General features: G+C 37.1%; 1 protein-coding gene and 2 long non-coding RNA genes across 10 annotated transcripts; 1 reads left to right on the top strand and 2 right to left on the bottom strand.

Moving 5' to 3' along the window:
* Positions 1-6976: 6976 nt before the first annotated feature.
* SEMA3E (semaphorin 3E) lies at positions 6977-236695 on the bottom strand. Of its 8 annotated transcripts, none has more exons than XR_008558069.1 (18): positions 236051-236694; positions 111612-111772; positions 101635-101694; positions 98433-98552; positions 70102-70195; positions 58883-59002; positions 56829-56971; positions 55571-55685; positions 54824-54893; positions 50904-51048; positions 48532-48754; positions 45826-45917; positions 43035-43076; positions 40638-40804; positions 36652-36719; positions 35632-35771; positions 9155-9274; positions 6977-7067 (listed from the first exon to the last, which is right to left on the bottom strand). XR_008558069.1 is itself a non-coding variant. In XM_054725974.1 (18 exons), the coding sequence occupies exons 2-18, from the start codon at positions 226200-226202 to the stop codon at positions 18380-18382; spliced, it is 2220 nt and encodes a 739-aa protein (XP_054581949.1). In that variant the 5' UTR covers positions 226203-226265; positions 236051-236103; the 3' UTR covers positions 17399-18379. The 8 variants fall into 8 exon arrangements, 7 of the variants coding, with proteins under 7 accessions (XP_054581949.1, XP_008147770.2, XP_028013789.2 ...); XM_054725974.1 differs by lacking the exons at positions 6977-7067; positions 9155-9274 and adding exons at positions 17399-18832; positions 226196-226265 and having other exon boundaries at positions 236051-236103; XM_054725976.1 differs by lacking the exons at positions 6977-7067; positions 9155-9274 and adding exons at positions 18773-18832; positions 24316-24374 and having other exon boundaries at positions 236051-236695.
* LOC129151380 (uncharacterized) lies at positions 11364-16162 on the bottom strand. The gene is made up of 3 exons (XR_008558070.1): positions 15390-16162; positions 12579-12639; positions 11364-11405 (listed from the first exon to the last, which is right to left on the bottom strand). It is a non-coding gene; the product is annotated as an uncharacterized LOC129151380 (long non-coding RNA).
* On the top strand, positions 15702-26474 carry LOC129151381 (uncharacterized). The gene is made up of 3 exons (XR_008558071.1): positions 15702-15759; positions 18334-18471; positions 26384-26474. It is a non-coding gene; the product is annotated as an uncharacterized LOC129151381 (long non-coding RNA).
* Positions 236696-243793: the final 7098 nt, after the last annotated feature.

The raw sequence follows: 243793 nt of genomic DNA, 5'->3' as shown, positions 1-243793 counted from the left end.
TAGTCTGGAAGCAAACTTGCACTATCTCTGAGAAATGCCTGTATATGTGTGTTATTTTAATATTTTGAAGTCTTTGAATATCTTAGTATTAATTATAATGGCCATTGGAATTGATCATGTTCATAAATATTGTGTTGATACCACAATTAAGAGGATTTCCCACTGATTAACTGCATCTCTGGGGTTTACTTATTTTTTTTCCAGTTGAACCTTGACCTGTTAAAAAGTTCTGTTTCCTTTGGTTGCCCTCATTTATTTCACTTGATTATCAATATATTAATTGAGAAACAAAACAAAACAAAAAAACCGCCTATGATCATGAATCTAATCTTCCCTCCCTTGGTTCAGCAATCCTACTTTCATCTTACTTCATAGCTCAAATCTTTAATTTCAACCTTAGGGGATAAAAATTTGTATTAGTTATCTCTTGCTGTGTAAGAAATCACCCCAAAATGTGGTAGTTGGAAATAACCCATTGTCATTATCTCACAGTTTCTGTGGGTCAGGTTTCTGGTGCTGCTTTGCTGGTTCCTCTGACTCAGGGTCTCTCACATGCTGCAGTCACTGTGGTATCCAAGACCGCAATCATCCCAAGGTTCAACTGGGACAGGATCTGCTCCTGAGCTCATGCACAGGGCTGCTGGCAGGCTTCAGTTCCCCGTGGGATGGTGCACTGAGTGTTGGCTGGAGGCTGCTCTTTAAAGGGCAGCTCACATATGATAGCTGGATTCATCAGAATGTGCCAGTGAGAGAACAAAAGAAGGAGTACTGATATTTTTATAACCTAATCTTGGAAGTGACATCACTTTAGCTGTATTTGTTCTTTAAATGCAAGTTACTAAAGGAAGGGATTTCACAAGATTGTGACTACCAAGAGGCAGGGCTCACCCTACCACATAACTATAACAAACTCCCACCTGCCTAGTAAAAGGCTCAGGTGCTACCCATGCAAATATGGCAGGCCCAATGCAGGCTTTGGGAGCAGCAGAAAGCCTTCCACCTCTGTTATTGTAAGTGGGTATGTTCACAGGTTCACTTGATAGCTCTTTAAAATAGCTTTGAACAGGAGGCAGTAAGAGTGAGTTAGCACTAATTAGCATTTCTCTGTGAACTGTTTTGCCTTATACTTTTGATCTCTTAAAGGCCCCCTCAAGTAAAAGCCTTGGTTCCTAAAGCCTTTCTCTCACTAGACACAGGCTTAGAAAGAAAAGATTTAGACAGAATTATGGTACTTAAGCCTTAAAATAACATACACACACTTACGTCACAATTGTTTAGAAGGTAAATTATAATAATAGAGGAAAGAACTTTTTTTTATCCAATAAATTAGAGCATAAATCACTAGAGGATGATAAATCACATAAAGTAAGAATATCAGTGACAGAAATATATAAACAGTGGATGTTGTTCATCTCCTTTTTGTAATTCCTTGAGAAGATATAGATCATTTCCTTCATGTCTGTAGCCCCAGAATCAGTGCCCCTCCCCATGTTGGGCATTTAAGAAATGCTTGTTAAGTGGATGGGTAAACATTTTATATGTTATAATGCAATAAGAGTTACAGTATTAATATTTATGCAATCTACTAATATTAAATAATTCTTACCATCATAACTTGCATTCAAGCTAGATTTATATTTCATAAATTTCTCATAGTAAGTCTAGGTGGCAACTAGTACCTTCTTATATTGTGAAACCTAAACTAAGATAAAAAGATTTCTTATGGAAAAAGAGAGTTCATGTGTTTAGAATCTAAAATATTGGGTAGCACATCCAAGAATTTATACTCTGAAGCTCATCTCACAGATATCCAAATATGGCATTTTAAATATAACATACAGTTCATAGTATGTTTAGCTCATTAATGGAACTTTTATTTAGTAGTTTATGACTTGTGAAAACTTTAAGTTGAAACATAGATATTGTTGCTTTTGTAAGTCACAAATAATCCTATATAATAAAAGGGTAATATGCAAAATGACCCTAATGGTGGAACGACTGGTCACTATGACATGCACTGACCACCAGGGGGCAGATGTTCAATGCAGGAGCTGCCCACTGGTGGTCAGTGCACTTCCACAGGGGGAGCGCCGCTCAGCTAGAAGCCAGCTCATGCCTCCACGGCAGTGCTCCCGGGCTGCTAGAGGGATGTCCGACTGCCGGCTTAGGCCTGATCCCCCAGAGAACAAGAGAACAGGCCTAAGCCATCAGTCGGACATCCCCCAAGGGGTCCCGGACTGCGAGAGGGCACAGGCTGGGCTGAAGGACCCCCTCCCGAGTGCACGAATGTTTGTGCACCGGGCCTCTAGTCAAATACAAATAATTTCATTCATTTAATAAGTAGTCTGTGGCCAGGTAGCCAAAGAATAACACTGGATAACTAGAGGAAAAATATCTTCAGAATATCTAAAAAAAAAAAAAAAGAGGAATCACTCCCCCTTATTATTCAATATGTCTATTTATATATATGTGCAAATCACTAATCTCAGGAATAAATAAATATAAATATGACACTGGAAACTTTGAGAAATTGAATTCAATAGGGATGTAAAAGTACTGACATATGTATGAAGCAACTATAATGAGGCACGTTTTGGCACATTAAGGTTAGTTTCATGAAGAAAGCACAGCCAAATTCCTATAGCTTAGAGAGCTTAAAATCACCTTGGGCTAAGAGTCATATGTGAAGTCAAAAGAAGCTTTCCATCTCTTAGAAAACAACAGGACCATAAATTGTGCTAATCTCAGTACCATAAAAAACCAAGGACCTCATTCCATTCCTATCTAGATCAGCAATCAGCATCCCTTGAGTTTTAGGAGAGGTTCAGTATTCAGAATCCTTCTTCTCTACTAAGAGGCTTAAACAGATTTCTCATTCTGCCATGTAGTCTTTATCTCGGAGAAGCGTGCTGGTGAACTTCACAGAGCTGAGTCACAGGCGCATTCTCAAAGCAACTCCTCTTACCTGACAGTCACGAGGCACTCCCGCTGGAACCAGTTTCTGGTTCGTGCCCTTTCTATTATGATAACTGGGAAAATAAGCAGCTCATTACCGAGCCTACTCACTGGAAAAATTCACAGCCAGACCCACTGATTAAATCGCAGGGGATGGCGGGCTGCTCTTGTTCCTGGGCTCAGGTCATTCCAGGTTTTCTTTATATATCAAATTCAAATGACTGCTAAATGGAAAATAAGAGGTATAATATACTCAGAAGAGGGGTGTGAAATATCTATTAAAAAACTTTAAAAGAGAAAATTTTGAAAGAAAGGGAAATGATCCTAAACCTGGATTTGCAAGATTTTTGTTAAGAAACATTAACTTGGTTTATAACTGACTAATGAAATGAGAACTTAGGCTCAGATGTTTTTAGAAACTGCACATAACTTTTATCTTGAAAACATCTATCAAACTTTGATTCTACTATGCATGTATTTTTTTTTTTCTCATTAGTGACTTTCCTCAGTCAGGAATAGTAGCACTCTGACTTAAATTACATTATTACTCTGCCATATCACATCAACTGCTTCCAGATGAGGAATTAATGCCCAATGGTTTTAAGGCCGATTCTATGCTACACCGAGAGGTAAGAATAAGTTGTACTCAGCTCCTCATGTGAGCCATGAAATGTTGAAGTAGTATAGTTGATACCATTGTAGTTAAACTAGTTATTAATAATAGGAAAGGAGCTAAAGGAAGGCCAAATATTATAGGCATGCTGTTTGGGCAGCTTCACCAGGAAGCTACAACTTTGCACTCCCCAGGGGTCCCACAGAGAGGAGAGACATGCATGCCCAGCAAAGTTGGGGTGACATAGGGAAGGTACTTGTGTATCAGTCACAACTGGGAACAGGTCATTGGCCAGAATGGGTATGACCATTGCAAGAACATGAAATTTGGGCTATTTAATCACCTGAACAAAGGAGTTCACTCTCCTAGTTGCTCTTGGCTGCCCTTGGGACTCTTGTTGCAGGGGTGAGCTCTTTGGGCTCGCCTGCATTCTCCCACATGGCCCACGCCCATGTAGACCCCCACACACAATGGACTAATGGGCTGCAAGTAGCCTGATGCTGAACTGGACCCAGCCGCAATATGAAATGGAAACTGTGGACACTGGCTTTGCTTCTAGCTTTATTGAAAACTCCAGCTACACTTCTATAACTGGACTAAGGGAAATGAGACTTTGGAAGGTCAGAGAAGCAATTCCATGCAAATAAAATCACTCATTCTCCTGTACAAGTCTCAGAAAATTCTTTTTCTTGAGAAATCATAAGGATTCCACACGCAGCACTCATTAGGGAAAGGGATACCCCAATTTCATAGTGAATAGGTTAACCCAAAGCCATAAAGTCAGTCTTACTGGGTTTGGACACTAGCTCTACCACTTGTGGTGACCTTGAGAAAATCCGTAAACCCTGCTAAACTAGTGACCCCATTTGTAAAATGGGTGGTAAAGAGTCTTCCCTGTTAGTGTTGCTGGGAACAGTAGATGAGACAATGTTTATATCAGGCCTCGCCCATCACAAGTGCTGGCCATTGACAAAGAACTTCCAACACTCTTCACACAGGGAAGAAGGCCTCACCAACCCACGCTTCAAGGAAAATTGAATTGCTATGTATCTACCTTTTGACATTTTCTAAATGGAAACTCCTAATGGAACAATTTACCTGGGCAAATAGACAATATATTAGAAGACTCTGGTCTCTCTCTTCTAGGGATCATATGAATATTAGCAATGTTTTAACTAAAAATGTTGACGGGAAGAGCTAACTCACTCTGGTAGGAAGATAAAAGAGGTGCTTTGTGCCAGGCCGAATATATCATAGTGAAAACATGGTTACTCTGCTGCTGAAGCCTGACACTAAAAGGCAACGTTCCTGTTCCAAAGCCCATTAGTTTTTTAAAAGATAGCATCTTTCCAGCTCAGTGAGGAAGAGATGTCTCTGGAGGTATTTATGTTACAATATTGGCCAGAAAAAAACAACGGACCAGAGAAAATGTGAGACTCTCCCTGGCATCAGTTTAGTTAGGGCTGGAACATCTTTTGATGGGTGTTATCTATTTTTGGCATAGCAACCTTGAGTTTTTCATTCACAATTTGGTTCTTTGTTAATAAAAATATAGCTTAGTGTAAAAGTGGAACCCCAAAACAGAGACTAGGATAAAAAGTTTATTGCTTTCTTACATAAAAGCTCAAAGATTCAGGACTAATAGCAAGGGTACCCTTGCTATTCTTGACATTAATTCTAGCTTGGAGTCCAAGGCAGTAGATCCAATGTCCATTATTTACTGCCAGTTTGGAAAGGAAAGAGAAGGAACAGAAAGCAAAGCAAAACAAAACAAACAAACAAAGGAAGTTCTTTAGTAGGGATTTTCCTCATCAATTGCAGATATAGTTTATTTGGCCTGAGTGTGGTCACATGTTTCTACCTAACAACGAGGGAATCTAGGTTGGTGTGTGCCTTTACAGTCAAAAGGTACACTTTGGTTTCTATTGCATCCATTACTGCCTTGCTAAGTAAACTCTCCATGAATCATTCTAGCTACAATGGTCAGAATGGGCAACTTGCAGTTTCTTGAGTTCATTTTGCCTTTTGCACTTTTGTTAACGATGTCTCCTTTTCTTATATCTTATTTATCTCTCAAAATCCTATCTTTTTTTAAGACTTGGGAAGGATTATGTCTAGGTGCAAAATAACTTGTAACCTTGGAATAATGGAAACAGTAGGGACCAGAAACAAGCCAGATGGAGACCTGCTTTCTAAGGCAAAGATTTGTCTGCTACTGTGAAGGGCAGTCAGACAATCCAAAAATTTAGGTAAAGCTTAGGATCATCTTACCAGTAGGATACAGCAATAGAAGTCATCATGGTGGCTGTTGTCTGATTAAAAATAGGGCAATGTACTTGATAGCAACATGAGACTTGTCCTTAAATGGTGAGCCCTGAAAGTTTGTTAGGGACAAAGGGAAAAGTGTCAAACACTGGGATGAAAGAATGATCAGTGCTACCAACATGGAAGACAGTTCCAGTTATTAGTGTTTCCAGTCTATAAGACTGAAACCTGAGGCATGATAAGTGAGCAGAAATTAGGATATGGGAAGTGGATCAGATGTCTAGGGACAAGTAGGAAGTTGGAGTTCAAGGTATTAGGAACCAGAAGGACAGAGGATTTTTTACTGAGTCCCTCTTATGTCCTTGACCTCCAGGGCTGTTCCTCTCAACCCCTCTTGCCCACAATCTCATCCCCTAGGTCTTCCTTTCCATCACAATAGCTACTAATCCACAGGAACATTTTCTTTCTCTTTTGAGGACCATTATTGACTCTCTATCAATTTTTTTTATATATATTTTATTGATTTTTTACAGAGAGAAAGGGAGAGGGATAGAGAGCTAGAAACATTGATGAGAGAGAAACATCCATCAGCTGCCTCTTGCACACCCCCTACTGGGGATGTGCCCGCAACCAAGGTACATGCCCTTGACCGGAATCGAACCCGGGACCCTTGAGTCCACAGGCCGACGCTCTATCCACTGAGCCAAACCGGCCAGGGCACCAATTTTTATTCTTTTTTCCCCCTGACCTACAACACTCTTCTGAGCTACCTTATATTCGGAATTTTTAAATAAAACCTTATGCCATGGTGTTTCTCCATGTTGGTTATACAGATAAATAGGACTTACCCCAATCTCAGAGGATTTTTGGTATGTTTGGAAGTAAAATAATAATCAGAAGGGGAAATGGTAAAAAAAAAAAAAAAAATGGTACGCAGGCTGCCACAGATCCAATATTGGGGGAAGTGATCTGACTTTTTAAACGTGGAACAGAGGGTGCTAAAAAAATTCCTGCTTCTTCTAGAATCTGTTCATAGACTAAGGCAGGTCTAGACCTGTGTGTACTTGACACTATTTGAGTTCCCTTCATGAAACTAAGGAAGAAAGTCCTGAAAATGAGATAGGAATGGCATTTAGGCACATCATTAACCATTTATTTTGATCATACATACCATAATGTTAATGTAGATTTACGAGTTAGGGATTAACTCTGTGAGAGTTTTATGAAGATGTATCTAGAAAAAACATTGAAGGAGTTAAGGTTTCAACATCTTAAGACATAAAAGAATTTTTCAAAAATTAAATATATTTCAAAAATTTAAGATACGTTCTAATTTTCCCTATTGCAATCGCACATCTCCCAGTATAAGCCATTAATTACAGCTCCAGGACAGACAAGGTATTGAGTTCTTTATTTTGATAACAGGCTTTTAAATGAGCCATTATAAAAAGAGAAAAGGTGTGTCATTCCTGTGGTTCCTATGTTACAGAAGACCAAAAAAATACCAAGCACGCTTCTTAGAGAAAGGGAGAGACCCAATTTATTAACACTAGTGGACTCTGGGAATAATTTCCAAATCAGAGTGAAGAAACACGCAGAGGGCTTCACTTTTTATAACCTTCTGGGGTCTTTGTCTTGCAGATATGGTTTCGCTGCCTTTCGAGGGCTTACAGGAAGGCCCCCAGGCCATATCTGATGATCTGTCCTGGCACCAGCATAACAACCCCCCCTCCCATCCCCACCGGCAGTGCATTGTTCACAGTTCCATGGCCTCTGCATTTAGATAACAAGTTCTGCAAGACCAGTTTCCTCCTCACCTGTGGCAGCTAAGATAGTACACTGTAAGAAATCCCTGTGAGACAGAAGCAGCTGCCCATAGTGTAGTCAGCTGTGATCTCTAGGTGATTCCCTTGGCCAGAGCAACGCAATGATTGAGTGTGACAAGGACACTGGGGTCTGGTCATTTCTCCCCAGTGCTGAACTCCCCATTGGGCTTCCTGAAACGTTTTTGGAGGTACATCACAGTCAGAGACTCTTTCCCAAATATTCTTTCCTTCACCATTCTCTTCTCATAAGTTTCATACCTGTATCATCCTCTTTTGATATTTACCTGGCTGCTTCTCCTCTCTCTACCTTTTATTTTTCATAAACATTACCTCCAAAACTTCTCTTGCACTTCTAATTCCATCTTGGCTCCTGGTTCCCAGAGGACCCGCACTGACTCAGCTCCTCATGAATTTTTCAAGAGCTAGGTATGGAGGGACATTTGGAAACTATCTTCCCATATGTAAGGAAGATGCACCTATCCACTACAATGTCTTACAGTAAGGCATTGATGAGAAAGAAGAAAGATTTTATGTAAGAAAAAATGAAAGAAAAGGGAGAGGAGAAGAGAGGAGAGGAGAAGAGAGGGGAGGGGAGGAGAGGAGAGGGGTGGAGAGGAGAGGGAAGGAGAGCAGAGGAGAGGAGAGGAGAGGAGAGGGCAACTGTTCCTGGTATGGAGGCTTGTGAACAAGAGTGAGATGTAGGAGACACTAAGTGTAAGGTATGTACATGAACCTTTTATTGGGAGAAGCACTTTGACATGGAACATGGTATCCATGTTCCTGTTGGGTGCGGCAAAAATGCAAAGCCTTGACCACACTTTCCTTGACCATTTCTCAGTGTTGTATTAGCAGCTAGTAACCTTAAGAGATGCAATCTATCCCCCCAGAATAAAGATAAGGCTTAAGGTAAAAGCAGCTGCTTCCTTAAGCTCTATGTTCTTCAGCTGTTAAACGCATTGTGTGCCATTTTGTGTCACATCCATGGAACTTGGGGGACAAGAGAAACCAGTGACATTGATATACTCATGCTGCTTGGGGTGTGAAAGGTAATAAAGTCCTTTGTCTCTAATCCAGGGGCTTTGTGTCTTCTGCCAGTATCTTATAAACTGCTATCTTATTAACTTACAAGTAGGAGAAAATCTCAGGCTATCTTGTTAACTTGTAAGGAGGGTAAAATCTCTTCTTATCACTTGCTTTAAAGCTCAAAAGCACGGGAAAGTGGGTGACAAGATGAGGTCCCTTTGGGTAGAACCCATATCTCACCTGGAAGAGTTAGAGTAGGCTAGACTGCCTTACAGATGATCCATATAAGTACTAGGGATTAAGTTTCATGAAAGAAACCTCATGGCACAGTGGGAGAGTAGGTGGACAGTGTCCTGGAAATTAATTCACAAAGTTCAGATGAGTCTCCATCATTGACTAAATTATCAGAAGCTCTTATGTTCTTTGTGGATGGAAGTGATAAGTAGTCAAGGGTGTTGGCCACTGGACTTACCAGAAGAGGTGAAGTGGTGCACAGGTGGACTATCTGGGCTGAGTATTTCATGAGTGTCATAGCCAGATCCGGTGTCACTTTGCACTAGAAACTTTGGAGGTGAGTTCAAATCATCAAGACCTTGAGAGAAAATAAATGCTTTTATGCCATTATAATTCAATTGAAGATTCTAGGAACCCAAAAACACCTAAAGCATGGCTTGAATATGAAGACACAATCATTCACAATGACAAAAGATCACATAATTCTTCCTTACAATATACCCTTGGGCACTTGACTCCTTAGAGAGAGATCTTGGGTGGGAGATAGCACATGGCCATCTGGAACACTATTAGTGTCCCAAAAGGACTTTTGACCACCAAGAAAGAACTACCAGAGTCATTCCATCAGAGCAAAATGAAATCAAAAGTGCTAATGTATTTTTCCTGACACCTAGATTCTGAGAGTGTGTGAAAAAGGCATGGGCATTGATAAAGACAGCAAAGAAACAACAGCTTCTCTGCCTATCCCAGTTGTAATGTGAGTGAATTTATAGCTCCATTTTATAACATGGCAGGAGTTGAGGGTATTAAAATAAGGGAGTTTTAAAGGCTAAATCAATTACAAAATATATCTATACATTTATACACATATATGAAGAATTGGAAGGATAATGCCATGGAGCAGGAAATTGGTATAAATAAAAGCCTGAATTGGAACAGTCCCTCAGTGCAGATATAATTTTTTACATAATGCTGAAGAGAGAACCTTGCACTGTACTGAATACACCATCTACCACCTGCCGCAAACATAGCAGACCGTGAACACATATAAAATAATAAATTAATTAACCTTAATAAAGTGTCTCAGTCTTTCACTTCAGATTTTCTGAAAACATTTTGTAGTATATTTTCTATGCTGAGTTATATCAAAATGTGGTAAAATGAATGCAGTTTTAAAGTCTACTGTTTAGAAATGCTTTGACGGCTAGTCTACATATAAATCTGACAAACCAAAATAAATAAATTCACAGTGTTCTAATGTGTGCCTTCTTTAAATGGAATTAATTGGTTGAAAAAAATGACACATTCTCACATTTAAAAATAAAATCCAAGTTAATTTTCAGATTGCTACCAAGAATATATCTGCGATATCACTTCTAATAGAGTAAAAGTGATACAGTTAATATCTATTTATGCATGTTTGGGGACTAGTTTATATTTGACATATTATTCTACTTATTATAACAGCCTGGTTAATAAAGAACATGATAATCAAATAGTATTTCAAATTTTAGAAGATGATGTTCTAATAAAATATATTAGCACTAAGAGTATTTTGCATACAATTAAATCTTTGAGAATTTAGATGACATTTATGATTAGGTAACACAGAAATCCTTCCCAAAGAAACAACAGGTTGCATTCTTTGAAAACTAGTTTGGTTAACTAAAAAATGTAGTATCTCTAAGGGAATAATGTAAACAGCGATTGAATTACTGTGAGAGCCTACAGGAGTCTTTTAAATTGATATATCCCCAAAGGACTTCTTCTATATTAACTAGTCTGAGTTCTGCTTTGAAAGTTAAGACCACATAGGGCAGAAAGAAGGAAGAACAAGGCATTGGCATGGAGGAACTCCAGAAGTGGCCTATAAAACTGACAACAGGCATGAAGGGGGTTAGAGAAAACATTTTAAAAGTTGATCCCTTTTCCTGAATAAAGGGCAAAACAAATATAGGAAAATAATGTATGAAAAATAATTTTACCTCCAATTTTATTTTTTTCTTATCCCTACAACCACATTCCTCCTTTGTTACTCTCATCTTTCAACCAAGTTTTGAAATTTCCCTAAAAGGTTCCATTCTAAAGTGAATTAATTAGCTCCTTCCTTTCCTCCCCTCATTTCCTTCCCCTACCTCCACCCTATCCAAAATGTTATTTTAACATTTTCAAGTGGCCCAGGTGACTGTTAGCTGGTTGACTGATTGCTATTGCTGTGTGAATTCTAACCCATTCAATTCTATAAGTTATTAGCATTTTAAAGAAGGTTCCTTAATAAATCAAAGACATCTTTATTTGATATAATTTTAAGACTAGATTAAAAGTGTTCCACATATACAGAATGTTGCACATTTGGGGACAGGGATATCTCATTAAGTCTGGGAAGTTAGCCTGGATCAACCAGCCTAAAATTTCTATAGCTGATTACCTTTATCAAAAAGTGGCAAGTCAATTCGATGCAGGAACTGTTTTTTTTTCGGCAAATGGTACTGGGTTAGTAGAATAATCACATGCAAAGAAATAAATCTTGACACATACTTCACAGCATACACAAAGTTAATTTCAAATGGATTATAGATCTAAATGTAAGAGCTAAAGCTATAGAAGTTCTAGACAAAAATACTGGAGAAAAAATCTCAGTGACCTTGTGTTTGGCCATTTTTTCTTAAACACACAAAAAATGTCAATAAATTTGATTAAAAAACCACACATTTGCTGCTTATAAGACATTGTTATCAAAATAAATGAAAACACTTAATGACTGAGAAAAACATTTACAAAATCTATATCTTACAAAGGCCTTTTATATAAAATATATAAATAACTCTTACAACTTAATAATGAGAAGACAGACAACTCAATAAAATGGAAAAAATATTTGAATAGTTATGTCACCAAAGAAGATACATGGATAGCTAATCAGCACATGAAAAGACGTTTAACAGCATTAGTCATTAGAGAAATGAACATTGAAAACCACAATGAGAGACCACTATACACCTGGTACAATGACTAAAATAGAGAAGACTGAACATACCAAGGGCTGGTGAAGACATGAAGAAAATTGAACTCTCATACACAATTTGTGAGAATCTAACATGAATAATCACTTTGCAAAAACAATTTGGCAATTAAATCAAAATTAAATATACAACTACACAATCTAGAAATTCCTCTGCTAGGTATATACCCAAGAGAAATAAATGCTGTGTCCATACTTGTACATAAATGTTTCATTTTATTTGTAATAGACAAAATTGAAACAACTAAAATGTTCATCAAATTTTTGTGTACCCATTATAGTGGAATGGTACTCAGTAATAAAAAAAGAACAAAGTACTGATACATTCGACAACTTGGAAGAATCTCTCTATATAAAAGCCTAAGCGACCATTATGACTAGTAGACCAAACTGATGCTCAAAGCAGGAGCTGCCCCCTGGTGGTCAGTGTGCTCCCACAGCCAACCTCCTGCGGCTGGCCAACCTCCTGATATCCCTCCCCCTGGCTGGCCCACCTGATTGGCCCTAATGCTGTCCAGGCCAAGGGACCCCACCCGTGCACGAATTCGTGCACTGGACCTCTAGTCTGAAAATAATTATGCTGAGAGAGGCGACAGGATCTCAGTCCTAGAACCACAAGGAACAGAATTCTCCCAATTACCTGAATGAGTTGATTTTTCCCCAGGTCTCAGGCAGCTGGTGGTTGATGTCTTTTTGAGATCCTAAGCAGAGAATCCAGCTGAGACATGTTATGTCCTGACTTCTTACTTATGAAAATCATGTAAAATAAGAAACTCTTTAACCATTCTTTTCAACTAGATTGAGTTGATGGAATAATCTGCAAGGGATCATCCAGTTCATCACTAGGTTTTTTTGTTTGTTTCTGCTGTTGTTGTGATTATTGAAAACTGAGTCTATAATTCAGTTTTCTCCTTTCCTAGAAGCTTATTCTGATCCACAGAGAAGAAATCACCTATGATTGAGAAACTCTTCTGAATGGTCGGCAGTCATAACTGAGAGGCCACTTTTCATCACTTTTTCCAGATATCACTACTTACTTAACTTTAGATAACTTCAGATGTTTTGGGATATGTGTAGGCTTATTTGCTTTTTTTCTGATTATGCTTAATCTCTCTGCCTTTCTCTGTTCTGTTCTTTGTGTAGTAGTCTGCCCACACTATGAGCAAATATCATAGACTGAATGGCTTAAACAACAAACATTTATTTTCACAGTTCAGGAGGCTGGGAAGTCCAAGATCAAAGTAGTGTTCTCCTGGTGAGACCCCTTTTCCTGTCTTGCAGACAGCCGCCTTCTTACTGTGTCTTGTTTGTTTCTTTGTTGTTAAATTATTTTCTTTTTCTATATACCATCTATCATTGCTACATCATCGCTGCTCCTTTGAATCAAAGCCTGGCTTTTGATGTCATCCTGACAAGAAGTCTCAAGATTCGTAATTAGAAGTACCCTCTACAACATTCCAAATATTTGAAAAACATTTTAAAAGCAACACTCTTGTGTTTCATGCTGCATAAAGTAAAAAATAAGGTTTTGAATTTTTTTCCAGGGGAAACTGTCAACAAATTCTCAGAACAAATGTAATTCAATTTTTATTTACCCCTATACTTAATGGCACCATTAACATTTCCATACTTTATAAAGCACCTGGTCTAGTGCCTACCATATGGTTTTTGAATAAAAAGATAGGTGCATATTTCTGTTTTCTTTTTTTTTTTTTTAGTATGTTTTTATTGATTTTAGAGAGAGAGGGAGAGATAGAAACATCTATGAGAGAGAAACATTAACGTGGATTAGCTACTTCCTACATGCCCCTGCTGGGGATCAAGCCCACAACCCTGGCATGTGCCCTGACTGGGAATGGAACTGTGACCTCCTCTTTTATGGGTCAATGCTCAACCACTGAACCACAATGGCTGGGCACTTTGGTTCCCTTTGAATAACAGCAAGAGATTTCTAGTCACCACAACTGTTTCTCTACTTTTCCTTGACTAGTAAATATGTATCTAAAGAACAGTTTTAATGGGTTCAACGAATATTACTCTAAAAGTAGGCCCTATATTATGAATGAATGCAAGTGTAAAACAAGTATAAACAGTTACCATTAATGGCATTGTCATACCAGAAAGCTGTCAGAAATGCTATGCTGGAGCCTTCCAAGCATTGTAGGTAATTACTTACCACCATGTTACTTGAAAACAGAACTCCCCAAAGTGAGAATCATTTAACACTAAATCTCATTTAAATGACCTCTCCAAGGTCTTATAAAAACAGCAGAGAAAACAGCAATTAAGCTACCTTGATAAAGAAGTTGAGGCTTGCCAAAATCGTAGACAACCTGCTGGTTACCGTTCTAAAAGCACTCTCACTCTTTCTTATCTGGAGAATGCAGTTTAGAAAGGAATTGGTCCTAGGAACACGATGCCTAAACATAAACCCAGCTGCTACAAGGTAATGAGATGAATGACCTTGCTCCTCCTTAAGAAAGTTGACATGTATTTCCAAGGAGAGAGAACGGAATTGTTTCCTGTCTTCCTAAAAAAGGTAAGTGCTGCTCTAGCATTGTACGGTTACATTTAGGCTTGACATGTTGTGAAACTTGAATTCAACTGGCAAAAACTTAGAAAACACTCCCCAAAAAGCATGTAAGGATTTAGCAAATATTTATTTATCATCTATGTTAAACTAAATGGAAATTGTACATAATGGTACAGATGAATTATGCAGTGCACAGTGGCAAATCCATGTGATAGTCAATGGTCTTCGCAGCTTGCCACCACATGATAAGTCTCATGGCTTATAATCAGTGAAAAGAAATGATATGGCACATGCTGTTATGGATTCAGGCAAGCACATAAAAGGAAGCCATACAGACAAGAATATGCCGATATAGTACTCTAGCTTATAACTAAGCCATTTAGACAAACAGAATACATTCGGTTTACAATGAGAGCCAAAATATAATGTTATCTTCCCAGAAAAATAAAATAAACATGCCAGCTTAAATAACACACTACATTCAAAGGAGTGTTCGTGGAAATCTAGTATTTATCTCTGATTTAAACGCAACAGTGTTGTCCTTAAAAATGAGCGCTGCTTTTGAAAAATTATCTCGATGTGATACTCCGCTGTAAGAAAAAGAACGACTTCCCACTGCGTCATAACTGCAGCACTTCTTTGTGACCTCAAATACCTACACAATGCTAAGTAATTTTCTTTATCAGGCTAAATACAACTCATTTTTAAGGACAATGGCTGCTGTATCTGTTTCATGCGAAACACCAACACTCAAAATGATTGATTGTATTTTACAAATTTACAAATGTTCATAATCACTATGGAGATTTACAAAACCCTACACCCTATAGCAAATATTAAGCACAATAAAAACATCATAAGTACTTAACTAATTTGGGGAAGGAAAAACTCTCCAATATATATGGAATTGCCACTTACTAAATAGGCAAAGTCTTTCTGTTCTCTTTTTTCTTCCAGAGCCCTCATTAGTGTCTATTTCTATTTTTAATCCCTGTTTCACCAAGTTGATAGCCTTGTGCTGAAATATTCAGTAATAAACACAAAAGAAAAATTAGCAATCTAGGACGGTAGGCATGGAAGAGGCGTCGCATATCACGAGGTAAAATACCTTCCAGTTGAAATCCTCCTTACGAACAAACCTGCATCTGTAGCTCAATGGGTGATGTAGGTGTTCATTGTGATGTCAAGGCTCATCCATCCACAGGCACCCTCTCAACCGAGAATAACAGAGTAGGTCTGAAGAAGCAGGAGACAGGCCCTGGATGGAGGTGCCCCATTTGAAACCAGGGTCGGTGGTTATGATTCTTTTTCAGCTGTGTTTTCCCAGAGGGAGACTTTCTCCTTCACTGAGTTTATGTCTGGAGAAAATGTGCTGGGGTTGGGGCAAAATCTGAATTCTTCCAGGTGGTTAGGAATGCCTTTCCCAAGTTCAAGAAAGAGTGTTTTGGACATAACCTTTGCTAAGGGTCGTGTAATCTGTGGTTATGGTTCTATTTTTCTACAATTCATTTGTGATTTTCCAAACCTGGACATTTCTGAACAAGATTCTGAATTTTAATCCCAGAAAAAACAAAAGACCTGGAATATGTTTTTGTGGTACATTTCAGATTCTCAAGGACAGAGCAACATAAATTGTTGACTTGTCCTTTGAGAGGGCAATGCATTTTTCTTAAAGTACGTCATGATGTGTGTGTGTGCGTGTGTGTGTGTGTGTGGGGGGGGGAATGGAAGTGTGTGTGTTGGGGGAGGGTGCAGAGAGAAAATTGAAACAAAAAGCACATGTACATACATATATATGGAATTTAGTGCTCTCACTGAATTGTGTATTTGAGTTTTCAAAAGCTTATTTGGCTTGTATTTATTTTTCCAGAATCAAGTTTAGCATTTTACGTAAAATATATCTTTTTCTGATTAATAGTTTTAGTTTAAAAGCATGTAGGTCCATTCAATTCTTAAGATGTGTCATAGAAAAGTTACTTTCCTCAGTTTTAGTTCTCCAGTTGTCAAATATTTTAGTTCATAAGTGACATTATCATTGTCATTATTATTAACTGGTTGTATGTGTTGAGATTAGAATGATAACTACTTATGCTTTATCTGCCATAATTTTTTTTCTTAAATTTCAAATCCAGGAGAAAAATCCTGCTTTCCCTTCTCTTGTGTTAATGGAAGAATGTTTTCAATAAATTGTGTTTATTGACTTATCTGTTCACTTTGAGTGTTTTGGCATAACCTTTACTAAGGGTCTTGTAATCTGTGGTTATGGTTCTATTTTTCTACATCTGGCAGCTTTACTAAAATACATCTTTTTTATGTAACTTTCAATACATTCTGTTTCCAGTTAATATTGGTGGGCAGCAATGACCTCCAGTGGATTCTTATGTACATAGCAACTGAGGTTTTCAGAGAATGTTTATTTTTAATATATTTGTATCTTTTAGACCTTTTGTAGCTGGGCAGCTTACTAAATGAACTCTTTAAACTTTCTTTAAACATTTATGTATTTGGTAATTTTAGAATAAAATGGAAAGACATTACAAATTATCAACACTTGGACTTTCTTATTTATATATCCTCTAAGCTAATTTTTAAAACTAAAATGAATATTATTCAAAATTAACATTTAAATAGTCATACTTGTTTTTATATGTAATCCACTTGCTTTTAATTTTTATTTAAATGAAAAATTTTAAAAATTATATTTTAGAAAGGTAATTGCTAAATAAGATAGAAGAAAAAAAAAAAAATAAACATTTTCAAAAATAAAATCTCTCCTGATACTATTTAGAAGAGAAAAGTAAAATTGCTCTGAACATCTTGGGAGTTAGGTGAACTCATGAAATAATTTTCCATTTGTTAATATAAAATAGAGGAAAATTTGACATCTCAGAGCAAAATGCTTTAATATTTTTTTCAGAAAGAATATGTTTCTGGAATATATTTTTTATTTCAGGAAAGATCACTTAGAAGACATAAAATTTAAGTTTTTATCGAGCTTCAGTGCTATAATATCATTTTTGGCTTGTGAGGTAATAAGTTATTAACATCTTAAAGCATGACATAAGCATTAGCACATTGTTATTTCAGTTAGCTTTTTTCTGAAAATGGATTAGATATACTACTGAGAAACTGCTTTCAAATCTTTACTAGACAAATTGTAGAGGAATATACTTTTCTACCAGAAGAGGGCAGCAAAATTTTTCAATTAGAGTTCTAACTGTAATCCATCTGTTTTGACATTCTTTGAGATCTTTCTGAGAAGTTACCTTCACTTCATTCTTCTCTTCACTCCATGGTTCACTGAATGTCTTATGAAGGGTACAATTGTCAAGGGGACCACCATTTTTCTTTCATGGTTTACAATAATTACAACACACCTGCTTCATCAAACTCATGGCTTTGACAACACTAATACAATCATTTTTTTTAAAAGTACAGACAGTTCACATGAGAATATTAAAGTACCTGATACTATGTGTGGAGGAAAGGCAAAATTAAAAAAGATTGAAACATTTATTTTTATTTTCCCATGGTTATTTAAATCTCAAAATTTTCATCAATATTCCCATTATCTTACGTCTAGCAAGAGTAAAGTAATAATTGCCTTGGAAAAGCAGTCAAGTACTCAAAACTACAACTATCATCACTTTTTGATAAATATAATGTGAAACCATTGAACCATACACTTATTTAAAAAAAATTAGTTAACTTATATGATGTTTAACCAGTCAAATGAGTATGTAGAATAATTTATCATAACACCTCTTAGTCATTTCTGTATTACAGAAATATCTTTTTAAAGTAATGCAAAGAAGTTGGATGATTTCTCATTCTTTTTTTTTTTTTTTGCTTTTTCTTTTAGGTTTCAAATATAAATTCTTCAGAATCCAGTGGATTGTTTCACCTCATCAGGAGTCCAGCGTGTGCCTGGGCAGGCGATAGTGCTCTGCTTTGGGACGGAGCTTCTTTTCCTGTGGGTTGGCATACTTCCACTTGGAAGGTGACATTTTATGCTTTTTCCTCTTCTTATCTGTGCACCATACCTTTTCACAGTATTCTTCCACTCTCTGGAAGTTGCTATAACCAATCAGCTGCAAGAATTCCTTGTACCATGGCTTTGCTCCATGCGGGATACTACTGTGAGCTGGACAAGGCATCTTGTGAGGCCTGTCCTCTTCGTAGTCTTTGTTAAACATTTCCTCCACTCGCTCCTCTTCTACTACCTCCAGGGTGATTTTACGGACAGTATGAACAAAACTATGCTCTACTGTCTGGCAAAAATATGTACCAGCATCCATTTTGCGTACCCTTAGGAAGAGTAAACCGAGGTCCATCTTAACCACTCTATCATCAGTCTTCACCTGCAATAACAAAAAAAGTAATGACACTGGACTATTATCCAGAAGAATATTATACCTACCTATAATGTATCTTTATTTTATTTATTTTCATTATTACATGATGAAATAAATGCCATATATGTGAGAGAGAGGAAGGGGCCTAAGTAAATAAATCAGCTCTCTCTCTCTGAATTAAATTATATTTGAGGTCACTTCATGACTTTAAGGTCATTTTACATCCACATATTTTAAATATGTTTTTATCAATTTTAGAGAGAGTGAGAAAGGGAGAGAAAGAGAGAAACATTGATGAGAGAGAACCATTGATCGGCTGTCTCCTGCACATCCCTTACTAGGGATTAAGCCAATAGCCCAGGCATGTGTCTTGACTGGGAATCCAACCAGCAACCTCTTGTGCATGGGATGAGGCTCAACCAACTCAGCTACACTGACCAGAGCCATCAATATTTTTTTAAGAGCAAAGTGAGAGTGAAATGACAATTTGTAAAATTTGTTTAATTTCTTTTTTAATGTAAAGAACAAATTCCATTTCTCAAATTATTAGTTCAGGGGTTCTTATATGTTTCAGATAACAATGACCAACGTTTCTACAAGGATTTCTATTTAGAGAGCTGTACTACCTTGACCCTCTCCCCTTAAAAAAAAAAAAATCTATCTCTTAATTACTCACCTCTACCTTTCCTTGAGCTACAAAACAAACTGTTACATGTTTTCATGTGGCCCAGGATCATATGATGCTGATATAAAAGTGATTTACACTGTACTCTCTGACTTCCCCTTTAACAATACAAAACAAAAGCTGTATTCAACTTTGCCAATACAATAGGGCATAGCAGACACAACCACAACCACGTTGGCAGTAAAGGCCATTCCAACAAGCATGTTTTTGAGCCAGTGGTAGGTCCTGGCATGGCCCACCAGGCTCAGTTCTCCCAGGCCTTGGTCAGTTTGGCCATGTCCAAAGTTGCAATGTGACTGACTCATCATATATGATTACTCATGTGTGGTCATTTATATAATTGGTGATAATGTGGCAAAATGGCCTTCGTGTTACAGTGAGAGTTTGTACCTCAAATAGGAATGTTAATGATACATTACAAGGCTCCCTGAGGCATTTTGTCAGCTATGTAAGGTAAATTAACCACTCAGAAGCTTCAGAGTGACATAGTTGGATGACAAAAGGAGCTCCATATGTCCTTCATAGGTGCTTCCCTGGACTTGGAAGGACCAGGCCCTGGCAGACAAAATGCTACAGGCATTAACTCAAGAAGTTCTCCAGTGAGGAGCCAGGAAGAGCCCTCAAACCAAAGCCATCTTCACTACATGAGAACAATAAAACCTAAAAAAAACATAGGTTTTACTGAGAATCTAGCCTCAGCACCTGCCACAACCAATAACCCTTAAAGGACTTTGTGTTGCTCTGCTCATTTTAACTGGGCCTTTTGCCAATTTCCCCTTCACCACTAGCTTTCTCCATGTATTGCAACCTGCCTATGACCACATCATGCCTCTCATGACACTGACTCTGAAGGACAGCATCCATTGTTTTTAAACTTGTGGCAGCATTTGACATAGATGGACTGGCCTACTTAACTGTCTGTTTTGTTTTTTTGTTTTTTCTGTGTAGTACAAGCCATTATACTGTCCTGGGACTTTTCTTGGTATCTTCTATAGATCTCTCGTTTCCTCTAAGGCACAATCCTCTGTCCTTCTCTGATCTCATGTTTTATTGCATCCATTTGATAACTCTTCTATTTCCTAATTTCAATCAGCTTCTCTAAGATGGTACAACTTGCACATAGATAATCCATGTGTTGTTCCCTATAAATTTGTTTTTGTTCCCTATAAATTACAAAACACTAACCAAGACTTATCTGATCCTTCATTATGTACAATTCAGCGTCTTTTCACTTAGACTCCCCCCAATTACTTATTTCCCTATTTCTAACAATTATATCATCATTACATCATTACATTCAGTCACTCTATCTGAAAGTGTTTATCATATACAGGGTGTTACCCCAAAATGTATACATACTTTAACAGCTGATAGCTCAGTTTTGAAAATGAAATGCATTTTAATAAACACTGTGTTTATAATGATTCACAGTGTCTGTATACATTTTTTGGGACACCCTATATACTTCTCTCGCATTATTATCTCCATGTCCAAAACATCTCAAATTCCCATGAACATTTCTTCATTGATGAGCATCAGAAACATTCATTCCATTTCATTATTTTTGCTACAATGCTAGGCTCATACTTTACGACCTGTTCTTTGACCTTATCTCATGGCAGACTCTCCCCAAATCTTCCTTTTTTCTGTTCTTGCTTTCATGCCCAGCTGGATTCTGTTTCAGAACCTATACTCTTGTCTCTGTCTAAAGAAGCTTCCCAATGCCTGGCCTGATTCCTTCTCATTCAGAAAGGCTGACCTAAATGCTATCTCTTAAAACAGGCCTCCCTCACACCCCTATAAAAATGTCCTCATTTCCCTGTCTTGCAATCTAATTTCCCACTTCCATGTCTTATTCTGGTCTTATTCTTTCTTCTCCTTAGTAAACTCCTTTCTACCATTTACCAATCCATTTTAAAATTTTCCTGCCAGGCTTAGACTTTCACATCTTAAATGAATACTTTCTTTATGGCCCATAAATATGTTTTGTTTCTTTTGGGAACTCAAAAGCATTCATATTTGTAGCATACAAGATGGTATTTATAATTCTCTTCAAATAAATTATCATCATTTCACTTGTTAACTTTTATATACCTGAACAAGCATCATTATTTGCAAATATAAACAGCCCTTGCATTAATTTTCTTCTTATTGGTAGCTGTACCCTTTATTTCAACAAATGAGTACTATTTTACTCTTCTCCCAAGTGCACATCCTTTGTCATGCTCCTGGTTGGGTAGTTATTCAGACTCTCTGTTGCTTGCCTGAGCAGGTGACAATTGTCCAGTTAACCAGATCCTGCCTTTCTAAATCTATATCCCCAACAGCTCAAGGTAGAGCTTCTCAGACTGGGGTTGGTGGAATAGTTGCATTTCTGAGATCAATGACTTTTCTATAAGGGTTTCTTAGATTAGTGTGATTATTTCCATTATAATCAATATAAATTTTAAAAGAACTCTATTTGGGATCATGTGGAAGATCCTCATTGTTAGTATTTGTGTTTATCATAGATCTGATCCATTTTCAAAGCTCTGATAGTTTCCAGCTGCTAAGGAGGACAAAGATGGATTTAATATGTTAATGATACGTTCCAGCCAAATGAAAACCAAACAGCATCCTTATGTAGTAATGCACATAAAAAGTTTTGAAGTCACTTGAATAAAGTGTTAAGGGGATTGAGTCATCACATGGCACACAGTGCTAAAGGCAGATGTTTTATATATTCACATACACACATATGTGGTAGTCTGTGTCCCATATTACTTCCACAGAGATACCTCATTTCAGTGAAAAAAAAAATCATCCAATTAAATACACATTTAAATGATGTATAGATTTGCTTATATTTTATTTGTAAATATGTTTTGGTTTTATATTTGAATAAAAGTTACAAGTATACAGGATGCATTTCTGGTTTAATTCTTGTGAACATTTAATAAACATTTTAGTACAAGTCATGCTACCAGCCCAAGAACAATGCTATAATTTTAAGGGCAGGTAGTGGGGACAACTTGCAGAATAATAGAGTCAAATCTTCCTCTTCATAACTCCTTCTGCTCTCAGTTCCCTGTCTTGCAATCTAATTTCCCACTTCCATGTCTTATTCTGGTCTTATTCTTTCTTCTCCTTAGTAAACTCCTTTCTACCATTTACCAATCCATTTTAAAAATTTCCTGCCAGGCTTAGACTTTCACATCTTAAATGAATACTTTCTTTATGGCCCATAAATATGTTTTGTTTCTTTTGGGAACTCAAAAGCATTCATATTTGTAGCATACAAGATGGTATTTATAATCCTCTTCAAATATTTTTTCCATGCAAGTTTCATTTCTTTAATACAGGGTGGGGCAAAAGTAGGTTTGCAGTTGTTCATGTGGAAAATAATACAATCTATAATAATAACAGCATAATGCTAATGACAGCTGAATGATCTTCTGGACGTCCTTTCAGATGATGCTGCGGGCGAGGGCTGAGGCAAAGGCGGTTAGGGGTGATCAGGCAGGCAAGTGAGTGGTTAGGGGGTGATCAGGCAGGCAGACGAGCAGTTAGGAGTGATCAGGCAGGCAGGCGAGTGGTTAGGGGCGATCAGGCAGGCAGGCAGGTGAGCTGTTAGCCCGGGTTGCGAGAGGGATCTCTGACTGCTGGTTTAGTCCAGATCCAGCAGGAATTCCTAAACCGGCAGTCAGACATCCCCTGAGGGGTCCCAGATTGCGAGAGGGTGCAGGCCAGGCTGAGGGACGCCCTCCCCCCCCCCCCCCCCAAGCATGAATTTCATGCACTGGGCCTCTAGTAATTAATAAATAATAATATAAGAATAAACTCTGTTTATTCATAACTGTAAACCTATTTTTGCCCCACCCTGTATTATAAGTTGCATAAGGGCAAAGGCAAAGGCCTATCTCTTAATTATTATGACTATTCCATAATGAGTAGAGTGCTCAGAACATAGTGAAAGTGAAAACTTATTAATTTGTTCAGAGTATACTAGCAAGACAATGAGGTATACCAATAAGGATATAGTAATTCACCAAGTAATTAACCATTTCTATGTAAACCCAATAATGATTTGGCTAGGAAAGAAGCAAGCATAATTTCAGCAACAGTTAGCAACTAATGTAAAAGGGGCCATGGATGCTTCACAGATACATAGGACAAGCAGCTCTAGGAAAGTGCCTTCACCTGAAAAGCATCTGCACACAAACATCCTCACTGAATATGATGATCCTTTGTTCTCTCTCTACTAAATCTCCTGGGAGAGTGAATAAGACATGAGAAAACATAAAAGTCACCTAGCCCATATTCTGGCAAATAGCAATCGGTTTATGAAAATGTTTTAAAATAAAAAGCAAAAGTGATATAAATACAAATCATTAATCTCCGGCTAAGAGTGCTTTAAAAAAAAAAATCTGTCAAAGAAGAAGGAATTTCTTCCATTATCAGAAACCCAAGCTTGAGAAACATGGCATTGTGTGCATGTACTAGTATAAAGTCCAGACAAGTTTGAAGATGTGGAAGCAAGATGACTATAATGGGAATTGTTCTACCTCACTTATTTGCATATTAGAGATAAGGCCTGTCTCAGAATGCAGGTCTCTCCTCCTGGTTACAGTGAACCATAAATTCAAGAATAAAAGCAGTGTTAATTCTCATATCTGGATGACTGTACACTGTGTAGATTAAATCACCTTGAAAGTTAAGTTTGACTTCCACAGCCTATGAATACCTAGAAATAATAAATGACTTAGAGATTTGTATTTGAAGTCCTTCCACGATTTAATCTTTCCACTTTAGTTAACATGGGTACCTTCAACATCAAATCCTGATTACAGACGTGTTTTTCATCCAGTTGTTCTTTTTCTGCGTCTGCAGACCAGATTTACTTGGTCAATAAGATGGTACATAATACATCATTTTATCAAATATTCTTATAGGTAATATAAAAACATACAGAATTTCTTACTGAAAATGGTTTTAATATTCTTAGCTATAGAGATTGATTCAGTATGTTTCATAATGTCAAATAAAAAAGTAATTGAACAAAGAACCCTGCACATCTGGTAGCTGGTCAGGAAGAAGCCATGATTTCCATGTGTCTCAACTATATGGCTCCATACTTTTCATAGGAATAGAAGACACACAGGCCTTGAACTGGTTTAGTTCAGAATATATTTAACAATGAAATCAGTTTTAGTCAAGAAATAAAGACTAATAATTTATATGTTTATTTGTTTGTTTATCTGGCCTGTCTTCAATTCAAAAAGATTTTTTGGTGGACTTACAGAAATATATTGTATATGATAACATAAAAATAAAAAAAAATATTTTATTAAAAACACTTTCCAATATGAGCCTGTTATATGAGAAAGATGATTACCTAATAGAGACAGGGTGAGTTCTTAATAGCTCATTTAAGAAATCTGTTTCACTATACATAAAACAAATAAAGTTGTATTTATACTTCAAATTAAAGATCCAAATGTGAAAAATTTATTTCTAACACAAGAAGATGATGAGAGGAAAATTATTATAAATAAGAACTCAAAACCATACTGTCAAAAAATGTTCTATTAAAAAACACCAACACCATATTAGAGAAGAAATTTTAAACATTTATATTCAAGAATGGATTAATATATAGAAGATATAAAGAATTCCTGAAAGTAAAGAAAAGAGAGCTATATGAGAAAAATGGGGAAAAGTATATAAACAGGAAATTAAGAGAAACCCAAATGCTTAAGAAGTATTCAAGTTATGTTCAATGAGTACTAGTAATTTTAGAAATGCAAATTTAAAGATGATACTGCCTTACACACAAAAGAACGGGAAAAACTAAATATTGGTAAGGATGTGGGGAAATGGGAGTTTAAGAATGAAAATGGCCAAAACCGGTTTGGCTCAGTGGATAGAGTGTTGGCCTGCAACTGAAAGGTCCCAGGTTCGATTCTGGTCAAGGGCATGTACCTTGGTTGTGGGCACATCCCCAGTAGGGGGTGTGCAGGAGGCGGCTGATCGATGTTTCTCTACCATCGATGTTTCTAACTCTCTATCCCTCTCTCTTCCTCTCTGTAAAAAATCAATAAAATATATATTTTTTTAAAAAGAATGAAAATGGTGCAGAAATTCTGGAAAGTAAGTCAACAATTATTAGAGAAATGAAGGATTTTGATAGTTAATAATGCAGAAATTTACATGCTGATCTATAGGGTGTTATTTGCAGAGAGGATCATTAAAGACATAGTAGTAGGAATTAATGACACTTTTGATCCACTCTTAGGAGAATGGATCAATTAAGAGCAATGAATGTATGCTATGTTCAATTAGTAACAGAAACAATGAACTAGAGACACACAGCAACGGTGATAAACCATAAAAACATAGTGTTGAGTTTTCAAAAGTGAGAAGCAGCAGCATAAGATATATTGCATATTTATTTTTATGGTTCATGCAAATTCAAAATGTTATATATTTATTCAATATACAAATGGAGTATTGGACACCTTGCAATCATGACAATGCATGCGTCTGAGGGAGCAAGATGAAAGTGGAGAAAAGTGGTCGAGGAAAAATAAAGTCAAACAGAGGGGACTTGTGTGGGCAGATCATGACAGTGTGCTGTGAATAAAGTAGTATGTTTAACTAAATCATGCATCTGAAGGTAAAAAGAACCAAAATGCAAAAAACAAACCAAACATAAGAACAAACAACAAAAAACCCTCTAGTTGTTTGTAATGATTATCCTGGTGTGGCAACCAATAAGTTTGTTTGTAATCTGTTCATGCTTGGGTATTATACAGTCATATGATTATGTAAATACTGCTCAAAAATAAACAAACAGCATTAGTTTAAGGGTATTTTAAAAATTTTTTCCACAGATAAGAATATCAGGATGAAGGGAAAGTAGGAGGACAGAGGATAAAAGTAAAGCTAATGTTTGGACACAAAAATGCACATCATAAGGCACTAAACAACCACTAGAACTGGAGTACAACTTCAATTCTAAATTGCCTAGTGATCAAAGGCAAGAAGAAAGTATGATTAATTCTAAGATCTAAATGTCTTTTAAATATATATTTAAAATTATTCCTTATAAGAACTACATCTTTTCCTGGCATGGAGGCCTGAGTAAAATCTCTTCTGTGTTTTCATAAAATGAAAGGCAGGCATCCAACCAACAGCACTGCAATAAATAAATTTCCTTAAGGTAACAACACCTCAGGGTCATGTGAGGACAAGGTTCCCCAGTACACTTCAATCTGAGCTATTCTTTGGGCCTAAAAGATGTGGTCCAGATACACAGTTCTAAGCTGCTATATTAGAGTACATTTTCTGTTCTCCAGAAGACTACTAATGTATGAAGTATAATTTACAGGATAACAAGAAGAAGTGTTAAGTGAAAGAAACTAGTATTTTTGAGTAACTACGCTGTGCCTGGCAATGGGGTCTGCTACATTACCATGTTGCTTTGTTTACTTAGATGCCCAGAGTTAGAGGGGTTTCAGTAGGATAAAGCATAGATCCACATTTGATTCCACAGATTTAGGAAAGTATGTCTACTTTTCAGAGATGTTTAGAATTCTCTTGGAATGTAAAAAGAAGAAAGTTCTATTTAAAAAAAAAATCTAGATTCATTTATATTTTTAGAAAGTTGCTTTATACTTTTTATTTCAAACAATAGGAACTGTCTTTGCCATTGTAAATGAAAAGTGAAATTAATGTGTTGTTATACTGCTAATTACTCCAGAACTAAAATATGGGGCAAATGACATTGTAAAAATACTTCTCAAGGCTTTAAAATGTAAATTTTGAATATTTATCTGTAAAGAACTGTTAGTTCAGAAATGATGAGAATATTTTAGATTGAAATAGAAACATTGAAACTACTAAACATGTTTCAAATGAGGCAAATAGTTCATGTACTTCATGTTATGAAAACAAGAAAAACAAAGTAAATTATATCAATGTGGAACAAACCTGATGCTTTCAGTACATGTGTATAAAGAAAAAATGGAAACTTATGGCTGTCATTGATTTCTTTAGACTTCCTGTCATGTGTTATCATTGGTAAAGGTCAAGAAAATATGAGTCATTTTAGCAAACAAGATGGTAAAATAAGGACGTGCTGACATAATACAACTGCAATATGAAAAGATGTAATTTGTATATTCCAGTTTTTATGTTTTGTTTTTACAGAGAAGCTGTCTCCATAATGCATTGAGTCATCAATAAAATTATGTTTTAATTAAAACTGTACACATATAGCCTGGATGCAATAAACATGAAGTTAGCTGAAAGGAAGTGCTGATTGTATGTGATCTGAAGTCAAAGTTGAGCAGTGACAACTTTTGGCATGAGTAAAAAAAAAAGGAAATTGAGAGTGAAGTTGAAGTTTTGTAGATTTGATATTAACTTACATTCAATCTTTTGAACTTTCTATAATAAATATGCACATTTATGCATAATTTAAGAATTCCATACAATACATATAATTAGCTATTTTAAAGTGAAATACTTTATTTTTAGGACTCATAAACACACAAATATATTTCCTTTAAATAGAGAATCCACAGTGGAAAGACCAATGGAGGAGCAAGGGGAAATAAACTTTCCATGCTTACCAAAGATAAATTATAATGCTGGTCAGGAACCAGAGCTTACTCGCTTGCCTTACACTCTCTCTTGCTGATATTTCTCACATATTTCTTGCCATTCCAAATCTTTCTTGTGCTTTATATTCCTGAATGTGCCTATACCAGAATGAGAGCTCCATCTGAATGCTTTAAAAAAGCTCCCAATTCAACATGGCCAAAAATGAACTCAACATCTTTTTCCTAAATCTTCTTTTCCTCCCTATATTCTTTTTTAAAAAGCATATGCACATATTTAATATGTGAGACAATATGATTTCAACCTGGCTGGGAGAAAAATGAAATATGATGATTGCAAACTTGAGTGAATCATTTCGAAAAAGATAAAACCAAATCTTACACTAACGAGTTAAATGTATAAGAGAGAACAACAAGCAATAACAGAAAAAGATAAAAATATAAATTAAAAGTTGGCCACTCTTGAGTGGTAAAGGTGCTAATAACACAAAAGAGGAGAAGGAATTTCAAAGAAAAAGACTTGATAACACTGATTACATAAAAATAGAAAATTTCCATAAGCTTAATAAAAAACCTGTAAAAGACATCAACAGGTTTTGGCTGGGTTGCTCAGTTGGTTAGAGTGTTGTCTTGACATGCCAAAATTTTGGGTTCAATTGGTCAGGGCACATACAAGAATCAACCAATGAATACATAAATAAGTGGAACAACAAATCGATGGCTCTCTCTCTCTCTCTCAAACCAATAAATAAAAAATTAAAATCTATATATGACACACAATGAGAGAATAATATATACACATCCTATATAATAAAAGCCTAATATGCTAAGTGTCCTGTTGTCCATTCATCCATTCAACCAATCAAAGTGTAATGTGCTAATGATGTGCTAAGGCTGCTCAACCACTCACTATGACGTGCATTGATCACCAGGGGGCAGACAGTCGACCAGGCAACCAGTCGCTATGATGTGCACTGACCACCATAGCTTGCTGCTGGGGTCTGGCCAATTGGGACTGAGCGAGATGGGCCAGACACACCCTGGAACCCTTCCGTGATCCCTCCCCAGCTGGCCAACTTCCTGCGTCCCTCCCCAGCCCTGATGGTGCACCGGTGGGGTCCCTTGGCCTACCCTGTGCCCTCTCGCAATCCAGGACCCCTCATAGAATGTTGGAGAGCTGGTTTCAGCCTGATCCCCCAAGCCAGGCCGAGGGACCCCACTGGTGCACAAATTTGTGCACCGGGCTTCTAGTCTTTTATAATCAATAAGAAAACTATCAACACTCCAGGAGAACAGAGGTTAAAAAGACAAAAAACACAATTTACAAAAAAAACCACACAAATATATTACCAATAAACAAGAACTCATGTTCAACTTCTCTAGTAAGCAAAGAAACAAAAATTAAATCAAGATATTTTTAACCACCAAATTGGCAAACATTTAAAAACAATAACTTCCAGGGTTGGTTATAGATGAAGCAAATAGGTACCACATTCATTGTTGGGGTGTGTGTACATTTCTACAGGTTTTTTTTTTTTTTTTTTTTTTGATGAGAGTAAAACATACTACCATATTTTCCGACGTATAAGATGACTGGGCGTATAAGACGACCCCCAACTTTTCCAGTTAAAATATAGAGTTTGGGATATACCCGCCCTATAAGATGACACCCGGCGTATAAGATGACCCCCGACTTTTGAGAAGATTTTCCTGGGTTAAAAAGTCGTCTTATACGCCTGAAAATACGGTAGTTCCAACACTTCATGCTTATGTTTAACCCTTTAACACATTTATATGTTTCAGTCTATCAAATTCACATCTAGGAAACTCTCCTGGGAAACTATTTATAGATATGCACAATATGCACAGAGAAATAAACTGAAATATTATTTGTAATAGCCATGGCTTCAATTAACATCATGCCCAAAAAGAATTTGTTAAATTCATTATCATGCATCCAAATGATAGAATATCTCATATCCATAAATTAGTTTTAAATATTTAATATTACCACTACTGTAGATAAAAAGGCACATTTATGTGTGTATAATATGATTCCAACTTTGTTAAAAAATTTGAAACACATACATTTACATGTTACCTCCCTATATTCTTGAATCATGAATACTCCACCATTAACCACACAAACATCCAAACAATGAATATGTAAATCATTTTTATTGCTTCTCTTTTATTTCAAATATCAAATGTACTCAATGGTATTTCATAAAAATAAAATGTCTTTTCCATTCCTGCTAACACTGTTAGTTTTGATAAAAAATCTTTCAGTTGACTATTGAAATACCTTCTTAAATGGTCTTCTTGACATCTAGCTTATCCTCCAAGCCTGTATAGCAGTTTCTAGAATAATGTGTAAAAATAGATTATCTAAGGTGTTCTTATGGGCTACAGAGAAAGTGAAATGTTTCCTTGATCTCTCTACTCATTTCTGTATCCTCATTCCAGCCACAGATATACACAAACCATATTGTTACTCATCTCTACCACATATGATTATATTAGTTAACTTCTACTCATCCATTTGAGTAGACATGACTCAAATATAACCTCAAATAAAAATATAAGCCTTTAATCTTTTCCTGATTTTCCATCATTCCACCTGCATACTTGGTCTGTTGGTTAAGACCATTTTCTTTTCCCATAGTTTAAGCATAACTTATACCAAACATACTATAGCATAATTAATTACCTATTTACATTCTTGTATTTACTATAAAACTATGGTCTTTAAAGAGGCTAAAACTATGATTTATTCATCACCTATTAAAGTAGGCTTCAAGTGAACTTTGACTTCAAAACATTCATTTCAGACACTTAAACAGAGATGAGAGCAGAAGGTAGAAAAAGTATTCCATATGAGATTTAAACAGCCTTCACAAGTCTCAGTAATACCAGAGAGTTTTTGCACATTGCTATTATGTGTATGAGGTAGCCACTTGTACATCATTTGATCCTGACAGTAAAAGGCACATAATATTTAATGTTGTGCTATTGAACATAAAGATTATGTCCCTATCACCTGCTTCCACCTTTATCTTCACCCCCTCCACCTACTATATTCTTAATACAATTATCAAAGTGATCCTTATGAAACCAATTTTTGTTGTTGTTAATCCTCACCCAAGGATATTTTTCCATTGCTCTTAGAGTGGAAGGAGGGAGGAACAGAGGGAGGAAAGGCGGGGGGAGGGGAGGGGAGAGGGAGAGAGAGAGAGATAGAGAGAGAGAGAGAGAGAGAGAGAGAGAGAGGTGAGAGAGACACATCAATTGGTTGCCACTCTCATACACACCAACTATGGCCAGGCCAGGGACCAAACGTGTGACCCCTCAGTGCGTGGGCTGATGCTCTTAAAACCAAGTTTTGATCATATCATGGCTCTGCTGAAAACTACCCAATGGTTTTCTATTTAACTTAGAGCAAACAATAAAGCCACTCTATAACATTTTACAAATCCCTCCTTGAGCTGCCCTTTACCTACCCTATGACTCACAGTTTATTAGTCTCCCTAGTGCTCATTCCCCTCCGGCCACCCTGCCCTTCAACCTGATGTTCTTGGAATATATCAGGTGCACTGGTACCTCAAGGGCCTTTGTACCATCTGTTCCCATTGTCTAAAATTTCTTCTCCAATGCGGTCATGTGGCCTATTACCTCCCCTCTTTTAAGTCTTCTTCTAAATATCACTTTGTTGGTGAGCTTCCATGATCACCCATTTAAAAAATTGCAACCTCTCCCTGCAAGTAATCTCTCTTGCATTTTCCTCCTTAGGATCATCTGATACATTAATTATAATTATTATTTAGTAGTATTGCTGTTGTTTGTCATCGTTATTATTATCATCATCGTTCTCTGTTGCCCAAAATACAATTTCTATAAAAGCAGAATATGTGGTATGTGCTTTATGGTAGATGCTCAATAAATAAGTTTCAAACAAATGAGTAAGGCAAATGAATAAATAAACCCAGGAAAATGAGATAGAGTGCTCTGAGTTTTATATCCACATAGACTCAAACGATAGAACACACTTATTTTGACACAGAATTGCTCTTCTACTAACAGACATAGAGTAGAAGTCTGAAAAGATTAGAAATACATTGATGTGCATATATATACTAATGACTCCTAGTATTAATGCTTAGAGTGGGAAATGTTTCAGTTAATGTGCCATTGAACATAAAGATAATGGCAGGTTCTCAGGCATCTAAACACGATGTTACTGGCTTTGCACCAAAACTGTAGCAGTATGCACCACTAAATTCTGATGGGAAAAAATACAGCTATATCTTTAGCTACATCTACATCTACATCTACTTCTACATCTACATCTACATCTACATCTACATCTACATCTACATCTACATCTACATCTACATCTACATCTACATCTACATCTACATCTCTATCTATACATCTCAAACTGACACCAGGAACATTTTTTTCAGAAATCAAATTCCAGAACTTCGCCAGTTGAACTGTTTTCCATTTGCCCCATGTCCCAAAGCATCCCAAACTGTATTTAGAATTCTTGTTTCAGAAGGTTGTGTGGTTTAGTTTAAAGAACATAGATACCTGTATTTGAATCTACTTTACTAGCTGTGAGTAATCAGGGAAGTCTGTGTCTCAATGACCTCATCTATAAATACATTTTTAAAATAAAATGATATAGTCTAAAAATGCCAGAAGTACCTGGTCCAAATCTTGGGTCTGTCTTTGTTTATGAGCTATGGCTCTTTTAGTTTTGTTTATGAGCTATGCTTTGTTTCCAGCTATGTTTATGAGCCATGCTGACTTTGTTTATGAGCTCTGCTTCTTTTAGTTTCCTCATTTGTAAGATGAGGATTACTATGTCTAATGTGCAGTTGTGAGATCTAAGGATAATAAGGTAAGGCAACTAGCATGGTCTCTGTGTGCAACAGATGCACATTAAAGAATAGCCCCATCTATTAAGTCTTTTCTGCTGCCTTTTTCCTCAGTGCATCACAATGACTGACTCAACATGATTAGTCAGGTCATCAAGTCAAGGAAAAATGCTCCTTTATGAAGTACTAATAAAGTAGGCTTTCAATAAACATTTATGAAATAAATAAAAAATGTAGAGATTATGTTTCATATATGGCATTTAAGGAAGCAGGGGACTATAAAGTACATTTTTGAGAGAAAATTGAAGTAATCCAGTTTAGAAATGAGACAACTGAATTGCTAGATGCTATCTAAAGCATTTCTAAAGATTCATTTCAACAAAAATATCTGCCTGAATATGTGTGTCTGTGTAACTTCAGAGGGCTGAAATTGGATTGCAGGCATATACTCCAAACTCAAAAGTTCAGTTCAGTAAAAGGAAGATGTACATATGACAATCAATTTTCACAGAGGCTCTGATCTGACTGCAAATAAATGACTTCTTGTGGCTTACAGTGTCCATGAGGAGCCTTGATGGCCACAGTAGGGGTACTCTCAAGAGCATTTCCAGGGCCAAGATTTGATAAAATAATTGTCTTAACTGCCTCATAGTAACTGTAATAAGTGCAAAAATGGTCTTTATACACAACTCTGAACTCAAAATCTTATTTAAAATACTCTAAACAGACTCTAAAATGTTTAAAAGGCACATCTGTTTGTGTATACAACACACACATTCAGCTTCTGTTGACGTCAACAATTTTGGGTGTTTTTTTTACTTTAGATTGTGAATAAATCAGATTGCTATGTCTATAGAAATTAAGTTCTATCTTAATTTCTTATAGCTAAACTTTTAATGAAGGAAGCACATTCAAAAATTTCAATATCAGTGAATATATCAGCCGGGGCTACTTAAATGTAGTTGAAAATTGGGACTAAAATTTGGGTAAATCAGAAATTATATCAACAACATGAGAAAGAAGCTTAAAAGTGAACATTGTGATGAATGCAGCATTTGTTAAAGATTTCCAAATAAGACAGTTTATGGTGAGTTCCAAATTAGAAACAGAATAATCTGAATGAAGAAAACTACTGATGAAAGAATTACTTCTCTGACTTCTGAAGCCATTCAACTGGATAATTACAGAATATTCTCAGGTCCTCTCTTGCCAAGTGAGTTATGATGGAATTTAAAAACCAGTTTCACCTTAAATTTGTGGAATGGAAAATACGTTAGTGCTAAATCAATAATTTATTTCAGTGAAATGTGCTATAACATTTTTGATATGTATTTATTCTTATGGCAGCATAAAATTTAGGAGGAGTCTCCTTTCCAGATTGCCTTTTTATATTATTTCTAGAGCCTTTGTTAAATTGAGGTGACTTATTCTGTAATAGCTATACCAGGAACCTGGGATTTACAAACTTAATCATCTTTCAGAATGTAGTGTATAATTTTGGATCAAAATCATGTTGGATTTTTAGTTTCACAATAGGCTAGGGAAAAAGCATAAAAAGTCAATGTATTCTATATGTGGAATCAATAATGTTGGCTTCCGATGGCAGATGTTTGGTCTCTAGCGCCACAATGAGGTGGAAACTCCATTCAGTCACTCTCTCCATTATGCACTTATTAGCTCTCCCATGGCAGGCCTCTAGAATTTCTTTCCCTTATTCAACTGGCAACCTTTTCTTTACCAAACACCACTTTTCCAATATTCACCAACATCTATTTTCCATTAATGTAACCAAAGTTTCTTCTACTTTCTATTTCTATAACCCCACTTTTGTGAAAATTGAGCTCAAATCCTATATCAACATCAACAAAGCTTTATCTGCTTTCTCTGCTTCATGGCCTTGACCTCTTCCTATAAACAACCAACTCCCTAGACTTGCATTCTTTAATCCAGTAACTACCTCCAGACTATTCTGTATGTATGTTTTAAATGCTGCTATCCTCCTAAACGTTGCCCAAATTGTTCTTCTCTCATTATTTAAATGATTATAGAAATATAAGCTCCACCACTAAATCTGGTTAATAAAAAGAGCTGATGCCTTTCTTTTGTTCCCTGTGGACTACAGTGGAACCCCAGTGTCAATGGGTCACATATGTTTAACAGCTTCATCAAACAACCAGCTTAATACCACTGCTATTGTTGTTGTCTTAATTTGATTATCCATAAGTCTTAGATACAAGTGTTAATGGTGTTTAAGTTTGCTATTTTTCTAGAACATTGCCTTGGGAGGTACAATTTAAAAGCATCATTTTGATAATATGGCACTAAAATCATGAAGCTATAGGTCCCTCCTGAATAAAAATCAAGTCTCCAGGATCTAAATTATATATGTAAACATATGTATATGTAATTTATTTATATTATATATAAATTCAGATGTATATAGAAATCTATGTGTATAAGTGTTTGAAATTGTTATATGGATACAAAACACACAATAAATAACCCCACTTTTTAAATGACATGTATAGCATAAGAAGACTGTTTCTTTTTAAGCATCCAATAAATAAATAATTATCTATCGACTAATTGCTCACTATATGAAAGCCACCATGGTGTGAATGTGCAGCTTTGAATTACCTCTTCTTTTCTTGTGTCACGTCCTTTCTGTACAAACCAGATCACTTTTGCTTGCAAAGAACGTGGAGTGCATTCCAGCAACGTACTGTTGTTCTCTATGCCATATGCCAGTCGCTCTTCAGTCTTATCCAAAGCATCCCCTACAATATGAATGTTAAGATCAGCCTTGAGTCTTGGATTTTATTGGTAAATAATACTTCTAAAAGATTATTCATTAGATCCCTGCAGCAAAGTAACTCATTTACTGCTAATTTCAATGCAAGGTGATTTAAATGAGTTTTTTAGAGTTAGTGGGATACCAAAATCTCAACATTAAAGACACAGCAGGCTATGGGGTGGGACAGGAGGAAGTAACTGGGAGTTTGGTTTCATGGGATAAGACAATCAGGACAGTAAAAGGATGTATCAGTGTTAAATTAGTCATCAGTGTTAACTGTATAGGAAATCAGTGGCCAGTGCTTAGCAAAGAAGGTAAGAAAAGGTGAGCACCAAATGTTCAAGCAAGGCATAGGGCTCAGTTCATGGTCACATCAAACAAAAGCAGAAATTGAGGTGATCGGGCTCTACATAAACCCAGAGTGAGTGGCATCTTGACAAAGGGATTGCACTTTTCCAGATATCGGGCTCCTGCTGTAAGAAAAGGGTATGCAACTGAACTAAGGATTTTGTGAACCAGAGCTTCTTGATTATAAACTGTATCTTGGATCAGAAAGGCTCCCACTGAACTTGAACCCAAATTTGCACACAGGCAAGTATACCTCACTGCAGTGGGGAATAAAAGCAAGTGGATTTAATTTTTGTTGCTTTAACCACGGTCAAATTCAATAACTAGATCCCAGGGCTTTTTCCCTATGCCGACCACTGTTTTAACTGCATGGAAGAAAAAAGAATACTTTCAGTAACACTGGGCTTGTATATGTATCAATCACAAAGCAAACAAGGACCCTTTTTAAGAAATGTGCAATATCTCTTCAATGTGCACTCTCAGTAACCCACAGCAATCAATTTTCTATGGATTACCGACAAACTGCTGTCCCAAGCATTGCTGAGCTGCATTTCCATGCCGAACGTCTTGTCTGCGGAACCGCCTGAAAGTAAACGCATGTAGATGTTCAGATTTCCATTTTTCCAGACTTTAAAATAGAGCCAAGTGCATTAAAGATTCAAGTAGCGTTCTGCCACTGACAAAAATTGATCAGTCACACAAAACAAGGATAAAATCTGAGTTTCATCGTTTGCAATATTTCCATTGGATGTTATTCACTGGGTAAGATCCTTGTAACATTATTCTTTAAGTGTTCACATAAGTTTGAATTCTGGATACTGAATCAATTTAAGAAAGTTCTCTTTCATTTTATTAAAAAAATTAGTTCAATAAGAAGCCTAATTTGAAATGAGTGTCTTGGGTGGTAAGGCATGTGTGCAGAGAAAGGAAGTAGAATTTGAAGCAGAGTATTTGAGTAAAAAATACATAAAACTCCTTTATAAAAAAGTACATGTAAAAATGGTATTGGAATCCAAATATTTTGTTCTATAGCCATCATGATCAATTAGTCCAAACACAGTTGCTAATCAAAAGGTAACTAATAACATATTTAACTTACTCTTTTATTCAGACATCATATACAGAAATTATATGCTGCTATTCAATACAGTGGTATCTTATACATTTTTAAGAGGATATCTTGCAACTCTGTCTATTAGAATCGGGATCACTTCTAGTATGGTTTCATATTTTACAGACTGTTTAGATATATAATTGAAAAATAACATTATAGAAAAAAATCAGAATATATATATATATATAAATATATATATATATAAAATCTTGTTTTAACTTTGTAAGAAGCTTTCTGATGGATTAAATAATGGAAATTATCATTATTAGTACTGGAATTCTAAAATCAAGAACTTCAGCATATTAATTCAGATTATAGATAAAACAGAAGTATTACATAAAGGCAGAATATACCTCTTCTCTAAAGCATGGCATTTCCCCCAAACCGTGGGGAAAACAGAAGGCAAAGCAGAAGTTTTTCCCTAGAGAGATGGTGAGGTTTCCTAAGTGACAATGAGAAACTTTAGCCATATGTAATGATAAATTTTGGAAAAGGGAACCAGATTCAAATCCCAATGCCACCACTCACATGCTATATGATCCTATACATATCTCTTTCATTTTCTGGTCCTCTGTGCCCTCCTTTGTAAAATAAAATTGGTCTGACACCTAAAGCTTATTTTAGTTTCAACTTCTTTTTTTATTCTAGGTCCCCTTCACTGCCTCTCCATAATGATAATGGAATATTATTTCAAGATATGGAGTACATTCTTACATATGAGTTCAGATCTTAGTTAACAACTCAATACTTAAACAATTGTTTAAGTACTTCCCTATATTGAAAGCTAGAGCAGATGAACACTCCTAATCATTTTTTAGGATTATGACCTATGTATAAGAGCATGTTTTGTTTTTAAATAAAAATTGTTGATCAGAAAACCTTATCTACAGATACAAGATTTTACAAAGTTAAGATTAAATATGCCACATGGATTATTCTATTGAGCTAAACTGAAAATACAACTTGACAAAAAAGTAAAGAGCAAAAGTAAAAACTTTTATGCTTCTATATGAATTCCTACTAACATCCACAGCTATTATACAACTGGTGGCAGCTCTAGGTGAGATTTGAACTGCTTTTGTTAAAGTCTCACTACACTGAGTATTTCTCTGGTACTGGGAATACAAAGTGTTTTGAGCCATGATGGATGAATAATGGAGCAGAGTAAATCACTGACATCAAAAATGGTTTCCACTTTGCAGAAATGATGTTGTGTCATGTGTATTATACAAGTGACATGAAAATAAAGGAAACTCCAATCAGATAATTCTAGACAAGCAATGTCAATAATAACCACGCAAAAATTTGTTTAAAATCACTGAAAAAATGCATTTTAAAAGGAAGATTTCATAAGGCTTTCATTCACTGCATACTCCCCTAATATAGCTGTCCCTTATTTCAGCACTTAAAAAGGAATGTAAATGCTTAGGAGTTTTAGAAAGGTTATCCAAAGTTGCCTTTTATTCTCAAGGTTGCATATTTTTCTTATATCTCTTGCCTCATAGAAACTTTTTAAGAGAACACTGGCAATAGACAAATTACAAGAGCAGGGAGAAGAAAAAGACTTAGCTCTATAAATTTTAGTGTATTTTGGAAGACTATTTTAAACAAGTGGTTTTGATTGTATATTAATCTTTTTTTCCCCCTCTGTTGACTCATTTTCACTTTGTGAATAGAAAAGTATTTATTTTAGTGACCAGTTTTTAATTTCTGCTGCTAGTCAGGTCTGAAGCAAAATGATCTGCTATAAAAGCAAACTATGTTCCCTTCCCTTCATGTGCTGGAATTTATCCAAAAAGTTCTCCCCCAGGGGTGAGTGATGGTTCAAAAGAATCTGACACCCCTGAAAGATCTCCATTACATGTCACCGAACTGAACTAATTCATTCATGAGCACGGCTCCTGACTCCAGCATTTCACTCCTTCCTGTCTACAATTTTGCCATTCATTTAACTTTTTCTAAATGACTCTTTTTGTCCACTTCTTTTTAAATATGCTACAAAGCTTTTGGATGTAACACCCTTATAAGATGTACTATATACCAAGAAATATTTAGCAATGGAAACGGTTCAGTTAAAGTTCTTCTTCACTCTTAAATGCCTAATAAGAAACCTTGTTACTCATAAGTGTTTGCTTCAAGGTTTATAAACATTTTTGTTTACAAACCTTGTATCAAACACTTAAGAGTTGAATAAGCCATTAAATAATATATTCAAATAATAACATGGATATATCTATAATAATTGTTTTCAAATATCAATAACACTTTTAACAATCAATTAATTTGCTTGATTCTTTAATAGAGTTGGTAAACTATTTAGTTCATTATTTAGTTTTCTGAAAGCATCTTTTCACTCTCTGTTAATCATATCATTTCGTTTACTCATTGAAATGTTAATTTAGCTAAGGCCAAATTAACAAAAGTTTTGAATTAGTGACTAAGTTTTTTTTAAATGAGATTCTATTATATATGTGAACCTATAAAGAACACAACTATATTAAATTGGATCAAATTAAATTTTGAAAAAGGTTTAAAGAAAAGTAGCCCAAAGTGAAAGAGTAAGAATAATTGAAGTTTGTAAAAATTGCTTCTCAGCAAGGAAATTGTATATAGTTCTATGTTTTTGCTTTTTATTATCTTTGGTCACTTTATTAAGAGAAAAAGAGAATTGCTCGTTCTAAATAAAATAGAAATATTTTCCCTTATATTTTACCACAAAGACTTTCATAGAGCTTGAGTGAAGAAAAATTCTTATTCTTCAAAATACTATCTACACCTCAAGATCTCCTGTTCTAAGAATCCTGAGATTTGCCTTCTTTAAAAAGTGGCAATGACCTTGCTGAACTGTAGGCATTAGAGTTTGGAAGTCTTTAAGTACCTTTCATTTGTGCTGAATTAAGTCACACGTTTCATTAATTATACAGGTCATGCATTTGCCTAGTAGTTAAAATATTCACTTTCAAAATGAAATAAATGAAGACCAGCTGGTTGAGAGGACATGGGGCAAATGCAGGATGTATTTTAGAATTTATTTATTTATTTTCCTTTTAAGTCTTTGAATCCCTCATGTGTGGTGGCCTGCCATTTCCACATTTTACACTGGTTTCATGTCTTGCAGCAAAAGTTTCAGAAGGGGGAAGAGTTGATTCAAACCTGTGTGGAGAAATAAAAACCTAGTAGTGTGCTCAAGTCCAGTTTCTACCCGATATTGATGGGTGTTATTTTCAGGAAAAATTTAAGTTTTCAAACTCATTAATAAAATATGACTGAACGATTAATTTAAATAAAAAGAACATGGTTACTTTTGTGGAATGGGTACAGAAGGAAAAAAAATGTGTTCGCATTTTCCTAAACCAGGGAAATACACATCCGGGGACTCTGCCTCACCTTTTTGCGTGTGTGCCTGTTGGGTAGTACCGGGAACAGGATATGCCATCCCAGGCACAGTACGGGTCTCGAGCCAGGCAGCAGTCTGCACAAGCACTTCCGTACAGGTCACACTGATGGAATCTGACTTGGGCCACAGCAGAAGCAGATCCAATATACAGCTGTTGCTATGGATTCAAAGAAGAGAGGCTGCTAGCAGAAATTAATGGACAGAACTCTCACTGAGCTCTTACACCTAGATTTTCACATTTATACAGAATTACCTCCTTGAATATTCACTTAAATGACTGCAATAGATAATGGAACATTAAAAAAAACCATAATTTCTCCAAGATATGAAATACTGTTATAGACTTGGATGCATACGTAGTAAAATTGCTAGAATGATTTCAAAGTTCTCAAGAAGTTGACTGTTATTTTATTATTGTCTAAGTAGAAAGACCTTTTCATCTCCTAACATTATAATTCTTTTGAAAAGATCTATAGGGATGTTTTGTAAGAGATTAAATTTAAAAAATGGTCTATATTTTTTTAAATCCTCACCGGAGGGATATGCTTAGAGAGAAGAAGGGGGGAGAGGGAAAGAGAGATAGAGAGATAGAGATAGAGATAGAGATAGAGATAGAGATAGAGATAGAGATAGAGATAGAGATAGAGACAGAGACAGAGGTAGAGACAGAGATAGAGAAATATCCATATGAGAAAGAAACATTGAACCATTGCCTTCTGTAGGTGCCCCAACCAGGAATCAAACCACAACCCAGGTATGTGCCCTGACCAGGAATCAAACTGGCAACCTTTCAGTGCACAGGATGATGCTCAATCAACTGAGCCACTCTGTCTGGACAACAATGGTATATTTTTGCATTTAAAAATTTTTGATATCATTGACATGTAACATGACATTAGTTTCAGGTGTGCAATGTAATAATTTGATTTTTATATATATTGCTAATTGATCACTACAACAAGACTAGTTAACATCCCTCACCATACATAGGTACAAATTATTTATTCTTGTGATGAAAACTTTTAAGATCTACTCTCTTAGAAACTTTCAAATATTCAATACATTATTAACTATAATTACCATGTTGTACATTATATCCCCAGGACTTAGGTATTTTATAACTGGAGGTTTGTACCTTTTGATCACTTTCACCCATTTTGCTCACCCCCAACCCCCACCCCATGCCTCTGGCAACCATCAATCTGTTCTCTGTACTTATAAGCTCTTTTTTTTTTAAATTTCACATCTAAGTGAGTTCATATGGTATCCACGTCTTTCTCTGACTTATTTCACTTAGCATAATGCCCTCAAGGACCATTTATGCTATTACAAATGGCAGGATTTCCTTCTTTTATGGCTGAACCATATTTCATTGTATATAGTGTACACCACATTTTCTTTATCCAGTCATCCCTCGATGGACACTTTGGCTGTTTCCATGTCTTGGCTATTGGAAATAATGCTGCAATGAACAGGGGGGTGCAAGTGTCTTTTTGAAATAGAGTTTTCCTTTTCTTCAGGTAAATACTCAGAAGTGGAATTACTGAAACATATGGTAACTCTATTTTTAATTTTTTGAAGAACTTCCATACTTTTTTCTATAGTGGCTTCACCAATTTACGTTCCTACCAAGAGTGTACATTGACATATAACATTTAGAAGAGTGATGTAGATATACATAGAATGACATGGAATAAACTGTAAGATATGTTGGTAAGTAAAAAGGACAAGTAGCAGAACAATTAACATTGCATGTTCCCATTTGTCTAAGCATAAAAGGTTATTTTACTAATAAATTTGAAGAATATATGCAACTATTTATGAGGAATTTATACCAGAAACTAGTATCAGTGAAATGGAAGGGAGGGCCCGGATGGTTTGGCCCAGTGGTTGAGCATCAGTCTATGAACCAGAAGTTCATGGTTCCATTCCAGTCAGGGTGCATGGCTGGGTTGCAGGCTCCATCCCCACTGTGGGGCATGCAAGAGGCAACCTATCAATGATTCTCTCTCATCATTGATGTTTCTATCTCTCTCTTCCTCTCCCTTCCTCTCTGAAATCAATAAAAATATATTTTTTAAAAAATGGAAGGGAGGTTTGTGTTTCATTGCACAAACCTTCTGTGTTACTATTATTTTTGGAAAAACATTAGCGAGAATTTACGGAATAATGTCATGTAATTGTAGATGTAAATCTATTCAAGTCTACCTTTCTAAAAAGAAAAAATAAAACATATTACATGTAAATCACTATATATGTTTCTCATAATAAAACTATAACTTGTTCAGATATAAGCACATGTTCAGATATAAGCTCTTTATCCTTTGACTTTAACTCATACATAGAACACACACACACACACACACACACACACACACACAACTTACTCTCTTTGAAGAAATCTCCATAGAAATAATAGGAACTGGATCCTGAAAAATTAAAAAAAGTTTCCTTTTTCAGAAAGAAAATATAGGAACATAGCTTAATATGGTTATCAATCACCTAATATCATATAATATGTGAGTAGTTCTATGCCAAGAAGTCTATAGCTTTTATTTTAGTAAATTGATAGACAAATAATTAAAATACAGCTTTCTATTTAAAAACCTTTTCTAAACTAGTGGGACAGATATGTAGCTGAGAAAAGTAATGGATAATTTAAGCAGCTTACCATTTGTTCTGAAATGTACTTTTGTATTTGCATTTGAATATTATTCATGCTTTGGAAACTCAAGTATCTTTAAATAAAACAATCAAGTCAGAGTGTTCTTTCTTATAAAAGTAGTTGAATCATTAAAAGTAAGACAGTTATTATGTCTTTGAATAAGTGTAATTGCTAATAAACCAAAAACATTAGCAAAAATTATGGAATAATACCATGTAATTGTAGATGAAAACCTACTTTAATTGATTTATCACAAGCCTAAACAAAACACTTTTCTCTTGGAGCTATTGTGGTTAATAATAATGAACCCAGAATGCTTTGAACATGATGAGTAACCTCATTGTTTTAGACTTGTACCAGAGAAAGTATGATCTAGAACAGTGGTCGGCAAACTGTGGCTTGCAAGCCACATGCAGCTCTTTGGCCCCTTGAGTGTGGCTCTTCCACCAAATACCATGTGCGGGTCCGCACGTACAGTGTGATTGAAACTTCGTGGCCCATGCGCAGAAGTCGGTTTTCTGGCTCTCAAAAGAAATTTCAATCGTTGTACTGTTGATATTTGGCTCTGTTGACTAATGAGTTTGCCGACCACTGGATAGCTTTGAGAGCCTATGTTATTCTAGAGATGGTGATTAAGACTAGAGTGTCTTTAAGAAATACCACAAAACTGATCAATTCTGCAAGTGGAGAAGCAATTGGAAGGTGTGTTTCACTCTGTGGATGATTTCCCTTAGAAGAATTTTATGAAAGAGAAAATTTCATCTGCCAATTTAAAAAAAATACATTTTAAACTATAGAATCCTAAATGCGTGTATGCATGCATTCAGGCAACAATATTTCTTAAGGTTTAATATGAACAAGATACTGTTGTGGATGCTGTTAATATGACCATTATGGTTTCTAATGTGAAATGAATTCTTACATAGAGGTAAGATATGAAAAATAAACAATAACATAGCTTAGCTGGTTGAAATAGAAACATGTTTAGCTTTGGGTTTAGTTATAGGGAATCTAATCTCCAAGACAGCCAGGGTGAAATGAACTATTTTTCATCAATAAAAATATTTTGGTATATATTCATTACATGCATATACAGTCAATCATTCTTCATTATTTATAGACTAGAGGCCTGATGCATGAAGATTCGTGCAAGAATGGGCCTTCCTTTCCCTGGTTGCTGGCACCACCTTCACTCTGGCCAGAGCCGCCTCTCTGCTCTGACTGGCACTGCCTTTCCACCTTCCCATGCTGCCCAGAGGCCCGGGGTGGCTGGGGTGTTGCGGAACACCCCTGGCCGCTAAGTGCCTATGTATGCAAATTAACCCACCATCTTTGTTTGGTTAATTTGAATACTCACTCCTGATTGGCTGGTGGGCATCTCAAAGGTATGGTCAATTAGCATGTTACTCTTTTATTAGTGTAGATTGTGTGTCTGCAAATTTGCCTACTTGCTAAAACTTATTTGTAACCTCAGTATCAATATTTGTGGTGTTTTGTAGTCATTTAGGGACATGTGTATGCAGCGAGGCAAAAAGTTTGTGTTGCCCAATGTGCACAGTCCCAGCTGCCTCCTCGGTTCAGTTCTCACATTGTAAACAAGCGTCCTTTTCATGGTCTATTTGGTGCCACATTTTTCACATTTTTGTTCTTTTTGTTGGTGATTTTGATGTTTAAAATGGCCCCTGAACATAGTGCTGAAGTGCTGCCTAGTGTTCCTAAGCTCCAAAAGGCTGTGTTGTGCCTTCTAGAGAAAATACGTGTGTTAAATTAACTTTCTTCAGGCTTAAGTTATAGTGCTATGGGCCACAGGCTCAATGCTAACTTATCAACAATATACACGAAATAAGGTGGCTTTAAACAAAAACACACATTATATATTGATCAGTTGACAAAAAGTTGTGACTGGAGACTCATAGGAACCTAATCTATATTTCCCTAGGAGCAATGATCAGTATTTACTAATTCAGTGTTCATGGTCTCTTTAAAGAATATAACTGCCACAAATATTGAGACTTGACTCTGTGTGTGTGTGTGTGTGTGCATATATACAATTGTATTATCATGTCTAATCTCTGCATTACCAATTTGCATTTTTTCCTTTTTTAGTAAATTCTGTGTAATTGATATGCTATAATGTTCTTATCACACCACAGTGTCCACAGTATAAAACCTACTGTTAGGTTTTAGTTGTCAGTTTTTATTGTACATTTGTACAAGATGAAACTTTGCAATAATCATTCTGGAATTCATATGTGGTTTAAGCGTTATTTCTTTAAGTCACAGTTCATGCATTAAAATTCTTCTCATGTTAGGTAATTACTGGCCTCTTTATTTGAAGTCTTTGAAAATAAAATAGATGTACCAGGATTTTAAATTATTCCTTACTTCAAATCACTCCAAATCCACAACATATTTGTTAGAAAAAAATTGACATAATGTCTTTTCTATTTACAACTCACTTGGAATTGTCTGCAATGGATAAATGTTGGCTGAATTATTTTTACTAAAAATACCTTGAATATCTGAAGTTCTTCTAGAATTACTTCTTCCATTGATTCTGTTTCTTGGTTGTAAATTGTGATTACTTTCAGCACAATTCCATTATCTGTATGGGAAAAAAGGGAGAGAGAGAGATAAACTAGAAGTTTTGTCACATCTGGTCTTCACACAATTCAAAACCATGTATGATGAAGGAAAATTCATTACCTGAACCTACATTTCTGGTAAGAAACTTTAAATCTTAGGGAACAACACACTATGGAGATACACACACACACATACACACACACTTATTAGAAAAGTGTCAAGTACACACTATTGAGAGTGTAGAATAATGAGCCTTCCTATACTAATCATTTAGCTTCCATAATTATCAATAATTTTGTAAATTTATATTCACATTTTTAAATTGTAGCTTATTTTTATTATTCCTGATATTCTGCACTTGTTGTTTACAATGAAAAAGTCAATACAACACTCATTTGCCTATAAAAATAATTTGGTGTAGTGCTGGAAATAAATCAGAAAAAAAAACCCACTTTGGAATTACTGATCTAAGAATTTCTATGGTACTTAACAACTTGTTCAAAACTTATCAACTCATATTTAGGTTAATAATATTTGATTAAAATAAAACAAATAATATTTACCTGTATTATATACTAAAAGGAATACAAGTAATCATAAATTGTAAGGCCAAGCATACTCCATAAATATCCCACAATTATTACATCAAGCAAAAAACAAAGATGAAACTCAAATTATTAATTTGCCACTAGTGATTTTGCAATAAGGACTCTCTCTATAGATAGATAAGTAGATAGAGAATATTAAAGCATGTGCCTGGTAAATTTTGGGGGGAAAAAACTATCATTTGTGGGCTTTTCCTCACACATTCATTAAATATGTTCTTTTATGTTGAAAAGCTGTGGTACAATATGATTATATCTGAGTTAAACATGGTTTGCATGATAACATAAGTACATTCCTGATATTTCTGAAATTCTTTCAAATAGCTTTGGTTAGTCTAACAAGAAAGTATTTCTAAAAACGTTCTTGGACTACTTTCCAGGACATTTAAAAATAACATACTTTTTTCCATGATTAATTTTATCAAATATGATCTTGCTTATAGAACTCTTTCTCTCTCTCTCTCCCTTTCTTTCTCCCTTTCTTCCTTCCTTCCTTCCTTTCTTTCTCTCTCTCTCTCTCTCTCTCTCTCTCTCTTTCTTTCTTTCTTTCTTTCTTTCTTTCTTTCTTTCTTTCTTTCTTTCTTTCTTGCTTTCTTTCTTTCTTGCTTTCTTCTTTCTTTCTTTCTTTCTTTCTTTCTTTCTTGCTTTCTTTCTTGCTTTCTTTCTTGCTTTCTTTCTTGCTTTCCTTCTTTCTTCCTTCCTTCCTTCCTTCCTTCCTTCCTTCCTTCCTTCCTTCCTTCCTTCCTTCCTTCCTTCCTTCCTTCCTTTCCTCTTTCTTTTTTAACTCTGTTGGATGTCCCTATGACTGAATTCATGGCCAGATAACTTTGACTTTGTTAAAGAAATCTAATGCTTTGTTAATCTTGATCCCACAGTGCAGAGAATAGGTATTAACATTAATCTCCTAAAATGAATGGATAAAACATAGCCATCACCAGAGATCCACTTGTGGAAATTAGATGAATGTTTCCTTACTTAAATGTTTGCCTTTTTCAAAGAATATGACTGCAAAAGCTCAAGTACCAATATTCATATCAGATCCCGGTTCCTGATCTGGTCATATGCAATGTCTCTTTAACATGATATGTCTATGATTAAAGTTATGTATGTAGAATGCTTACTCTTCTAAATAGCATCTGCAGTAGCAGTTACTATGATGAGTGTGAAAAAAAGAAAGAATCGATCATTTAAGAAGCTTTTTAAATGACTATAGAATTTTAAAGTACTTGACAGAATTTGCTACATCTTACTCTGGGTGCTAAAAGATTCCAAGTTCTCTTCCACAAGGCTAGATCTAATGTATGGCATTAATTGCAATTTTAGATTTATATGAAATTTTACTTTTAGCATTTTTGTTATAGCTTATTTTATTAATGCAGAATATTATAGCTTTGATCTAAAAGTTTACCTCCATTATGAGTAACACTTGGCCTGTTTGGTACAAATGGTTGATTCTGATAGGGCCTGATAAACATTTCTGTGATTATAGGTTTAGGTGAAATGATTGTCCCAAATGTTTAAAAAATCTTGAGACGTTACCGAGCAGCCAGAGTTGGCAACAGACCTGGGAAATGACAAGAGAACCATCTACATACAGCCCTTACTTCCTCTATGATAAGTTCTACTTGGAACCAGCATTATTTACTAATACTGGTTATTTGTTCCTTCATGTATTCATTTCTTTAAATGTATTAAGTATTGACTATGTATCACAAATTAGGTGCTGTAACTGCCCCAAATCCTCTCTTCCATTGCAGCAAATAAGCAGTGTGTAATAGGCTAATGAATCAAAATGAGTTTTTTTGTGATTTTTTTGGATAGGTAGTTTAAAAAAATTAATAATGTTTCCATGGGTTATGCATGTATGCATATAAGTTCTTTGGTTAATCTCTCCCCACCCCCCTTTCCCTCTGAGATTCAGTGAGGGGGAGAGGGGCAGGGACATCTGTAATACTTTTTACAATAAAGATAAATTTAAAAATATTAATAATGTTATTGACTATCTCTGAGTCTTTCTAATCTCTTTACCTGTCCCAATAAACAAGACATCATATTGGCCATCCTCCGCTTCTACTTGATCCACGGCTATTTGTTTCAGGTTATATTTTCCATCTGTTTTCACCAGTATTGGTTTTTTATGGGCAGGTTTTATGGGCTGGTACATAAGTGGATGGCTTCTTGCAAATCTGATGGCATCATCGGGATAGTCTTTTGTAGTTCCGTACCTCCCTCCATTCACTTTGCTGGCACACTAAAATACAAGTGGATGAGGTTATTTTTTTGGCCTTAAACCTAAAGACCAAATTTAAAATAAATTTATGAAAATAATTAGAAAAACTGTATATGCTTGATTAACTGTGCATTTAGAAGCATTTAGTAAGGATATATTCTTCATTACAGAAATGAAATCTACATTAAAAATTGCAAGGAGGTTCTGAATTATTTTAAACATACAAACTAGAAATACACAGAGAGTATTGAATCCTGGAAAAGTAAAGTATATTTAATCCTGGTATAGTTTGAAGGTGGTAAAAATGTATAACATCATAAATATTGTAATTGTTTTCCCTGTTTTCTGAAATTAATTTTTTCACAGTGAAAATTAAAATTTGAAGGAATGTATTGCTCAGAGCAAAGCAAAAAGCCTCTTTGCTGTGCTAAATCTTCTTCTCCCCAAATTAAGGATCACAACAGCACAAAATAGCTTTCCCATTCTGGATATTACGATGATATGATTGGTGATGGCTCCAATTGGCTCAGTGACTATAGAATCTGGTGCTGTAACCCAGAAACCTATTCAAATTCCATCATAATTGGTTAAGAAAAAACCCTCTCTGTTCTCCTATAATCTGTATGAGTTTGTATTATTTTGAATGGATTAGACAGAATAAATTGAGGAAGCCAGAAATATTTGCTAACACATGTCTCAGTTCCTTAATCACTGCCTCTAAAAATAAACGAACACCAGCACCTTCGGTTACTTCTTGGAATACCTTTAGCTGGTGAATCATGCTTGTCATTAAGCGCTCCCTTATTTTGCATATTTTCCTCCAGAATCAGCAGCAATTGCAATGATTACCTTGATAAAAATTTTCCACTTTAGAGTATAAATACAGTAGTTTAGTAATCAGATTCTGCAAAGAGGGCATTTTTAACGGTTTGTTTTAAAAATTGAGGCCACATTTCTTAATTTGGCCTGAATTTTTCACTTGAGTGTAGTTTCATGATAAATAATTGGAAACATTTTGGACCAGCCTGGAAGCGATTCAGTAACCAGTCACTTCCTCCAAATCTCCTTTAATACCATGTGGTTGCAAGAAGCTTTTCCAGCAAAGCCACAGGAGTGGGTTTTCTCCATTTGAATTGTAATTTCAATCAGTAGAGTGAAATAAAATATAGTTTATATCTTACTGGAAGCCATAATTTTAAGCTAGTGAGAGGGAGTGATTGAAATGGCAAAGCCTTACACTTGTTAATGGAGGTAAGGTTTGTTTCCACTTTGGATTTTGGCCCTGCAGAAAGATTTCTACTCGACTTGCAAGTACTTGTGGAATCAGCATAGTGATGGGTTTTCACCAGCTGCTCCTAAAAGAGCAGACTTTGACTCGCTGACAAATTAAGTGCTCTGCATGGCTCACATAGCACATAAAACGATCATACATTTGCCCATCCTAGTTGCACACAGGATGCTTGATACAAAATCCTCCTCCTCATCATCACCATCACCATTGCCATCATCGGCTTTAGATTTGTGTGCAATTAAAAGCACACAAGTTTGAATGGCTGGTGAGGGGGAATCTTGGTAGCACTGGTTCAGAGGCAGGCAGTGGAACTTCCTGTCCTCTACACCACTTTGCATTGACTCTTTTTTTCTAGGAGCCAGCAAGAATGGTTAATGAGATGCTGAGGGTCCTGCAGAGGCAGAGAAAAAGCTACATTTAGATAAGCTAAAGTGACAATTGAGGACAATGTTTGGCCTAGGTAACTTAGAACCCAAATGTTAGAATACAAAAATGTCTCCTGCTTGGAAATGACATGTGGCACTAATTCTTCTGAAGAGGCTGGGAGGAATACCATGCTCCTTTGATGGGATGTTTCTGTGTTCACCAGTACCCTTGAAAATAAAATGTTAGTTGGGGTTACTCAGCCAAAATGTCAATGATAATACAGAGTTCATCATCCTGCTAGGATGTACCCATCATAGATTCTTTCCTTTAAATAACAAGGACACAACTAGAAAGAAGAAGTGATTTTTCTTTGCCATTAAAGTGGTGAAATGTATTTTAGGTGTAGGATTTAACTGTGTAATGCAAAGTTTTGTAAAACATCTGAAACAGTGAACAAACTATTACTAAAAGTCTTTTAAAAATAAGAATACTTCATTAAATGCCAAAACTTACAGAACCAGGCCTTGGATAAGGAACTTTCCCTTCATAGAGTGACCAGTGGTATTCAGGTCCTTCCTTATGTGCATATGGCCCGTTAAAAGCTGCCCGGATGCTAGACATATGATAGACACATATAGCATGTCCTCGAAATATATTACTGAAAAAAAAAAAAAGATGATTACTATTATGGAACTGACTAGGAGTTCACCTAGCCAAACCCTACATAGATAAGAATGAAGTCTTTTGGGTAAAAAAAGTCAATCACTTAAGCATAGAATATCCTAGAAATATTTACTATTGCAATATTTCAAGTATTAAAACTTAATATTTCTATGCTTATTTTTATAATAAATTGAAAATGATAGTTAAAATCATAAAAGTATATAGTTGTATTGCTTCAACAATTTATTATTAAATTTTATATTTTGTTTTATCATTTTTATTAAAAAAGATAATTTTTTATTTTAATATTTAAAAGATTAATATTTTAAAGTTAATATTTTACAAGATTCATTCCCAAGTTGAATTAATCATTTTAAGGTTTTATGTCCTTGTATATGATTCCATATTCCAAAACAATGCCAGAGTAGAAAGATGACTGGACTAAACTAGATTAATTTGTAGAAAATTATTTAAATTATATAGAGCCCAGATTCTTTACCTTCAAAACTAGAAGCAATTGAATTTATTTTCTAGATAAAAATTTCTACTTGCAAAGCATAATGATAGCATTTGACTAACTATGACAAGTTTTACTGGGGGCACATGTAATAAAATTCAACAAAAGTACATTTTTAGATGATGTGCTTTAAAAATCTGGCCCTTTTCTTAGTTTGCATGACCTGCATGAATTCTCACATTTCCCCAGCCCCCTCATTATGAGAATCAAAATAATGTTTGTGAAAGTGCTTTGCAAGATGCAAAGTTCTTTATAAGTAGGAAAGTTCCTACACCCTGAGACACCTGTAGAACAGCAGTTATGTTACTGTCTTAGGACATCAATTCACACATTTTATAACACACCTTGAAGCAATTGGAAATGCCTATGATAGTGAGAAAAACAGAGATAGTCTCCCAACTCATGTGGCAATAAACCTTTGATCACCAAGCTACGAATATCAACCCTTACGTTAGGTAACAGCTGGGAAATCATTTTCTTTGATTTATGTATATATTGAACAGTCAACATTGAAATTATGGAAGAAAATAATGTCTTGTCTTTGAAATCTAGACAGATCCATGATGCTATCATTTAGGAAAGTAGCTTACAAACTGATCATACTACATCATAGAAAACTATAGTGATTATTCTATAGCTTGTATTTATCATATAAAGCCATGAAATTATCATGCAATGCATAAATTCTGCACTAGCCTAAGGGAGAGGATGAAGTTTTAAAAAGTTAGGAATTTTCTATGGACTCTGATAGCTACCAATCTATATTAACCACTTTTCTATGCATCAAGGAACAATTGATAGCAAAATTGTTTCCATGTTTCTCTGTTGAAGAAAAGGTCTCCTTACAATAGCAGGAAACTTGTCCAAAGAGCTTTACTATTTTTTCAAAGTGAGCATATGAAGTCACCTGCTAAAAACTAAACGAAAGCTTTGTGGAGAGACATTAAGCAAATAAGTTAAACCTGATTAGATCTCAGTTTAAGGCCAATGCAATGCAAAAAAAAAAAAAAAAAAAGGAAGAAAGAAAAAAAAACCTATATGTTATATCATCTGATCCCTTTCTGTAGAATTGAGGTGTATTCTTTATTTCTCATTCTAGTCATCTTACCTCCACTCTGCCTTATTTGGAAAGACACTTGGGAAATTATATATGAACTTTCAACCAAACTGATTCTAATAATATTTTTTCCATGCATATATCAGCATGCATGAACAACTATTTAATTCATTTTCCCAGCACTCTTCAAATCATACAAAAAGTAAAAAGAAAAATAATAGATTATAAGCCCTAAACATGAGCAGCTTATTTACATTTAAAATATAAAAGGCAAATTTCAAACATGTGTTCTCTGTGACTCAACATAGAAGTAGGACAACCAGAGTAAAGGGTGAATAAAGTGCATTGTGATTAAGAAAGAAGGACTATTTCTTTTTTTAAAAAATATGTTTTTATTGATTTTAGAGAGATTTGAAGGGAGAGAGAGAAAAAAAAACTTTTATGTGAGAGAGAAACATTGATTTGCTGCCTCCTGCATGCCCCCTATTGAGGATCAAACCAACAAGTCAGGCATGTGCCCTGACTAGGAATCAAACCAGTGACCTTTTGGTGCATGGGACAAAGCTTAACCAACTGAGCCATACCAGCCAGGGCACAAGGACTCTTTCTTGAAGAGGAAAATTGACAAGGGTTGAAAGAGAAAGTTGTTTGAAGCAAGAGAAGTGGATAAATAAAACCCTATGATGGGAATTAATAAAGTAGACACTGGAATTCTGTCAAAGTAGCATCAGAGAGCTTGGAGGAAAGAGTTCCAAAGCTGAGTGGGTGACAGTTGATAGAGAGCTTTGAAAGCCTGACATGGAAAATTTTACATGATAATTAAAAGAACTGTCCTATTTGTTTCCTTGCAATTGGAGTCAAATTCACAAAGAAGTCAGACAGAAAAAGACAAAAACCATAGGAGGTCACTCATCTATACTAATAAAAGGGTAATATGCTAATTAGACCGGGAGACCTTCCAGAAGTCCTTCCGGACAAAGCCATGGTGGCGGGGCCAAGGCAGAGGTGGTTAGGGGCAATCAGGTCAGGAGGGGAGGGCAGTTGGGGGTGAGCAGGCCAGCAAGGGGGGGCAGTTGGGGGTGAGCAGGCTGGCGGGAGGGCAGTTGAGGGTGAGAAGGCTGGTGGGGGGGCAGTTGGGGGCGATCAGGCCAGCAAGGGGGGGCAGTTGGGGGTAAGAAAACTGGCTGGGGAGCAGTTGGGGGCAAGCAGGCTGGCAAGCAGAGTGGTTAGGGGCAATCAGGCAGGCAAGCAAGTGAGCGGTTAGTAGCCAGTGGTCCCAGGTTGCGAGTGGGATGTCCGACTGCCGGTTTAGGCCCGATCCCACAGCAGTCGGACATCCCCTAAGGGGTCCCAGATTGGAGAGGTTACAGGCTTGGCTGAGGGACACCTCTGCCCCGTATACAAATTTCATGTACCAGGCCACTAGTGTGGAATATAAAACAAAAAAGAAACAAATGAACAAACAAAATGAAAACAAACTCATAGATACAGATAACCGATTGTTGGGTACCAGAGGGGAAAGGATAGAGGAGGGCAAACTGGGTAAAGGGGGTCAAATATATGGTGATGGATGAAAATTAGACTTTTGGTATTGAGCACATTGTAATGCATACAGATAGTGAATTATAATGGGGTATACCGGAAACTTACATGATATTTTAACCAATGATACCTCAATAAAAATGTATCCTAGACTCTATAGCATGGAATTCGTATCTTATAAACTATGTGAGGAAAACACTTTGCTGTGGATCAGAGAGGGAAACAATTAGGATACTGTGCATACTTCAAACAAAAACAAGTAAGGATCTGCCCTGGCTGGTTTGGCTCAGTGGATAGAGCGTCGGCTTGTGGACTAAAGGGTCCTGGGTTTGGTTGCAGGCTCCTCCCCGGCCTGGGCTCTGGTCAGGGCTTGTGCAGGAGACAACCAATAGATGTGTTTCTCTCACATTGATATTTCTCTCTGTCTTTCCCTCTTCCATTCTCTCTAAAAATATCCTCGGGTGAGGATTAAAAAACAAAAACAAATAAGGATCTGGATTGAGAGTGGCTTTAAAAATGAAAGAACAATTGTAAACATAGGATAACAAAGAGAAATGAGAAAGACAACAGGTCTATCGTATTTCCAAGCAAGATACACAGCAAAGAGGAACATTTTGTTTCATAATGCTTTTATCGACCATACAGATTTCTCACCTGGTAGTGTTGAAGAGTCCAAATATCAGTGGGTTCTTATGGTCTCTGGTATGCAGCAGAAAAACATCCTCTGAAAAATTAAAGATCATTACATTACTTAGTATTTTTAGTCCTCTCTGCATGTGAAGAAAATCATTATAGATTGTATGATATACATTTTCATGTATAGCCAGCCATACAACAATGACCAAAGCACAACAGAGTGAAACACTTGGCTGTTCAGCATGACTTTGAGCTGAGCCTCAAGGAAGGACTAAGCAGCGCTACCTCTAAGCTAATGAGAGAATCTCTCTTTGGTCCTGTAACTCTGAAGAGCTGGCCAAAATGAAAAGAACAGAAACTTGCCCCTAGATGGTTTTCTCAGTGGTTAGAGTATCGGCCTTTGGACCAAAGGGTCACGGGTTTGATTCCCAGGCAAGGGCATGTACCTTAGTTGCAGGCTCAATCCCTGGCCTGGGTCAGGGTCAGGGCATGTGTGGAAGGTAAACGAACGAAGTATCTCTCTCATCTCTCTCACATTGATGTTTCTCTCTCTCCCCCTCCTCCCTCCCTTCCACTCCCTCTAAAAATCTATGGAAAAATATCCTCAGGTGAAGATTTAAAAAAAAAGAAAAGAAAAGGAAAGAACAGAAAGTTGCTCTCAGATAGAAGTCAAACACCGCAGGCTTTTCATCTGTGCTAGAGACAGTGAGGGTTATAGAGAGGCATATACATCAATGAGTTAAATTTAATTCTCCCAATATTTACCTAGTTCATCAAAATATGTATCAATTCCATTCAGTCCTGGTACTGAGCAAACCAGTCTTGCTTTTAGGAAAGTGCTCCACTTATTCACCAGTATTCTCTGGCCTCCCACATCATTCTGTGAAAAAAAGCAAAAAAGCAGGTAAGTGGGTACCTAAAGAGCTTTTAGCAACACCAGATTTTGCATTATTAAACACACATGTAGATTTTTCCTTTACTGTGGAAAATTTAGCATAAACTTCAAATAACAGATGCAATTCCCCATAAAACTTTTTTTTTTTTTTTTTTTTTTTTTTTTTTAGGTTTGCTCATTCTACCTGGTCAGTGTAGTTTCACTTTGGTCCTTTAAATATACTTTATAAGTATTAAACAATGTTAATAGAGCAATGTCTCCTAAATAAAGTAGTGGCTTTTATATACAGTAATCTTTATTATTTTATTGAGAAATAAACAACTTATCTCATAAATATAGAAGCATACATTCCTTTCTCTTCTTTAAGAATGAGAACTTCAAATATACACACATAAACACAAACACAATATATAATATACTGTATACAATATATAATATACTGTATACTTTATATTGTATATTATATATACAATATAATATACTGTATACAATATATAATATACTGTATACTGTATATAATATACTGTATACTGTATACATATGATGTATGTACACAACATACATCATATGTATACAGTGACATATATACAAATCTCTTCTTAAATATACTCATTAAATATCTTCTTAAATATCAGAGTACCTTCACGTGTGCAATATTATTAGCATTGTCTCGATAATATTGCTACTTCAATTGGTTTTAAATGTTCTCAATCTATTTGAAATCCCAACAAACTACAGATATTTTTTTTCTACAGAATCAACCAACTGCATGGTTGAAACATACTTATGTAAATTGTTTAGAGTGTAGACTAAGAAAATTAAAAATACTTTGCTTAAATTAATTTTTTTAAATGGAGCTCAAACTTCCATGAGGGAAGAAATACAGCTTAATTACGGACTATTTCTTTAGTATGGCTTTGAAAATGGGGAAATTATACAAAATGCAAAGCTCTCCTAAGAGAACACTTTCACTAACTATGAAAAATAAAGATTAGATTGTAAATATAAATTTTAGGCAGCCCACAAAATAGTGCAAAACATTTTAAAGTAGAAACCTACTATAACATTAACAAAGCCCTGACCACAAATTGAAATAAGCAAGCTTAATGAGAGAGATGCACTTCGCACCATGCACAGTCGCCCCACTCTGGTGTAAATTGCATGGGCATTGTTTTCCGCCTCCAGGGCCTTCTCAGTAAAAAAGAAATACACTTTGTTGTCATCTCGATCTTCATTGTCAGGAATCATATATGAACCTACGAATTTGGGTTCTATAGAAGGAAAAAATAAAAGAAAATTGAAATAGTTATTACGGCTAAATAAGTTATTTTAATCAATTATATATCACATGAAAGCTTTACCTTTCATTATTTATGAAGAAATAAAATATTTTCCTTGAAATTTTATATTAAACACTAAAAATCATGTAGATATCTCCATTTTATTTGCAATAAAAAGTTGTTTGTTTGTTTTAAATTAGAGAACAATTTAATTGGAAAATAAAAGAGTCAAGGTGAAAAAAAATTTGAACACCGTACATTATAGACTTGTAATGCATTCAGAGGACAGATTGGCAGCACCATGATGGTAGCCTCCATAAATAATTTCTTCTCCAGACATATAAAAAGTGAATGTAAATATATGTAAAATATTTTAGTGAATAAGTCTTTTTTTAAATTCATAAACTATATAGTAGTCTAGTTCATGGAAGACCATATTAATGCTAAGATAGAAATTTTGAGTTTTTGTGTTTGTGGTATAAAAGATGTTAGTGAATTGCCCAGCTGGCGTGGTTCAGTGATTGAGCATAAACCTATGAACCAGGAGGTCACTGTTCAATTCCCAGTCAGGGCACATGCCCAGGTTGTGGGTTCGATTCCCAGTGCAGGAGGTAGCTGATCAATGATTCCCTCTCATTGTTGATGTTTCGATCTCTCTCTCCCTCTCCTGTCCTCTCTGAAATCAATAAAATAAATAAATAAAAATAAAAGATGTGAGTGAACTTTGATTGATATGGTAGGTCAAATATTTTAATAATAACATGATGCCAATAATGCTATGCACTTTAAACCTTAATAAAAAGGCTGAAAGCAATGAAAACACTCACCATAAAGTGACATTTTAATCTCTTGGTGTACCAGTGTGCCAAAATATTCCTTACAAATAATTCTGTGTGAATGAATGGCTAGTGATTTTCCTAACATTTTGTTTCTCTCCAAAGTGCAATGTAATCCAATTAAAACAAGCAAAGCAATCAAGTCATCCAAAATAATACCAATTGATAAATCAACTTATTGGGTAAAAAGTTTTACTTTTCATATATTTGCTTTATTTTCTCCATTTCAATCCTGATTTCTAAAAACTGCTATAAATGTAATTCAGATTTATAATATAGGCAAATCATTTGATATAAAACAATTTACACATATCATATATAATATTTTAATTCACAAATATCACTAATTTAAAAAAATACTAAATTTTAAAAATCCTAAAATCTATAAATTACATTTGGAGTTATTTTCATCACAATGGCAAATTGCCCATGAGTTCTGGACTTATGTTCAACTAGGGGCCCGGTGAACGAAATTCATGCATTTTGCGGGGAGGGGGCGGTCCCTCAGCCCAACATGCACCCTCTCCAATCTGGGAGCCCTCAGGGGATGTCCCACTGACAGCTTAGGCCCACTCCCTGTGATTCTCTGCTCTCTGAGGACCTGCCTGCTTGATGCCACTGCAGGCCCTGGTGTCTGCTCTCTGTGGGGGCTCTGCAGAGGACTACTTGCCCCTGGCTGCCATGGCCAGGGGCAAGCAGGGCCCTGCTGTCTCCTCCCCCACAGTCTGTTCACTCGCTGTGGGGGACGTTCCTGCCCTGCCCCCAGATGCTCGGTGCCTGTGTGCATAGGCCCGGAGTGGCTGGGGGCGTTCCGGGACCCCAGTCGCTCTGGGCCTATGCATGGGCCTACAGGCTCAGAGCGGCCTGGCTCCTGAGGACGCCTGTCCCCACGACCCAGGCTGCTTGGCGCCTGTGTATGCAAATTAACCCTGCATCTTTTTTTTGGGTTAATTTGCATACACACTCCTGATTGGCTGATGGGCCTCGCAAAGTGACAGTCAATTTGCATCTTTCTCTTTTATTAGTGTATATTCTGATTGACATACTCTTTTCTCCTCAAACCTACCTTTCAACAGGCGCTCATCATCATGCTCGGTGCGGATATGGGCCAGTCGCCCCATGCTCCGGAAGATGGCAGCGTCTCTGCCCCAGTAGTCACTGTAGAGTCCAGCAAACAGTTCACTGCCTACATGGAAACATCGGTGAAAAAGGAGTCAGTGCCTGTTTCTGGATCCGAGGGCCATGTGTAAGCCACAATTACATTAAACCTCATTAGGTTTACTATGAACACAGCCTTGTGAAATTGTTATTGTTAAGGGCATGCATGCTATAGTCAGTCTGTCAGTTTCCATCCTGACTCTGCCACTTACCAGCTGTTTGAGCTTGGGTAAGTTGTTTAACTTCTCCGTTTCCTCATTTATAAATGGAAATAGCACTCAAAAGGGTTAAAAGAGTAAAAGAGTAACTGGCACATGCTAAGACCTGCATGAGCATTTCATAAATATCCTGGTTTGATCTTATTTTACTAAACTTCTTTTAACCTTCGTATCATCACGTTATTATATTATTAATTATTATTATTATTATTATTATTATTATTGGTATTATATGTGAGTCAGCTAACTCAAATCCATTTTTTTAAACAAGAAATTGTTTCCATCAACATGATTTTAATGTGGAAACTGCAAAGTCTGACAAAGTTGTATATTATCCAACTAGTTGCCATTTAATTTGTACGTTTGTTGCTTAGATAGTAAAGCTAGAGAGTTCTTAATTTAACCGATCAGTCGACATAATGAATGAAGTTAGCTGCGACATGTGGTGGAGGTTGCAGACTTAAAATCAGACTGAGGAATACATAAATGTATGCAGTATCTCAGGAAATGACAATGTGTCTTTGGAGATAGCCAGAAAGAAAGACATTCAAATAGCTTATGAGATGAAAAAGAAAAAGTTCAACAACCAGAAAAATAACATAAGGGTATAACTGGAACCCCAGAAAGACCAACACCTCTCAAGCCTAAGGACGAGGAGTCCTCTTTTTCCAAAGTGACAGCAAAAGGTAATCCTTGTGCTCATCCCTGATGCCAGAGGCTTGGTCTGGGCCTCTGCAACCATGATGCCCTTAATCTCTGACTAAGAAGCAACTGATAGCAGTAGATCACTGGAAATAGCCACCTCAATGTAGGGTGCTCAAATTATTTTCTTAGTGAGTGTCATGTAACTCTGGTCAGGTATAAAAACACAGAGATGATGAATACACTACACTTAAAGTATTAATGCTTTTCTGTTAAATTTGGAATGTGTTCACATGGCATTTAAAGTGCCTTAAAATTTAACAGAATTTAAATGAACTCTATTTCCAGTTTCACACATGTTAGCTGTATATTCAATTTTAGAATTTGAATTATTTAAGGAACAGGTACAAAAAGTTGACCCAAGTATGTAAACAAAGTTTGCAAGAATTTGAGTGTCACATTCATAAATTTACAATAAAATTTACATAATGTAAAATTTACTTTTTTTTTTCAAGGTGAATGCTTTAAAACTTAAAAAAAACTTAAATAGCTTAAATATATTTGTAAGATTTGAGAAGTAATCAACTGAGTTATAAATGGGACACTTTGCAAGGAAGTTCATTTTCAACTTGAGTTAACTAATCTACTCTTTAAAAAATAAAGATTTTTGTTATACCAGATTTAGAAATAGAATAATGAGATATAAATTGAATTCAAAGACTTAAGACAAATAAGTTTTTAGAAATTTAATTATAATAAACTGTTTCATTTACAAAAAAGAGAAGTAACTATGTTTTACTGTTCTCAAAATTCACTACGGATACTTAAAAACTATATAGAATATAAATACAGGTTTCCCACAAAAAAAATTACTTTTAAACTATACATACTATTTAAAAGAAAAAGAGAGAGAGAGAGAAGCAACCGGGGTAAAACATTAATAATTGGTAAATCAAGGTAAATGGCATACAGTTATAAATCTTATTCCTCTTTGAATTTTTCTTTGTATTTATATTTTTTCAAGATAACAAGTTTCATAAAACAAGTTTCAAATTTAACAGAAACACTGATTGAGTTTACCCTGTATGCTGAGAGGTATTCTAAGAAAAAGTGAAAAACAAAGATGCTTTTAATCTAGACTTAAGAAAATATAAATTGATGGAGAAAATTCTATCAAAACTGTTATTTAGCCCAGGCTGGTGTTGCTAAGTGGTTAGAGCATTGGCCTGTGCACTGCAGGGTTGAGGGTTCGATTCCCAGTCATGAGCTTCAGTACCTGGGTCGCAGGTTGGATCCCCAACCCCACTTGGGGCACCTGCAGAAGGTAACCAATCTATATGTCTCTCTCACACCTCTCTCTCTCTCTCTCTTCTCTCTCTCTCTCTCTCTCTCTCTCTCTCTCTCTCTCTTCTCCAACCTTCCTCCCTCCCTTCCACTCTCTCTAAAAAATCAATGAAAAAATATCCTTGGGTGAGGATTAACAACAACAATAACAAAAACAACAAAAAGAAAAACTCCAACTCTCTTATTTAAACATGTTCTTTGGTAATAGAAGGGGGAAGCAAGCAACATAATTTATGTCAAAGTAACTAGTGCTGTCTTCCCCAGAAACTTTAAATCCAAAAGTGAAGAGGAAGTATTTTGAGATGAAATGCATTCAGTGGTGAGGGATATGAAGCATACGTGGGATTCTGCACTCCTTGAACGTGGATAAGAGCCCTGCTGAATTCATTAAAAGGCCTTGGGGATCATCATCTTTATGGCATTAATGAATGAGGTGACCATAAAAGAGTTAACTATTGAACCTCCAGAGTGAGAAATTTTTTGATGTAGCTTGTTTCTAATTATTGTACTTGATTACATTTCTCATCTACCCAATTTCCCTTTTTGGTATCCAGATAAGGAAAAGATTCTCCTTTCGTATCTTATTATCAATGTCAAGCCTCTGATATCAGTGACATCAGGGATGAGCACACGGATTACCTTTTGTTGTCACTTTGGCAAAAGAGGACTCCCAGTCCTTAGGCTTGAGAGGTGTTGGTCTTTCTGGGGTTCCAGTTATACCCTTATGTTATTTTTCTGGTTGTTGAACTTTTTCTTTCTCGTCTCATAAGCTATTTGAATGTCTTTTTTTCCGGCTATCTCCAAAGGCCATTTTTTAAAATTTTCCTAAATGTAATTTATTTTTCTAATATGGACTGGGCTGAATGTTTAATGTATAAGGAAAACAAGCTTTATTAAAAATCCTGAGTTTTCTATTTCATAAGTTTTAAATATTTGATTTAATTTCCTAAAATATTCCTAGAACTTTCATACCTGAAGTTGTTGGTATTATGGGAAACTAATCTTTATATTAGTTCACGTCAATTTTATTGTACTCAGCCCAATTTCGGACATTGTTTCAAAGTTCTACTTTGAAAAAAGATTAAGTAAATTCCACAAAGTTCACAAACAAGTACCTCTTAGAGCCACTAGATGGCAACCCTATGATACCAAATAATACTATATTCTGGGCAGGTTTTCTGCACAAAGGAATAAAAGATGATATATTACCACTTTTACCCAATTTCCCTTTTTGGTATCCAGATAAAGAAAATAGTTTGTGAATAACTCGAATAACACAATATGAACTGTATGACTTAAACTTCAAAGAGGTTAAACAGGTGTTCAAATCTATATGCTGTGTAAACTGAACCAAATGTGTTTCTACCAGGAATATTAGATTTTTCTCTGAAGGAAAAGATTCTCCTTTCGTATCTTATTATCAATGTGAAGAACAAAATAAATCCATAGTAATAGATGATAATGATATTTGGTCAAATACTCCCCTAAGAAAAAATAAGCACTCTAACGAAAAATAATAAATTAGAATAAAGGTTTAGGCACTAATGTTACCTAACAGTAATTAAATGAGCAAAAGTACTCACCATCATTATAATTAATACTATTTATAATAAATATACTGTCTCCAGTTGAAAACTTTACTTTACAACTATAACAATTTGGTATAGTTTAGAGAAAATCTGTGAGTGAATATGTAGTTATTTTACTGAGAGCAAAAGTAACATCTGGATTAATCATATTTTCATGAGTTAAAAAGGAAATAATGCCATCTAAATAGTAAAACAGATTTTAGAGTTTCAATGATAATATCAGAACTACCCAAGTTTTTGGTGTCCTGTGTCTATAGAGACATGATATTTAATAACTATTAGCTTAGCCCAAAAACTGGTATATAATCTATCTTGATACTCTGAATATATATATAACCACTTGATTTTTATGCCATATATTATTTTTCATTGTTAGAAAAATATGAGCTTCTGTTGGTAACTGATGTTTCGTTGATTTTAGGTGCTCAGGTGTGGTTATAATTAAAAAATAAAACACATCTGCAGGGTATTTTGACAGGTGAATGTCACTTATCATTGTCATGCTCAACAATAGTCTCTATGTACAGATACAAGAAATCTGGCAAACTAAGCCTCCAGCTCGAAATCTGCTGTTTGACCTTGGCAAAACCATTCAATGTCTAATGGTCTCAGTATCTGTAGGATCAGAGAGATCTACATGTGATTTCTTGAGCCTGCTAAGCTTTTACGGTCTCTCTGCTGCACACCCTCCTCCCCCGTTTTTGTTTTGTGTTGTTGTTTTTTTGCCTGAAATTCTTCACCTCTTTTCCCACTTCTCCTCCTGTTTACCTGGCTATTGCCCACTTTCTTCCTTAATCCTTCCATGACCAAACTTTTGTTAGTACCATCTTAGCTTCGTATCATCATAGCCCCATGCCTATTTCCATCATATTGCTTTCTGACTATATTTTATTTAACTCCCTATATGTTTGACATTATGCCTCACTAGAATGCAGACTTCTTGATATGTCTTATATATTCTTTTGTCCCCAGTACCTTGCACTGTGTCTGGAATACAGAAAATACTCTATAAACATTTGTTGAATCAGTGAATGGCATAATCCTGTATAATAAAAGCCTAATATGCTAAATGTTCAACCGTTTGTTCCGCCGTCTGACCAGTCACTATGATGTGCACTGACCACTAGAGGGCAGATGCTCCGACTGGTAGGTTAGCTTGCTGCTGGGGTCCAGCCAATAGGGACAAGATGAGACGGGCCCGACACTCCCTGGAGCCCTACTGCAGTCCCTCCCTGGCCTCTAAAATATTTATTCTAATTAATTTCCTTTCAATGTGCATGAATCCATGCACCAGGCCTCTAGTGAATTAATAAATGAATATATCCAAACCTCTTTAGGTGTTTAAATAAGGAAAGCTATGAAATACAATAAGAAAAACTCAGGATAACATTCTGATTTTTCAAAACTGCATCAGGGGGAAATATCAAAAGAAAAAACTATTAGGAATTTATATGAGTTAGAGTTTTTCCTTGAATTTTTGCTCCTCAAGAGACCTTGTTATTTAATTATTTTAATTCATGAATATAAGGATTCTATTTTCTTCTATTACTTGTTCCCAATACTTTCAGCCCCCTAAAAAACTGTGTCTACACTAAATTGTTTATATGAAAAAATGATACAGTTATCGACTCTTGGCAATATATAGAAACAATTCCACTGTACATAATTATAAGTTGAAATGCATAATTAAAATACTTTTGTATATAATACTTTTCTTATAATACAAACTCTATTTGAAGTTTTAGTTAAGAGTATTGCATTGCCTTAATATTTTATGGAACTTTCCACTTGCTTAGGGACTTTTTAATCAGCCAATTGGAGACTTTATTCACCAGATTGAAAATAACGATCTCAGTTGTTTAGTGAGAAAAATTCACAGTAGTTTCTCAAGCCCTTCTTATCTTCTTATGGTTTACTTAAGCATTTCTTCTATTTATGCTGTAAATGTCTCCAAATCTAATGTGAAATACATTTGCCTCATGGAAAGCACATGGCTAAAGACTGATTTAACTGCCTCATTTCATAACTGAACTATATAATTTTGTTAGAAAATTATTCTACTTTAGATGCACTATTTTGCAGAATGACTATGACATGCGTAACTGCAAACAGAAACAAAACACACTCGGGAAGATAAATACGGGTAAAAATGATCCACATAATCCATCATCCCAGTTCCCCCTCAATATTGCTTAGAATGCTGAAAGAAACGGGAAAGAATGTGTTGTGTTTTGCTTTTAGTTATGTAGTTGCTGTTTGGGCTTTTTGTTTGTCTTGTTTTGGCAGATCACCAGCACGAGCTATCAGTGTTAAGAAGGTGGTTCCTGAGGCCTGAATGAAGAAGGGAAATGTTCTGAGCCTCTTCATTGGCATCTGCCAGCACCCAAGGCAGTGCCCTGAGATTTCTTGGTGGCAAACCGGTGAGATTGACACTGACACGGTCAAACGAGATCCCTAAGGGAGAGAATGTCAGTGGGGAATTGAGGGGTCGAACTTCTTTTCTTCTAACTTTCTATTTTGTTTTGAAGAAACCTTAAGCAAAGTATTCAAATAGTTCCTTGGGGACTAACAGTTATGGCCAGAAGCAACAGTAAGCATGTGGATAACTGGCATTCTGCCAAATCTGAGAGCAGCAGTCTGTGATAAGAAATTACAGATATTCTTTAGGGATAGAGACATGGTAAGGGAGTAACTTTAAGTCTCAGTTTCTATAAAGTTGCAATGAATTCAAGACACAAGCCAGCACGTTCACTTGTTACAATTATAGAGGCTGTAATTAAGAAGGCATATTTTACCTTCATTTAATTTTTTAAATTTATTTTTCTATAGTATTAAGTTATATTTTGTGGGAAGAGGATCCATTTATAACTCTGCTCTGAGTTATATTTAAACTAAACATTTATTTGTAAAAAAAAAAAAGATTTAATGATATTAAGAGCTTGAAATAATCACTTAATTTTCCCCTGCATGTATTCTAACTCCCTTTCATTCAATCAACATCTATCATTAATTGACAGAATTTGTAATGAGGAGACATATTCACAAAAGTCTCATAATTACAGATAAAAGTGCAGGAAGAAAATTTCAGTGGCTGTAAACTTTTGTCGATTTATTTCCTGAAAATAGTAATATAGGACAAAAAAAACATAAAAAGAAAATGTTAGTGACTGTGACATATTTTATTAGTGGTTACTTGTTGAAATAATTTTCAGTAAGTCTTTAATTTAAGGAGTATCTTAAAAATATCCCAACCACAAAGCTCATACTTTCAAAGCAAAGTGGTGTTAAAAAGTACATGGCAAATTACAGTGGTCTGTCTATTCCCCCCAAACTAGTAACATGTAACATGAATGTTAGTACACCTCAGGTGTGGTAGGTATTAAGTTATGCCTGGAACTGGCAATACAAATCTAGCTCAGAATGAAATGTGTTAAAAACATGGTAATAGAACAGACAAGGCAAAATACAAGGGAAATCATAAAGTTACCGAAGATGTTATCAACATAATAAGGAGGATATTGCAACAATGCATCATATGTCATTGATTTAAAGAGTCAGCTCTTATTTTTCCTTCTGGCCAAAATAACATGTAACATACAGAAAATGTCTCCTGAATTTTAATACCGTGAGTTACCAAACCTACCAATTTAGTAGCAGGTAAAATACTAAGTATCTTTGGATGATTTGAAAGGTATAGGCAAGTGATGTAGCAATTCATTTACTAAATATTCATTGTTTCAACAATCTTTTACAAACCAGGTTCTACTGTCTTGTATACTTAAAACTACTTTAAATATAATATTAGTAATCACAGGAAGGTATAAATGTGGTTAAACATTTAGAAATATTACTCCTAAGATAGGAACTTATACGCCACCAAAATAAATTATATTAATACTGATTTTTGAAGAGTAACCCTAATTAATAGATAATTTCATTTTTCATGTTGATTGGTTTCTGAACATACAGAACATAGCTCAATAAGGAGCTTGTTTTACACTTTAACTTCTGTTTCACATAGAATCATTACAAGTTATTAACATCTTACTAGTAAATTAAATTACAAGTTTAATGAAAATGTATTTGTTAACTTGTTTCACCTAGCAAATAATCTTCATTCTTTATTCAATTTTACAGTAAGATTTTACTCCATGTCAATGGAATCTAAGGTAAGTGAAATAAGAAATGTATCTAAAATTAAGAAATTATAAAAATGTCTCTGATTTGCAAGCACATTTTTTTTTCTTTGAGAGCCTTGGTAGTTTTAGGAGTTTTGCTACAAATTCAAGTTGTTGTTTTTTCTTATTATGAAAGTATATCTTAATGTGAGCAGGCATTATATGTTAAGTTTGACTATGACTTACAAAGAAACAAAGAAGGAGCAATGGTCTAAAGATGGTCATCGTTTTGCTAGAGTCTTGTCCTAACCCATCAGCAGAGAACATGTGTGGTCAGAAAACACCACATTAATGCATTCTTTCCCTGACAGAGTAAGCTACCTTGAGCTTGCCAAATTCCAACACAGGTAGCTCCATTTTCTTCCAGCCCAAATTCCTGCTGCTTTTTCAATTAGGTAAGTTATTTCTACTTCCCCTCTTTTTAAAGAGTTGCTGGCTGACATAGGTTATCAGGTTTCCATCCCAGTGGCTGCTGCATTTCCACAGTGAGTGAATGATCTCTCAGAGGTACTTTGGGATGAAAGCTAGTGGATAAAATGTGAAGAATTATATTTTTATTTCTTCTCTTTGGAGGGATTATTCTATAACTTTCATGTTTAGCTTGGAGGGCCCTTATGATTTGATTTCTCTTCTGAAGAAGTGAAACAGCCACCCAGACGGTAAGCATTTCACATTTCAGCAGAGTGTAATTTGATTTGGAAGTTCAATGAAACTCACTTGGAAATGTCTCTCCAGTAATATTTCCCCTCTTAAAAAATTCGGTTTTAAATTTCTTGTTTCACGCATAAACAAGCTCCAGGGAGTCTGAATCGTGAGTGGCAAGGTGGGAAAAGAAATTACTTTGAACAATTTAAATAAATCATTAAAAATAAATGATGTTCTAATCATTGTAGGATTTCAATATACAATTGCTGTGTAACTTTTGACTTTCAATACCATTTGTAACATTCTTACAAGTAATATCCTAAAATTTATTTTGTTTGGTCGCTTCTTTAGGAACCCTAGTGAGTGTTCTATTCAGTCAATATTTATAGACGGTCTTTTCTGTACAAGATATTGTATAGTAAAATAAATGTGATAGTCTCTTTCATTCAGACAGTCAAATCTTAGATAGCTGCAGCTAGAAATCAATAAAACATTAGGAAAAATTGTATGAGTCTATCAAATGCATGTAATTAATTTTATGCTGCCAATCTACTAGGAATTTCTAATATTTATGGATCTGGCATTCTCATTCCTATGGTTTTGATTCCTACGAAGTCTGAATTGACATAGGCAACACTATTCCAATATTAAAAACCTCCCTTCCTCAATATTCTGTTTACTTACACATACCACACATGTATACACACACAGAGGTTAATAGAGGAACTCAATATATCTTAAAAATGTTTTCTTTACAATTTTATATTCTTTAAAAAATTACATCTCTTTATTCAAGCCCCCGAGGAACTTAATTATTATGTGAAATTCTCATCTTACAGCTCTTTCAAATTGTGAAGCTGGAGTAGATGAAACTTTCCCTATTAATTAAAGCTAACATAAGATGGAGACGTGTAGGGAGTGAGATGTAAGGCCCATCAAAATCAATTGTCTGGGATAAGTTCAGGCAACACATAGTCTGTAGAATGCACAGAAACATACGATATTTTGATTAATCATCAATTTTACCATTTATTTAAAACTAGCTTTCCCGTTGCAGGAAAAATCCTGCAATAGGATTTCCTGCTGCACTCTACCCCGCCTCCGCTCCTCCCTTGTCGCCCGCCCCGCCTTCTCCTCCAGCCCGCCCATGTTTCCCTTCACCCTCGGCCCCGCCTCCGCTCCTCCCTTGTCGCCCGCCCTGCCTTCTCCTCCAGCCCACCTGAGTTTCCCTTCGCCCCCGGCCCCGCCTCCACTCCGCCCTTGTCGCCCGCTCCGCCCCGCCTTCTCCACCAGCCCGCCCGCATTTCCCTTTGCCCCCGGCCCTGACTTCGCTCCTCCCTTCTCCTCCCCCCCACCCCCCCCCCGGCTTGCTTGCTTCTTCGAAGCTTTACTCCCTTCTGCAGCTCTTGGCTTCTTTCGACGCTGTCTTGATATGCAAATTAGCCGCCATCTTTGTTGGGGTAAGTTGCATACTCGTCCTGATTGGTTGTGGGCGTGGCTTGGCTGGTGGGCGTGGCTTAGGTGTAGCAAAGGTGCGGTCAATTTGCATATTTGTCTATTATTAGATTAGATAGGAAGTCTCTGCATGTTTTTTACACATTCTCATTTTCTGCAAATAGGCTGGCCTTACATTAGCATGTAACTCTAAGTGTTGCAAATGACATAACAGGAATTTGTACATCGTTCTATACCTACAGTACATGAGAACCTCTCAACACTGAAAAATCAGAATGATCCCTAATAGCACCTATGTTACATGTCGGAGATCACCCTCTTCAATCTTACCATTGGGAACTCATCCATCTGTCTGTACCATCATAGTGCTGGAGTACTTTAACAAGTGTGCCACTTTAAACCCCAAATAGTATAAGAGAAAAATAATAGTATTGTGCTGTGTCTTAAGTAAGGTTCTTTATCGAATTAAATTGAATCAAACAGAAATCTACAGACATGGCCAGCTTATTCTATTACTCCAATGTGGACATTTAATGGTCATGTGAGCTGGTTGACTTCTATTGCTTACATTCTAGATTAACAGGAATTTTTATAAATAACTTGGAAGTTTTCAATTGGGATGACTTTCTGTTGAATTCTTCTGAAACAGAGAAAGGCACCAAGGAAAGACTATTAAAAGTTCCCATAAAATCATGGAAAAACTAAAATACTACAAAGAACTAACATAAGCTAAAATAGTTTCTCTAGCTAAATTTTTTATAAAATATTCATATAATTGCATTTTGAACAATACATGGTACAGTACAAAATATCTTATATCGGGTGTTAAGTGACAATTTGTGTTTTCAGAATGAGAGACACATACTTCAAAGCTGTTGCACTTATTTTACAGTCAAAATGGCTCAAGTTAGCATGACTTGAAGTTTAATATCATCACTCCCAGCTCAAACAGATAGATATGACAAAGCAACAGGCACAAGGAAATACCAAAAGAATACAGCTGACGTTTCAAAATCAGCAAGACTAGCATCTGATGTCTGCTGCAGCAATAATTACCAATTAAAGTGGAGATGAAGGAGGAGTTGGGATCAAAAGGACACCTGCCCCTTCCTCTCTCAGACCTGTGTGATTCCAGCTGAAACAGGGGATCCTTGAAAGAAAACCAAAAATACCATTATGTTTATACGAACTGTAGTAAGAATTGCTTACATAAGTATATTAACCTTAATTATTTACAAAACAGGTACTGTAAATAGGGCACTGGACAGTAACATCAAGTTATTTAGGAATTAACTGGGTTTTTACAAATAAATGCATTGGTTTTGCAGTCACATATGGGTTTTCTCACTCCTTCTAAAAAGTACAGGTGATGAAATGAATGAAATTAGTAGTTTTTATCACTTGACCAGAGAGTATTAGTTATTCTGAGATGTGTCAGTCAAATATTCCAAAGGAATGAAAACCTGCTGAAAAAAGGTCACTAATAAGAAGATTCAGTTATAAACATGGAAACGGGCTTTTATTCCACAAGACCATTATTGATTTTTTCGAATAGCCTGTAAAGGAAGTTAATAAAGATTTCCATCAATAATCTGAAATATTTATTTCCACTCATTTTTATTCTTCATCACATATTCTTTGTGTAGACATCTAAAACTTAATAATTTAGAGAATGATTACTGCATAATTGTTTGGATATATTCGTGTAAAGAAATGTCACACTATGAGCAATATTTCAGTCTGGCTTTACACAAATGAGGTATTGAAATCAATAGTTCCATGAAAAACTACTACTTTATTGGTTCCTATTGCAAGCACATAACCACAGAAATGTTCTTGGAATGTTCTCATATTTCAAAATTTCAGTAGAAGATTTTTTTTTATAGTTACTGTCCATTCATTGTGCTATAGATGGTTTGGATAAAAGAAATTTAGCTTGGGAAAATGACAATAACATTTAATATTGAAAATCTGGTAGAAAAAAAATTACAGTTGACCCTTGAAAAACATGGGGCTTGGGAGACCTACATCCCATCCTCCATGCAATTGAAAATCTACACAGAACTTTCTATAGTCAGTCCTCTGCATCCACAGATTCCCAACCACAGGCTGAAAATACAGTTGGTGCTTAATTTTTTAAAAAATCCAGGTATAGGTGGACCCGTTCAGTTCAAGCCTGGGTTATTCTAGGGCCAATTGCACTTTACAATAGAATATTGATGATCCTGCCCATTGTGGCGTGTATGAGTAGCCTTTCCCACATGTGAATCATGAACCTATAAACAATCCTAGATTCCTGAGTAACCTCTGGGAATTGCATGCATTTCTCACAAACTTGATCTTAACTTTCCTATCCACCCAATTACTCCACTTTATTGTTTCTATCCTGATGTTGCCATTCTGCTGGACATGCTTTCCTCTATCTCTCGATGATATCCTAAAATTGCCATTCTGACTCTGCCTTTCCAAAGCCTTTCTGGTAAATGCAGAGTTCACCTGTAACCCTCCAGTCATACCTTTGGAATTGAACGACAGCCTATAGAACAGATATGTCCTCTTAACCCAGAGTGTGACTAAACATATTTTAAGAAAAAAAAAGTGTTACCTATTTAGACACTTTACATAAATTATTAGATTGTAAGAATCCCAATAAATCATTTGAGATATTTTTGTGTTCACTTCCATACAGATAAAAATTTGCAATGACATGACAAGAAAACATTTGTTCAAATGAGATATAATTATTGGTCTACCCAGCTAATACCTATGCTGAAGGGCTTTCATTAAATCTGGGAAACATATTCATAGCATTACACAGAGGAGGAAGTGATCTAGTCTGGGACTATAACAATTGCTTGTCACTGTCACTATATAAACAGTTGGAAAAATAGGTAGGGTATACGTATGTTCTAATATAGTTAAATGTCCAAAGGCTTGGATATAAAGCTGTTTAAGGGATATACTGAACTTCTTTTTTTTTTATTGAGCTTTTGTCCCATGATTTTAGAACAGAGGCTTTCTTTACCTCCTTAAGCTGCATATGACTGAAAGATACACTGACCCAATTCACCTTAATTCCCTAGGACTCAATAGATTACGTTTGCAACTTTATTCAACTGAGGTGTGAAAATTGTTAAAAAGAAGTACAAAGAAAATATTTACCATACTGAGTAGTACTGATACCATGATGGAAAGCAGGCAAATTCCAAACTTTTATTGCTTTATTTTGCATAGATCAAGATAACTTCGAGATTAACTACAAATTCAAATCTAAAGTTTCTCACATTATTTTGAAAGTTCAATGTAGTCTTAAATGCAGTGTATAATTTAGTGCACAATCCAATAAAATACTAAAATGCGAGTAATATAATTTTCTTCCATGAAGTGGAATTTAGCAACCAAACCAACCAGAAAACTTGAGGCATGATGACACTGTCAATGACCCCAAAGGAATCAAGTTTATGGTTCAAGGACTGTGTAATGCTGGTGTTTAACCCTATTGAGAATGTTGGTCACGACTTACCCTGGCTTTCCATTATCTATGTTTTAACAGCTGGAATTTCTGCCTGAGTTATGTGGCTTAAATTTACAAGACATCACTAGCATTAACAGTGCGGGCTGTACTTTTTGTTTTGGTGTGATATGGAGACGTTTTTCAATAGATCTTCCTGTGCTTGAGAGAAAGCAGGACATATAGGTTACAAATGTTCACAGACATGTGTGCTTTTCAGAAAAAAAAAAATGTTTGTAAAGAAAAAATGGTATATCTTCCCAGGAGAATTTTCCCCTTTAGGCCTTGAGGAAAGTCCTCAGAACTCAGCAAGCCTATTTTAAGTTATTTTCAATAGGTGTGAGCCCCTGTATGTCAGGTGTTAAATACCAGTTAAACAAAATGAGAATTTCCCATCTGTGAGATGTCAAAAGTAAATTAGAACATTACAAATGCTGAAAAACAAATAATCACCTATTTTATTAGCTATTTCTAATGATTAGAGAAAAAGTAAAATATACAAGGCTCATACACATATATCTGTCAACAATGAAAACAAAACAAAGATGCAGTTTTGGTACATACATGTCTAAATAAATAACCATAATATGGACTTTATTTATTATTATTATTTTTAATCCTCACCCAAGGATATTTTCTCATTGATTTTCAGGAAGAGTAGAAGAGAGAGGGAAAGACAGAGAGAAATATTGAAGTGAGAGAAACACATTGATTGGTTGCCTCCCACAGGAGCCCCAACCAGGGCCCAGGCAGAGAAGGAGCCTGCAACCAAGGTACATGCTCTTGACCAGGATTGAACCCAGGAGCCCTCTGCTTGCAGGCCGACACTCTATCCACTGATCCAAACTGGCTAGGAACATAATATGCACTTTAATTCTTAATTGAATAGCTATTTAATAATCTGTGTCACAATTAAATTTTGAATATGATTTGCTTCTTTACCATTTTTTTTCACTTTTTTATGCCAAGCAATAAAAAAAATTATTAAAAAAATATTTGAAACATGCCATAAAGACTGAATAAACAAAGAGGGAAAAGGTACAAAAGGGGAATAAAGTTGTTAGTAATTGTTTTGCATTTTAATTTCTTTCGTTTTCATATTTTTTCTCTAAAAATAATACACTTTATTTTTAATGCTTTAAAATTTAGAAAGCACTCTTGATGAGTCCCACCATCCAATCAAAACTGAGTAGCACAATCTGATAGACTTTCTTTAAAAGTTCAATACATGATAATACCCATAGCTCTTTAACTACATTGTCCCTTTGGGAAAAGTGAATTCAATCTTCCTATGCTCTATAACACTAACTCTTACTTAATGGGAAAATGATGTTGAAAAATTATTTTACAGATATTCTCCAAGACTCTTCCAGGCAAAACTTCTCTCATGGACCATACTATGTATCTTTGCTGCATTATCCCCCACTGCATTGTGCTTATGTTCATATGAAGAATTCAACAAACACTCAAGAAGCCTATATGTGCTAAGTATTCAGTCAATATTGAATTTAAGAAGCATGATCCATACTACTTAATTTAAATCCCATAAAAATTAAGCAAAGAAACCTTTCTAATTGCCAATTTAACAAATAGCAAAGTCAAAATGAAAAGGTCACTAAAAATAATATATAATATAAAATGCCAAAAATTTTAGTGAATATAACTATGTATGCCTATTTTTTTGAACAGTTGTGAACATGCTATCCAGTACAGATATTTTAGGGTGAATTTGTAGAAAAAAGTGGTAGTAGTAATTACTTGTTCAACATAAACTTCTGATTTCCTATATACACTGTATGATAAAATAACTGGCACAGCATGTCCAATAAGCAGTTGAATTGAACTGTACCTGTTTCTTAATAAAATATATGATGTAGATACAATTTTATTTGTACATATAATAATCTATATGTATATAATAAAAGTGAGCATTTAATATGTACAATATTAAACAGGAGATATTAATACAAAATCATTTACTATTAAATTAATATTTATTTAATATTAATATTAAAATATTAAATAGGAGAATGCTAGAAATAATGAATAAATATTTATGTATACTTTCAAAAATTTAACTGAAGAATGGAGGTCTTTAGACATTTACACATGGGAAGAAATGGACCATACCGACTCAAGTTAGCTTTATGACCTAGACTTTTCTTCTGTACTGCTTTTCCTGTCCACCTTCTCTGGGTTTGACTATTTTCACTGTTATTCTGACCACACACAATGAAACAAGAATCAAAATTCTTTTTTGAGGACAAAGCTGCTTTTTATAAAACTATGAATGTCTACTTTTCATGGGAAGGAAGTCATAGCGCCCTTTTAATATGCAGAAAGCCTTCAGAGCTATCCCTCATTTCTGTGTCCCTATTCCCTTTCACTTGGACACATTTGAAAACTCCTCAATTCTATGAGTGTTCTTACTACTGTCTGAGTCATACATGATCACAAAGGATCACAGTGCTGTGTGAGAAAGTAAAGAATTGCGGGTAAAAGGAAAAATAAATCCACCATCTGCACAGTAAGAACTGGACAGCTGCAAGGGAAAGGACACTTTTTGTAACAAATGATTTGCCATTCCACCCTGGCTGGGGGCATACAGCTCTTGGAGTTAAGTAGTATCAACAGAGGCAATTATGGAAAACAGGGTTACGGTATAATGTCTTTCATGGTTATCAGAGGAGTCTGGGCTCCTCTGTGATTCCTGGCTTTTTCTCATGGAAAGAGTAAATATGCTTATAAAGAAATGTATCTACACTGTAGTAACCTATGTAGTTAGAGACGAGAATTCCAAAATTATTTTCCAAGCTGATAAGAATTAAACACTTTCTGATTTTATAATTGCCAGTCTAATCTGCTGCATACTTGAAATGGGAAACCCTGCCCCATGACTTGGTCCTCAGTATCACAGTGTGTGCTCTACCTTTCTTCTCGTATCTCAGTCCTCCCTTTATCAAACTACAAAAATTAGCTTATTACACAAAAGTAAAAAGGGATGCGAGCATATCTTAGCGTGTTTTTGTATGATTATTCTGGAGGCTCATTCCTGTAGATATAGAATAAGTTAGAACTATAATAAAATTAAGAGACAACCAGCATGTTTTACTAGGACCACATGACCAACGACAGCAGAATGCAGAATAAACAGCACCTAACATAAGCTCCCTATGACATTTCAACGTGCACGTCAATTCAGTGTGCGCTTTAGTCCTGTGTGAACAGCACTGTGTTAGATGCGGCAAAGGTAATCATTCACTGCTGCAGAGCACTTCACAAGCTACAGAACGGTTACCCAAAGGTTCTTATTGTTTATGAAAAGTCTTTAAGATATGTATTTAAATGTATTGATGCTCCAAAAAACCTCACAGGACAGGAATTGTGTCTTCTGTACTCCAGGTAGGGAAATACAATTAGTATAATGCGTAGCTCAATGTGGAAAGTCTTATAATGAGGTACAAACAATGAGGAGAATAGGAAATTAGAACCTAATTCTAGTTTGTGGGGTAGAATGGTCTGGGTTGAGAGAGACAATGGTGATATTCTGGGATGTTTTTCTTAAGGAAACCAAAAATCAGTTGATTGAGATTTATATTGGGAACACTACAGCTCAAGTATTGTGCTAACAACCTTATTTTATTTATTTTTACTACCACCTTATGAGACAGATAATTTTATCCTCATTTTACAAATAAAGTTTCTGAAGCTCAGCGATATTAAACTTAGCCAAATCCACGCAGCTAGCAACGGGAAGATCTAATGCCCGTTTCTTACCCACTCTCCTTCCTGTAAGAGGGCATTTTAGAAGTAGAACAAAACATTTCATTCAAGGCTGCGATGAAGGGCTGGGGAATAAAGGAGGGAGTAGCTCTGGCGGACTGGAACCAGACTTGTACAGGGGAAGTTGAATAAGCGGGCGGAGAGAAGACTGAGAAAGTACATGAGAGCCAGCCTGTGAAGGACACCGGCTTTCTGAGATGAGGCATTTAGACTTCTTTCAGTCGATGTGCAGGGGTAAATCATGAGTGCTTTAAAAAGACCTATTGTTTCACAAGGTTCATTTGACAGCAGAGAAATAGCTGGTCTGAAGAGCAAGTGAAAACTGGAAGGAAGCTAGTGGAGGTGCTCAGGGATAACAATGGTTCTGGCAGGAGGATGGAGCACGAATGGATGGGAAAGTTCATTTAAAGGTACAGCTGGAAGGATTTCGCCACTGATTCAACCTAGAGAAAAGCTAGGTTGCGGTAAGGAGCACAGTAAAAAGGAATGAAAGGAAAGGTATTTAAGGAAACATGATAAATTTCATATTAAGAATGCGTTTGACTAACAAATTTGGATACTTTTTAAATGACAGGGAATACCAGAAAGGCAATATGTGAGATTTAAAAAAATATGTTAGGACGAGGAATTCAGATTTGTGAAAGGACATGTGATGGCAATAGTTGATGCCAATGGAGAAGATACAGAAATCAGATGATGACAACGTAGTTGCTGGTGGCGATGCTGATAGCTGACAATTATATAACTTTTATTATTCACCAGGCACTACTGTAGGTGCTTTACTGATATCAATCCAATCCTCACAACACCCCTATTCACGAAGCACTAGCACAAGCTCAGGCAGGAAGAGGAGGACTGACTTGCTCTACATTACAGTCAGGAGGAGACTGGGGTTAAGCCTACAGGTGTGGAATTATTATGGAGAGACAGAAAGTTAGATATAGATAGACATAGATGTAGATATAGCTGTTTATCTATGAGCCACTATCATCAGTTTACGGTGTTTCATTCCAGAAAGAGAAAGGTCTAAAAGACACAATCCAAAGTGCTGGTGGTAATTTAGTCTGGGGAAGGGACTGAGATTGGGAAAATATTGAAGAAAAATATTTGTTTCTATATTTTGAATTCCTTACAAAGAAGAAGGCAATGACTTGTATGACTACAAATGACTGAAATAATATTATTTACATACTAAGTCAATATATCATTAAAGAGGAAAATGTAGAATATAGATATAAAAGCTGAGAATCATGATTTTTCATAACCCTACTATTAAGAGACAAACTGCTGTGGAAGCTATATTTCCTTCCAGTCTTTGTAACATTTTCGATATCTTATCTCATGGAGCTCATGTTGAGTTTTACTTGGGTGTCAAACAAATCTTACATTCTTTCTCCATTTCTTTTAAAAATACATTTTAATCCCCAGTGCTATGATATTTTAGCTACAGAAACTTTTCTTTAGCCCCAGACAATCGCTGATTTTTATGTAGATGTCACTGCAGTGAAGAGGTGTCCACCAGCTGGCTTTTGTCTTGAAACAAGGTAAGCATTCTCCACTTAACTATCGCAGGGTCCCCTGGATTCCTGTCACTTTTGTCCTGTCACATATTTAGCTGATGTAAAATGTGTATTATCTCAACCGTGAGTTGGTCACCTGAGGGGAAAGAAGTGGGCATCCTACAGAAAGTCCTGAAAGAAAACACCATTAACGCAGGTTTGGGCTTACTTTTCTTCTTTCTTCTTGTGTTTGCCAAAGCTGCTACACTGGGGGGTCGGTTTCTTGTATGTCTTTGTTTGTTTTATAGCCTTTTTGCACGCAACTTTATGTTTAGGCTGGCCTCTATCTATATCATGTAAGTAATGTGTTGTCATTACTCGCCAGATGTTCCTGGCAAGATCCTGAGAATCGGCTAGAAACTTCTCTGCAGTGCTTAGGATCATCAAGCAGTGCTATTTGGTCCTACGCACCTTCCTCCAACCTGGTGGCATCTTGGCCAACAAAATGTCCTTGGACTTCCTAGCATTTGGTAGCCCTTTCCTCCCTAGCAGCATACGCTGATACACGTTTTCACGTTGGTGAAATCCTTTTAGTAATTTCAATAGGAAATCAGCAAGTAGTTGGTTCTTAAGAGGTAGAGGGAATACATTATTATCTGTATAAGTCTGGATCCAATCAAGAGACAAATTACCATGCAGTAAGTTAAATAGGGGCCACTTACTATAAACAAAGTGATGATAGGAGAGCAAGTATAAAGATGAATCAGAAGCTGAGGAAGGACAGACTGGGAGGGCGATTCAGATCTCATTGAAGGATGTCTGCTGCCTGCCACTGAATGGTGGAGAAGCTCGTGGTGTTGCCCAGTTAGAGCTAGTGCCCTGTCCCCAGGCCAGCGGGACAACCCTGGACACACACAGAAAGTCCCCGTGCACAGGGAATCAGCAGAAACTTGGAGTTGACTAGGCCTCCCGCCTCCCTCTGCAGACCCCAGCCTGCTGGCAAGGTGTCATGGGTGGGTGGCTCACTGGATGGCTAGCCCCACAGCCCGCAGCCTGTGCCTGGGGAGAGGAAAGGGTGCGAGGAAGCAACAAACTGCACGGTCCGGGGATACAGAACATCCCATATGCTCTCGGGCTCCTGTGCTGCCGCTGACCGAATTGAAAGCAGCAGCCAGACGCTAGAGGAGTTTGGTCCTGCAGGCACCTCACCCTGAAGAAAACCACAGGGGCTGAGCAGGGTGGTGGTGGTCCTCCTCATGGAAGAAGGGAACTGGATTAAGGAAGGAAGCAAAACTAGAAGCAGGCCCCAAAGGCTGGACTAGAGTTTATAGACAAAAACCCAAATTCACAGCCTATTGGGGCCCACTTAGGAGAGAAAAAGTATGCAAGGTGAAGGTATCATCACACCAAAAAAAGTGCTAACATGAACTGGCATAGGTCATAGCAGAGGCATAACAAAACAGACTAGCTGCTGTCTTCTCCCATTTACCACCAAGGCTTGCTAATTCCAGCTAAAAAAAGTTTACTTGGACAGCCTCGGGTAGAACTAGCCTACAATTGATGCCAATTGAGGCACAGGAAGATTCCTGGAACTGAAATCAAAGCAGTTCACTATAGAGATTATATAAGACATAAAAATCTAAATGGTGATTAAAAACTTAGTAGTAGAAAGAAGAAACAGTAAAAAATAATTAGCCCAGAAGCTGGAAATGTCATTATACATATAGACTTATACATATGCAGGTATATACGTGATCTTGAGTTATCAATGAACATTTGATAAAAATATTCAAATATGTTTAATGTTTAAATGTATCCTACCTAATTTTGAATTTAAAAAGTCAACCCAAAACTAGATTTTTTCCAGAAACATATTTTATAGACTCATATAAATTCAGAAAATAGTTGAAGATCTGGCAAATAGTACGTTATAAATAATTAGGTTAAATAAAATGATGGGCCCTAGCCAGTTTAGCTCAGCATCAGCCCACAGACTGAAGGGTCCTGGGTTCAATTCCAGTCAAAGGCATGTACCTCCATTGCAGGCTGGATCCCTGGCCCCAAGTCAGGGCTCATGCGAGAGGCAACCAATTGATGGGTCTCTCTCACATGGATGTTTCTCTCTCTGAGTCTCTCCCCCTCCCTTCCAGTCTCTCTAAAATTCAGGGGAAAATATTCTCAGGTGAGCATTAAAAAAAAGATGAGCCTGTTTACATGTGCTCATTATATCTTTTTAGTGAATGATTTCAGTGACTACCATCAGGATTATGTTGGGCTACAATGAAACAGATAGAAATGGCAGTCTCTTCCCTAGAGACACTCCGGCATTCATATAGAAATTATAATTCATAATTAAAGTTTGTTTTTAAGTATGATGAAAATGCAAAGAGAAAGTAATTAACTCTACCAGGTGGCAGCTGAGATAAGCGCACAGAGGAGATGACATATGAGCTCAGTCTTGAAAAATGAGTTAGGATTTTTCAAGCAGAGAATACAGATGAGTTCATTTTTTTGTTTTGGGGGGTATATGTGTGTGTGTGTGTGTGTGTGTGTGTGTGTGTGTGTGTGTGTGTTTTAAGTAAAAGATCAGTAAGAGCAAAGACATAAGCAAGTGAGAGAATACAGTATCTTGAGATGTGGCACAAAATGTTGTGATTGCCTCCTTGGTCTCTTAGAATAAGGGGAGTCGTGAAGATAGTGTAGAATCTACCTCCTCCTCCTTTGTCAATCTGAATTTTAAGGATTTTATTATTAAAGAAATTGTTGTCTTACAATGCCTCTAGGAAGTTATTTTATGGATGATTTTCAATAGGTACAGGAAATATGGATGTAGAGTGCTGGATAGAGGCTAAGATTTTAGAACCAGCAAATAGATAATAGAGAAAGCCATGTGAATCGGTAAGAACACCAAGGAAAGCAGGCACCGTAGGAAAACTCACCAAGCAGAGAGTTTCTGCATCACCAAAATTAAAAGGGTTGGAAAGGCAGACTATTCAGAACTTTAAAACTGTTTAAAACATAATGGTCCTAAAAACTAAAAGAGGAAAGCTTCTATATAAAAACTATACCACCAAATGCTTCAGAGAAGTACCATTAGTTGAGGAGTTAAAGAGATACTTATTGGGCAAGAGCGATAGTAAAGGGAGCAGTTTTAGAAAAGTGATCCCTTGCAGCGAAGAACAGTGAAAGTTGAAGAATTGGAAATGGCAAATACAGATTATGCCGTGAAAAAGTTTATAGAAACATTCATAGGAAATCCTAGTTAGCAAAATAAGGAAGAAGCTTATAGACCAAATAGCAGTGAAGCTAAATTTTTGTTTGTTTTGTAGATTTTATTTTAGAATAAAGAAGTCTAAACATTTTCATGTGCTGAAAGAGAGAAAAAAATGTGGCAGATTAATGTAATGAAGAAGGAAAGAGATATGGCAAAGGGCATAGTTGGAATAAGTAATCTTGGAGACAAGAGTCCAGTGGGGTCTGTATCTGACACAGTGAAAGGGTAGCATCAAATATTTAAATTTAGAAGTTGAAAGAGGGAAGGCTGTGGGTTTTTACTTTATGTCCTCCATTTGCTTTTCTAATAGAAAGACATTTCAAATGCTGAGAGTTGAGAACTAGGAACTCAGCACTGGAGACAATTTGAAAAATAAAAAAGTTAACATTGAGTGTGCATTACTATGTATCAGTCCTTAGGGCATCTGCTTCCCCAGATATCATATATAAGAAAATCTATACAACTTTGGCAAGCTTTATATTAAAATAGAGATTTAAGTTTATAGATGAGGAAACTGAAATCTAAAAAGGTTAATAATTTACTCAAAGTCACACAGGTAGTGGGGAACAGAACCCAGATTTGAAATTTCATCTGTCCAGTTTCAAAGCCTATATTCTTTTCGCTACATTATTTTACCTAGGAAAATGGGAGGAGAGTTAACAGAGGACTAAAATATGATTGACTACATGTAAGTGGCTAAATAACAATGGTGACAACCAACAACCCTTAATTGTCTCTAATTATAGTCAATAGTTTGGATGATGATCCAGTTTAGAGAAAAGAGTAGAAGAATAGTGGAAGCCATAGATTCATGCAGAAGATGCCTACATAAACACTATTATTGCCATCACCATTAATTTCTTTATATGGCACTTCATAGTTTATAAAATGCCTTAATGTATTAGTGCATTCAGGAAAGATGCACCATATAATGGAAAGAACTTGGCCTTGGACCACTTAGTGTACAGCTTTAAGAAGCAAGTTAACCTCTTTTAATTTTCCTCATTTGTAATATGAAAGCAATAATTCTTCCCTTGTGGAAAATTATGAGCATCAAAGCACATGAAATGTATTCAATACATGGTGTTATATTTATTAAGATTATTATTGAGATGATTTAATTATTACAATAAGACTGTGAGGTAGACAATATTACTTCATTGATATCTAATTTTAGATTTAGAAGATGCCTCCATCTCATTTTACAAATGAGAAAATGGGAGATTAGAGAGAAAAACAGACTTTCCTAAAGAGATTGAATAAGGAAGAGTCTACAGCTTATTAATTGTGGTTCAAAATTTTATTCCAGAAATAAAACTGAATCTATGTAGTGATCAATCTATATAGACTACCAAAATCTGACAAATGTTTCAGATATGTAAAGACATATAAAAAACAATATTTAATATATTAATCTTAGAAGGAGGAAGGCTATTGTTGGAGAAAATGAAAAGGTTGACACAGAAACTTCTTTTACTTGGAGTAATCCAAGTGTAAAAGAGAAAAGATATTTAAGAGAGAGAGAGAAATTGGGGTATCTATGTTCTCCAATGGCACTGAAGAGGCAGTATAAAAAATGTTGAAGACTGTAAAGTCAGTTATAAAAGGGGGCAAAGGGTGGAAACAACCAAAGTGCCTTGCCAAATTATATTCCTCCAATATCCTATCTAATAAAAGAGTAATATGCAAATTGACCGTACCTCCGCCACACCCACAAGCCACGCCCACCAGCCAATCAGGAGCGAATATGCAAATAAACCCAATCAAGATGGCTATGGCCAAGGAGAGCAGGAGGGAGGCTTGGGTTTCCCCAGCAATGGAGGACTCCAAGCTTTCTGCCTGCCCTTGCCCTAGGCCTCCACTCAATGCTACAAAGTTTTGATGATAGAAGATAAATCCCAACAAAAATGTCTACAGCCACAGAGCTGGAGAGAGCAGGAGACTAGTGTTGCTACCGGCGATGGAGGAAGCCAAGCTTCTGCAGCCCTGGCTGGCCTAGGCCTCCACTCCAGGCTACAAAGTTTCAATTATAGAAGGTAAATAAATCCCAACAGAAATAGCTGCCACCACGGAGCTAGCAGAAGGCTTGGCTCCGCTCCAGGCTACAAAGTTTCAATGGTAGAAGATAAATAAGTCCCAGATACCAGGGCCTCGCTTGGGTCGCTGGGGGGCGTGGACAGCCTGCAAACCATCACAGGCCCCTCGCCCAGGCCACCCCATGCCCCAAGGGAACCCCCACCCTGATCTGGGACACCCTTCAGGGCAAACCAGCTGGCCCCCACCCATGCACCAGGCCTCTATCCTAGCTAATAAAAGAGTAATATGCAGATTGACCATCACTCCAACACACAAGATGGCTGCCTCCATGTGGTCAAAGATCCTGTCCCCATGTGGACACAAGATGGCTACCACAAGATGGCCAGCAGGGGAGGGCAGTAGGGAGGAACCAGGCCTGCAAGGGAGGGCAGTTGGGGGTGATCAAGCCTGCAGGGGAGGGCAGTTGGGGGTGATCAAGCCTGCAGAGGAGGGCAGTTAGGGGTGACCAGGCCGGCAGAGGAGGGAAGTTGGGGGTGACCGGGCCTGCAGGGAAGGTCAGTTGGGGGGAACCCAGGCCTTCAGGTGAGAGCAGTTGGCAGGGACCAGGCCTGCAGGGGTGGGCAGTTAGGGGTGACTAGGCTGCAGGGGAGGGCAGTTAGGGGTGACCAGGCCTGCAGGGGAGGGCAGTTAGGGGCAAACAGGATGGCAGGGAAGCAGTTAGGCATCAATCAGGCTTGCAGGGGAGTGATTAGGGGGTGATCAGGCTGGCAGGCAGAAGCGGTTAGGGGCAATCAGGAAGGCAGGCAGGTGAGCAGTTCGGAGCCAGCAGTCCTGGATTGTGAGAGGGATGTCTGACTGCCCTCTAGGGGCCCCAGATTGGAGAGGGTGCAGGCTGGGCTGAGGGACACTCCTCCCCCACCCCCACCATGCACGAATTTCGTGCTATGGCCTCTAGTTAGGATAATAAAAGGACTTCATTCTGCTTGAATGTGTTATATTACTTTTCCTCATTTTCTTGTAGGAAAATGATGGTGATGAACAGCACATCAAGAATCCTGTATTCCTGCCAAAACCAGTTTGGCTCAGTGGATAGATCGTCGGCCTGCGGACTGAAAGGTCCCAGGCTCGATTCCGGTCAAGGGCATGTACCTTGGTTGCAGGCACATCCCCAGTCGGGGGGTGTGCAGGAGGCAGCTGGTGGATGTTTCTCTCTCATCGATGTTTCTAGCTTTCTATTCCTCTCCCTTCCTCTCTGTAAAAAAATCAATGAAATATATTTTTTTAAAAAAGAATCCTGTATTCCTATTGAACTTCTCTACTCTTCTTTATTTTCCTCTGCCCTGCTGTTTCATCTATGCAAATGCTCAAAATAAAGTTTTCTGGGAAATATATACACACTATTGAAGAATTTTAAAAGTTAAGGAAAATATAATTTACTTACTTTAAAATATATTTTAATTTCCCTTTGGAAAATAAAACCTGACAAAATTCAATTTGCCAGACTGAAAATACATGTCATTTTAGTTAAGCCAATATTTTAATTAGACCAACAAATTTAACTATGTACATCTGTTCTATATCATATTCATGAATTAGCAATAGCATAACATGTAATTGAATTTTTAACTAATTTAACTTCAGTACACTAATAAAATTCAAGTCAGTTTGCATGGAACCAACATATTATTTAATCACCTAATGTTACTCAAATGTCTTAGTGAAAATATTCTTGAAAACAAGAATGACCAACAAGGTTAACATGTTTTCTCCTTATAGTCATTAATTTTACATGAATGTCAAATGTATTTTTAGAGTTAGAGAATTTTATTAACATCTTAAGGAATATTTTTTCAAAATTTCTCTCTACTTTCAAAATAACATTTAAAAACTGAATTCATTTGACATCATTTTCAACCTAAAGCAGACTAATGTAGCTACTATAAAACATCGACCATTACTCAATAGCCATCATAGGAGGGAAATAAATAATCTGGGTGCTCCAGTATTATAAGTGTGAAAATATTAAACCATGATAACAAGTTATTGACATGAGATACAAAAGTTCATATGTAGAAAGTCTCTGCTTTTTCAATGTAATGAACTTACGTTGTGATCACTGTCCATTATGTTGTTAATATCCCTTATATAAACAGTTATATCAAAATATATCTCAAAGCTCAAATATGGAAATGATAAAAGTGATTAATTTTTATTGAGTATTTATGTCACTAGTGGGCTAAATTTTTAATTTACATATGATTTTATATTTTCATATTCAAATATTTTATATTTAAATACTACATATATTTATGTAATTATCTCTACTGACCCTATGAAGACAATGTTATTGAAATCTTTGTAAAATATCAAGTTAAGTTACAGTGAAGAAATAAAACCTCAGATATTTCTAAATCCAAAGCTTATGCCTTAATGTCTCCACTTGTCCTTCTTAATGAGAACTATAAAACACAACATTTTTTCTGGACTTACTTTGTTGACAAGAAGGTCAATATCATAAATAGTAAATATTGGTTTTATTCTCCCTCCCTGTTCCTATTTTCCTATCACCCCTTTATATCCAACTGTTCTCTTCTACCACTTTTTCCAATTTTATTTTTGACCCTTGTTTTAAATTGTCTATCAGTTTCAAAAAGCAAAAGAAAGGGGTAACAATAGGAATTATCTTCTGCTGAAAATTTTCCCTATGTTCAACACTGAACTGGATATTTTACATTTGCTTCGTCAGAAAATTCCCAACAAACCCCATTTGGCAAATGTCAAGCAGCACTTAAATGGCCAACAGAAGACAACAACTCAAAATAACTCAAAATGTCTAAGTCTCAATTAATATATAAAATATGCTCAACCTTATTAGTCATCAGGAAAATGAAAACTAAAACCACAATCTGATACCACTAAACACACATCAAAATGACTAATAAAAAGACAATACTCTGTATTGTCTATGGAGTAACTACAACATTCATACATTGCTGGTGGACATAAAATTGCTACTACAACTGGAAAAATGGTTTAGTAGTATTTGCCAAAACTGAACATATGCATCTTCTATGACATAGTAAACCCACTCCTACAATATACTAAGCAAAAACTTGTACATATGCTAATAAAAAACACACACATGAATGTTCATAGCAGCACAGTAACAGAACAAAAGCTGTAACAACCCAAGTGATTAGCAAAAGAAATATGCATGAATAAATTGAGATATATCCATACAAAAGTACTACACAGAAATGAGAACACATGAAGTATGACTACACACAACATAGATTATTCTCACTATATTATTAATCAAAAGAAGCTAGGCACATCACAAACACAAAATACGTGCTGTGTGATTCCATCTGTGTAAAATTCTAAAGAGACACACTAATTTATGGTGACAGAAGTCAGAAAAGTGGTTGTATAGGAAGAATAGTGACTTTAAAGGGGGAAAAAGAAGATTTTTGGGTTCTAGTGATGTTTTCTTTCTTAATTTGTATGCTAATTACATAGCTGTGTTCAATTTGTGAAAACTAATCATAGGTACATTTTTTTGTGTGATCTGCATAATTTTCTGTATGAATTTTATAAGTTGCCAAAAAATATACTTAAAGACTGTCTCTGTTCTCTATGCTATGCTGCTTAATTTATGTTCTAAAGACCTGACAAGTAAAAAAAATAAATATTATTATGTTATCACCAAACCTGTTCAAGAGTTGGCAAAATCTACATAATTAAAAGAATTATGTGTGTGACAGGTTACTTATCAATTCTATCTTATAAACATTTTAACCAATTTCTTAATTTGGATTTGTTAGAATCTTAGAGGTCTACATTAAAGTATCACTGTAACAACACTCATTCATTCATTAATTTACTCACTGACTCATTCATTCTATGATTATTGACGAACTGCTAGATTCTAAGCACTTGAGGGTTTTGAGGAAGTTCATAACCCTCTAGTGCTTGAGGAACAAATGCAAATGCCTGTCAGGCCCAGGCAGAGATGGCAAGCTGGCAGAGGCTGGTGTCAGCGTGCATTGTGCTGTGATGGGGACTGTGGAATGTTTCATCACAGGCCCCCTACTGAGGAGGGGGGCAGCAGCTACTTAGCACCAACTGATTCTTTTCACATCAGTCCGATGGAAATCACAGTCTACCATGTGAAACCAACCAGTTTTCAAATGTAGGCTCTACAGAAGAAAACAAACAGGAAATGCTGTCTGTGACAAACAAAGCACATGTGTGAGCTGAATCAGGCATATGGTGCTAGTTTTTAACATCTGATCAAACTGGAGACATGCATGCTTATGGGTCTACATTGATGAGCATCTCACTTGCCCTATAGATGCTCAACAACTCAAGCATCAGACTCATTCTCTGCTTCACTGTAGCCTCAGGATTAACATTTAAAAATAAATCACTTAATTATATATTATGGTTCATTCTTACTAAAAAATACCATGCAGCCATTTAAGTGAATGAGATGAATTATTATGCCTTAACATATGCATAGTAATGCCCGTGAAATAATGCCCATGAGTAAAAATAATTAAAATAAGAACCTCAGCCAAAACCGGTTTGGCTCAGTGGATAGAGCGTCGGTCTGCGGACTGAGGGGTCCCGGATTCGATTCCGGTCAAGGGCATGTACATTGGTTGCGGGCATGTCCCCAGTGGGGGATGTGCAGGAGGCAGCTGGTCGATGTTTCTCTCTCATCGATGTTTCTAGCTTTCTATCCCTCTCCCTTCCTCTCTGTAGAATATCAATGGAATATGTTAAAAAAAAAGAAAAAAGAACCTCAGATAGACTATTAACATTTTCTTATTTTTACACAAACATGCACACATTTCAAAAAATAAACATCAGATTATTAACAAAGGAGTGCCATGAAAGAGGTGGGCAAAAGGTGGTATGGGAGCACTTTCATATTTTGTTTCAAAATTTTAATTAAAAAAAAAAAATCCTCATAGCAGAGCTCACTGCTCCCTAAGGATCTGAGCTGCTTTAATTAGTTACAGGTCTGGCCCAACGTAAGCCTCTCCTGGTCCCTCATTCCCCAGTGGCCAACAGGAAAGTTGCTCAGAAACACAGTATCACCCGGTTTCTCTCTAAACCTTCTCTTATCTCACAGGCACCTTGCTGGAGAGCAAGGCTTCACACACACACACACACACACACACACACACACACACACACACACACTGCAAAAGGGAGCTGTAAGTGAAGTGTGTCAAGCAGTCTGCTTTAACAAGCGCTTTCATATAATTATTGTCAGACAAAAACCAGGACGAGGAATCCTGTTTTCCTTCCCAGCGGCAGTTCATGCCACCAGCTTTCACTATTAAGATTGACAGGAGAGGAAAACCTGGAGGAACAATCCCTCTATACTGAGGCCAGTTTTAAATAACCTGAGGGGTTTAAAAAACCACAAAGATGACAGACTGCAAGATGTGGGGAAAGTGCCATCCTCACTTCCCAGTGCCTGGGGATTATAGCACTGCCTTTTCTGTCACCTGCACTGAAAAACACTCTTCTCATTTGCAGTAAAGAAAGCATAAAAATAAACCACAGTGTAATAAATGGCTGAGTGCCCAATGGACAAGATATATCATTTCTTTAAAAATATTGGTTCAGTTTAAGTCTTCTAAGCCTTCTTTACCAACTCAAAAGTTTTTGTCTTCTTTTTTAAAGGGCTACTGATATATTGTCTTTTTTAGATAGCTACTACATTAGTGTAAATACTTTCCTCTTGCACATTTAACATTCAATATATATCTCAATGAATAAAATATCTCCATTCTCCATGCTTAAAAAAAAGAGTATTGTTGTCTAGTAGTTTCTATTTCCATTGATCGTAGTTTCCATTATATTTCTAGTCAAAAATACATATAGAACACCCGGTCTGCAGAATAAAAAACTCATAGTCTGAGGCCAAAGAAAATATAAACCTGATTTCATAGCGTGATACATATTACCCTTTAATCACTTATTTGAAATGAGAATATAAAAAATTGCGAACATTTTAAAGACATAAAACATTTCTGTATATTATTTTCACATAAATGGATCAGGAAATTACAGACCAGAGTTACCCTTTAAAACAGGTGACTTATGAGATTTATAAAATTTTCTTGGTGCAAATTATAATCTGGATATTTTTGTAAACTAGAAGCATATTTAATATATAAAAATTATCTGAGAGTATAAATATTGCTAATTACTCAATATAAATTTTTATATATTTATTCTATTTAAATGGCTAACAGCCACCTAGATTTTTACACAATTATTTAAAAATTACTACCTTTAACATTTTTTAACCTTTTTATAGATCATTATAGCTAAATACACATAAATAAACATGGACCTAACATAAACCTATTAAAAGCACAAACTTGGAAATATTTGGAATTTTATAGGTTTAGAAGTGAGGTGTGGCAAAAGTTGACATTAAACAAAATTTGTAAAATCAAGATATGAGTATTTCTTCGTGAAAAACAGAGACTATTAAGTGCATGGCATATTAATCTCTGTTGTGAAAAGAAATACTAATATCTGTCATAAAACTCTGATGGGTTACTCCTTCCCCCCCCATTTATTTTTAGAGAAAGTGAGAGGAAGGAAGAGAGAGTGGGGAGGAAGGGAGGGAGAGAAAGAGAGAGAGAGAAACATTGATGTGAGACAGAAACATCCATTGGTTGCCTCCCTCAAGCACCCGACCAAAGGTCTGGATTTAAACCTGCTACCCAAGTATACCCATGATCCTTCAGTGCACGGGCCGATGCTCTAACCACTTAGCCACACTGGCCATGGCCCTGCTAGGTTATTTTTTAAACCTCCTGTAACTGGTACTAGTTTTACTGGCTATCCCAATGAAACTTTTACTCTGTACTATAAGAAGAAACTAAGTTTTAATCTACTAAGAAGCAAATATTAAGTACCTTTGAGGAAAATATATTTGATAAAATTTATATATTTATAACATGTATATTTCATTCAATTTTGTTTACTTAAGTGTGATTGCCTGAAAAGGTATTTTCAAAATTTATTGAAAATAAAAGGTTCAAACTCTAAAGGATCTATGGGATAGTATGAAAAAATATATGACTCTAAAAGGCAAAAACCCTATTATGTATAAATAGTCATTTTTTACCGCACATTACAAAATATTTAACTAGTGAATACAGACAACTACAAAATACATCATTTCTAGTATATGAAGTAGAAATGTGAACTGACTTGGTAAGAACATTATTTGGGTATAGCTTCCAACATATTTTCAAAGGGATTTTATCCTGGATTGGGGTATATATGAAATGTTACGATTGTATAGCTGATAATATTCCAACTTAAATAGCCGAGCTGCTACTTTCTACACTAGAGGAAACTTGTGTCAAAACCATGACTGAAAATAAAAAAAAAAAAGTGAATTATTGCTTATCTCTGGTGCCAAACCAAGCTCCTTTGCATGAGTAATATATTCAACATATTTAAAATTTGATTAAAACAGGCTTTAAATTAAAATACACTGAGAAAATATACCCTACACTAATTAAATATGGCACTAATTTATAGTTAAATGCTTATGCCCTCAAGCATAATCAAATTTTTCCTTGTTTGGTTAGACAAATTCTGGAGTTGGCCCAAGATTAATATCCCTTAATCTTTATGATTCTTGCATGGAGGAATGTAGGATTCTTTTTATTTTTCATTTCGTTATATTTTTTTAATTTTTATTGTTGAAAGTGTTATGAATGTAGGATTCTTTTAAGAGCCATGAGCAAATTTAGAAAAGAATGATTTCATTTTTTACCCTTCGCCTTGTGTGGTTGCCTTGAACCCCAAGAAACACCTTCTTAAAACACTAGTACTGCCCTGACTGATTTGGCTCAGTGGATAGAGCATCGGCCTGCTGACTGAAGGGTCCCAGGTTCGATTCCAGTCAAGGGCATGTACCTTGGTTGCGTGCACATCCCCAGTAGGGGGTATGCAGGAGGCAGCTGATCGATGTTTCTTCTCTCATGGATGTTTCTAACTCTCTATCCCTTTCCCTTCCTCTCTGTAAAAAAGCAATAAATATATTTAAAAAAACAAAACACTAGTACTAATCCAATCCTCCTTTCATATGTAAGACAGGTAAAGGATAATGTTGTAGGCAGAATGCTAATGGCATTCAAGATTCCCACTCCACATAGAGATATCCTGTATAATCTCTACTCTTTGGGTGTGGGTGGGCCCTACAAATCCAAAAGGGTGAGAAATCACTCTCTAGATTTTAGTACTTTATATGGTGGCTGTATAGTAGTTGTTCTTATTAAATTATGTGAAATGACTTCCTCATAGTATATCGGAAAGGCAGATTCTTTTGCTGGCCTTAAAGAAATCTGCTGTCATGTTGTCATAGAGCCACGTGGCAAGAACTGCAGGTGGCCTCTAAGAGCAAGAGCAGATCCTGGGTGACATTAAGAAAATAGGGGCTTGAATCCTACAACTGCTAAGAACTAAATTCTCTCAACAACCATAAAAACTTAGACTATGGCTCTGAGGTCCAGAAAGATCACAGCCTTTGAAATACCTTGCTTTCAGAGTCATGGAAGCATGGGATAGACTGTTGAATCTCAGAGGGGAGGGTTGGGGGCAGGAAGAGATTAACCAAAGAACTTATATGCATACTAGAGGCCTGATGCACAAAATTCGTGCAAGAGTAGGCCTTCCTTCCCCTGGCTGCTAGCACTGGCTTCCCTCTGGCACCCGGGACCCGGGCTTCCCTCGCAGCCCTGGCTTTGTCTGGAAGGTCATCTGGAAGGATTTCTGGTCTAATTAGCATATTACACTTTTATTATTATAGATATGCATAACCCATGGACACAGACAATAGTGCAGTGAAGGCCTGGAGTAGGGCAGGAGCTGGGTGAAGGGGGCAAAAGGCGAAGGTGGGGGGACATCTGTAATACTTTCAACAAAAAAGAATTTTTTAAAAAGAAATACTTTGATTTCAGCCTTGAGACAGTGCGGTCAGCTAAACAGTACCTACAATCCTGACCCTCAGAGACTGTGAGAGTAAACCTGTGTTGTTTTTGGGTATTTGATTTGCAACATAGAAATCTAATACAAATAGTAACATGCTAATATCATTGTGTTAATATCATTGTGTTCTAGGAGAAACTTCGACTGGTAAGTAATAAAAGTAACTTTAATTTTGTAGTTCAAGACCTTTGTCAATTCTGTAGAAACATAAATTTTATACCTGAACCTTTATTTTCTCTGCCTCGACATTCAACACATAATTTCTATTTTCTTTGAATGGTGAGTAAATTATAGGTAGACATAAACTTGTAGTATTTTATGTAGTACTTTTATATTTGCATAGCATTTTACTATGTAAAAGGTACTCTTATGCTAAGTGAAATAAGCCAGGCAGTGAAAGAAAAATACCACATGATCTCACTCATTTATGGATAATAAAGAACATTATAACCTGATGAACAAAAAGATAGATACAGAGGCAGAGAAGCGTCGAACAGACTGTCAAATTACAGCGCGAAGGCTGGGGAGTGTTGCGGGGGGGAGGGGGAGGGATGGTAAGAGATCAACCGAAGGACTTGCATGCATGCATATATGCACAACCAATGGACACAAGACACTGGCGGGGGGAGCGGGGGGAAGAGGAAGAGAGGCAGGGGGAAGTCCAATGGGGGAAGAAAGGAGACATATGTATTACTATTTGTAATACTTTAAACAATAAAATAAAAATAAAAGGTACTCTAAGATGTAAGACAGGATAGCAACAGAGACATATATTCTATTCTCTATAAATTCTCCCAGAACACCATACGAATCAACTAGAAATGCAAAACCAAAAGGTCATTGACAATGCCTACAGGAAAACTAGCTACTAAAGATCTCCGTGAGCCCCCAAGTACTGCGGATGAAGTACTGGGAGCTTTAAAGCACACAGAATATTAATATCTTGCAGGGAGAAGGAACCAGTTTTGTCAAACCTGAGGGGAAAATAAAAGAATTCTCAAATTCCCAATACGTACGCACTGAGAGTGTAGCGTCACTTCAGAATGACAGCTGAACCTGGGAGAGAGTTGTGCTGATTTGACCTGTGGGTGATTGCAGGGTCTGTGGGAGAGATGAATCCCTGCACATCCTCCAAATGAACCTGCCCACCCCACTTCCAAGAACAAACTGCAAAACTTTTTCAAGAAAGGGGTGAAGAAGGTGAAGGAAAAAGTACATTCAGATAAAAGACGAAGGTATCATAGATATCCTAACTCCAAGAAGCTAAGTGGTCATATCCTCTTATTTGACAAATATAGTTTCTATAGCCACTGTGCTAAGAAAACCTTTCAACACTCCACACATTTTTATATCCTCCCTAATATTTCTGTTCCTAACAAGTCCATTTCTGGATTAGGTAATATTACTGCCTTTATTTTGGCATTTTCAGTGATTTCTTAATCTCCTACATTCTAATTACTCACGACTTTACTAAAATTGCCCTCTCTGTAGCATTAATGATGTTGCCTATCATTTTTAAATGTTTTTTTTTTCCTTTTACAAGTGTGATTCTGAATTTGCACTAACCTGATTTGCCTTATACTACTCTGTCTGCTCAGTCTGTTTACACTGATATTCCCATTCTACTATCATCTAAATAATGGCATTTTCCAAGTTTCTTTGATAAAGTGAGAGAGGGAGAGATAGAAAGAGAAAGCAAGTGAGAAAAAAAAAAAAAGATGGAGAGAGAGAGAGGGAGGAAAGGAGGGAAGGAGAGAGGGAGGGAATCCTTCAGGGACCATTAACTCCCAAGGGTTCAATAATTCACTCTATTGTGAGATTTAATCTCTTCTTATAACATCCTCTCTTAGCTCCAGGATAATTTTTTTTAAACAATTGTACATGGAAATTAAAGAGTTACAACTGACAAATACCAAACATTTTTTATATTCTCCCTCTTGCTGTTAAATACTTTGTTTTCCTTCTGGATCAAGAAGTAAAATGGAATTGGTTTGCAGTTCCCTTTCATCAGCAACATCCAACAAAATGTTAGTTACATAAACTCCCCTGCTGAGCAGCTTCTCACATCAGCTCCACACTTCCTGTCCTTTTGTGACCACACTATTAAATATCCCCGCGATCCTCTAATTTCTCTCTGCCTTTCATCTCTCTCTGCTTGAATCAATCCAAAATATTACTAAAGCCATGCCAATCAAACACTGCTCAAACTCCTTCGTGGTCATCATGTTGTCTTTAAAATAACTACAGAGTGCCACTGTCTAACATTAAAATACTCCCCAATTTGTCTAGCTCTGTATCCTGCTGTTTTTGAACCAAACTAGACTGATATCTGCAAACCTATCCCATACGTGCCTGCCTCTAACTTTTTTAATCAAAGTATTTGCCTTGCCTATAATAGTTTGTAATTCCTCATTCTCCCAGATAAAATTTTATCAAGCCTCCAAATGGAGTTCGGGGAATAAATCTCAGTGCTCTCATTATCAGATGGCCACAAATTCCTCTTATGTCACATACAGGTTTTTTTCAAAATGTGTTTTCAATCGTATTTAATACCTATATAATTATATGAGAAAAATAGTCAATATCACACATATGAAGATGAATTACACGGAGTCCCACTTCTGTTAATGGCAATGCAGCTTGTATTGAACTAACTGTCCCACAGATAATGATGATGAGCAAAGTAAAAACATATAAAAACATTACTGGAAGGCACTTGAGATTAGTTAAGAGAGAGAAAGACGGAATCGTTTTTATTTTATTTTTGTTAATCCTCACCAGAGAATATGTTTGTTTGGTTTTTAATTTTAGAGAGAGTAGAAAGGAGGGAGGGAGGGGTAGAGAGAAGTATCATTGTGAGAGAGATACATCAATTGTTTGCCTCTCACTCATGTCCCAACCAGGCCAGAGGATCAACCTGCAACCCAGGTACATGGCCTTGACTGGAATAAAACCTGAGACCCTTCAGTGCTCGGGCTGAGGCTCCAACCACTGAGCAACACTGGCCAAGGCTGAACAGTTTTCCATTTAAGGTAACCCACAGTTCATGTTATGAGAAAGGCTAGAATCAAGCAGAAAGCTAGAGACTTTTTAGATTAGAAAGCCATAGCACAGACATGTAAAGTACCAGATCAGATGAAAAGCGAGAAGATATAACTAGAAACTGAGTGAGGAACCCTGAAATCTGTGTGTAGATTCTCCCCCAAATCCTTGGCTGACACATGAACTGCATGTGCAAGCAGACCATGAAAAGCAGTGGCTGGAAAATGGAAAGATTTGTGGCTGCTGATCATCCTAAGAGAGCTTTGAGTCCAGCTGAGTAAACTGCCTGCTAGAATAAAAATCAACTTTCTTCAAAAGATAACAGAATCCAAGGTCCAGAATCAGAACATATGATCTATGATGTCCAGTTCACAATAACTAATAGACATGCAAAGAAACAAGAAAATATGATCCAGAGTCAAGAGAAAAAGCAGTCAATGCAAACTTACTTTAGATTGACCCACAGTTTAAATTAGCACACTGAGATTTTAAAACAGTTGTTAAAAATATGTTCAATTGCTTGAAGGTAAATATAGTCATTTTGAATAAAAACTGGGGGAACACTTAGTATGTAAATAAAAAAATAGAGAAAGTGAAGGTTCTAGATCTGAAAGGTACTATATCTATATGAACCATTAATGGGGTGGGCTTAAGAGCATATTAGGGATGTCAGAAGAAAGGATTAATAAACCTGATAATAAATCAATAGAATTTATCCAATTTGAAAAACAGAGGGGAAAAAAAACTGAATAAAAATGGACAGAATTTTGGATATACTGTATATATATAAAAGCGTAGTATGCTAATTAGACCAGATGTCCTTCCAGACAACCTTCTGGATAAACCCAGGTTACAAGGGAAGCCTGGGTCCTGGGTGCCAGAGGGAAGCTGGTGCCAGGAGCCGGGGGAAGGAAGGCCTACTCTTGCACAAATTTCATGCATCAGGCCTCTAGTATATATAAATAATCATTATTTTAAACTAGAGGCCTGGTGCATGAAATTTGTGCACAGGGGGAGGGCTGTCCCTCAGCCCAGCCTGCACCCTTTTTAATTCGGGGACACCTCGGGGGATGTCTGACTGCCGGTTTAGGCCTGATCCCTGTGGATCGGCAGTCGGACATCTCTCTTGCAATGCAGGACCACTGCCTGCCTAAAGCCCCGAACGTGCCTACCTGCCTAAAGCCCCCAACTGCCCTCCCCTGCTGGCCTGATCTCTCCCTCAAAGTATCTCCCCTGCTGGCCTGATCTCGCTCCCAACTCCCCTCCCCTGCCGACCTGGTCGCCCCTAACCCCCTGCCAGCCTGATCTCACCCCTAACTGCTCACCCCTGCTGGCCTGATTGCCCCTAACTGCCTCTGCCTAGGCTCCCACCACCATGGCTTTGTCTGGAAGGAAGTCGGATGTCTGGAAGATGGCTGGTTGACCCGGTCTAATTAGCATATTACCCTTTTATTAGTATAGACAATATTTCTGCCTCATTCCCTCTTTCTCCTCTTCAGGGGGAATATATATGAAATCTGAATTTACACCAGGAAGGATTAGAGGACCATAAACATTTTTAGATGCTGAAAGAAAAAAATTGTTACCCCAGAATTCTATATCCAGAGAAAATATCCTTCAAAGATAAAGATAAAATAAAGGCTTTTTCAGATAAATGAAAAGTGAGAGGATTTTTTTCCAATAGATCTACACTACGATGTATATATGTTGACTTTGTATATGTGTATTACATGTGTTTGCATACACATAAATATGTATATATGTATATCCATGTGTATACTCATGTATATATGTATGTATATGCATATGTATTCTTTGTATATTTGTTTATGTGTAAATATTCTGACTGCACTGGACCCACTTTCCTTCTATATCTCCAGCTAAAGTTTCCTATTATATCATCTTCACTGTTTCTTTAAAATAATTTAGTAAATGCACTGTGATGTGTTTATGCATGCTACTTAACTTTAATCTATAACTAGCGGGGGGTTAGTTAACATTTAAAATATGCTAATCAAAAACCAGCCTATAAGGACACTTATCAGATGAAGTACCTCAATCAGGGCACTCTCCAGAGGCAGCTTAGAGCAAGCACTTCAGATATTGTTAATTATATGTGCACCTGAGTGTTCACTACTATAAGAAATATCAGAAATCATTTTTCTCTACAGAAATGAATGCTGTTCTTTATATGGGTTGGCTGAAAATACAAGGTGTCCCAAAAATGTATATATTTAACAGCTGATAGCTCAATTTTTAAAATAAAATGTATTTTAATAAACACTGCCTTTATAATTACTCAAAGTGTGTGTATACATTTTTGGAGATACCCCATATTTATAGTCAGAGTTGCCCTCTCATAATTGGGATATAAGAATCAAGAGCATCCAGCTGCTCAGCTACAGAATCCTAGTATGTAGAGCTCTGCTTTATCTGTGTCACATCCTATTGCAGGATTCTGCCTTTGGTCCTAAATGAACGTTAATAACCAGATCCTGACATCAGAATATTGTTTAATATGCTTCAGAGTGGAACTGTGATGTAAGGTGTTTGAAATTGTGCCTAGAATAAGTGATATTAGAGAGCTTACCCAGTTTCTTAAGATAGGTTATATTTCAACCTATGTTTTTTTTTTTACTAACAAGCCTAGTGATGGGGTATGGGGAAAGAGATATATAGCTCCCACCCACTCATACTTAATTTATCAGTTTGCAATCTCTCCCCACCTAAAATCTCACCTTCCTACCTCACTTGACGAAGGAGTAATTACAGAATCAACAAGTCCTTGCATGTCCTTTATAAAATACTATATGTAGTAACTGTACTCTTATAAATTTGTTTATATGTATATACGTACATAAATCTATGAATATGTTCATTCCAGTTTGGTGGTTACATTAATAAAAATTATATAAGAACACAATAGAGAACACAGTTTCATATTAAGAAATAATTTTAAGTGGACAAATTAAGGAAATAAAATTGTTCAGTGAGTGAATACATTAAGAATTAATTAGCTCACAAATTTTACAGCTGACAATGATTTTAAAGACCCTGAACGATTATTTCTCTGACTCAAGCAAATGGAATCAGTATTTCCTAAATGTCTTTCTCTTTTGTCAAAAGAAATCCCACAACTTTTCATTGAAAACAAAGTAATTCTCATCATTATTTTTATTGATAACAGTGAATGAAATCGTCTTACCTCCATATGGTACCCAACTCTGATGAAGGCACAAAGTGGGTCGAAAGCTCCAGTGCCACAGACCAGGAGGTGTGTCCTGTTATAGTGATGCAAAACCCGAACATAATTTGCACATTCACTCTGGAGCAGAGAAAAAAAGAAGAAAATGATTAGTGGAATAAAAATGTTTATCCCTTTTTTATTTTTGCGTTTCTTAACCCCAGGAATTTAAGTCTTCCCTGGCTAGAGGAGGCAGAAGGTGCAGATGAAAAAAAGGACAAGGATCAGAAGAAGAAGAGACCTGGGTGATGGATGCACATTTTTGTTAGCAGCAATGTAGGACTTTCATTTAATAATGGGAGTGAATTATTTTCATGAATTCTAGTATGCACTGAGAAATTCTTAAAAAGCACTGTAGGGAAATTTATTCAAGCGTGAAGTTTGAATATGTTCCACTAAGTAATTAAGTTAGTCCCAATGTTGTTATTTTTTGAAAGTATATATAAACAATGAATCAGCATAAAGTCAGAAAACCAATGGTTAGAAAAAGTGTCTTTATTCATAAGAAAACATATACAGACTTTAGAGCATTCACAGAGTTTTAATGTTGGGAAAATAAATCATATCTTCAAACATTAATTTACATAAAGAACTTTCAAAGAGAATTTCCAAGTAAATAGATAGAAAGCTAGCCAATAAAAATAACATTTTAAAGCGATTACAATAAGAGTACCGTCGGGGGATCAGAAAACTTTTCTACCAAGGATCATATAGTTCAATGGTGATCTGATCTCTCCCTCTTACATTGTGGTTGCAACTACTTATCTCTGCAGTTACAGCATGAAAGCAACCATAGCCAATACACAAATGAGTGTGGATGCCTATCTATATATATAAAAAGCCAGTGACTGGAATGCCGTAACGACCGGAACAACCGGTCGCTATGATGCCCAGTGCGGTCAGCGAACCTGCCTGATGGGGGGGTGGGGCCAGCCGGCCAACCTCCTGCGGCCCCTCCCCCCAGCCAGCTCCGCCTCAATCACCCCACGCACACCAATCGTGGGTGGGGCTGGCCGGCCAACCTCCCACGGCCCCTCCCCTGGCTGCTGACCCCCAAGAGGCCCCCCCCATCCCATTTGGGGGTGGGGCCAGCCGGCCCACAGTCCACATCCCCTCCCCACGGTTGGCCCAGCCTTGATCGGGCCCTAATCAGGGCGGTCTAGCCAGCCAACCTCCTCCTGGACCCCACCCATGCACTAATTCGTGCACTGGGCCTCTAGTGTTCTAATAAAACTTTATTTATGGCAGGCCACATTTGGCCCAAAAACTCCAGTTTACCTCACTGGTAATCAACTTTTTGAGGACAGAATGTTTATTTTTACACATCTTTGTATTCCCAGTTAATCAAATGCAGTATCTAATACATATTATGCTTAACAAAGTTTTAATACACAATCAATCACTAGGAGAGTTTTATGATCAATAAGCTGAATGGAAAAATACTTGAAATTGCTTCAAACCAATTTGGCTAAATTAATTCTAGCAAACACCTTGTTGACAAATTAGGTATTGTTACTTCATTTAAAACAAATTATGAGAGAAATACTAAACCTTTAAAGGGTAGATATTATTTTGACATTGATACATATAATAATGCAATAATCAGTAGAGATAATATTTTATGAGGACAGATTGTGGCTTTAAAGGCTCTGATAAAATACTGTTAGGATAAAAAGCCAGCAGAACCATCTCACCATAAATGATTCAGGTTATAGCACTACTGAACTGATTACCCAGGGCACATATTTATTTCTTCAATTTCCCACTCATGTAGCATTTTATTCTATGGGTGACCCATATAGTGGAATAATATGTTTTCCCCCAGGCATGGAAAAAATATTCTAGACGCATTTCTATATATAAAAGCCTAAGCGACTGTTACAGCCCAAGGACTAGAACGACCAGTTGACCAGTCGCTATGACGTGCACTGACCACCAGGGGGGCAGATGCTCAACATAGGAGCTACCCCCTGCTGGTCAGTGTGCTCACACAGCCAACTTCCTGTGGCTGGCCAACCTCCCCCAGTCCCTCCCCCAGGCTGGCAGGCCCCAATTGGCCTGGCCCCAATCGGCCTGTCCCAGATCAGGACTGGGTGAGATAGCCCTGATCGGCCCTGATTGCTGGCCAGGCCTAGGAACCCCACCCCTGCCCGAATCCATGCACCAGGCCTCTAGTATTGCTATAGTGCCTGCTCTTCATCTGTTGAAACACTAACACATCTTGACTGAGCCAATTAGCCCACATTTTGGCTCAGCTGGTCTTAGATTGACATAGCCTTAGAATGTGCTCAATTCGTCAGCATCACACGGAGGACCAAGGCAGCAAGAATGTCTTGACTCATTCCTTGGCTGGGACCCAGTTACTACAGAGAATTGAGTTGGCATAATGTGTGTGAGTCTTTTACATGGTGTTTTGCTTTCTTTCTGAAAAACAGGATAAGCTAAGTTTCAAAAGGAGATGTGAATGCCTTTCTCCAAAGATGTGCACGGTGTCATTGGCCAGCTACCCTGAGCAGGTGAAGGTCCCTCCTTCACTCATGTGTTAGTGTGCTCGCAACTCTGACAGGGAGGGTGCTGCTGTCACCCCTTCTCACGCACACACTGCAGAGAAGCTGTGGGGAAGTGGAATGCTGAATCTGTAAGCAGGAGAGACCCTTTAACAATATGTGAAATATGTAAGGCATATTTACTGCTTTTGCCTTCTTTCTTCAAACTTTTTTTTCTTTCTCCTTTTGTTCTGCATGTTTCTAATTTACTGAACAAAGGGAAATGAAATCTCACAGAGTGTGCTTAGTTTTTCCTCAAATTAAAACATTATCTACAATTGTTTTTTTCCAAATACATAGGAAATAAACATTAGTATAAGGAATTTATAAATCTGAGTAAATTAAAACAAAATAAAAACTAAGTTCAGGATGGCATCTCAACTCCTTTTATTCTAATTCTACATTGAAATTAATTTTTAAATATTATATATACATATATGATATATGTATATACTGTATATGTTTATATGTTTGTGTATATATATATATAGATATATATTCTTGAGATAAATAGCATATATGATTTTTAAAGCAAATAAAAAATTAGGGATTCAGTCTTTTGTGATCGATGAGAGATATAATCGATGATTTACTTAATTATAATGAATAATACTTACTGCATCTTTTCCTTTCATTATGCATTCTTCTGTTTTTAGCGCTGTACTGGGCCAGTGTATCTGAAAGAAAAGATAATGTACTATTATGCAGCTGCATATAAAAATAAACCACACTAAAAAAAACATTTCCTTTTTTCTGCAATTTCACACATTTTCATTTTGTTCTATTTTCTGAAAGGATAAAGCAAGACAACCTTCTTTACATCATTATTTGCATAATAAAGACACTTATCTTTGAGCTTTATTTTTTTAAACTGTCTGAAGGTTCACCTCCTGACCCAGTCCTTCAGAGGCCGCACACACTTGAAGCAGCCTGCTCTCTACCTAACCTCCCTTACGTAACATCCGCAGTCCAGTCTGCCTCCCAAACCCGTCTGTCCCTTTAAGTCAGGCACCTCCATGAGTTCCCTTTGCATTTTTACCACTTGACCCAGAACTTGGTGTGTGCTGGACTCAGTAACAGTTGCTGCATGAAAGGATTAAAGGATTAATGGCTCTGCCTATTTATAACGTATCACCTAATACACTACTTGTAGGCCTTTACTTTTTAAAACATTAACTCTACCATTTTCCCACTGGATTCAGGTATTTTTCACTGTGTTTCAAAGTTATTCTTTTCTTCCTTGAAGAGAGAACACATCACCCATTTCTATTTTTATCTACAATTGTACCTAGCACTTTGCTGGGGTCACAGGTAGAAATCCATTCTCAACTCACCATTTTGCTGAAGGAATAGAAATTTCCCAGCAGAGCAGCCTGGGACTCTAAGAAATTATTTTTGAAAATAATCTTTTCTTCCTCAGGGCCTAGACTGAGAAGAGTTCATGTAGTTTCCTGGTACCCAGTGTCAAGGTTTCCTGTCAGTAGACTCTATTGCCAGGCCAGTGCCAGTATTCCGGACTGTTTGTTTGTTCCCCAAATATTCCTATTATCTCTCACTGATATCTCCTTCTACCCCACCCACCTCCAACCCATCCTGCATTCTGCTGGCCTGGAAGGCTGATAAGGTTATCAAACTACCTATTTGATGTTGCTGATTGAAAGTGCTTTTTACTTAGCGCACTATTTAATTATTTTTAAATTAGTACCCAACACTCAAAAATAAGAGCTTTTGCACAAAAACCCATATTTCTGGTTTCTCTAGAAAAATGGGAAGATAGACAGGCAATAGGCTTGCATTCCGGTATGGCAACATTCCTCTGGAGTTGAATGTCTGAAGTCTTTCAATGGCACAGACACTCTGATTTGCTTCAGACTTTTCTTTTACCTGACTGGCCCCTGTAGCCATTTTAGTGTTTGAAATCTGATATATATGTTTAAATCCCATAGATGATCAAGATTTAAGCTTTTTTAATGCTGTGCCCCATAAACTACCAGGTGAGGCACTTATATGCTAGAAGTGGAAGAGGCTTGTCATTTACCTCATACATTATGTAGACAAATCCAGTCCCTGATACATGAAAAATATTGGGAATTTATAAAAATGGGGACAACAGCATTTTATTATGATAATCCTTATATATTTACATTTATTATCATAGGAGTATACACTCCATGATTTGAATTAAAGGCATATAATGTTACTTTTATGTTCTTGTTGATGTAGTAGCCCCTCCAATTTCTTACTAACAATATTCAGCAGAAGGTGTCCTTTTGCTTTCCCAGTGCAGTGTATAAACTTCTTTTTAAAAATATATGTTTATTGATTTCAGAGAGGAAGGAAGAGAGAGAGCGAGAGATAGAAACATAAATGATGAGAGAGAATCATTGATCAGCTGCCTCCTGCACACCCACTACTGGGATCGAGCCTGCAACCCAAGTATGTGCCCTTGACCAGAACTGAACTGGGAGCCCTTCAGTCCATAGGCCCACACTCTATCCACTGAGCCAAACCGGCTAGGGTGAGCATATGAACTTTTAAACGAAAACAGGAGTGGGCTAGAAGGGGTCAGTGGGGGAGGAGGGAGGGGAGGGGGACATATGTAATACTTTCAACAGTAAAGATTTTTTTAAAAAATAGAAAATACATGAGCTTTTATACTTATGTTGTGACAGAAAAAAGACAAAGAACAAAAGTGGGATATAAAAGAAAATCAACTAAAGAGGCAAGTCCCATGCATAAAATCCTAGAATCAAAGTTCTTGATTGTAGCAGTCAATCCATCAGTGGATCATGGATGATTCGGGAAAAATATCACATAAATACAACAATGTCAGGTTCGGGTGTTGCCTTGCATCACCCTGAGGAGAGTCACTAACACCATTATAGAGTAGGGATCCTGGAAGTGAAGCTGTACAGTGAACAGACTTTACTGAGCTATTTTTTTTTTTTGGGAGGGGGGCAGGGGGGGAAGGGGGAATTTTGCACCAAGAGGTAGATTTTCTCAGATAATTTTAAAATCCTTTCTAAACTTGAGATTCAGTTTGGTTTTGAATTATGATTTTACTGTGGATGCATACATTATTCAAAAGGATATGCTAGAAAACGTGTGTGTATAAAGAAAATACAAATTCATTTTAGGATCATCTATCATTGTAAAGATTTTCATGACTAATTCATTTAGTGCTATGAATAAATTAGAGAATACCTCATCTGTAATTCAGAATAATGCTTTATATTCTTAACATACTTATGAAATGCAGAGCTTTTTCTTCTTAGAATATTAGCATCCCTTCTTATTCCTTTTTCATCATTATAAAAAGTAATTTTTAAAACTGTATTTCCACAATTTCAATGTATTATATAGGTTAACCAAGCTTTTTCAATGCTGTGCCCCATAAACTACCAGGTTAGGCACTTATATGCTAGAAGTGGAAGAGGTAGTGATGTAGGAGAATATGGGATGGCATGTTGAGGTTTTGTTATTGGCCTGGACATTATCTCATCATTGAAAACCTGAACTTGGTATAGGTTTTCAATGATGAGATAATGCCCAGGCCAATAATAAAACCTCAACATGCCATCCCATATTCTCCTACATCACTGCCTCATCATGATTATTTCCAGGACGATTTCAACACACTGGGTCAGGACAATTCTCTAAAGCATTTCCACACATCTACTGACAGCTTTTGTTCCACACTATCTTTTCAAGCAGCCTTGGAAGATAAAGATAGAATCTCCTTTCAGGGCAAATGAAAAAGAGTTGTTTCACGACCAGGATAATAAAAATAATGTCTCCCTCTGGGCAAAAGTTGGGACAAGTTTGCTAGCAGCCCCTTCATAAGACAGAGTTTCTAAGCTTGAGGCTGGTTAATTGGGTGTCACACATACTCACTGTACGTGCAGCATCTACCTAGGCCAGTGGTCGGCAAACTCATTAGTCAGCAGAGCCAAATATCAACAGTACAACGATTGAAATTTCTTTTGAGAGCCAAATTTTTTAAACTTAAACTTCTTCTAACACCACCTTCTTCAAAATAGACTCGCCCAGGCCGTGGTATTTTGTGGAAGAGCCACACTCAAGGGGCCAAAGAGCCGCATGTGGCTCGCGAGCCACAGTTTGCCGACCACGAACCTAGGCTGCTATGCTTCACGCCCATGGAACTTGAGGGAGAAACAAAAAGCTCATGCTGCGTGCTGTGCTGGGGGTAATAACATCCTTTGTCTCTGACCCAGGAGTCTCATGGCTTCTGCGCGTATCTGTGAAATTCTGACAGGCTAACTTGTCTTGAGAGACAGATAAAATCTCAGACGCTTAGTTCTTGACGGAGAAAAGAAAGATAATACATAACATGATGGTGAAGGATTAAATGGCTTTTTAAGGATTGTCAGAATATGTTGTTTCTAGCAGCAAACCTAAGAATGACAAGTGTACAAAATCATTATTTCAGGTTTTGTTGGGAAACACGAAATTCGTGCAAGGGCCTTGGCCCCGGCCCGCGCCCGCCTTGGCTTTGTCCAGAAGAACATCCAGTCTAATTAGCATATGATGCTTTTATTATTATAGATAAGTTACAAAGGGCAAGACAGTGACTTCTTTCTGTATCCCTACAGATGCCCATATGGCACAATGCCTTAAATGCAGCCATTGCTTATACAATGTTTATTGATTAACTTGTATTAATTACATACTTTATCACATTCTTTGAAATTTACTAAAGGAGATTACAGTAAAGTTTGAAAAATAAGATTCAGTGACATGAAAACGTTGTATTCAATGTCAAATAAATGAGAACATTAATTTCCAGTTTAATTAGGAAGGGAATTTGTAAGATTGTAGCAGTAATCTAGGCTTTGAAAGACAGGTTGGATTTCTGAAGGCAGAGAAAAGGATCTCAACCAGATAACTTTGGGTAGATGAAAGCTAGGGAGAGGTAGAGATTATATTATGAACACTCACCACTGTAAAGTCCAACACATTGGAACTCTCCCAAAGAATAATGTAATTATAGACTTACTCAAGTTGTATTTTGTTCTTGTATTGGTTTTGGTTTATTTAAAACAAAATCTCACAGACTAGGGATTGCATTCAGATGTTCATTCAGGTGAGAAAAATGACAGAGAAAGACCTCACCGGAAATGGAGTTATTTTAAAGCCATCATGTACAAATGTTAGGAAGGAAAGATAATAGGTAAAATAATTTTCTTCATATGTTTTGGCAGACAGGATGTCTTTTGGTTCTGCTCCAGAGTTTAGCATCAACAAAACCCATAAAATTAACCTATTTGTTCTGCACAAGACATTTTTAAAGGCAATTAAACAACAGGGTATAATGATATTTCCACATTCTCGGCATCAAAAAAGGTAAAAAAGCAAAAGGTTAAATACACATCATTTCATTACAATAGCCCTACAATATAATTTAATTGTTTCCATGCACATTAAGAGTCTGTTTACTATTCTTGCATATCTCAAAGAAGAAAAATAAAATTAAAATTAAATTACAAAGTAATCTTTCCTAGACTCCCTATTGAGTCTCATAATTATATCAGGATTCACGAATTAACAACTTATTGTTACAAGTAGTTTTGACATGCAAGATTTAGTAGAGCAAGAACAAATGAACAAAAAAGAAATAATTTCATTACCTAAAGAAAGATGATCTCCTTTGATATTAAAAAAATAAAATTATTTAGTTAATATCTTTTTATGAAATATATTTAATTGACTAAGATGCTTATTATAATTTTATTTAATATTCTCTCCCTAATTCTATTATTCTAATAAAATGTGTTTAAATTTTAGTTTTTCTTTCTATACTTTACATATGTGTACAGTACCAGTGCCCATCAATGTATATATTAATTATGTCCTATAAATACCATTAAAATACAGAGAATATATTTTAAATATAATACATTAAGAGTCATAATAAATGGTAGTAATAAGTGGTTTATAAATGGTAGTCTTTAATTTGACCAATATTACCCTTCTTAATGTTTATGCTTTTATACTTAATTATAATGACTGTCATTATTCAAGCACTTTATATGACAGAATTATAATATTTTGGATTATAGACACAATTTGTACTTGAAATGTTTATACTCCAAAGCATTTGAATTAAAACAATATTAAAACTACACAAATATTATTGGCCTGATGCATGTCCTTGTTAATGGATGAAATTTACTAAGTTGCCATCATTATGTGAAATACCATCTTCCATTTATATATAAATTATAGTTTAACTAGAGGCCCAGTGCATGCAATTTGTGCACTCAGGGGGGAGTCCCTCAGCCTGGCCTGTGCCCTCTCGCAGCCTGGGAGCCCTCAGGCAATGTCCTGTTGGGAGCAGGCCTAAGCCATCAGTTGGACTGCTGAGGAGGTGGGAGAGGCTCCTGCCACTGCCACTGCGCTCGCCAGCCGTGAGCCTGGCTTAGGGCTTCTGGCTGAGCAGCTCTCCCTCTGTGGGAGTGCACTGACCACCAAGGGGCAGCTCCTGTGCTGAGCGTCTGCCCCCTGGTGGTCAGTGCATGTCATAATGACCAGTCGATCTGCTGTTTGGTCAATTTGCATATTAGCCTTTTATTATATAGGATGCCTTTCACCACTTAATTAAAAATTAAATTATATAATATATTTTTTACCTTTGATGCAATCAAGTGAATAAATAAGAAAGTATAAATATTATTACAAACAAGTGTTTAATAGAGCTATACCTACAGACATTCAAATTAACTAGTGTAATTTTAGCTTAAAATAATAGTGGAGAGAATAATTTTAGGAAGAAAAGCTGAAATTTAGAAACAAAAAAAGTCTGGGTGAAAGTTTGTTTAAAAAAATTTATTACTAAATATGAACTATTCTATAAAGTCCCATCAAATATAGCTTAAATAAACAAACATCCACTTTTGATTTCTTTGTGAAATAAAAAATATTATACTGCAAACTAGTTAATAATTGTGATTTTTTTTTTTTAGAAAGTTTTCATAATTCTTAAATGTGCACAGATTGCAAGGAGCTATATGGACAGAACACAGACAAGCTAATTTCTCATCTGTGGTTGCATATAGAATGTCCTGGGCTCTCAGCCTTTGTCATAAGTAAACAAGGGAGGTACAGTTCCTCTCCCACTGGTCAGTGATTTTGTCCACCACTATCACCAACATCTAACTGTCCCACTAGTTTGTTAATCATTACTAATGTAAAGTGTGGTCATGCAAAGCTAATAAGAACTGATAGGAAAGAAACACCTTATAGCAAAAGGCAGAACTAATGATACACTAAAGACCAATCTGGGAGACATGAAGTTCACACCACAGCAATAGTCTGGTTCTCAATAATGTGACAGTGGAAAGAGCATAAACTGCTAAGAGAGATGGATGTGGCTTTAAATTCTAACTGCTACTTGGCTTCATGGTTCTGTTCTCTTCTTTCTTCCATCTATCCACTATGCTGCTGCTAAAACAATCACACTAAAGTCCACTTCTAAATATGGTATGGGCATATTCAGACTCTCCCACTGGTTCCTGTATTGCCTAGTCCTAGAAGATTCTTTTCAATAGCACAGGGGTCACTATTCTTCAGGATCTGGTCATAGCCACATTACTATTCTTAACTCTGTATCTTGTCCCCAACCACATGCCCTCACTTCACCTATCTACTTCAGCCAAGGTGAATAGTCATTATTTCAAACTGCTCAAAAATGTCTGTCCTTCTTCCCCTTTACTCGGTCTATTCTTACCACCAATCTGTCTGAACCAAAATTCCAATTATCATTCAAAATCAACTTAAATTATATCTCTTCCAGGAAAACCCCAACCCCCAGCTTTTGTATACTTTCCTAGCATTTTATTTGGACCATACTTGAGTTATTTGCTATCTATGAAATATATATGTGGCATATGTATACATATCTTCTCCATTACGTTATAAATATTTTCTAGCTTATTTTATAGTCTTAAAGCTTAAGTTTCAGGAGTCCTTAGCGGCACCTCATCTTTCATGGTTCTGGGAGGAGCCTTAGCAATTGTGAAATTTGTAAGTTTGAATTAATTATATTTCCTGAAGAGGTCTGCCAAATCATACACACTTCAGGCCCACAAAAATGAAGATTCACCCTTGAGTACAAGAAAGTTATTTGAGTTAATAATCTGTGGCTACATTCTTGCTGGATGGCACCCTGAGGCTTCAATGGCCACACACTATTTTATTTAGCTACCAAAGATGCAGTTTGTAAAACCTCATCACTCTTCAGGTCTCTTACCCTTATAGAGTTTTTACAGGTCATTTCCTCCATAAAAGCCAATCTTTCCAGCATTAAAGGCCTGAAGGTACAATTAGGCCAAAACAATAAAAGAGAATAAGTAGGCAATTCAATTTCCTCCACTCTAACGGGCAATCACATGCTATCTCTTGGTTTTTGTTCCACATAGGAAGAAACAGCTCAGGGAAATGGTTAAGAGATTGTGTGTACACACAGTCATCTTAAAAGCATGTTATACATGTGGATTCCCACTCTATGAGTTAGCTAATCCTGATCCAAGGACAACTACTTCTATAATACAGATTTTTGATATCTGGGTGTCAGATCCCTGGTGTATATCTTCTGGATGTGTACACCACACACACACACACCAGTTCCTCAAATAATACCATTTCATTATAAGGTTAAGAAGATGCCACAGAACTCAACTGTTGTGTCCAACAATTAAACTGGTTTCATTATATGTCTTTCTCCACAGTACCAAGAACCAACCGAAAGCATTAAGTGAGGATGGGTGTGTGTGTGTGTGTGTGTGTGTGTGTGTGTGTGTGTGTGTGTGTTTTGTGTGGAGAGAGAAAGAGGAAAGAGAGGAATCAATAATATTTTTTTCAGAACTACAGAGAAAATAAAATTAAAGATGATAGAAAAAAAGATTTAGAGAGAAATACAATATGTGATTTTACTTCATTCTGATACTACTAAAACAAAAGTAGGAAGTCATAATCCAAAAAGGACAAACAGAATTTAAGTAGAGTTGCCAAAGAAATATCAGCAACAATTTGGAAGTTCTATAATATATGGACGAATGCTGACTGGCTTTGCACACTAGAAAAGCTAAAATCTAAATACCTGTCCTGGCTGGCATGGCTCAGTGGTTGAGCATCGACCTATGAACTAGGAGGTCATGGTTCCATTCCCAGTCAGGGCACATGCCTGGGTTGCAGGGCTTGATCCCCAGTGTGGGGCGTGCAGGAGGCAGCTGATCAATGATTCTCTCTCAGCATTAATGTTTCTAACCCTCTTACCCTCTCCATCCTCCCTGATATCAATAAAAATATATTTTAAAAAAAACAACCAAAAATTTGTAACTGATGGAAATTGATGCATTTTATTATATTGAGAGGCATATAAAAACTCTGGTACAGAGTTTGGGGGAAATAAAATATAAGCAAATGAAAAAGCAAGGGATAATATTTAATCCCAGGAGAAATAATAAAATTGCAAAAAAAAAGGAAAGAAGTGTGATCTATTTTCCTTATTATAATAATGTAAAAATTATTACTTAACTAAACTTGTGGTACAGCTATTTTGAGATGGGGAACTGATGGTTGGGAGGTTGCTAGGGAAGTGATGTACAGTAATAGAGCCCAGCTCAAGGTACTGCAAGAAAAGAAAATTCATCTTCCTTAAGTTGACTTCCAGTAAATCAACAGGTAGCATCTAAAATCAATGATACCCAAAAAACACAGTACACAAATTTCATTTAGAAGTATGAGAGTCAGTATCAGAAGAAACAACAAAATAATTTTAAGTGATTTCTTCTAGGGATTAGGAACTGGAAGGGATGAATGAATGCTGCTTTTAGTCATAATTTTTTTATAAAAATGACTTTAAAATATAAACATCAATCATTTTGACACACAAAAATAAGTAAGTAAATTATAAAGAAATACTTACATTTATGCCAAAAAATACTATGGTCTAAATATTTCTACATGTTTTATGTAAGTTTGATATGGGCCTGGGAAAAAAACTTAGCTCAATTTAACTTTGCATAAGCACAGACTTTAAGAATTATTTTTCTTATCACAACTAATAGTTTCTCAAAAAATGTTGGGCACTTGCCTATTGTAATATTATATTTAAATCTATCTGGTTTAAAGACCATCCACCTTAATTACTGATACTACCAACAGAAGTACACGAGTTAGCTATATCCATATTTCTTAAGGCTGGGATTTGGGGAGTAATAGAGCTTACAGGGACTGCTGATAAATCAGCATGTTCCAAACCTAAGTTTCAGGACAATGGCATATCATTTGTCAATATTTCCCAGGTGACAAGGAGCATCATGCAAGAGGAATGTCAAATGCACCAATCTGAGGTCATCTGGGACTACAGAGATCAGTATTAGAAAGTTTCATGCTATATATTCTCAATTTATAAACTTTTCTCAAGATGATTTCAATATAATGAATACTTCGGTTTTTCAATGGAAGTATCATTTAGGTAATGAAAAAAAGAATCCTAATAACACCCAGGCAAGATACGATCTCCCTCACCCCTTCTCTTTCCCTCCTGAAATACAGTTTGATATTTCCATACCTCTCTATAGCCATTGCTGATTTGCTCCAAGCTGAGGGAATACACAAGATTCTTGCCTCCCACAAAGAGTCTCTCTTGATATTCATCCAGCAGCATTGTATGGAGATCAAGAAATCCAAAAGGGCTGTGAAAGATTGATGTTCTGTTTAATTCCAAGAGCTCTGAAATGCAAAAGGAAATGAATGCTCAACACAAGAGAAAACAAAAATACCTTTATAATACTTTTCTCATGGCTGCATTTTTATACCTATTGGAACTGTGTAGTTTACATTCATTTTATCAGAAATATAAAGGTTGTAAAATATATTACTCAAAAAGATAAAAAATACACAGTGCATTAACCATACTATATTGTATATTTGAAAGTTCCTAAGAGAAAAGTTTGTAAAAGTTTCCAAAAGAAAAAATTTTAATGATGTGACTTGTTGGATGCTAACTAAACTTCTTGTGGTAGGTAGTCATTTAGTAATATAAACACATATCAAATCAATATGTGGTACACTTTAAACTTAACAATGTTATATCACCACTGTATCTCAAAACTGGAAAAACTTTAAAAATATTTGTTCAGTATGTAAAAAATGGAGTGCAACTGGGAATACATTTTAATGTGCAGGAGTTAAAATCTTTTATAAGTTTATGAGTCTAAAAACTTCAATTCAACTTAAGTTATTTATCTTATGTTTTTAAATACAGAAAGAATTATCCTTCACAATCTTTAAAGTGCTGGATGAAAAACTCTTTTAGTGACTTTTATATTTACTTCTCTATGTGCAACAAAAATCTCAAATCTACAATAAATATTCCCATTTAATTCCAGATGAACACCAACTCAGAAATTGGTTTTGAAAGTCATGTCCAAAATCAAATTGTTCAAGTCTGGAAATTATCAGGTTTGTTAATACAATGAGGTAACCTATGGTGGCATTCAGTATAGTGGGGACGAGTGATAAACCTGGTGGGGATCTAGTTTCTACCAATGTGTTTTGACTAGTATTTATGCATTCTTCCCAACATCAGAAATTACAATTGTTTGTTTTAACTAACATACATTTAATTTAGGAAGTCAGAATCTGGGAAACACGTTATGTGTATACATTTGTTTGTTTGTTGAAGGTGTTTAATTGCATGTAGCAGTTCAGTACTTATGATTGGTAAATGATACATGAGAGCCTTTGATGATGAGAGAGGATATCATCCCCAATACTGATACCATTGTAATTAGTCAGTTATTAATAATAGGAAAGGAGTGAAAGGGAGGCAACACATTATAAACATGGTCACTTAGGCAGCTTCAATTTCATACTCTCAGGAAACCACTGGCCCATTCCCTACAGATCACTTCGGGAAGGGGTCCAACAAAGGGGAGATAGATGCATGCTCAGTGAAGTTGGGGTGACTAGGGAAGGTGCCTGTCAATCAAACCTGGGGACAAAGATCATTGGTCAGAATGGGTAGAGCCACTGCAAGACCACAAAAATTTGGAAATACATAATCCCTTAAAGAAAAAAGCTCGCTCTCTCTCTCTCTCTCTCTCTCTCTCCTCTTTTGGCTCACGGGCTCTCTTGCTCCTGCTTCCTTGCATTCTCCCAGGTTTTCTCTATAGCCATGTGACCCTGTGGACCCCACATGCAATGGACTGATGGGTTGCAACTAGGAATACAAACCAAGCTAACCTGATACTGGATTGGATTGCTCCAACATATAATGGAAGCTCCAAACATTGGCTTTGATTTTAGTCCTGCTAAAGGCAAAATGGGACTTCTTCCTTGGTGAGGCTGAGGGAAATGCAACCTTGGAAACTCAGGGATTTAATTATATGCAAATAAAAATCACTCATTCTCCCATGCAAGTCTCAGAAAATTCTTTTTCTTGGGATATCACAAGAAGCCCACTCCCACGAGCTACAGGTGGGGATGAGGACCTCTCCCCTCCAATAGTAATGCTAGACCTTGCATGCTAGAGAATTCCTGAAAAGGGCTCCCTGGGAAATATTGACAAATTAGAAGATGACTTCATTTTCCAAAGGTCAATGCCTAATGCATCTGATAGAGAATGTGGATACTGGTGACCAGAACATTTCATCTATAGAACAATATGAAATATGACAAATCTACAGGATTCTGCAAAATCTTATATTGTTTCTGAGAAAAGAGAGATGAAGTATCTTTTCTAATCTATTACAGATGTATTCACTGTCTATATCTCTACTACATGGATACCCTCATATTTTGTGGAGTAGGGCTAACTTTTAATCTTTAGTTTAAAATAAGCAACACTGCTAAAATATAGTTATTCCTTATAAAGGTAAAACTTGTGGTACTAACTCATTTGACTATCTAATAAAGAAACTTAGAAGTTTTGAGGAAGAGATGAACAGAATAATCAGGTGCTTTATTTGGGGAGAAATAAAGTAGAAATTTGAGAGATTTAGGTGTTATTGAATCCTGAAAGACAAATTTCTCAAAATAGAATCATACTTTTTTTCATTTCTTACCAGGCATTCAAAATAGCAGAACATGTACATTTTAGGAATCCAATACCATAACAAAAATATAGATCAAAGCTATCCACTGCCTTTACATATACTCACTTATGATTTTATAACAGGACTGATAAGTAGATTCTTTTCTAAAAGAAAAAAAGTTTTCCCAGTTATTCTAATAGGTTGCTAAAATTCCCCAAGTTTTATGCAGTAAAATCACTATCTGGAAGGATGCAACTGATCAAAAAATGGTTACATATTATGTAACGTTAACAGGTTTCTAAACTCTAGAGTTACCAAATATACTAAGGTTCAAAGCTTAGGGAATAAGTTTGCTGGAAAATAGAGAAAGTCATGAAAGGAACCAAATATGAGGATTCTACCCTAAAATGTTGCTACAGTGGATTAGTTCGTGCCTAAATTAAAAAGTATGAATTGAAATGTAGAGGAAGCCCAATCAGTAAAGGAGGCACCCATGAATGAATTCCATTTAGGGATGACCTTGCTTGTTTCCTAGTGATGTCATTAGGACCTCATTACCCTTGTATGCACAAAGAGATGAGAGAGAGAGAGAGAGAGAGAGAGAGAGAGAGAGAGAGAGAGAGATCAATTAATTTCCACTTGATTTTATGACTTGCCAGTTTCTGTTGTACTTGCTATAATTCTTATAATCTAAAGGTGGTAGTTGCTATTTATTTGTCAGTAATACTAGAGCCCTGGCCAGTGTGGCTCAGTTGGTTCCATCTATGCTGTTGTAAATGGTAAGAGGTGGTTGCTGGTTCCAATCCCAGTCAGGGCACATGTCTGGGTTGTGGGCTCAATCCAGGAGGCAGTCGATCAATACTTCTAACAATGACTCTATAACCTATTATATATAAAACTCTCTTCAGGAGCAACTAAGAAAAGTCCATTAAGGAGTTATGTATCTGAAATCAAATGTATTTTGTAGAGCCTCTTAACTCCCATTTGACCCAGTGATCCCACTTCTAGGAATATATCCCAAGAAACTAGAAACACCAATCAGAAAGGATATATGCACCCCTATGTTCATAGCAGCACAATTCACCATAGCTAAGATTTGGAAACGGCCTAAGTGCCCATCAGCAGATGAGTGGATTAAAAAACTGTGGTAATTCTACACAATGGAATACTACGCTGCGGTAAAAAAGAAGGAATTCTTACCATTTACAACAGCATGGATGGAACTGGAGAGCATTATGCTAAGCGAAATAAGCCAGTCAGAGAAAGATAAATATCACATGATCTCACTCATATGTGGGATATAATGATCAATATAACATGATGAACAAAAACAGATCCAGAGACAGAGAAGCATTGATCAGACCCTCAAACCTCAGAGGGAAGGTAGGGGAGGGTGGAGGTAAGGGGGAGAGATCAACCAAAGGATTTATATGTATACATATAAGCCTAACCAATGGACACAGACACCAGGGGGGTAAGGGCATGAGTGGGGGGTTGGGGGCAATGGGTGATAAGGACACATATAATACCTTAATCAATAAAGAAAACATAAATAAATAACAAGATAAAATGGAAAGTTTTCCCAATATTCCATAGTTGGCCTTGTTATAATTCAAAATTATTCAACAGCAATAACATCAACAGAAAAACTCAGTTTTATATCAATTTTAATTGTTATTAACTTTAATTCCTAGTTTATAAATTGTCTCAAATAACCACAGAATTTTTCATGTTGCTTGCATTTATCAATTCATGACATTTTCATACATCTTAATTTTGAGAAAATTATATAGTTTTTTAGTTTCTTGGTGTATACTAAAGCCAAAGAAAGCTCGAGCAGAAAGCTTTTCTTCTTCTCAATTTTTTTTTCTCCTTTTAGTTTTAGAGCTAGCACTTTAAGTAACATTATTAGTGATCTTAGTTCCAAAGTATAGTCTGCAGACTCGGCATATTTACTAAGCAATGGCTAACTTCTTTATCCCTTCGGACTGCTTCAAGCTGCTTACATGAAAGAATCAGAAAACATACAGGAAGAGGGGGACAAAAGAAACTCTAATCTCAGGTAATCTCCAGAAAACACAGTGCAAATAACGGACAGTGCTGACTCGGTTAAAAGGAGGGAGCTCATCTTGAGTTCTTCTTCCTCTAAAAATAACATGAATTACTTGGGGGAGGGGGTGGACAAAGAAACAAGACGAAACTGAGCTACGCCAGCTCAGAGTTCATCCGGAAATTTTCTCAAGAGGGAACTAATTATTATTGCTAAGCTGCATGTTAATTATCAGCTGTCAATGAAGATATACAGAGGATTTAGTCATTTCCTCTCCTGGCCTTTCTTCTTAACCTGCAAGGGAAATAGTTCTAAAACTCATTGACAGCAATATATTACAGAGACAGTTCTCTTCACTTTGTCAAAATATATTTAAATTCCACACCTCCATGTGTAAATGGGGTGGAGAGAGTGCATTTTTTTTTTTTTTTTCAGTTCTCAAACAAAAAGAGATTTCCAAGGGAGGGATGTTTCCTTCTTGAATGTACATTTCTTCCACTGTCACCTGCAAAGTAGGGACTTCCTGAGAACCATTATTTTTTAATAAATCCTTTTATTCAATGCATATCTTAAAGTGAAGTCAACAATAACATGTTGAATTGCACACATAGTAAGCATTATTAATAACAATGGAATATGGAAATAACCATTAGAAATTTTCTTCAATTTCTTGATGGCTCAAAAGGATAAGGCTTCTTGCAACATGCTTCACTGATTTTGACAGATCTGATCAATGATCACTAATGGCTTGTAATAATGTTGAAACAGAGTAGTAAAGAAATAAGCAATTGACTTTCTAAAAGTGTAAACAGGGAATAGTTCAATGATTTGCTAATTAGTCTTTTTAGCAATGGTCTGTGACTGGTCTTTCATGAATTCTCTGAACTTTTAGACTATATCTTTCTTACAAGTCAAAGGTCTACAACAGGCATTGGCATTGCGGTGCTCCAAGTTTTCATCTTAAAATACTTCCAACAAAAGCAGAAAGATTTGAAATGTATAAATGAACAGCCTACAGATCAAATAGCCTTTTACTTCCTTGGTCAAGGAAAACAAAATAGTGTCAAAATTTTAAGATTACTCATTTCTGATATATATAAATTATTACTAGTCAGAATTATACATGGTATTCTGCTTATAGGTCTCTGAGCTCCTCTATGAACATGAGGTCACCCAGGGACACAGTTACAGAGTATTATTGTCTATCCATGTACTATATGTGTTTATATGCTTGTATTTAAATTATTGAACTAAAAATCATAGAATGTATGCCGGAAACCAATTACTGTTTCACTAATAGAGAGATGTGGACAGGAAGCCAGGAAGGCTGTCAACAACATTAATTGCTCTAACCACTCACCTTTAGTTAAGACATTGTTAGCTGAAGCAGCCTCCACCTCTGTTTGTCCTATGTAAATTTCTGTTATTTCCTGCCTAAGCGCTATGGGTGTTTTCCCCATAGCCTCAATAGAAGGGATAGCAGGGCCAGAGCAGAAAGTAGTTCTCCCACTAGAGTTGGACTACCGCCTGGCCCCCCATATCGCCAAATTAAATTTCTTCAAGTCTCTTTTCATTTGTGTGCGGCCCTTCTCCAGAACTTGAACCCTGAACCAGAACCCTGAACCACGCGGGATGTAGAAAGGGGATCCCACAATGTAAAATGTACTACCTAAATTGTGATTTAACCATTTATTTTTGATTTTCTAATTGTTTAATTATGGTTATACTAGAGGCCCGGTGCATGAAAATCATGCACTGGAGAGGGGGTCCCTCAGCCCGGCCTGCCCCATCTCACAGTCCGGGAGCCCTCAGGGGCGGGAGGTGACTGGTCGATCAGGGGAAGGTGGTGCCCCCATCACACCTCTGCTGCTGCCACTGCCGGCAGCACAAGCCTCAGCTGGCCCTGGTTACCTGAGCCTCGGGCGACCCTGGGTGGCTGGGCAGCTGCCATCCAAGGCTTGTCTGTGCCTCAGCCCGCCCTAGGCAGCTAGGGGGGCTGAGGGTGGGTCCGGCCCCACCGTGTGCCTGCCGCTGGAGTCCCACAGTCCTTTCAGCCCATAGTCATCATGATCTGCATACATCCCCATGACTTATTCATTTTGTAACAGCAAGTTTGTACTTTTTAAATTTCTTATTTTAAATTTGTTTTTATTGTTGACACTATTATAGATGTCCAGCATTTCCCTCCCATTATGGCCACCTTCTCCCAGCGCACCCCATCTACTGGCCTTCACCACACTGCTGTCTGTGACCATGGGCTAAGCATAAATGTTCTTTAGCTAATCTCTTCACCTTTTATCCAGTCCCTCCCACACTCTCCCTTCTAATATTCCTGAGCCTGTTCCATGTATCCATGCCTCTGGTTCTATTTTGTTTGTCAGTTTATTTTGCTCATTAGATTCTACATATAAGTGAGATCGTGTGGTATTTGTCTTTCTCTGGCTGTCTTTGTACTTTTTTTTTTTTTTTTTAATAATCCTCTGCCCTAATCAGTTTGGCTCAGTGGATAGAGCATTGTCCTGCGGACTGAAAGGTCCCAGGTTTGATTCTGGTCAAGGGCATCTACCTTGGTTGCAAGCACATCCCCAGTAGGGGGTATGCAGGAGGCAGCTGATAGATGTTTCTCTCTCATCAATGTTTCTAACTCTCTATCCCTCTCACTTCCTCTCTGTAAAAAAATCAATAAAATATATTTAAAAAAAATAATCCTCACCCAAGGATATTTTTTCCATTAATTTTATAGAGAGTCCAGGGGAGGAAGGAAGTGGATATATAGAGAGAAACATTGATGCCTCCCACACATGCCTGTACCAGGGCCAGGATCAGCCTGCAATTGAGAGATATATGCTGTTGACTGGGAATCAAACCCACAATGCTCTAACATTGAGCAAAAACAGCCAGGGCATATAATGGAAGCTCTCAACTTTTTGAACATATTCACCAATTCCCCCACATCTAAATTTTTATGTTTTTGTTGAAATTCTGTATCTTTTTCGAACAACTTTATTTATCATTGTTCTATAACACATATTTTCTTTAATAAATAATGTCACATAACAAAAAACAAGCAAATTAACTAAAATTGGTATTGCTTTTTATTTTACCATATACTGATTCAAATAATATTTGATATTTGAAATTCTTCAAAATAATATGACTCAATTTTTATATACTATATTGACCCCCAAATCCATACTTTTTGAAACAAGCGCATTCTTGCCATCGCCTTAATAAAGAAAGTTTGCCAATTTAGCAAATGAAGATTAACTCTAGTTTTCTACCCCTGAACCAACCCTGTCAGTCTTCTACTCTTAGTAAATGGTTCTTTGGATTTTGCCAAAAATCTAGTATTTGTCCTGATTCTTTTTTTCCTGAAGGCCACACTAACTGTCCCCAACATCTCCACTACAACAACTCAGAAAAAGAGCCTCCTGTTTTCTTGCTTCTGCTCTCTCCCATTTCCCCTTTTACCCAATCGGTTTACCTCACAGTAGCCAGTGACTTTCCTTAAAAATAGAAATTGGATCATGATGTTCTTTAGATAAAATTCCTGGCTTAGAGTCTGTCACACTCTGCCCTTTGCCCACCTCACTCGGATGTTGCTCCACTTTCTCCCTTGCTCACGCAGCTCCAGGGCATGGGCTGTAGAGCTTTGCCTGCCTCTTCCTTTCTGTCTGATGTGCCTCTGGACCGCCACAGGGATGGCTCCTCTTGCCCATTTGGATCTTTCCACTGAGAAGGATGCCCAGTCTAAGAAATCTGAACTGTCACCTAGGCACTCTCACTTTTATCCTCTCTGTGAATATCCTTTATTGCCTGAAGCATACTTGGTTTTGTTTTCTGTTTGTTTATATTTTTCTTTGCTTACATATTCTCTTCCTCCTCTGACAGGAAACAGGTTCCATAAGAGGAATGACTTTTTTCATCCTGGTCACTGATATTCCCAGAGCCTAGACCAGTGCTCGCCATTTGTTTAGTAGGCACTCAATAAAGACGTGTGCAAAGAATGAACTCTAAATCTCAACTACATGTGTGAAAATGGAGATAATAATAACTAATTAGTGGGTTGCTGTAAGAATCAAATGATTCATAGTTCCAAATGGATGGCTAATATATGTATATGGATTTCTTTCCTTCCTCCCTCCCTCCCTTCCCCCATCCATCCTTCCCTCCCTCCCACCCTTCCTTTCTTCCTTCCTTCCTCCCACCCTTCCTTCCTTCCTTCCTTCCTTCCTTCCTTCCTTCCTTCCTTCCTTCCTTCCTTTAATGTTGATAAATTATTGGCCAATGGCATTAAATAAAAATCCCCCCTGCAGAAACAGGTCTTTCTTAATTATATTCTGTCAAGTGGACATAGTTTCTCTGTAGGCTTATTATATAGGCTTAAAGTAAAATAGGAAATTTTGCAAGTACACGATTACTATGATCAGTGTAAACAGCTAGTCTATTTTAAGATAAAACCTTGCTTTCCTAACAACAGTAGATTTCTATTCCTTCTTTCAATCCACATCCATCTCAGCTTGCAAGGGAAAATTAGTCTTTATTTTCTTAGAAAAATTTGTTTTGCTTCTTTATGATCTTTTTATTTACAAACTCAATTAAAAAAATGCATTATACAAAAACTATCTCCCCTCTACCCTTGACATTTAAATTTGAAGTACCAGAATAGAAGGCAAAAATTCTTTCAACATGTGTGCTATTGCTATTAAACCTTAAATTTCTATGAGTTTTCCAGTGTTTAACTTGGTAGTTGTTTTTATAAGAACAGAGATGTCAATTTCTAGACAGGTGCATGGTTGGACATGGTGTTAACGCATCACAGCTAAACAGCCTCTGCATTTTCCTTTCTTGACCTCTAACAAAGATCTATAGTTTCATCTTTATGAAAATAAAGCCTTCACTTAACCCATATAATTTAATCCTACAAAACATTCTTTCTAAGAAAAAAATGACTTCCAGATGTACCAGGAGTTTGCATTCTGACAATCTGACATACCGAACATTTGCACCTTTAAAAATATGTATTTTCCAGACTGACGTATTTCCATAAACAATGACTCCTGTGTAATCTGGACACTTTCTCTATTAACATGACATTTTCCTCCTAGTTTCATTACTGACAGAATAACGACTGAATTTCAAATCCAGGCAGAATGAAGGGTGACTTTATAATCTTTTGATATTCCATTAATTGAATGGAAACTGAATCTACTCATCACTATAATGACAAGGAAAATAATACCAATAATACTGTTGATAGATGTATATCTGGACATAGAAATGAGGCTGTGCGTTATTGGCCATCATTTGATCAGTTTGGAAATGCTAGACAACCAATAAAAGCTCATTTGCTCTTAAAATTACATGCCTCAATTACTGTAGCTGCTGCCATGTGAACCGGATGCCACTTAATAGGTAATAGGCCCCCTGGGGGTGAGTTCTCTTCAGATGTGGCTAACTAAGGGAGGAGACAAGCCAATGCTATGTGTACAATTCACTGATGACTTTCTTTCACAAAAAGTCGCCTTAGTGACTAAGCTGCTAACAAATTCTTCTTCTGTTTTCCTTTTCCAGCAATCCTCAAGAAGCACCGATTCACTTCCCAGAAAACCCTGTTGTTTACAACCTGTCACAGGGCAAACAGTACCCAAAAAGACCACCCATGTGTTCTCTGGAAACTAGGAAGGGAGGAAAGATTCAGATGAACAGAAAGGCTCTTGTGTGGTAGGTACCACATAAAAAATTTCCAATTGATGTCATTTAATTTGCCCTTCACATCACTCCGATAATAAATGCACAATGCCGCCCATTTTATAGAATAGGGAAAGCAGCTCACGGAGAAAGTTAAACCTTCCTAAGGTCACGTATCATTTGAATGTTGATATTTTTCTTTTTTTTGGATCTAGTACATTATTTTGCTCATTTTGTTATTTGGCCATAAACAGAGACTTTGTATGAATATACAGTTTCTTTCTTGACTCAAGTTAGTCATAGGGTTTCAGTACGGTAAATCTCTTAGGAGTATGTTACAGGTGTCTCCCTGATTTCATGCATTTATCAAATAGCATTTACCCATAATAAATGGTCATAGACACCTGTGGAAGTAGGCGTTTTTTTCAGTCTATACCTCAGTCTTTTCTCATAATTTGCCCCAGGCATCCCCAAGGCTATCTCATGGCAGCCGTGCTTATGTTGTATAACCTGATTACAACAAACAGGAAAAAATGGGATCCAAAGGATCAGACAATACAAAGAATAGAAGCAAAGAAAAGGAAACAAAGAACCTCTATTAACTTCCAATACGTAAGAGCAGATAATGTTCTTAAAGATAAAAATTAATTTAAAACGTAAGTACAGACACCTGTGTTTGTTCCCAATTTTGCCACTGAATATACAATTTACAGGAGATTAAGTTTCCCATTTGTAGGATGAGAAAGAGGAGTAGATGAGATCAACTAGCGAGGTTTCTTCTAGCTTCACGAGCTGTATCACATCATGAACTATATCATCTCCAGTTGGGAAAACACAAATCAAAAATATCCAAAGGATACTTTCTAGAACTTTTAAATTTGTAAAATTTTGCAAACCAATGAGAACTGCAGAATTAATTCTGCAGTACAAAGAGATAAGAATTAATGCTGAAGATATAATTTTATATCAGTTGAGTTCTTATGTCAAAAAAGTATGTCATTATGGGCAAAAAAATAACAAATTTATTGTTATTGATCTGCTCTCCTGTACTTTTTGATAAGCTTCAAATATAAGGAGGAAGCTATAAATTAAATGTATATAAACTTCATACTGGTATAACACACTCATTAAGAAAATGAGAAAATATTAATTAGGCCATGCTAACATTAGGCAAATGAAAAGATTTGTCAAAACCTTTATAAATTACAATGTAATCTAATCACCTAAGCTGAAACCTTAGTGCTCAGGAAACAAGTAACTTGGCAAATGAAAACAACTTTCTCCATGCTGAGAACAAGAGAACAAATGATAAATTAAAAATAAAAAAGCATGGAAAACTTGGAAGACATTTAAAAAATATATATTTTATTAATTTTTTACAGAGAGGAAGGGAGAGGGATAGAGAGTTAGAAACATCCATGAGAGAGAAACATCGATCAGCTTCCTCCTGCACACTCCCTACTGGGGATGTACCCACAATCAAGGTACATGCCCTTGACAGGAATCGAACCTGGGACCCTTCAGTCCACAGGCCGATGCTCTATCCACTGAGCCAAACCAGTCAGGTCTTAGAAGACATTTTTATGAAATAAATTAAAATGTCTTTTATAGAACTCACTGGAGAACTCCAAAGTATAAAATTAGCTCTAGACAAGTAATTTATTAGGACAATAAGTTAAAAGAATGAGCCTGGTTGGAATGGCTCAGTGGTTGAGTGTCAACCTATGAACCAGGAGGTCATGGTTCCATTCGCAGTCAGGGCACATGCCCGATTACGGGGCTTGATCCCCAGTGGAGGGTGTGCAGGAGGCAGCCGATCAATGATTCTCTCTTGCCATTGATGTTTCTATCTCTCCTTCTTCCTTCCTCTCTGAAATCAATAAAAATGTATTAAAAACATGAAAGAATGACCCATAAGTTCTGCCATGAAATTCAAGATCAGGTCCTTATTTTATATTTTAGGAAAAGACTGTCCATCATCTCCTTTGGGAATAAACGGAATTTCTTAAAATATTTCTCCCAGCTGGAGACAAGAGTAAAATGCAGTAACACATAGGTGTCCTATCCCAGCCCCCAACTTTATCAGAGCAGATGCTCGCACCCACATAACTGGCCATCCATCATCAAGTCAAATGTGATTTTACATGCACTTGGATCCCTCTGGCAGGGTCACTGCCCCTATCTGGGGAAAAAATTCCATATGAAATTGGGAACAGGAGGTCAATTTTCTTGTCCTGTCATGGCTAAGAAGAGATAGCCTCTGCCACTGGAAAGCAGCAAATGCATTAACCTCCCTGATTGGCAGATGCCCTTCAAAGTCATGATGCAATTTCTTAGAATGCTTAAGGTTAGTGACTACATTAGTGACTGCAGGATTTATCACTTTAAAACACAGCTCTCTCTCTCTCTCTCTCTCTCTCTCTCTCTCTCTCTCTCTCTAAAAGACAGAGACAAAACAAAGAATGTGAATGTGGGGAGGGTGATGGTAAGTAGAGGCAAACAGGAAGTGTAAAATCTTTCACTTCAACATTTTCTCTCACTTTGCAACAGTGGAAAGAAAAAATGGTAATTAAAATTGAGATAATGTTAAGAGATGATAATTTTTGTTACAGTTCATATTGCCAAAAATAATAAAACTTAATAGACATGATGTTGAGGTATTTAAAGCTATCAAGCCCAGCCTGTTTTTGTAGAATTTATCAATTACAGCCCTCAGTAAAACTTCTGATTTTCTATATAAAATATATAGACATTTATTGCTATATCTAAATTATTAAATGCTTACAAATAGTTAAAATGTTTATAATGAGACTATTCCAGAACATTAAAGACATTTACTAAATGATTGACTGGTAACATAATTTTATTTGACAAAGGCAAGATTTCTAACAGTGGCTGTTACTCCTAAAAACTCAATTGCAGTATTTAAAATTCTATAGTTTCTTCATTCATGTTTTTAATATTCACTGATACTGCATAGAATGTATGACATCTTATAAGGTATTTTGCAACAATAAATGATTTAGAGTAAATTAAAGTTTTGGAAGGCAATTAATTAGCACACTTCCCTTAGTAAATAAAGCATTTTTAGTGGTAATTACCATGACTAAAATAATAATGAATTAATTTCTAATGTAAGTAACTATCCTACTTATATGACTAAGGAGACACAATATTTGGAACAAAAAAAAAAAACAAAAAAAGATTTTTTGATCAATAATAGTGAGTTCTCTGAATTTACTATGAACAGAAGCTTAATGTTTTCCAGGGGGGCTGATCTAATGAGCCAGACTACCTATGTGGTATAATTTGAAGAAGGGTAATATAGAGGGCCCTTAGAGTCCAATTATGTAATCCTCTCCTAGTCATGCCTGTCATTAAAGTTTTACAACTTTGATATTTCTGGCCTTCAAGAGACCCTATTAAAATTTTGGAACCTCTGGGAGGGATTATACCTTAAACTTTTATCAACTAATAACTTGGCTTCTCATGAACAATTGAACCGGGTCCTGGGTAAATGTAACATTAGATAAACCTAGAGGAGGGGTGTTTTCATGTGGAAAAAAAGAATAACAGCAGGTTAGGGGGTGTGTGGGGGCGGTAGGGGTGCAAAGTTGACATCAATCCAACTTTCATAGTGCTGCCCTAACAGGCCAGGTTTCTAGGTCCTGGCACATAGCTTTGCCTTGTTGCCAAAATAGGGACTCTAGAGCCAACTAAATTGTTCACTTTTGGCCTAGTTTTCTGGAGGCAATCAGACACACTCCATGACATATAAGGGTGTGTCTGAACGGTGTCACAAAAGTCTAAATAATTGGGTCAAAAATTTACTTTGGCACCCATCAACCTGACAGAAAAACATGATTTTAATGGTAAATTTAGTGCTCGGTGTGGGGACTGACTTTTTGCTGATGTTGGTGTTTCTGTTTCTTTAAGAATAGTGATTCTCCACCTTGGTTGCACTTGGAATCTCCTGGGAGCTCTGAGAAAAGGCTGATTCCTGGGGCCCTCACCAAGAGAGTATGGTGTAAGGTTTGGCATTGGTATTATAAAAAAAAAAAATCTCCCCCAAGTAATTCTAATATGACACAAAATTGAGAACTTCTGCTGTGGAATAATTCTGCTGAAGTTCAGCTATTAGGTAAGCTATAAAAACTGAATGCATATAATAATCATATGTTTGCGAGCTTGTGGGTTAGTTACAAATAATTGCCAGGATATCAAACTTGCCAAAATGTTGCAGTCATTATCCAATCCTCAGTCAATAATAGAGGAAAATAAAACTAATCACTGCTTGGCTTTACAGATAAGACCAAGAAGGGCTGAGAAAAATATTCTTAATTGAATATTATAGCAACATATTAATAATGGAAGCAAATAGGGCTGTGCCTATGTGTTTATGTATATACATATTCCATGCTGTGATTAGTTGGTATTGAGTGGACTGTCCTTCACCTGCCCCATAAGACACCTCTCATGTGATGAATCTATTTTGTACAATGTTCAAGAAAATAATTTTATTTAAGATATCACATATTTTTGTATACTGGTTAACTTTGACTATTTCAGCTGGAAGAAAGTTTATTTTTAAAAGATGGTGCTTCATCACTCAGATTTATGACCATTAAAAGGGGGATAAACTCAAAAATAAATCTCTGTGTTGAGTGCTACGCGTTTGATTTTGAGCAGCTTTCAACACGCAGATGTTTTAATAAACTGTGGGTGTCTCCTGTCATTTGTAAGGTGTTCAAGGCATTGAGGTAAGACATCTAGCTAGTCTAGGCAGTGGGCACATGGTGCAGTGTGCAGGTGATGTTTTATTGCGTTGTACACTTGAAACCTGTATGGTTTTGTGAACAAATATCACCCCAATACATTCAATTAAAAAGAAAAAGGAATCTAGCTAGTCCAAAAGACTTCATGCCATGTCTCACTCATGCATTGCAAACATGTGGCGGGAAATTGTATGAAGAGCCTGTCAGTTTTAGAGGTGAACCCTTTCTGTGGGTCAGGCTTAAATATGTTTATTTTATAGGGTGAAATAAAGCAGATCTTTTAGGACACCATGATAGAGATTTGTCAGTGTTCTAATGTCATATTCTCTACTGAAAGGAGTAGCAAACAACATTCATGATTACTCCCAATGATTGCCATTTTCTATGCAGTGATTGAGCATTTTTTAAAAAGGTCTGAGCACATCTAGTCTCTGCCTACCAGCAACTGAATGCTTCTAAGGGGTAAGGGTCTAGACTAATGAGATCTCCATTTGCCCATTGAGGTCAGGGTCAAGGTAAAGGTCCCTCTCTCTTCTCTAATAGCAACGTTAAAACAGCAAGAAACCGCTGCATATTCTGGTTGTTGTAATATATGGAATGTATTTTGTGAGAACGGAGCAGCATATGATATCAGGGTTACCTCAGTACAAAAGAGAAAGGTCGCATTTTGCTAATTTAATTTGTTTATCCAACAGAAATGGAAAAGAAAATTATAACTGATTGGAAGGTGAGTGCTAGGCACTGTTTAGGCCCATAAAGTAAACTTGTCCAAAAATCTTCTAGTACTAACATCTTCACCCATTTGATTCCCATGATTAATTTAACTGAAGTGGTCATCCAGGTGTCTGATTTCTTCCACCCTCCCAAATCCAAACAGACTTCCCATTCAAAACAGAAGAAGTCTTTGGACAGGGATATATAATGAACAGATCTCCCAGGCTGGCAACCCCCAAAACTGCATGTATACTGCTCAATTACTTGAGGCTGAAACCTTTGATCTGAGTCTTCATTTATGGGCCTTCACAAACTAGCAACCCCTGGAAACACAGAAGGTGGATTACATTCATTTTACTCTGAGTATAGACATTGGATAAAACGAGACAAAAGAATGGGCATTCCATTCCAAAAAGGTATTACATTTTGTTCTGATACTCTATAACTTCTAAAGGAAGCAAAAGGGAAAAAATCAGATATGTATATTTTAGAGATAACTGTATTTAATATTAATTTAAGCTTAAGAAGAAAGAATAAAGCATGTCAAATGTCTATAACAAAATATTTTACAATTATAAAACATAGTCTTATTAAATGGTATCTGAAATTAGTAATTTATCATCTGAGATTTGAATACCCAAGGAATGTGCTGAAAAGGAATTGGAACCATAACAAAGGCAAAAATATACTAAATTAGGTAAATAAGGTATTTTAAATATCCTAATGAGCGATTTCTATACTTTGAATGTGACAATATGACATAACGCGTACCTTCTTTTTAATTTTGGTGTAGTACAGTAATAAAGATAATATGCATTAATAGTATAAATATGATTTTTAAAACTTTATTTAATATGTAAAAATGAAAATGCTCTGGATTCAAAGCTTCATTCCTAATGAAAGCTTTTTTTGCCTTTCATAAGGACAAGCTAGAATAGAAGCTAAATTATTCATGCTTTTGAAATAGGAATAGTGAATTTATATTTTTAAAATATCAAAGGGAGGGTACACATCAATTATAATATGAAAGTCTCTATTTACTGAGTGTTTGTTTTAATGAACTGCCATTCATATTTGGTTGTTCTCATTCTTTGTTTTGGGAGTTAAGCCCCACGCTCATGCTCACCCATTTCCAATTAGTAAGATGTGTCCTGCTTGGTACTAGGTGGTTACTACACCACAGCTTTCTAGTTTTCAGACTTAATTAAAAAAGTGATAGTGAGTCTTGGCTCAAAATCAAGGCTGTGACCCCTGCAACCATCACATCTCCTTTAATCTCCCACAGCTCTGTTCCCTGACAAATTCCCTGGACAGCATAATTACCCCTTCCCATAACACTTCCAAATGCTCTGCAGAGTTCTCAGGGGAGGCAGCACAGAGGTGCCATAAACATTTTAAGGAAGAAGCAAAAAAGTTAATTGTTTTTTCTAAAAATAGATTATTTAATACAATAATTGTCTAATGTTGATTGCACAAACACATTTTAAAACCTTCTAAAGTTAATTGCATATTGTATAGTGAAGGTGAACTTGTCATAAAACTAGTCTGAGATCATATTTAGGTTCTTTTATCATTAAAAGCAAAACTATCATTGGGTCTTTTCTTAAAAATACATATTTACATACAATTTCATATCACAAGAAAAATGATTGAATTGGGTGACTTTAGCATGCACTTTTAGGAAACCAATAATTGCATTGTGTTTTTAGAACTTATAAAATTAGGTTTTCAAATATCATTAACCAATTATATTTGTTTGAAATAGATGCCATACTATTTTGATTCAGCGATCAAAATCTCTTTCAAGTTTTTGGTACAAATGTACCAAGGATTCAAATTCAGGATTTAACAAGCTTCTAATAGATCTAGCTCTATAACTTTTTGTTAGAGACTTTGTTTTCTTAAAAGTGAAGAAAAGTAATAAAAATTTATTGTCCAATGTAACTGCATGCCACATTTCTTATTCTAAGGAAGAAAAATGATTAATTGGAGTTTAGTTAGATTTACATGGTCATTATTAACTAGACATTCTGTAACAAATTGTGAGTAATTAAATGAAAATATGCTGCTTTCACATGCATTTTTAAAGATTTTTTTTAAAAAGAATCAGGACAGTTAGGAAGAGGGATAGAGAAAATTTGAATCTTACCTTTGCTAATGATTTAATATCATATTTACTTAGATGCTTCACCTGCCTACAGTCATACATTTTTTCCTATAGATACATACTCATGGTAAGTAAAACAATGAAGAAAAATTATTTTCCCATATATTATTCCCTCCTTCCCCTTGCCAGGACAAATAAGAGATTAAACTAAACTAAGCAACAGCATTCTTCAGATAGGACAGTGGCAAAACAATTAGTTTGCAAGGCTACCCCCATCTAGCCCCTCCCCCTCCCTGCCTCATCTTTTCCCTCTCACTACTCCACAGCGGGCAGAGCCTCTCCACAACCTCCTGCTCTGCAGGTGTTTTACTTTGTGTAACACTTTTTTAACTCAATAAAGGGACTTTCTTATGAAAAGAAGAAACTCAGTCCCAAGTAAATGCTGTTACAAAGCATGAGCTGTTCTTTTGTATTAAAAATGATCCAAAATAATAGTCGAAACTATCAAGAAAACTAGCAAAATGAAGCTGATTTCCTTAAACTATTGCCTCCTCCTTCATCCTTCCTGTACTAATCGGAAGAAGAGAGAGAGGGAGATATTCCTAATGTGCATCACTGTCCCATCGCAGAATGCTTCTAGAAGTCCAAGATTTGCCTGTACCGTGGTTGTTGATCCATCTGCTTAATCCTTAGAATTTTCTACAGAAATAATTTTATCAGGGATCTCTAGGATAGACTGCTCCCTCAGCAATGGCAAGGCCCTCAGACTATTGAAAAATTTGGATTTCACATGTTTTTTCCAAAATGTGACCTCCTGGTTCAGAGGTCGATACTCAACCACTGAGCAACACTGGCTGGGCCTGGTGTGCTTAGTCTTTACATAAAACACCTGGTTGTTAGTGATTCTCTTAGGTCATTAAATTGATATTATATAACATATCACTATCAACATAATTTTTTCCATGTAAACTTAGTTTTATTCATTAACTTAAGTATTTTTATGCACAGTACTAATTTCAGGGTATCCTAATGTATAAAATAGTGAACCCTGGCTTCGTAGAGTTTCTCTTCTCTATACAAAACAGCTTTCTCTTTTAAAGAGAAAATATTTCTCTTAAAAAAATGTAAAGATATTTTGCTCTGCATTTTCAAGATTGATTTTACTTGGAAAAATTCACAGCAAGGCTAAATTATTTAGGGAAAATATAAACTATCACAAATAAAGAAATTGCAAATTTAAAACCTCTCAGAATGTAATCAATGCTTAGCAAATCTTATCATGAAGAGTAATTTCTATCATTTGATTCTGACATTGCTGAGAGATAATATTTGCTTAAGTAATTGAAGGGGATAAGTCAAAATTATGTAGATTCAATAATTTAATATAAATGCTTCTAATGGACAGAATACATCTATAATAATAAAAGCGTAATATGCTCATTAGACCAGACATCCTTCCAGACGTCATTCTAGACAACCTTCTGGACGAAGCTGCTGCAGCGGGGGCCAAGGCAGAGGCGGCAGAGGCTCCTGGCTGCTGTGGCGGGCAGGGGCTGAGGCAGCTGCCATGGCAGTGGGGGCGGAGCCCCTTGCACAAATTTCGTGCATCAGGCCTCTAGTTTACTATAACCACTAAAGTCAATGTGTTCTGATATCATCAGCACCTAATTTTAATATTCAACATCAGTGGACACAGAGTGGTAAGTTTAAGCAGTAGTAGGTAATTAATAGTTTATTTACCTACCACATTGTTCTTAACAGAATGACAGTGTCAGATCGGCTTGAGAGAGTTAAGTTCTTAACATACCTTCCAGTGAAGCTACAATAAATTTTAGCAATAAAAGTAAGGATGTATAATCATAGGCATCATATATAAAGGAAATTTGTTACTATCAGAATATTGCATCCTTTCTATGGAATGTCTATTTCCTGGAATACAATTTTAAACTCAACAAACTCTTGTGACTACCAAATGAAAGGAACACCACACATCTTTAGTGTTCCTATAGCAGGTCACCCCTATGTCTTTCAGGGTCTACAAGCACAAGCATTTAAGTTGAACATCTGCATTAATAGGAAAGACTTCAGCAACAGCCGTGATGCTCCAGATCATGTGTTTTCGCAGCTGCCTTGTGCTAGACAGAGCATGAAAGACTTTGCTCCATGGCATTTATACTCTACTCTCTAAATAACAAGTTGGCTTTGTAGAGGAGGGAGAGTGCGCAATGAAGCACTGTCACTTCCAGAGCTTGTTCTACAACTTTGAAGACTTTATGTACCCAAAAGTTTAGAAACATAAAAACTATCCCTATTTTGGAATTTAACTGCAAGTACACTCCAGGAAATGCTGCTTTTTGCTACTTGCTGCAGTCCCTCCAACCTGTGATAGGGATGCATGAAAAATATTCATTTTTAAATAAAGAATTTACAATGCACAATCTACCAGCCTCATCATCATCACCTCACTGTCTTCTAAGGAGACGGAATATGTTTCTTGACTAGTTATTCCCTTACCATATCATGAAGAATGGAGTGAAGATTAGGGAGAAAGATACAGAAACCTAGAGCAGCAAAATGATCACAAACAGAACACGGGACAAAGGAAAGTAGGAGTTGAAGAAAGAGAATCAACATATGAGTAAAAATACTTTAGAGATCAAATTCAGGGGCCAACAGCATATGTCATGCGACAGCACCTCTTATGTGAGGAAAATAAGATTTTCTGGCTTTTAGGCACTACTCGCATCTGAGGAAGGGACACAGGTACATTTTAAGGAGGGGGGTGGTCTGAGGTAGATGAGAATGTGTTTAAACTAGTAATAAATAAGGACCATTGTGGAGAAGAATCATTTAGGGATTCTGGGTGAGAAAAGTAATTATTAGAGTTAATTCCATTAGGAGTTTTGAAATCCCAAAGTTATTTTTTCCATTAGGGGCACATAAATGTGTAGGGGGTATAAGGGGGGGACAGAGAAAAATCTGCAGAAAGAATAGGAATTTGAATGAGTGCCCATGGTGGCCTTGGTTTTCTTCATGAAAGGAGATAAGCATGTCATCTGGGAGTTGGGGATGGACCTGTAGTTAGCATGTAAGGACTATGCTCTCAGTTTGAGAGGTATTTACGGGGAATAGGTCACAGAATGGACAAGATGCATGCAGAAAATTGTCTGGAAAGCACTCTAAGGATTCAGCCAAATTTGGGAGGACATGAGGTTTCTGCCAAATATGTTCATTAGCCCACTAATAAGAGAAAAAAGATGAGTGAGCATGTACAAATTATAAATAAGGAAAGGAAAATGTATAAAGAAATCTATAGTGACAGTGATACCAGTGGTTTCAACTGGAGACTGAAAAAGGTCAGATAACATAAACAGAAAAGAGACTTCTAGATTGGAATAGCTGTATAGAAATCAAACTTTTGTTTCAGTGTAACCTGAGTTCAAGTCTAAGCTCATCTTCTTACTAGTCACTTGATCTTAGTCAAATCACTTACCTTCATTTCGGTCAGTTTTCTTATCAACACAATAATTATAGCACTTGAGAGAATTATTATAAGAATAAAATTAAATGATTATGTAAAATAGCAGAATATTATGTTCATTGATAAAAAGAGAGGATAAATGTACAACAGATCTCAGTGCATGCCAATGGTGATGCTAACCTCTATTTCTTCCCTTCCTTGGTAACGCCCAGAGATCCTGTTAGTCCCGACTCCAGCACAGCCCTCCTTCTCAGGTAAGCTCCCTACCACTTTCTATTATGTCACAGCCCTAAAATTTAGCCATTGTTTCCACTGATACTGATTTCTCTGCTTTACAGCATAATAAAAACCCTCACTACAGTTCTTTTTTTCTCATAAATTTCTGCCTTGTGTTGGCCTTCAGAGTTATCAACTCAAATCTTTCTCAAGAGTAAACTTTCTACAATCTGACTTGTCTAATATCCTACAACAAATCTGACATTTTTAGCATGGCCTGGCTCTTCCTATTTCCCCGACTTCATTCGCTAGCATGCCTCCAGAATCTCCCAGGGTAACAGATATATTAACTTACATAACTTTCCTCAAAGAGACCACATTTTCTCATGCTTCTGTGTCTTTTCTGCAATCCTCATCCTCTTGTCTCCTTGGTAAAGTCCTTCAAGACTCATACCAAACCCTAACATCATCCCCGCTCTGCTCAGACTGAGTAACCCTGAGATGCGTGTCACAGTTCTGGAACATTCCTTCTGATACAGCCCCTGTCACTCGGAGTTTTGATCATTAATTTTCTTGTCTTCAGACTCCACCAAATTATGAGAATATTGGAAGCTTTGTCTTATTGATTTCTGCATGGATAGAACCTGGCATACACAATAACGAAAGCTACTACATGTAAGGGCTACTACCATGTGCCAGCCTCAATCTGCACAACCACCCCATAGGATATGCATCCTTCTCATCACTGCCATCTTATAGAAGAGAAAACTAAGGCCCGAGGTGAGGTCATTTGCCCAAGGTCACAAACTTTTAAGGTTTATAACTAGACCATGAACCAGTTTCTTTGATCTGTCCAATCTTTCTAAGCACTACACTGGCTGCTCAATCCCAAAGATTGTTGCATAGTAGGTGCTCAATAAAGATGTGAGAGATCAATGAATATGTAAACTATAGTTGAAGAAGGCTTACAATAAAATCAGCCCTGATAGCTTTTGGCATTGGCACTGCTATGACACTCTCTTCTTTTGGGTGATTTTCTGATCTATGTAGAATAAGCTCCAAAAACTATCCTGCATCAGAGAACTTACACTCATTTTAATATTTATTGAGTACTATTTATAATTCTTCTTGCTAGCTATGCCTAAGAGAGTCCAGTTAGAAAATTACATTCACTAGGAGATTGGGGGATCTCAGAAATGGGCTTGACCAGACACCTGCTCCTGTCTCAGTTACCAAGCCCTGTCACCAATGAAAGGACCTTGGAGAAAGGAGTTTGGCTACAGAACCAATGTTAGTTTTCTCCCTCCATACTTACTTCTCTCTTTATCAACCAGCACAAAAGTTCACCTCGGTTTTCTCCAACACTTCCTGCCTCTCTTCCACTGTCATTTGACCAGTGGGACATGAGACTCAATGAGAAGTGTGGAGTCACAGAGAGGCAGGTGGGGATCAATGAGAACAAGCTCAAGACTGACTGGCTCTGCAGCAGGAAGGGGAGTGAAGCTGCCCGAGGAAAGAAACACACCTCCCTTGTCATTACTAGATTGCTCACCTCTATTTCATTTAAGAAAAAAGATGCAAATTTAGCATTTCTAATTCGAATACTGTTTGGGGGATAGATGGGCTAGAAGTTATTGTTGAGTCAATTGAAAGACATTGCCATTCAGACAATTTTAAGTCAAACTTAGCTTTGCTGGTCACAGGAAATTGGCAAGTTCAGATTCTTTGTGACTGACCAGTTACAGACACCCACCCTTGAGAGCAAGCTGGCGAGCTGCCAGATCTTGCTGGCTGGCTCCCAATAGCAACCTGCCTTGTTCTGTTTGGGGGTCCAAGAGTCTGGAGCATTAGGTGGTGGGGTGAAAGAGATGTCAGCCACATGGCTAGCTCCCTCTTCTACAGTGTGCCTGCAAACAGAATGTTTGCATTGCAGTTAAGATGTGCTTTGGTCCCTGTGCTGGGAAGCACCTGGATCTTTGAAGATTTGTGTAGAGCCTGTGTATGGATGCCAGTGGAAGATTTATAGGGACCTATGTAGCACTTCTTGCCAAGGAACATTTTCTTTCCAAATCATAGTCCACTGGTAGTGTCTTAGAGACCAGTCTGTCAGGGAGCAGGTTCCGACGTTCTAAGCATAAAAGGAGTATGTTCACCAAGACTAATAGGCAGCCTTTAGGTTCATCCTCGAAAAGTCCAAGAGAAAATTTTGGCACAATTATATTCCAATTATGCACAATTTCTAACAATGGATAGACAAACATTACTTACATGCTGACGAAGAAATTGCATTATGGTTCATTAGCTAGAGAAAATATGGTGTTAGAAAGAAAAAAATTCTCTCTGGAATTTTGTTTAAACTTTGTTTTTTTCTGAACAAAATAAAACATGTTTAAAGAAAAGAACAGTATTAGTCTGTTCTAGTAGCAACAACAAAAGACAAAAGACTGCGTGGTTTAAATAATAGAAATATGTTTATCACAATCTGGGGGCTGGAAAGTACCAAGGTCAGGGTACTGGCCAACTCAGTTCCCCATGAGAGTGCTCTTCCTGGCTTGCAATCTCCTCAGTTTGTCTTCACATGACAGAGCGTGGTCTGTCTGGTGTTTCTTCTTTTATTTTTTTTAAAATATATTTTATTGAGTTTTTTTACAGAGAGGAAGGGAGAGGAAGAGAGTTAGAAACATTGATGAGAGAGAAACATCGATCAGCTGCCTCCTGCATACCTCCTACTGGGGATGTGCCCGCAACCAAGGTACATGCCCTTGACCGGAATTGAATCTGGGACCTTTCAGTCCTCAGGCCAACGCACTATCCACTGAGCCAAACCGGTTAGGGCTGATGTCTCTTCTTAGAAGGACTCTAATCCTATCAAGTACCTTCCTTATGAACTCATTTAACCTTAATTACAGTCCCCCCCACCCCTTATCTGAGGTTTCACTTTCCATGGGTTCAGTTACCTGTGGTCAACCACACTCTGGAAATATTAAATAGAAAAATCCAGAAATAAACAATCATAAATTTTAAATTGCATACCATCCTGAGTATATGATGAAATCTTGTGCCATACCACTTCGTCCTACATGGATGAAGGTCATCTCTTTGTCTGGCATATCCACACTATACATGCTACCTGCCAGTCACTTAGTAGATATCTCAGTTATCAGAAAAAGAGAGAGATCACATTCATATAATTTCATTACAGTATGTTGTTATCATTGTTCTATTTTATTATTAATTTTTGTTAATCTGTTATGGTGTCTGATTTATAAATTAAATCTTATCATAGGTATGTATGTACAGGAAGAAACAATATATTTATTGAGAGTTCGGTTCTATTTGTGGATTCAGGCATCCACTGGGGGCCATGAAATGTATTCCCCAAGGATAAGGGTTTCTACTATTCGTCCTTATTCCAAATATAGTCACATCAGCAAGATAGGGCTTTTGTTTTTGTTTTTTAATCCTCATCTGAATATATTTTCTTCATTGTGTTTTAGGGAGCGCAGAAAGGAGGGAGGGGGGAAGAGAGAGAGAGAAACATCGATGTGAGAGAGATACATCAATTGGTTGCCTCTGGCACGAGCCCTGACCTGGGCCAGGGATCGAACCTGCAACCCTGGTACATGCCCTTGACCGGGAATAGAACCCGAGACTCTTCAGTGTGTGGCCAATGCTCTACCAGTGAGTCACACCGGCCATGGCAGGATAGTGTTTTAACATATGAATTTGAAGGGGACAGAATTCAGTCTATGTAGCAGGTACCTTTACAAAGTGTTGAGTTAGCAAATGTAATGCTACTAGGGCAATAAGGGAAGAGACAAGAATTAGACAGATGTTTTTATTAGTGTATTATATAGATGTTTATACAGAAGTATTATAAAGATGCTCTACTCAGAAGTGACCTACAGATGAATTAGAGAGATGTATCATGCTTAATTTTTAAGAAATTATAAATTAGATTTCTCCTAAATTTCAGTTACCTTAAGCAATAATTTTAGCCAAAGATACCTGTTAGTGTCCCACCTATACGCTCTCAAATCAGTTTTCCACTTTTTGCTAGTTGTTGTGTGTTTCTCTAGTTTGGTGGGCTTTTTTTCCTAACATCCTGTATTCATGGCTGATGTCAGACACTGCCCTCAGCTACTGGAGCTGTTTTGCTAACACAGCGGAGAACAATGAGAATTGCCTGGAATTTATTTCTTTAGCCAGCCACTGTCCAGTATGTGAAAGATGCATGGATATAGAAACCCAGATCCTCAGCTTCAGTCAATTAGGGGTTAACCCTTTAGGAGTTAATTTACAACTTAAAGTTCCAGGTGGGATCATGCTGAAACTACCCCTGTTTTCCCCACTTTATGGTCCTGATCCCCCCAACCTTTTCAGTCTTCCAGGGGACCACTTCCTTAATTAATCACTTTCACACCAATATTCATCTTAGGGACTTGTGGGAAATACAACTTGAGATAACATCTAAGGTATTATCAAGTGATACAACGGGGAACAACAACATAATTAAGTGTTGCCATCTTTTAATGTGACATCCTTCTAGCTGTCTTTCTATTATTGATTAAAACATAACCCCTCATTCTTTGGTTCACTGTATCACCCAGGACTTTCTTTCCCCTTACACTTTGCTCAGCCTGCCTGAGACAGTCTCATCTGATTTCCCACTTTTTTCTAACTCCTGTTACCCTTAAGGAGCCCCAAAGCACAGTTCCCAGGATTGAGGAAACAGTGCCGGGAAGGTGGGGAGGTGTCAGGCTGCAGTGTTTGATCAACTACTTACAAAGAATTGAACAGCACAGGTTAAGTATCACATCAGCATAAAGAGCGGGTGAATCCAAAGAAGTAGACAGGAGGCGGGCAGATGGCAGTGGCAAGAAGAGCTAGAGGGAATGAGTCAAGTATACAGGTGTTTCTACAGAAGCATTATAAAGATGCTCTCCTCACAAGTGACCTCCAGAGGAACCAGACAGATGCATCATCTTAATTCCTAAAATGTCAAAGCTTCATGTTCAGGGTTGCACACACGATGCACTCAGCTGGTGGTGGTTCTGCCTCTTTCTGACTAACTGTGGTATAAGGACTAACAGGCCAAACTGCTGTCGTCCCGACCTTGACCTTCAGTGAGCTGGAGACTGAACAGTCCTTGCTTATGATTTTCACAGAAAAGAGTGATTTCAAGAGAAAACTGGCTTTTAATCAGGTCGAGGCAGAGAGTTTCAGGAAAGAGATCAGAGAATGGAGTCATAGTGTGTCATGGTAGGGGAGAGTCGGGGGATTGTGTTTTTTATAATATAACACGATTCACATAATCGGCAAATTCACCACAACCTTTTCAGTCTTTCAGGAAGGTGACCAAACAACCCTGTTGCCAAATTTACTGCTAGCCTCCTGCCATGACCATCTTCTCTCACACTGGCATTTGTCCTGTTTTGCCATTCTGCCATCATGAACTCTGCCTATCCTTGGATATCCTGATACTTTCTTGTCTTCTTCTTCAGCTCTGGCCAATCACCTCAAGTGGTTTTCTTCCTCAGCTTTCTCACAAACAATGGTATTGTTAAGGCTATATATTCTACATCTTTTCCTTTGGTGTCCCTATATTACACTTATCATTTCAAATGCATTTTATCAAATTACAAAGAATAGTATTGATATATTTTTCTTTTTTTAGGACTAAGTATGCCATTGTTAGGGCAAGGCCATCTGTTGGCCTTGCATTTCTATTGCATTAGAACTACCAATAAGTAATTTTTAAGGTAACCAATAAGTAATTTTTTTATTTATAAATTTGTTATATTAAATTTGTTGCATACTTGAATAACTAGCATGCAAGCAAAAAAAAGTTCATAGACTCTTCTTTTGGGGAACTATTTTATAATCTCATTAAAAACTCACATGAGCCTAACCGGTTTGGCTCAGTGGATAGAGCGTTGGCCTGCAGACTGAAGGGTCCCAGGTTTGATTCTAATCAAGGGCATGTACCTTGGTTGCGGGCACATCCCCAGTAGGGGGTGTGCAGGAGGCAGCTCATCGATGTTTCTCTCTCATGGATGTTTCTAACTCTCTATCCCTCTCCCTTCCTCTCTGTAAAAAATCAATAAAATATATTTTAAAAAAACACTTCACATGAGTGAATTATATAACCATTTTGTTTTCTTTGTTAATTAAAATACTGTTATCTAATACTTCGTAAACTATGTGAAACCAAATAGTGTAAATAGAATACAGATTTGAGCAAAAAATACATTTTTAATTTATACTTAGCTAAGTCTGCCTTACAGAACTTGCGGGAATAGCTTTCATTGTCCCTTAATAGAAAAGTCATGTCAGTGGAGAAATTTACAAAATCCCTAGGGCATTAATATTCTGTTAATGCCCATGAAGTAGATTAGAGGAAAGGATATTCTCAAATCTTCCACAGGAGGGTGAAACAAAAGGGCCAAAACTATCTCCAGGTAACTTGGACCTAAAATTCCAAAAAGCTGAGAAATTTCTGATATCTTTTTGAGTACTTAGTCAAAGGAAAAAAACATTCTAAGTTGTTTCATTACTCACCAAGTTAGCACTTCCAAGAATGCAGAGAACACAATCTGTGCAGGAGCCACGCCACATTCCTGGAAGCAGGTGGTGTGTTTTGTGAAGTTATGCTGTCATCGTACATAGCACAGAACTGCCGGTTCTTAGGCTATTAAAGTATTGTGACTTTTTAAAAACTTATATTTGAACAAAGTTATATGTAAAAGGAAAATATTTAATTTCTTCCTGCTCTTCTTTTAATTATAGGATTTAATATTCTCTTGCTCTCTTTTTTTTTTTTTTAAATCTTCATTTTCTATACACATATCACAAATTCAACCCAACTCCAGCAGCTGTCTAAATCCCCTCTCAGTGCTTTTATGGTGCACCTGGTAGTCCATCACCTTCAATGCCCTGGCCTAGGGAAACCATTTTTGGATCCTCTGCCCAGCAGCCTTGCCGATTGGCTGCCCTTTCTGGTACACATTCTCATTGGGAGATGCCCCCTTCCTCTTATTCGGGGGATTCTTTTAACTTCATGACCTGGTTCCCTTCTTCCTGGATCTCTCTGTTGGCTCACTTTTCCTGTTTTGGTGGGGAAATCCTCTAATGGTTTCCTAAGAAAGGGTGCATCAAAGTTAATTGTTTGAGAAAGAACAAGTCTCAAATGTATTTAATTGATACTTTAATTAGATATAGAATTCTACATTGGAAATCCTTTCCCTCTGAAATTTGAAGGCATTTTTCTGTTGCCTCCTAGCTTTTAGTGATGGTTTTATGAAGAACAAAAAGCCTAATCCCTGAAGAGTATGCAACCTTACTGTTTAATTTCTCTGGAACCTCATACAATATCCTCCCCCCCGCCCCCCTCTCAGGGTTCTAAAATGTTACAATGACTTACTTTGATATAAATTTGTTTGCATCTGCTGTACTGGCCTCTCACTTTGGAAATAAATTTATTTCAACACTAAGAAATTTTTTTCAGTGGCTGTATTGATGAATTCTCTCACATGCTCCCTATTTTCTCTTCCTTCACACTTATTTTTTTGAAACTTCTGGATTGAGCCCAAATATGCTTAGTCATTTTTGGGCTCAATCATTTTTTTGTTTTCTCAGTCATTTTTTCCATCATTTTCCTCTTTTTTTTGTTTTTAATCTACTTTGGGGATATTTCCTCAACTTCACTTTCCAAAACTTCTTTTGTGATTTTTATTCTTCCTCTCAGATGTTAAATTCAGGGAGATGTTTGATTTTCTGTTCCTACTGAAAATAGCACTTGATCTTGTTTCATGGATGTAATATTTTCTCTAATCTTTATGAAGACCTTTTCTTTTCCCCAGTATGATGTTTGTTCCATTCAAGTTCCTTTAATTATTTAGTTGGTCTCTATTTTTTTTTTTTTTGAAAACTTTCCTCAGCTGTTCAATGGCCTTAGGTTGTATACTTATATTTAAGAGGGGCTTAAGAATAGAGGCTCTAAGACATGAATAGGACTTGTCAATTGATACCTTTGCTCTGAAGAGGGTTGGCAGATTATTTCTTTAAGAAAGCCCAACATCACTATGTTTCTTTATACTGGTCATATTCTTCTGAGAAGAATATTCCAATTGTGTCCCTCAAGGGACATAATTTTAAAGCCTTGGGAGAAGATGACTAGGTAATTTTAAATCAGTAGTAAGCTGAAACTGATAAGAACTGGGTCATAAGAGCTGATTATGTACCTATTTTCCCAACTTTAAAATTAGAGACATTAGGTTTATAGCTTGAAACTAGGTGTGTTGGTGCATTAACACCACCGAAATCATCCAACTTTACAAATAAAGGTGTTTTTTCTCTCCAGAGAGCTGGTTATTAAACATATACCAGCACACTGCTGGTCTCAATATTTAATACTTTATGTTTCACCTGGTTTTTCTGTTTTTAGTATAGTCCTTTTGTGCAGAGATGATCTGTTTTACCTACTCCAAGGAAAAAAAAATTTAAGTTTTTACAGAGTAGACCAACTAGCAGGGTTATGTTGGATGAGGGTAGAGATCTGGGGGTCTAACTGCTATTAAATAGACTTCCAGACAGAGTTCTGAATCCAACTTTACCTTCACTTCTACTAGTACTTGATGCTTTCAATTCCCAAAGTTTTGGGGGACTTCATGGAATAAATCAGGTTGTTTCTTGATTTGTGCCTCTGTGGGTTTAAGATTTGTCTCTCTTGATTCTGTCAAGTCAATTACACTCTTCCATGTGCTATCCACTTTCCAAAATTAAGTTGCTATGATTTTCTATGCCCTTCTCTTTGTATAGTGATTTGTGCTTTTAAAATATCTTTATTTTTGTTTCAGGAGGATTGGGGCGAATATTAAAATAAATGCACATAGGTTGTTATCTATCTTTGTGCAACTGTACTTTTAATTAACCACTCAGAGTTAAAGTACCAGAATCTTGTGTTACCTCATGTCATGGCTGCCAGTAGATCAGCTCTGTCTACCTCAATACCCTGTTGGGGGTGTGGGACCCTAAAAATATGTTCAAGTCATAACATTTTGAACCTGTGAATGTGACCTTATTTGGAAATAGGGTCTTTGCAAATGTAATCAAGATAAGATGAGGCATACTGTATCAGGGTGGGCTCTTAACCAATGACTAGTGTCCTTACAAAAAGGAAGAAATTTGGACATAGAGACACAAGGAAGAAGGTCATGTGACAGTGGAGGTCAAGCATAGAGTGATGCAGCCGCAAGCCAAGCAATGCCAAGGATTGCCAGCAACACCTTGATTTTGGACTTCTAACCTCAAGAACCAGGAGAGAATAAAATGTTGTTGTTTAAAGACACTCAGTTTGTGGTATTTTGTTAAGGTAGCTCTAGGAAATTAGTACCACCCCCAATGATCACTTGCAAGGCTTTACTTTGTTCTTTCCTTAGAGTGCATGGGCAAAGAGGAGAAAGGAAGCCTGGCACCTGTGTGACTCAGTGGTTGAGTGTTGACATATGAACCAAGAGATCACTGGTTTGGGTTTGATTCCTGGTCAGGGCATATGCCCAGGTTGTGGGCTTGATCCCCAGTAGGGGGTGTGCAGGAGGCAGCCAATTGATGATGTTTCTCATTGATGTTTCTATCTTTCTATTCCTCTCCCTTCCTCTCTCTCTAAAAATAAAAAATAAAAACACTTTTTTTTTTTAAAGAAAGGAATACTAGGCAATCTGCACCAATATAACCCTTTTGTCATTACACCCTGATCCTCTGGAGAATATGATGTTTAGGTCCTTGCTTCTGTCCACATCTGCTCATTTACCACAGCTATTCAAGAATTAACATTACAACTGCATTCTACTGTACGGGCCTCAGAAATAAATGTTCAAATATATTAATACTTAAAAACTGAAGACCTACAGGTGGCACAGATAAAATAGCAGCATTTTGGTTTAAAACCAGCCTTAAAATTTAGTAAGTTCAAACTTAGTTGGTACAAAGACCAATAGTTTCAATGATTTCTTGAGCTAAGACGGCATTTCCATTATAAATTTTTCTCAGAATCAGATATATTATCAATATTTAAAGAGGACTCTTAATGAGTTTCTTCATTTTTTTCTTTTTGTCATTAGTGATTTTTGAGATGAGAAATTGTATCATTTATAACAATTTTAAGAAAAACATTTGCAGAGTGATTATATCTAGAACCCAAGTTTTCTGCTAAAAGAATTGAGTGACTAAAGATATGAGTGCTCTTGCCTATGCCTATGATCAAAATGATTATTTAATTTATATTTAATTACTAAACTTATGTAATTATATGCTTACTGGTATATACAGTTTCTGTCATAATTCTTACCCTAATGCTCTTTTTGTTAAGACAGAAGTAATTGTCACCTAAGTTAGCCTAATGAAGGTATGGTATATAAATAAACTAAAAATATTTTCTATGTGATAGTCATTGTAAGAACTAATCTTAACAAAGGAGCTATTAAGCATTTCTAACAAGTGAATAAAAGAATTAAAAAAAATTAAACATCAGAAATCACAAGTATAACACCCAATATTTTCATCTCTTTCTTTGAAGTTAGAATAGTAATACAATATTAGCAGGAACTGAATAAAAACTTAATTGGAACTGATGACATGTTTTGTTTAGGACTATCTGGAATATACACAGAGTGGCTGTGGAATTGGCTGAAGTAATAAACTGCTAACTGCAAACTATAAAATATTATCATGAGCAAAAAATATTATAGATAAATAAATAATATTGCCAAACTTCCTTCCACTTCAATTCACTATTCATTTTCATATTAAGTACTCATCTATTCAGGGCCAAGAAAAAACAAACAAACAAACAAAAAACATGGATTAAAAAAACCAAACCAACCAGATTTCATTATAAAAGTTATTCCTCCCTAAACTTTTGTTTTAACAATTTTGCTTACCAACTTCATTTGCAAACTATGACCTATAAAATAAAATATGTCATTTGATATGATTCAGTTCTCAAGTTCTTTTCTAAACAACCTTTAAAACATATTTTCAGCAAAAGAGCATTATAAAAATAAAGATACAATAAAATCCAAGAGTTGCAGTGATTTATTAGTCTTCTCGATCTTCAGAGAGTCTTTTAGATTTTCTTAATGAACCATATTGTAAGGGGTTTAAATATGTGAAAAATATCCTCAAGTGGAAAAGTAAATAGGTTTTAGATAATGAGAGTGCTATATCTTTACAAAAATCTTCCAGACAAGGTCTGAGATTAGAATATTCAAGATTCCTATTCAACTCACATTTCGGGTTATCTTTTTGGTAAAGTATTTTAAATAATGCACACGGTGCTCATTGGAATGTAACATAAGTGTTTTAAATAGCAACTAAAGAATTCCATAACTGCCACGAGAAGCAGCTCTTCAGATGACTAAAAAATCGCATTCTTGACCAAAGGGAAGAAAGGCCATTTCTCTTCTACCACAGAGGAGTGTTACTGGCATATTCTTTACCAAGAACACCATAGCCTAAGGATAGTGACTGTGTCACTATATTTGCTTCTGTTTGCCCATGACTTAGCTTTCCTGATAAGGGTGACTTATTCACAGGGACATTGACCAATGCGTAGAACAGTTAATGGCGATCTCTGTATACTCTGGGTAATAGGTGGAAAATTGAGCTATCTCTATCAAAAACTAGTCAATATGTTTTATAAAATAATATATTGGCATATGGTAAAATGATTCAATTTCTCATAAAGAAACTAGATCCTGCTTTCACAAAAATTCGCTAACATCTTATGAACCTAGGTAGTCTATGCATACAAAGGGTTTTTAATTCTAGCATATGCTGTGGTTAGGCAGGTAGCTGTTCCAAGTGATAGCAGCACTCATACTGGACCTTAGTTATAGATCCAGCTAACTATAGATCTAGGATCCACTGTTACCTGGAAGGGGGTCAGGAAGAAGCTAAGCAGGGTGATGGAGACCTCACCAAGGTATCTGGAATCCATGGACCAGAGATGATAGGCTGAGACACTGAAGCAAATATCAAGTATTGGTATTTCAGTGATGGTAACTCACCTTTCATTGGACAAAGAATTAAAAAAGGGAACTGCTAAGTATGCTGGGGTATTTCTCAGAATCAAAGGAATCAGAGCTTCAGGGACTGAAGTCAGGGACTACATATTGATCCGTGTCCTTTTTCTAATACGCAGACACACACACATGCATACTCTTAAAACTGTTTATATTTTCCTCTCTTTCTCTGTAGTCAAGCCCACTCAATAAGGTGGGAACAGCTAACAGAAAGACCAGGGCTGAACTGTATCTGGACAGACCCCTTTCAACCTGGAAAAACTACCCTTCCACCACCATTCCCGAGAATTAAAGGTTAGAACTCTGAATATTCTGACATGGGTCTGATGCTTACCCTCGAGGCTCATTCCTTCCTTTTTGCTTTTGATGGGCACTCTGATTTCCATTTCTCCTTTAGGAAAATAGGAATATTCTCACAGTTGTTAGGAGTGCTGGCAGCAGAGTTCGGCTGTCAAACCTTTCAGAGATCTCAGCTGATGAGAGGAAGAGAGCTCAAGGCCAAGCTCCTTCCCAGGATGGCCCATATCTCATGCCTGATCCTCGTGGCGGTACAATGCAGAATAACTCTGAAGAATGATCCAAATTTTACACCTTCAAATATCTATATATTTCTTTCATGTTTCTATGACATTTAATTTATTTATTAAAATTTATTTTTTCAATTTAGAACAGATGCCAAGTATGAAAAGGTATGCATTTTAAGATACTAACGTATTTTGTTGTAAAAATTATGAGGGAAAGAGTTGTATATTTTCTCTCTGATTAATTTGAACCACCTTAAGACATGAGATAGGCACCTTGAAAATAACTGCAATATAAATATTTGTATTCTACTGTTCCATATGGGCATCCTCGGGAGATGAGACATTTGGCTTTTGGCTCTCAAACCAACAAGTGATAGACGTGACTTTTTAAAATTAGCACATGTTGCTGATTGTTATTTCTGTTGGGTAACAGCATGTACAAATTAAGAAAATTTGAAGGAGCCTTTTCAATGCAAAAAATGTAAGACATTTGAAACAACAAATCAGGAATTATTTTAAAATTTAAGGTTTATTCATTTTATCACCTTTTTTCGTTATTTTTTAACTTGAGGACATATAATGGAGTTAGAAAACTGTTCTCACATAGAGAATAGAATTTAATTAGCAGCGTCAGATAGGAGAATTTAGAAACCCATATTCAAATGCCTTTCCTCTCCAGAAATTAATATTTTCAATATGATTTAATGTCTATCTCCCCTACTAGAGCATGAACTTCCTGAGGGCAGACATGAAGTCTGTCTCATTCTATTTTGAAAGAAAAGCACTTACAGTGACTGGCACATAATAGGAATTCAAATAAGTAGTTTCTAAAAGGCTGAATTAATAAATATAAGAATGAACTGCATGATAACATATAGCAAGATGTAACCTTTTCCTTTAGGAAGCAAAAGAAGTTTGCTGTGATGTGAACAATCCGACCAAGCATCTTGAAACCTAGGATCTAGTTTCTTCTCTGCAGTTATTCTTTTTTTATTCTCAAAGCTTTAGTTCAATAAGAAAATAAAATGAAAAGAGAATAATAAATGACTGTGTATGATTTTGAAGCTCATCTCAATTTTTAGATATAGTGTAGGTGAAATTATTACCTGTTTGAAAAATCAAAAATTACAACATAGATGAGACTACAGTCTCGATTTGCTTACTTCTGTTCATTTGTTAATGAAGTACCTACCATGTGATTTGTAATGTAAGCAACTCTCACCAGAGCATCTCTTTTGTACCTTCAATGAAGATGAACACTAAATCCTGAACATAAGTTAATTTTCTACAGTTTTCTCATTCACCCCCTACAAATCTCTAGGATTTCTCCATCTCCCAAACAAATATCTTAACAATAGCAATATCAGCCATTCCATAACCACTTTCTTCTGTATCTTTCTCTCCTTCTCCTCTTCCCCCTCCACCTGTTTAACTGTCACTACCTTAATTTCCTTAGGGCATCATGTGGGGTCCGAGGATTTACAAACTAAAAGGGAACCTCCCTTCACTTCAATTTGTGTTTGAGTCACGTGTGGAAAGAAAACAAGCAAGGCCAAGAGGCAGAAAAAGACAGGAAAACACATGCCACACAGATGCCTCATCTGAGACAAGACAGGGAGGTGAGTAGTTTCAGGTCCCCATTGGACCTCCGCCAGGTTATTACACCCTAGGGGAAGCTATCTTCATCTAAAACTTCCATCCCTTTTGTTATTCTGCTTAAGTGAGACTTGAATAATTAAAAAGGAGGAGGAGGAAATGTAGTGAGTTACTGGAAACATGGTTGTCCAGATGGCTCAGGCACTGCAGGTGGGTCAGTCCCCAAGCTGCCTCCCAGCTGTGCGTGGGCCTCCTCCCAAACAGGAGCTCATTCTCCTTGCTAATATCTATGGGTGCATTTATGCAAGGGCTTCTTGCCCCTGGAGTTCTTTTTATCTTCGGGCTACAAACAATTCAAGTATTGTTCTTGTTCTTTGTAACATATTCCATGGTAAGTAGCTCCCAGTTTAAGCCTATGCCAATTCTAGATAATTTAGGGAGAGCATTCAAACTTTTTAGATCACACCCACAGGTAACAATGGATCTCACCTCACAGCCAGTATGTTATGGAGGATATATGAAATCTTACACGAACCAACAAAATGACCTTCTTGATTAAATAATATATAATGAACGATGCTTCTCCCCAGATCAGGAAACAGAATGTATACCTTAAAACAAAGGCCTGGTTTGTTATGCCTGCCATAAATCACTAATAGCTTTCTGTGAGCATATTACAGGAACCGGCTGTTCTAGATCTTGCCTAGGCCTGGGGTGGCCTGACCACAAGAATGCAGCTGACGCAGAGATCCTTATTGAAAGTGACAAAAACACTTACTGCATATCTGCCTCTTTCCCTGCACTTCTGCACTTCCCCTTATAAAACAATTCAGCTTGACAAGAGATGTTAAGATAGTTTTTAGTACTAAAAAGATGAGTTCCTCATCTTCTCAGGTCACTGGCACTTGAATAAACTGCTTTCCTTCACATGAGCACCTATCTCACCAGTTTGGCTTTCATTGGCAGCTGAGCCTATGCTCTGTTTCAACTATACTATTGGATACGAACATATCCAATAGTATATATCTGAAAACAAAGTTTCATAAAGCAATACCTTTATTGCATGCTATATACACAGATATTTTCTGATTTATTTTATCCTATATTTAAGAAAACTGGCTGGATCAATTAAATCACAAGGTCTTCAGGGTGAGGCTCAAGCATCCAGATGGTTTTTAGGGGGTGGGCATTCCTCAGGTGATTCCCATGAGGAGGTAACTTTGGGAACCATAATTCTAAAGGCTTTTCAGTTGATTATCTAGTATTTTTAAGAAATATGGTCTTATCACTTGTAAATAATAAATTTATCTTTTCATTTACATTCATTATATTTTTAATTTGTTTCTTTTATTGTATTGCCTAGAATTTTTTGAAACAATATTAAATAGTGATACAAAAAGCAACAACAATTAAAAACAACAACAACAACAATGCCCGTATTGGTTGCAGTGCCACGCTGCTAGGAGCTCTCCTCTAGCCATGCGGTCCAGGGGCCCACGGCAGCCTGTGCAGGTCACCAGAAAACTGCCACAACCTTGGAACATCGCCAACCAGGGGAAGGCCTCATCAAGGCGAATGGTCTGTCCCTGACGGAGCTGCGCATGCTGCAAAACAAGCTAATGGAACCTGTTCTGCTTCTGCGCAAGGAGCAATGTCCCAGCATGGATCCACGCGTCCCTGTGAAAGGTGCTGATCAGGGGGCCCAGATTTACGCACAACGCCAGTGCCAAAGCCCTGGAGGCTGTTAGCAGACAAATACGATGAGGATGAAGTAGGTGAAAGACATACTCATCCAGTATGACCAGGCCCTGCTGGTGGCTGATCCCCCCCACTGCTAATCTAAATAGTTTGGAGTCTGTGTTTGCTATAAAAAAAAAATGCTATAGCTATGTCCATCATGAGGATCGGGGACCATCTTTATAATAAACCACTAGTAGCCCATCACGCGATATTGAGCGCAGTAGGCCGCTCACCACTTCTGCGGGAGCCGGCGGGAACCGCAGTGTGCTGCCGGGAGCCACGCTGCTTCCACAGGTGGCGGGAGAGAACCAGCTGCTTCCGTGGGAGGTGGGCCCACCATCTCCTCTCCGGGCCTGCGCTCGGCTGCAAAGGCTGTGGGCCAGCCCCCCTGTCCCCCAGAGGCCCTCCAAGGCCGGGGCGTTGCTGCAGCGATGAAGCAAGCATCCTGCCCTGGTCACTCTGCGCCCACTGCCAAGAGGCCCTCCGTCGCCATAGAGACGAAGCAAGCATTCCACCAGGCCACTCACACTGCCCTCTCAGCGGCAGTCTCCCCAGGGGGACTCCGGCAAGGCTGAGGGGACTGGGCGCTGCCATCTTGTGGCTATGGGCGCCGCCATCTTTGTGATGGAGTGATGGTTAATTTGCATATTACCCTTTTATTAGATAGGATGATTGTGGAATTTAAGGTGAAATAAATAAATAAATAAAGGTTGTGGCCTCTAAAATTGACTGCTATTAAACAGTCACAATTCACAGTTTGTAAACCAACTGATGTAGAGCAGGAATCCGTGAAACAATGGTCCGTGGGGCCAATCAGGTCTGCCATCTGGCTACCTGTTTTTGTACATAAAGTTGTATGACATACAACCACACCCACTTTTTAATGTATTGTGTTTGCGGCTGCTTCCCTGCAATCGTAGCAGGGTTGAGCAGTGTGACAGACTGTCAGGCCCCCGAAGTCTAAGCTATTTCTTATCTGACCCTACAGAAAGTTTGCTTACCCCTTTTGTTTAAAGTGTGCGTTTTGCCTTAGGAAGAGCGATGTTAGGGTAAGAAGCACAGAGGTTAGAAAGGGAATCAGAATCTTGAATGGTCTTATCTTCCAAGGCAGGAATTGGGTTTGATCCCCAAGGGCAATAATGAGCCATTCCCATGTAGGGGTAAAGCTCAACCGTTTCCAACTAGGTTCAGAAACACTGAAAATGGAGCACTTTAGGCAGGGATGAGATTGTGTCAGTGCCTTGTGCATTTCTAGCCTCCGATACTGTGGTCCACGTTCCCTGTGAATCCACTAAATGTGCACTTAGACTTTGCCTCGATTTGACTATGAAACTCCTGGAATTTATAACCTCCTGCCAATTACTAGGTAAATATTTCTGCCTGAGTCTCATCAAAGTGTTTCATAACTGGACCTTATACAGTGGGCATTCTGGCTCCACCTGAAGGTGTTTCTTCCTTGTTCTCTAAGGAAAGGTGGAGGGGATTAATCATGCTCCTTGCTTGAAGCCGCTATGCTTTTGACAGCACATAAATTAAGCAGCAAGTCCATTAAATTAGAGATGGCCAAGAGACCAGTAAAAAAAAAAAAGCTACTTTTTTTTTTTTTTTTAAGGAGGTAATACTTGATTTATTCATTAAACTGACATGGTAAACATTTACACTATTCATCTATCAAATGTTTGTTTTGCTTTAAGCAATCACAGCAGCCATAGAGTTCTTAATGGGCACTTCGATTCTATTCACACTTACTTCAAACAGAGCACTAGGTTGACCTTGAGAATAATTACTGAGGCCATATTATTCGGAGGTCATAATTTAAAGCTTCATTTTTATGTCTTTTCATATTCTAAAGGTATGGAAGAAAAATAGAAAAATATTCTTGAGGCAAAAGGTCTCAATTATTTTAAGGTTTTATTTTATTTGCCAGGTGGGTTTTATTATCAGAGGTTAGAAAAATAGATCTTCACAAAATATAGTAGAGTAGAAAAATATATTTAGTTTAGAAATAAAGGTCTTCTAAACAGTTTATTAAAAGACCTCTAAAAGAACAAATATCCCAAATGTAAATTAAGATTAAATCTGCATTATACATAAGAAAATAATAGTGGTTTCCAAAGAGAATGGTTATGTGTCAAAAGTGAGATGTGAAAAATGCAGAAAGATTAATAAAACCAAGCAGGATCTCATTAATCAAACATCCCCAAGTGGAACGAATGATTTGATCTGCCTTTGCCTCTACATACACCAATGATGGAATCTGCTTTTTTTGTGAAGCAGCCAAAATGTCAGCTTGATAAATGGGTTAATTCTTTCAAAAGTACCTACTCTTGTGTGTGTGTGTGTGTGTGTGTGTGTGTGTGTATATATATATAGAGAGAGAAATATACATAGTAAAACTAAGATTAATTATTTGCTAAAAATCTAAATAAAACTTTGATCATTTTGACTAAAATCATTAATTTTTTGATGAATTGACCAAATAAAACTTTAAAACTGAATCTCTGTTTAAAGGATTGAATATACTGGGAACTAACCACAACATCCAGTTATTTTAATTTGCCGGTAGAACACCTCAGACCACCTTTAGCTAATATCTATTGCTAATATCATATATACAGCTTGAACAATCGATAACAATTTATAAAAATAGTATAACTGTCTATATATTTCAGGTTTGATATGAAAGTGTTTCTGGGATGATTTGAATACTCTTTCATTTATATGACACCATTTATTCCAAATCGCTTGAAAAATCTTTATGTTAAAATCTACCGAAAGCAAAACAAAGCAAGTAAAACAAATAATCCATAAAATCTTGCCTATAAAACAGCTCAGTTAGGATTTTTAATAAGCAGATATATTGAGATAGTTTTAAAAACTAAAGTTTACAATAATAGTTTGAAAAGATTATTGCCAAGTTAATATAAATATCCAAAACAACAACAACAACAAAAAAACAGTATTCGTAGTAACCTCATTGATACCCTAGTAAAGAAATAACTTTAGCCCTAGCTGATTTTGCTCAGTGGATAGAGCATCAGCCTGGGGACTGAAGGATCCCAGGTTTGATTCTGGCAAGGGCCAATGCCTGGGTTTCAGGCTCAGTCCTCATTGGGGGACATGCAGGAGGCAGCCAATCAATGATTCTTTCTCATCATTGATATTTCTCTCTCTCTCTCTCTCTCTCTCCCCCTTCCTCTCTGAAATCAATAAAAATATATTTAAGAAAAAAGAAATAACTTTAGTGGCTAATGTTAGCATACCTTTTCTGTAAATATATCCAGTATTTAGTTTATATTTTGTTCAAAGTCATGCATTGCTATGGAATAAATTTTGTCGCCACCCCCCCACCCCCCACCCCACCAAAACCAAATGTTGAAACCCTAACCTCCAATGTGACTGTATTTGGAGATCAGACTTTTAGGAGGTAATTAAGGTTACGTGACCTCATTAAGGGTGAGCCTAACCCCGTGGTCCGCAAACTGCGGCTCGAGAGCCACATGCAGCTCTTTGGCCCCTTGAGTGTGGCTCTTCCACAAAATACCACGGCCTGGGAGAGTCTATTTTGAAGAAGTGGAGTTAGAAGAAGTTTAAGTTTAAAAAATTTGGCTCTCAAAAAAAATTTCAATCATTGTACTGTTGATATTTGGCTCTGTGGACTAATGAGTTTGCGGACCACTGGCCTAACCCAATAGGATAGATGGCTTATAAGAAGGGAATGCAATCTCCCTCCCCCCTTCACCTTGAGAGTATGCAGCTAGAAGGCAGCAGACTAAAAGACAGGAAGAGAGAGCTCAGCAGAAACCAAATCCTGACTTTGGACTTCCCAGCCTCCAGAGCTATGAGACATAAATACATTTCTGTTGCTTAATCTCTCTTGTCTGTGGTACCTTACTTATAGCAGCTCAGGCTAATCAGACCTGCATGCTTACAATTTAAATCGTCAAATCGTTCCTCAGTATGTGTTATGAAAAAGAGCCATGCCTCCACATCGCATGGCCCTTTTTCATAACACATATTGAGGAACGATTTGACGATTTAAATTGTAAGCATGCAGGTCTGATTAGCCTGAGCTGCTATTAGCCCTCTCTCTCCCCAATTCCAATCCCTAATCCCTAGACAATGGCTCTTAACTAAGAAAACCAACCTCCTGAGGGGTGGGGCATTCAGAAATGTCTAGAGTCATTCTTGGTTATCACAAACAGGCAATGCCAGAGAGGGTGGTTATTGGCATCTACTGGGAAGAGGCCGGTGATGGCTTTTAAACATTGTACAATGCACAGGACAGGTCCACACAACAAAGAATAATCTGGCCCCAAAGGTCAGTGACCCCATGTTGAAAACTCTGCCATAGAAGCAAATACTTTTATGCCACAACTTTTTAATATTTATTTTAAATCTCTAAGTAAGATGCTTGCTTTCCTGCTTTCTATTTTTTTTTAATTGAGGTATAATTCACATATTCAACTCACCCATTTAAAGTGAATAATTTAATGGATTTCAGTTTATTCACAGATAAGTACAACCATAATCACAGTCAATTTTAGAACATTTTCATCATCTCAAAAAGAAACCCCATTCCTTTTAGTACCACCTCTCTACTACTGCCCTCTCCCTCATCATCCCCTTCCCCACAGCCTTAAGCAACCACTAATCTACTGTGTGTTTCTATCAATTTCCCTATTCCGGACTTTCTTATGAATAGAATTATATAATAAGTGGGTTTTTCTGACTGATTTTTCAAAATAGCATGTTGGTCTATCTATCTATCTATCTATCTATCTATCTATCTATCTATTATATCTATCTATCTATCATCTATTTATTTATTCATTTATGTTAATTCTTACCCGAGAATATTTTTAGCCATCGATTTTTTAAAGAGAAAATAGGAGCCGAAACCGGTTTGGCTCAGTGGATAGAGCATCAGCCTGCGGACTGAAAGGTCCCAGGTTCGATTCCGGTCAAGGGCATGTACTTTGGCTCCAGTAGGGGTTGTGCAAGAGGCAGCTGATCAACGTTTCTCTATCATCGATGTTTCTAACTCTCTATCCCTCTCTCTTCCTCTCTGTAAAAAATGAATAAAATATATATATATATATATAATATAAATATATATTAAAAAAAAGAGAGAAAATAGGAGGGAGGGAGGAAGGGAAATAGAAAGGGAAAGAAGGAGAGAGAGAGAAACATTGAAACATCAATGTAGAGAGGTGCATCGAATGGTTGCCTCCTGCACACACCTCCACGGAGGCCAGAGATTGGACCTGAAACCCTAATTCATGCCCTTGACCGGAAATCAAACCCATGACACTTCGGTGCTCAGGCCAGTGCTCTAACCACTAAAAAACACCAGCCAGGGCCTGATGGCTTTTTTTCACTTAGCACATTATCAATTTCTTCTCAATACACTAAAATAAATGTTACGCTCTTAAATAAATCTCCCCTGGAGCCACCTGACCTGCTTTAGGTCAGCTACACAAATATCACTTGGGGATCTCTCTTCATAATCTCTAGGATTTCCCTTCCCTCTCCCTCATGTTGAAGACTGGTCTCCTGCATCCCTGACCTTTACTTTCTTGGTTTAATCTTGTCTTGGGAGAATACATCCTCTGAAGCTTCATGAGAATGTGCATGGGAAGCAAAATTTGTGAGACTTTATGTCATCATACCCTGCCATTTAATTATTCATTTGCTTAGGCCTAGAATTCAGGTTTGGAAATAATTTTGCCTCAGAAGAATTTGGTTTACTGCCTTTTACCTTAGTATTGCTATTGGGAAGTCCAATGCCATTCTGACACTTGTCCTTGGTATGAAACTGTTTGTTCTTTTATTTGGGAAGTTTTGGGGATCTTCTTTTGATCCTCTGAAGTGTAATAATAATGTGTTTTGGTTTGAGTCTTTTCATCCTTTATACTAGCCTTTCAATTCTAGAAAACATTCTTTAATTATTTTATTATTTTATCTTCTCTTTTTTCTGTCTGTCTCCATCTATTTGTGTTTTTTGTTCTCCTTTCACCAAGATTTCCTTAATCCTATGTCCAATTTACCTACTCTTTAATGCAAAGGGTTCTTTTTTCCAGATTAAAAAATAGTATCATTTTGTTGTTTCATGACTAACATAGTTACTATGATCTCTGAGGATATCAATGAGTTTATTTTTCTTTTTTTGTTGTTGTTTAGTTTTATTGCTTCTGCATAACTGTTTTTTCTAACTTGATTTTTTATAGCAATATAAATTCTTTAACTTTTATTCTTTTTTAAAAATATTTTTATTGATTTCAACTATAGGCCTGCTGTGTGGGCTTGCTTGGAAACTTTTTAAGGAAGTGTAGGACCTTCCCTTTGGGCTGGCCTCATTCGTCATAAAAGATTCTTTTAATCGTTTCTGTTAGGTATAGGCCAGGTGCCAGGCTCTGAGAGCCCAGGGGAAAGAGAGCTGAAATTTCAACATATTTTAGTAAAACGTCTCTTTATCTCTAGATTTTTTTTAGAAGAGTTGTCCTCCCTCTCAACTGAATCTGGTGTCCCTTAGTCAGAAGGCCTCTGCTTTTTACTCTATAGCTAATAAACCATAACTCTTCTGATGATAGAAAGTGGCACCCTAGCTGGTTTTGCTCAGTGGTTAGAGCATTCACCAGTAGACTGAAAGGTCTCAGGTTCAATTCAGGTCAAGGGCACGTACTTCTGTTGCAGTCTCCATCCCTGGCCCAGGTCAGGGCACATGCAGGAGACAACCAATCCATGTGTGTCTCTCACATCAACGTTTCTCTCTCTGTGTCTTTCCCCTTCTCTTTCACTCTCTCTAAAAATCAATGGAAAAATATCCTCAGGTGAGTATTAACAACTACAACAACAAAAGTGGCAGACATCTGGTTGTAGAGAGGGGAAGGAGAGTCTGATACCCTGCTTCTTGAATAGACTTTAAACTGATCTTCCTACCTTCGCTCACCTTATTCCAATTTTGGAGATTCTAGTTTTTGGGTGTTCCCTAGTAAAATGAACTCTCAGTCTTCTTAACTCCAGTTTAGGATCCAGCTTTCTTGGTTTGTTAAACTAGTTACCACTTACCTCTTTGATTTTCAGCCTTCCAAATGTTATTGATGCTAAGTCTACCAATTTTCTTTTCCTAAAGTCATTGTTGCCATGTTCCCTATCCCATTCTCTTTCTAATTTTTCATTCTACCAAAATTTTTTGCATTATTCACATTTAAACAGTTTCAGAGAAAATGTGAAGGCTAATGTCCATGTTCAATCTGTCATATTGAAACAGGAATTTTAGGGGAATATAGGCAGGCTTAGGGACTTTTTAGAATTAGAGTCCATGTAAAAACACAGGGCTATAGACTGGGAGAAGATACATTTCCATAAAACAAGGAAGCCAGGTGCAGTTATATTTCCATAAGACAAGGGAGCAGCAACAGATACATTTCCATAAGACAGGGGAACTGGAAGTAGCCAAAAAAGGTCTATATTTACAAAATAAAGAAGGAGGAAGAAAGCCCAGAAGGAATGGAAGGACTATGAAGGAGGAGGGCCTCAGGAATCACTATAGTAACCAATTCGAAAGGGCATAGTGACCAATCAGAGGGGATATCAGGACACAGGAACTGCAGCCTTTATAAACCATGGAAACAGGAAGTCTGTGGGACCCTTCCCCCCACCCCACCCCCCCACATGGGAGTCTGTACTTGTTCTTCAATAAATCTCCCCCTTTGCTATACTACCTTCTGTCCGTGGATTCATTCTTTGACTCCAGCGGACAAAGAATCCGGGTTCCAGTCCAAAAATTCCGTATCAATATTTAACAAAGAATACACCTTCTTTCCATTTTAAAACTTAATTTTAGTCTTGAAAGATGTTGGAGTCAAATTCAATTATGTATTCTATTAACACCTTTTTTGCATAAAGGGATATGAGTATCATTTTACATCTGAAATTGCCCACTATGCATATTTTTTATCTGAACATTAATCTAGTAAACCATACTAATTTTGGGGTGTTAAATCAATGAGAATGTCAAATAATGCTGCTGGTCTTTGAATTGGGAAGAATCCAATATGTATTATAAGGATACTTTTCTAAGAACATATATGGACAAAATATATTTAATAATATTTTTCCTTGGACTTTGCCTTACTTTATGTCCTTAGAAAGCATATATCCATTCTAAATATTATTCTAAAATATGTAATACTTTAATAAATAAATATAAACAATATCCTATCAGATATTCTGTTTCAGAAAACCAGAGAAGAACCAAGCAATACTTAGAGAGATGGAGTTACATTTATTAGGTGCGGATTCAGAGGAAAAATGTCTCTCAAATTCTGGGCCCCAACATGGAGGAATTTTCCCTATTTATATGTTTTTACCTTCTTTGTCTCCCAAATATGGGGTTTTCAGTCCCCTTTGCAAGTTCTTAAAGAGCCCTATGTGCTGGGGCCTTGAGACCTCAACCAAAGGCTTGGCCTGGTGCCAGCACTGATAATTTTGTCCGGGGAAGGTTCAATGGCCCCTCTGAAGTGGGAGTAGTCTTATTTTCCTTATTATTTAAGCAAGCAAGCATTTACAGAAGCCAAATAGCAGGGTTAAAATTTCAAACAGCAGTTTTTATATAAGATGGATGCTTCAATTCTACTCTGCAATTATGGTAGATATTACCTAAATATTTCTCAATGATTGATCCACAGATTATTTCAGTAAAAATGCAAATTTTAAAATGAAGATGTAAATTTATTAGCCATACCCAAGAACTACTGTGTATGAACCTCTGAGGGTAGAATTTTCTTCTTCTTTTTTTTTTCACCTTCATAGGTAAATCTGAAGCACAATAAATTTGAGAGTCACACAGAAAAAAATGTTTAATTTTTCCATGTAGGTTTTAATGAATTTGCTTTGTATGCCCCCAAAGGCATAAAAAATGAGATGTTTGTTTAAATGTAACTGTTTACTGAAGAGAAGATTTGGAAAATCTGTATCCATATGATTCAGAGGTCATTTTCATGTTATATCTTGAGAAAAGAGTTCAAGGAAGGAGGTGAGTTGCCTAGATCTCAGTAAAAGGATGACTAAGTATTTGCAGATGCTCAGATCCCTAGGAAAGGGCTTAAACAATGACTTCAATCACTTTATTGAGGGTGGGGTTGCTGGCATTTGCTCTACCTCATTAGTTTATGGAGAAAGAATTCTAGAGTCTTAAGAATATGAATTTACACATACAACACTGACTTCCTGGAGAGAAGGATGGAGCAGGACGCACCTCTCAAGTCTTCAAAAATTCTTTGAAGTCACTACACAGGTTGTAACTAGTTTCTATACACCATGAAGGCAGGGATCATTTTGATCAAATTCAGCATCCAGCACCGTGCCTGCCACACACAGTACATATTTGTTGAATGAATGAACTGACACCTGACAATGGGAGGCCATAATCCTAAGAAAATGTACATGTTGTATAGGGTAAATGCTACTGGATTCAACCATATTCAGCCCTGTCGACCTAATTCTCTCCATAACTCTCTTCTCTGCTAAGAGAGGCAAACGTAGAGGTTATTGTTAGCTCATCTGAAAACCATTCTCAGAGGCCAATGAACATGAACAAGATAATAATGGGAGATTACTGAAGGATATGATTCTGGCTTAACTTTGACTCCTTTTAGCAGAAAGGGGAAATTTGGTCAACCAATGTAGTATTACCTATAGATGCAGGAAAACTCAGAGCAGTCATGAGGCCTGTTCTCCAGAGAATCTGAAAAACTCTGATTCTGGTATAAGACCTTAGCATGAGAGCCCAGCCATGGTGGCAGAAATATACAGAATGATATAGGGGCTTCTAACAAGTCAGAAGGAATATTTAACCTATCATATTTCTAAGGAGTGTTCTTAGAAGGGAACTGCATGGGGAAATGTGCTAAAAGAGAGGCCCTAGAAGGATTGTACTGAGGACATAGAATCTGTGGAGAGCAGGTTGAATGAGCCTAACATCTCATTGCTACAGTCAGCAGCATCCTTATAGGACCTAGCTTTTGAAAACTGTGTAGTGACTCAGAAAGGGCCAAGGTTGAAACATAACTCTTAATGACCAGAATTAGCTAAACTAACAGAGAACTTTGAGGATTTAGAGTTAGTATTCATAGTAATCATGCGTTTTGATGTTGTTGTTAATGCTTGTTTTATCTTTTAAAAGTCTTAAAACTTAAATTTAAAATATTTTAATAAAAACAATTTCATTTTGTTTTCTATGTAATAGAACTAGTTATTATGTACATATTATAGTTATATAATTTTATGTATACAATAGATTTTATGTATACATTGAAATACATATTTATTTAATGTTATATAGATATACACTGTATTAAATGTATAATATATTTTGTTTTATATATAGTAGAACTATTTTTATGTAAATATTTATATATATGCATAAAATAGGATAGTTTATAGAACTTTGTATTGTTTAAATAGTTGAATGGGCAAAATAAAATCAATAGGAAAAAAATTGACCTTTTAGGAAACATAAAATGAAATAACATGTAATAATTCACCCTAGAAAGCAGACAGAAGATACAGGATTTTAATTCCTATCACAGAACTGTGTCCTTCCCTTTACATTATAGTTACTTGGTCTTATAATCAACTTAAATGCCTGCCTCTCTCATTGCACTATAAACTACTGAAGGACAGGATTTAGGTAGTAATTTATCTGTTTTCATGTGTATTTTTGCCTCTAAGCCACTATAACTGGTATACAGTACTTACTCAAAAACTTTTTACCAATTTATTAAATAATAAGTTAATATTACAATAAAAGAAATAATGGAGAATTTTGAACAGTAGGCTTTTTATAGCTTATAAATCCAAAAATGAGAGATGGGCTTTATATATGTACAGACTATTTAAAAAGCTAACTAGTCTTGAGACTTTGGGAAAGTTCCTTCCTATGTTAACATTGTCCTCAGTTTTCTCCAATTATACCTATTTACTAGAGGCCCGGTGCATGAAATTCGTGCACGGGGAGGGGGAGGTCCCGTGCACGGGGGTGGGGGGAGGTCCCTCAGCCCGGCCTGCAATGATGCCAGTGTCCTGCGCGCCCCGGCCAGCCTCTAGCCAAAGGCCCACCTGCCTGCCCGCCCTCCCTCCACAGGCCGGGGCGCGAGGGAGGCTGGGGCTCATGGCCGGGGCAATGCTTCCAGCATCCAGCACCCCAGCTGGTATGGGCGCTGCCATCTTTGTGACGGAGTGATGGTTACTTTGCATATTACCCTTTTATTAGATAGGATAGGACTGATGTAAGAGGCAATGTATAAATTCCTCGTACATAGTCTGTGTTCAACAATGGTATTTATTATTATGGATAGTCTTGTAACTGATAAAACACATGGAGGACTGACTTTCAGTTTGGGTAAACTGAGACAAATAGATGTAAAGAAATTTGGACAAGTTAGCCATCCCCCACCAAAAAACGAACAAACAAAAAACAAACGAACAAAAAAACCCAACAACTCACCAACCTCAGTCTTAGATATAGGAGTGAATTTCCATGGAACCTCTGAAATACCGAATATGTTTCAATATTCAACAGCAATGATAACATAAAACTAGATAGATTTTTCTTTGTTTCTTAGGCAAGATAAAAAGCCAGATCTGTTAGGGGTTACAAGACTAAAATACCTCTTGTGATTCCAGAGAACGTGCGTATGTGTCTAGACTCATATAAACTCAAGTTTGTGTTTTTGGTTACTCAATATGGTAAAGTTCCAACTCATATCATCCTCTTAATAACCTCCTTTGTACTGGAAAGTCTGTGATGTAATGGCAGTAGAAATTTAAAGTGATACATATTCGCAAAAAGGCATGTGGGGCATCAACAAGCTAAGGCAGTTCTATTATATCTAAACAGTAACATAAATTCCTTCTGGCAGAAGATGAGGATGGGATGGGAGGGCAGATTGGTTAAATATGGCTCTTTTCCCAGCAGATGTATAACTTATTTCCCTGGACTTGTCCTGCATGCCTACAAAATGATGCACTAAACAACACTGACTTCAGAATTGCAAACACACTCCCATTTTGCTAAGCTGTAGGGAAAAGAAGAAACACAAGCTGAAACCTCAATATCAGGGTGATGTTTACACCTCTCTGATTTCAGGCTTCTTGATTAATTTACCTTACCCTTTAAACTTTAATTAGGTTAATAATTCTTCAATCATTATAATCATCATTTATCTTGCCCTCCTAAAAATTCTCTTTAAATTGTTGTTTTCTCTTCCCTTTCATAGAGGTTTGTTTTAGAATAAATATATTAACAAAAAAATTCTATAAAGTACCTATTAAATTATTTCCTAAGACTACATAAGGCATCTTGTAAGTAGGCACATGTATAATTGTCTTATAGAAGATAGTAACACTTTATGGCAGGCTGGTAAAAATATGTTTAAGTAGACTCTATAAATTCTTTACATTGCTTCCTTTCTTACATTGTCATTTATTTAAAACCCTAATTACAGATAATTGAGAACTGTAGTGCTTGAACAGATATGAAATAATGATACTGTTTAGAAGTAGTGTTATTCATTCAAGCAGATACACATATAAATAATCATCATTCAAGCAGCTATACATGTAAATGTATAACCCCCATTTTGGTGACTATTTACTGGTATAGTTTATAGGAGACAACAGAGTTCCACTTGGGGGATGTAAAAAGCTTCATGGATAGAAGAGAATGCTTTCTGCTGTGGTAGGTTCCAAAATTCTAGTTGTCATATCAAGTGCCAGATGCTAAGTGCCTATCTGTGTACTTTGTTCTAAGTACTTGACATATATCAGTTTATTTAATCATCACACAACCCAATATGGTGAATATTACTGATTGTATTCGTTTTACTCCTGAGTTTCGGTGCTTTCCCAGGAACATACTGCCTATACATAGGAAGAGTTGGTATTCCAAGACAAGTACCTCTGAAAGCCTTGAAGGTGGTTTTATCAAACTAAGCCGGTGGGGATCTTGTGCTGAAGTTTCATAACATTTATGTCTCATCCATGTGGGACCCTTCTTCTTACTTCTTTGTAGACTCTTCGATTAGTTATGTGTTTTTAAAACCAAGCTTTAATAGTTTCCTTGAGTTGGACAAAAGATGTTTTACTGATAAAATCTTAAGTTTCAATTTTTATTTCTAATTCACAGGAAACAATAGGCTACTGGATAAAAGCATTCTCAAAGGTAAATCTTTGGTGCTATCTAATAATGCTACCAGCTTAAAAAGTTAATGAACTAGCATTATAACTACATTAATAGGAAACTCAGGACCTACTGACCTTGCTAAATCCGGCAACTTAGTTATTACCTGTTATTCATGAAATGACTATTTGAAGCTGTGCCTTTACTATACACTGCATTCCCCGTTCAGTGCTGGGAATGTTCAGAAATGGGAGCCATAACTGAATAAGCTCTAAGGGGGCATCATCCATTTGGAACTATGTTCATTTGCTAAGATGGCAAAGGTGTTTCCTTTTTCTTTAAACCCTCTGAAGTCAAGATAAATGTTTAGGACCATAGATTTACCAGGTTCCAGTCCTATCCATTTCAGGTCAGTCCTCTCAAGCTGCAGTGATCTTTATTATACCCTTATAATGACAAATGTCTACTCCCAATCAAGTGATTTTTCTTGGAAGCTTTTCAGGAACCTATTAAAATTAGAGTTTTGTATTTAGTATGATACTCTTTTTTGGGAAAAAAAAATTTTCAACTATTAAGATCAAAACAGTTCAATAAAAATGGGGAGAAATGGCAGAAAGTGAGACCACAATGGAGAAAATAAATAGATGGCCAGTAAGAATCAAACTGAGGCAAGTGCTGTGTAGATCGAACTTCTAGCACAGGTGACGGGCTCTCTTCCCTTCTCTGTGGATAGGTGGATAAGCTAGGAGAAGGCTATATCTTAATGTCTCTTTCTAGTAGTATGATAGAGATATACATGTATCAGTGACAAATAACACAATGCACATTCTAGGTATGTGTTTATCTATCACCTTAGCATAAAGATAGTACATATTTGTGTTCAAAATGCAAAGCAAACTAGTTAAAGTAAATGTTTCCAAATCTAAGGTCAAAATTCTATCGATAGAGATGTTTATCTTACCTGCATTTTAAATAAAAGGTATATGACAAAAAAAAAAAATGAAAGTAAGCACACATAATGTCTAATGATGAAACAAGAATGGCAGCATTTGAAAACTATAAACAACTCAGAACAAGACTGAGAATGAACCAAAAAGTGTTCCTTCCTAAAATTTCAACCAACTTTTTTTGAAAAACTACCAAATGTGAACTGGAAAAAAAGTTTTTCTCGCTTAAAATACTAAATTAGAGTCCTAAAGGTATTCTAATGAATATTGTAATTTTATTTGTGAATAAATTATGTATAATATAACCTTATTAATAAAACAAATTAATAATATTTATTTTATTTTTGAATAATTTATAAAGCTTACTTTTTTTCCATTTTAACAAGTCTTATTGTAGGTTATTATTAATTAACATTTAGGCAGAGTCAGAAATCACAGTCTGTGGAACTGCACATTATTCATCTATAGCCACCACATAAGGTCTTAACATCCTGAGACTAGTTCATAAAGATGACAGCAGCAGACTCTTTGGTCTATAACTTTTCTTTATTTTTCTCCAGTTTGCACAATTACTGCTAAAATTTTAGGAGAAAGTCCAGATTTTATGCAAAAATACCATCAACTCCAATTTTCTGTATGGCTGTGCTTTCTCTTTACAACACAATCACTCATTCTGTCATTTGCACAGCAAATAAGGGACATAACCCACGGCAGTTTGGTGTGACTGGTCTGCAGTGGTCAGACACACTTTCCTATAAACACCGCCCCCAAAGAATGCATGGTATTATTATATTCTTATCAAATCACATTTGAAGATTTATGTTTAACTTTAGGTAATTGGCTGCTTGCCAAAACCTCTTGGTGTCTGCTAGAGGTGGTGGTTAGTAGGTTTGTTTAGTGCAAACACAGGCCAAGGCAAATTCTCTTCCACCCACAGAGTTCCAGAGGGGTATATCCTGCCTGCCTTTGGCTGCCAGGTGAGACAAGCCGCCAGACTCCAGTAGGCTTACTAAGGCAGACATGGAAAAATTCACCCACTCTGATGCTGGAGTCATCATCAATCTTTCAACAGAAAATAAAATACACAAGAATGAGGAATTGGTAGCATTTCCCAGTCTGGATGAGACTGCCAGATCCAGACGGGTGACCTTTGCTACCCTCAGTAGGATATGTTCTTCCATATCTGGCTCAAGTGAGTCCAAGGTGGGCTCACAAACTAGAGTTTTAGTTTTCTTTATTTCCTGTCTTTGTTCCGGGATTGATCTCTCTCTACTCCTCTTTTAATGCACTGTGTATGCCCAAGCCTTTCCTTTCTCCATGTTTATAGCTCTGTTTAAGAGCTTTTAGAGAAACAGAGAATGGGGAAGAACTTGATCACTTCTTATACTCACATTGATGCTGTAATGGTGAGGCAATTAAAATCTTTAATTCAAGTTTGTTCCATCTTACAGCCCTACTTCAAGTGTTTCATTGCTTCCTGGAAGCAAGTCAACATATAAAGGTCTGTGATTTGCTCCTTCCCCAGAATTTATCTTCTTTATAGAAATTATTATTATTTCAGTACTCTAGATAGGTACAAAAATATCTCATTTATCTCAATAAAATTATATATGCCACGATTTCACTAAACAGGAAGGAGTCTCAATTTAGTGCACTATTGAGACTTCTTTTTCTACAGAGTCTCGAGAAGATACTCAAGGTTTTTCCTACCCAGACAGAATATTTGTGAGCCGATTCTCTGCTCTTTGATCCACACTCATCACTTCTGAAAGGACCTAGGTTCCAGGCTGCAAAGTCCCTCAACAGGTGGTCATCCCTTCGGTGTTTCCCAAACTTGCACCTCAAGATTCTTACTGAGGCCGAGAATCCTAGTGTCTAAGCACACCACACGGCATTTCTCTAAGTCTGATCAGCTCCAGGGAGGGGGAAAATAAGGAGAGTAAGTCCCCACTACTCCCGGGATGCTCCAGCTCCCTGGACCCTTCTGAGTTATGACCCTTCTTATCCACAAATTCGACTCCTACCTCTCCCCCTCAAAGCATAAACTCTCACACATTAGGTTTGTAAAAATAAAGCCAGGAAGAGGGTTTATCTTTGGTAACTTCTTTCAGCCCACATATGCCCCCAAAACAAAGAATACTAAAAGCCTGGCTACTTTCTGGGAATTTGGAATTATGAAAATAGAACAACACAGAAATTAATATCCCATTTTAAACTATATTTCTTTTCTACCAAATAATAGAACATTTTGATATTAAAATGCATATTTTATCACAGTATAAAGACTCAATTTTTGAGTCATCTGTCAATTTACTGTGTGTTTAACTCTTTGCAGCCGTTGGAGGTATGTATTACTTTAAGGTTGTCCTGGATCTCTATAGTGCTCTGGATGTGTCTTTTTCTAAAATATATATTTTATTGATTTTTTTTTTACAGAGAGGAAGAGAGAGGGATAGAGAGCTAGAAACATCAATGAGAGAGAAACATCGATCAGCTGCCTCCTGCACACCCCCTACTGGAGATGTGCCCGCAACCAAGGTACATGCCCTTGACCAGAATCGAACCTGGGACCCTTGAGTCCGCAGGCCGACGCTCTATCCACTAAGCCAAACCGGTTTCGGCATATATAGAAACATTCTTATCAATATTCTGTACCAATTTATCCTTGTAAATCTCTTTAATTTGCAAAATATTTTACCATGTTATCTCATTCAATCCTTTAGTAAACCATACTATTCTCATTATCTCTAAACATTAAAATGCTATGATTATATACTCTGAAGGATACAGTTAAGTCTAAATGGCATAGCTTATCAGATGGACCTGAGTTAGATTCCACCATTTATTAGCCTGATAATCAAATCCAATGACTCTTTTCCTATTTTTGACACTTGTAACAATTTATTTTCCTTGAAATAATTTTAATGATTTATTTAAAACATTTTTATCTGTTTTATTTTATCCCATTCCTATTATTAAAAATTAATGGAAGTTCTGCTCTTATTTAACTATTTCATCAATTCTCATTGAACCACTATTATCTCTCTGTATTTAAACCTAATGTCTAACTCATCTTTACTTAATTTTATATCCATAAAATATTTTCACCAATATGGCCATTAAAGATAAAAACAATATATTTAAATATGAGATTGTTCACTCTTTTTCCATTTTCTGCTGGATCTCAGACAAATGCTTTATAAATTTCAAGTTTTCTCTTTAGTGTCAGCCACATGAATGTTTTGTCATTTTTCTATATATATGATCCTTGTGAGGTCAAATTCAATTCTCTTCACCCCTTTTCTCCTTTCTATTCCTTACCTTACCAATTTCACCCCAGTGATGAATATGAAATAATCATATTTAGGAGTTTTCATTTTCAAAATCAAGAAGTTTTTCTAGTTTAATCACCCAAACTATTAACATTGGCATGTCAAAACACCCTCCCATATTCTGCAGTAAATTTACTCATCCATTATTTTTGCAAAGTAAAGACCACAGTTTTATTTACACTGCTTGAGGTTACACAAGTGAATTCACAGAAAGTATGTTAAAGAAACAGCCAGAGCCAAGAAAATCAACTGACTTCATTTATCTAATCCCTCTTCAATATTAAACACATATGGCTATTGAATATGTAGGTCACCTATCAGTTGAAGTGATGATACCTACATTCATAACTATCTAATACAGATGATATGTGTGTTGATCTGAAATCCCTGCATTAAAGGACTGATCAAATTGTTATTATCTTAAAATGGTTATTCTATTCATTTACCATAGGCTAACTTCTGAATTCATGTATGCAATAATATGAGTGAAATACATACACATACAGAATCAGGCAATACTTTTGAATCATTTCAGCATTTTATATTTATCCTTTCCAATTAGGGGGAAATACAGTTGATGCTCTTTCTCCTTCACCTTTTGTTGACTCTTTAAATGTCATGACATACTTTTTCCAAAAGTTAAACATAGTACTACATTCTAAATGTGAACAAGAAGTTACTATCTGACATTCCATTTATTTATCAAAGAAACACATGATTTTTAAGGAATTTTTTGCATGTGTTTTATATTATAGAATAGCCACCAGTTTCAGTATCTCACTTTCTACTATTACATTGTGACAAATTAAAGATAAAATATTTAAAATGAAGAAATAATATATCTCAAAATGAAACTCCTTCTCTTAACATTGTATTACCTACCTATCTGAGGATTATTTTTTTTATCAAGTTGTTCTGGTGAGTTGACTAGTAGAAACTCCAAGTTTCTTGGGATCATTAATACTTGACATGAAACAGCACTAGTACATGTATACAAACACCTACAAACCAACTAGATAAATCTAGACATCCCAATAGAAAAATAGGCATGAAATATGCTTAGGCTTTCACAAAAGATGAAATGTAAATGTCAATACAAATATGAAAAGTTTAACAACATAAACTGATGAACAAAAATAGAACCAGAGTCATAGAAGCATCGAATAAACTGTCCAACCTATGAAGGAAGGTGGGGGGTGAGGGGGTAAGAAATCAACCAAAGGACTTGTATGCATGCATATGAGCATAACCAATGGACATGGATGGGGGTGGGGGGTGAGGGCATGTGGTGGGGGTTGGGGGCAACCAGGGAGAGGTCAATGGGGGAAAAAGGAGACTTATATAATACATTAAACAATAAAGAATTTAAACTTAAAAAATATGAAAAGTTTACAATCTTAGTAGTAGTACAATAAAAACAGAATTAAGGCCTCAATGAGATATTTTTTTAGACACATCAGGTTGGAAAAAAATTAAGAAACCAGATAATACGAAGTGTTCATGAACATGTGAATTAAAAAGAAATATTCATACACTCATTTGGTAGGACTATAATTTGGTATATCCTTTCTAAAAAGTGTGAAATTACCTAAACATTCACATATTCTATGACCCAGCAATTCCACTTCTAAGTATATTTCCTAAAGACACTTGTATTTATCCATCAGAAGACATACAATAATATTTATAACATCATATTTCTAAGACCCTAAAATAATGAAAATAGCCAAAATGCTTATCAAAAAAGAATGGCTATATGAATTTAGCATACACTCACTATGTGGTAACATGCAACAGTAAAAGTGAATAAAATATAACTATTCTCAACAGTGTTCAAGATTCTTCAAAATGTAATATTGAGTGCCTAAACATATAACAAAAGAACACAGATTATGATACTGCTTTAATAAAGTGCAAAAAAAAAAAAAAAAAAGCAAAAATAAACTATTATCTAAGGATATTTTTAAGGAAGAGAATGAAACATAAAATAGAGGATAATAATTATCTCTTGGAAAATATTAAGAGGTTGAGTTAGGGAAAAAGCATATTGGGTAGATGACATAGAACTGGGACTGTTCTAGATATTAAATTGAATAATAGGTTTACAGGTATACATGTTTTATAATCCTACCTAATAAAAGGGTAATATGCAAATAACCATCACTCCGCTACGCCCATGATTGGGCCAGCGGGAGGTTGGGGGGCAGGACTCGGGATGGCCTGTCAACGGCTGGATCGGCGGCCACTGAGAGGGGACTGATGAAACCGGCGAGAGTCGTGGGAGCGGAGGCAGCGCCCAGTCCCGCCCCTCAGCGATCCAGGTCGGAGCAGCAGCGGTGCCCAGGTCCCGCCCCTCAGTGATCGCGGTCAGAGGTCAGAGCAGTGGCGGCGCTCGGGTCCCTCCTATCACTGAGGGACCTGGGCGGTGGCGGTGGTGGCGCCCCAATCGTGGATGGCGGTGTGGGGCCCAGCAGCTCCCGCCCCACGCTGCCACCGCCGCTGGGGTCCAAGCCCCCACCCTGAAAGAAGGCGGAAGGAAAACTGGTGCCAGTAGCCAGTTGAAGGAAGGTCTATTGCACGATTCTTCATGCAAAGGGCCTCTAGTTAATAATATAACCACTTATTTTTCTTAGACTTTTTTTTTTTATTAGACATGACCAATAATAATATTAGGGAAGAGTTTCTCTAGTATTGACATTTGCATTTCATTTTTTAAAAATATATATATTTTTATTGATTTCAGAGAGGAAGGGAGAGGGGAGAGAGAGACAGAAATATCAACGATGAGAGAGAATCATTGATCACCTGCCTCCTGCATGCCCCACACTGGGGACTGGGCCCACAACCCAGGCATGTGCCCTGACCAGGAATGGAACCATGACCTCCTGGTTCACAGGTTGACACTCAACCACCGAGCCACGCCTGCCGGGCCATTTCATCTTTTGTGAAAGCTTGGCACTATTCACATTTTGGACTGAATTTTTCATGTATAGTAAACAGTTTCAATACATGGTGGGGAGAAAGCGTTGAGGTAAATACAGTCATTTAAAACTTTATTTTAAATTATCTCATTTATATGTGAAATCTATAAAAAGACAAGCTCATAGAAAAGGATAACAGACTGGTGATTTCTGAGGCTGGGATGGAGAAATAGGTTAGAATAGTCAAAAGGTGCAAGTTTCCAGTTATAAGACAAATAAGTTTTGAGAACGTAATACACAGCATGGTGACTATAGTTAACAATATTGCCAGCTACAGATCTTGAGACTTTCAAGCCTCTATAATCACATGAGCCAATTCCTTATAATGAGTTTCTCTCTCTCTCTCCCCGAATCCCCATTGCTGCTATTTCTCTGGATATCCCTGACTAATAAATACATCGCCAAAGGCACACCATTCCACCTTGAGTAATAATTCAGGAAATAATGTATAAAAAAATACCAGCCTCGACTTTTCAAAGCAACATGTTTTATATATATTTCATATATATTTTTAAAATATATTTTTATTTATTTCAGAGAGGAAAGAAGAGAGAGAGAGAAATATCAATGATGAGAATCATTGATTGGCTGCCTCCTGCACGCCTCCTACTGGGGATCGAGCCTGCAACCCAGGCATGTGCCCTTGCCTGAATCGAACCTGGGACCCTTCAGTCCGCAGGCCAACGGTCTATCCACTGAGCCAAATCAGCTAGGGCTCATATTATTTTAATTTCTAAGATCTGGTACTAAGATTTTACTGAATAATTTTTTGTGGTCTTTTATGCTACTGGTATTTGGTTTCAAAAGACAACTTAGGATAGTTTAAAGAACATTTCTTTAGTAATTTCCCTTTAAAATGTAAACTGTGACATTTTGGGGAGAGAAATTAAGTTATAAAAATTTACTTTTATCCACTTTTTAAAAGGTGCAGTTGTCAAATTATGAAGTAGGAAAAAATAATAGCGCCACTAATATTAGCAGTGATGTATTCCAGATGGGTTTCTTAAATTATGGCTATATTCCAGAGCTGAACTAAATATTTTAATACATTTTAATAAAAATATGGTTGAAAATCAAGCTACCATGACAAACCACAATAAAACCAGATAATGATCATTCTTTTATTCTTCTACCAAAATTGGAAGAATAAAACTCTTATCTTTAGTGTAATGAGAAATGACTAATAATACCATATCATGCAAAAATCAAATTTCAACAAATTCACAGTATTTTCTTTAACAAAAAAGACACACACCATAAATAAAATATAAGATTCTACATTCCACTCTCCTTTTTGAATTGGGAACTACAATTAGCTCACCAGTTGAAAATGATATTTTTTGGAACTTATTTATGCTCACAGGTTTTGAAGAAATTATACATTTACCAGCTACCTGGTTAATTGATGATTGAAACCCACTTTGGTGTTTAATATCATAAATAAAATGCCAATGGTTATTGCTCTTCTTTGGTTGTATCACTTTTGATGTAGCAAAACAGTATTGGACTTGAAGCAATAGAACAAGTCCAAACCCTCGTTGGGGTGTCTGTGAGCACTCGGACTTCGGGAGGTTGTCTTCTTCAGCCTTAGTTTCCTCTTCTGTAACAGGGTACCTTGCCCAAAGGGTATTTGGCAGAATTGAAATATATATATATAGGCATTGTGCCAAAATAAGAGCAATCGTTAATGGAAACAGTCTTGACAGTTTCTTTTGGTCCATATTTCTTTTAATATTCTAAGTTTTATTACTGTCAGGAAATAATACTTTAAAAAAGGGAAAATTGTGATATCACATATAGCTCACATATTATATATGTACTAGAGGCCTGGTGCACGGATTTGTGCACTGGTGGGGTCCCTCAGCCTGGCCTGTGCCCTCTTGCAATCTGGGAGCCCTGGGGGATGTCAGACTGCCACTCTTGGCCTGATCCCCACAGAGCCGAAAGCGGCAGTCCGACATCCCCCAAGGGATGTAGTAGTGCATGAAGTGGCAGCCGGCCAGGGAGGAGCTGAGCCCTGGCTGGTCACTGCGCCGCTCCTGCTCATCCAGGCCCTGCTGCGCCTGCCACCACCATTCAGTCATGTAGGGGGAGTGTCTGCAGGAGAGGCTCACACCGCTGCAGCGGCGCTTGCCAGCCATCAGCCCGGCATCTGGTGCCTGTCTGCCAGCTGAGCAGCGCTCCTGCTGTGGGAGCGCACTGACCACTAGGGGGCAGCTCCTGCGTTGAGCGTCTGCCCCCTGGTGGTCAGTGTGGGTCATGGCTATCAGCCGGTCATCCAGTTGTCTGGTCGGTCGGTCAGTTGGTCACTTAGGCTTTTATAGATAGATAGATAGATAGATATAGATAGATATAGATAGATAGATAATCTGATTATCCAAATGATTCTTGTCCATAGAAATGCAAATGTGTGTGATGGTGTGCATTTGATTATGCCTTGTGGATAGATAGGCTTTGCATCTATTTATAAATTCATTTCAAAACTTCTTATTCCCTATACATGTGGGTTCTTAGAATTCTCTTTTTAACTGTTTATAATGTCTTACTAGTTCGCTCTTTAATAATAGGTGAAATTAATATTTAACATGTGTTCACTTAATATTTGTATGAAAGCCAGGACTTTGACTTTTAAAAAGTTATTCTTTAAAATGGCTTGCTATTTTTAATATTGTATTTTTTATATACCAATGAAATTTGCATGCTAGGAAAGAATTTTTCAGAAGACTACTTTGAGCATAGTTTTTTGTTTTTATTATATTGTTTTAGCTTTTGCATTCAATAATCTTTTTGAAAGTTGTAACAGAGTTTTAAACTTATGGATTGGGGTTAACCTATCTTGTCAATTATATAATATTGCTTTCCAAAGCATAGTTTTTAAAAATCCTATCTAATAATAGACAAATATGCAAATTGACCATACCTCCGACACACCCACAAGCCACGCCCACCATCCAATCAGAGCGAGTATGCAAATTAACCCAAACCAAGATGGCTACAGCCACAGAGAGCAAGGTTTCCTAGGTAACAGAGGAAGCCAAGCTTTCTGCCAGCCGTGGCAGGCCTAAGCCTCCACTCAAGCTACAGAGTTTCAATTATAGAAGGTAAACAAATTCAAACAGAAATGGTGGCAGAATGGAGCTTGAGAGAGCAGTCCAGGGTTGCCGGTGGCAACAGGGGAAGCAAAGCTTTCCCCACACCCTGGCCGGGCCCACCCGCTTAAGGCAACAAAGTTTCAATTATAACCCCAACACAAATGGCTGGGGGCCTCGGAGGGAGCCCCAGGCTTGGCTCTGCTCCAGGCTACAAAGTTTCAATTGTAGAAGGAAAATAAATTCCAGATACCAGGGCCTCCGCTTGGGTTGCCAGGGGGCGTGGCCAGCCTGCAAACCACCACAGGCCCCTCGCTCAGGCCGCCCCACGCCCCAAGGGAACCCCACCCTGATCAGGGACACCCTTCAGGGCAAACTAGCTGGCCCCCACCCCTGTACCAGGCCTCTATCCTATCTAATAAAAGAGTACTATGCAGATTGATCATCACTGCAACACACAATATAGCTGCCCCCATGTGGTCAAAGATCCTGCCCCCATGTGGACACAAGATGGCCACCACAAGATGGCCAGCAGGAGATGGCAGTTGGGAGGCATCCGGCCTGCAAGGGAGGGCAGTTGAGAAGGACCAGGCCTTTAAGGGAGGGCAGTTGGAGGTGATCAACCCTGCAGGTTAGGGCAGTTAGGGGTAACCAGGCCGGCAGAGAAGGGAAGTTGGGGGCAAACAGGCTGGCAGCAGAGTGGTTAGGGGGTGATCAGGCTGGCAGGCAGAAGCGGTTAGGGGCAATCAGGAAGGCAGGCAGGCAAGCAGTTGGGAGCCAGCAGTCCTGGATTGTGAGAGGGGTGTCCGACTGCCTGTTTAAACGGGCAGTTGGACATCCCTCGAGGGGTCAGATTGGAGAGGGTACAGGCTGGGCTGAGGGACAACCCCCCTCTGTGCATGAATTTCGTGCACCGGGCCTCTAATATATAATAAAGATACATGATAAAACTATAATTTGAGTTAGTAGAATTTCTTAATCTAAAAATCCTTAAGGAATCTGTATTTACCAAACTGTGCCCAAGGTTGTCAGTGTGAAAACAGAGGATAAATTGAAATTTACTAGTAGTCATACATTTTCAACATGACAGATGTAAGAACTTGCCTTGATATCCAAAATAACAATCCCTTTCAAGTGAGCTTTAATCTTTCACAAAATAAAATAGAGGTTTATTCAAAGGAAAAAATTACCCACCCCTCTATTTTTTACTTATGATAAAATATTTCCTATGGGGTTCTTCTCTGATTTCCTGAGAATTTTGACTGCATACTTCCCTGTTGAGCTTAAAAATAATTTCATGGTAGAATTTTCAGGTTTTTACAAACACTTCCATTTTCTCATTTCTGTTTTTCAATCTTGCCTGCCTCCTAATCTCTGATGATATTCTTTCCTCTGGTAGGCAATGTCATTCTTAACACCCTGCCCCTCAAGAACTCAATTGCTGCTTTGAATTAAGCTGCTTTTTAAAAGTATTTGCCCTTCGAAAGAGCCTTATTACAGTCTCCTGAGCTCTCACAGTAACTAGCCGATAGCATTTTCAATTCACTCTGGAAATTGTGTGCCAATATCACCTGCAGCGGCATAATGACAAACTGAATTTAAAAGTTAACCTATTCATTTGGGCTAAGAATTCCATCAATATGCTAACAGAAGCAATATTTTCTGATACCCTAAAGCTCATGTACATAGCATCACTGATTTTGTAGTAAATACAATAGAAAATATAGACAGCTTAGATAAGTGGGGAAGCATACTAATTAATATCTGAGGATTTAATTTCTAAGTTTTTAGCCCTAGAACTCTTGAAATAAAAATGTACAAAAATACCATCTAAGCTTACTGACTTGGAGCCTGGTAGGGAGGGGACATATAGTCCACAGCTTTTATCAGACTCCTATGTACATAATATGAACAGTAGAACACCAGAGAATAACTCAGCATATTATTAATAATTCATCAGTCTGCCATTCAGCATCTTAGTTAGAATTGAATATGCATATTTGAAATGAAAATCTTCCAAAGGAAATATTTGGAAAGCATGTTTTTTAAAAGAATAATCTAAAACCACAGAGTTTTCTCTATCTTAATTTAAAGTTGAAAACTTTATTTTGGAAGACAATTTCTGATTACACTTTTGTGATTTTTTTTTTTTTTTTTTTTTTTTTTTTTGGTTGAGAGTTTTAAATGGAAAAGGGCTTGAGTTTTCTGAGCCCTGACTATGAACTGCATTTCTACAGTGCAATTGAGAGTGAAGTTGTCAGCATATTTTCCTGTCTAGCTCTGGCTCCTGCCAAGAAATATTCAGAAGCCCAGGTTTACATCCAGGGCCGTAGGCAGTGGCAGCTGGAGTGGGCTTTCTAGAATCTCCTTTTTCAGTTGAATATATAAAATGACCGCTATAGCGGGAGCACCATCTTAGAAAGACACATTCTACCCAACTATTCCTTGAAACTCACAGATACTGACATTTGAAACAGGATATCCAAAGGATCTTCCTTACAGACCCTTGTCCATCTGCAGCAAAGGGAATTTGGTTGGTTTCAGATGGCAAACATGTCTTTTGCAACCTTTACAGGTGACTATTATTTGCAACCTACTCCAAGAAAATAAGCCTTTAGGTTCTAGAGTGAGCTTCTGGTAGCATGAAGCAAAGACATATCCAACCTACCTCCAAAAGGGGGGAGAGAGGAGAGTGTTATTCTATAGATGTTGTAAAATCAGATAATAATCCAAGAAGAGGAAATAAAACAGAGCTAATTTCAGTGCCCAGGAAAGTCATCAGAAACAGACCAGTTGCTCTCAAGGACGGTGTTACACCTTCTCAGCTCTCTCCTCCTCTCTACTTAATGACTTCCTTGTTCACTCCTGGTTTCCACTTTCTCAAGATTTTGGTGAAATCAGTTCACTTCATAGCTCTAGTTTCCACTGTGACAGGCATCTTCTCTGTGTCGCCATTCAGATTCCTGAGACTCAGAATCTGATCCTTAGCCTATGGAGGGAGTAAACTGTAATCGGGGACAATGGGCAGATAGAGTGATGAACAAGACAGGTAAAGTCCTTGGCCTCATGGAGCGTGCAGTGTCATGATTATCATTTCTAATAGGGCACAGTCATTTAAAGGCAGCAAGAGTGTAGGAAGGGCAACTTTTCTATGAATGGGCTGGATGTAAAGCAAGCAAAGAAATAAATCCCTAGTACACATTTTCTGTAGCTTTTTCTTTGATCATTGTTTTGCCTTTGCCACTATCAGTTTTGCTTTTATTGTTTTGATGACTTTTCTACTCAAAGGCTACTCACAGACATACTAGTATGCCAGTAGGTTTCACAGTGTGGTGCAACAGCAGCATTTGGGATTTATTAAAAATGCAAACTCTAGGGTCTTACCCCAGACCTACCTAGTCAGAAACTCATTTTCACAACATTCTGATGCATGCTAATGTCGAGAAACTCTGCTCTATGCTATCAATCCAAATATGTCTATCTCTTTTTTCTACCTGCCTCCTAATAACTTCAATGATTTCTTTGTTTAATTTCCTCTCAATACTTGAGCCGTATGAAAGTATAAATACACAACTGTTTAAAATTTTCTCATACTCATTTAGCCTTTTTTTTTTTTTTTTGGTCTAAGCTCAACAAAACTCATCTATATTACTCTTCCTCTTGCCCATAGGAGTCAAAGCTGCTAATTAACTCATACTTGGTATCTGGAATTGTGCCTAAACTCGCCAGAAAAGAAATATAATCAATCAATAATATGACAGCAATTCAACTAGATTCACCACTTTTCCCTTAATTTTTCAATAAATCTAACCTATTTGTGGTAACAGTGCCAAAATAAGAGCTGTCAAACTTCCTAGAATCTACATAGAAGCCAACCTTAGAAGTATAATAAAATATAGGATTAAAATATTCTCTCTCAATGGGCGGTGAACAACTTCTCTAAAAAGCCCTTGCTTTATATAGCCTCTCAAAAATATAATTTGCAAATAAAGCCACTTTTAAAAAGGGAAACATAATCTGGAGGAAAACTATATTGCAAGTAGCTTTTTGTTCTTAAGATTCAATTGTTACAGAAAAAAAATACATTCATAAAACTGCATTCCTGGGATGCCATGCCCAGGTCTTTCTGGGTAAGTATTCTCCACACTGTACTATGGTTAGCATCTTTAAAAAGGTTTTCCGTTAATATATCACTCCCATCTTTATTAAAATATTTTCCGTAAAGGTTTTTGTTCTTTAGTCACTATTGTTTCTTAATAATTGCTGAATTAATTATTCATACAATCCTCTTTCCTTCAACTGTCACCTCCATAAGAATAGGAAATTGTCTGCCTTTTTTTTTTACCTGCGACCACTTCAGCACCTGATTCAGTACCTGGTCCACATTTGTTGTTCAGTATGTTTGCAGGAATGATGCAATAAAAAGGTAATAATTTTGTGGTTGGCAAAAAAGAACCAACATACTTTTTCAAAAAGAAAATAATAATAGGCTTAGAAATCGTTATGAACTCAAAATATTTCCCGGGGAATGGACAGCAAGTGCATAAAGAATGTCTTTTGTGGCCTGGCCATTTGGCTCTGAAAGGGTTGATTCCACATTCCCCAACCCTAGCAGGGGCCTGTGTCGTGTGGGAGGCAACCAATCGAAGTGTCTCTCTCATGTTGATGTTTCTCTCTCTCTCTGTCTCTCTGTCTCTCTCTCTCTCTCTCTCTCTCTCTCTCTCTCTCTCTCTCCTCTGCCCTACCTTCATCCCTCTCTCTTCTTTCCCTTCCACTCTCTCTAGAAATCAATGGGAAAAATGTTCTTGGGTGAGGATTAAAAAAAATAATGTCTTTTGTGATTCATTATCAATTTGTATATAGGTATCCAAATATATATTTGATATCTGAACTTTAATATTGCTTCTGTGGGAAACTTGGAAAGCATTGCTGCTCCCGCTTTCTTGCCTACAGGCTACAGAATATCTAAACAGAACAAACAGCTGTCAGTGTTTTTCTCACTTGCCAGGGGGCAAATTTTATGACCTTCTTTGGAATTCTTCTTGCATTTAATCTTCTCGACAGGAAAGAAGCTCCTCCTTTTAATGCTGTGAAATAGCTTCTCTACATCATTTCTTTTAAAAAGTTGTTTTTCAAAGATTTTTTCTCATATTATTATTTATTAATTATTATATTATTTTCTTTTTACTTGGATATTTTAAATGGAATTTATTGTGGTGACATTGGTTCATAAAATTATACAGAGTGAAGGTAGAGAATTTAAAATATTACCATCATTCAGTTTTGTGACCACATCTTAAAGTTGTTTCTGATTTATACACTTCCTTATTTAACCAATGTTTTCACTTTTTTGTGCTAAAAATGCCTAACTCATTTGACCTTTCCTCATATGCTATATTTACAACCTTATAACCAATCATGGAGTCTCTTTTGGACTTTCTCATGTTTTTTTAATACATGGACTTACTATTTTATCATGCTTCCTCTGATTAATATTCAACATTTTATATATAAATACCAAGATTGTAGCTAGATCTTCAAGTATTAACCTTGACTTCTCCTCCCAGTTTTGTACTAAATAGAAATGCAAACAACACCCTCAGGGACTTGCATTAAAAATCTAGTGCATGATTTTCATCCTGAAGGACATCTCAAGTATGTTCCTAACATCATTTAGAATTTTAGACAAAGCTATAGAAGGGAAACAATTGTGTTTTAATAACTTTTATTTTCTAGAGTTAGAACAATCAAATTGAATTGAAATTTCCCCTAGTAAAAGAAAATGGGAAGGCATAGACTATCATAAAAAGACTTCATATAATGAGAAATAGAGGCCTTACTCTGAAGAAAAGAGGAAGAAAAAAATAGTGTTTTTCTTTTTCTTTTTTTTTTTTTTAAGAGTGAGGTAGATTGCTAACAAAATAGTCACAATAACCTGTATCTGCAAGTTTGGGTAATCCTCACCCACATAAACCTGTGTTGGGCCATGTGATTTTCTTTGGCCAATGGGATAAGAGCAAACACTATAGTAGCCACTATACAAGTGGCTACTTCAAAGTATTTTCCTACTGAGACTTCCTCTCCCTTGCTGGGTAAACCTTATGAGACAGGCCACTAAGCCAGGAACAGGGAAACTGAGACAGATAGCTGAACAAATTGGCTGAGCAACTTACAGCTAGATACAGAATGTCACCTCCCTAGAGATAACATCTAGGCCTTGTATTTCAGCTTCAGGCCCAGAAAAGCAGCAAAACTGGGTGGGCCACGCCAGGACCCCCTGCCCTGCTGCTGACCAATCAGTAGAGACCAGAAACCTGAAAAAGTACCCCTAGAAAACTGATGAATATTCTGCGCAATCCTTCCCTGAGAGCTCCCCTAAAATTCCTGCCTGCAAGAGAGAGATAAAACCCTCCAGACAAAGGACCCAGAACTGGCTCTCCTTCTGGGGAGCATGCCTGCACCATTCCCTTTCCAGTTTCCTTCCCCCACAGCACTCACCTGCTAAACTCTGAGGGCCCCAGGAGACTTGCAACCAGGGCAGCAATGGGCAGCAGCAGCTCTTCTCAGGCTGACACCCTGAACCTGTCTCCAAGGCCCCCTTTTCTATGACTCCCCAGTGAGCTAATAACAGCCTGGGCTCTCCTGTTGCTTCTATGCTAAGCCCTTCCTTGTTTCACTATCCCCAGCTTTCATAAAAGGAGCCCTAATAGTCACATGGACTTGTATGGTGAAAGCTTTCCTACACAAAGTCAAGAACACACACACTACTGGTTGGCCCCAGGCAGACCCACTCAGGGGCAGGTCCCCTGTCCAGTAACACTTAGACCACTAAGTGAACAAGGCTGGACTAATCTGATGGAGAACGAGGGGCCATATGGAAAACTGAGGAGCCTAGTCAATCATTTGCCAACAGCCAGACATGTGTGAGGCCATGCTAGATCACCCAGCAGCCAGCCAACCTGAGAAAGCCAGTGCAGATCAGCCAAGCTACCACCAATGAGAAGGATGGTTCATTCTAACCACAGAACCACGAACTGAGCTGTTAGGCCTCTAAGCCTCAGGGTGATTTGATACACAGAAAAAGCTAACTGATACAGGAAACACTGAACAGGAATGAGTGACAATAGTTTTTGCTGAGACATAAAACAAGATAACCTTATTTATTTTTCATTTTAGTTGTTGGCTTTGAAAAAGGTTACTATTTCACTTCCCTTTGAAATGGACATTTGTTAGGTAAGTTTGTTTTTATCCTGAAAGATAGCCTTGCTGAGAAAGCTAGAAATAGCACACCCCTACCCTACCCACTACCCTAGTTGAAGGAGAGTGGCAGGGGGGATGGAATACCTTAAAATTGTTTGGGTAGCAGCAGGTCACAGTATTATTACCTGCTAACAAGATAGCATCAGACCGCACATAATAGTCTATGGACTATTATATCTTAAGCACAATGCAGCATTTAGAGACAAAGTAAAAAGGAGTAATTTAAAATTTTTTTTAATATAATTAATTTACTTATCTATGTTATTGGATACAAGTTTTATTTGGTTCCACTATAAATTCAATAAGCATTTATCAAAAGTCATTTTCAATGTGCCTGATGTTTTATTTATATTTATAGTTTCTACTCTTTTTAAGATACAAAACTCTCATACAAACTATTTGGTTTCCTTTTATTTTTATGTCAGCCCTTGGGCCCATAATTATCTGAAACAATAACAACTGAGTCTGTTGTCAGTGATAATTAAATGTTATTCTAAGCTGTGGGTCAATTTCTTTCTGAACAACAAAGGTATATGCCATCTTCTTCCTTTGATTTTTCTACCCTTTGAATAATTGAAGAAGAGATATTTTAACAATTTTCCTTGTGTCTGTGGGAAAAATACAATTTATAAATTCTTGATGGAAGGACAAGTATACATGCTGTCACCTTCAGATTATAATTTCATCAAGCCCATAAACAGCTAGATATATTCAGCTACTTAGAGCACTATGAAGAAAGTTTTATTCATATAGTTAGGTATTGGGTAGTAAAGTATTATTCAACTGCACAGTTTAAAGTCTTCAAACAATGTGTTAAGTTATATTAGTTTTCAAAGAAAAGAGAATTTATAGTGAATGATGTCATATTAATATGAAAGAATATGTACTGAAATATATATTAGATATAAATCTACTGGAAACATATGTATGAAAGTATATTTCATGTTAAGAAGTATACAAATAATATTTGTTTCTCATAGCCAGCATTTATTAAATCTTATTAATAAATTTAGTCATCTTGTTAAAATAATTTAAAATTTTCATTTGCATGTGCTAAATACCTTGTCCACTCATTTTTCAATTTACTTGAGTATCTTTTAGAAGCTTATCTGTATCTATTGGGTTATAACAGTTAATATTTTCAAGCTTTTATTGGAAAATTTCAGACATATGCAAATTTAAGTCAATAGCATATAAACTATAAGGGATAATGGAAATTGTGGACTTTAAAATTGGCAGCATTAGGCCCAGCTAAAATTTGGGATTCTTTTTCTAAAAAGAAAGAGGAAAAAGTCACAGGATAGATAACATGAAATGATTAAAACTTACCAAGGAATTTCTAATTAGTGGTCTTTTTCTGTAAGAAAATTTGCTATGTGAACATGAGTTTTTCAATATTCCAAATGAATGTGTAAAATGTGTTATGCTAAAAGAATATGACTAATCTATATTTTAGTTGTTATTATTAGCTAAAATTCCAAATAATTTCTGTGATAGTTATGTTTGTTCCATATCATTTCAAGTTCTATAAATTGGATTTAACATTTTTCTTGCTGACATAATATCTATAATAATAAAAGCATAATATGCTAATTAAACCAGACATCCTTCCGGATGAAGCTGGGCTGCGAGGGAAGCTCGGGTCCCAGGTGCCTGCCGGTAGTGGGAGGGAAATCTGGGTCCTGGGTACCACAGGGAAGCCAGTGCTGGCAGCCAGGGGAAGGACGGCCTACTCTTGCATGAATTTCATGCACCGGGCCTCTAGTGTGTTATATTCACCTCACTTATATATATATATATATCACTTATCCATCTAATCATCTAATTCAAACTACCAGAGAAATCTAAATTTAAAAATAATGATGTGAAAATTTATGTATAAACATGTGTATTACTATATATATGGTAGATTAGATTGACAGATGATAGATGATAGATAGGTAGGTAGGTAGATAGATAGATAGATAGATAGATAGATAGATGATAGATAGAATGGCATACTCTGCCCTTAAGTTCTAACAAGAGAGTTGGGACATATTCCATGTAAAACTCAGGAAAATTGAAGGGTAAAGAATAAGTTAATAAAAATTAGGAAAAAAAACATAGCTCCTTTATCCAATGGGACCAAAACTTTGCAGAACATTTTTTTAAAAAGCCAGATGTTGTATAGTCGCCCTTTGTTGTATAGTTTAAATTTTTCATGTTCATTATTATTTTAACTTAAGCTAGAATTTGAACAATAGGATGTCATTAACTTGCCAAGACTCAAGATGTTGTTCTAAAAACACTAGGTAATAATACAATATCCAACACATAGCCTAGGACAGTGGTCGGCAAACTGTGGCTTGTGAGCCACATGCGGCTCTTTGGCCCTTTGACTGTGGCTCTTCCACAAAATACCACGGCCTGGGCGAGTCTATTTTGAAGAAGTGGCGTTAGAAGAAGTTTAAGTTTAAAAAATTTGGCTCTCAAAAGAAATTTCAATCATTGTACTGTTGATATTTGGCTCTGTTGTCGAATGAGTTTGCCGAACACTGGCCTAGGAAATATAGAAGGCACATACAAGGTGGGGCAAAAGTAGGTTTACAGTTGTGAATATGTGAAACAGAGTTTATCCTTGTATTATTACTTATTTTATTATTTTCCATAGGAACAACTGTAAACCTAGTACTTTTTCCCACCCTGTATGTCTTGCAAGTAGTCACTTGATCAGTACTGCATTTTACAGGTAGAGAAAATCACTGTAATGTAATATGCAGACGTGTAATGCTTTGCCTAAAGGAGTTACAGCCTAATAATTCTCTAATATGCATAAACTAGATGAAACAAAGAATAAAGAAAGTGTTGGCAGATTATCAACTCATTTTAACTCTAGATTAAGCATGTGAAAGAAAATAGCAGGTTTAAAGCAAGAATAGAGAAAAATTGGCTCTAGGGTAGAAAATGTAGAGTGATATATGTTTTAATTATAAAAAAGCAAAAAAAAGGTCTCAATTGAAAGGATTAGAAATAATATTATATTTTGTTATTTTTTTATATTAACCATAAGTGTAAGTAATCTTAGGGAATTTATATGTTAACAAACCACAGGGAACAGTAAAAATGTCTTCATTTTAAATTTATCTCAATTTTAAAATCACCTATTTTATTTAAAAAAAAAAGAAACCTAAAATACATTGATTCTGAGGAACATGTGTAATCTAAATAGCTGCCAGAATTTGAAAAAATCTAAATGTTAACTCAGAATGTTGGCATACATAAGAAAAAGGATATGACCTCATGAGTTGTACCTTTATAAGTTTTTGTGAAAGAACACTGTTTGTACCCAGTTACAACTGTGACAACATTCTCATAAGAAACATTGCAATGCAATAATAAAAATAGTTTGCATACGCCCAAAAGTGTTTTCTTAGGTTCCTGACATTTAATTTATTTTAATGGCTATGCCAATGATATTTCATAAAGTTGTAGTTATGAAAAGATAGAATCCATAGTTGGACTATTAAAAGAAACCATCTAATACAGCAAACTGTTTTTAGCATTAATTATAATTCATAAAATAAATGGAAGACTATTATTAAAATTAAGGTAAAGGATATTTATTTTCTTCCACAACTATTCCAAATAAACTCCCACTCAAAATAGAACCAGTTGTAACTAAGAAGAGAAAACCCACAAAGTTAAGGATTCACTATAATAAAGAGCAGATGACTTCAGAATAAAAAATGCATTATGCCTAAATTTGATTAAATGTAGACATAACAAAGACAGTGTATTCAAATATCAGCCCTTTACACTTGTGGAGCTTTGTTCAATCCTTGAATATTAAAAGTCACAGAAGTTTTGGAATAGTTAGTAGCATTATTTGAATTAGTAAGAAATGTATAGAAATTCAGTTTACTCATACTGTATGTATTTAATATATAAAGAGCTGCTTGATCATGCTTTATTAAGATAGATCTTAAGCCCTAGCTGGTTTGGCTCAGTGGATAGAGCATCAGCCTCCAGACTGAAGGGTCCCAGGTTCCATTCCGGTCAAAGGCATGTACTTTGGCTGCGGGCACATCCCCAGTAGGGGGTGTGCAGAATGCAGCTGATCAATGTTTCTCATCAATGTTTCTAACTCTATCCTTCTCCCTTCTTCTCTGTAAAAAATCAATAAAATATATATATATATATTTTTAAAAAAAGATAGTTCTTAAGCCCTAGCTGGTTTGGTTCAGGGGATAGAGCATTGGCCTGCGAACCAAAGGGTCTCAGGTTTGATTCCAGTCAAGGGCACATACCGGGTTGTGGGCTCGATCCCCAGTAGGGGGCGTGCAGGGGGCAGCCAATCAATGATTCTCTTTCATCATTGATGTTTCTATCTCTCCCTCTCCCTTCCTCTCTGAAATCAATAAAAATATATTTTAAAAAAACATACATCTGAAAAGGTATTTATCCTATTATAAAATTTAATGATTTGCAGATATATGTTGAAGTGTATAGAAATTTTGTTAGATTTTACTGTTAATAGTTGAATGACATGTTATTTAATTATATTTCAATCATTAGGACAGAGATTTTTTTAAAACTAAAGCTATTGGTTATTTATTATGCATGGCTGTGTACTATATAATAAACTATGTAAATATTTATATGTTTTAGTTTAGTATTAAGTAATTGTATGCTTTAGTGTAATAATCTCAGTTTGAATTAGCAGAAAATTTTTGATTTTTTTTTAAATTATAACCAAATTTCAAATTAAAATGTAGAATTTGAAAAATAAAAATATCTTAGAAGATGTTTTCTTAAAGAAATCAGTCTATCATTTGTAATACATATAAATAAATAGAATTTGGAGTTGCATAAATTCTTGGAATAGATTAGTGTAGATCAAATTATGATTAAAACTGGCCCTTTATAATGGCAGTTATTTCTACATATCACTTGTTGCAATGCAATCATTGGTATATACTGAGAAAATGGAAATATAATAGAAATGGATAATAGAAATCCTGGGTCAATGCAAAATGTTTTGTATAAAATTTCAATTAATAGGTACATTGGAGATTTGAATAAAAACTCTAGGAAGAAGTTTTAAGTTCCACAATTATTTATTTTTCCTTTCTTAGTTCACATTTGCCATAGCCAATTTAAGATTGTCTAGCTAGAAAAGTAGCTTACTCTAGCCCCAAATCCTGGCTTGTTTTTGTGTTTGGAAGACTAGCAATGAATTAACTCACTGAAAGAGTCAGTCATTCTTAGGAACATGATAAAGATTCTTGCTTTTGCCCAGTTTAGTTAACCAAAGCACACTCTTCTTTGTGCCTAAACTACCAATTAATTTAGTTCTATGAGTCAATTCCATTAAAAAAATCATGCACAACAGTAACAAAATTATCAACTTTGGTAAGGGGATGCATTTGAGATTTTAAATACCTTTATCCAAACTCCTTCCTGAAACTCAAAAGGAAGGATTATAAATAGGTAGACTGTTCCGATCTCTTTATTTCCTATTTTTAAAATGGAAAAGTTCTGGCTTGCTCAAGAAATTTTATCATTTCTTAATTGCTCTCAATTTCATTCTCCTTACACTAATCACTTCTACTGCAAACTAAGTAAGGGACAGAAAAGCGAATTCACCCTTATCAGTACCTTCCTTTGGCTGAAATAATATACTCAAACTGAGTCATTTTAGATGTTTTTCTTTTAGTCAGTTTGCTCATTTCCATTTTTTCATCAAATCTGCATGTTCTATCCATTTACTATCTAACCTGGTCATCCTTCCTATTTACCTTCATTGATCCTTCCTCCATTTAGACTCTGATCACTTCCTTGTATCTCACTAACTGGATGATTACCACTGGTCTGGAAGGCACTTCCCCAACTCTCCTTCATGTAGCTAATTCCAACTCTTTCACCAACGATTTCACCAATCCTTTCATCCAACTACTTCCTAGAGATAATTCCTCTGTGGGAGGCCTTTAGCTTTCAATCTGATAAATTTATTTTCTGGGCCTCCTTAACCCTCTCTAACTCAGTATTTATGCCATTGACCTATCTTTGTTAATTTATATAACCCTCTCCCCTTTGCCTTGAAGGCAAGGGCTACATTATTTTCATTTTTGACAACTGTTCCAAGCAAATATGAAACACTAAGTGTGAATGTTTGTTCAATGAATACAGTTGCCAATCATTTTTTTTTTTAATTCCTTGGTTCTTATACCTATTAACATGTTGAATTCTATGTAAAAAATGATAATATCAGATCTTAATTATTGCAGAGTTTCTTATATCCCCTAGATGTTGAATTTGGACTTTAAGAATAAACTTAAATTATGTTTAAGTAGTCTAAAATGTCATAAACTAAGCCTTGTATATATCTACTCTATAACTAATTTGTTATCCTGGCTTTTCAAAAGTAATATCAGAATGCTAAAGTCTGGAATTAAGTCTGGAATTGAGACTTCTAATTTCATAAGATTCAGCATCTTTCAAGGATTCATATCATGACTGAGATCCTTAACTTCTCAAAAAATTCTTTTAAATAAAATTCAATACTTATTTTCTAAGTCTCAACCATTGTGTATTATTTCACTATTAAAGATTCAACCTGTTTTGTTTTGTTTTTAATGTTCCACACATAGCCTGGCTGGTGTGACTCAGCTGTCCCAAGAGGTGGCTGTTTTAATTCCCAGCCAGGGCACATACCCAGGCTTCAGGCTCGATCCCCAATTGGAGGCATGCAGGAGGCATTTTTTTAACAAGCATTGTACTCTTAATATATATTAGAGACTGGCAATTATTTAAGTGAATATTGACAGATAATTTTTAAGTTCTCAAAGCCTCTTCACTGTTCCCTCCTCCTTCACTCTTGCCAGCTTCCAACCCATGCTCCATTAACAACCAAAGCAATCTTCCCGAAAGGAACTCAGTTACTTCATTTCCCTGCTTAAGCCCTGCAGTGTTTTCTGAACACATCCAAGAAAAGTCTTCACTCCTTCCCTTACCTCGTGCAAGAATTGGAATTCTCTGGCCCCTGCCTATTTCATAGTTGTAACACTCCCATACTAATCACTGTTTTCAATTCTTTGAAGACGCTAAGTATTCTTGGGTCTTAAGTGATTTGCATATGTTGTTCCCTCAGTCTACAATGTTCTTTCTTTGCTCTTCTCAAGGGTAAGTCGTTCTTTATGCTTCTGCCTCAGCAATAATGCCCCATTCACAGAGATGCTTTCCCTGGCCATCCCACATAAATGAGGATTCCCGCCACTGTTCCCTAAGAGCCTCCCATTGCTTTCATAGTACTCACTAAAACTAGCAATCATCCTATATAATAAAGGATTAATATGCAAATCAACTGAATGGTGGAATGACCAGTGGAACGACCAGTTGCTATGACATGCACTGATCACCAGGGGCAGATGCTCAATGAAGGAGCTGCCCCCAGCCCGTGTGTACCAGGCCAGCCAAGGTGGGTGCCAGTGGGGACCCCGTGATCACCTCACCCGTTGCCCCACAGATCTTCCCTGATTGCCAGCCAAACCTAGGGACCCTACCCATGCACGAATTTCATGCATCGGGCATCTAGTTTTATATATTTGTCTTCTCATTTCTTTGCTGTATAACTCTCCCAACAGCATATACATTGGGACTAAGACAATATGAGTCTTTTTATTTTTACCACTAGAGGTCCACTGCACAACATTTGTGCATGGGGGGGGGGGGTCCCCTCAGGCCGGACATCCCCCGAGGGGTCCTTAGTGCTGCTGCAGAGGCAGGAAAGGCTACTGCCATTGCTGCTGCGATTGGCAGCTGTTAGCCCAGCTTCTGGCTGAGCAGTGCTCACCCTGTGGGAGCACACTGACCACCAGGAGGCAGCTCCTGCATTGAGCATCTGCCCCCTGGTGGTCAGTGCGCGTCATAGTGACTGGTCTTTCCACTGTTCGGTCAATTTGCATATTAGCCTTTTATTATATAGGATTATATCTTGAGTGTATAACTATTTTCTGGATCTCCATAAATCTTAAATAAGTGAATGATTGAATGCCCATTAAAAAATACAGTGAAGATTTGCATACATGGGTATTAAAGTAATAATATACAATGAATGTCACATGAGGCATTTATAATCAGCCTCACTAGCAGGGTATTAAGACGCCATGAATTGATAAATGGCTGGGTAAATCTGCTTCCTCTCAATAGCCTTAAAATTTATATATATTTCTCTTTATTGTATTTACATTCTATTTTGTATCTCAACTATTTGTATACATATTTTTTTCTATTTTATTAAATCACGAAGTCCGAGAGGACTTTAAAAAACTTTGTTTTGTTTTGCTCTGGGTAACTAATTAAGCTCTTTATTAAGCCTTGAGCAGTGAGAAATATAGGCCTAAAAAAGAACACCACTGACTGAGCTTTGGAAGTTTGGTTGTTAATTAACTTCTGTGGGTCTCAAGTTCTTCATCTGTAATGGGCACCCTGCTACCTACTTCACAGTATTTTGGTAAGATCGAAAGAAATAATATATCTAACCAACAGATGAACAATAATGGTAACTGTAGTGGTTTGAATGGTACCCCCAAAACATATATTGACATTCCAGAACATGTGAATATAATCTTATTAGGAGACACATTTTCCTTATTTAGAAAAGGGTCTTTGTAGATATAATTAAGAATCTCAAAATGAAAGCATTCTGGTCGACCTAAGTCCAATGACAAGTGTTCTCTTATAAGTTAAACATGGAGAGAAAAGAAGAAGGAAGATGTGACAATTGAAGCAGAAAATGGATTACTTAAACTCAATTTACACATATTACAAAGAGTAAGTAGATCACTGCACATGTATACGTAAACAGGTAAATGCACTCATTTGAACACAGATCCCCATGTCAGCATCTCTATCTTGTCAACCATTTTTATTATCTATGTAACAAACCATTGCATTGGATCAGATTAGAATTTGGGAATCTGATTTTATGGGACCTTTGGGTCACAGGGGTGTCCTGAGTCCCTGCCAATCAGCAGGTGTTGCAGTTAGAACCAAATGTACCTTTTTCTAAGAAGAGCAAGCACAGCTTGCATCAGATCTCCGATGTGTTTGGGACCACCAAAAGAGTAATAATCTCAATTTTGGAGAATCTTAAAGGTCCTTGATAGTTGTTATATTGACATAATGTTTTAGGTTTATATCACTTTAAAGCAGCCAAAGAGATTTGGCATGCTATTTTAATCGGTAAGATCCTATCTTTACAGACCAAGAAGAAGCCAAAAAAGAGGCTATAATAGAGGTTGTTTTTAAGTAAACTTATCTTCCTTGAAACATTATAATAAAAATCTACAGGTTTCCGTTTCTTTATGTGCAGTCTGTCATTACCCACCATCCACCAGCAAAGGAAATAATCTCTATAGTCAACAATATAAATACAGACTCCAGGTTTCCTTGAGCTCTGAAATTGCTATATTCAAGCCATTTCTTTCAGCATACAAAACTTCAAGGTCATTCTTACTGGAACAGCCATATTTCTGAATTTTGTACATTGAAGGCTATAAAATAAAGGTTAGAATGAATATGTATCTGAGAAAAACTGGATGCTATGAAGTTCTTAAAATTCACTGTTTCTCTTTTACTCCTTTCTAAAGTTTACCAAACAAACAAAATAAACTGAAGGTTGTGCAGGATATCATTGCATAAAGAAAATGTCAACAATGCAAACATGTCAAGCAATTTTTTTGTAAAGAAATTATGTAATTTCCCACCTCTTTCAAATGAATAGAATTTTAAGTCATTTGAGGTTTGTAATAAATATATTATGAATTATCTGGCAGCATCTATTGAAAATTAAAGCAAACTTAATTTTCAGTTTATTCACCATGAATATATATGAATAATATGGGGAATGCAAACAATTAGATTAGAACACAGTGTTGTAGACCTGGCATAACAGTTCTACAACATGGACAAGAACCCCTTTATTATTTGAAAAATACAGAAGTAATTATGTAGGAAAGTCTTCCACTTAAAAGTCATCAAATCAGTTTTAAAATTGTGCCTTTCAAGAGTGATTGCTTTCCCCTCAAAATGAACTTTGCTGTGGCTTTTAAAAATAGGTTGGATTAACTGTTGAGTGAAGCAATGGTGAGCAGTGGTTAAGACGGCAAGCTCTTACACCACATTTCTGGGATTCAAATGTTGTCTCCACCACTTAGGAGATGGGTGATGTGAGCAAGTTATTTAACACATGTATGTCTCAGATTTCTTTTCTCTACATGTGGGTAATGATAGTAACTAACTCTTAGAGTTATTTGAGGATTAAATGAGTTAATACTATACCTTACTTTGAATTTAGCAAACTCATGAACTATACTAAGTGTCCAATAAGTGTTAACTATAATTTTATTTAAAATATTATGAAAAAGTTTTTTATTAATGCATACTCTCCTGAGGCTAAGGCTCAAAGGCTATTCTACTTATTAATACCATGGCATTGAGGTTTATAGGAAATATATTCCTAATATATTACAAATAAAGCTGACCACTCATTCTTGTGTTTAACTTTCAGATATTTGGAGTATATGATTGAAAAATACCCAGGATATATTACTAATTCCATTTTACATATAATATTTCAAATTCTTTTTTAATTTAATATTTCTCATAGAAATAAATCTGGGTAAGTTCAGAAAGCTAATTACATGCCTGCTATTTATTGTCTGAGAATGTTAGTTTTAATGCAGCTGACCTTTAACGTGGGTTTGAACTGCACAGGTCCACTTAAACATGGATTTATTTTAATAAACATATGGTCGGTCCTCTGTATCCTCAGTTTGTCATCAGCAGATTCAACCAACCACAGATTGAGAACAGTATTTTCCGTCACCATTGGGAGTCTGTGGATGCAGAAGGCCCACTGTATGTATGCATTGATCTATGCCATTTTATATGAGGGACTTAAGCATCTGTGGATTTTGGTATCTGCAAGAGTCCTGGAACCAATCCCCCATAGATACGAAGGGACAACTGAAGTTTTGGGGAAATCAAAAGTTATATGTGGATACTGGACTACATGCAGGTCAGGCCCCCAAACCTCATGTTGTTCAAGGATCAACTGTAGTTCCCATAGGAAACAGTTTAGCCTTTCTTAGTTGATCACACCTGTTCCAGGTTAGTACATTCCTATATAGTTTCTATTATATTTTTAAAATATATTTTTATTGATTACAGAGAAGAAGGGAGGAGAGAGAGATAGTAACATCAATGATGAGAGATAATCATTGATTGGCTGCTTCCTGCATGCCCCCTACTGGGAATCAAGTCCACCATCCAGACATGTGCCCTGACTTGGAATCGAATTGTGACCTCCTGGTTCATAGGTCAATGCTCAACCACAGAGCCAGACTGGCCCGAGCATTCCTGTATAGTTTCTATTTCTCTTCAGTTACATCTATGCTGCAACTTGCTAAAAGATTCACTTTCTTACAATTCAGTCTCAATCATGTGCCCTTTTTTCATGTTGAAATATTTTAAGAAATCATTATTCCCAGCTGACACTCTTTCCGTATTTATTTCAAGGCTATTTCAATAATAATGTAATGTATCTGTATTTCTCTTTCAATAAGTTCTATATCTGTCCTTGCTCTTTTTTTGTTTATTCCAGTTGTCCTGTTCAATTGCACATACTTAATAGTACCCTTTATTCAGCATACTAAATACTTATCGTCAAATTAATTCTTTATTTTTCAAATTATTCTTCAACCATTTAATTTCATATTTGAAAAATAATAACAAGTTTACCAATCTTTACTGAAGTCTTTTTTTAATGTCTTTATTGATTAAGGTGTTACATATGTGTCCTTATTCCCCCATAAAGTCTTTTTTAAGTGGCAAAAAAAAAAAAGATCCCATTCATAATGTACAACAAAATTCCTTCCTGTCTTCTGACCTCATTTATACAGAAGCTGCCCAGATAGATCTCTGTCTTTTCTCCAAATGTTCAAAAACTTCCTTCCCTTTCCAGCCTCTATACATGTGTTACTTTTCTCTTTCAGAAACAAAGCTGTCTTTTCCAAGGCCATGTAATACTCCTGGCATCTGTTTTTTTCCTACCTATTACCCTGATTAAGCCTAGTAGAGACCAGGAGCCAAGCTGGCAGACTCATTTTTTTTTTTTTTTAAGCAGTCGAGAAAGGAAAGGACTGTGGATATGCATATGCTTCTCCCTTTCTTGGACTGCATTACTCTAAAATGTGTCTTCAGATATTAATCATAGGGAATTAAGAAGAATTCGTTAAAATTTTCAGTAGAATTTGCTGAGTTCCCATCTTTGCAAATGGAATGCAGATCACTTAGATTTTTAAATATGCAGAGGTGGGCAAACGTAGGTTTACAGTTATAAGCACATGAAACCAGAGTTTATTCTTGTATTGTAATTTACTCCTGTATTATATATTTTTCCATATGAACAACTGTACTACTAAATGCCGATTTATCCAAGCACATATGTTGGGTAGTTGCTGCCATCCTGTCATAGTCATTTAGGGATTCCTGATTCCAGTTCCTTTTAATAGCAGTCACAACCTATACTCCAGAATATCTATCTGATATTTATTTGGCTTTTCCAAATAAAGCAGAAATACTGCTTTATCACAACTATATGTTCAGTTCAGAAGTCTATCCGTTTGCACCCTTAATGGGAGGCTGTGAACAGGTATCACCACACAGTCTACTAACTGCCCTGGGGTAAGTTCCTAACTCTCGTTAGACATGGTTTCCTTCTATGTAAATGGCCATGATAACACATGTGAACCTCTCATATTTGAAAATCTTGGAAGCTCACCTGCTCTAGAGTAAAAAATAAAGTTTATTTCTTCTTAAGTAAAGCAACTTACTTTCTTCAACTTTATTGAAAGTTATTTTACACTATTTACTATGTTTTACCCCTCTTATGAACATCTAAGCAGCCTTTTAAAAGAATAAGCTAGTTCTATATGTGCTGATACGGGAAGATTTTCAGATATATGGTTGATTGAAAATCAAGTTCCCAAGTATCCTATTATTTGGTATCAGCCCATTTATATAAAACCAGCTAAAAGCCACACATAGGTATATAAAAATGTATGTATATATGGTCATGTAAATATATATACATGTTCACATAATCATAAGTAGCATATTTGTAAATATATGAGATTACATAGAAAAATGTTTGCAAGTATACCACAAATTTTTTAAAATATTAATTATATAAAAGGAATAGAGATGCATATGGGTTGTAAAGTATGTATTTGTTATATGATTTTTTAAAACTCAAACAGGTATTTGAGAATTGCTTATATAATTAAAACATTTAAATGCTTCTCTAAGCAGAACATCTATATTTGTATAACCTTTAATAATTCAGTTATCACTACATTAATTTGATTTTTCATATATATGTTAATTATATTTGATTGGTATAAAACTGATGTTTATGCTAATAGACCTTTAGTAGCTTATTTTTATTGAATGTCTCTCAGTTTTTATGCTGAATATAATAATTGATTCTCATATGCTTAAAGAAGCTGAAAAGCTGTTTATTTTAAAAATAAGAAGAATTGTGAAAACCTCTGTAGTTGAATACCTGAGCAGATGAACATTAAGAAACTGTCATTTAAAAGCAGCAAGGGATTTCTCTAGGTAGAGATAGAGAGAGAAAGAGAGAATGCCCAGCTAATGTGTAAAGAAAGATACTGGAATGCCCAGCTAATTTGAATATCAAATCACTGTTACCCATTAGTGCTCCAAGCTAGTGAAGCTGATGAGAAAAAGTCACACATTATTATAGATGAATTTGCTGACAGATTAACGTTTAATGGTGTTAGGCCCTGTTCCCTCAATCTTAATGGTCTTTAGGTGACCATTATCTTCTAAATTGTAATCCACATTTGCCCTGGGTCACATTAGCATGAAAAGTAAGCAAAGATCATGATAATCAACACAATCAAACATGAAACCTTAGCCACAGCCCCATTAGTGTAATCTTTGCAGATATTGTCCCCAAATCCCTAGGGCTACTTCCTGAACCTCGTGGGGGAATCATTCAACCACAGGCTCCTGCTCCTCAGGTGTCCCAACAGAGATGACAGGCCTGTGTCTCTGGGGACAGCCTCTACCTTCCAAAGATGATGCCCTCCTCCCGCTCGTCTTTGGCAGCTCACTAAGCCGAGGTGCGGGAGTTGGAAACCGGGGTGAAAATCCTCTTCTCTCTCGTGTTCTGTTTCATTACTAAGTCAGAATCAAGTGCACCCTCAGCTCTCAGAGTACTCCCCTGGCTCAGCCAAGTATCATTTTCCTAGGTTAACTGTAATTTTACTCTGTCTTTATTATGACTAGTCCAGAAGGTAATCTGACTGCCAAGATTTTCTGTTACTTTCAACACTATTTCTTTCCTCAGACTTTTAACAAATAATCATTCCTTATTTGGTTAATACTGCTTTCTGCTTTCTTCAGAATGAGTTTCTTTCCCAGCTAAGATTATTATTTATCTTGATTCTGACTAGATTATAATTATATGAGACTAAAAATTGTTCTTATTCCTGAGAGACTTAAAGATTTGAGATTTCAGTAAATTTCACTTTAATCCCAATAAGTCCAGTTTTTTTACACCCTCATTTATGTGAGGGTGCTTAGCTCTCATACAACTGAACTCTAACCATCCCTCCTCATGAGATGTCTTGACCAACGCTGTACAACAGAAATAGAATGCAAATGTTAGCCACATAACATTACATCTTTTATGAGCTAAGTTTAAAAAATAAATAGGACTCAAGTGAAAATAATTTTAATGATGTATTTTATTAACCTAATATATCCAAAATATTATTTCAATATGTAATTGATATAAAATTTGGTGAGATATTTTTTTATATTGAGTATGTATAGATTCATGCTCAACCACTGAGCCACATTGGCCTGGCTGTAGATAATAATTTTTAAAACTATATTTGAATGCTAAAAAGTAAAAAAAAAAAAAATTCACATTTGTTAATAGCTGTTTGTGTCCTTTCTTTACAATACTTTCACTAGTGTCAGTGGTATTAGTATTCATTAATACTATTATTACATTAATTAGTATTCACTAGTATTAGTGTCTGAGGTTTTTCCATACAGTGAAGGGTGCCAATCCACAGAACTTTGCCAGCTTATTCCAATTAAAATTGTTTCTCTCTAGAGAACATGGAATATTTTTACGTTCTGTCAAAAGATACTCTTTTGTTTTGCTTTTCATATAAAATTTATGTGTGGGAAGGTGAGGAGATTACGTGAGAACAATTAAAATTTGTTCAGCCAGCAGGAAGCTTATGTAATTCTTTGTTCCTTAATGAGAACACCTGAATCTTCAAATGAAATTACCATTTTCCAGGTGCAGGTGATCAAATTAGGGATGGGAAATACACCAAATGTATGTAAACAAAAGAACTATTTCCAAGGATGCTGATTGAAACAAGTGGAAATGGGACGGGCTAATCAGTGATGGAATTAAAAGGACTAATAAGTTAACCTACTGGGTCTCACCAGATTGATGAAATAATTGTAGCATTGCTGTAAAGGATGAATGGATAAAACCTTCCCAATTTTCTAGAAGGATGTGAATTTCAAATATCCTTTTCTTGTTTCCATTTTAGAATATTTATTAGTACCAGATAATGTGTACAATTTTTATTTTGAAAAATATGTTAAATTGGACTATTTCATTGCTTCTTAATAATCATTTCCTCTTCCTGAGAACTTGATTTTAGTTCACCTACTTAAACCAGCTCCACAGAGCTCATCATCCCATCCTCAGCTCCTGGGTGGGCATAGAAATTTAAACGCTGTGGCCAGTGGCTTTTAGAAACCAGGCCTATGACAAGTAGTCCAAATGATTTTGAACCTGCAATTAACTTAGAGGGTTCAACCCAATTTATTTCAGTTAGATCTTTGGGGTTGAAGTTTCCTGGTAAATTCTGGGAAAGACAGCCCCTTATATTTTTAAAGACAGCCACTGCAATTTGGTCCTCACTCAGGACACTGGTGATCAGCCTAGAACTCCTGTAGCTTTTTCATTACAAGGATGAAGATACAGAGATTTGTGAAAGAAAACTAAACTTAAGAGAACGTAAGTTAAGAAAAGCCAGAGTCTTCCTGACAGTTCTATCAATGGTCCTTTGATTTACCCCAATGACAGCTTGCTCATTTAACCCTCAACACAATGACCACATTGTTCTTAAATAAGTCTATGAAGTGATGTATAAACCAACTGGACAGGTGATTGCCTGACACTTTGAGAAAGAACAGTAATACTCATGAGCACAATTTCATGAATAGCACCCACATATTTTATAGTCCTGGCAATGGACACGTGTGCTGAAGTATCTCTTCTGACACTAACACTGTGATTTACAAAGTCTTATGGCCACAGTGTGCCAAACCAGACAAGGGAAAATACACTTGAAATCATGACTTAAGCCCCATGGTCTTGGTCATGGAGGTCTCTGGTCATTGTAAGATTCAGTCCTTATGTAAAAAACAACAACAACACACACACACACAAACCTTGATTCTTCTTTATGATAGCTATTTCTCCTAACTAAAATGGGTCATTGCCAAGAAGAGCCTTTAGTGGCATTCACTCTGTAATCTTCCATCTCTATGAACTCTCTGATAAGAATGCATCAGATCAATGCACTGCTTAGCATTCAGTTCTTTATGACCATCCATTTTACTATTTGACTGTGTTTTTCTAAGCACAATTTTCTATTTTACCAGCTTTTACTCCTTAGTTGTGGCTTCCACAAGTTATCCTACCTATTAGAAAGTGTCCTATGAACACATTCATCAATGTTATAGTTTAGCAAGCTTTTGATTTTCTTGACCATTTCCAACCAGTAATTGTGCCGTGCCTGGACAGCGAAGGGTTCGGCAAGCCTGAGGGAGGGCGGCGAAGGATGTAGAAGAGACAGACAAAGAGAATAAGCTGGTCTAGGTGGATCTCCTGTGTCAGGCTGAGGCCACAGAAAAAAGATCCAGATGGCAAGCTGAGCCTTTATTTTATAGTCAGAGGTAAACAAGGTAGTGGTCCCCATAGTTACAATGTTCTTGTGAGTTTCACTTGTTTTGGTAGCACTTGCTGCACCTCCCACAGCCCATTAGCTACCCAGGAAGGATCTAGGGAGTGTCATAAGATCAAGCTTAATTATGCTAAGAGGGCTGTGCCCTCTAAGCTGGGACTTGTTTGTGGCTTTGCCAACAGGTCAGTCTGAGGCTTAACCCTATAGCGGCTCCCTACAAGTAATGCTACATTTTTATTGGACTACTAGTAGCCCATGGTGCGATATCGCGTGCAGTAGGCCACGCAGGAGCCAGGAGGGATCCGCGCCGATTCCGTGGGAGGTGGGAGGGACCGTGCTGCTTCTGCGGGAGGTGGGCCTGCCATCTCCTCTCTGGGCCTGTGCTCGGCCTTGGAGGCTACGGGCCGGCCCCCCTGTCTCCCAGAGGCCCTCTGTGGCTGGGGTGTCACGCAAGCGATGAAGCAAGCATCCCGCCGAGGCCACTCCGAGCCCGCTGCCCAGAGGCCCTCCATCACCACAGTGGCGAAGCAAGCATTTCGCCAGGCCACTCATGCTGTCCACTCTCAGCAGCAGCCCCCCCAGGACTGGGGGACTCTGGCGAGGCTGAGGGGACTGGGCACCACCATCTTGTGGCTATGGGCGCTTCCATCTTGGTGACATAGTGACAGTTAATTTGCATACTACCCTTTTATTAGATAGGATATTCAACTTTATCCCACTATAGGTTAAATACATATAATGTGATATAGCATAACTATACTTTTCTTGTTTATTGTTATGTTAAAATAATATGAATTCATGAAAAATTCAGTCTATGGATAGTATAGGGTCAAGTTGTTGTAACATCAAACCTAATTCTGATACCCCACCACTATCTCCTGCTTTCCCTACAAAACTAATATTCCATACTTTGATATAAAGAAATAATGTAATAATTCTAGTGGAAAAATACATATACAGGTACAAAACGATATAAATGAGAGAATATGTATGAGTATTAGAAATAATTAAAAGAATGATCAGTTGCATTTAGTGGTTATTTCTGGAAAGTGAGAGGAAAAGGAATATTTGAAACTAACTTTGTACTGTTTATTATAAAGCCTCAGATGGTCTATAAATTGTAATTTCCAAAATGTTCTCATATATACTCTATTCTCTCATGAATATGGAGAGTTGTGGTATTTGGCTCCACTGAAACTTGGAACACTAGAGCACAGGTGAGCTAGATCCACCTGCGGTGGCAGGTGTTAGGGTGGGTCATCCACATGGCACAGGATTGTGCCAAAACTTAAATGCAGTGAGATCCTAGATCTAGCATTTCTCCAGTATCTTTCTGTATACTTCAAGTTTTCATAATATAAAATGAAATTGTTTCAGAGTTCCTCTAAAAGACGTTAAGAATGTCACCATGATAAATGATGTCATTTTCTTCTATTGGTCAACTTAGTAAATGAGTTAGTGAGTTAAAGCATTGACATAATATAAAGCACTGAATACCAGTGGCTTTTATAAAGTGATCTTGGGTTTTATTCATCCATTCTTTGCTTGCCTGATAGATAACTGAGTCAGTGTTTATATATAAAAATCAATGGTGATTTGATGCTATTATACAGGCTAGAGTCTTCCCTTTGGAAATATGCTGCATTAATAATGCTTGCAGTTTGCTGCTCTGAGCATTTGCAGAGCTTAAGCTGGGAGAATTCCAACCCTCTCTTAAAGGGATAAAATGTTCATAATCAACAAGGCTCCTAAGACTTATCTACAACATAATTTACTTCCAGAAAACCTTTTGTGACATCCCTCGATCCTTCTGTGGCATCTCTACATGTCTTTATCGGCACTTACCCATTATGTACTATACTAGAGGCCCATGCAGGAAATTCATGCATGGGTAGGGTTCCTAGGCCTGGCCGGTGATCAGGGCCGACCTGTGGGGTGACTGGTGGGGTGATTGGGCGGGGGGGGGGGGGGGGGCACCTGCTGGCACCTGCCTTGGCTGGCCTGGGGCCTGTGGGCTGGGGGCAGCGCCTGCATTGAGCATCTGCCCCCTGGTGGTCGTTGCTCGCCATAGCAACCAGTCATTCCACCAGCTGTTCCACCGTTTGGTTGATTTGTATATTAGGCTTTTATTATATAGGATACTTAACTGTATATCAATGCTATTATTAAAATAAAATCTATATGTTGTATACTTTTATATCTAATACTTCATATCTTGATAAGACTGTATTTATAAATATGTGGCACTTAATAAACATCAGCTACGTAAATGAATAAGCTGTAAACATTATGGAAATTTTTCTTTATAAACATAGTCACTAGGAAAATGTTGGTAGGCAAAAACAGTTCTGAGTTAAATTTGCTTAAGTGATTTATCATTTATCATGCTTCAGAAAATTAATTTCAATCCTGAAAATTCTAAGAGCTCCAGTTCTTAAAAGTAAAAAATGGAATTAGATAAGGTTCTATGGTTTTGAAAATCTTAGTGAAGTATTAAGGACACATTTTAATTAAATACAGAATGATGTCATTGTAAGCCACTAGTCTCTAATACTTTCCACTTCTAGCCTTTTCTAAAATAGTAAATCTAGAGGAAACATTAAGTTACACATAATACAATGTCCCTTTCATTAAAAAGCTATGGGATTACTTTTTTTCCTTCTAGAGGGCAAAGTACGTTGTGGTTAAGCAAAAGTACAAAACTTCCTATGTGAACGTGAGACACAGGAGGGAAGCAATTTAATCATTTTAATCTAATGGGTGCCAAAATTGTTCATTTATACTGTGAGCTTCAGTTCAATAACTCAGTTTTGCTCCAAGATTGAATATACTAAAAAGTTTCATAGTTAGTTGGTCCTCAATGCCTGTAAAATTAAGCTGAGTTTTGTTAATATTAATATGAATAGTCTACCCAAGATGAATACAATAAGAAGTATGTACATTATATGACAACTGGGAACTTACTGCCTAACAATTTATATATAGAATAATTTCCATATTTTGAAAACCACTCAATACTATTAAAAATAATTTGAATTACAGAATGAGATAAGCAAAATAAACAAACTCTTGTTCAAAGGTATATGTCTATAGTGCTCTAATCCTGTTCTATAGCCAGCATTGCATGAGGTCCTACTAATGTGTTTGTAGCTTTGCGTGTGTGTGTCTGTACATTCTAAATAATAATAAATAGTACATTTAAAAAAAAAACCTTGTGGAATTTTAAAGATAGAACCCATGTATATGTAAAGAATGGAAAGCTTTTTAAAAAAATGAGCATTTTTCTCCAATATGAACATATTTTTAAAGTAACGGATTTATAGAAAACTTAATTTTGAGATGATAATTTCCCCATCAATCATACCACATAATTAAACTACTGATTAATTTGAAAGCTTCCAAAATATGATTCCCAATTCACTTCCCTCTCTCATCCTTCCATCAAGTGTTCCCTACAGACCTATTTTCTATACCAGGCATATCTTGCTCTGTGCCTTTATTCATAAAAATCTTTCAAAATGAAATACCATCTCTTTGCTCTGGCATCTCTGTCTGTAAAAATTAAATCCCTGATTCAAAGTCCATCTCAAAAAATGGATAAATTACAGGAGCAGTTAACTATCTAGGAATTACCAAAACCAAAAAATATTTATTATTGGAAGTATGACAGAATGTCAAGTAATATAAAAGTTAGACAAAGAAAAATAGTTTTTGTTTCTTTTTCCCCCTGTCAAAGAGGGTCATAATCATAGATAAATAAGAAAAACTAGACATAGATAAAATGTGAAGTTATAAAAAGATTAAAAGATAAATTCCAATGACAATACTAAGTAGAAATGAACTATACTCTAGAGAGCTATGGTAGGATAAATAATGGTCTCCCCACAGATATCCATACTCTAATCCCTGGAACTGGTGAATGTGCTACTGTTTATGGCTAAAGGGACTTTAGGGATGTAAAAAATTAAGGGTTTTAAGATGGAGAGATAATCTTGGATTATCTAGGTAGATCAAAAGCCATCACCAGTGTCCTTACAAGAGGAAAGCAGGAGGATCAGAGTAAGAGAAAAATGTGATGATGAAAACAGAGGTTGGAATGATGCAAGGGAAGGGCCATGAGTCAAGAAATATAAGTGGCCTCTAGAAGCCATAACAGGCAAGGAAATGCATTCTTCCTAGGGCAGCTAGAAGAAGCATGGCCTTCCAACTCATGTAAGAGTTCTAACATCCGGAACTGTAAGGAAATGATTTGTGTTGTTTAAAGACGCCAAGTTTATATTAATTTGTTACAGCAGCAATAGGAATCTAATACAAGAGTCAACACAATTCAATGAAAGCTACTTGGGCTTTAAACACAGACAAAAATCTGTATTCTGAAATCCCATTTTGCTATTTATTTCCTGTGTGAACTTAGACAAATTACCCTCTTTGATTCATTCATATACTGGAGAATGCAGACAGGATCTCTTTCTCTGAGCATTTTCTCCCATGTGTATTCTAAGTGAACTTGACTCTCCAGCTAAAGTTCTTAGATACCTGACCTAATCTCTCATAGTCAAATTTTCTTTCCTAAGAATTTGGACCTGGGCTTGAAGGATGGCCATTCATGTTGGCTCGTCTCCTGAAGCTGCAGAGTGACCACCTATCTCTAGTCACGTGTACATAAAAATAGAGGAAACAAAGCTACAGATATACAGAAAAAAGCAAAGATGAAAAACTGCAAGAGCCTCCTTTGAGTTCATATATTGTCAGGTCCTGATTCTTTTCTTTTCTTTAGGCCTGATTACATTGTGGCGCTTTGGGTCATAAATCATCCCCTATCTTATAGTAAATCTGCCATGTTTGCTTAATTTAGTACAAGTTATCTTTGTTTTTTGAAAAAAATATGACATAAAAATGTAACTTGAAGTAGAAGTGAAAGGATAAATGATAGTGTGATTAATGTTGTTAGAATAATTCTGGGCTTTTTTGTATACTACCATTACTACTCTCTCTACTATAAGGAAGAGGAAGAAGAGGAGGGGAGGAGAAGGAGGGAAGAGAAATGTTTATTAACTCTAAATACTAGAGAGGATTCCTGTATGCTAGGTTACATTGGGAATGGGATGAATGGAAATTTTCTCTCTCTAATTCTGTTTCAGGATAGGAATCTAATCCAGTCCAACCTAATTATGAAAAGACACAATAATTTTAATGACACCAATGTCATAAAGTAGAAAATGTGAAAATAAAAAGCCATATTCTCTGTAGCATTGAGGTGGTCATAAATTATGATCCACGATCACCATATGAACTGCCACTGCCTTCATAAAATCTTTCATAATCTTTTATCTAAAAATCTTTTTCACATAGTAAGTGTTCCATAAATTTCAAATGTGCATGCCCCTCTTCATGGCCCGTCCCCCTCTCAAAAAAATGTGCTCTCATTTACCTTCAGTGGCCTAAAGCACCTGATACTTAGAAGCACTTTTTTCTTTTTTCCTAGATGAGTGTTTAATAGATTCTAATCTCATAGTATAATTTGAAATATGCCAGCACTAATAATATATTTTGGAGTTTCATCCAGGAACCAACTGAAACATTGGAAGGAAAGTAAAACATTCCTGACTATATCAACTTTAATCTCAGAAAGTAGAACTATTAAAATTGGTTGGTCCAGCTTAATTGAAACTTAAACACTGTAAACATCAGTTTCATTTCTGCTTTTATGACTCTCCCTACCTTTTGTTTGTAATGTCCCTGTGGAACTACATTTGCCCATGTCATTCATACTTGTTTACGCATGTTATTATTCCCTTTATAAATCGCTTAATGGCTAAAAGTACACGTGGCCCTTTTGAGTATCATAGATTGCATAGAGTAGATCCTCAACAAATATTTATTAAATAAAATTAAAGTAAAAATTTATCCCACCAAAATGTGCAATTCTATATTGTTTTATGCATAGGTACTTTCATAAGACAAACTAGTTATATTGTATAGTGTTTCTTCAATAAGCTTCTAATCCAACATTACTATTACTCCATGAAATACCATTAACCCACTGTCAAAGTCCCCTACTATGAGAATAATAAGCACTTAGAAGTATAATATGAATGGGTATATCATTCTCTTCCATTAAAAAAATCCCTGAAGTTCATGTGCTAATATGAGTGTTGGGTAGTTTTTAGTTCTTTCTGACCATATTAGGGAGGTGATATATATATGTATATGAATTAAAAAACAAAAATTTGGGGCAAATATTTTCTGCTTTATACCAGGAATAAGAATATCTGAAAGTTATTATCAGGTAGAAGGACTGAGAAAAGAAGAAGAGGTTTTGTATTTTTATGACATTAGTGCTAAACTATTTAAATAACTCATAACTACTCATATAGAAAAACGGGGCCTCTTTTTAGAACAAAATTAAATGTTGCTGTAGGCATTTTATTTTTGTGTTTGTTTGTTTTTAATTTTTAAATTTTTTTCATACTGCTGTAGGCATTTTATTGTGGCGATCAGAAGGTACTCTGTCCCTCATGTTAGTTTAAGTTTAGTTGTTTAACAAATTAATTGCAATACCAACAGCGAGATGGTATGATTTATACTATTTAAAGTATAAAGGAAAAGACCAGAAGCATAATGATTTTCTCACAAAAGCAAGTATCTTCCAATCATTTTTTTTTTTTTTTTTTGCTGTAGACATTAGCATTCTTCTAAAATACTGTATCAAACCTACCCATTTAATCTTTGGGGCTGTCTATTGTAATACAATAGTATTTATAACAAGTATTTATATAAACACTTGCACACTTTTCTTTGAGTTTGGCTATTCCCCTTGCACGTGCCACTATTTTTTAAAGGCTGTAAGAAAAAAATTAAGTTGCTAAAAGTCTGAATAGGAAGTTAAATTTGTGCAGAGCTTATCCTGCCAAACCATCTACTGTCAGAAATGTCTTCAGGTGCAGAGAGTAAAAATTCCCCTTAATTGTATGGTTCCGGCAATGAACCCAACTATAACCACATTTTTGGAAAGTGAAAACTGTTCTAAGAATGAATAAAGAACTGCTTCTTTGTTTCACTGTTAGAATAAAGTGCATTAGTGCATTTGCAAAGCAAATAAGTTAAAGGAAGAGAATAGAGAAATTTCATGCCTGCCCCTGAAAGTGGAGCAAAATTCATTTAATAATAAGTCCTATGTGTATACTCTGAATCAAGCTCTCTATGGTTTATAAAAAGTCACCTGGCTTGATTGGGCTCTTCCTGAATTCAAGTAGAAATAATGCCATTTGTGTGTGTGTGTGTGTGTGTGTGTGTGTGTGTGTCTGTCTGTGTGTGTGTGAGGGGTGGGGGTTAAAAACCTCAGTGGTCTTCTCCTAACCTTTTATTATATGAACTTTTTATTATATATACTAGAGGCCCGATGCACAAAGATTCGTGCAAGAATGGGCCTTCCCTTCCCTGGCTGCCAGCACCGCCTTCGCACTGGCCGGAACCGCCTTTCTGCCTTCCTAAGCTGCCCAGAGGCCGGGAGCGGCTGGGGTGGTGCGGAACGCCTGCGTTGTCGCCATGGTGATGGCACAAGCATCCCGCCCTGCCCCGGCCACTCGGTACCTGTGTATGCACATTAACCCGCCATCTTTGTTGGGTTAATTTGCATACTCATTCCTGATTGGCTGGTGCATCACGAAGGTATGGTCAATTAGCATGTTGCTCTTTTATTAGTGTGGATTTAAACCTTTCATTATACACACACACACACACACACACACACACACACACACACACACACATCCTATCCAATAAAATGATAATATACAAATTAACCGTCACTCCGTCACAAAGATGGCGGCACCCATAGCAACAAGATGGCGGCGCCCAGTCCCATCAGCCTCGCCAGAGTCCCCCAGTCCTGTGGGGGCTGCCACTGAGAGCGGGCAGCGTGAGTGGCCTTGTGGAATGCTTGCTTCATCGCTGTAGCGACAGAGGGCCTCTGGGCAGAGGGCTCGGAGCGGCTGGGGCAGGACGCTTGCTTCATTGCGGTGGCAACGCCCCAGCCACAGAGGGCCTCTGGGGGACAGGGAGGTCAGCCCACAGCCTCTGTAGCCGAGTGCAGGACTGGAGAGGAGATGGCAGGCCTGCCTCCCGTGGAATTGGCGCGGGTCCTTCCCGGCTCTCGTGGAAGTAGCACAGCTCCCAGTGGCACACTGAGGTTCCCGCCGGCTCCCACGTGGCCTACTGCACGTGATATCGTGTGATGGGCTACTAATATATATCTATATATACAGGTATATATATATATATATATATATATATATATATATATACACACACACACACACATATATATATATATATATATATATATATATATATATATATAATATGAATCCTTAAATATGTAAGGAGATATGGTTTAACATTGAGAATAATTGAAACAATTAATAAAGTTTTGATATCCAGATGGTCTAGTAAACATTTTGAAACCTAGCATCCCTTTGGCGAACCGCTATCATTGCATACCTATTTGGCATTCAGTAGCTTCTGGTAACTACTTGATGAGGACATTGGAAATTGCAGGTTGCTGCCCTGGATGCATCTCGAACTATAAAATCTTTGAAAGTCTTGATTTTCAGAATACAGAGAACAAAATGGTTAATGATTCTTCTTGGTGTGATCTTTAAAAGCCATTGAATTAATGACTTGTTAGTCTTAATATTTTAGTAGTTCAACCATTCCCTGGACAATTCTCATGAGATTAAAAAAAAAGTCAGGTTAGAAATTATTGTTTTAAGCAAATAAATGTATTTTTTCTGTTTGCATATTACATTGTGACCAATATTACATTACAGAATAGGATCTACTAAAGTGAAGCTTCCAATAAATATTTGCAGTTAAAGTTAAAAATAGTGTAGTTTCATGATCTTTGTGTTGTATATCTGAAGCCTAAAACAGGATGTGATATATATTCCCATTCCTTGGTCCACAGGCATGATGCTATGTCGAATTGTACCAATGATTTCTGGTTGGTGCAGCTAGAAAGAGTTCAGGAAGACTGAACGTCTAAAGGAGCATTTGGGAGTGCTGTTCCAGCCTCTGAGATGATGCTGAGATTAGCTCCCAGTGATCTAATCTGTCTTTCCTTCTGAACCCCCCGGTGTGCAATGACCTAAGACATGTGGACAAAAAGGGGCCTCTTGCTAACTGGACAAGCTCAGGGAAGGCCTGCACGGTAGCCTGGAAAACTCAGAGACCTAAAATAACCACAAAGGATGGTCAGAAATGAAAACTTTTTTACTAAAAGCAGTTTATGGATAGTATCTTCCCTGACAAAAGTCAACCAGTAGCTTAACTGAGCCTGCCTATTGTTTTTTGCATCTATGGTAACACACCTTTGGAATGTCAGGGTAGCTTCCCCTTTCCGGGACACCTCAGGACACAAGGAATGCACCACAGTAGAGACCACAAATCATCTTGTTACTTTTATACTGTTAATTCTTTACTGTTAACTATACTGTACTTATACTGTACTCACCTATGTAAAAGATTACATGTCTATCATTTTACCTTTTTATCTAATCCCAGAGGCACCCCCCCCCCCGCTTTCTCATGTCTCCCTAATCTATCACCAATAAATTTCATGTAACCCACTTAAGTCTTCTCTTTTGATTGTAATGAATTAAATAAGGCACAAAACTGCCATTCTCTGGAACATTATCTCAATCCATTGAAATTTTGCTTCCCAGCAACTGTTGAAAGTTTGGCTCAAAAAAATTCTCAAAAATAATTCACAGGTTTGAATGTTTCTTACATTGACAGACAGTACTTACATAACTATAAGAAAGTACAGACTAAATTAGTCAGCTATCTCTCCATATGACAACAGATAACATATGTCACTTATTTTTTTTTTCCAACTTAATTGACTTTCTTTTTCTCCGGATGTATAAAAATAGCTGGATGTTTTGGGATCATGTTATCAGCCTAAATTTCAAGAAATAAACTGTAAGTGTTGCAACTATCTTCTCTACTCACTGAGCACATTCTTTATCCTGGTCATTTCATTACTGAATTATCTGGAAGACGCCTGCCTGGCCTGTCTATAATGATTAAATTAGTCAGACAATTGCAGTGCTTAGCTGTTGGTTTTATCTTTACAGTATAGAAAAAAACTCCATGTTTTTAATATTTTTAATACTTTATAAAAATATGTACTGGCTTGTGATTCATCACCTTCATTTTATTTTATAGTTCATTTTAATATAATTTAAAAATTTCTATTCAAGTAGAGGGGAGTCTCTGGCTTTTTTCCCCCTACTTATTGTCCATAATTATTTAATAAGCAATATTTAATTTTATTATGGCAATGTTTAAAATATGTTAGAAAATAAAGAAAACATGCAGCACATTATCTAACTATCACTTAGAAACAATCTGTTATCTGGTCAAACTAGGATATTTGTTTGATTACAAATAACAAAGTAATAAGCAATTAAGTTCTGCCAAAATTCCTTTTTATTGAGACAAAGTCATTTGTAACTCAAAACTCCAATAGTTTCCCATTCGCACAGACTAAGTCCAAACCTGAAGCATGGCAGACAAGACCCTCAGCTCAGTTCCCCACCTACCTCACTGATTTCATCTGTCTCTATGCTTCTCTGTCACTTCACTCTTAGAATGGACCAATGACACTCGAGCTTCAGTGCCTTTGCACGTGCCAGTCTCTCTGTGCGTAATGTTTTCCTCCCAGATTTCCACATCCCCTGCAGTTCTCTACAGAAATGTCTCCTTATCGGAAAGGCGATACCCGATCACCCTGTGTAAAACAGAACCCACGACATGCTCTATCCTCTTTAACCAACTGCATTTACTTTTACTCAAATTATTACTCAACATTTATGCACCACAGGATATATATTTCATGGCTAAAGCACAATAAATAATATAGTGATCTTCTTGCCATATGTTTTAATGCTTTCAGCAAATACAACTTTAAGCTTTTACTATGACAGACCCTGTGGGTTAAACTTTTAATAGAATATTCAAATTAATCAAAAGAACAGTCCTAGGCAAGAAATGGGTACATTTTACAGATGAAGGACTGAGACATACATAGCAATATACTTGAGGCCACACAGCCAGAATTTAAGTTGTTTTCAATTGCTGAGAAAAATAAGCAAACCAAATACCTGTCTAGTCTCCACTGCCCTCCTAATGCTAAGGGTAGGTTTTGAAAATTGTATGTTTGTCAGTTTAAGCCTCCCTTGCCTAATTTTAACCTTGGATTGTAAAGAACAGAGTGCTCCAGTGTTAGTAGGGATGAGGTAGAACATATAACTCTATTTCTGGGATAGGTGTACTCTTACCCTGAGGAACAAGTTATTTGGAAACTATGTTTCAGAATTCATATTCCCAACAAGATCTCTTCATATTTAAAACATAGTTATTATAAAAGCTAATATTTTATGTAGAAAAATATAACGAAGTCTAATCTATATACCATTGGGAAAGACAGTCTGATATACTAAGAGGAAATAATCTTTCAAACCCCATACCCATAATTCAGCCTATTATATTAAAAAAAGTACTGACAGACACTGGGTTCAAGCCCAGTTTTATCATTTGCTAAATACATGGTTTTACTTGGGTAATGCATTTAAATAATTGAAGCTCTTTTAGCTTATGCATGAAATATGAATAATACTATAAAGCTATTTGGAGGATTTGAGATGATACATCTAAATCATTGGGAACATAATAGATATTTTAAAATAATAACTTTTATTCATATTGGAAGAAGCACTTTGACATCATAGCTATTCTAAAACCTGAATGCATTTGAGGCTATTTGACTTTTAATGTCTCCCAACAACCCTGCTTAACCCATCTTGCCCTTATTACTATCCTTCCATCAATAATAAAAAATAATGTACCAAAGTAAATCTAAGATATACAGAAAGAAAACATGGGAGGGAATTCTTCTTTATGAATCAAACTGAGTGACTGCTTAAAATAGGCCCAACAACACCGTGCTGTTTTTAATGGAGCACTGTAAACCACAAAACGATATGAAATAGCTACTATTTTTAGGAAGTACTCTTTTTTTACTCATTTCATCTACAATTGAACTAACAAGGAGCTCTATTTATCAGCTACATGGACAAATAGGCTTACTCAAATATCATATGAGAATAACAATTCAGGCCTAAGATTAACCTATTAATATGATTAACAAAGCTTTTGAATTAAGGTTAGTATATTTTCTGCATTTAATATTATTTTGTATTCTATAATGCACATTTCCATTTTTTAGCATAATTCCTCATTCTAACCACCAAGATAGTAAAACTAATATAAAAGTTAAGAATAAACTCAAAATAGTACTCTTGAGGATGATGTAAACAGAAAGCAATTCTCTCAAAATACTATTTTTTTCACGTCTCTCTTAGTTGCCACTAAACTACATATTTCATCTTAATTTCCCACTTATTCCCATTAGAGAGAAGGAAATTAATTTTCTTTATAATCATTTACTGGAAAAAAATGCAACAAAAATGACTGCTAAAGATGCAGCATCTCTTAAAGCATTTAAAGTACATAATGATATTCACATATAAAAGGAGAACAAGACATCCAGGAATATTGTGGAAACTCTCAATGAAGCACTCACTAAGTATGTGGGATAGAAGAATGGAAGTAAGGAATATTTCCTGCTTTCAGTCTTTCTTGCTGCTACTAAGAGAAATAAGATTTGCTCTGTTTGCCCCTGAAAGTCTCAAGTGATTGTTTAACAATTATACCTGTCACAAGTTGTCATACTACACTTTCTTCACTCTATAATTTCTAATGCATAAGAAGAGAGAAAAAGGGGTGTGAGGTACAATAATATAGGTAAGTCTAGCTCCTCACATTGCTCCTAAGTGCTAAAATTCAGGAGATAAACAACCAGCCAGATTCCATTCCCTATTCAGCACTGTGGACAGCCAGCCAGAGCTGTTTTCCTGTTCAGATGTTAAAAGATGCTGTGTTTCTTCCTTGTAAGGAAAGGATTTCACCACGTGTAGTGTAGGCAAAGTTGGCATGGCACAGTCAATTCTGCGGAGTGACACCTGAACATAATGTATTTATATGTGGAAAAAATAGTTTTGCTTAGTCATGTCTAGTAGCAAAAATGTTTTCTTTACAAATAAATGTGTTGCCAATTGTCAGTCAAGAGAGTACAGGTTATGTTGCTATAAAAACAACCCCCTGAATCTCAGTGGCATGGAACAACAGACATTTATTTCTAGCTCAGATTATATATCCAAGGCAGGTCTCCGAGTGGGGGACCCTGCTTAGCAGGTAACTCTGGGACCCAGGGTAACAGAGTCTCCATCTTAGCAAGTGCATTTGTGGCTGCTGCGTGAGGAATAGGGAGTGTGACAAATCACACTCTCAGTCTCCTAGCTCACAGCTTCTGCACAGAAGCGGTGGGTGTTAATTCTGACATCATTTAATTGGCCAAGGCATGTCACAAAATCACGCTAACTTCCAGGGGGAGGTAGGGCTGTCATGTGCCCAATGAAAATTTAAAACATTAATATACAGTTCAAATGATACAGCAATTTAAGAAATTTCCTATTCATTGTTCTTAGAGAATTTTTCTGTTGAATCAATACATATGAATGGAATATATATATGACTCCATATGTATTGAATATATCTGTGAATAGAACAAAGCACTATTTCCATGCAGAAAGTAAAAATGAATAAGATACAAGTCCTGCTCTAACATATTTAGACAATACCACCACCAGAGAAGCTAATATTAATTGAGCACTTTGTCTGCGCCCAGCACTATTCTAAGGGCTCCTGTGGCACCTGTATACTTTATGTCTCTATAATTGACCCGGAATTACCACCATTGTTCTCCTTAACTTGGAAAATTTGATTCCTCCAAATAGTGCTAAAATGTGAATGTACTACTTATTCAGTTTATGTCATAAATAGCATTGGATTTACATAAGTTGTTTTTCAACCTTACATACCAGACAATGTGGCACTGAGGGACCTGGAGACTGAGTAAAATATGATGATAAGAAAACTTAGGGACAATGTAAGAAATTGGATGATGACCCAGAGAAAAAAAACAGATTCAGACAATATGGGCGGCCATAGGTGAATATGAGGGCTCCTGGAAGCTGGCATAGGAAGAACGATGTTTCCATTTTTAACGGAAGGTGATTTATAAATTAAAGCTACATGAAACTTCTAAGGTCATAAAAAATAACATTAATAAGCCACACTTTATTTTTTTCCCATCATTGTTTTAATCAGAGAGAGAGAGCTTTGCACACATACACCCACACCTTCCCACCTTAAGGCAGATTATAGCAATTCTAAAGCAATTCTATTGCTATGAGTGAACCACACACCACCAGAGAGAGTGGTCTTACTAGTAAGTGGAAGAAGCACGGGGGAGTTACCTCAGATATAATAAAGAACTGGTTTTCATTAAGCTTTCTAAACACTAAGCTTCGCTAAATACTAGGAGCTGTTGTGGAATCTCACACTCTCCGGAGAGCTTTATTTATTAAGTGGAATTTTTCTATCAGGAAAGGTTTTAAGCAATCCTGCTTAAAGTTAGTAAGATGGATGAAAATGAGTAAGAAGAGGAAAATAATGTCTTCGGCCGCACCTGCTTATAGCGGGTTAAATGTATTCACTTGAGAAGGTTGGACTATGAACTAGATACCTGTTTGTGTCCTCCCAAAATATGTGTTTCAGCCAGCGGTAAATAGATGCTGTTAATGATGTGAGTCTCTTTTCTTAACCTTTTGCTTAATGGGACATTTATACTGCAAACATATTCTGGATTATGGAAGTAATTATGATGCATAAGAGAAGAATATTTGGATTATTACAAAACTTGACCTAGCTAGGGCAACTGTTGTTCCTGTTATGAACTCTTTTACGTAAGACAATAATTCTTTTTTTTTTTTTTTTGCATTTTCTACTTTTCTGTGCAAGTACACTATAGATCAAATAGAAATACCATACATTTCATGTTAGCGATAACTGGTTCTGAGATGGGACATTCTGACAGAATAGAAAAAGAAATTATATTTGACTCTTTATTTGTATAAGAATCACTATTGATCACACTTCAATCTTCTAGTAAATAGAAAATATTTGGCAAGCTGGACCCAGTCTCCTTATTCACTGGCATTCCCTGCTCTTTTTCAAAAGTGTGGCTTTCTCCTAATGCTGCCCACCTCATTCTTGCCCTTGTGCATCAGCCTGCAAGGCCCTCCTCCTGTTCTCTCTTTACTGAGGTCCTACCAGGCCCAGCTGAGATCCCACCTCTGCCAAAAAGCAATCTTATTCCAATTGTAATCTTTACTATCTTCATTTTAATACTTAATTTGGTTCAGATTCCAAAATATATGTTAAGAATTATTATCTTAAATAGAAAATACAAAATGCAAAACATATTTTAGCCTAATTTTAGGTATTTTTGTGGCCAACAAATTCCTTTTCCTCACTGAAATATTTTTAATGATTTATGTTCCTATAAAGTCTTCGTTTTGCAATGGTATTTATATGTAATCCTCCTTTGAGAGTGACTGATTTTCATTTCATATATGAGTTCTCATTATTGCCCTAAGGGGGTTAACTATAAGGGATGACACTAACCCCACCAAATATTTTTTTTCCATAACCATGTCACAGAGTATAAAGAGCCTCCACTTCCTTTACTAAAATTTATAATTCAGATACATTATTAACTAAGTGATATGTGAAGGAGGAAATTATAAATCACTGGTTGATAGGCTTTTAAAAGATCGCTTTATGTACTAGACCTTACCAAACAAAGATGCTGATCTGGAATTCATACAAAGTAGTGTAGCACTAATATATATATATATATATATATATATATATATATATATAAAATCACAACAATAAATAATATCAACCTAAATGCTTAAGTTTATGGATAATATATTTCTGAATGATTCTCAAGTTATCTTTGAAAAGGCTATTTCTAGTTCTACTAAGCTAGATAAAGATGCCTTTGTGTCATTGAAGTATAGCTTTCCCACATTTCTTATATAAAATGGGCACCCAGAAAAGACCAATTGACCAGGCACAACACATTCACCCATGTATTTATAAAGTTTTTACTTTTGTTAGGTATTGTAATATGTGCTTATGATATAGTGATGCATAAAATATTGCCCCTAGTCTCAAGTTTATCCTAGTAAACTTAATAGATGAATAGACAATTGCAATACAGTACAATAATGATAATAAAGTATGCATGGGGTGCTGCTGAGGTTAAGGAAAAATAGACAAAAACATATGTCTAATTCAAGTCCTAAAAATGAGCAGACATTAACAGTAAGCAGAGTAGAAAGGGAAGATGGAGACAAAAGGACGAGACATTCTAGGGAGCAGAAGCAATGTATAAAGGCCCGGAGAGAAGACAAAGCTGGACAGTCTCCAGAAAGTCATGGTGTTTAGTACCACTTAAGTTTGGAACTCAAAAGAGATATATAACTAGGAGGAGGGAAAAAGTCAACAGGATTAAGATCGCAAAAAGCAAAGGGGGGGGAAAAAAAGATCACAAAAAGCTTAGTGTACCATGCCAAGAAGTATGCATTTTCTCTAAAAAGCCATGTGTATTCTTCCATTAAAGTTATTTTGGGGAGTGAAATGAGTAAGATTTGCATTTTTAATGATCACTCTGCTTATCGTATGAACAGTAGATTGGATTGACAGTAAGGTATCAGTCAATTGCAATAAAGCAGATGGACCATAAAAACATGAGTGTGTACAGAGAGATATAAATTGATTTAAGAAACAATAAATATGTAGTGTTCATGGACTTGACCACCTGACTCAATGCAGGTAGCTGGGTTGGTGGTGGTGAGGTCTGGTAAGAGAGAGAGCAAGGTCAGGGGTCACTTACCTATTTTGTGACTGGGCCAGGTGGGTCAATACATGTAAGACTCACTGCTCTAGGAAACATAGGAGGAAGAGCATGAGCAATGTGGAAGACAGAGAATTAAATTTTGGACACACTGAGAATGAAATTTCGGATAGAGAATTACATTTTGGATGTGCTAGGGAAGGATCACTAGTACAGATTCTTAGCAAATAACTTGATACACACAAGCCTGAAATTCATGAGTGAAACCTGTTTCCTAGGGTGTGCCTTTACATTTCTTTTTCTTCCCTCCCCTCTCTAATTGATGTCTAGAACTGAAAGGTGGGGAGGAGTGATAGCTCTTCACTATCCTCTTGCATTTTGCTTTACTCATCACCTACCCCGTACAAAGTGGGGTGGTAGGTGACAGAAGAGATGATTTCAGCCAGGGAGTGGTGAAAAGTCAGAGTAAGAAGGGTAGTGAGGAACTGGTGGAATGAACATTTGTGAGTACCTGCTATGAATCACAATTTTACCTATAAAGTGGGTATTATCCATTTCAACTTCAGTTGAGAAATTTGATATTGAAGGAGGATAAGTAATTTCCCAAATTCACAGTCAGAAACTAGGAGTTGAGGTTAGACCAGTGATGGGCAACCTTTTGAGCTTCGTGTGTCAAACTTCGCCAAAAAACTGAGCATAACTCGGGTAGTGTGTCACTTTGAGGAAAAAACTAACTCCAAGGCTCTAGTTGCAAATGTTTCATCCTCAGGAGCAGCAAATGTTTCATCCTCGGCATGCGGCCGCGTGTCATCAGAAATGGCTACGCGTGTCAGTGCTAACACGTGTGTCATAGGTTCGCCATCACTGGGTTAGACACTGTATAATCTGTATCTTCTCTTTGACCTCATTATGGCAGATCAGCCTTAGTGACAAGTTTGCTGATTTTAGTTCTTGATTCTATAGATACTACTTAATTCTGGAAATTAGGTCAGTGATGGCGAACCTATGACATGCGTGTCAGCACTGACACGCGTAGCCATTTCTGATGACACGCGGCCGCTGAGGCGGCCACATGCCGAGGATGAAACATTTGCTGCTCCTGAGGATGAAACATTTGCGAAATAATGTTTTTTTTCCTCAAAGTGACATACTACCCGAGTTATGCTCAGTTTTTTGGTGAAGTTTGACACACCAAGCTCAAAAGGTTGCCCATCACTGAATTAGGTTATAGAAATGTATACTTAATGGCATCAGCCAATGTGTCTTCAGCTATCCATGGTATAACCAGCATGGCCTTACTAATGGGATGAATTATACAAAATCTGTTGGCCTAAGTTTATTCACATTTGGACAGTGCTTGGGTAAATATTGGTAAAAAATGTCTTTATGACCTTCTTTTCTCTATTCTTTGATGGATGACTAGCATTTTAAAATAAAATAGCTTTATGGGCATCCTATATAATAAAGAGGTAATATGCAAATTGACCATCACTCCAACACACAAGATGGCCACCCCCATGTGGTCAAAGATGGCCGCCCCCATGTGGATACAAGATGGCTGCCACAAGATGGCCAGCAGCAGAGGAGGGCAGTTGGGGGCGACCAGGCCTGCAGGGGAGAGCAGTTGGGGGTGACCGGGCTGGCAGAGGAGGGCAGTTGGGGGGAACCGGGCCTGCAGGGGAGGGCAGTTGGGGGGGACCAGGCTGACAGGGGAGGGCAATTAGGGGCAATCGGGCTGACAGGGGAGCAGTTAGGCGTCGATCAGGCTGGCAGGGGAGTGGTTAGGGGGTGCTCAGGCTGGCAGGCAGAAGCAGTTAGGGGCAATCAGGCAGGCAGGCAGGCGAGCGGTTGGGAGCGAGCAGTCCTGGATTGTGAGAGGGATGTCTGGGCCTCTAGTTCTAATTATAAATGTTAACATGAAAGACAATTCAACCAGATATTAGGAGAAAGTGAGCATTTGCTGCTACCCAAAGATGAATACAATGGTAAATACTATTTTTCAGAATTTTTTCATGCTCATACATATACAAACATGAGATTATGTTATAGATAATGTTTTGGCAAAGGCTTGTGTTTTGCTCTAAATTATGTTGTAGACATGCATACATAGACATACATATACATATATATGCACATATACGTATATACTTTCTTATCAAGTGGTTCAAAGATAATTCAAAATTTTAAATTTTAATAAATGTTATAAAATTATCTTTTAGAAAACCCATAACTCCCTCTGTTGGACACATTCTTTTCTTTTGATATAGTAATACCTTATATCATAAGACTTGCAGACTTTGGAGTCATTTAGTTTCTTCTTAATGCTTTTGCTTGTTTTTGTTCTAATCTATCATGTGTTAAATTCATGGTGTAACCCTCAGTAGGTCATTTGATTTCATATTCCTGTGTTTATTTTCCTAAAATATAGGTGAATCATACTTAGATTTTTCAAATTTATAAAAAAAATTAAAATTTTCATATAAACATGAACTATATATATTTATATATTTATGTCTCTCTCTCTATATATATACATATATATTTGTATATATATATATACACACACATATATACTAGAGGCCCAATGCACAAAATTCGTGCAAGGGGCATGGTCCTCACAGCCGCGGCAGCTTGCCTTGGCCCTTGCAGCCCCAGCTTCGTCTGGAAGGACCTCCGGAAGGTCGTTCGGCTATCCGGTCTAATTAGCATATTACACTTTTATTATTATAGATGTGTGTGTGTGAGAGAGAGATATTAATATCTCCTTGCAGTATTTAGGACACACCTGAACTAAAAATGACTTGTTGCTTACAGGAATTTGTGTAATTGAGTGTTCTGAGTTTTATCTGGAAACCACAAGCCCTCAGCTTACAAAGACCCTTCATTAACCCATTTCTGTCATTTCAAATAGTCCAATGCATGTATTTGTTTTTAATAAAAAATGATAAATAAATAAAATAATAGTTCGCTTGAAGCAGTGTATTAAAAAGGATTCTGAGGCCATGTCTGGTCTCAGAAGTAAAGAAAGACGGGTTCCATGTCTACTATGGACGTACTAAGAAGAAGCAATCACACTTGCCTTGAAGTTGTCACATGTGAGAAAATACAGCTTCTTTCCCTATTTGAAAATTATTTTGAAAGGGAAGACAAAGCAAAAGTATAAGAAATAGAAAAAAATGTACTGCTGTTAGAAAAGAGGATATAATATTATTAATTGTGGATGAAATATAGCAGAAACCATGATTGTTATTTTATCTAAACACCCAGAGATATTATATCCAAATATGCTTGAAAATACATGAGGATGATTTACTGATAGAAATTACAAAGACACTTCAACATACCTTACAAAGCAAATTTAATTTATGGTAGAGTGGTGATTCTGTTTGTCATTTATTATCTTCTGAGATAATGCAGGCTTTCTGTTTATTATAGTATAAAGTTTTGAAACATTGTCAATTAGTGTTATAAAAATTGTATGCAGAGATACATATGGTAATTAGTGATACACCATATAAAGATGACAATTTTATTAGAGTCATTCTTCTTACACTCAAAATCCCCCCCCAAAAAAGTGTAAATAGCTCATAAACTAGTAATAGAGCAAAAGAGAGTGGATAAATTTAATCCTATAACAAAAACAAAACAAAGACTATAAATAAGTTTGGTAAAAATACAGATTTTTAAAATTTAATTTTAATGATGCATATTTTTTAATATAAAGTTTTCTGCAAAACTATTTTTCTAGAGCTTACCATGTGACTAGCAAGGAGTTAATAAAAAATATTATTCCAAAAAATCATATGATTATTTTTAAAGCACAGGATTTTCTACAAATACTCAGAGAGACTGGCAAATCTACAAAATGAGAACCAATTAAAGTTACAAAATTAAGCAATCACAGCTATGATGGTATTTTAATTCTGCCATTCTGTTGTGGTGACCATTCCAGATTCTTTAAAAAAAAAATTGTTAAGACATTTAAAACATCTCCTGTTTAATTTAGTTGTGAAGGAAAATTGTATTTTATTTCTTCATATTAAAGAATTTCAAATTATCTTCCCATTTGCTATAATTATATAAATTATTTTATAATACTTAGAAAAAAATCAGCAATGCTATTTATTGACCTACACCTTTCCTGAATGCCAAAAGCATTTATTTTATGCATTCTAATTTAAAAGCTGTTTTAAATGTGTGTTTAATTTCTAAATAGTGATACTTTAGGAAGAGCCTCCTAAATCCTATATAATAAAAGGCTAATATGCAAATCAACCAAATGGCAGAATGACCGGTCGCTATGATGCGCACTGACCACCAGGGGGCAGACACTCAATGCAGTGTCTCACACAGGGGGAGTGCCACCCAGTCAGAAGCCGGGCTCATGGCTGGTGAGCGAAGCGGTGGTGGCAGGAGCCTCTCCTGCCTTGGAGGCAGCGCTAAGGACCCCTTGGGGGATGTCCGCCTAAGCCGACAGTTAGACATCCCCTGAGGGGTCCTGGGTTGCAAGAGGACACAGGCTGGGCTGAGGGACCCCCCTTCCAGTGCATGAATGCCGTGCACCAGGCCTCTAGTGTATATTATAAATTTTAAAATACTTTAAAAGAATTTCTACAATGCATGCAAGTTTTATCATTTCTAATTAACTAATTTCCTAAAAACAATAAATATGGAAACTGATGTTAAAAAAATTAAGCAAGAACACACAGTGGCAGAAATTGTCTTTGCAAACAGGAATTCTCACTCCATAGCTTCTTCCTTATCCAGTGTACCACATGCTGTTACTATGCTTATGACCCACATTCTAGACTGAAGGGAGTAGGAGAGGGTTATCCTTAACTTCAACAAATAAGCCACACATGTGAAAAAAAAAAAAAAAGAAGGAGCTGGCTTAGAGTCCATCTGAAAAACCCTTAGAAGGGCTGACAGCAATCTCAGCATAAACCAATAGTGGCATATTTGCCAAATAAGCTGGTGTCAACTCAGGTGGCTTTAATAAATAAAAGTCACCAGTTAACAGCAGCACCACTCTGTGAACCAGGCAGGCATCTCTTCAATATTGACCGGGGTGCTGCATTTTAGAGGGGATCTTGTCAAAGACGAGCATGATCAGAACACTGTCAGCACAGTCGGGATAACCATGGCGTACAGAATATGCACCCTCCACAAAGGGGCATGATAACTATCTTTAAACCTTGGGAGGTCTGTCAAGATTTATGCCCTGCTGGCATCAGAGCAAAGAACTAAGACTAGAAAGTGTAAAGATATACAGTTAAGTCCTATTTGGGATTAGGTGGGTAAATACTTCCTTTCCTCCTCATTAGAACATCCAAAATGGAATGCACTTCCTTATTAAGTAGTGATTTCCCTTTCCACAAGAATGTAAATGTGTCTAGATGCCATGGACTTGATTTAAATCACTGAAATTCTTCAAAAAAATTCTGTGATTTGTGTAAAATTCCACAAGTTTTCCTAAACTCTGATTTTTTATTTCTATTTCATAATTTTGGTTGACGATTTGGTTGGATTAAGACGTACAACATGCTAAGTGCATAACATCAGTTGTTGCATAAGTGCAATTAATGGTTTTTCCACACGCCAGCAGCTATTCCTCCTCCCTTCACCCCTCTTGCTCCACTCTTGCTCCGGTGTGCTCTTTTTTTGCTCTCTTTCCATCCCTCTCTCTCTCTCTTTGACTTTCTTTCTATCAAACAATCAAGATTTACTATGTGCCAGGCACTATTCCAAATGCATTCAAATGTTCTTTCTTTGAACCCTTATCACAATCAGTGGCATAGGTGCTATTATTATTCACATCTTTGAACCAACAAAAGGTTTAATACGTATCCAAGATCACAAATTTGTTTCTGCTACATTAGTTTTCCGAAGGGTGCTTAAGAGTGGAAAAAATAACAGTGTGGGAAATGAACCAGTCTGTTTGCCATGAGCAGCCAGGTACAGGCGAGTTGCAGCCAGAGCAGGAAAACATTTTTGGAAAACAGCATTTCTCTTTTTTTTCTTTTAAAGTTCAGCAGAAGGAACGATTATAAAATTAATTGAAATAATACAGTTAGGAATGGACCCACCCTAAATTATTTAGATGCCAGAGTAAGCCAATCCCAGCTGTTATTCTTTGCTCTGACTGCCATCCTCAGCAAGAGCAGCATGGGGGAGTGTGGGCAACCGGCTGCAGTAGCAGCTGGGACTATTTGTTAAGAGAAAAAAATAGTCAGTGAAGACAAAGGGAAATTTCAGTGGCTAGCAGTGTGAATGGCAACTGGGAGCCTGGCTGGAGGAGCCTCGGGAGTGAAGTGCAATGGAGCTGTCAGCAATGAATTTCGGGGTTCCAGACCGCCCTCCCAGGCAGAGTGCGCCCTATAGCAATGCCTTTGCTGGCGAGCTTCATTCTCACCAATGGCAAATTTTGTATACATTTTTCTCATGTGCCAGTATTCTGGGCATTTAAAAATAAAGTAATATTTAGGACTCTTCTAACTATGTAGTCGGTGTAAATTAGCAGACTGAAAGGACAAATGGCATATCTAGTCAAAAAATATATATATATATTTATGTTATAAGATGTTCACTGAGATAGAAATGTAAATGCCTAGTAAACGTAGTTATATATTCTAAAACGTAACTGTATATAGTAAAATCCTAGTATTCTATTTTTACATCCCCTGAGAGCAGTGTTACAAAAGGCATCTAATGTGTTTCTGAGTGGCTGCTGCTTTATTTGCATGTAGACTTGCTCATTGGTATCAATTCCTTAATTGTATTTTTCATTTTTATTCTTGAACATTTAATCAATTTCACTGATTTTTAAGTCTTAAGGACTTCTCTTTTTTATACTCCTGATAGAAAAAATTCTTCTACTATGCTACAATAAATCGGATTTCAGTTTGGGGCATACATACTTTGGAGTAAGTAAAAAACATTTGGCAAAAAATCTGTCAAAAGCAGTGCCCAGTACATAACTTTTGTCTTATTTCTGAGAAACATAATGACAAAGATATAATTACATTCTTTTAATTGTAAGCATAATTGACTTAATGGTAATATTTTTTTCTATGGTTATCTATAAATTATTACAAGGGAATTTTACTTTGGAAAATTACTAGGAAACCAAAGCATATTAATGTGTTGAAGTTTAAACATTAACTTCTCATAACTGCAATAATATAGTAGAAAATGGATATTTTTGCCCTGGCTGGGTGGCTCAGTTGATTGGAGCATCGTCCCATACATCAAAAGGTTGCAGGTTCGATTCCTGGTCAGGGCACATATCTAGGTTGGGGGCTGAGCACTGCAATTGAGGCAACCCATTGATGTTTCTCTTTCACATTGATGTTTCTCTCTCCCTGAAAAATAAAGTAAAATAAAATAAAATAAACAATTCCTTAGGTGGTGAGGATTTTCTTAAAAAACTGATATTTTTTGTTGGCTTATAAAATACATTCCAGTATTTAATAATCCTATCTTCTCTTTCTTCATTCTGGACAAATGAAAAGGAAATATTTTCTGTTCCTTTGTTAATGGGAAGATGCAATTTTCTGGATAACTGAGTACATAAAAAGCTAAAATTATTTAACTTTGAAAATATATATTTTTTCTTTTGGTTTAAATTTTAAACATGGGTGGTATGGCTATTCTAAGAACGCAACATATGGTTAACTCAAGTTTATGCAGACCCTAAAACTGCCAGCAAGTTCTGTATTCTAGTACTCATTCTAAGCAATTATAAAGTATCTGGAAAGCGGGGGCCGGGAGCAGGGAGAGAGAGAGAAACAGAGAGAGAAACATTGATGTGAGAAAGATATATCAATTGGTTATCTCCTGCATGCACACTGATCAGGGCTGGGGATTGAACCTGCAACCCAGGTACGTGCCCTTGACTGGGAATCAAACCAGAGACCCTTGATGTACAGACTGACACTCTCACCACTGAGCGAGCAACACTGGCCAAGGATATTTGATTAATCCTTATGGTGCTAAAAAAAGCAAAAAACAACTCAAGGATACAACATTTCAAAATATAGTCAATTTTATAAGACTTATGGATAAAAATAATCTTATTAAGATAAAATATTCATTGGTTCTTTCTCAATTGACTTATGTTAGAAAATAAATTAAAAATACCTTTCATAAACTAACTATAATGATAAAACTGGTAACCACTGTTTGTTCTCCTCACTATATTATTACCTACAGCTATGCTTTTAAAATGATAAATACACAAAACAAATTAGTCAAATTATTCATAAAATAAATTTGCAAAGGGACAAACTGATAAAAGCAAAAAACAGTCTTGTTTTGGCCATTGAAAGCATTCCTCTAAAACAAAGGTTTTGGATAAGTTATTATGCTCTCCTAGTCCTGCCTTTGCTTTCTGCTTTGCCGCCAATTACATGCATCAGTTGTTTGTCTTTCTTCAGTTCATCATTCTAGAAATGAATGCGATGCTACGTTGGACACTAGGAGATCACGACTGGAGCAAATGGGAAGAAAAGGTGATTGAAATATGACACTGACTATGTAATGGCCCAGATAAACTCAAAGCACTCTTTGTCAAAAACTCAAACTATATCTTTCAATAAAATATGAATATTTTCTGAATAATTTTAAAGCAGTTCTGGACTTCTATTTAGAGCTTTTGTAATAGAAGACTTAAAGCTAAACTACGGCCTAACGTATTGGAGTAGGAGCAGAAGAAAAGTCTTCTCAGCCTTTCTCCTGACTTCTGCATGTTCCCTCAGCCCCATCACCTCATTTTCTGAGATCTTTATTCAGAATCTTTTACATGTAGCATTTGACAAAAGAGTTAAGATTAGTAATATCAATGTGACTAGAGAAAATTAAATTGTATACCTTAAATTCAACAGATAAAATAAATTTATTAATTTTCTAAAATTTATTAGATTCTAAGGATTTAACAATATACTTGCCTTCAAAAATTTCCAAATTTACTTCTGAATTTGCATTAATGATATATTACTTATACAAAGTGAGAATTCCTTAAACACATGTATAAATGGGGATAATTTAATTTAGCATAAATAAAGAGCATTTTGATACTATTGTGTGCAGTAGAGCTATGAACATGGGTATCCAGTTAATTAAATATCCAAGGGTAAGTGTATTTCAAGTAGGACACAGTGCATTCCATTATTACATACAGTGGAGTGGCAGAGGGAGGATGGCAGGAATGGTACAAGACAGAATAAGACACATAGACAATTTGCTCATTGCTTCTTGCCCAGGCTCCTCCTACTCATCTCCAAGACTGAGCTCTGGTTTTCCTTCAATTCCCAACTCCATGCTTCCGTAGCACTTTGTGTTACCTTTTACTATAAAAAAGTCCTGCTTTATCATGAATTGTCTCTTTTTACAACTAGACCTTAAGCTTCTTGGGAAAAGGGTTTGGGCAGTGTGTGTGTGTGTGTGTGTGTGTGTGTGTGTGTGTGTGTGGTATATATCCTATATAATAAAAGTGGTGTGTGTGTGTGTGTGTGTGGTATATATCCTATATAATAAAAGGCTAATATGCAAATTGTCCCATAGACTGGGAGTTTGACGGTGAGTTCAACCAGGAGTTCGACCAGGGGGCAGGGCCAGCTGGCCAACCGCCCAAGGCCCCTCCCCCCTGGCTAGCCTGGCCTGATAGGGCCAATTGGGGAGGGTCGGCTGAACCCCACCCATGCATGAATTTTGCGCACCAGGCCTCTAGTTTTTTAATAAACTTCTTAATTTGAATAGTTTGAGATTCACATAAAGGTTGTAAAAATATTGCAGAGTTCCCATATACCCACACTCTGTCTCCTCTATATTAATAGCTTACATTAATATAGTATATTTGTCATAGTTAATAAGCCCATATTAATACATTATTATTCATGCATTAAAACACATATTTTACTCAGAGTTCCTTAGTTTTTACCCTAACATCCTTTTACTGCATCAGGATTCTACCCAGTATACACATTACATTTAGGAAATTTTGAAGAAGCTCAACTAATAATCACAGAATAGGTGAATGACTGAATGAATAAATACGTCTCAAAAAAGACACAGATGCTTCCAAATCCCTGAAGAAAAATATCAGGATGCATAGCAAAGAAATGAAGTGGACCTACTTTCACTCCTAGTCCAAGAAAACTTTTCAGAGCTGAGAGATGAAGGCATTCTGAAATGTTACAAAATGCTTTTTCACAGTCAACCAGTATTAGATGTTTTCTCATCTGAACCCAATGATAGTACAATGTGTGACACCTTATATCATCAATAATTAAAAACAGATTAAATTTGTATGTAAAATGATCTATAATTATGTATAAATACCTTATCTAATCTATATACTAGTATATAAAAGCCCAGTGACCGGAACAGAGGAACGACCAGAATGACTGGTGGCTATGACGCTCACTGCAGCAGCCAACCAGCCTGATACAGGCCCTGATTGGCCCCAACACCCTGATCGGGGTTGGGGCCAGCCGGCCAACTGCCCGTGGTCCCTCCCCACTGCCGGCCTGGCCTGATGGGCCCCCATTGGGGCAGGCTGGCTGGACCCCACCTGTGCATGAATTCATGCACCAGGCCTCTAGTATAAAAATTTTAGGTATAGAATGATATAATAGATATTAATGGATTTAAGTATACTTATCAAGACCAAGGCTGTCATTTGGAAACTTGAATAAATTATACCCTTCACCTGGGTGATGGAACTGAAGGGGGAAAATATGAAAAAAAAGTAATATGAAAGTGAGGCTTCCTTTGTAGCATCATCCCAAACACTGAGCCCAGTGTTTCTCATGCTGAGGTACATTAAGAGGCACCTGCAGGGCCTGTGAAAAGCAGCCCCAGGATCATTGATTCAATAGGCCTGATCCAGCAGCTCCCAGGGGAGGCTGATGCAGCCGGGCTGGCCACTTTGTAGGGCACTGGTTTAACCCCAGCTTCTGTCTCCTCTCTGCTCCTAGTTTGAATAGGACCAGAAAAAATCACCAACAACATCATCTCCTCTGCAATGAAATTCTACTCAGCCTTTCCTCAGGTGGTTTCTATAGCAGTGGCTCTACCTCTGAAAAAGTAAAGTAAGCCTTTATAATTTTGTCATTTTGACCATAACATGGAAGCCAACAACAATAAGTTTTGTTTGGCTTTTATTAAGAAGATATTAAACACCCAGCCTTTAATTATAGGCTTTAGGAATGATCTGAATAAGTCATTTTATTCTGTCCATAGGATCTTGCCAAAAATGCAATCCTTGCCCTCAAGGATCTTAAAATATATTTAAAGACAATCACATTAATTAGAGAATATTATAAGCCAACACAATATCATACATCTCCATGGCACAGCTAAATTTTCTACAATCACATGAGATAGAAAGCCAGTGTTCATTAGCCTCAAAAGTTCAATGATTTAGCAAGAAAAATACAGCATAAAATAGGAGACGCTGTGGATTCAAACCAGGGTTTTTAAATTGTGTGCCCACACTCTTTCCACTAGAACATGCTAATAAAATTTCCAGAAGTGTTTTGGACAAATTAGTCACACTGGGAGGTCTGGTAAGGAAAGGAAAAGAGTCCCACTTTTCTAGAATTGAAAGGATCTCAGAAATCACATAGTCCATAATAAACTTTTTGACTCAGAGTTAGGAAAAAAGCAATCAGTAGGCATAAATAGCTACACTGCAATGCTGTCAGCCTCTTTGACTGCAGTTCCACAGTGTATCTTGGGCTTTGAATTTAAAGCCCTCCTCAGTTCCCATCATTTCCTGGGAGGGAACTGGTCAGGAAGGAAAGAGACAGTATCCCCAGATGACCTCTATTTTCTCCCTCTTTTATTCCCATTTTCTTTGCTGCTGTTCTTTTCTGGTTCTGAAATTGGTCCAAACACCTAAAATCGCCACTGTGACTTAGCCTTCAGGATACTATCCCTCTACTCTAGCCTCTGAATAAAAACACCTTTTCATTTTGGTTTCGATGAATTGAAACTCAAAACTCAGGAAAAACATACCAAAACTGCATAGAAGTAGACAGGTTTACATAAATAATATTCCAGTTAACTCAGTATAGCCGTAGAATGGATGGCAGACACTGTTCCCTCCTGTTCAGTACCCCAATTCCTTCCCTCTTTCATTCCCTACAGTTCCATGGTGCCTGGGAGCACCAGCTTCGCGCTAGAGACATAGGCCAGACAAAGAGGACAAGAGCCAGGGAGCTAGTCAGCTATTCATTTTAGCACTTCATTTCCGAAGTCATGACCTTCAACAAATTTTGAATGACTAATGAGTGCAATTACAGTTTAAACATCACATGTTCTATTCATTGAATTAGACAACAAAAAAATAAAATATTGAAGGACCAATAAATACCTATCATTCACTGACAACATGTTTTCTTTCCTCTTCTGGTTTAAGATGAGGTAGAAAAAAATATATCTATCTGGAAAAGAAAGTCAGGGAGGAGAAAAAGAGAGGAAGAAGGGTGGTGACAACACAGGTAGGTAATCAAAGAATGAGGCAATAAGAAAAAAAGGAAGGGGGTGTGGTCATCAGCCAGGAACAAGAAGTGCATCAAAAAGTAGGTTTAGATCAGGGTTGGTGGTAGGTGCTAAATGGATGGAGCTTAGAGGCTTTTTAAAAGGGCAGTGAAAATGCTCTGTATGATACCATCAAGATGGGTACATGTCATTATATATTTGTCCGAATCTATGGAGTGTACAACACCGAGACTAAACCCTAAGATAAACTATGGACCGTGGGTGATTAAGATATATCAATGTCGGTTCCTCCATTGTAACGAATGTATCACTTTGGTGGGGGCCGCTGATAATGGGAAGGCTATGCATGTGTGAGGGCAGGGGAATTTGGGAAATCTTTGTTTCTTCCTCTTAATGTTGCTGTGAACCTAAAACTTCTAGAAAAATAAAAGTCTTGAAAAACTGGGGAGCAGGGGGAGTAGATTTAAAAGCAACCACAACAAAAGAACACTGATTACAGCTGGGAGAATATGGCTGGTGTGTTGGGAGGATGTCTGGAGGCCCCTGCTGCTTCACTACAATGGAGCACTGAGGAGCATGATGGTGAATAGGCGAGAGAGCCCTAGCCTTTCTCCTAATGCATGTTTTACCAAAGGAGCCATAAATAGTTGTTTGGGATTCCTTCGTTTCCTTGGTACTCCTCACCCCATCCCATCAGATTTCCCTTTAAAGACACTGCTCCAAATCATTTGTTTTAGTCATATACCCACTTAATAGCATGGACTGAACATCTACTAAGTGTCAGGAACTGTACCCTGTACCAGTCATCTTACCTGTTTGTCTAGGTAGCGCAGAAAGCGTTCTTTCACTTTCAAAGCAAACACCACATGCTGGGTCAGTAGCTGTTTATAGGCCTCTGTTTAGTTTAACTTTTTACAGTGTGCTCTGGCCTTAGTAATATTAGTTCTTTTGTGCTTCACAAAGCTGGGTCTACAATTACCTTTGTTAGTAACTTGTTTACTTTGTGATTTTGGTCTGCTGTCTCCAAGGTTCCATCCAGTTCTACCTCTCCTTAAATTATCAACAAAATTCTACAGTAACTTAACAGCCATGAGAGATGCCAACATCCCTTGTTCTTTCTAGTTAGCTATTCCATTAGGAGCTGGATTTCATAAAAGAAAAATCTTTGCTTTCAAGTAAAAAAACAACAACTGATGATTAATGATCTTCCCTTGTTTTAAGTTGTTATTTAATAATTAACTCCTGATTGCTTTCTAACTAAAAAAGGAAAGCAAAGTAGGGCAATTCTCTCTGAACCTCTTCTGATTCATTGAGTATCTTAAGAAAAGTTTCCGAAGGGTTAAGTTTTTGCCACAGTAATTTGCATTATCTCATTTAATCCTTCCAGAGTGCTGCAAGTTATATATTACCACATTTTAAAGATGAGAACATTATACTCAGGAAAGAGAAGTAACTTGCTCAGGTCATATAGCCAGAAGCAAGATTCACATTAGATATGTCTCATCCAAAGTCTAGAGTTTTTAGGCATTGAAATTAGAATGTGAGAGTGTTTTGTACATAATACCTGGACCTAAACTAGTTTTCTACATGCACTTTGCCAAGGCTATGAGCTAAATCTTTGAGCAGAGAACAGTGATAGCTGAGAGTTTAGCTACCAGGAATAGAAATGGAAATACATTTCCAAATCTCAGAAATCAGGCAAATAATGGATTTCTCTCTCTTTCCCCTATATTAATAGTGGAGAGAAGATTACCAGGAAATGGGGCCACTTGGTGGGAATCTCTGATACTAGCCATTAGAACTAAGGCAGCTGAAAACTTGGGACACAAATTGCCTTGGCCACCACCATGGTCCTATGAAATCAAGCTATGAATTCCACGGACATTTTGGTTCTTGAAATCATCACATTCTTTGACAGAAAATGTCCTCTCAATATCAGAGACTTGTCACACTTGGTTCAAATGTGGTATTAACATATCCTTTTCATTCATAGTCCAGAAAATCCAGCCTATAAAATATCCAGTCACATCACTATCAACCTTATCCAGAGAATTAAAAATAGTGATTTTATAGTTTATCTTATACTTCAAATGTTATTTAAAACCATACTGTGAAAAAAAATCATCATTAAAATAATCATCACCCTTTGTATAACTTATATAATATTCCAAAGTGTCAGGTGTTATACTAAAGGCTACTAGCAACTTTTGGCCCTATCTATTGAAACCAAGAAGATAATCTTAATCTTCACTATGCACCTTTTGGGAAATGTTTAAGTGGTATAATTTCAGTTATGTTTTATTTTATGTCTTTAACACTGCAGTGGCTATGTATGATGGGGCATGCATGCATGCAAAGTGCCATTTCTGGATTCCTGCAGACTAAATTCCTCTACTAAACCACAATCTAGTTTTACACACAAAGATGAAGGAGTAAGTCTCTGCATGCTCTCCCACTAAGAACTCCCAATGATGACTCCAGTAGATAGTTTTGATGAAATAAAACTGGCTCAGCTGATGGTTAACAATCATTCTCACCAGCAATGACCAATTTGATGTTTGGAGCCTTATTAGGTGGTCATAGAACTGAGGCCACCGAGTGATCTCATCCCATACAGAAAGAGAGGCCCTCCCCATGAAGTGCTCTTAGGCTAAGTAACAAAGCCAACAAGGACAGCAAAATAATAATATGGCAGCACAAATTTTTGACAGAATATTTCATTGTGACAACATGATTGCTGCATATATTGATTAGTCAAAGAAGTATTGGTTCTTTATTATATACTAGAGGCCTGATTGGTTTTTTATTATATACTAGAGGCTGCTGCTGTGGCCAGGGGCCCCACCCACTGTGGCTTTGTCTGGAAGAAAGGACGTCTGGAAGGACATCCAGTCTAATTAGCATATTACACTTTTATTATTATAGATGGGACACTGTCCTCAAAAAATTTTAAGAAATGATTTTATACTAAATTATTTTTAGTCCAGAATTGGCCCAGTTCATTTATAAATTCCACTTACTGCTTTTCTTCACTCTGACCTCCCCTCGCCCTGTTTCTATGCTAAAGGATAATTGTTTTCCCAATGTAATACGCAACATTCAAATAAGAACTAAATATATCATAAAGCCATTCAGGGGCTTTTGTATATCCAGATATACTTCTGTGATGCACAGGCAATATTTTTCTGTAACAAATATCTACACTAATAAAAGAGAAACATGCAAATTTACCATACCTCCGCTATGCCCACAAGCCACGCTCACCAGCCAATCAGGAGTGAGTATGCAAATTAACCCAACCAAGATGGCGGCGGCCACAGAGTTGGAGCAAGCAGGAGGCTTGGGTTGCCCCGGCGATGGAGGAAGCCAAGCTTCCCACCTGCCCTGGCTGGCCCTGGACTCCACTCAAGGCTATAAAGTTTCAATTATATAAGATAAATAAATCCCAGATACTTGCTTCCAGCTGGCCTGGCCTCCACTCAAGGAGGCACTGAAAAAAAAAAAAAAGAAAAAAAGGAGGGGCTGGGAGTCTGGGTTGCCGGGGGGTGATCAGGCTGGTGGGGGGTAGGGTGGTTGGGGGTAAGAAGACCAGCAGGGGAGCCAGTTGGGGGTGAGCAGGCTGTCAGTGGGGGTCAGTGGGAGGTGATCAGGACAGCAGGGGAGAGCAGTTTGGAATAAGCAGGCCAGCAGGGTGGCAGTTGGGGGCGAGCAGGCCAGTGGAGAGGGAATGTGGGGACAAGCAGGCCAGCAGTGGAGGGCAGTTGGGTGAGACCAGGCCTGCAAGGCAGGACAGTTCGGGGGGGGGGGGGGGAGACCCAGACCTGCAGGGGAGGGCAGTTAGGGGGGACCAGGCCTCCAGGGGAGGGCAGTTGTGGGCAATCAGGCCTGCATGGGAGGGCAGTTAGGGGTGACCAGGCCAGCAGAGGAGGGCAGTTGGGGGAGACCAGACCAGCAGGGGAGGGCAGTTTGGGGGGACCAGGCCTGCATGGGAGGACAGTTAGGGGTGACCAGGCCAGCAGAGGAGGGCAGTTGGGGGAGACCAGACCAGCAGGGGAGGGCAGTTTGGGGGGACCAGGCCTGCAGGGGAGGGCAGTTGGGGGGGACCAGGCCTGCAGGGGAGGACAGTTGTGGGGGACCAGGCCTGCAGGAGAGGACAGTTAGGGGCAATTGGGCCAGCAGGAGAGCAGTTAGGTGTCGATCAGGCTGGCAGGGAAGTGGTTAGGGGCAATCAGGCAGGCAGGCAGGCGATCGGTTGGGAGCCAGCAGTCCTGTATTGTGAGAGGGATGTCTGACATCCCTCAAGAGGTCCCAAATTGGAGAGGGTGCAGGCTGGGCTGAGGGACACACACACCCTCCCCCCCCCCCCGGTGCACAAATTTCATGCACCGGGCCTCTAGTAAAAATATAAAGAATAGCACTATCTAAATTCTTACATAGATTTCTTCTATAGAATGTATATTCTGTGTAAACCAAACTCAACAAAACATATTGTAATTTCTTTCATCTTATCCATTGGCTTAAAAAACAAAACAAAACAAAACAAAACAAAAAGCTGTTTTCTAATAAATACACTACTTAATTCTCACTGATTTTCCCTAATGGAGATCTGGGCATGAAAGTTTATATTTACTCCTGGGTCCTACTTTAACTACTTTCTTTATGAATCATGCCTTATGATCAGTTTTTATTTATTAACCACACAGAGATGTGTGACTAATGTCACTATTGATACTACCTCCTTATTGGCTGAAGAAACAAAGCTGTGAGCCGGGTCAGGAAAAACTGGCTCAGTCACTGCCTCTTTTTTATTTGCCCTAGATATAAAATGCCACAGCCTTCAGGATGATCATTCAAAACACACACACACACACACACACACACACACACACATATATATATAGTCCTCTTCTGAAATTATATCTCAATTTTTCCATATAAATAAAAAATTCTAAAACATATGGTATAAAGTGAATATGTATAATAAATGAATATATGCACACTTTTAAGTATATATATTTTTATTGATTTCAGAGAGCACACACCCCACTGGGGATTGAGCCTAAACCTGGGCATGTACCCTAACCAGGAATCATACTGTCATCTCCTGATTCATAGGTTTACAATTAACCACTGAGCCACACCAGCCAGGCTATGCACACTTTTATAGTAAAAAAATATTGGCTGTGAATCTTGTAAAAATGCACAGGTGATATAATCATCTTCTAAATTATAACTAGAGGTCAAAGGGATGGAATTTGGAGTGAATGCAATCTATCAAGAGAAACCAAACATTTTATGCTCATTAGAACCAATTTCTGTCTTCTATATTAGCATTATCTTTGCACTTATTTTTATTGATTTTTTTAAGAGAGAGAGGAAAGGAGAGGGAGAGAGAGACAGAAACATCTATGAGAAATATCTATCACCAATAGGCTGTCTCCTGTATGCCCTCTACTGGGGATCAACCCCACATACCAGGCATGTGCCCTGACTGAGAATCCAACCAGCGACCTCTTGGTGCATAGGATGAGGCTGAACCAACTGAGCCACACCGGATATATTGATATCCAAACTCATGCCATTCCCAAAGGTTTCCTCTGTCGGACACACTTCTTTTCAACCTTCTCAGTTTATAGTAGTCTTCGGGAAATATTAATAATGCAATTTTTAGATTATAAATTACTTTCACAGATATTGTTGCTCTATTTAATTCTCTCAGAAACCCAGTAAGATATACAGGGAAAGCATCATCACTACCCCTGTTTCCAATTTAAGGAAGCTGAAGCACAATTACCATTAGTATAAGTGGAAGGACTTGAGCTAGAGTAGAGATCTCTGACTTCAAATTCTGAGCTTTCTGAACCACGAGAAATCTGTATTAATTGCTTATAATATCCACATACACTAACACTCTCTATCGCACTTTTGATATGTATGGATATATATTCGATGCTCAAATCTACATTTATAATGGCTGTATATTTCAGGAATGATCTCCTGCCATATCCATGCCTTTATTTAGCTATCTTCTCATTGAACATCCTGGGAGAACATCCTCTGCTTAAGCAGCCATTCTCCCTTGGCTTCTGTGATTGTGTCGTTCCTTATTGGGGCTTTGAACACCCACCCCATCTGCCAAGCTCCCTTGATTGAATTTCTGGGGCTTTCCATGTGCATTGGGATTTCTTCTATGACATGCGGCTCTGCTCCTTTGTTGTTTTCTTCTTTGAGCTCCATTATCAGGAAGGTTATTTTTGTCTTCCCTGTAACCTCATTAATGCAGGATGGTGAAAGATAAGGAGAGAGCAGACATCAACAGAGGGAAGTGGCTGAGTCTACCAGGACTCTTCTCTCTTTATTCCCTCTTTCCTTCATTTTTGTCATGAGGATCATACCTATTTTTCAAGGAAATTCTTGGGGCAGAATAGTATAAATATGTATTAATTACATCAATATTAGCCTCTTTAGGGTATTTGCTATAAAGATGGCTATCATGTTTAAATATTCATAAATTTTTAAATACTTGCTGTTAATCTCACTCAGATCTTTCCTGAAAATTCTTACAGAGCAGGACAAAAAATCCTGCCATGTTAATCCTTGCTATGTCTTTATTTGTTAGCTCCATTTACCTTGTACCTATAAAATACATTAAAATATGTATGGCCCTCTCCAATTTGGCTCAGTGGTTAGAGTATGGGCCTGCAGACTGAAGGGTCCCAGATTTGATTCTGGTCAAGGGCACATGCCCAGGTTGTGGGTTGGATCCTCAGCGTGGGGCATGCAGGAGGCAGCCAATCAATGATTCTGTCTCATCATTGATGTTTCTATCTCTCCCTCTCCCTTCCTCTCTGAAATCAATAAAAAAATATTTTTAAAAGATATATGCAATGCCCCAACAGAGTAAATATTTCATCTTTTTACCCACTAGCCTTGCCCTATTTTAGCACATTTACTGAAGATTTGAGTAGAGGGTATATGCAGTAAGAAGAGGGAGGAATTTAACTTCATCACACTGTGGGCAGAGGGCAGTGGGAAGTAAGGTAGAAGATGCTTCATATCTGATACCAACTTTCTGCCCTGTCTCCCCCATTCTTTGCCTTTTCCCCGCTTTTAGTCCTAATTGTCTCTTCTCAAGCTCTGTTTAAGAACATGCCACTTTCAAAGATAGAGATGGGTAGAGAAGAGAGAAAAAGAATTCTTGGGCTTTTTTTTCCCTGAATATATTTTTATATAATTTAACTCAAGCTTTGTATATGACTCTTTGGGAAGAGACACTAGGCTTGTGGTTTCAAAAATCATCTTGACAATGAAGGATACAAGAAAAATGCTTGTCCTTCTCGCCTATGGCATAGACCACAGCTACGAAGTGAATCCTTAGATTAACCCTGTAGGCCACCCCCAGGCAGGTGGCTCAGGCAGCAGTGCAGAGGTGCTACTACGTTCCTTTTACCTGGTGTCTCTTATGTTGAAGGACCATGCACCTGCTTATAATATTAACCACCTAATCATCAACTACTGAAATGTTCCCATTTTTATATCATTTAAGATAGCAAAAGATTATACTATGAGCAACCCTCCCCGTAGCCTTCAGATACTTCTAAACGGCCATTGAACTCCGGAGTGTAGACAGGTAAATGCCCTCTTCATACTTCACTGATGGGACGGCACCTTCCTGCTCATTGGCTCTCCTCTCACAGAAGCACCTGTGGCGCAGCAGGCATTTGCTGCTGCATCTACAGTGTGATCTCGCAGCTGCCTTTGCTAACTAAACTGCACAGGTGAGAACAATTCTATTTTCAGGCAACCTTCTTCTGTCTTTGTATGAAAGCACAATATTGCACATATTCGGCTAGTGTCAGTAAAGCCAGAGGGAAATCTTGTAGTTTTCAGTCTAGTGTACACATAGATACTAGCAGTTCTGCTCCCACACCATTTAAGATGACTCATAAAGTAAGTTACAGTTGTTCCTTTGATTAGGAGAGATTTAGTGAAGGTGCGCCTAATAACTACATTACGCACAGCATTTCATTGCATTAGCGAGTTTTGGTATTCTCTGACCAAATTATTATCCCTCTAATGAACTATTATAATGAGATTTATTTGAAAACATATTGATATCTATCAAAAAAAATAAGAACCCTAATAATGAAGTTAATTCCAGGCATAGCAGAAATGGTAGCTTGCCAAAACTGACAGCTTATCCACTTGTTTACATAAGGAAAATAATCCATTTATTATGCTTTTTTTTCTGACATCCTTACTTGTTCGTATTCCATCACATCACATTTCTACACATGGCTATATTTGATCATTACTTCTTAGAAATATGCATTTTTGATATACACCATGGCACATCTTCCCAAATCAAATGATGTATACTAGTGCTAAACACTATATTTTAAATAGTTTACAAATTTAGTGTCAATGTGTCTCTTAAATTCATATTACCTACTGGAGAGTGTTATAGGAAATTTATTTAAACTAAAAACAAATTCCATAGATTTTAGCTATTCTAAAAATGAGAAATTTCTATAGTCAAAATTAAAATACAAAAAGATCAATCATGCCATTTAAAACTGAGAGAGGCCTTCCTTTTTTTTTTTTTTTTCTCCTACTGATAAACATTACACCTTTATTTTAAAAGTACAGGCTTCTGTTCTTCCTACGAGGTGGGGGGAGGGGGAGGGGGAGGGGGGGACAGGCAATTTGAAAGCTTACACAATTGAAAAATGGTTCTTATGTAATTCTTCTGTTGCATCTGTTATCTGTCTCAATGGTTGGTAATAATAAATACTTATTTTCTGAAAATGTATTCCAAATTTCTTTTAAGTCAGCAAAGTCACTTTCTCAGAGTGTGGGTTTTGTTTGTTGCTGATTTGTTTGTTTCTTTACAGGAGGAATCACCAAACCTATTCATGATTGGCTTTTACTGATCCTGATGCAAGAGCTATATCTTTTGATCATTTATTTATGACTAAAAGCTGCTTTAAAAAGACATAGTTGCACAATCAAATATTTAAGCACTCTGATAGATCAGCAGGTAAGCAATATGAACTTACATTAAAAAGAATAGATACTAATGAACAGTCCCCAGCATTTTCACCAGTGGATATCAGTTTACAAGAATTGCAAATAAACTCTGGATTTATTTTTTTTTATTTTTTGCCACACACACACAAATATTCTAATAACTAATTCAACAAGAAAGCTAATTTATTTCAGTTGCTAGTCATTTTAATCACAGCGCTTTGCTATCCTGAGTAAGAAATCATTCTGCTTCTCAGGAATTTTCTCCTCCTCTCCTCCCCATTATGGACACCACCAAACAACAAAACCAGCTGCACCTCTATTTCCAAAGCCCTTCCCCTCCTGGTTCCCCAGAAATTGGTATTCAGATACCAACTGATAACTCGGTGGACTCAGCCCCATCCAGGCTCTTCACAACCTGATTCCTACCCGCTTCTGTTGTGTCTGCTGGTGAGTGAAGTTCCCACTAATAAAACCTAATATTTACAAGGGCAAAAATAACATCTGTAAGTTGGCACGCGATTTTGCACTACCTTCGGTTCGGCTCTGCTCAGTGTGGCACACTCATTACCGGTGCTCAGAATCCTAAGTCAGTTTGGCCATCATCGTTCAGGTGCATGTGAAAGGTCTGGGAAGACCAGAGATCTACTGACTTTAATTTCATTCCTTTTAATCGGAGGGATCTGAAAAGGTGACCTACCTTTATGTGTCAGGCGTAAGCGGGGCTGAGTGGTGTCCGCCGTGTGACCTCCTGTCCAGAGCTCCAGGAGGTAGCCCCACAGGAGCCAGGTGAGCCGGTGCCCGGGCGATGCCATGCTGCCGCCCGCCCTGCAAGCCCTGCGATCCTCGCGGGAAGGCGGTCTGAGTTTGACTCAGGACTCCCCTCCGGGGGCGGCGTGGGAGGGAGAGGCTTTGTCAGACACCGCACGCCTTGTCATCAGAAAGCACAGCTCCCAAGTGCCATTTGTCAGGCGGTGTTCGGATCTGTCAAGCCTTCCTTCCCTCCGGACAGTTGTTTATAAGCCCGGAGCAAGGGGACATTCCGAGGAGCGAGTCTTCAGAGCCATGTCCTGCCCTCGCCCCGGGAGCGGGAGCGACGCGGCAGATCCAGAAAGAAAACTGCCTTCTGTGGCCACTTCTGCCCGCGGTGGGTTCAGCCAGGAGCCCCCAGCGCGCGCACCGCCTTCCTCCGGGGAGCTCTCCTCCCCGGGCTCCCTGAAGCCTCTCCAAGTCCGCCTCTTGCACCGACTTGCCAGGCAGCTAGTTTTCATTCACCTTTCACCCTGCTAATTAAAAACAAGACGCGCCATTCCCGCTAGGAGTTGCCGACCCACCCTGCAGGGATGCGGAGCTGTCAGCGAGCTGTGTGTGCGGGGAAAGTTCAGGCAGGGTGGAGCGGACTCGCCGCTTCTAGGAAGTGTGTCTGCTGCACGTGCCCTGCTCCCACCCGCCCTCCCAGTTCCCCGCGTCACTCCTCGGCCAGGAGGCAAGTCCCCCCGGTGATGGGGAAGGGGGATCGGGAGGGAGAGTGGCAGAGAGCAGGCGGGTGATTTCAGAATAGGGAACAGAAGAGGATGGTGTGTCAGGGAGGGCTTTTAAATGCCCAGTCACCAAGAGTGACCCTTGAATAAGTACACATTCACTTTAAGTCCTCAGTTTGTCACCATCTAGTACCGAAATTGATTTTTTAGAGTTTCCACTGAATTTTTTTTTTTTACATGTATGGCTTTTTATATTGATGACATCTTACAAATGTTACTTTCAACTCTTATAAGGGAGGTGTGTTTCAAGACCCTGAAAAAAAATGTTCTCTCTCATAGATGTGCTGGAACTAATTATTTTGCTGAGGCAAATTCTTCAGATCAATTCGAAGCAAATCATAAATTTTATCTCGAATTTAAGAAGAATTCAAGTTTCAAGTACTTTGCTCCTAGATAAGGTAACTATGGTAAAGTTGAGATTCTCTACCCAACAGACCCCCAAAAAGCAGGTATCGGGAAACTCAGGATGTGACATACCTTAGGGTTCAACTGCTATGCACTTTCAGAGTTTATTTTCCTAGACACTACTTTGTGTAAATAAGCTTAACACAATGGGTCAACTTTACAATCTACTTTCAATCAATCTCAAAAACAAAACCAAACACTCTGTAGCCGTTGGCATGGAAATGAATAGGATTATTTTGAGATACCAATAAACTTAAATAGATATTTGATTTGAGAGTTGAGAGTTAAATGATAAACAAATTTCAACTATGATTAGATTTTTTTCTTCTGCGTTTTAAATGATAACGATTAAGGAAACTTCTTTGAGAGGTATGTTTAGTGTTTTTTTTTTTAAATCATGTAACTATTACAAAAAGATAATGCAAGGTTACCCTGACATTTTGCATTCTACCCATTTTCTTAAGCATGATATAGTCATTTACAAGCAGAGTATATTTAGCAAAATGTAAATGTCACTGGGTATTATAAATAATTAGATTTCTAAGGTCTACAAAAGATTACAAGCTCTAAACATTATTTAACAGGAAAGCGACCATGAAGTATTTAGAGACTTTTAACCTGGGGTGGTCTCTGGAGGCACTTGCATATTTTAAAAGCCAGTCAGATGAGCTACAGAGCTAAAGGTTGTCGTAAATGTGATATACCGTACCTTCGGAATCCTCTTTCATTTTCTTCCAGAATTGAAGTAACCAGAAAATAAATAGCAGTTTGACACGTATTATCTAATGGTAGGATTCTGGAAAAGTAAATATGATGCATATAACTTTTATTACAAATATATGGCTGCTCTCATAAAATTAATTCCTACCTAAGATTACACAGGGCCTGTCCTAAATCAGTTATGGAACAGAGGCAATGCAAGATGTGTCCCATTTCATTAGGATACAAAATTCACACCATCATATATCAGTGCAGGAATAAATGTTATGATTGCCAGTTATATACAGACAAGCTACCTACCAAGATTCATCTTCAGTTTCACATGTTATCCTTCATCTTAGGTTAGCAAGACAATGTGTCACATGCCATAGTAACGAGTTCCTTTGGTTTTCTCAAAATGTGCTTTGGTTTATCCTCTGTCATCAATGTCATTGCTTATTCCATTTAACTCCTTTCTGTATCCTTCTACCTTTCTCATTAACCTATAGGAAACACACAGATGATGCCAAAAAGTGACTATTAAAAATAAAAAAATACCCAAAACTAAACATCCAGAACTTTCCACGTAACTTTAGCCCCTGACAATGAAATGAAGAGTCTTTGACACCAAATCTGTCATTCACGTCATAAAATAAGAACCCTCAGAAGCAGGGTAACCGTATAATGTGTCTTCCAAATAAGGTATGTTTGAGAGTCAAAGAGCCTTCTATTCATGATTACACGCAAACTAAGAATATCATAAATAAATCAGGATATCAAAGTCACCTACTTGTGAAAGATAGCTAGGTATCATTGGAAAATATGGAAATGAAAAAACAAAACAACAACAAACACTTGACACCAGCAACAGTGAATAAAGAGCTTTAGTGAATGACAGAGCTTTGGTACTAGCAACAATACCTGTTGATATTATTATAGTTGATTTGAAAAGAGCTAGACTGCCAGTTTGAATACATTAGATAACAAAAAACAACAACAACCAGGCGAGGAGGGAGGTGGCAGTTCTGAAGGTATTGCCTGACAGGTCAAATGTCTCATTCCCAAACCTTAACCCTTTATTGCTAGTGTCACAACACTGTATGAAGGGCAGCTCGGCCGGCAGTGAGAGAAAAAGGGGAATGGAGTTCTCCTCGGGCGTTCTGGGCTCTCCCGTGGTGGCTCTGTCACTGGTCCCCGGATTGTACAGGCAGCTGGCCACTGACACCATCCCTCACAGTACGTGGCCCTAGAGCAGTGATGGCGAACCTATGACACGCGTGTCAGCACTGACACGCGTAGCCATTTCTGATGACACGCGGCCGCATGCCGAGGATGAAACATTTGCTGCTCCTGAGGATGAAACATTTGCGACTAGAGTCTTGGAGTTAGGTTTTTCCTCAAAGTGACACACAACCCGAGTTATGCTCAGTTTTTGGGCGAAGTTTGACACACCAAGCTCAAAAGGTTGCCCATCGCTGCCCTAGACTGTCTGCTGCTGAACCCTGAAGGCACTTGTTAAAAGACGAGTTTCCTGTGCCCAGCCCATATTCCCGGATTGCAAATTGTGTGTACTAAAATTTGAGTTTTACTATGATTTCTGTAGGTCAGTGTTATTCAAACATTTAACATCTGTTGCCCACTTTCACCATGTTTATCATGATAGTGTAGTATCTGCAATTAAAATTTAACTTACCTTAAATTTCCTCATAGGCTTGTTGTGCTACTTAGAGTTTTCAAATACATGTGAAAAACAGCAAAAATTGTAAAAGGTTAGCTCTCTACCACTTAAAATGATCTCACATACTATGGGAGATGGTACTAACTAATGGCCTCAAGAATAGCCATTCCTTCTTTCCTTCCTTCTTTCTACTTCCCAGCCCTTTGGCAGCTTGTCTAATTTTGACCAAATAAACGTAAGCAAAAGTGATGTGTATCACATCTGGCCCGAGGCAGTGAAATACTCCTAAGTAATTCTTCTATTTCTTTCTACAGCAAAGGAGCAATCATGAAATCTAAGCGTCTTAGATGATTGAATCTCCACATTAGGGACAGTGCCTTGGAAAGTTACCCAGACCCACAGCCAACTTTATATGAGAATAAAACTAAACATATGTTATGTTAAGCTGTTAGGTTTATTTGTTACAACAGCACAGCATAGCCTCTTCTGACTAAATGCATACACTTTACCTACTGTGCTTTGGGAAACCTGATCTTGGACACACATATAGCATGAACAAGCACTGATACTGTATTCCTTCCTATCTGTCTCTAAAACTACTTCAGCAGAAGTGTCTAAGACAGCCAATGATAGATGTGGATCCTTGGGGGCTATGTAAAAGATACAGTGATCCCCTATGTCATTTCTAGGATGGGGTGGGATATGCCCTTGGATTTTCCCTGAACATTGTACACAGAAATGATGTTGTAAGCAGTATTTATAGGTGAACAGCATAGTACTACATCTCAAGAACATTAGGATTAAAACCATTAGTATACCAACGTATCACAATAGCAATGATGACGATTCTTTTTATAACCAAAGATAAACTTTATCTACAGCAGCCATGGCATTTCAGGTTCACTAATCCTTCTTCTACTCCTGTTAGCCCTGCAACATCTCAAATGTCCCAGTGTGGCCTGCTATTGCTGCTGTGGCTGCCATCACTACTGCTGGGTTTTGCAGGCAAGACTGCTGATGAATTGTTTGGTCAGTCAGTTCAGCTGCCTTGTGTCACAGACTCTGTAAGGGTTCTAGAAGTCTGGATTGACCATTTCCCACATTCAGTGATTCAGGAAGATGAGGGAAAATCAATAATTCGATCACTTTCTGATTTGTTTGTGTGTGACAACCCATCAATCATACCATCCAGGATCCAATCTAGCCACCTGCCTGAAAGAGATTTGGCTGATGCCATTGTGATGTCTTCATTCAGATAACTAGCAGTTTAATAAATTTGCCTTATATTTTTCCATTGTGATCATCCATTCATTAAATTTGAGCAAAATGTATACTTTAAAGAATTTCAAATTCTTTGTTTCTGAGTCACACTAGGTTTATTCTAATTTTCTCTTTGGTCCTTAACTACAAGAAAAGCAGAAAAGGCATTTTGAGCATTTTATGCCAAGTGTTGGTTTTAATTGATTTCGATCAGAGAGCAGCGGTGGTTCTCATGCTCTCTCTATGGGAAAATAAATTTGCTATGTGTGTCATTAACACTGAAAATCCTTTAACTCATCAGTCCTGAGAGTTTTCTCTATATTCCTCCTTACAAAGTTATAGAGAATTCCTAAAAAAGACAGAATTCCAATCTCTGGCTTAAAAAATGCAACAGAAACCTCCATCACATATTGTTTTTCATGTCTGTTGTAACATATATTTCTGTTATTGGTGCCACCAATGGTGAATTGTTTATACTATACTAGAGGCCTGATGCACAAAATTTGTGCAAGGGGCTTGCCCTCCGCTGCCGCTGCGGCCGCCTCCTCTGCCTCAGCCCCCACCCACTGCCATAGCTGCCTGGGCCCTCGCAGCCCCAGCTTCGTCCGGAAGGTCGTCAGGAGGATGTCCAGTCTAATTAGCATATTATGCTTTTATTATTATAGATTACTAGAGGCCCGGTGCACGAAATTCGTGCACTGGGGGTGGGGGTGGGGGGGTGTGCCCCTCAGCCCAATCTGCACCCTCTTCAATCTGGGACCCCTCAGGGGATGTCCAACTTCCAGCAGTCGGACATCCCTCTCACAATCCGGAACCGCTGGCTCCTAACCACTCACCTGCCTGCCTGCGTGATTGTCCCTAACCCCACTGCCTGCCTGCCTGCTTGCCCCTACCTTGATCTCCTGCCAGCCTGATTGCCCCTACCTTGCCCTCCCCTATCAGCCTGATCACCCCAAACTGCCTGTGCCTTGGCCCCCAGTCTGGCCTCCCTCTGGAGGCACCACCCCCATAACCCCAATGCTGCTGCCACTGCAGCTGGTTATGGCTGCCTGAGCCTTGGCCTTTGTAGCCACTGCGGCTTTGTCTGGAAAGATGTCCGGAAGACAACCACTCTAATTAGCATATTACCCTTTTATTAGTATAGATTTGGGGACCATTACAACCACGCAGAACTTGAAGAAAACACATGGCCCTGGTCAGTTTGGCTTAATGGAGAGAGCATCGGCCTGTGGACTGAAGAGTCCAGGTTTGATTCTGATCAGGGGCACACATGCCTGGGTTTTGGGCTCAATCCCCAGTAGGGGGCCTGTGGGCGGCAGCTGATCAGTGATTCTTTTTTTTTTTTTTTAATATATTTTATTGATTTTTCACAGAGAGGAAGGGAGAGGGATAGAGAGCTAGAAACATCGATGAGAGAGAAACATCGACCAGCTGCTTCCTGCACACCCCCCACCGGGGTATGTGCCCGCAACCAATGAACATGCCCTTAACCGGAATCGAACCTGGGACCTTCCAGTCCGCAGACTGACGCTCTATCCACTGAGCCAAACCGGTTTCGGCTGATCAGTGATTCTTATCATTGATGTTTCTATCTCTCTCTCCCTCTCCCTTTCTGACATTTTAAAAATATATATTTTTTAAAGAAAACACATGAGCTTCACTTTGGGCTTTGTCATCTTACAATATCCTTTGTGCAGTGTTTTAACTTCCCTCAACTTTCCTTTACCTACCTTTAAAGTGCAATCTATTTTGGGGAAGATGATCAGGAAAGTGATTCCAATGGGTAGAAGTTTTTTTTTTTGGAGGGGATGGGTCATGAAGATATTTAAAAATTGAGCATGGTGATGGTTGTACCACTCTGAATTTACTTTAAAAAAACAGTTCATTGTACACTTTAGGTGACATGTACAGTATATGGGTATTTCTCAACAAAGCTGTTCTTTTATTTCTTTTTAAATAAAGACCAGTCTTATAATCAATTGCAGATGTTTACAGAGGCCCCTCAAGATTTGCTTACCATGTCCCAAATCATGGCTGTGATTCCCAGTTGCCTCCAGTCCTGGTGGATCTGGATGGTGTGGTTTGCAAAGGAGAAGGTGGCAAGAGGCTTATGGAATTTCGGCAACCCCATTCCCCCGGTCTCCTCATAGGACACCAGGGCCATTCCCACTGTGCCAGCTCTGCTCCCTTTAACCTGTTGGGCAAAAGAATCCTGCGTGCTCTGGCCAGAAAGTGCATTCTTTCTTAGGTGGCCCGGATGCTTTTTTTAAGGTCGTTTTATGGATTCAAAAGAATAAACAGAGATGTGGAAAGCTTTTGTCAAAATCCTTTTACATGGTTCTTCCAGTGTCATGGGAAATGAGATGTGGCTCTGAATTCATCCCAAAGTGTGTCTTTGGGCAAAAGCACCCAGAACGGCACAACTCCTGCAGAATGCCCCACACACTTTGCTGTCAGGACTCAGGGGGGCTTGAGGGTGAGCTAGGCGGCGGTGCCAGCACAGGACCTGGGAGAAGGTAGCGCTTTCTACACTGCCCAGGCCACGTGGACTACAGCAGTACCCGCCCAGGTGGGCAGGGTGTTTCTGCTGTTTTGTTTTGGTCTGGCCCCCACCCCATCAGCCACAGACCTGTGCCTGCACTGAGACTGAATGGTTTGATGGCCCTACTTTTTGGTGGACAGTGGATGCACTCCCAGAGACTGGCAGTTAGACTCTGGCGGCTTCTGAGTCCCTTGCGGGGAGAGCCCGGCCCTAGGTCAAGAACAGACTCAGGCGTCCTCGGCCAGGAGGCCTCCTTGGGCTAGGGGCCGCCACAGTTTGAAGGCTGGCCATGACCCCAGTCCTGGCAGGGGTCTCCTC

The sequence above is a fragment of the Eptesicus fuscus genome, chromosome 14, assembly GCF_027574615.1.
Source record: "Eptesicus fuscus isolate TK198812 chromosome 14, DD_ASM_mEF_20220401, whole genome shotgun sequence".
NCBI lineage: Eukaryota > Metazoa > Chordata > Mammalia > Chiroptera > Vespertilionidae > Eptesicus > Eptesicus fuscus.
Note: the sequence above shows the minus strand (reverse complement) of the source record. Positions and strands in the feature narration are given on the sequence as shown.

Excerpts from the sequence above, each read along its gene's own strand:
- SEMA3E (XM_008149548.3), bottom strand. The coding sequence starts at position 236,165 with ATGGCATCGCCCGGGCACCGGCTCACCTGGCTCCTGTGGGGCTACCTC. Across the intron at positions 101,695-111,611 it reads TCAGCAATGGCTATAGAGAG|ATACACTGGCCCAGTACAGC; the intron begins GTATGGAAATAT and ends CTTTTCTTTCAG. Across the intron at positions 55,686-56,828 it reads GAGTGGGGCGACTGTGCATG|AATGATGTGGGAGGCCAGAG; the intron begins GTGCGAAGTGCA and ends TTTTTTTCACAG.